This window comes from Aedes albopictus, chromosome 3, assembly GCF_035046485.1.
Source record: "Aedes albopictus strain Foshan chromosome 3, AalbF5, whole genome shotgun sequence".
In the NCBI taxonomy this organism is placed as follows: domain Eukaryota; kingdom Metazoa; phylum Arthropoda; class Insecta; order Diptera; family Culicidae; genus Aedes; species Aedes albopictus.
Genome location: NC_085138.1, coordinates 117,282,836 through 117,571,193, shown reverse-complemented (window position 1 = coordinate 117,571,193; position 288,358 = coordinate 117,282,836). Strand labels below are relative to the sequence as shown.

The 288,358-nt window shown below is 40.2% G+C and overlaps 6 protein-coding genes across 9 annotated transcripts in view; 4 read left to right on the top strand and 2 right to left on the bottom strand.

Moving 5' to 3' along the window:
- Window positions 1-27,598: 27,598 nt before the first annotated feature.
- LOC109433376 (alpha-tocopherol transfer protein-like) lies at window positions 27,599-68,711 on the top strand. Of its 2 annotated transcripts, XM_019709808.3 has the most exons (4): window positions 27,599-27,912; window positions 33,735-33,902; window positions 67,038-67,342; window positions 67,410-68,711. In XM_019709808.3, the coding sequence occupies exons 2-4, from the start codon at window positions 33,846-33,848 to the stop codon at window positions 68,029-68,031; spliced, it is 984 nt and encodes a 327-aa protein (XP_019565353.1). In that variant the 5' UTR covers window positions 27,599-27,912; window positions 33,735-33,845; the 3' UTR covers window positions 68,032-68,711. The 2 variants fall into 2 exon arrangements, with proteins under 2 accessions (XP_019565353.1, XP_062716222.1); XM_062860238.1 differs by lacking the exon at window positions 33,735-33,902.
- Window positions 68,712-79,962: 11,251 nt separating this feature from the next.
- On the bottom strand, window positions 79,963-81,926 carry LOC109433328 (odorant receptor 83a). The gene is made up of 3 exons (XM_062857452.1): window positions 80,437-81,926; window positions 80,108-80,368; window positions 79,963-80,034 (listed from the first exon to the last, which is right to left on the bottom strand). Exons 1-3 carry the CDS (start codon window positions 81,469-81,471, stop codon window positions 79,963-79,965), a joined length of 1,368 nt encoding a protein of 455 aa, XP_062713436.1. The 5' UTR covers window positions 81,472-81,926.
- An 8,846-nt stretch (window positions 81,927-90,772) lies between these two features.
- Window positions 90,773-93,024, top strand: LOC115256357 (uncharacterized). Its single transcript, XM_029854730.2, has 2 exons — window positions 90,773-91,519; window positions 91,586-93,024. Exons 1-2 carry the CDS (start codon window positions 90,945-90,947, stop codon window positions 91,743-91,745), a joined length of 735 nt encoding a protein of 244 aa, XP_029710590.2. The 5' UTR covers window positions 90,773-90,944; the 3' UTR covers window positions 91,746-93,024.
- Window positions 93,025-115,180: 22,156 nt separating this feature from the next.
- LOC109433366 (glucose dehydrogenase [FAD, quinone]) lies at window positions 115,181-280,026 on the top strand. 3 transcript variants are annotated; one of them, XM_062855860.1, is made up of 7 exons: window positions 115,181-115,384; window positions 116,924-117,082; window positions 156,246-156,268; window positions 210,314-210,525; window positions 210,654-210,780; window positions 277,832-279,126; window positions 279,186-280,026. In XM_062855860.1, exons 4-7 carry the CDS (start codon window positions 210,376-210,378, stop codon window positions 279,435-279,437), a joined length of 1,824 nt encoding a protein of 607 aa, XP_062711844.1. In that variant the 5' UTR covers window positions 115,181-115,384; window positions 116,924-117,082; window positions 156,246-156,268; window positions 210,314-210,375; the 3' UTR covers window positions 279,438-280,026. The 3 variants fall into 3 exon arrangements, with proteins under 3 accessions (XP_062711844.1, XP_062711843.1, XP_062711845.1); XM_062855859.1 differs by having other exon boundaries at window positions 115,181-115,512; XM_062855861.1 differs by lacking the exon at window positions 115,181-115,384 and adding an exon at window positions 115,538-116,734.
- On the top strand, window positions 214,572-228,850 carry LOC115268873 (ficolin-1-like). The gene is made up of 2 exons (XM_062855862.1): window positions 214,572-217,600; window positions 217,683-228,850. The coding sequence occupies exons 1-2, from the start codon at window positions 217,221-217,223 to the stop codon at window positions 218,443-218,445; spliced, it is 1,143 nt and encodes a 380-aa protein (XP_062711846.1). The 5' UTR covers window positions 214,572-217,220; the 3' UTR covers window positions 218,446-228,850.
- Window positions 280,027-288,117: 8,091 nt separating the features above from the next.
- LOC109399307 (uncharacterized) overlaps window positions 288,118-288,358 on the bottom strand; it is a 502-nt gene continuing 261 nt past the window's right edge. The window contains exon 2 of the mRNA XM_019671742.3: window positions 288,118-288,358. This exon is cut by the window's right edge and continues 78 nt beyond it. Within this exon, the coding sequence (XP_019527287.1) occupies window positions 288,237-288,358 (122 nt within the window). The 3' untranslated portion in view covers window positions 288,118-288,236.

The following is a 288,358-nucleotide window of genomic DNA, read 5'->3' as shown; positions in this document are numbered from 1 at the left end:
TCAAACATGTTTGCTCACTTTTCATTTGGCCGTTTTGGTGCTTTAAAGTAATCATATCGACGAAATATTCTTTTTATAGTCAATCAAAAATGCGAGTAGGTTGTTGCTGTCGTCCAACCTTCAGCCAATTACACACACAGGCCACAGCAACTTGAATCAAAAATGAAATGGGTTCTTACTGTGACTCTTCGCATGCTCATGCTAAATAGTGTAATACTAGTAAATTTAAGTAATGCACTAATCAAATACACGAAACTATAATATAATTGGCACTTCCTGACGCAAAATGTACAGAAACAACTTTCTAGCTCCAAAAAGGTAAACAAACAATTGTCAAAGGCTGTTACTCTTGAATAAAACGAATAAGTTTCATTTAAGACGAACAAATCTGCCTTAAGATTATCACTAGTAAAAACAATCTTCAATAAATGTTGTAGATTTCATGCAAGGCGACTTGGTTCCATCATTGTTTTGAGGTGGTTTGGATTAAAGGTAATAACAATTGATGGCAGCTGCATGAGTTTTGTTCGCTTGGAACGGCAGCCATGTTTAGAAAGAATTGAAAAAGTGGCGTAGACTTTTGTTTTTAAAGGAAATTTATGCCTTCGTATATTAATGAATGATATTATTTTTGAGGCGCTTTGTTATTTTCGTTTGTTTTGGGTGGCATATCAACGACAAAGTGGGTATGGCACGGAAAATTTTAATTCCATGTCATCAATGATCTGTCAGGCAATTTTAATGCTTTAGCCATTTCAATTTGATGAAAATTAATTCGCAGTTCATTTAACATTTCATCCATGAAACAAAACTAGTTCGCATCTGTATAACGCTAAGGTAATTTATTATGCACTATTATCACTTTTGAGAAAGGCAGCTAAAAGATCAACATGCCTCAAGCTATTCTTGTTAAAGTTTTATGTAGTTCTTATAATCAATCTTCAGTGTAAGTACATAAATACAACTAGTTTCAAAGCAGTCTTCAAAAGCAGCCTTGAAGATCTCCTGAAGAGTGGGCCAGATCAGTCTTATGGATATTTTATGCCTATTTAATCTCTGATTTGCAGAACAAAGAGATTTATTGCTAAGTTTTATTATTCAATCTTAGAAATTACTTCAGGATTGCCACAAAAGTATAATTGTTACTTGGGTACTTTCAATAATACAATCGAAATAATAAAGGGTGCTGACTAATTGCTGTTTGAGTGGCTAAAATCACGTATAGTCCCAATTCATGTTTCGACTATAAAATTGTTGATAGTGCATCGATTTTTATGAAATTTTTCCTATGCAACGAATTTAGATTAAGAGGTTTGTGTTCAAAATTTCAGCCATTTCCTTTGCCAAATTCAAAAGTTTCAGCCACTAGCGTGCGCAGGGTTCTTGCTTAGGGGGGGCACCATAATAATGGTGCAACATATGTATGATCACGGTGCAAAATAGAATTATGGTGTTACACCCAATATGAATTCCCAAGTAGGGGTTTCAACATGTTGTGGGGCTTACATCGCCAAGTACAGGGGATAGACAAAATGATCGGGACAGGCAAAATTTCCACTTTTCAAAAACTGTCCAATTAGCTGTAACTTTTCGATAAGTTCATTAAATATTCTTAAATTTTCACTGTAAGCTGAACAACTAGTTGTGTATTAGTGGACAAAATTTGGAAAAGATCGGGCTATTCTGCACAAAGTTATAAGCATTTTAGAAAAAGGTAGAATTATCCAGTAGCCAACTTTCAGCTATTATATCTCCGGATTCAATAAACCGAATGCAATGAAATTTTGTCCATGTATGACTCATATAATGAGCTCTGAAAAACGTTTGACACAACTTGAAGTTCTAAACGAGAGAAAAAGTTATAGCGATTTCATTCATTTTATGATATTGGTCTATTTTTAATATGCATCCCATTACTTTTTCAATGAATTGCCACCTATGTTGTTACTTTCTTTCAAAACATATCTGTATTCAAGAGAATCAGAGGGAATTTAAATGAACTATTATTACCATCTTGAATTTTTAAACGATGTTGAAATTTAAGAAAATTTTGTGTTTTATTAGAAAAATAATCTAATCGTTATAATTTTCTTCCGTGTTAAGAATGTTTAATTATGTCAAAAGTTTTTTCAAGCTCATTATATATGTCATAAACGGTCAAAACTTCATTGCGTACGGTTCATTAAATTCGGAGATATAACAACTCAAAGTTGGCTATCGGATAATTTTACCTTTTTTCAGAATCTTAATAACTTCGTGCAGAATCGTTCGATCTTTTCCGAATTTTGTTCACTGATACACAAATAGTTGATCAACTTACAGTGAAAATTTGAGAATATTTGGTGCACTTATCGAAAAGTTACAGCTATTTGAATTTTTTTTGAAAAGGGAAAATTTGGCCTGTCCCGATCATTTTGTCTATCCCCTGTACTTCATATTGGGATTCTGGAGAAGGCTTCGGATGGTGATGATTTCAAGGCATTACGAAACTTTAATATGAAGTCATTATCTTGATTTTGATTTTGATCGGAATCCTTGTTTCAATCTACAGAGATTCCTCCAGGATTTCTCCAAAGATTCGTGCATGATTCCTCCAGGAATTCCCCCAAAAAATCTTCCAATAATTTCTTCAGAAATTTCTCCAGGAAGTCTCAAATATTTCTCCAGGAATTCCTTAAATAATTCCTCCAGTAAATACTCTTCCAAAATTACCGCCAGGAATTCCTCCTGAAATTTTTTTCAGGAAAAATCCTCTAGGAATGTCTACCAGAATTCCCCCAATATTTCCTCCAGGGATTCCTCTAGGAATTGCTCCACGGAATTCCTCGAGAAATTCCTCCAGAAGTTCCTTCAGAAAATTATCCAGAAAATTCTCAACGAATTTCTTCAGGAATTCCTGAATCCATGAATTATTTAAAAAAAAAATCCTCAACAAATTCCTCTAGAAATTCCTTCAGAAATTTCTCGAAAATAACGACAGAAATTCCTTTCAAAAAAATCCTCCAAGAATTCCTCATGAAATTCCTCCAGAGATTTCTCCAGAAAATCCTCTAGGAATTTCCGCCAGAATTTCTCCAGAGAATCCTAAAAGAATGTCTCCCGGAACTCTTCCAAAAATTTCGCGAGGAATCTCTACAGGAAATCCTCCACAGATTCCTCCAGTAATTTCTCCCGGTTTTTTTTCCAGGATTTTTTTTTCAGGAATTCTTCCAGATATTCCTTTAGAAAATCCTCGAGGGGTTCCTTCAGACATTTCTTTAGAAATTCCTCCAATATGCCACTAGTGATTTCTTTCAGGAATTCCTCCACGGATTCCTGCAGAAAATCCTAAAGGAATTTCTACCAGAAATCTTCCAGGAATACCACCAGGGAATCCTCCAGGAATTTCTTTAGGATTTTTTTTTCCAGAAATTTCTTCAGGAATTTCTCCAGGGATTCATTACTGAGTTTCCTCAGAAATTCCTCAGAAACTTCTTCCAGAAATTCCTTCAGGAATTCCTTCAGAAATTCCTCGAGGAGTTCTTTCAGACATTTCTCCAGGAAGACTCATATATTTCTCGGGAAAATCCTCAAATAAATCCTCCAGGAATTCCTCCAGTAAATACTCCTAAAATTCCTCCAGGGATCCCTCCTGACATTTTTCTAGGTAAATCCTGAAAGTCTGTCTGTCAGAATTCCCCCAATATTTCCTCCACGGATGCCTCCATAACATGCTAAAGGAATTTCTCACGGAATTCTTCCAGGTATTCCTCAAGAAATTTCTCCAAGAATTCTTCCATAGATTCCTCTAGGAAATTCTCAAACAATTTCATCAGGAATTCCTCTAGGGATCCATCCATGGATTTCTTCAGAAATTCCACAAAAAATCCTCCAGAAATTCCACCAGGAATTCTTTCAAAAAGTTGTCGAGGAAGAACTCCTAAAATTCCTCCAGCAATTCCTCTAGGGATTTCTGCCTGAGTTCCCCAAGAATGTCTCCCGGAACCCTTCCAAGAATTTCTCGAGGAATTCTGCAAGAAATTTGTCCAGGAAATCCTCCACGGATTCCTTCAGGAATTTCTTCAGGATTGTTTCCAGCAATTTATCCAAGAATTCCTGCAGGAATTCATTCATAAATTTCTTCAGAAATTCCTTTAAAAATTCCTCTAGGTATTCCTCCACAATTTGCTCGAGTAGTTCCTTCAGACATTCCTCCAGAAATTCCTCCGAGATGCCTCCAGGGATTTCTGCCCGAAATTCATCCATGAACTCCACCAGAAAATCCTAAAGTAATTTCACCCGAAACTCTTCCAGGAATTCCTCCAGGAGTTCCTCGAATGATTCCGCGAGAAATTCCACCAGGGAATCCTCCACGGAATCCCCTAGGAATTTCTCCAGGATTTTTTCCTGAAATTTCTTCAGGAATTCCTCCAGGGATGTAATAATGAATGTCTTCAGAAATTCCTCCGGATATTCCTTCATAAATTCCTCGAGAAGTTTCTTTAGACATTCCTCCATTAATTTTCCAGGAAGCCTCATATATTTCACCAGAAATTCCTCAAACAATTTCTCTGGTAAATACTACAATAATTGCTCCAGAGATCCCTCCTGAAATTTTCTTTTTGGAATGACTGTCAGAATTCCTACAATATATCTTCTAGGGATTTCTCTAAGAATTGATCCTCGCATTCCTCCAGATAATCCTGGATAAGATTCAACGGAACTCTTCCAGGAATTCCTCAAAAAATTCCCCCAAGAATTCCTTCAGTGATACCTCCAGGAATTTCTCCAGGTTTTTTTTTCAGGAATTCCTTCAGAAATTCCTCCCTCCATGGATTCCACCAGAAATTTCTCAAGGCATTCATCCAGGGATTTTTCCAGGAAATCCATTACGGAATCCTCCACATAATCCTCAATCAGTTTCTCCAGAACTCTTCAAGAAATTCCTCCAGGGATACTTCCATTCCTGGATGAAATACCTCAAGGGATTGCTCCCGGAATTTCTACAGAAAATTCTCTAAGAATTTCTGCCAGAATTCCTCCAATATTGTCTCCAGGGATTCTTCCAGAAATTCCTCGACTAGTTCCTCCAGAAAATCCTAAAAGAATTTTTCCCGGATCTTTTCCGGGAATTTCTCTAGGAATTCATCCAGAGATTTCTCCATGGATTCCTCCGAAATTTCTTCGGGAATTCATCCATGAGTTTCTTCAGAAATCACTCAAAAAAAATCCTTCACAAATTCCTCGAGGAGTTCCTCTAGACATTCCTCCAGGAAGCCTTAAATATTTGTCCAAAAATTCCTTAAAGGATTTATCCAGGAATTTCTCTAGTTATTCCACCAAAAAATTCTTCAGGAATTTATCCAGAAATACCTCCCGGAATGCAAACATGGATTCCTCCAGGAATTTCTCCAAAGATTCCTCAAGAAAATCTTGGAATTTCTCCAGGGATGTTTCGCAAAAAATACCTCGAAGAATTCTTTCGGAAATTGCTCCAGGAATTCCTCCATCATTCCTTCAAAAAGTCCTTCGTTAATTCCATCTTGAATACCTCCGGGAATTTCTACGGAGATTCCTCCCAGAATTTCTGCAACGACTCCTAAAGGAATTCCTTCTCGGATTTCTCCAGAAAATTCTGAAGAATTTTCTCCTGGAACTCTTCCAGGAATTCCTCGAGAAATTTCTACAGATATTTTTTCAGGATTTTTTTTCTCGAATTTTTCAAGGAATCTCTCCAGAAATTTCTCCTGGGACAACTATAAAAAATTCTCTATAAGTTGCTCCAGAAAATCATCTTAAAATTCTTCATGGATTCCTGCAAGAATTCCTCTAGAATTTATCCATGAATTTTTCCAGAAAAAAAAACTTCTCCTGGAACTGTTCCAGGAATTCATCGAAAAATTTCTTCAGGTATTGCTCCATGGGTTTCGCCAGGAATTTCTCCAGGAATTACTTCAGGAACTCCTCAAAAATCCCTCTAGGAATTCTTTTGCTCGAGGAGTTCGTTTAATCATTCCAGGAAGCCGCAAATATTTTTCCAGAATTTTTTCAAAGAATTTATTCAGGAAATCCTCCAGAAATTCTTCCAGGAATTCCTACATTTTTTTTAGGAATTTCTCCAGAAAAACCTCTAGGGATTCTTCCAGAAGTTTCTCTAGTAATTCTCCGGGGATTCATCCTTGAATTCCTTTACGGATTCCTTCAGGAATTCCTCCTAGGATTTCTCCAGGAATTTTCCAAAGCTTTCTCTAAGATTCCCTCTATGAATGTCTCCAGGGATTCAGCAAAGTATTCCTCCTGAAAATCCTCCAGAAATTCTTCCAATAATTCTCAAAAGAATGCCTCCAGAAATTCCGCTAAGAATTTTTTCGCGGATTCTTCCAAAAATTCCTTCAGAAATGCCACCACTGAATTCCTCCAGAAATTGCTCCACAAATTCCTCCAGAGATTTCTCCAGTATTTTCTGCAAGGATTCGTCATTGAATTCCTCGAGTAATTCTTCCACAAATTCATGCAGGAATTTTTCCAAAAAAATCCTTCAGGAATTTCTCCAGCAATTCCTCCTGGAATTCCTCCATGAATTATTTCATGGATTCCTTCATGGATTCCTTCTGTTACCACTCCAGTGTTTCATCCTGTAATTCCTTCACGGATTCCTTCAGGAATTCCTCCAGGGATTACACCAGGGATTTCTCCAGGAATTTCTCATAGCTTCCTCCAGGAATTGTTCTAGAAACTCCTCCAAATGTCCCTCTAGGAATTTCCTCAGGGATTCCTGCAGAAATTCCTCCGGACATTCTTCCAGAAGTTCCTCCAAGAATTCTTACAAGAAAACCTCCAGGCAGTCTCCCAAGGATTCCTTCAGGAATGCCTTCAGAGATTCTTCCAGAAATTCTTCCAGGAATTTCTCTAGGGTTTCTTCCAGGAATGCCTCCAGAGTTTACTCCAGGGGTTCGCTAATGAGCCCCTGCTGGAACTTCTCCAGAAATTTGTCCAGGAGTTTTTCGAAATACTTCTCCACAAATTCCTCCATGAATTCTTTCACGAATTCCTCTAAAGATTCCCCCAGGAAATTCTTCAAGGATTCCTTTAGGAATGCCTCCAGAGAATTCCTTCAATATTTTTTCCAGCAATTCCTTTAGTAGTACCTCCTGCAAGTTCTACAGGAATTTCTCTAGACTCCTCTTCCAGTATTTGAGAGCTTCGTTCAAGAATTCTTTCAAGCACTTCTTTAGTAAAGTAATGCCTTCAGGGATTCCCCCAGAAAGTCCTTCAAGGATTCCTCCTGAAATTTCTCCAGAGATTTCTCCTGGAATGCCTTCACGGATTACTCCAGATATTTCTCGAGCTGGTAAAGTGATCTCAAAATGATTCACGGAATGCTGTTTTGATGCGCGAATATTAAAATGGTACCTATATAAAATGCAATTGTGGATGATACAATGAACACCAAGAAGGTGCATAGAATTTTAAAAACGTGTGTGATGTGAGTATTGTACATTATATACCTTAATGAACAAGGGAACGTCGAGATAGTGCATGCGTGGCAAGTAATTGCAATTTGATTTATAGAATATAGAAGAAGATGAAACATAAGATTTGGAGATGGTGTAAACATAAAAATGTTGGTGCTGCGTAAAAATCAAATTGCTTGCGGCAATTAAGGTGCATGATGTCACCGTGGTGTATAGGATCTTCTGACAACACTGAGTTCATTGGAATGGTGCATTAAATGCAGATATGGAGCAAGTCATTCAAAGATGGCGCTTGATGTCAGTATGATGCATTGACATCGTAAAAGAAATGCAATTTCGATGTACTTCATACAATAATAATGGTGCAATAGATGCCTAGATGATATAGTGAACGCCACGATTACGCATTAAAAGCTTTAGTAATACATGAAATTAAACGATTGTGCATTATTTCGCAATTAGACACATATTTGATTTAAAGATGGTGCCTAGATGATTCTGTGAACATCATGGTGGTGCCTGGAATGAATGATGTATGTATGGTGCATTAGCTTCACCATGATTCTGTTATACTCGTCATGTTTCATATTAAGGTGCACATGCAATTCGTGCAAAGGTGCAGGACACTCAATGTGGCACAGAAATCAACATGTTCCAGGTACGTGGAATACTATTTTGATTGCGAAATGCCAAAATGGTGCGTCAAATTCAAATGTAAACCACATCATAATGGTGCATAAGATACCTAGATGGCAAGCTTTGAAGAAGGCGTATGATGCTAGTGTGCTGCATTAGTTGTCGCCGTTATTTAAAGATTATCAACATGTTGCATGGTTAGATGCACGAATTGCAAAAATGGTGTATATATTACAAAATATAAGTATTTTATGTGATGCTCACAACATAATGGTGCATCAGATGCCTAGATGATATAGTAAACGCTGAAATGGTGCTTGGAAAGCATTAATGGTGCATGAAATTTAATGATACTGCATATCAGTATGATGCATTAGATTTCTAGTTGATTAAAAGATAGTGCATGAGACCAGTATAATGCGTGGATACCTAGTTCATTCTGTGGACGCTTTGAAGAAGGTACATGATGTTAGTGTGCTGTATTCGTTGTCACCGTTATTCAGCGACACTCGCCATTGTGTATGACTAGGTGTACGAATTGCAAAAATGTGGTGCCGAAGTCACCATGGTTCACGTACATGTATTACAGTTTTGGAATACGAAATGCCAAAATGGTGCATGTTATTCGAATATGGTGCTGATATCACTGATTAGTTAAAAGATGGTGCGTGAGATTAGCCTAAAAATGATTCTGAGAACATCATGGGTGTGCATAAGATACTAAGAAATTGTATGTATCAGGGGTGCATTTGTTGCCACCATGATTCAGTGATTTTCAGCATTGGGTGGTTAGATCCAAAATGCAAGAATTGCAAAAATGATGCACAGAATTTAATGTGGTGCGGAAGTTAACATGGATCAGGTACATGGAATACAATTAGGTGTACGATATGGCAAAATGGAGCTTCAAATTCAAATTCAAATGTGAATTGAATGCTTAGATGACGCGTGAGATGGTGCTTAGCTATTTATGTGATCATTATGGTGGTGCATGGAATGCAAAGGAGCTACATGATGTCTGTATGGTGCATTAGTTTTACCATGATTCAGTTATACTCAACAAATTCCATATGTAGGTGCACGAATTGCAAAAATGGTGCAGGGAACTCAATACGGCACAGAAATCAACATAGTCCAGGTACAATGAATGCTATTTTGTATGCGAAATGCCGAAATGGTGCATCAAATTCACTTGTGCACCACATCATAATGGTGCATAAGATGCCTAGATGATATAGTGAATGCCAAAATGGTGGTTGGAAAGCTTTGTAGAAGGTGCATGATACTAGATGATGCATTAGTTGTCACCGTTTTTCGAAGCTTATCAATATGGTTAGGTGCACGAATTGCAAAAATGGTGCATAGCATACAAAAAGAAATGTATTTTATGTGATGCTCACGGCATTACGGTGCTTTAGATGCCTAGATGATATGATAAACGCTGAAATGGTGCTTGAAGAGCTGTGATGGTGCATGAAGTTTCATGATGGTGCATATCAGTATGAGGTATTAGATACTTAATTGATCAAAAGACATTTCATGCGATCATCATAATACGTGAATACCTAGATCATTCTGTGGACATCATGATGGTGCATTGAAAGCTTTGAAGAAGGTGCATGATGTTAGTGTGCTGTATTAGTCGTCACTGTTATTCAGTGATACTCGTTGTTTTGTATGGCTAGGTGCACGAATTGCAAAAATGGTGCTTAGAATTCAATGTGGTGCCGAAGTCATCATGGATCACGTACATGGAATACAGTTTTGGAATACGAAATGCCAAAATGGTGCATATTTTTCAAATGTGGTGCTGACATCACTGATTAGTTAGAAGATGGTGCGTGAGTTTAGCCTAGATGATTCTGAGAACATCATGGTTGTGCATGAGATACTAAGAAATTGTATGTGTCAATGGTGCACCATAGCTGCGTGGTAAGATCCAAGGTGCTTGAATTGCAAAAAAATGGTGCATATATTTTTTTTATAGAAGGGGGGGCAAGTGCCCCCCCTTGCCCCTTGCCTGTGCACGCTAGTGGGAGGAATCCAAAATTTACAAGCAGGTGTGCCTGAAAAACTGTGTTATTTCATTAACTATAGCTCATAATGGACCTATACAGTTTTGGCCTGATTTGACTAGCAGCCACTACAGTGCAGTGGTATTGAGGCAACGGGATGGATGCCATGAAAAAGGACATCAATTTCCCAAATTGCCCTCAGTACCTGCCAATTGAGAAAATTTGGGCAATAGTCAAGCAAAAATTGAAGTAGAGTGAAAAAGAGTGGAAAGGTGGTTCGGGATGCAACGGAGATAAAGATATGGTGGAAGAATATGACCGGGCTGCAAAACGGTGAGTCGATAAGGAGAGTGTCCAACATAGCTCTAGTCTTCACAAGTTCCTACCTCATGCTTCCACGGGTCAAGCGATGACAAAGACCGCCAGCTAAGAGTTGTGTTCTTAGCTGGTAGTGCAGCCTGGGCACTGTTGTCCTTCTGACTTCAGCTAGATTGAGAATATACGACCCGAGCGTCTGTTTACCAAGGAGGTGCGGCTCAAACAGCGTCTGTTTTGGCATCCAACTGTTGAATAAGCAACGCTACACCACGCCCAGCTAAATCCAAGGTGGTAGCCCTATCAGCGTGGTCGTCCCAGTGTTGGTTGGGACGTTAATCAGAACTGGCACGATGGCCCTCTGGCGATACATGAGTGTTGGCGTAGGCCCAATAGGGGCTGTCCATAAACCACGTGGTCATGAGGGGGGAAGGGGTGGGTTTCGGCCAATAACCATTTTGTATGGAAGAAAAACAAAATTTGTATGGACTAATGACCACGCGGGGGGGGGGGGGGGGTGGGTATGGTAAAATATTCCAAATTTGGTCCAAACAGTTTAAACGCTTTATCTTTTTTGTTTTTAAATTTCTCATCAAAGTTGTCTAAGAACCATTTTCTTCGCACATTTTCTTGCGCTGAGAATGTTGCTACGTCATTCCGTTCAAAAGATATTGATGATTTTCTAGAAAAAAATAGGCACTTTTCAAGTATTTTTCACTTTTGTTACAAAAATAACACCCCTTTTTTTATATGTTTTATAACAACATTTCTTCATTTGAATGCGGGCAAAATATATTTTTTATGTTTGCCCCAACCCATCATAAACCCTTTTTAAAAAACTATGAATTTTTAGGAAAGACGCCTGTAACTTTTGAACCAAAAGAGATATCGACCATCTCAGCGCACGAAACGACGCGTGTTAAAATGCTCTAAAAGTGTTTCTTGGGTGACTTTGATGAAAAATCGGAACTGAATAAGTTAAAGCCAGAAAACCGGTTTTTCTTGAATCACCCTAAGCTTATTCAGAAAAATACCTCTTGATCGGTCAATTTTAAAGCTACATAAAACATGTCTTCAGCAAACTTGCTCAAAATTGATAGATCTACAACTATCCCGAAGAATGTATATACAGGGGGTGGCCAAAATGTTTGGGATAGGCAACTTTTTTTCTCCCACAAAAAAAAACATGCTGTAACTTTTCATAGAGTGCATCAAAAAATCTCAAATTTTGACTGTTTGTCAACCTATTATATGTGCATCATTGGTACAAATTTGGGTTCGATTGATTAATTTTTCGCGAAGTTAGAACCGTTCGAGTAAAACACTATTATTTAGACAACTAGTTTTTGAACTGTCATATTTCGGAAACCAGTGAACCGAATTGAATGATTTTTAACGTTTATGAACAATATATTGATACTTAACACGACGTTATAAAATGTAATATTTTCTCACGTCGAATTAAGTTATACCGGATTGAAATTTTTACCCATATAGAGGAAAATAAGTCGAATTTACAAAACCACACAAAAATTACTAAATGTGTTCTTCCTTCAATCTAAATAGGCTCTAATATATCTCATTAGAGATAACTTGAGAACAGAAGTGAAAAATCTTTGAATATCAACACTAAAATTTATTGACATTGATGTAAAAAAATGCATTTTTTCGAGAAAAATCCAAAAAGTGTTAATCCATGATAACTTTTTTCAACGTTTAAAAAGTACCTATGTTTTATTAGTTTGTGAAGCATTTACATATTGTTAGTGCACGTTCAAAATTTCATTCAATTCGGTTCACTGGTTTCCGAGATATGACACCTCAAAAATAAGTTGTCTGAAAAATAGTGTTTTACCCGAACGGTTCTAACTTTGCGAAATATTAATCAATCGAGCCCAAATTTGTACCAATGATGCACATATAATAGGTTGACAAACAGTCAAAATTTGAGATTTTTTGATGCGCTCTATGAAAAGTTATAGCTTGTTGAACTTTTTTATGAGAGAAAAAAAGTTGCCTATCTCAAACATTTTGGCCATCCCCTGTAGTTATTCTTGCAAATAAAAAAGTTTGGTTCCCAATTTCTTTGAAAATATGAACCACCCTTATTTTCATGTATATTTTTAGGAACAACTTTGTAGAAGACCATATCAATCTAGAAAACCATTTGAAGGTGCTGAATGCATCTTTCCTCGTAAATCTGGACCATTGTGCAATGATCCAAACAATATATGCATTCACAACAAGAAACAACACAAAACCAAGCCCAAGCGCATCTATTGTTTTCGTTTTCGCGCGAGACAATGGCGAACGCGATCGATTTTGCTGCAATATTTACTCACCCCATCAGGAGCGATACATGCACAGCAAGGAACAACACAATACTCTGTTCAGACACTTCTTCAAGAAGTCCAAAAAGGGATTTGTTCAGTAATTGTTCAAGGGATTCCATTAAAAATCCCCTCATGTTAAGATTTTTTTTTGCAGAAAACCTGCAGGAATTCCTCAAAAGGGCATTTTTTTATTATCGTACAAATTGGGCCGAAGGGTCTCAGATTTTCATTGAACTTTTTCACAGGCAGGGCTCATGGATAAATGAATTAAAAAAATGAGAAAAATTCAGGGTCGCCTATTTTTCCGGAAAACTGGAAATTTCTTGTTTTCCCCCGACACTACTTACTTTTAAAAATCATAGCTCAAGAACGAAGCATCGTAGAAACAAAGTTTTTTTTAGAAAATGAAAGCAAATTTTCAGAAATCCAAAAAAAAAGAACTGGACAAAGTTTTCCACAGTTGAGAAATTTCGTAAAGAAAAGCCGGAAAAACTATACTCGAACTCGTGGAAAATCTTCAAAAAATATTTTTGAGAATGTTATTTCATAAGCTTTATTCGCTGAAATTTTTGAAATGCACTTTTTTCGTTTTTGAGTCATGGCCAATTTAATTTAAAAATGTCCAAATGTGCCATATAAGCTTTTTTTTAAACCATAACTCAAGAATGAAGAAACCTGCTCAAACATATTTTTTTGAAAAGTTTCCGCGAGTTCGGACATAGTTTTTCCGGCTTTTCTTTATGTATTTTCCCAACGGTGGAAAATTTTGTGGAAATCTTTTTCCACATAATATTTTTTTTTGGATTCCTGAGAAAATTTGCTTTCATTTTTATTAAAAAAAACTTCGTTCTTGAGTTATAATTTTTCGAAAAAAGGCTTATATGACACATTTTGACATCTTTCAACATAATAGGCCGTAACTCAAAAACGAAAAAAAAATATTTCAAAAATTGCAGCGAATGAAGCTTATGAAATAACCTTCTCAAAAATATTTTTTGAAAATTTCCCACGAGTTCGGGCTTAGTTTTTCAGGCTTATCTTTACAAATTTTCTCAACTGTGAAAATTTTTGTTTAGAACTTTATCCAGTTCATATGTTTTTGTTAGATTTCTGAGAAAATTTGCTATCATTTCTTAAAAAAAACTTTATTTCTGCGACGCTTCGTTCTTGAGTTATGATTTTTCAAAGTAAGTATTTAGTATCAGGGGAAAACAAAAAAAAAATCCACCTGAGTTTTCCGGGAAAATGGGCGACCCTGAATTTTTCTCAAATTTTTTTTGTTCATATATCTATGTGCCCTGCCTGTGGAAAAAGTTTCATGAAAATCTGAGACCCTTCGGCCCAAACCTGTACGGTAATAAAAAAAATGCCCAAAAAATTACAGCATGAGATTCGTTTAGGATTTCCTTCATTGATTGATTGATTTGTCTTTATTAAAGAGACTTTCAGCCCTTGGCTGGTTAATCTCTTACTATTTCCTTCATATATTACCCCAAGATTTTAGCCGGTATTTCCGCTAAGCCGCTGTCCATAAACTACGTAGACTCAATTTTGGCAATCTCGCGGAATAAATGGAGCTATATCAGAATGAAGAAAGGAGAGAAATTAAAACAATAGTTTCTGAAATAAATTCTGGAAAAATTACAATTTTCTGAAGCAAAACCCCAAAAGTATTCATAGAAATCTAAAAGAAAAATCCTACAAAAGTTCTGACAAAATTTCTAAAACTTCTTTAGAATTTGTGGCTCCGTGGTCGTGCGGCCAGTATCACCAAGCTTCTTATTCGCATCGTGCTGAGGAGCGCAGGTTCTATTCCCGTCGCAGCTGTCAGAAATTTTTTTTTCGGCTGTTCCACTGGGCGTTGCATGCTTATCCGTTGTCTAGTGTCGTGCTTTCTTCAGAGAGTGAAATGCTCACTGGAGCTCAATGCTTCTTCTTCTTTATGGCTCTACGTCCCCACTGGGACTTGGCCTGCCTCGCTTCAACTTGGTGTTCTTTGAGCACTTCCACAGTTATTAATCGAAGGGCTTTCTTTGCCTGCCATTGCATGAATTTGTATATTGTGAGGCAAGTACAATGATACACTATGCCCAGAGAGTCGAGAAAATTTTCCTGACCGGAACGGGAATTGAACCCGCCGTCTCCGGATTGGCCTTAGCCACTAGGCTAACTGGAGACCCTTTCTGCCCTTGTCTTTGAATATATGAGGGAATACAAGCATGAACTTATGTAGCAATCCTTGAAGGATTTTCTTATAGAACCCCTTGAAAAATCCCAGAAGGAATTTCGGAAGAAATTTTTGAGGAAATCCGTGGATCAGTTTCAAGATGAATCTTTTAATGAATTTCTTATAAAACTCTTAAGGAGGTGGTAAGGAAATCCCCGGGGAAATTCCTAAGAGAATGGGGAATCCCTGGAAAAAAATTCAAAACAATCTATGGACATGAATACATTTCAATGGGATACTCATCAATGGAATTTTAGCAAGAATGTTCCTCGCGCAATCAATACAGAAAAAAATCGTTCAATAACAACCAGTTCTAAACATGTCATTTCGACATACCTACCGTATGCGTGATAATGTTTGCACCATCGTCAAATAAAATTCCAGTTTGACTTGTGAAGACAATGTTTTGGTTTTTTTTGCAGGCATTTAAGCTATTACTCATATCCTAGTAGGCTGTGAATAAAAAGTGTTGATTTTCTTAGTTTTACACTTGCATAATGACTAAGTGGCAACCTAGCTCGTGATTTGTCCACGCGCAATTGTCGAAAAGTATCCGTGGTAGTGTCAAAGTCAAGATTAACAATTTTTGAATTTATTTTTTAATTTTGACATTGCATAATGGTGTAGACATTGGCACACAAACAAAAGTTATAATAACTATTGATTCTGGAATTTGGTACGGATCGATAGTTTTTCGGAAATCGAAAAAAACGGAGGTTGCGTTCGGGCAAATTCAAGACTTTCTTATATGGCGCTACTCGTAGCTCCTGGATGCCATTGGTAATAATGTAAGTTTTTTTTTCTATGGTCGAAGGATCATAAAGGCCACCGTAATTTTCCTTTTCGATATGCCATGCCGTTAAGTCGCTGATTTCGCGTTTCTTTGCCATTTTTCTCATTGAGCGCATATAATTCACCCAAATCTTATTTTTGGTGGCAGCGATAGCTTTCTTAATCCATGTTAACCTTGGACGACCAGTGGACACCTTCGGGAATAGTTGCCCTTGCTTTTTTTCGGTCTAAGACTGTTTTACGGTTCTCCTGAACACTCCTGAAATGTCTTTTTTAACATTTGCGCGTGGACAAGTCCCGACTACCGCTGCTACCCCTACATGGTGCAAATTTTAAACTTAAGAAATCGGATTTTTTTACCCGCAACCTACTGTGATATGGGTTAGAGCTTACGTACATGCAATAAAAACCAAGACATTGTGTGTACAGGTGATATGGGTACCTTATTTGTACGATGGTGCAAACATTATCACGCATACGGTACAACCACCTATAGTTCATTTCAGAAGCTGAACTTGAGAATATGGTGTATGAAAAACTTGTACGACTACATTAGCTCTACAAGAAAACTCACGGAAAAACTGCTCTTTTTGGAATATTTAGGTAAGGTAAATGCCATTTACCACCTTCAAAAAATGCCACTTAATATTGACCATGAATTTTATCTGAAATCGTTAGCCTGGAGAAAATATTGTTTTTTGTTTTGTTTTGTGTCAATGTTGCCCCTTCAAAAATTCAAAAATATTAAAAAAAAGCACACTCATGATTTTATTTTTAAAAGTGGCACTCAAATCACGTTTTCAATAGTTGATTTTTCGAATAGTTTATCACTTTTTCAAAAGTGGGTTTTCAAATTATTTTTCTTTTAGGGTGATTTGAGAATGAACGCATGAAATGTTTGATTTTTTTTTCTAACAAATATCCCTTCTTAATATAATCACAACAAATACTGTTCTTTCGATCAGCGGAGACGACAAGCTATCTGAACTTTTAAAGCACTTTAATCCAGCGATAATTCTAGACGAAAATTTGAAAAGGGCCTATCTGCTAAGCGTAAACAAATATTTTTTTGACTCTGTAGGGCATATCTGCATCCACCCACGCACATCAACACCCTTATCAGAAAAAGCTTCTAGCTACCTGTTAAGGGTGTTGATGTGCGTGGGTGGATGCAGATGGGCCCTACAGAGACAGAAACATGTTTGTTCATAAAAGGCAGATAGGCCCTTTTCAAATGTTCGTCTAGAATTGAAAAAAAATATATTGGAAACGCGCTATAATTTGGTCAATAATTCTAGGAGTAAATGAGGTTATGCCGGAGAATTCGATGATTATTGAAGCATGGAACATTGAGTAACAGAGAGTGGTTTGACATTTTGATTTGTCATCTAACTATTTGTTCGCCATAACTATACAGTATACACTCAGTGAGCTGAAAATTCGAGATCGAAGAGGTATGCATTTTAGTGCAATCGATCCAGATCCTATGCCCATACAAACACTGACCTAGCAGCAAAGCTTCTTAATGAATAGCTCTCTGACTCAGTAGCAAAATTGTTCAATTATCCGCAATCAAGTGCACCAATTTCCGACAATCCGTGAGGAAGCCGAATAAACTTTTCCTTCACATCACCTTCCATTCACACCATTATTTGTTCGTAACTTATCCCGCACTATACTGCAACTCAGTCGATAGATAGAAATAGCCTTTCTTTCTCCAACCTCTCGATGGTTCCATCTGTGGTATATCTTGCGCTTTTCGCGATGCTACCACGCTTCTTCTCCTCCGTCTCGTACGAATCATTTCTATTTTTAATGAAAACAGGTGGAAAATCTGCACCACACCGAGATGATCCAATACGTCTGATAAATCCAGCTTTATCATAGTGTGCCAATAATCATGTCGGTTGTCGATTGGCATTTGCGGTAAGACGATGCTGTTGCTGCTTTCACTTCAGCAGCGACGTGCTTCTTCGACGTTCCAATCGGACTGAGGTTTTTCATTGGAAAAATTTCCCAGCTCACAAAGCCGAGCTTGATCAGCGGGATAATTGTTTATTGGTTCACATAAATTTTCGCCAAAGCCTGAACAAAGAAAATGCATAACTGCCAAGGTAGAGCGTTATGGGTTGTGAGTTGAGGGTAGGCTGGAGCTGGAGGAGAGTGCAACTAGTTGCAAAGTATTGGGTTAGTCGTAGCTGATTGGCGGCCAATTTGCCACTACTGCTGATAGGGAAGTGTGGTGTTTCACGCAATCAGAAGTGTCGGAACATCCATCGTAGGAGAGTGACATGCGACAAGCTTAAGTGTTACTTGGGAGTCACGTAGAATAATTTTTTGGACATAATACATATCTTCCGCGCGCGTCAATTTCTGAATTATGAACGGCCCCTCATGCAAAATATGTTCTCTTCAGTATATTGAATATCATAAACTGAATTTCAGTAAAAAGTAATCGGTAGTTATTGAATAACATGCATTATCAATTATACAGAGTAGAGAATTGAATGGCTTGGTATGGATTTGCGAACATTCTTAACCCTTCAGCGCGCGCGCCGTTGTAAAAAGTACAACACTACCAAAAAACCTCGCTCGTCGTATACAGCGCGAGTGCGGTGCAGTTTCTGCTGCTTGATGGCGCGCGTCCTGGAAGGTTAAATATCTTACAAAATGTTCGTTGTAATCATAATTCCTTTGATAAGCAGTATCTAAGAGTATTTAGTTAATGTAATTACTTCCGTACTCTTCTTCTACGCCAACAAAACCAGACATGGAAGAAAGTAATCATCTCCGAACCCCACGGATAAGTTTCGCATGTTGTCATGATATCATTCCACCAGGTCCATTAGCTTCTGATTAACAACAACAATTGCAACTGGGTTAGCCCGCAACAAACATCAGCTGAGTTTGGCACGCGCAAAATTTTAACATTTTTTTTTTCTATTATAGACATACGAACGTGGTGCGGCTCATAATATCTACCAAACACCAAACTCGTGCGCATGACTTATGCGTTTGCGTGTGTCAGGCCTCAGACAGTCGGCGAGCGCGCACGGCTCAAGATTTCCAGCCGTAACATTTTGCGTCCACGCCGAGCGATGGTCAGGGCGGTTATGTGTGGGTTCGGTTCATACCTAACCCGAGCAGGAATGAATAACTATCATCTATGAGTTATGCATTTTTCACGGAATATATCTACCATAAAACGAAAAAAATATACAGAAGAACGCAGTGCGGGCGGTTATGTTACAGTATGGGACCTATGCTATAATGTCCGAAAAAAAAATGTCCGTAGGATGATAGGAACCAACCAACTCTCTTGTTAAGTTAAGTTAGGAATTCCTTTCAACAGCTTAAAAATAATAAAGCTGTTGGTAAGTATGGTATTATGTCATAATAGATCTAACATCAGGTCATCAATGAATGACAAAATATATTGCATTACAGACTTATTAAGATGGGACAGGAAATATTAAATGTTTATCTGCGCCGGTTGAATGACAGGATCTACGAAACAGAACATATACCGGATGAGTAGATGGAAGAGGTAATCTGCACTATCTACAATGTGATAGCAACAAATTAGACACTGAGAACTTTTAAGCTATAACTAAAGGGTGATACGGTCAAAATTTGGTCACACAATTTGTTTCATAACTTCAGACTGCTTTCACCAAAACAGCTGATTTTTTGACCAGTAATGCTACATTATATGCAGCTTACACCATAAAATTTTCGTCATAATCGATTAAGTATTGGTTGATATATAGATAAAACCATCAACCTACCTTTTTAAAATTTTGTACAAAGGCGCTCCATAGTAAATTTTCGGAAATTTAAGGTCAGTAAAGCACAATTTTGATTATAGAACTACCAATACTGCTCCGATTTTTATCAAAATTTTACAGTATAATACTATTATGAAAATATTTTCTAAGTAAAATTTTGAGCCATTTTGTATGAAAACTTTCAAAGTTGTAGCAGTTTGAATATGAAAAAAACTGACCGGGTGCCACTTAAGCAAATATAACTTTGTAACGGCTGGATCAAATTGAATGAAATTTTTACAGAACATTTTAATATGCATACTTCACATACAGAAAAATTTTCATTGAAATCGGTTAAGTATCTCTGGCTCTATAAATAAAACAGTAAAAATGTGTTCTTATTTGTGAATCCTCTTTACAAAATTGCAGATCTCAGGGTTCAACAATATCTCCGCAAATACTGGACCGATTTTGATGAAAATTTTATGGTACAAGGTACATATAATGTACCATTACTGATCCAAAAATCAGCTGTTTTGGTGTTCGCAGTCTAAAGTTATGAAAAAAAAATATGTGATCAAAATTTGACTTGACTTGACAAAATTTGACAAAATTTGACCACCTAAACAAATATAACTTTGTAACGGCTGGACCAAATTAAATGAAATTTTTACACAACATTTTGATATGTATACTTTACATACAGAAAAATTTTCATTGAAACTGGTTCAGTATTTCTGGCTCTATAAATAAAAGAGTAAAAATGTGTTCTTATTTTTTAATCCTCTTTGTACAAAATTTTAAAATTGCAGTTTTCAGGATTCACAATATCTCCGCAAATACTAAACCGATTTTGATGAAAATTTTATGGTATGAGCTACATATAATGTACCATTACAGGTCCAAAAATCAGCTGCTTTGGTGTACGCAGTCTCAAGTTATGAAACAAATTGTTTGGCCAAATTTTGAACGTATCACCCTTTATTCCAAATGCTATCAACCAAGTTTAAACTCTGATAATTTTCCGTCGTCTTTCACCAATAACCAGCGCTGAAAATGTCATTTCGATACATCTAAATCGAAAAGAGCTCATTTCAGAAGCTGAATCTGAGCATTTGGAATATGAAAAACTTGTGCGGCTACATCGGTTCTGCATGAAAATCACGAAATATCCACTTTATCCCCAATGTTTAAGGTAAACGTCATATACTGCCTTCATGACCCGAATGACTTCCATTCAGTCAAAGATTTTCAAGTAATTTATTATATTTGATTCAGTTAAAAGGTCCTTAAAATAAAAAAAAAAATAAAAAAAAAATATGCTGCCTTTGAAAAATGCCAAATGATGTTCATTCTGAATGTCAATTGGCATTTTGCGAAGGAAGTCTATGACCTTGACCTTCAATTAAAGTGAGAGCAATTTTTACGTGACTTTATTGTAGAACTGGAGAAGCCGCATGAGTTCTTCATATACCAAATCTTCAGGTTCAGCTTCTGAAATGATCTGTAGGTGATTGAAACTAGATATTTCAAAGTTACGTTTTCAGCACTGTGTGATCAGTCGCTTCGCGATGTCCACTCTTTTTCAAAGATTTTCAGTCTGACTCAGTGGAATAAATAAATTTTAGAGGGAAGACAAAGGATTTCATTAGCTAGTTAGTAGGGGAGATTATGTTTAATATTAAGATAAAATAAATAAATAAACACCTAAAATATTACAAAAACATGCAGATAAATAAATAAAACACATGCAAGTACTATATGAGAAAGATAGGAGGACGGCAAACAGTCAAATCGAAATCTAATGCAAACACAGAACACAATTTGTTAAACAACAGACAACCCAAGTAACCATAAGCATTATATCTTAACATTAATTCAATCGTATTATAGTTTAGCTAATGCAAGATAACTTTTCTTCTACATCTGTCAAGTAATGAAGTGTTTAATCTACATTATGAAAGCATTGAAGCATTATGGGATTTTGACAGTTCGGTATAGTTCTATAGGGCCGTTGTTTAATGCTTCATTGCATTACCATGTTAAAAGCTTTATGACAATCAATAATGCAAGCATTTATTACTTTATATATGCCTTTAATAAAGCTTCCATCGTTGTAAACAGAAAAAAAATCCTCAGTTCAAAATAAACTGTAAAACATTTTTAGAAACAGAACCATTCAAAGAGAAGGAAAACAAACCCAAATTTTCTTGGATTGCTGCGTAGCAATTTGATTATCATGCTTAGATGTTGCATGTATGAAAACAAAAAGAACAGGATCAACACAAACGATTTTATATCTTTATATTATCTTCGTTTGTAGAATCAACCGGTTCTGTAATCGCTGGTTTCAGAATAGGATGAATTTGGAAGAGAAAGATAACTGATGGCATTCAAACCCCAGCATAACTTTTTATAGCTGCCGAAAACACAACTCAATAATGCACGAGCTGAGATATGTTACTTTATGTTGCACATTTTTCCAGGTGCAAAATATATAGCAATCATAGCACACGGCGTTAGCGCGTCCGAGTTTCAACGTGGTCCAGTTTCAGCAGTCTAGGGTCAATTCCCGAAATAGAACAAAAAAACATCTCAGAGTGAGAGTATCGGAACAGGTATGAGAAGATAAAAATAGATAGAAAAATGAAAAAAAAACTTTTTTTTCTTTTGTTGACATGATGCCTTACGTATGCATTCCAAACGATTTCATTGCATTAGCTGTATGGTACAAGCATTGTATATACTTTAGCAACTATCACAGTAAAGCTTGCTCTAAATCAACAATAGTAGCGCCACTTTCGACTTTAAACGTACCTTAATGGTACCTATATGACAAAACAACTTAAAATCACATGTCATATAATATACTATAAAGCGAAACTAATGCTCCATATACAGCGTCATGGTTACTTGGGTCATTGTTGCGGTCAATGCACATCTAAATTTTTGGATGTTTTGGAAAGCTTAGACTCTCGGGTTTCTAATGATGAGTTCGGATTGGAAATCGGTGGTTGCGAACACAGCGAAAACCGCAATTTAATGATAAAATTCAAAATGGCGACCAAATCCAAGATGGCTGCCAACAATTTTTCAACTTCAAATGAATCCCTTCATAGAAAAGTGAAGTTTTGTATGTTACAACATTAAATTATGAGATATTATGCGATGAATTAGGTGCAATTTGATGAAAAATCGTCATTTTTGTCACCTTTTCAGCCCCTTTCAAAGCAAGGGGTCCATCAATTTAACCAAACCAAAGTGGTTTTCATCCTTTTTTGTATCGGCCTGGTTTCAGCGAGAATTACTCATGGGTATTTTTGGTATAGAGAAAATGTCTGAATTCCAAAAATGACGACCAGAATATCCAAGATGGCGGTCTAAAACCCAAGATAGCGGCTCCAGATTCAAGATTGCGGCTATTTGACGAGAAAGGCACCATCACCGCTAGGTGAATTAATTAGGGTTTTTTTTTTCAGAGCTATCACATGGAATTCCCTTACGTATTCTCAGAAGAGTAATTCCAAGAGTTACTACAGAGTTTACTTCAGAAATTATTTCAGGAATTCTAGTTCAGGAATTTTTCAAACATTTATTAAGAGACGAATGCCAAGAACGGTAAAGTCTCTCTAAACAAAACAAAAAAAAACATTTATTCTATAAACCTATTTAGCTATCTTCATGAGTCATGGGTATTTTCAGGGATTCCGTCGGAAGATCCTTAAGGGATTATTTCTGGATTTCATTTTTTTTTAACAATATTGGGAAATCTCCAGGAATCTTTTAAGGAATCCCAGGAGATGTTTCTGACGGAATATACAGGGTGTTAGGTTCATGAGTGCAAACTTTTTAAAGGGTGATAGAGGACCATAAATGGAGAAAAAAATTGTTCTACGCATATGGTCAAATCTCAACCGTTACGTAGTTATTAAACTTCCCATGTTTTTGGCTCCATAGCTGGCAATAACTTTAAAATGGTCAAACATATCGAAGTTTTTTTACCCTTATTCGAAAGATTATTGAATTTTCTAACAAATGGCATCTTTGAATCGATTGGTGTAGTTAAATAACTAAGTTTTCTAGAGCAAAATAGCTAAAAATGATGTATTTTTATTGGTATTTGTCAATTATTTTTGAAACATGCGTAATAAATTAAAATTCTTTCTTTGGAAAAGTTGTGGCCCCTGTTACACTCTACAATTCGTTCTTTGACACAAAACTTCTAGCTCTTATCGTTTTCTTGCAATTTTGATTTAAATGTGCGGCACAATGCGCAAAAAAGTGCTTTCCATGACAGTTGCAAATTTATGATCTGAAATGCGATGTTAAAATCGAAATTGCAACAAAACGATAAGAGATAGAAGTTTAGTGTCAAAGAACAAATTGTAGAGTGTAACAGGGGCCACAACTTTTCCAAAGAAAGAATTTTAGTTTATTACGCATGTTTCAAAGATAATTGACAAAAACCAATAAAAATACACCAATTTAAGCTATTTTGCTCTAGAAAACTTAGTTATTTAACTTAACCAATCGATTCAAAGATGCCATTTGCTAGAAAATTCAATAATCTTTCGAATAAGGGTAAAAAAACTGCAATAAGTTTGACCACTTTCAAGTTATTGCCAGTTATGGCAATAAGAGTCATAAACATGGGAAGTTCAATAACTACGTAACGGTTGAGATTTGACCATATGCGTAGAACAATTTTTTTCTCCATTTATGGTCCTCTATCACCCTTTAAAAAGTTTGCACTCAGGAACCTAACACCCTGTATAAAGCAATTAAACAAATGTAGGAATTTCTACAGGTATCCGGTAAAAGGTATTTGTGAAGAATCCCCATGGAAATTTCTGAATTCTCGGAAGATTTTTTTGATGCAACTACTGGAGGCAAACCAGGGGAAACTTCTTGGGAAAATTCTGGAGAATGTATTGAGAAACTTCAGTTCCTGAAGAAACCCTTCAACCAAAATCCTGGAGGAGCCCGAAAAACTTCTTGAGAAATTTTCAATGAAAATGCTATAGAAAAAAAATAGCAAATACTCGTGGAGAAGTTTCTGAATTCATGGAAAAAAATCCAAGAGGTATCCTTGGAGGAAATACTGGATGAATTTCCATGGAAATGGACCTGAAAGAATTTTCGTATAAATTTCTGGTGGAATTTTTAGAGGAATCCTTACAATTTGGAAAAAAATCTTGCTAGATTTTCTTGATGAACCCCTGCAGTAATTTCTCGAGACATTCCTACAAATATTTCATTTGTAATCCCAGGGAAAATTGCCTAAGAAATCTCTGTAGGAGCTCTTGAAGAAATATCTGTATCTGAATATTTTCTAAACAAAATTGGTGACTGAAAGAATTCCTAAAACAAGCTTTGAAATAGCTTTTTAAGGCATACATGAACCAATCTTGTGCTGGAAATCTGTAGTGTACTGTATGGAGAAGGAAGATTTTTTTTAAAGAATTTTCTCAAGAACCTAGAAGAAATTGCTAATGTAATCCCAAGAGAAGTTATAAAATGCATCCATGGAAAACTTCCTTAACGAACTCTTGGAGAAATTTCTGAAGAAATTTTAAGGGCAAAGCTGACAGAAGCCATGGAGAAATTCTTTAAAGATTTAATGGAATTTTTGAAGCAACGCTTGAAAGTTGTAAGTTAATTGCTGGAGTAATTTCTAAAGCTATCCATAATGCAATTTTGAAATGAATCCAGAGGAGATTTTCTAAAGGATTCTCCGGATAAATTTCCAAAGGATTCCCCAAAAGAGTTTCTAAATGAAATTTTGGCAAAATTGTTTTATGAATCCCTGGAAGATTATCTAAAGGAATTTTCTTAGGCTTATCCTTGTGAAATTTCTGAAAGAATTCAGAACTTTTGTTTTTCTAAATGAAATTGCTGGAACAATTTTCTGAAAGAATCTCAGAGGAGATTTCTGCAAAAAAAATCCTTGTAGCTATTTCTGAGGCAACTCATGGAACTATGGTGAGATCCTTCTTCTTCTTTTTATTCTGTTATGTGGCTCTACGTTCCCACTGGAACTTGGCCTGCCTCTCATCATCCATGCCACATGCATGGTTCAGCAAGTTGATGTCGGAACCCGATATTCTACGCCATGTTTAATCCGAGATGATGACCTGCGACTAGTGAAGAAAATTGATAACATAACCTTTTCATTTTAGATATTGCCAGAAAGGGGGTTGCTAGAGGTTCCGAGTGGTATTGAAGGTTGCCGAATACTCACGTTCCTGAGTCCTTACGGAACCATCGAAATCCCCACCAGAGTAACGCATCTGAAACTCACCGAAAATGCTCTAAGACTTTTTGAAATGCTAACAAAAACCCCCTAAAACCCCCTCGAACCCCATGTGAAGTTCCTGAGACCCTTGAAGAGCCGCTAAAAATCCTTGGAAGCTTCGTGAAATGCCCCCAAAATCCCCCTAAAACCCCCTCAGATGCCATATAACACACTTGAGATCCTTCGAAATGCTCCTGAGTACCTCTGAAAATCGCCTAAGATGCCCTTAAACGCATATGGAATCTCCCGGTACCTCCTGAAACCCAAAGCGTTTCAGTGTAAGGCTTCATTTAACAAACATTTATTACAAATTAATTGAAACTACATAATTTCTGGATCGGTTTCAGCTCCGTCTGAGCCCTATGCGACGAAATGTGCACTGTTCGTCTTCTGTAACTACCGATGCGATTGTTCTTCTTCGCGACTGCATTCGTATGCAGTTCTCCTAGGGGTTCGCAGATGCGATTCAACACTCCAACACCCAGGGACCCCTATGAAACGCCTTGATATCTCCTGGTATCTCTAGAAATCCTCTGAAATTCCGCTGGATTACTCTGAAACGCCCTTGAGACCAACTTGGACTCCGCTGGAAGCCGCTGAGATCCTTTGAAGTACCCCGGAGACCCCTTAGAACCCCTTTAGACACTCCTGAGATCTCCTGGTACTCCTGGGACCCCCTGAACCGTCCTTGTAACCTCCCTTCGCTATCCCCTATAAACGCCCCCTTGGCCGTAGCCGTAGTTGCCATCATTATTACATTTTCTTATGTAAAATATTGGTTCTGAATAGCTCTCCCTCTTTTTAGGCAGAGCATAAAAAAGGTGCACACATCAAATAACCTGCATAAAAAGAGGTTTAATTGGTATGATTTCTTTGAAGATGTTCAACATCTAAAATGTTCTCATTGGTGTCTTGCCATCTAGCTCTTAACTCATGAACAGCTTTCTGGAGTTTCTGAAGTTCCATTAAGTAAGTATTTGACAATGTCTCTTGAGCATCAAGGGTATTCTATATTTACGATGTATAATGTTGCGTTGCTCAGAATAGCAGAAAGGTGTTTGCTTCGGCTGTAGGTTTTGTGTTCTTAAGCAGGTAAGTTTGGGCAATCCTGAATATCTTGATAGTTTCTCATAGTCTCTGTTGATGTAATATATGAGCTCCAATAACACAACCCTGCACAACAAAAACAAACTCCTGCCGCTGTAATTGTAATATTCGTAACCTAATAATAGTTTGGATGACCTAAACACAACACAGTTTGTTTGCTAGTTTTATATATTCGAGAATCAGCACTATAGAAACGCATAAAAACAGTATAGTAACGCTTGAAAAAATAAGACCTCAAAAGGTCAACATATGAAAAATGTATCCGAATGCGATACTCTAAAAATATTTCCACCTAGTCGGGATGGTACGACCACACGCTGCTGCTACCAGAGGGTGAAAATGAAGCCTTGCTCATGCGGCGGAAAAGCTGCGTGGACTTTCGGCGGCGCCCCGCGTGAAACCGAAAAAGGCTTAATGAAGAGGTGACGACGGTGGCGGCGGCGACGATGGCGTGGTGGCGGTGGAGGTGGCGCTTATGTATGGTAAGTACTTATGAATGGTGTGTTGCGCTCTCGCGCATCGCGATACTCCTTCGAACCGTCGTTGTAGTTTTCTTCCCCGAAAAACTCACCTGCAGCCGTGTAGCAGCCCCATAACTCTCTCGCTCTCACCTGATCGTGGCAGGGTGCGATCGCGTATATAGTGGTGTGTTCTTTAAATATTACCACCAGTCCGATCATCGGCATCGTTCAGTTCAGTTTAAGTGGTCTACCAGTGCGGTCCCATCTTCAACGATCAAACCCAGCAACTTTTTTCACTACACTACACCACCACCCCCCGACGAAACAAAAGAAAAAACCTCTAGGAGAGTGAACCAGTTTGGATCTGCTCCCCTCGATCTTCGACTGTGATAGCATCGAATCGCAACCCCCGGCAGCTCCAAAGGGACCATCCCGAGAAGAAATACCAAAAACCCCATCTAGTGATACTTTTCCGTGTTCCAGTTTTCTAAGCTACAAAACCAAATCAAGGTACGAAGTTTGAATGGGGTTTCAGTGCTTTTAGGGAGTGCTACGAACAAACATGAACAAGAAAAAAACATTCTCTAAGGAAACTCAGCTTGCAGAACAACCCCCTGAAATGTGAACGTAGATGGACTGGTTTTGTGCTAGAGCCACCACCGCCAACTCGCCAAAATTGCATCATAAGTGAAACGGCAGTCAGCCAGTCAGTCAGTACCAACCAGGAAAACCGATTTTTCCTTCTTCTGTGTTGGCGGTGGCGACAGCCAGGGCTTTTGCCTACAGTGAACAGAAGGGAAGAAAACCGGTTGTGCTCGAACGTTGTTGTTGTTGCCTACACAAGATGTTTGGACGTTGCAAAACTCACTCACGATTCCATGATCTTATGTCGTGTGGTCGCTGTTGATGTTGTTGTCGTTGGCGTTGGCGAGACCGAGAATTTCTGCACGGTTTTCGGGTAGTGATTTGAAACTGGAAGGGGGTCGCAAGCAGCACACGTGCAGTTTCAGTGGGAAGCAAAGCGCGACGAACGGATTGTTTATTTTGGACTGTTCAAGGAACTGGCGACCGTCGTCAAGGGTGTGATAAATGGCATCGGGGAAGGTGTGAAATTGATTGCATCATTGCTGGAGGAACTGGCTCCTGGACTGAATGGGTTGTTCTCTATGCATAGTGTGAACGAACAGGTGGAGAGCCTCCAGGTGTAGAACCGAATGTTTGGAAGAGTGATGATTGTATGCATTGCTGGTGTCGGGACGGAAGTGTGAATTGGATCAAGAGGTTAATGTGTGATACGGCATTGATTGGGAGGGTGTGTGATGAGTGGAAAAATCTACGAATAGATTTTTATTTTAGTCTTCAATGACAAAGCCGAAAAATTCGGGGTAAATTAAAACAAAAAAAAAACCTTTATAAAATGCGCAACAAAAAAGACAGTACTTTAGGAAATAAGGGGTGCACAATTTTTCAACCGCTTTCCAGTGCATAAAAATTCTATGCGATAAATGGATCAAACCATTTTCTAGTTTGAATTATCTATTTGACGTAAATACCATTAGAAAAAAGCGGTTCTCAGTCAAAATTGAAGTACCTGAATTCGATAGCGAACAAGTGATGGGGCAAAAATCATTTTTAGTCAGATGAACTAGACAAGGTTATAAGAACCATAAAACAAAAAAAATAAAAGTTATAAGGTTTTATGATGGTTCTCCAACCTTCTACAAGATTTATTTGCCATCAAAATGTTTCTTGGGAGTTTAAGAGGTCATGCCCAGCTGATTTCTAGCTTCACAATTTTCCAAGTAGCCCAGGATGGTCAAATGTTTCTGATTGTTTTTTCACGTTTTTTTTTTTTAATTTTCACCGATTATTATTTCAAAACCATTTTAGAAATTTTTAAATCAACAATAGATTCCACGAACCTGTACGTCAATGCAAAAACTATACATATTATTTTCTACATATTACATTACTTAAGTTACAGCAAATTAAAAAAATAATTAATATACTAAAAAAATTGGAATTTGTTAAATATTATTCGAGACGTACTGAACATTTTCATATTTGAGTAATAATTGATCCGTTTTCATTCAAAACTGTAAATTGATAAAAAAAATCGAATAATATGTATTTAACAAGGTCGCACAAATTTTTCTTTTTTTTTTTATTTCGCTGTAACTTAAGAATGATTGGATGTAAAAAAATATATAAAACAAAACCTGTACTGATATCTAAAAACTCATTTTTTTCCTTTAGCTTGTTTTAAAAATTCATGAAACATAAAAATTCGTGAAAAAAAACATTTAGAAGCATTTGACCACTAATGACTACTCCGCAAATTTTAAAGCTAGAAGTTTGGATTCTAAAAAAATAAAAACGAAATTATCAAATTTTGAAGAAAAAAAAATATGTTTTTTATGCGCTTTTTTCAAAAATTAGGTGAGGCAAAATGGTTATGTGTTGATGCAAACGTAAATAATACATGGAATTCGGTGCATGAACAACGTCTCGTTCAAATTGAAAAATATCGAGTCAAAATATGGCACTATTATCATATTTTGGCCTGAACATGGTCTATATCGATGCACAAAGTAAATTTCACAATTTTCTCAAAACTTTCAAATCCGAGCCAATCAGTCCTCGGGTAAAACATGTTTTCGAATCGATGATGCCAAAAAATATTGGAAAAAGTATATCCTATTATTGTATTCAGTATAAAAAAAAAAAACAAATAATTACACAGTAACATAAACAGTATTTTTTAAATGTATTTTTAGAAAATTTCCGTTTTCTCGCTACACAAAGTGTGGGACAGTCAAAATGACAAGAATTAAGGCGAAACTGGAAGCATTTTCTCATTTTTTAGGTTTTTGATTTTTAAATTGATTTTAAATAACGAAGCAATATTTTCAAAATCGGTTTTCGTGTACATGTAGAGTATAGATCAAGGTATCTTCTGAATTTTTTTAAAGTGGAAAATGTTTTCCGTTTTCGCAGAAACCATATTTTTGTGAAATTTTGTTCAAAAATGGTTTCTGCAAAAACGAAAAACATTTTCCACTACAACAAAAATTCAGAAGATACCTTGGTCTATACTCTACATGTACACGAAAACCGATTTTGAAAATATTGCTTCGTTATTTATTAAAAAATCAAAAACCAAAAAGTGAGGAAATGCTTCCAGTTTCGCCTTAAGCGGAAATTTTGGGTATCATAACCCAAGTAACATTTTGATGACCAATTAGACTTGTATCGGTTTTGAGAGTCGTCATAAAACCAAATACCTTTTATTTTGCAATGTGATGGTTACGAGAAACGCTTGTAGTCTATTCGACTAAAAAATGTTACTTGGGTAAGCCAAAAATATCCATAGTTAGACAGTAGGCTGCAGTTTTTTTTTTGCAAAGTTGTTGAAACCTGGAATTCATGAGCTCTTCTGGATTCAAATGACATAAAAAGAGAAAATTCTGAGTTTGTGCCGAAAATATTGAGATTTAGAAGTGACGTAATCGCCTCAAAAGCTAGTAATAAGCAGGCGATTTCACTTCAAATGCCATAACTTTTTTTTAAGTTTCAACCAGTTTTCATTCTTTTTTTTTATAAATCTCCACAATTTATATTTCGAATGAACTTGTAAAACATTAAATTTCACGCACAGCATAAGTTTATAAAGATTCTATTTGTTTTTTTTAATTTTTTTTTATTATTTTACAGAAAAAAAACTTTAGGGACTGATAAAATTTTAACCGCTCGACCAATTTCAAACATTTTACCGGGCATTTTTAGATATTTATGTTGCCCATCTTTGCCTGAACGAACTATCCGTCAAATTATTATTTTTTATACTTTTAACCGAAAACTGTCAAATCATAACTTAAAGATTGGTTTTTTCACGTAAAATTGGCGTTCAGGACGAATTTTTGCAGTTTTTTTTTATTACAAACCAGGTACTTAGCATCATATTTAGGGATGCAATACAATGGAAAATTTAAAAAAAAAATATATATAAATTTTTCTCACATTTTAAACATGAAAATATTTTCTAATTTAGAACACTCTAAAAATTAAATTTTTAGGCTTCCATATGAATATTTTGAATACATTTTTCACTTTAAACCCGAAGCTCAGCATGAAAGCAATAAAAAAATTGCAAAAATCCAACTTTTCTTGTTAAATACGTGTTTTTGAAAGTTGTTTTGTTTTTTCATTCATGTTTACCATTTTTTAAAGCTACAGTTATTGTCAGCATTTTAAGAGAACAAAACTATCTACAAAAGCACGCCAAAAGATTTGAAATTGGTTGAGCTGGTAAAAAGCTCTCCAGTCCCAATGATATTTTTATGAAAAAAAGAAAAAAATATATAAAATCTTCAAAAACTCATATTTTGCGTGATTTTGAAAAAAAAAATTCTACAAGTTAATTCGGAAATCAATTTGTGAGAGATTAATAAAAAAGATTGAAAATCGGTTGAAAATTGACAAAAATATGACACTTGGAGAGAAAACACCTTTTTATTATTCGAAAATTCAACTTTGAGGTAATTGTGCCACCTCTAAATCTCAATATTTCTGACTCAAACTCAGAGTTTTCTCTTTTTATGTCATTTGAACCCAAAAGAGATGACGAATTCCAGGTTTCAATAATTTTTCAAAAATAAACCACAGCCTGTACAGAGCTCTCAAGCTTCTTGTTCAAGACGGAAAATTTTGGAAGAATTTTTTGAGAAATTTGCCGAAAAAATACAATACTTTTTTAAAAATCTTAGGAGGAAGTTTTCATGGAATTTCATAGAGTAATCTTAAAATATTTCCTCGAGGAATTTTCAATTTAACCCATGGAGAATACCCGGAGAAACACCAGAAAAAAAATTACAGTGTAAGTCCTGAAAGAATATCCTGGAAATTATATGAAAATTTTCAGAATAAAAGTATGTTTTCTTTATACTTACAGTTATAGTTTAAAACTTGCAATTTGTCAATTAAACACACACTGTGTCTTCAAAATGGTTGAGTTTTTTCGTCTATTTCAGACATACCGGCCGCCGACTGGTATAGCCGGTAAAGTGCAATAAAATTATCTACCTATGCTTTCTAGTTTTGTAATTTTGAATACTAGATCGATTGGCCTAGGCCATGGTTAGTTTTCCACGGCATTCCGTTTGCCAGATATACATTTGGGAAGCTTCAGAACCCGACTCCGGATAATCGAGTGCGACCTGTATTGACTATTTAATCTTCTAGCTCTTAAAAAAATCTTTTTTTAAAATTAATTTTAGGATAATTAATCAGAGCGCAAATAGTGCAGATTCAATCTTTTCATAATTTTCTATTGATGGCAAAAAACTCTCAAATTAAGGAGAACGTGCCTCTAGAGCCGACCTACTGATATATTTAATCTCTGAATCTAACAACTTTGTATAGAAATTGATCAACGGCCATATTGTTTTTATGGTGGCTCCAATGAGGCTGCTGTTATCACTCATTCCCCTAAAGTTGATCTCCAATTGGCTATGCTTGTAAAAATGAAGCTTGTTCAGTGTGACTTCTGATTCAGCATCATTATGTATCTTGCACAGTGAGTTCATATCGAACTCACTCACAATAACAATAGCTAAGTCTCAGTCTATGTTTGTTTGGTTGATCACACTTTGCATTGCTATGTAATTTTTGAGAGCTTAGAATAGGTTTGTATACACAATAATTGATTACTATCGTGGGAAGTTTTTAAGAACAGTTTTTCTTCTGTTTCGATATAAAAATAAAAAAAATCTAAAAACTAAAACACAAAAAACTGAGACTTTGTTCTCCTTGTCCACGTTGAAGCAGTTAATTTTCTGCACACTTACTTTTCAATCGTTTCGCACGTTCTTCGGAGACAATTTCCTACATTAATCTTGCAAGATCACAATTTGATTTATGATTTATCTGGTAAAAGTGTCGGACTAGCCATACAGAACTGTGAGTTTGAAACTCATCATGACGAAGTACATTTTTTATCTTTAATATTTTGTCGTCCTTTCAACCATCTTTTCTACGTTTACGCATACTATAAGCAGAAGAACAAATCATTTTCAACTCCATTTGAAAAATGACACCACGCATGAACAGTAATTCATTTTATATGTTTAAAATCGTAAACCGTTTAATTTTCATCTTTTGACATCAACAAATCTTTTCCTAGAAAACTTTCCAAAACATTTATCATCGTCTTTCTCTCAACTTCCTTTTCCATTCCACATCCCAGCTCCATCCACCTCCAAAACTTTCACACACATGCACCCACACCCACATTTCCAAGACACACTTTCTGACGGTTCTTTCTCTATCACCAGTTTTCCGTTGCACCACAAACTGTTTTCTTCGCTCGTGCTTCGCAACTCATTCCACATCCAACGTTTCCAACACCAAGAACGGTTCGCAACCACCCGAACAACCGCCCCGAGATGGCACCCACAATCCACAAGGAGGACAATTTCTCCACCACCAACCTCAAGTGGAAGGTATGTTTTGCACACAGTACCTAAATTACTTAGTCTGTTTAGTGCGTTTAGTACTAAGTCCAGTGCAATAGCTCCCTAGCCATAGGCCCTAGCTTTCCGATAATCGGTCGGCGTACTCGCCCCGAACTAATCGCTTTAGCCGTTATTGCTATAATCGTGATTAACCAACCACCCACTCCATCCTCCCAATAATCGTTTGGTATCCTTCCATCCCGATTCCCGATTCGTGTTGATCTAATATTAGCTATAGAGACGTATAGATCGAGAATAATTGCTTCAATATTGCCCTGGGAATGCCCATCCGAGGGCTCCCGCTAACAAAAGGGGAAAAGTTTGCTGGACTAACCAGAGGACAGTGGGTAGATTAGGGGCCAGAAATTGTGTTTTCAGGAGTCGATGGTTCAAAACGTTGCGCTTTTATGAATTTCATGGTAAATATTACAGAAAATCGAATGTAGCCATAATAACGTCGTGAAAACTCTTATTCAGGTTTTATTGAGGTTCTATAAACTTCCCCAGATCAAATTTAACGTTATATATCTGCCTAACTGTACATCTCGAAAACGCAAAGATACGTCTGGTACTCTCTCTTGATTTCTCTCTTTTCTCGAAAAAAGTCCAGTGTAGAATTATCTTAGGTTAAAATTCACAAAAATAAAAAAAAAATAAACAGAAAAAAAATCCATGAATAAATAACATTCAGAGCCACAACATTTGTTTTTTTTAACTATTGATAGGATTTTATAAAAAAAAAACAGATTTTTTTTTTCCAAAAATACATACTCTCTTTACTCTAAACATCTAATTGAATGAAATAATATCAAGTATTGATATTGATAGGTCTTCCAACGCTTATTTGATTCAAGTCTGCACAGTTTGACACTAGGAATGTGAAATTAAAAGGATTGTAGTCTAAAAATTAAAAAAAGGAAAAAAAATAAAAAAAAGTTCATTTTTATTTTTTTTTTTTAAAGAACCTCAAAATGTCTTGAATGAATGTAGAATTAATACAAAACAAAGAGTATTCATGATCAACAAAACCAATACGACTATCATTCGATTTCCTGTGATTTCACATACTATTTTTAAAAAGTGACTTCGTTTTCAACCAGTCAACCATAACATTTCCGATTGTGAGCACCTATTCACCCACTGTTCATTCGCACCGAGCAACACGTTGCCACAGTGAACCCACGCTGATCTCTAATTCCTGCGCTAACCTCAATCTGAATGAAATATGTATCAGAGATAGGTATCTAATAATCCTGCGTTCAATGGTTGCTGCTGCTGTTGCTGCCGTCATTATTCGATGACATGAACCGTTCCATCCCATATCGAGAGGAAAATGAGAAAGACAATCAATCCGAACGAACAACAGGGGGACGGAAACTTCCGTTCCGATCCGACGAGAGTGCAATTTCATTTCAATTAGCTGCGGTCGGCGTGTCGGTCGGTCGGTTGGAAAATCGCGAATCGCGTCGATTCGAGAGCTCATTGGAACAATCCTCAGGCTACGATCCTACGTGGTGTGCCTTCGGTTGATTGGGGGCATTCGATATTCGATTGCGAGATTTTTATGGGATGGTGAAAGTATCTTTGCGACCGTTGAAACACAAGTTTGCTGCCCAAGGGTTCCTACGTGAGATCCTACCTAAGACCACATAGAACTCAGTAAATGTTTTTTTTTTAATTTTTTTTAGATCGTTATCTTTGGTCTTATTCTTGCCATAAATGATAAACTAATTTTTCAATAGTTTGTAAATTCAATAAGACTGATTTTTTTTTCGAAAAACAATAGTTAAAAAAACTCAGGGAGCTTTAATTGTGACAAATTGACATGAAATTAGAGTTTACGGAATTTTTGAAAACAATGTGCAAATGCTGAATACAATTATCAAGTAAATGAGAAATGTTTTCTCTCATTTAAACAAATAATTTTTACTTTCAAATTTAAGCTTCGTAAGCATCTAAAGATCAGAAGGTAGGAAATTTATCCTTTTATTTATTACAGATTTCCAAACATAACTAAATTGATATTAAAAAAAATATAAATAAAATTTAAATGCAAATAGCACAATAAACTTTTTTACAAAATTATTTAGCATTTACAAACACCACTTTCTAAAACAAGCAGTCTGCATAATAGTTTGTCTCCAGTGAACATTTTGAAAAAGATTTACCCTCCTTTGGCATAAGGGTCATTTTTTGACTCAAACCGTACACTTCGTCAGCGAGCTGCTGCCAACGTGATGCAAAAGAAGGTTAGAAAACACAATTTCTTTTTTTTTCAGAAAAATTGCAAAATTTCCATTTTTTTTTTAATTGTAAACAGTTTAGCGAGCTTATTTTCACAAAGTTATTCTTCATAACCAAGCACATAACTTTTGAAAATGATTTTGGTTTTGAAAAGTTTGTTTTGACTATACTTTTCGAAAATTTCAATTAAAAAAATGAATATTTTTTTTTAATTTTTATTTTTTTATCAATTCTGAACGTTAGGAATTGATAAAAAAATAAAAATTAAATAAAAAATATTTATTTTTTTTTATTGAAATTGAAACTATAACATGTTATCTAGTCTAGAGCTCTAGTAGCTAACATTCAGTCTCCAAACATCACAACTTTGTATGACAATCGACCAATGACAAAGAACACATTGTTTAATGGTGGCTCCAATGAGGCTGCTGTTATTACTCGTGCCCCTCCACAGTTGATCTCAAATTAAAAGTTGTTTCGTGATTAATTGATCATATTGATTGGAAAGCTCAAACGTGTCGTCATCGAATGAGTTCAAAACTGTCCCCACGTTTGTAGCTTCGATCCAAAATAACGATTGCAATCAAACGATTCGCGTAATTATCGCCGTTCCCGGCGTCATTTCCTCGGTTATGGCAAAGAGCTTCTGCACTTTCCCGACCTCCCCACTATATACTGCTACTTTGTAGGTAAATGGAGGGACCGTGTGAAATCGATTGGGGACCCAGCTAGTCAGCCACTCAGTCAGACGAATGTGGAGTCGCGTGTCGGGCGCGATGACGATGACTGTCGATGGAACGAAACGGGTGAGGATTATTGCAATCTGTGCCCATACGCCCGAGTGCTTGCGTTGCGAGCGTTATGAGTTTGATTGATGTAATAATAATAATTCGATAGTTATTGGATCGATCGATGCAAACCGCAAATTGAATCGTTATTGCTGGTCGCCGGTGCAAGTTGGGGAGAAATCGAAGCTTTCACGGGAAAGTGCTGGATGGTACGATGTGAGGCGATGGCAACAACGGTAGATATTTGTCTTCGTTTGCCACAGGTGAATTCATTGCGATGGAAAGCTAGCTGCTGATTCAGTGGAAAATGATTTTTGGTGGAAACATGCGTTTTAGCTTGTGTTTGTGAAACTATTTCGTTGTCGACCCAATCGTTTCTTGAGAAATTGAAACAAATGTGAAGCAAAATCAGTGAAGTTAATCCAAAAGTGATAAGCTTGCTGTGAGGATTAAACTTTTTGTATAATAAAGATAGGAAATCTTAATGACTATTTGTTATTATTCATTTATTTATTTATTAAATCAGTCTACAAAATGTCTCATCATGTTAACCTGGAAGAAAATCGAGAATGTCCTAGGCTGGAGCTCCACGTTATACCCCAAATTTCATATTTTTAGTAACACAGACTAATAGAGGCTCTTAAATCCGTCATAAAACCAAAATAAAAGGAATTTGGTTTTATGACGGTTCTGAAAACCTCTACAAGACTAATTGGTCATCGAAATGTTACTTGAGACATTCAAACTGGTCGCTTCAACGTTTTCGCCACAAGCTCTTTCCGAAATTTTCTTTTTAAGGATACCTTCCGGTGAACATTTTTATTTTATTTTTCCAAATTTTCACCAGAAATTTCTTTAAAAGTTCTTCTTGGGATTTCTCCAAAAAGTTTGCGCAAAATTTCTCAGCCTTTGAACAGAAGTTTATCGCAAAGTTTTCGCGGAAGTTCTACTAGAGATCCTTCTTTGATTTCTGCAGTTGTTTTTCGAATGATTCTATCAGGATTGTTTTTAAAATTTCAGCCTGGATTTTTCTTAAAACAACTCTACTGAGTTTACTGTGGTAATCCCAGGAGACAGCTCTGATGTTAATCCAGGAAAAAATGAGATCAAGAAATTAAAGCAAAACTTCCTTGGTGACTCCGGGAGGAACACTTAGAGAAATTCCAGCAGAAACTCTAGGAGGAATCCGGGTACACCATTTTTAGAAACTCTCACTCAATAGTATCGATTTGACGTTGAAGTAATGGTATCTGAACTTGGGACGTTTCTTAGTGAGGCCACTTCCTTCTCAGTGGATTCTTCATGAGTCTTCATGGAGTAGCTCCTAGAACTCGTTATATTTCTTGATAGTTTCATTGCTGGAGCTCATAAGGCGAAATTCGATTGTGAAGCCATCAAATAACTGATCATTAAAATTGGAAATCTAGTGAGCAAAGCTTTGAAAGGTGGAGCATGGATTTTTCGAGCACAGTAATTAAAGGTAACATGCCTGGAATATAAATGTAGTGAGAGCTTGAATGTATCACTCAGCAAGCCCTAAATTTTATAATTCTGTGTTTCAAGTATTTCAAGGCTCAAAGTCCACAAGTATTGTTTGCATAGCTGGATATTGCAGCAGAGTTTATAAACAACTTAATACTGGTCATGATACTTATGGTGTTCTTAGATATCCTTCATTAAAATAGACATTATATATGGCCTTTTTTCTTCCTAACTTTTGTCGACCAGTGTAAAAAAGTCATTGCTTCCCTAAAATACAATCTTCAGAAATCTCCGGACAAAGTCTGGAAAAAATATCTGAACGAATCTCTGAAAGGATTCTTGGAGGTATCTCCGGACAAACTCCTGAAAAAAAAAACATGAGCAACCCTAGAAGGAATTGCTGGAGAAATCCCAAAAAAATCTTGGAGGAAATCCGATAAGAATACTGGGATGGATTCCGACAGAAAATTACAAAAAAAAACTCACTTCTAAAGGAAATTACTTGAAAGGAATTCTTGCAGGAATATCAATTACCATTGGCATGAAGCAAGTCGCACAAACTCGTAGGTGGCACAGTTCCAGACCCTTCCCTTCCGTTACCAAGGCACAGACATTGAGGCTTATAAGTGACTTTAATACAAGTGCGACGTAATCCTCCTACGGTCGAAGGCTGCCCTGGCCACGTCCTTGCGACAGCTCAGAGATGGAGAGAGATCTAGAAAGGTTTGTAGAGACATCAACGGCATATCAGGCCTAGGTATCTCGGGAATATCCGTGTAGTTAGTGGAAGGGTCAAGTCCAAAGAATACGTTTGGTCAACGTTCAGGCACCAAAACTATATACACTTTCCAAGGTAAAATTTGCGAAAGGCATAGCACCACCAGTCGTTTCTCAATTTTGCCAGTCATATTCAAAACAACACGGAGGAAAGAAAACATGCTACAGATTGGAAAACGTAGCCGCTCGCGCACACGGCTCGCTACAATTCAATCTTGTGAAGAATCATGTGAAGGAATCATTCAAAAAACACCCAAAATTATAGGAAAAACGCAAATTTCTGCTAATTGTGGACCGTAATCTCAATAGCTATACTCCCAAGTAACCGTTTTAATCAAATAGACAAGAAGAGGTTCTTAAAACCATCATAAATCCAAAATAAAATGTATTTGATTTTATAGTGGTTATCGAAGCCTTAACAAGAGTAATTGGTCTTCAAAATGTTACGTGGGCTATCACTCGGAAATTGCCAAACTTTTTGTAAAATAATGTTAATTTTTTTTTTTCAAAAAAACGCTTTGAAGCATAATATCTAGAGCATGGAAGTCAAAGTCAGACCACGTTCAAGAAAAAAAAAGAAGATAAATCGCAAAATTGTTTTATGGCTTAAATGATAAAGACTGGCCCCCGACCAGCAAAGCATCTTCCGTTCCTCTGAACATCATAATTTCCGCCTTTGTACTTCGCCATTTTCCTCCTACGAATCAGTGGCAGCTCAGCTTCCCATCAGAAACCCCACGGTGATACTACCCGTGTCGCACACGCTGGGTGATTGCTAACTCGAGCGAAATGGGCTCCACAAGATTGATGATTTGTACCAACATCAGCACCTTTCGCCCATCAAGCCACAAACCACCAACCAACAACAGTAGGTAGGTATCGTCTTAATTCCGCCCCTGCTGCTGCTGCTGTTGTGGTTCATCATCAGACCGAATTACTACCGACCTACAACCTGCTTTCTCTCACCTAGAGCTTATTCACCTTGAGGCGAGAGAGTCACACATCCAGTCGGGAAGATTCACCAAGACGCGACGGGAAGCCTTGTACTGGCAAACCACCGCGCCAGGTATGCGTGCGGAAGGTCTGACGCGTCCATTACAGGAACAATAGTTTTTCGCTGCCACGTGGGGAGTCCTGTTATCACGTAGCAACCCGACTAGAAGATTCTAACCAAAATATAACATAATTATAACAAACCATGATATGAATAACTCATTGTCATATAATCATGTTTAACATCATTGGTGTTTAAAAATATTATAACTCAATTGTATCATATTATGTTACAAATATTGTTCAATAACTCATTGTAAAATAATTTAGTTCTGTTTCTTTAACATTCAGAACATAATTTTACATAATTGTATAAAAAAATATGATAGAAACTAGTTTTCTTGAAGCTGAAATTTATATCAGATTGTGTTATAATTTTGTTCTGATTATAACAAAATAGGTTATTATTTTGATTAGACCGGTGTACTTTTTGTTACACTTTTAGTTATTTTAACATCATCCTACATCTAGTTTATAACAAAATAAGTTATAGAAAAATTTCATATCATCATAACACATTATGTTATAAACTTGATATATTGCGTAGAAACGGCTATCTCAGTCTTAATTGTACAAAAAAGCAATGACCCGGATAAATTGACAAAAGCAAATGCAAATTGTAACAAGGACAAGGACGATAGACATTTTTTCCCTTGAAAATGGCCAAAACCCATGGCCGAAACGTCGGGTAGAATAAAATAAATCGTCGTAGATTAAGACTGAGATAGCCGTTTCTACGCAATAACATCCAGTTCCAGTCGAAAAATCCCAAATAAACTTGATATATTTTTCTAGTCGGGAGCCATACCGGATGAATTATTATCTTGGTCGTGTAGAGCTTAATCAGACTACATTCTAAGCTCTCCGCGGCGGAGACGAAAAGCAATAATGTGTGGCATTTCGTTTGGAGCAATCTAGGCTCCCTAATTTGCAATTTTAATCAACGGTATACGGTATGTATCTTCCGACCCGAAGCATCGAATGAGTGCCGGAACTCATCGAATGGTTCCGTTGTCGTCGCTAAATGCACGGCTCACGTCCCAATCGATTCCGCGGAGTACCTATATTCAATTATGAAGTACACACGATAGTGCCAATTTGTCCTATACGGGATGGGAGACTCCCCGGTGAAGCGGAATCACCCTGCGCTGAACCGCCGCGGAAAACGAGCAGACTCTTCTCGATATACCTACCCGACTAGAAAATTATATCAAGTTTGTATCATATCGTGTTATGATGCTATAAGATTTTTCTCTAACTTATTATGTTATAAACTAGCTGCACGATGATGTTAAAATAACTAAAATTGTAACAACAAGTACAAATGCTGTGGAATCGGATTACCATGCCGGTGTCATGTATTCGTCAGTCGTACGACTTATGCGGTTTTAGGCAAGTCACAGTGATTATGATTATTCAAATATGCTAAAGCATCCGGAATGACTTAGCAGTGGCTAACGAGACATATTGCTTTATACCTAGTCCATGGAATGAACTCACTCCCACTTTCACTCGCAAAAAAGTTCCCAGATTTATGTCACTATTGGCTTATTAGTGACATCGAATATGAAGTTCAGCATTGGAGATCCAACTGTGGGGTCACCATGCACGAATTATGAACCGCAGGCATCTATTGGTGAGACCTGCAACCATTGAGTGTCTTCCATTGATACGCACCAGGTTTCACTGGCGTACAGCAGCATAGATTTTACGATTGTGTTCAAATTTAAGATTTTGATACGTCGAGTAATCTGACTGTTCATCAATACATTTCTTAAACTAGTGAAAGCAGTCCTCGCTTTCTACATTCAGCATTCTTGACTACTTGTCCAGCTACCGTAAAGCTGTATTGATCATGTTTACATCTTTCTTTTGAATCTTGATGATGTCGATTATGCGATCATCCGATGAGGAGCAATCGTCAAGATCATAACGTTTATTCTGTATATCAGATCAACGTCATCAGCCAATTGAATGTCATTTAGATGTCATGGCTGACATAGCGACCCACGATTTGTCTCCTGATCAATCGCAACTAAGAGGGTCTCATCGACTGCGACGAATAACGTATACATCTCTCTATCTCATTCCAGTGACGACACGGATGGGATCGTATAAGATATCACATCGTGGCACATAGCTCTGTCCGAAAATGTTTCCTACTGTGCTTCGCAGGTGTTTTCTTGCGGGGAACTGATTATCACTGACGGCCTGCGACTCTGGCTCCTCGTATTTTCGCTCACACGATCGTGGCTTTTGCATTCCTTCCTTTCTCTATTCTCTATCCTTAGACAACTTGCGCTGCTGTCGATAAAGGCATACAATCTTACATTCATTTAACTGACATGGTGAACTGACTGACAAATAATGTGAGAGAGTGATCCATATTTGTGCAATGACTGTACTTGATGCCGGTCTATTGATCTTCTACGCTGTTACCACAGAAAAACAGAGAAAAACAAATTTCATAAAAACATCGTAATAAAAAGGCAATCACCCAATGCTAAACGTACTGTGTTTGGCCGGGCCGCCAACAGATGGCAGTAGTGAGCAAACGTCAAAAAGGAAAAAAAAAGACACCAGTGCCGCGAGTGGTCAATCGACCTACTACTGTAGTACTCTAGTTTTACAACGCTGCACACTGGGGCAGGATTGAAAATACACGGAAAAAACCTCTAGCTCGTCGAAATGTCGAGATACGCACTTGGTGTCTTCAGAGAAAATATTTCTATGAACAAGGTCGATATTCTGAACGGTAGCATATTTTTCTTACGTTATTCGCATAAAAGTCCTATAAGCCATTTTGGCCATCTTTCATTTTAGCGGTATGGTGTCTTCGGCAAAGTTGTTCGGCTATTTATGTCAAAAAAGTTTGCCGAAGACGTCAAATTTCCAAAGCCTACTGTTCTTGAGATATTAGTCGTTTTATAAAATACCTACCTAAAATCGAGTTTTTTAATTAAATTAGTTTTGTAAACAAATTTAATGTCCGTTTTCGAGTTATAATAATGAAAAATACTAAAATAAAACATATGTAAAATAAATTAGTTGGGAAAAACAAAATATGCATTGATTTTTCATAGAAAGTTCCTGAAAATCACGCAAAATGTATATAGGACGTTCTTGCAGTCGGGCAAGTTCGGGCAAGTTTTTTCATCGGCGATCACCTAAAAAATACATAAGCTTTCATGTAAATTTTTTTCACCGACATGATATTTGATGATTTTTTTTAAATAGCGTTCAAAGTTTACTGTTTTGTGTGAATTAGTACAACATTGTTGCACATATTTTACCATGTTGTATGTTGCCAAGTGAACCATGAGAAGTATAAATGCAATCTAGTTACAGGTTTAGTCATATTTAAGCTCCAAACAAATTGTAAAACACAAAAATGTCCGAAACGCCAATAAAAGTGAGTTGTTAGATCATTGAACACACAAAAAATAATTCTATTAAATAAAATTATATAAGATAATGATAAAACCATGTTAAGGACATTTTTGTGTTTTACAATTTGTTTGGAGCTTAAAAATAACTAAACCTGTAACTAGATTGCATTTATACTTCTCATGGTTCACTTGGCAACATACAAGATGGTAAAATATGTGCAAAAATGTTGTACTAATTCACACAAAACAGTAAACTTTGAACGCTATTTAAAAAAAATCATCAAATATCATGTCGGTGAAAAAAATTTACATGAAAGCTTATGTATTTTTTAGGTGATCGCCGATGAAAAAACTTGCCCGAACTTGCCCGACTGCAAGAACGTCCTATATACATTTTGCGTGATTTTCAGGAACTTTCTATGAAAAATCAATGCATACTTTGTTTTTTCCAACTAATTTATTTTACATATGTTTTATTTTAGTATTTTTCATTATTAAAACTCGAAAACGGACATTAAATTTGTTTACAAACGTAATTTAATTAAAAAACTCGATTTTAGGTAGGTATTTTATAAAACGACTAATATCTCAAGAACAGTAGGCTTTGGAAATTTGACGTCTTCGGCAAATTTTTTTAGCATAAATAGTCGAACAACTCTGCCGAAGACACCTTACCGCTAAAATGAAAGATGGCCAAAATGGCTTATAGGACTTTTATGCGAATAACGTAAGAAAAATATGCTACCGTTCAGAATATCGACCTTGTTCATAGAAATATTTTCTCTGAAGACACCAAGTTCGTATCTCGGCATCTCGACGAGCTAGAGGTTTTTTCCGTGTATTTTCAATCCTGCCCCAGTGTGCGCTGAAGATTTTCACACAACTAAAGTGGAAGCAAAAGTCAATAATTAATTTACTTACTCTACATTTGTAAAGCACAATCTCTGTTGTGATATCCAAATGGAATACCAGTAAAATGAGTTCCCATCGTCAGCTCCGTTTCATTTCCCACCGATTCACTCAGTTGCACTCAATTATCTCTGCCTGATGTGCCATAAAAGTTAGTTGCGCAAAGCTGCCATACACTGATTGATCCTCCATCGCATCCTCTGAGAATCATTAACAAGCAAACAAGCGCATGCTGACGACAAAAATCAATCAGTTGTTACGACTTGCAGCAATTAGGTTCTGGCTGTGCGCTGCCGTTGCTACCATTTCCCATTTCAATCCGGCCCGCCGAATGAGGGCCAATTTGTGTCGTTAAAATGGCGCCATAAAGATTGAGTGTATCTCGATCGACGGATAAACAGAAATGCAATCATGATGAGAGCAACTGCTTTCTCATGTAACATTTTGATGATCAATTAGACTTGTGGAGGTTTTATGAACCGCCATAAAACCAAATGCCTTTTATTTTGGTTCATGATGGATTTAAAAACTTTCTTCTACTTACCTTACCGATCAGGCTAAGGCCGGGCTGGCCTCTGCTGTACATAGTAGCCGTTTCCATTCCACTCGGTCCATGGCTGTTTATCTCCAGTTCCGCATTCTGCGTAGGGTCCGCAGATCGTCCTCCACTTGGTTGACCCACCTAGCTCGCTGCGCAACACGTCTTCTCGTACCGGTCGGATGACTCTCGAGAACCATTTTAGTCGGGTTGCCATCCGACATCCTGATGATGTGACCCGTCCACCGTAGCCTGCCGATTTTCGCGGTGTGGACGATGATGGTTGGTTCTCTCAGCAGCTGATGCATCTCGTGGTTCATTCGCCTTCTCCAAGTCCCGTCTTCCATCTGCACTTCGCCGTAGATGGTACGCAACACCTTCCGTTCGAAAACTCCATGGGCATAGGTTCCATGTTTCGTGCCCATAGAGAACTACCGGTCTAATCAGCGTTTCGTAGATAGTTAACTTCGGGTTACGGTGAACTTTATTCGATCGTAGAGTTCTGCGGAGTCCAAAGTAAGCACGATTTCCTGCCACAATGCGCCTCTGAATTTCTCTGCTGGTGCCATTGTCGGCGGTCACCAGTGAGCCCAAGTACACGAATTCTTCAACCGCCTCGATTTCATCACCGGTCGATATAAATTCGGGGTGGCGGGCACGGTGATTCCTCCCTGGAGCCCTTTGCCATCATGTACTTTGTCCTCGACACAGTGGAACAGTGCTTGAAAAATAAAGCTCTTTTCCCCAGACGAAGAACATTCGCTCCTCTTTGACTGGCGGAGCGGTAGTTGTATGCCTTCATTGACTAACATGCTTCAGAAGTAGGTGGGAGCATGAGCAATTACACCTATTACTGAGAGTGAGAAACGACTGGAATAGCTTGTAAGTAGAAGGCACGAAATGTTGCTAATTGACAAATTTTGAGAAACGCCTGTTCAGCAGAGTGGTGGCTCTCTAAATCTTTCCCTTCGCCACCATATATGGCAATGAATACATCTAGTTTTAAACTCGTTATGACAGTGCAAAAGACAAGAACCAAAATTAAATCGATTATAATAGTCACTTACAACATTCGCACACCAACAAAATGGTTGTTCTTACAAGTTTTGAGCAATAGATAAATGCACTGAATCATTTCCGCATCTTCACACTCGCCGCAACGAGTGAGCATGAACGGTCATCAGTCAGCTTGCTTCACAAGCCAACCGACCGATGAGGAACAGCAGTTGGTTTGGATTTTCTTCGCTCTCTTTGCGTGTTCCTTCGTAGTGGTTGCTGGCGCTGATAACCTAGTCGTTTTTTTTTCATATTCACTCAGATTCAAGCACTGGTCCTGAGGGGAACCTTTGGCAAAGTCTCGGCACGAATCTCGATCGTTCTTTAGAGGAGAATCCAGAATAAAATTCGAGGAAGAACTTTCAAATGTGCTCATTTATTCTTGTTAACAATGGTTGAACCTGCCCGGATGTTTCTCCTTGTTGAATTGTTCGAAATCACCTGCCCAAACTTATGGAAATCACTTGACTTAAGAAAGTACGACACTGACATCGATGGTAAGCGCCACGTTGCCCATTCATATTCATATCATACCACCCACCCATAGACTGTCTCATATCCATCCGCATAGAAGTTGATAGGTACCATAACACACTCATTAGCGGCGATTGGAATTTTGCCTTTCGTCGCATTCGCTGCTGAATCCCCGTCCGCACGCGTAAAGTTAATTGAATATCAGCGCTCTCGAGAAGAGCCCGCTCATTTTCCCCGGCGACGGGCGGTGCAGGTGATACCGCTTTACCTCCAGGACCAATTGGTACTATCGTGTGCACTTCGTAATTGAATATACTTTATACGGAATCGATTGGGACGTGAGGCGTGCAATACCGCCACCAACGGAACCGTGCGTGTCGTTGTCATTCTGAAAATCCAGACGAGAGATATAGCAGCCAGCCAGCGTTGATTAAAATTTCAAATTAGTGTTCTTCTACCAGGAATGCGCACGTCGGATTATGACTGTCATCACCCATGGGGCGATTTGTTCTCGCGAGTAATCAATGTTAGTTGCTGTAAATTCATGTATCGAATGTCGTCCCACAATTCTCTTCTGAGAACAAGCAAACCACAATCCCGATTAGATGGTATAGGTACGGGAGGTGGAAGACTGTTCAAATTAGTCGATTTCTTTGGGGAGGCTGCGGTAATCGAATCCCCAAATGCTGCTACGCATGATTACTCATCATTTCCTACTTCCGGTGGCAAGGAGGAAGGGGATGATTAAGTTATTCGCGACCAAGATAATAATTCATCAGATGCGGTGGTTCCTACGTGACAGAGGGACTCCCCACGTGGGGACATTGCATTATGTCGTTGCCTTTTCGTTGCTAGAGAAAACTAGTGCTTCTCCAAGGAACGTCGCACCATCAACCGACTGACGTCAGACCACCCGCACACCTGGTGGATTAGACAATTGCTTGCTCCCGTGTTGGTGGCTCTACGCTCTACGCTGCAAGATATATGACTTCCACCACGTGGAATTAGGGAAAGACATCAAGTTGTAACGTGGTCTGATGATGAACCACAACCGCAGCAGAATTAAGACGACACCTACCTACTGTTGCCTGGTGGTGGTGCTGTGTGGCTGACTGCCTAGCTCGACTGCAATAGGTGGCATACGGTGTTGGAACAAATCATAAATCTTGGGGAGCCATTTTCGCTCCAGTTAGCAATCAGCAACCAGCAGCGCAGCGTGTGCGACATGGTGTTCTCTGTGGGGGGTGGTGACGCTGCTGAGCTACTGCTGTTTCGTCTGGAAAAGTGCCGAAGTACAAAGCCGGAAATTATGATGTTCAGATGAATGGAAACAATTTGGATGATCTGTGTTTTCATCACTGTGATCATAAAACATTTCTTCCTCAACTCAATCAAGTCTTGGATGTTCTAATTGATTGAAGAAAAAGTGAGAAGGTCAAAAGTAAAGGAGTGTAAGTGACAAAAATCTACTTTCGAATAAATGAGGTTTAAAGTTATTCGGCAATTGTTCATCCCATGCATGGAGTTTCAAAATCAACCGAATTTTCTCCGATTTATTGTAATTTTTCTAATAATCTTGCAAATAATTTTAAAAAAGTTCCCAAAAGCTTGAAATCTGAAGATTTTTTCAATATGCTCAGCTCGATATCGAAAAAATGGTCACTTATACCACTTTGCATCTGGGGGTCTCTCAAGTGCATTCAGTGTAGTCCATCCTTTGGCGTTCTACAGTCAAAAGCGATCTTATTTTTTCGCTGATCTTCTTCTATTGTAATAACCAAATAACACTGCCTAGTTAAACTCACTATACCTAAAAAGATGGCTTATGTGAACCTTCACTAAAGAAACACCGACAATCGTTCTCTGCAATATGCATACTTGTGAGAAATATATTGCTGTCTTTTAGATACTGGTTCCACAAATTTATTTTTGAGATATAGCTTTTAAACAAATAATGTGATAACTCCAATACTTGCTATTTTTAAAAATAAATGGCTCACTTGCGTATCATGCATCGAGCATGTTTGCTTGTCAATAACGCAGTCTTTGCTACAGCGAGCGGTCTCTGCCAAACTCCCACAATGCACATTAAGCTTTTTCTCTTTCGTTGTGTATGCTCAAACCGCAATCGTTTGAGCGAGACAACACCCGTAAAAACGAATGTACACATGGCACAAGTAACATCCACGCAGTTTCTCTTGTTTTGGGTGGTAGGTTAACCAAGCACTGACTGGTGTATGCTCTTGCTCGTTTGCTCGTTTGCCTTGGATCGAGTGTGGCTCACTCTTTCGCGCGGATCGCTCTCGCGCGCTCTCCTGTGTTTTCACCCAGCAGTCGCTACATCTGCACCATGGTGGGTGGCATCGGGTCGGAAGCTCTCCAGTGTTTCACGGCAGTGAGTGCACACTCTGGCGCAAAAACTTGACTGGAGCGCGAACTGGAGTGATTTTTTTACCCATTCACCAGAGAGGATTTGACAGTGCTCTCACCACGCTGTGGTGTGGTCCAGTGCTCTGGGAACTATTTCTGTCCAACATAATGGCGTGCATCCGAATCTTAGTGGTAAATTCACATAAAAGAGACGGGATCCTGTTGAGATGAACAGCGTGAGTGGTGTAGTTTCTGTTTCTCTCTGCTACACTGAGGATATGACATCTCTGCACGCAGAACTCGATGTACACAGAGCAACGAGTAACTTTCACGCAGCGAGCAAAAAGACAAAAGAATTTTCACGCAGATTTGTGTAACACCGGATCAGCACATTTTTTGTGTTAATCCAGTCGTACACAAATCTGCGTGAAAAATCCTTTGTCTTTTTGCTCGCTGCGTGAAAGTTACTCGTGCGCTGTGTTGTTTCATTTAAGGGTGTGGCTGTGGGTGAATAAGCTTTAAGGTGAGAGCAAGCAATGAATGAAATGGTGGTGAGAATAAACACAATGAAATGACATGCTCGAGGCATGACACGCAAGTTTGCTATTTCATTTAAGTTAGCCGCTCAAATATCTTCAACTAGAAGTTAAAGCTTGCAAATTTGATGTTAATGTTGATTGATTGGAAAACCATTTCCTTCATTTAAAGACATTTTAAAAAAGTCAAATCTTTTAGCGGTTGATTGGAATCTCTAACAAATCTCATCCCTGCTATCATTCTCATTTCTAACTCATCACAGTTGAACTCAATTATCTCCGCCTACTGTGCTATTAAATTAATTTGCCCAAAACTGCCATGAAAGTGATTAATCTCCATCGTATCCTTTGGGAATCATAAAAACACATACACACGCATTCTGAACAGTAATGGGTAGCACACAGAGTACTTAGTACGACGACAAAAATCAAACATTTGTTATGACTTACAGCAATTTGCTTCCGGCTGCTGCTACATTAACTATTCCAATCCGATCTGAATGAGGGTATCGTTCAGTTGCAGCAGCATAAAAACTGAGTGTTTCTCGATCTATGGGGATAAACAGAGTTTGCTCGTATGGTTTTTTGGCGATTTTCTCATCAACGTCAACCGTGCGTTTTCAATTAGTTTCCAATTAGTCAAGAGAGAATTGAGACTCTCTGTTGCTAATGTATGTATATGTTTCCCATTCCCTGCCTCTCATGATTATTGACATTTTACCTCTTTTTATCTTTGTACGCTCTCACCGATATGGTTTGCGCAAGAGCGAAAGGCAAAAAGGAAACAAGAGAAAAACTAAGATAAACGTCGAGCCACAAAAATCAACACAAAGAGAAATATGTTTGTGCCTCATTTTTAGGCTCCCGGAAAATTGCTCGACAATTACACTGGCACTTTTCGAGGTGTAATCGTGTCGTTCGCATGGAATGACAAAATTTAATATACAAACACTTGAACGTTTGTTAATAATTGACTTATAAGCATAAAGATGTTGTTGTTAGTTTCCAGTGTGCACAAAGTGCTTTGATTTTGAGCAAACGCACTTTTTTGTGAAAACAATTCCGCACGGAATTACAAGCTACAAACAGGAATGTGGAAGAAAATAAGAGAAGACCTTCGTGCTCTGGGTATGAGAGCGTGGAAGAGATCTCTTGCATTAGTTTCAGGGGGATTCGATCTCTTTCTGGTCTCACCAGAGTCTGTGTGCGAAAGTTTTATCTATTAAGGTGAAACATCAAGAAATCCCATTGCAATTTTGCAGACAAACGAAACATCGAACCAAGCCGTACTTGTTCATCCTGGCTTTGCTCACTTGCAAAAAGTGGCAGCTCTTCCAAATCAAGCGCATTTGTTTTCGATTATTTGAGATTGGTGCTCTTGAAATCGTGAATAGGTCGGCTATTGTGGCAGCCATATTGTTGTTCTCTGATGTTTCTCCTTAACTTGACCACGCTGTTTGTTTTATGTACTACAGCTGCCAAAACTTGTAGCAAAGCTGATGAAAAACAGCAAATAATGTGAATGATGATGGTGAATGCCTGAAGTTCATCGGCACAATTGTGTTTAAAAATGGAAATTAAAATGGAATGCCAAAAAACCTCGTAGCGGGATCTGAACCCACATCTCCTCAATTCGATAGACACGGTGCATTAACCAACTTCGCCACAGAACAGGTAACGATAAGGTGGACCCGAAAACCTTAAATTCATTATTCATTCTAACCCATACTCTTCTTCGCAACCTTGCATCCCCAGGTAACAATTTGATACTATACAAACGTTTCTGCAACAATTTTTGATCAACTTCATTTGAACAAAAGCTGAGCACTAGAGGTACAATCCTTTATACAGCTCCTAAACATCTAATATTGGTGATTTTATCCAACCTTCAGCTGATTTGAGGTTCAGTAATCAACTAAATTTATCAATTGTGTACAAATAAAACCACTTCCGTGAGCCTATTTTTACCATAAGCAGCTTGTATTTCCAGAAGAGATGTTTCGAAATGTATGAGTTGATCGGTGGGAAAACTGGGAATTGAACTCAGACCTTCTGATTAATAGTCACTCACCTTAGCACCTACAGTACACACAATTGTATACATGTCCTCGAAAACAAGAGCATTACTTGTTGTGTCTGAATAGTCAAGAACATAAGTTGAACCAAGCCTGTATTAAGGCTGAATAAGCGATGAGGACTTCACGAAAACATGCTTGGGTCCAGCTGCCAAAAAATATTAGACTAAAGGCTGAACAACAGATGATGAATTTTGCATGTTGGTGTATGCTGTATAGCTGGTTACACAGATGCACAAAATTCTATTCAACTTGATATTCAGCCATCTATGTATTGCTGATAAAAGAAGTTGAACAAGCCAGGTTTCAGACCAATATTCAGCAGTCATTGTTTTCAGCCACTGACACTATCAACCAGCCAGTGTTCAGCTAATGCTCTCAGTACCCCAATAGCACACTTGTTCTACATCAGTTTTTGTGACTCTTATATGACCAAATTTGGTCATATAGGCGTTATATTGACTTTTTAAGACATATGTGCTACTAGGGTATTCAGCATTCATTGTTACTTAGGATTCGAGTAAAAAAAAGCGCGGCTCTTGATAGCTAGGTTAATTTATTATTCATCTTTTTCTTTTTTTTAATTACGTTCAAAATGAGTTTGTCAAAGAAACGATAGAAAGCTTGAAACAAAATATTTCATATATAAGTCAACATTTAAACCACGGGCTCAGAGACAAACGTAAAAAAACACGTAGGCAGCAAATTGTTTACAACGTACTTAAATGGTGGCCGTAGGACCACGTAATTGCTAAGTGAACCTTACCACTTACTCTCCCCCACTGACTTCTGGTCGGCATGGTCCATTTGCAACCCTTTCGTTCCTTTTCCCTTAGCTTAGGCAGGGAAAAGGAAAAGAAACCGTTTTTCTTCCAGTCAGGTTGGCTTTGTGGTGGCCCTTAGTCACCGTGGAAAAACGTTCCATGAATATTTGATAAGCTCGTTGGGAGGATATGTATGAATCGAGAGAATGAGTAAGCGAGCGGTGCAGACTAACGTGGAAACGTGGGAAATTGTGACGATTGTGCAGTGAGGTATATTTCTTTCCATGGAGGAAGCGGACCGATGTGCTTGGAAGTAGGGAAGGGAACTCAAATAAAGGTGGGTGTTTTCCAAAGCTTTTTCCGAAAACTTCGTGGAAAAGTGAGTTTGATATCTAGACACATGTTTCCTTAAATCACCGTTTCTCGAATTCTGTAAATATTTGTTGAAACCACGTTGCCTTCAATCTCATGCCATTATTGAAATATCAAAAGTTATAAACTCGTATTAGCTGGGAGAATAAGCTTGATAGGCCGCCTCCGCTGTGTTTTTACTAGGAATCAACGGGTACATGATATTAGTCATATCCTTAATGTGGTAGTATCTATATTCCTATGTTGAACTAAGGCAATACCGATACTGGCTGCATGTCAATGCAAGTTAATTAACTCAATTTAATGGAAACCGTTAAGGCATCGTACACAAATTACGTAACGCTATAGGGGGAGGGGGGGAGTCTTGCTTAGCGTTACAAGCCATACAAAATATTTTTGGTTTTCATACAAAAAGCGTTACATGGGGGAGGGGGGGAGTCTGAAATCGCCGATTTTAGCGTTACGTAATTTGTGTACCATGCCTAAGTTCTTAGCACTCCCACTAGTAAACACTAGGAGTTTGGATGTGGGCTGGAACTATTTTTGGAGTTGTCTTGTTGAGCGAAATAATGAAAGGGATGTTTTCATAAAATACGAAATAAAATTTCAAAACAAAATAACTTGTAAGCTGAAACTTGGTGTGACGGACTTACAATCTTTTATTAGATGTTTATACTTCAATTTTAGAATAACAAAGTAACATGGAATGAGCTCACCAACTCACGAGCATCCATTCATTGCTCCATTGCTCAGCTGTGCTGGTCGCATGAGAACTATTTTCTGTAGTCGCCTACTGAAACGAAGCATGCATGCCGGAACACTGTCGTGTTCGTTTCACCGTTCCGCGAAAAACGATGTACATGCGAGAAATAATTTTCCAATACTGATCGGTACTGAATCGTTAAAACTGTAGCTCTGTATTTTTCTTTCTGCTGAAAAACAGTTTTAAAGCTGTCAAAGAAGCATTTCATCCCACGTCATAAGCCGCCAGTCAAACAACTTTTTTGATTCATTTCAGTCTGGAAGCTCTTTTCAACCCCGTGCGCCAGCTTTTAGCCAGAGGAAGCAAGGCAGCCAGATTATAAATTCCGATTTTTCGCCGAAAGTTTATCCGATTATTGAAATTCTCGGGAAGTATGCACGAGCCACAGATCCGCGCCGGTCGCTGCTGCTGCTATCGTCGTCATAGACGTCAACATTTTTCAGTAACACAAGTAACAAGTTTTTGATTCGTTTTTCTCGCGCGTCTGTCCCTATGTAGTCAAGCACATGCTATAGGTTTCATTACTGCCAGTAGTGAGAAAACCACAAACTCTGTAGCCGTCGTAGCCATAACCTGGTCGTCGACGTCGTCGTCGACTCGACATCAACAACAATAATACACCATCAGGCGAGACACTTGGAGTACCCGAATCTGGGCTCCTAGCATGTTAGCAAAAAAAAACTGAAGCGGCAAAGCACTTTGCGATGCCCAAGTACTTACCACCCTTACCACCAGAGTGATGATGTAACCAGGCAACTCGTTTATGATTGCCGGCGGCGGCGGCTGCCGCCATCAGTGACAAATCCTACACTTGTGCATGAAATACGATTTCGGTTACGATGACTCGTGAAGCTCGTCATCATCATGTAACTAAGTCCTCGTCTGAGCGTGCATCATCATAACTCACCGGCGCGCCACCGAGCCGTCACTAAACTGCCTTATCCCCCCTCCGAGAAGACGCCGAATCAAACATTAAAACAAGCTTTTAATTTCGCGACCTTGAGGGCGAAGTTCGCCTTGTGGGACGAAAACAGAGTGCGAGCGTATCCCCCAGAAAAAAAGGATTTATTTATGATGGTTATCAAAGCACTGCGCTGTGCACTGACTGGCTGTGTTCGTCCTTGCTTTCGTGGTGTGCCGCCACAGCCGCCGCCAGGAAGCGGGAGCAGCTTGCACGGCTTTTGCTGGTTCTGATCCTGGTGGCAAAAGTTTTATATGTGTGTGTGTGAGTGTGTATGTGTGTAGGATGCCAGACAGCTGAACATGGTTTTCTTTTCCCCCGAGGAGCTAACCTTCAGGACTTGGACTTGGACTGCGAGTGAGCTAGCAGCATCCAAGGACCAAGAACACGAAGGAGAGCATTGGCTCGGTAAAAGGACGATGTTTTGCAGCAATAATATATTGCACTTGCATGGTAGTTGGCTTTCACGGAGCGAGAAGTTGAAAATATGAAGAATGTATGGAATGATGTCGTTGTTGAATATGAGTTAAATATGAAGGTTTAAAGAGAACTAAAACCATGACTGACTATATTAGACAATCTTCGCGAAGTTTATATATTAAACAATCTATTGCGAAGTTCTACGTTATTCTGATTATGATTGCATTCTGTTTTCTTCAGTATTTGCAAAATTTTATTCGGTATGAGCATGGGTGTCCATCTACCCTTGCTAAAGGAATCCCATGCCCTCTGCAACTTCAACATAAACGATGTTCTAGTGATCCGTCTCACACCTCGTATGCCGCATCGCTTGAAGCACTCTTCGTCCCCTGTCACCACTAGAGCTATCGGAATCATGCCCGATAGCACGCAAACCGCGTCCTTTGAGACCGTGCGGTATGCGCTACCACCCTAAGCCACATCAGCCTGTAGGAACTCACGAGTCGCTCCACGTTTCGATTGACCACTAGCCCATTCGACCCTGCAGCGGCGCCATACCGTAGTATGGATATCGCTACTGTCGCGAGCAGCTTACGCTTACTCGAGACTATTACCGAGCTATTCGACATTATCTTTGACAATGCTATTATCGTCTTGCTTGCCCTTTTGCAGGCATATACTACGTGGCATCCGAATTTCAGCTTATCATCGATCATGACACCCAATTGCTTCAGTGAGCGCTTACGGTTGATCGTGTATCCGCCAGAGGTGACTACTGCCTGTTGTTCAGATTTGCGGTTGTTTACCACCACAACCTCCGTTTTGTGGTGCACGAGTGCCAACTGTCTCGACTTCATCCAGTCCTCCACTATGCCAATTGCTTGCGTTGCTGTCAGCTACACTTCCTCTATCGACACGCCGTATACCACGAGGGTAATATCATCGGCAAAGCCGACCAGTTTAAGCCTCAATACGCCACGATACACTGCATTGCGTTACATAGTACAGGGTCCAGGATGGAGCCCTGCGGTGATCTTGTAGCTTCTCTTACCTTCCTCGGTGTCCGGGACTAGCACCCTATTCTGGAAGTCGCTCTCTAGTATCTGACATAAGCTAACCGGGAGTCCTAGGTGGTGTATGGCGTACTTGATGAAGGCCCAGCTGATGCTATTGCACGCATTCTTTACGTCTTCTTTACGGTCATCACGTGCAATAGCGCAAAAGACGTTCGCTTCTTTTGGAGCACTTTCTCGGCCGTTTTGATTACAGCCCAAATAGCGTCCACCATTGATCGATACTTCTGGAAGCCAAACTGATTATCCGAGAGCCCATGATCTTCTGGTTTCTCGGTAAAGACCATCAACCTCGACAAAATGAACCGTTCCAACAGTTTTCTGGTGGCGACCAGAAGGCAGATAGGTCTGTATGTCGACGGGTTGCCAGATGGCTTCCCGGGTTTGGGCTGCAGAAGCCATCTCTGCCTTTTCCACCTCTCTTTTTTTTTCCTTCTAAACCATAGGAGGATAATCTGCTCAACAGACACCCTTACAGGAAGGTTAGGGTAGTGTGGGGCTGAGGCCGTCTTCTACAACATAAGTAAAAGCCAGGACTACTCTCTCCTCGTACCCACTAAACCATTCCTATGGTCGCCAAACCCTACGTCTCTCCGGAACCACCAAGAAGGTATTGCTTCAGAGAGGGGCTAGTGCACATCGCACCCACAAGGTTAGCTGCGTAGCCTGCAGCATCGAACATCGATGACTCGCTTTGGGGAGTCCATCACGGTAGCATGCTGGCGCTTAGCCAGTTTCCCGAGTGGTCCTCGCCACTCCCTTTGTCCTCGGAAGACGGGCAGGGTCAACCCCGCCCGCGCCCAACTGCTTTGCAGACATCAAGAACTGATGGCCACGTGCAACCCGATCTGACCTGCTGAAGGCATGGTATCATTACTCTTCAGGCCTATCAGCTGCACCAGAAGGTTGCTGACAGCAGGGTCTCCACCTGCCCCGACCTTTGCCGGGGACCCCTTTCCAACCGCGGGCTCGGATCCAACCCAGTAGACCGACGCCACGACAGCACCGCTACCGGGAATTCCTCTCCGCGGCCACATAATCACTGTAAGGGTCGATCTCGACCGCAGGGCAGCGGGGAGCTTGACCATGCCGATCTGCGTGCATTCCAAGCACTTTCGCAGGCCGATCGATGCACTTGGTGGATCTATCTAGTACTGCTGTTTTAGTGCAACTGCCAGCTCTTCTGCATCGGTGATCTCGTCCAGTTTTTTACCCTGGAGAGTCACCTCCGCCGTTGGGGCTGTTACCTGAGCTTTTTCGCCCAGTACCTCTTGAGCTAGTGCTTTATAGGAGGTGCTTTTGATGGCCGCCCCCTTCTTCAGTAACAGCATCATCTCTCCAGTCCTGGTGCACCGGATGCATTTTACATCCGCGTCCAGTGGTGAGAGATGATTTTCGCCTCGCATAGCCCTCTGTACCTCGGCGTACGTGTCTGCCTCGATTTTGAAGACCGGCGCATCGCTCCGTTCGCGCTTGCGAGCTGACTTCACTTTTCTCAGCCGTAGGGGTTCTCTTTCCCTTGGTTCGGTTCGGCACCCTTCCCTTGGAGTTGGCGCTTATAGCTTGGTTTCCCTGCCCCTCACGTGTTTCGCAAACGACTTGGCAGCCTGGGTAATCGCGCTGGTCGTCCCCTTCTTCCTCTTTGGCTTTTCGCCCGTCTCTGCCGAACGCTTCTTGGGCCGGTTTCACCCATGCATCTCGAGTCGTTTTGACCTCTCCGCTACGGCACTGGGGAGCTGCATGGTTTCGTACTGCATCGTCGCGTTGCCAGCAAAGTTGAAGCTGTCCCTTTGGGTGAACCGCTCCTCCTTGCTCGCATCAGCCGCACTCCGCTCTTCGACCAGGAGATCGTGCCCCTTTTCGGAGCTTCAGCAGGCTCTGTTTCAGTTGCTTGCTGATGGCAGTCCGCCCGCTCGTGTGCTGATCCAGCTGTTCGGCAACTATCAACATCTTAGGTAGCCCGGTCCTGTTGCGGTTCAGCACCCACGTGAGGTCCGCGCCTGTCATCTGCGCTTCTTCGGCCAGTGCTGCGCCGCCTCGTGCTCCTTCTGTCTTCTGCTCGCTGGTACACCAGCTCCTTGCAGTGGCAGCAATCTCACCAGTCCTCCTCGCTCGATCGAGTTCAACGCCGTTCACTCTGCCTCTCCATTCTCGCTTGATCACATTGTAGTTCATGGATTGAGTAGGAGTCGTCATTTATGTTGGGCCCCCTTAGAGCCACTATCCCTCACTGCAAATGAAGTAGTCGCCAATGATCCCGGTGGTTATCTATGCAAGCAGGAAGGCCACTCGAGGGTTTGTCCAGACCCTTATTAGGACTGAACTCAGAGCCGGATTAGCGTTAATCAGGAGTGTTCATCTGAACCAACTTCCACCCACTCAGTCACCTACCCTGGGAACAGGTGAGAAACGTACTTTGAGGTCATGCCACGATTTTATGGGATGGAAGACAGCGCCAATATTAGCCCATTTGCCGTTTTCGAGTCAGTATCACCTGACCTTCCTGACGTTCCTGATGTGCCCGAGGCACTCCTAGGTGGGCTGTGACACTTTGAAAGCGGATATTTTCGAGCCGGATTCGTGTATTCCGTGGCATCCCGAGGTCTTGCGAGACATTTTCCCGCCCGGAATACCGAAGGAGTCCAACACTACCCGCTTGAGGCACTGCGGCGCCTCAGCATTTGGTTCTTCGAACCGGATCAACGGTGGAGGATTTCTGGTACTCCAGGTCTTGCGAGACTCTATCCCGCCAGGAATCCAACAGCTATGAGTTTGAGGCACTGCGGTGCCTCAGCAGTACCATATCGCTTGTACAGAGTTGCTTACGGATGTGTGGAATTTCTGAAGATGCCCAACAGTGGGCACCACGCCAAGGCTTACTCCACTTGAGCGATCCATATGTCCCGGTGCTCGGTCACCTCCTGGTGCCAGAGGTGATAAGTCCATACTGGTGTGAGGATATTGTTTGCTTAGGAAAGAATCCTAGACTCCCACCAGACTCGCAGAAGGGGGGAGGGATTAATCAAGCCCCTGAATTCATGTTCCTGCTGCCCCTTAGTATAATAGTATAGAAGAGGTTCTTAGAACTATCTTAAAACTAAAGTAAAAGGTATTAAATCTTATGACGGATCTCAAAAGTTCTTCAAAACTGCACAGTTTCAAAATGTTGTCTGTTCAATATAACTTTTCCTATAGTTCTCTCAAGTTTTGAAGATATATTTGGTATATATGAATGGATGAATGATTCACAATAATTTCATGTGGAACGGACCTGGTGTGATGGTTAAAGCACGTGACTATCACGCCGAGGACCTGGGATCGAATCCCACTCCCGACAAACTCACAAAATGTGAGTGCTTCCTTCGGAAGGGAAGTAAAGCGTGGGTCCCGAGATGAACTAGCCTAGGGCTAAAAATCTCGTTAATACAGATAAAATAAAAATAATTTCATTGCCCACACCAAGCATAAGTTACATTTGAATTAGCATCACTGAACACTGGCCATCAAATGGTCAAATTAAGCATATATGGCATTACTTGAACCTTGCTTGACTCCTGACTATTGTCTTCTCAGTTTTTGGTTAGCATAGTGGGAGTACCGGCGGTAGTTCAAAGTGACTACGGCGATGTTGTCGTATTGCTCTGATTTCATATACCATTATCCAAAGATGGTTATACCAATTAAACGTTCCTATCATAGTGTATTAGGCGAAATATATTACAATTACATCGTATTGCATTGAATTCGATCATTAAAGAAATGCTTATCCTGAATTTAAAGCTTTTTAAGGGTGGCCAAGTCTTTCCTGAATCGGTTGTTTTGGACTCCCAGAAGCTACGTTCAAAATTTGAGCAAATCGAATAAGGGTGCTCAAAGTTCTTTAAGTTTGTATGGGAAAACGTAGCTAAATGTAGAAATTTTAAGTTTTCGATTTTTGCTGCTACGTGGCGCTGTAAGTCTTTACTGATAAAACCCTTTGGTACCATTGTAGGTGACTATATTCCAAACAACTTTGTCGAAGACCGCAAAGTGATCCGATGCCTGTGAGAAAAGTTATACCCTAGGCAAGTGATCTCACGATGAATACCCCACAGGTGTTTGGATACTTTATTGGAATACTTAGAACAATTCCAATTTTACATGACAAAATATTTGACCAAACAACCCGAAACATATCAACCTTGGATTGATGAACGAAAAGATATTTGTTTTATGAATTTGGCAAACGTGTCTACAAAACCTCATTTGTATATTTAGAAAAACATATAAGGAAGAGAAACACCCAAGGCTTTTTTCTGTTGGTCGACATAGGATCTTTCTCCAAATTAGTCGTTGGCGTAGCTTAACCGGATGACAAACTGTGCAAAGTTCAAGTTCGCCTAAAACCGGTTCGCTTCCCAAACTGCTGAAACGTAGTATGCATAATTTCTGTTTGACTTCCAATCACACACCGCATCGACTAAATATTGAATCGGTATTGACATTGAGCGACGAACTTCAAACATTTGAATCTTCGTTTCACTCGCAGCCTCATCTAAATCTCATTTAGCGTCTCGATGGATTCAAGACTGACATAAAAGATAATGGAGTTGTTACCATCATCAAAGCGTCTTTTTCCACGGTCATCAACGACGCGAGTGAGTGTGTCGCAATCCTTCTGCAACATAATTGCCGCTCATTTTCGGTAATAAACCACATCCACGTCATCCACGTGGTGGTTCTCCACTTTCCACCATAAAGCCCCCCTCCCTCCAAAGCCTCGGTTCGTCAGACGCTACGGCGGTGCGGAGCTTCGCTCGTTACGCCACAAGCCCTCGAATCGACCCCATTAGGGGTCTCGGTGCACCAGCAGAGAAGAAGAAAAAAAATCCGCCTCAAAGCTGACCATTTCCAAGTTGCTCCACAGACCAAGAAACGCCACACATCTATCTCGGTATCTAGCGAAGTGATCTCGGGCGCACCGCGCCGCCCAGGTGGGGTGGGTAATTATGGTTCGTTTCGCACCAGCTCCTATCCTGAGCATCGCACCACCGGCGGTGGTGAGGATCCAAGAGCGTGGTATGACTCATTCCACTTCACTCTCGGCGTGTGTAGTGTAGCAAGATGCTTCTTGCGCAATGATGGTGCTCTGGGTACCTACCTCTACCAGCGATGTTGGACCTTGTACCTGTTGAACCGAGACCAGGCCTAGACCGACCAACAAGCAGCTTTTAATCATGCTCTTTTCTCTGGTGGCAATGATTGTTTTTTTTTTTGCCCGTGCTCGGTGTGTAGATAGTTTGGTCCAAGTGCACCACTAGGAAATAATTATTGCATCATGAGTTTGTTGGAGGAGTGCGGGGAAGGTGTAGTCCCTGAAAAATATCATGGGCTTCAAAAAGCATCAACTCCATGGTTGTTTTTTTTTTATTTTTTTTATTCCAATGATACAATTTTTAAACATTTTAGGTTCAGCTAACACTCTAATAGATGCACGGTTTTTTTTGTACAACACGTTAAAAAAGATCGAATGTTGTACACATTATCCGTATAATTATTAAAACTGATCAAAATACTAAATTTTTATTTTTTTTATATGCAAGAATTAAAAAAAAAACCTGAGATCAAAAACTGCTTAGATGTATGGAATTAAAGTAACAAAAATTGGTGACAAAACAACCTGGAAATGAGAGTAAAAAGTTCATTTATGTCCATTTTGGTAATGTAAAACTAAAAAAAACAAAAAGTAAATAAAATAAAAATAAAATAAAAATACTAGAAAAGGACATATACTACAAAATTATTCTAATTTATGCCTGCAATTCACAAACATTTCACAAACTTTCTTTCAAATATTGTATTTAATTTATGAATATTATAAGACAAAGTGATTGGTAAACCAAAAAAAAAATAGGCCTGTTCAAAAGATTTCCAAAAATTAAAAAAAAACAGTTAGAGAGAGTGGTAGGGCATCTCGTTACCACCTTCCCCAATCATGTGAGATCAAAAACTGTTTAGATGTATGGATTCAATATAACAAGAAATGGTGTCAAAGCTGGATATGAGAGTGAAAAGTTCTTTTGTGTACATTTGGGTAATGTAAAACTCAAAAAATACGAAAAGTAAAAAAATAAAAAATATGAAAAAAGGACATATATTTCAAAAATTAATCTAATTTGTGTCTGCAATTAACAGACATTTTACAAACTTACTTTCAAATATTGAAATTTATTCATGAATATTATAAGGCAGAGTGATTGGTGAAACAAAAAAAAATAGGCCTGTTCATAACATTTCCAAAAATTAAAAAAAAAACAGTTGAAAAGAGTGGTAGGGCATCTCGTTACCATCTTCCCCTATCATGTGAGATCTAAAACTGTTTAGACATATGGAATCAAAGCAACAAAAAATGGTGACAAAACAACCTGGAAATGAGAGTGAAAGTTCTTCTATGTACATTTGGGTAATGCAAAACTAAGAAAATACAAAAAGGTAAAAAAAAAAAATAAAAAAAAATCAGTTGAAGAGAGTGGTAGGGCATCTCGTTACCACCTTCCCCTATCATGTGCACGGACATGCTTTTCTACTGGATAGTATTTAGTTATGATGGTGGAATTCGTAAGCGCGCGTGCTAATTGCGCAAATACAGACTGACCGACCAACCGACAAAACATTATCGGTCTCTCTACGTTTATTTTTTTTATGTGCTCGACTCGAGCTTTCCACCGTTTCTCTTGTTTTAACTTTTATTTCTTCTCCTGGAAGGTGTATCATTTTCCGTACATGAGCGTTCGTTGGTCGTCGGTTGGTTCAGCTTTCGAAATCTTACCGTTGTTGGGTAGCTGTTGGGTTTCGAGCTTCCAAGGTTTCAAGGGGAAACGACAAGGTAGCGGCACAGCGTTGAGGAGGGAATTTGCTTCATTTCGCTTGTTATTAGATTGGACGATTGCGTGGTGTGAGGTTCATTAAAGAGATTTGATACCTTGGGCGGGTAATTTGAGGGCACGCAACAACACTTTGATTGCATTCATTGAGTATGTACTTATAGAACCATTCCAGACGTATGTGAAGTTTTCTTGGAAATGTAATCTTCAGTGTAGCTCATTCAAGAACTTTCTCAGTCGTTCCTCTACGAATGTGGCTTAAAGCTTCTTATAAAAGATGCTGAAATTTCTTTGGAAATCTTTTCATGAGTAGCTCCAGACATCTTTGAAACTGTCCAAAAATAAATTATCAAGAGATTATTTTAAAAAAAAATCTCCGATGAGCAAGAATCGAAAAAACACACAAATTCTTTCGTTGACCATAGACAAGTGCACCCCGATGAGTTTTGAGTTCACTCGTCTGAATTTTTTTGATATCTCACAGCAGAGTAGACTCTCAACGAATTTTACTCAGCAGTGAAAATCCATAATGCGCTGTTTTTTTTTATTTTTATTGTTTTTATTTTTTTAACATTGATGTTCATGTTAACGTAAAGTGGTACATTTGCACTAGACTGGGTGAACAATGATTTTCCGATTCCTTTTTAATTCAAAAAAAAGGATGCGATTGGTTTCGTCCCCGTATTTAGAATGACGATTAAAATTTGTTTGAGATTTAGTATGGGAAAGCGTTTTTTTTTTTGCATTTTGTTCATAAGTTGAAAAAGATTGGCTAAAATCTAAACTATGTGACTAAAACGATAAAGTATAGCCACGGATATGCCGAACAACGTTGTCCTAGAGTGCAAAATAACCCGACGTTTATGAAAAAAGTCATACGCTTGGTAAATTTTAGATGTAGATTATATTCCCTTTTATGTGTTGGTTGAACACCATTTGCACACTAAAACTTTTGTCACAAGCGTCGGATCACTTTATGGTATTTGGCAAAGTTTTCCGGCATAGCTTTGACACAGGGAAAAATGTATAAGAAAAACGTAAAAAGAAAACAGTTTCTTCGAGTAAGTATAGAATTACCCTTAGTTAAAATACACAGATAAAAAAATAAAGATAAAAAAATAAAAATCTTCAAGTGTTTTGAAAAATTGTTCAGAACTCCTGATTATGTCGTTTCAAATATTTTTAGGATATCTTTCCGATTAAAATGGGCTGTTCAAAGAGTTAAGTTTGGAGGTACTGATTTTGAAATTTTGAAAACTGTATAAGAAACGAACCAGCCAAACGCCGAAAGTTTCTTTTTGGCATGCCCAACTGCTTGACAAAAAATCATTTTCTTTTTTATTTTTATTTTATTGAGTGTCCAAACACTCAAGAGCAATTTAGCAAAGCGTTCGATTGGAATTGTTCTTGAGTTTCTACGTAAAGTTTTGTTTTGGATACTACTAGGAGTGAACCGTGAGTCGAAAAGTTATGACTCAGATATCTCAATTCCTTTTTGGCGTAACAACAAATCGCAAACAAATTTATTTCCATTGTGACGTGTTGACGGAGAAAAGTCCTTCGAAACGCCTTCTTAGTTGCCTTTATTCGTTTCAATCAATCTCAAGAAAGCGAATCTAAAAATGGTAACAAACAAGCAAAAGAGCGAATTATCGGTCGAAGGGCTTGTCATCTTCTATAACGGTAGGGCCGTTCTGCTGCCTGAAAAGCGAAAGTGTTTGCACTGTGTCCACACAGTGGCGATGGGGCTCTTAAGGTTGAGCTCTCCACAATAACAACTACTTCTCCCAAGCAACACAGAAAACATCTTTGGAGATCAATATTTCCAACGATGTATTATAAGTGCATTATAAGCGATTCAGAAAACATCTTGTGTTAATATCCAGCTGTAATTATGTTCACAGAAAACAAACAACAACAAAAAGTGTGATTGTTTGGATTACGTATGAAATATTTATTGTAGAACTATTATAGAACAGAAACATCAGTTAGCCAATCAGTGATGAAAGCAAACACGTCATAACAACAGAAGGCAACTAAAGATTAAAAATGAAACAAGATGCAAATAGTGTATGCGTTTATTTCAACCATTCCTGGGAGGCTCTGGTTGATGGGGGACCGTTAGTGGTGCAAGGGAATTGACTTAATATATTTGTAGAATTTACGAAAAAAAAAATCAATCAGCACAGCTCGGGCGGTTGGACTGCCATCGATTTTCCAGTCCCACATATTGTTTGCCGGATACAAATTCCCTATTTGTGGTGCCAAATAGGGTCAGCGTACAATAATCTGGTCAACATCGGAAAGGGCCGAAAGTCCAGGCTACTGATCTAAAAACCGATTTGTCGAATACCATTAGGACCACGCAACTTGTATTCCGGCCTATGGAAAAGAATCAAAATCCAGCAGTCGGTGCTAGTCCAACATAAATTATGGCACTTAAACTCGATATCTAGCAGGCATGAATTTCACCGAAACCACCGAATGCACTACGTCATCAATCTCCCTGCTATCGCGGATTACTCGGAACACTGAATGGTCGGGTAAATCATCGACCACATATAAATAATTCCACGGAAAACACAAACCTCCGACGCACGATCAGCAATGCAATTGTTTACTGTTTGCAATTTTTTTGTCATTTTGACAGGTATTGCCCCACTAAAAGTGCAGTAATAAATAAGTTATTTTGGAGTAGTTATAATGTTTAGGGAACAATATTAGAGCTAGAGTGAGAGTATGTTGAAACGATGTTATTTTGACGTATTATAAATGCTTTTTCTGTTTCTGTTTCAAACCGAAGCACCTGAGTTGTAGAGCTTAGCTGTTTTTATTCAAAAGACGTCATGACGATTACACTGCCGAACAAATATGTTAATACACAAATTTAAAAATTGGTACAAAATTCACGCTTATCTCACTTGTTCGAAATTATTAAGGAACCAGCTTTTCAAGTTTAAAAATATTCGAATTTTACTTGAGTAATAATCAGTAGTTAGCCAAAAGCTTAGATATTGAAAAATGTAAATATAGATTGCAACCTTTTTGAACGGCACTGTAAGCCAAATGGAGAAGCTGCCATATTGTTCTCACCGCAATTTGAAAAAAATGAACATTTAGAAAAAAAAAAAATACGACATCATATGATTGATTCAATCTGCATATTTCAATACAATTTAGTGGCGCATGAATTTTGAATGAGTAAAATCAAATATTATACCATAAATCCGGATTCGCAATCAAAATAACACTACCCTTCCTGAAAATAAATCAATTCATAAATTTTCAATAATTTGTTTTAGAAAATATCATTTATGGTCTTTGCCTATCACCTGAGAAAAGTTTTCCAACTTGTTGGAGTTAATTTTTTTTTTCTGTCAGTCAATGCGTGGCAATATCGTCATTATAAGATTACATTTATAGTAATAGTTTGTTGTAAACAAGGCTCTCGCAAGTTGTATCACAATCTAATTTACTGATTTGAACCTATGCATGTTTTATGTTATATAATAGTATTTTACAAGTCATATTACTTAGATGCAGCTAAGTTTCAACCAATGAATATAGTTGTATTATTTAGGTATTTTTCAAGTATCTTTTGCTTTCAAATAACTTTATTATTGCATGACATCTGAATGGAAATCAATTATTAGTACTATAAGAGTATTCCTATACATCTTATATGACCTGTAAGATGTTCTATAAGCCGCCATTTTTTGCGCTGTTTTGAATATATAAGTATCCCATACGACGTAAATAATGCAAGAATAAAACAATAGAATAAGTTCGAAACTTGTATTTTAAACTCTTATATAACAAGTTGTGTTACTTGGGCTGCTACTATACTTGACTTGCGAGAGAATGGGCTGTTGAAATCTGCTCAGCTGTTTTACGTCTCGCTCCTGTACCACTCCATCGCCGCCAATTGCCCTCACTTTACGACGATTCGATTCAAACCGCAAACTTGAAGCGAGCTTGTGCTGGCTAGCAGAGTTGCTTCATCACATCAACATGCTGGCGCTTGGAACGATTACGAAATGTTTCATTGAATTACACGATGTAGGCCCAGCCATCAGCAGTGTAGTGCACAACGCTAATCCAATTATGCTTTCCCCTCTGCATGTTTCATGTTGTTCACTAACGCTCGACATAAAGATTGACCTTGATTATCGTTATAATGCTAACCAAATTTCTTAACTTTTTCCCGATCCAACAGATGACTCTCGTCCAGCCATCTGGTGAACTGAGCGCCAAGATCAAGGAGGAGCTGCGCGAGCCAGCAAACCCAGCCGACATCGAGCGCGACATCGGCATCATCCGCGAATGGCTCGGCAAGCAGCCCCATCTGCCCAAGGACATGGACGATGCCCGCCTGCGTACCTTCCTGCGCGGTTGCAAGTTCAGCCTGGAGCGCGTCAAGCAGAAGCTGGACATGTACTACACCATGCGTAACGCCGTGCCGGAGCTGTTCACCGATCGGGACGTCTCCCGTCCGGAAATGGCCGAGATTCTGAATGTCATGTGAGTACCCCATAGACACCAAACTTCTTCTCCATCTAATTCATCCAATTCTTCCCGTACCCATCAGCCACATGCCCCCACTGCCAGGACTGACCCCAGCCGGTTGCCGTGTGGTAATGCTCCGCGGTACCGACAAGGACATCACCACCCCGAACGTCATCGAGTCGATGAAGCTGACGCTGATGATCGGTGACGTCCGGTTGGCCGAGGAATCCGTCGGCGTCGCCGGAGATGTCTACATCATGGACGCCAGCGTGGCCAGCCCAGCCCACTTTGCCAAATTCACTCCCACACTGGTCAAGAAGTTCCTCATCTGCGTCCAGGAGGCCTACCCAGTTAAACTGAAGGAAGTCCACGTCATCAACGTTTCGCCGATCGTCGACACCATCGTCAACTTCGTCAAGCCCTTCCTGAAGGAGAAGATCCGCGAACGTATCCACATCCACAGCAGCATGGAGGACCTGTACAAGTACGTCCCCAAGGCCATGCTGCCCTCCGAGTACGGTGGCGATGCTGGATCCATCAAGGACCTGAACGAGCAATGGCGCGCCAAGTTGGGCGAATACACCGCCTGGTTCAAGGAGCAGGAAGCCAGCAAGGCCAATGAATCCCTCAGACCAGGTGCCCCCAAGACCGCCGATGAGCTGTTCGGTATGGACGGTACCTTCAGACAGCTGACCATCGATTAAGCTACCCCAACATCCCCACCGTCCATTAGTTCATCCACCGAACTAAGCTCATCCCGTCCAAGAAACCTCATCCCGGACCCAAAAAAAAATAACATCCAATTAACCAAAACATTAGCAAAACATTAAAAAAAATCCAATTAACAAATCTCATCTCACCCTTTCACCCCTTCCGCATAGTTTTCATCCAAACCTAGTTAGCCAAATTACTCAAAATATACAATACGAAAACGCTCTAAAAGAACGTAGAACTTAGACAAGAATCCAAATTCTCAGTACACGCAAAGCTTCCATCGGACCGCGCAATTTGGATGTAGCAAGTGATTTTTTTTTTCGATTTTTTGAAAACAATTAGAGATTTCAGCCGGGATCCTAGATTCCGCCCACCCCAGTCCACCGCGCAAAACTCGCCCCCGCAGATCCTGATGAGTGCTAGTCCAGAAACCTTCCCGATTGGTGCGCACACCGCAATCCAGTAAGGGGGGACGTCTCGGGCGAGATCGCGATGAACATATGTAGAAGAACCATAACACGTTCGATGCGAGATTTAAGATCCAAAGAAAACTCGAAACGGTACAGAATGATGGAAACCATTTAGAGCGGTCAGTTTTTTTGTTGTATCAGTTTTGTTATAAATATTTTTGTACGTATTTGCTATTAAAGACTTTCTTGTTTAAAAGGAACTTGTTGGATGCTTATGATTTTTTATTTAGCGTTGAAAGAAACTTCTTTAACTTGGCATCGTTAGACTAACATGAAGAAATCAATCCATAGTTTGATGTAGATTCCTCGATTTAGTGGACATTAAAATTTTTGAAATGTCTATAAAATCGAAGATTTTTTTTATTTTCTTCTTCATCTTTTTTATGGTTCGACGTTCGGACTGGATCTAGGCCTGCATCATTTCAACTTAGTGTTATTGAAGCACTTCAACAGCTATAAATTGAAAGTCTCTATTTGCCTGCCATTCTTCATTACACCAACTAATCTAGCTAGTTTGACACTTCTCAGGTCATTTTGACAGACCACATACGTGCACGAAAAAGACGGATAATATATTCCACTTTATCGATCATGTTACTGTCCTTTTCATGCTCATGTTACATCTGTCAAAATGACGTGAGAAATGTAAGTCATTTTGTGGTTAGGTTCATTGGTGTAATAAAGAATTGCATGAAGTTCTACATTGTGTGGCAAGTACTATGCCCAGAGAGTCGGAAAAATGTTCTCGACTGGAACGGGAATCGAACCCGCCGTCTACGGATTGGCGATCTTTAAGCTTAGTTTCTTGTTGCCAAGTAGAGCGCTCAAGTAAAATTCCACCTTTTTCCGCAAGTAATTTTGACAACTGCTTCAGTATGGGGAGAAACGTTAATTTTCCTTACGGAATAATAGCGCGGACTATTTTTCCGCAAGGAAAAGTGACAGCTCCATTTGATTCGCACGGGAGGCGTTACGAGTGTTACACATTTTTCCTTACTTGCCATCTGCGAACTGCACAAGTAATTTTGAAGCGGAATCATTACTTGAACATTACTTGTTCTATCTTTTTGCACAGTACGTACGAAGTGAAAACTGTTGGTTTTATGATCACTGAGGCCAACACTGTCCACGAAGCTACCCAGGGGACCGACAACAAACTACCGATGGAATGTTTCGGATCGCGTAACGGCGGAGAACACGGGAGCACAAAGCAAGATACGTTTGCTCGTCGCGGCGGTCGGTTTATTTTTTACAACAATGTATATACAAACAATAACAAGCATACATACATTAGGCAGGGTCGGCGCAGGGCAATGATGATAAACATCGCAACATATATTAGGCTGGCCCAAAATATTCCAACACTCCTCCTCGAAGTTGGTCATCACAATCACAAAGTCCGTTCACAAAAGTCACATTTTCACAAAGTCTTCACAAAGTTCACATTGGACAACACAGCCTACACAAAGTTCCTCCTCCTGCACCGAACACTTCTGCTTCGTCAAGTATTACACAGTCACATAGTCACAAAGTTTGTTCACAAAGTATCTAACACTTAGTATCGGAGTTCCTCGTCATAACAGTCATAAAATTCTTCTGGAATCTCCTCCTCAACGGGACGCCCAGCTGTATTCTTCCGGCGGTTGCCGATCTCCGCTCCTCCAGCTATCTTCAGGGCATACAGCTCTCCACTAAGATCCGCGACGGCTTCAATCTTCCCGCTAGCATTCACAATCTGGCACTTCGACTCCACAAAGTTCACACTAAGTCCTTTCTGTGCCAGCTTCCGAACCGAGAGCAGTCCGCAGTCCAATTCTGGGATATACAGCACATTCTTCACTTTCACGGGGTTCATTCTTCCGTCTCCATCGACGCACTCCAGGAAGCCTTCCCCAACACCGGCGGACCTTATCACGGAGCCGTCCGCCAACCTCACTTCCTGTTCCACGCTGTTGTCGATCTTCACGAAGAACTCTCGGTCATTGGTCATGTGGCTCGAGCAGCCACTATCCACATACCAGCTGTTCCGTTTCCGATCACCTCCGACTCCGAAACAAATTCCAGTGTTCTTCTCTGCCACCTTCTTCACTTCCGGATCCTTTCTTCCACTTTCACCAAGCATTGGGCACTCTCTCCGGAAGTGGCCCGGTTTCCGGCAGTTGTAGCAGACTCGCTGTCTAGGTTTTCTGCTTCCGTTGCTCCTGCTTCGCACATTCAGCGCCCGGTCATGGCGCTCTTCGGACACACTTTGCCGCTTCTCCATCCGTCGGTGGTACTCGTCCATCAGCCGCTGTTTCACGAACTCTAGCGACTGGTCGGCATCCGGACGGCTCTCCAAGGCCGTCACCAGTCCGTTGTAGGATTCCGGCAGACTCCGGTACACCATTGCCACTTGCAGCGAACTCTCGAGTTTCTGTCCCGCGCACGACAGCCGATCGAATAACTCTTCGATCTGGAACAGATGTTTCTCCATATCTGTTCCATCTTCGTAGTTGAAACTACACAGTCTTTTCAACAGGGACACTCGCGACGTTACCGTAGCCTTTTCGTGGTACTTCTTCAGCTTTTCCCACACTTCGATCGCCGATTTTGCGTCCTTCACTAAGGCTAACTGATTGTCCTCGATATTCAGCACTATCAAGGCCTTTGCCTTTTGGTCTTCCTTCGACCATGCCGTTGTCACCGGCTCTGGTTTCACCTCCGAAATCGTATGCCACAGATCATAACTAATCAGCAGCATTTCGATTTTCACCTTCCACGTTTGATAATTACGATTATCCAAACGGGAAATAAAAACTTTATCAGCCATCTCGAAATTGTCACTTTTCTGTTGGCGCACACTGTATGCACGAAGGTACAGCCAACAACACACGCGAACGTACCCGACGGCGGTACTCACAGACTCCGTCACACAATCGAACACCACGGCTACGGCAACAGTTCGTTCGATTCGCGGGTCAAAATGGCACTCACGGCGTGTGCATGGGAAAAGTTTATAACAAAAAAATGGGCATCGTCAAATTTTTCGCTATTCAAAAATAGAGGCTTTCAGCTTTCATTTGCAGGGTCCCTCAAAAAAATCCACCGAGGGATCCCGAACAACTTTTTCAGAATACTGTTTTTCCCCATACAAAATTAACGGTTCCAAATTAATCCCTATTTCTACTTAACAAACATACCCAATTTTTGTATGAAAAAGTTCCCCCGATGAAATATTTCGATGTTGGGCTTGAATGAAAGCTGGTAGCGTCAACTTTCACGTAGCGTAAAAATTGGCGATGCTCATTTTTTTGTAATAAATTTCTTCTGCCAGACACACCGTGCACTATCTTCTTTCTTCTCGGCTGCGGGACATAAAATGGTGCACCACAAAGTCTCACCGGCACTTTCCAAGTCGTTCTGGGCGCCGCCCTTGCAAAACGGGAAATTATTCTGCCGACCACTTTTTCACTGAGTCTGTCCCGGTCACAACTGTTCTTCCACACACAGCAGCTGATTGAACTCAAGCCGAATCGAGCCTAATTAATTGGCTCTCCCACCGACCGGCACCACACAGAAGGAATCATCCGCGGGATGATTTTGCACTTCGCGACTATCCGAGCACTTTTTCACTGGCTCTTCCGCCACACTGGGCCCATGACCTGTTGGTAATCACTGTCCACGGAGGTCCACAAAGCGGCCCAGTGGAACCGACTATCGACCGGGAGGAACTTTCGGTTCGCGTACGGCGGAGAAACACGGGAGCAACACAAAGATGCGTGTGCACGTCGCGGCGGTCGGTTTATTTATACTAACAATGTATATACAAACAATAACAAGCATACATACATTAGGCAGGGTCGGCGCAGGGCAATGATGATAAACATCGCAACATATATTAGGCTGGCCCAAAATATTCCAACAAAAACTAGCCATTAGCCTTAACCACTAGGCTAACTGGAGACCCCTTTTTTATTTTGTTTTTATTTAAAGTGTATACCACGGTTGTATACTCGGACGCCTTTTGACGCAATTTGACATACATTTATTTGTTCAACATCACATTTAAGACAAGACATATTCAACAATAGTACGCCACAATACTCGGTTTGTGGCTGCCGCTCTCCATACTCGGATGCGCCAAACGCTCGCCGGGTCATGCTCCACCTGGTCCGCCCATCGTGCTCTCTGCGCTCCACGCCTTCTTGTGCCAACCGGATCAGTTGCAAACACCAGCTTTGCACGGTTGTTGTCCGGCATTCTTGCAACGTGCCCTGCCCACCGTATCCTTCCGGCTTTGGCCACCTTCTGGATGCTGGGTCGTAAAGTGCAGCGAGCTCGTGGTTCATCCTTCTGCGCCACACACCGTTCTCCTGCACACCGCCGAAGATCGTCTTTAGCACGCGTCGCTCGAAAACCCCGAGTGCTTGCAGGTCCTCCTCGAGCATGGTCGTGTCCGTAGAGGACCACCGGTCTTATAAGCCTTTAGTACATGGTGCATTTGGTGCGTGGGTGAATCTTTTTCGAACGCAGTTTCTTCTGGAGCCCGTAGTAGGAACGACTTCCGCTGATGATGCGCCTCCGAATTTCACGGCTCACGTTGTTGTCAGCTGTCAGTAAGGATCCGAGGTAGACGATTTCCTCATCTACCTCGAAAGTATCCCCGTCTATCGTAACATTACTACCCAGACGGATCCGTTCGTGTTCGGTTCCGCCTACCAGCATATACTTTGTTTTAGAGGCATTCACCAACAGTCCGATCTTTACTGCTTCGCGTTTCAAGCGGGTGTACAGCTCTGCCACCGTTCCAAATGTGCTGGCAACAATGTCCATGTCGTCCGCAAAGCACACAAATTGATCGGATTTTTTGAAAATCGTTTCCCGGCTATTGAGCCCGGATCGTCGCATCACACCTTCCAGAACGATGTTGAAGAGTCCATCACCTTGTTGCAGTCCTCGGCGAGATTCGAATGAACTGGATAGTTCACTCGAAACCCTTACGCAGTTTTGCACACCGTCCATCCTTGTTTTAATCAGTCTAGTCAGCTTCCCAGCAAAGCCGTTTTCATCTAAAATTCTCCATAGCTCTGCGTAGTCAATACTGTCGTATGCCGCCTTGAAGTCGATGAACAGGTGATGCGTTGGGACCTGGTATTCACGGCGTTTCTGGAGGATTTGCCGTACGGTGAAGATCTGATCCGTTGTCGACCGGCCGTCGATGAAGCCGGCTTGATAACTTCACACGAACTCATTCGTTTTCGGTAACAGAAGATGGAAGATGATCTGGGATAGCACTTCAAAATAGTGATCGCCCTGAAGTTCTCACATTCCAAATGGTCGCCTTTCTTGTGAATGGGACAGATTACCCCTTTCTTCCACTCCTCCTATAGCTGTTCGGTTTCCCAGGTCCTGACTATCAACCGATGCAGACAGGTGTCCAACTTTTCTGGGCCCATCTTGATGAGTTCAGCTGCGATAGCATCCTAACCAGCTGCTTTGTTGGTTTCGAGCTGGTGAATGGCATCCTTAACTTCCCTCAGCGTGGGAGTTGGTTCATTTCCGTCCTCCGCTGCACTGGCGTCGTCGTTTTCTCCGTTGTCATGGTCTCCCGTGCCTACGTTCTCTACGCCATTCAGATGCTGATCGAAGTGCTGCTTCCACCTTTCGATCACCTCACGTCCGTTCGTCAAAAGGCCTCCGTCTTTATCCCTGCATATTTCGGCTCGCGGCACGAAGCCGTTGCGGGATGCGTTGAGCTTCTGATAGAACTTCGGTGTTTCTTGGGAACGACACAGCAGTTCCATTTCTTCACACTCCGCTTCTTCCAAGCGGCGCTTTTTCTCCCGAAATAGGCGGGTCTGCTGTTTCCGCTTCTGTTTGTAACGTTCCACGTTCTGTCGAGTCCCTTGCTGTAGCATTACCGCCCTTGCTGCGTTCTTCTTTTCCAAAACCGTTCTGCACTCTTCGTCGAACCATTTGTTCCGTCGATTCCGTTCCACGTACCGGATGGTGCTCTCGGCTGCGTCGTTGATGGCTGCTTTCACTGTACTCCAGCAGTCCTCTAGAGGGGCCTCATCGAGCTCGCCCTCATCTGGCAACGCGACCTCGAGATTCTGCGCGTATGCTGAGGCGACATCCGATTGCTTCAGTCGCTCTAGGTTGTACCGTGGTGGTCGCCGGTACCGTACATTGTTGATGACGGAGAATTTTGGGCGCAATTTGACCATCACCAGATAGTGGTCGGAGCCGATGTTGGCGCCACGATAGGTCTTGACGTCTATAATGTCGGGGAAGTGCCGTCCATCATTCAGAACGTGGTCGATTTGAGATTCCGTCTGCTGTGGTGATCTCCAGGTGTTACGATAAGGGAGCCTGTGTTGGAAAAAGGTGCTACGTATAGGACACATTCTACGGGCCTCGTATCATCAATACCAATTTTTCAAAGTTGAGTTATGGCATATTTGACATTTTTATCACATTCTAAATCACTTTTGCCATCCAAAAATGTATTAGACATGATATTAGTATGACAATAAATATAAATTGAACGATTAAGAATAACATTAAAATCGTGATTTTAAGTCATTTAGGCACACTTTTCATCTAAACTGTCGTATTTTAAACACCAACACACTGATTTTTCAAAAGTATTCCATCATTTGTAGATAAATGTATGTAGATTTTTTAGCAAAAAAAGATTTTTAATCGGAAGACTTTACAGCTTTGAAATATGGCTGATCATAGTATGGGTTTTTATTGCGTTGTAACGTCACGAAAAATCAACATTTTTTAATTTTATTCAAATACGGAAAACGTTACAAATATGAAATTTTGTATGCTCTTTGTCCTCGAAAAGATCTTTCAAATGAGACTAAAAGAAAGAAAATCGGTTCACGGAAGCCTGAGTTTCACCTGGTTGAAGTTTGCGTTGTAACGTCACGAAAAAAAAAGTTCTGTGGAAAAGACCAAATCTATCTGGCTTGGACGGCTTCTGAATTGGACAAACGGAGTTCTATATTCAAAACAGTTTCGTATTCGTTGTGTATGAGCTCTTTTTCGAGATATCGTTTATAAATTGCGTACCATTGCCCGTTCATAAACTATGTAGACTTTTGAAGGACGGGAGAGATGGTGTTTGGTCAAAATGTACGATGTAATTGTACTGTGATATTATAAAATTTTTTAATCGTAATCAAATACCACTCAAACCGAAAATTTCTGTGATGCGAGATATTGCCACTAGAAGACGTTAGTTTCCATTTTGCAAAAGCAGTAATGGGGTTAGAATTTCTTGAAAAGTATTCTACAAGCTGCAACTTTCTTCACTTTGGACACATTGTATTCAAATAGTAATCAAAGATCAATATATAATACTTAAAGATCAAAATTTAATTTTATTTGATTCATTTACTCCTAAGATATAATAGTTAATAGAACAACAATCAAAAATATGATTCTGCTTAAAGCGCTTCATATTTGTGTAGAGCTAACCAATCAAGTCCAAATTTGTAGAAATTACAGATAACAAGATGAGGAACTATCAGTCAAAATTTGAGAATTTTTGATATATTTTATAAAAAGTTACGGCTTGTTGGATGTGTTTTGGGTAATTAATAAAATTAGCATGCTTTTAAAAATTTGCAACTACCACCACTGTGTGGCAGAAATTAATACCATACGGCTATTAAACTGAAAGTCCTTGATCTACCAAACAACTTTAATGAAGCAACCATCTTTCCAATTATTCACGATCCTGAGATAAGTAAAACTAAAAATGTGTATGCCCTCTAGCGCCTCCTAGTTGAAGGATTTGAAATCATACGGCCCATCAATTGAAAGTTCTTGACCAGCCAAACAATTTTGTCAAAGACACCAACTGTCTAAATAGTTAGGATCTTGAAATATATGGAATGGATACTATGTCAGTGTTACATCTATTTTTGATATAACAAGAATCACCGACAAACAGACGTAACACCAAGGAAATTGAAACCCATATATCTCAGGACTCTAATTACTTAGACTTTGGACTTTTAGAATGTTGATGTCTTTGGAAAAATTGTTGATCTTGTCAAGAATTTTCAGTTTAAAAGCCGTTTGGTTCAAGTTTCTAACTGTCTAACTGGGGTAGTCTAAATTTTGGAAAATCATGCACTTTATATTTATTCAAAATATATTCAACATGTTATAACTTTCTATACAGTGCCCAAAAAATTTGCCAAAAAATAGTTTCTCAATTAATCAAAATTTGTTGAAAACTTTTTGAGAAATTTAGAAATTTAATTAGCGTCACCCAGTGTGTCAGAATCCCACATCCAAACGTAAATCAGCTGTAAGTTTTTGACTTATCAAACAACTTTGCCAAAGACACTAACTCTCTAAGTAATTATGACTCTGACATATATAGGATGGTTTTTTTTTGTCAGAATTAGGTCTATTTGTTTCTGGAATCACAGAAATTGATACCCCTTAGTGGTATGCAGATCCTCAGGTATGGCTTTGGTTCGATAACTGCTCGCACATCTTAAAGCGTTTTTAATTGAATCAATGACATTGCATAAATTATTGAAAAAATGTTTAATTCGACGGCATGCTGCAAAATCTAAATATCTGGCGGTGCGAAGTAATGAATATCAACGGTTTAGTCTTTGGGACAAAATTAGTACCACCCATATTGTACTAGGCCAAAGATGGGTACCATTAACCTTCATGAAGGAGTTTTCATACTGCTGATAGCAATAACTTGGCGCTCCGAGCCATTTATCACAAAATGAATTTTCAATAGAAAAAGTTGCTCTTGGAGCAGTGAAAATAATGCAATAATATATTCACAAATTCGGGCAATTTTGGCTGATTATTCTGATTCTAAAATTATGCGCATTTTCTTGACGTTACAACGCGAGCAGAACCCTGTTTGAAACTGAGCGGACGTTGTAACGTCACGAAATGTAAAACTCCAAAAACGAATCCGAAATGTATATGTTTTATTTCACTGCATTGAAGAACAAACCAATAAACTTCAATGGTGGGAGAAATTTTCAGTTTAAAATAAAAATCCGAGCAAATTTTTCAAGATGTTGGTTGCGCGGTAGAGGGGGTCGAATTCTAGCGCGTTGTAACGTCACGTTACAAATACGCATTTTAAACAAGTTTTTCTAATGAAAACTTTATGTTAAACAGGTCAAACATATCGGAAATTTTACAAGGAATCTGAATATGACAAAATATGTTGAGGTTTACAGTCGTTTTTATGAATTATAGTGAAAAATCTAACTACGAATGCGTAGAAACGTTTTAACGTCACGGTAGAATGTTTCTTATCTCGACGGCATGATGAGTTATATGCTGAACATTTTAAATATCTGGCGGTGTAAAGTAATGGATCTCAGCACGCTAGTCTTTGGAACAAAACTAGAAGAATATGGGTGATACCAAAGTGAAGATGAGTGCCGGTGTCATTAACCTTTATGAAGGAGTATTCATACTACTGATAGCAATAATTTGGCCCTCCGAGCCATTTATCACAAAACGGATTTTCATTAGAATAAAGTCTCCCTTGAAGCAGTGAAGATAATGAAATGAAATATTCACAAATTCGGGTAAGTTTGGCTGATTATTCTGATTCTAACATGATGTGCATTTTCGTAACGTTACAACGCGAGCAGAACCCTGTTTGAAACTGAACGGGCGTTGTAACGTCACGAAATGTAAAAGTCAATTATCCAAAAACAAATCCGAAATTTAAATGTTTTATTCCATTGAATAGAAGAACAAACCAATAAATTTCAATGGTGGAAAAAAAATCAGAATATCATAAAAATCCGAGCAGATTTTTTAAGATGTTGGTAGCGCGTTAGAGAGGGTCGGATTCTAGCGCGTTGTAACGTCACGCTACAAATACGCATTTTGAACACGTTTTTCTAATGAAAACTAAATGTTCAATAGGTCAAATATATCAGAAATTTTACAAGGAATCCGAATATGAAAAAATATTTTAAGGTTTACGCTCGTTTTCATGAGTTATAGTGGAAAATCTGACTACGAATGCGTCAAAACGTTGTAACGTCACGGTAGAATGTGTCATAGCCATATTTTTGGAGGCGGCGAAATCAATGAGTCGTAGTCCGTTTTCGTTCGTCTGCTGGTGGGCGCTGAACATTCCAATCGTCAGTCTGAATTCCTCCTCCTGGCTTACCTGAACATTTAAATCTCCTACGTCCTACGATGATCTTGACGTCGTGGCTTGGGCAGCGATCGTACTCGCGTTCGAGCTGCGCGTAAAATGCGTCCTTGTCATCATCAGTGCTTCCGGAGTGTGGGCTGTGCACATTTATTATGCTGAAGTTGGAGAATCGGCCCTTGATCGTCAACCTGCACATTCTTTCGTCGATCGGCCACCAACCGATCACGCGCCTTTGCATATCACCCATCACGATGAAAGCTGTTCCCGGCTCGCGTGTGTTGCCGCAGCTCTGGTAGATGGTATGACTACCTCTAAACGTTCGCACCATGGATCCTGTTCAACACACCTCCTGCAGCGCTACGATGCCGAACCCGCGGACCTTCAGTAGATGGGCGAGTTTGTGGGTGCTCCCAATGAAGTTGAGAGATCGGCAGTTCCACGTACCGAGTTCCCATTCGCAAGTCCTTTTTGTTCGCTGGAGTCGTTGCCGTTGGTCTTGGTTCGTATTATTATGTTGCTGATTTTCCGTTACAATAGTTTTTTACAGCTGGCTCGTAGGGCCTGACACCAACCACCTACTTTCCGGAGGACCATAGTGACCATAGTCTTAGAGTCCTTACCTGGCACTCGGACGTTGATCAGCCGCCTCTAACATGGGGATCAGACGCTTTTGTGAGCCGCTCCTCCTGGAGAACAGACGCTCAGGTTTGCCGAATCAAATCCCCTCCTTCTCCGTCAGCCTACGACCAAAGTTCCCACCGGGGTTGGTTACCCGATCTTCCCTAAGGTTGCTCATAGTTTCCGGCCGGTACCGAGTGGAGGTAGGGGTAGGAGTTGCTGGGCAGAGGCTAGTGGATCACAATGAGATGTGAGTTGCGCAGCATACCCAGCCTTTACCGTGCCGGAATGGAACTCATGATTTTCAATTTGCTTGCCAGGCGCTGTCATCTTCCAAATTATATAGTCACTTCAAATTCTTTGTCGTCTGTGGCAGAACTGAATCAGGTTTTTATTAGGGTCTGGGACCATTTGGGCAGGCGGACTTATTTTGGGCACTTGCTGCTATAACTCAGACAATATTTAACCAATTGTCCTGATTTTTGGGACACGGTGAGATACGCACAGCATCTGGCCATGTACAAAAATTGAAGTCGATTGGTTAAAAATTGACTAAGTTATAGCATCAAGTGCCCAAAATAGGTCCTCCTGCCCAAATGGTCCCAGACCCTATATCAGTATCAGTAATCCAAAAGGTCGTAACTGTTTTTCGATGCAACACCTTTTATAAATCAATTCGCGTGTCGACTTCCACCTTGTAGTTTTTTGAGGATTGTGTAGTAGGAGAAGGCTGCTGTCAAAACCTGAAAGAGATACAAATCCGATTAATAAAATTCCAACAACCAACACTAAAAACTGCAATCAGAATATCCCTACCGATCGGTATGTTTCGAAATCCAAGTGGTACAGCTTGAGAGCAGATAGCTTCAGTGGCTTCTGTGACGCCTTCAGGATCAGCATAACCCGTTGACGAAACTGTGCTCCACATTTATACCAGGTGGACGACAGCAGTGCATTGCTTATTTTGACACTCTGGTTCCTCAAGGTTTCACCCAAATAGCAGAATGAGAACAGTTCTGCCATCGTGAGCACAAAGTATTCTCCAATATTCGTCAGCTTCATAACACTGAGACTATTCTGTAGGTGAAAGAAAAGAAAGAAACTAGGTAATGATTGCATTTGGTTTGATGAAGGATACATACAACTGTGGCCATGTAAGAGAGCAAGCAAAGTAAACTCAACATCTGTCCCAGCTTCAGCAGAATAAACGGATGAAAGCATTCTTCCAGCAGACGGCAAAAGTTTATCAACATGCAGTGATGATCAACACACTCATCAAGTGCCGTTGCCAATTCTTCCTGGAGGTAGTCCAAATATTGATGCTTTTCCGATACGGGAGCCAACTTCTTGGCAGTCGTTCTTGGTGCCTTGGATAGTTCTTCCATAAACACTTCCTTGACGAAATGTTCACTCGGATCTCGCAAAGTATTTTCTAGTAATGCCTGGATCGCACACAACTTGAATCGATTTCCTCCACTGTTGATCATGGCTGTGTAGTAAACGTTGCTCAAACTGCAACAAAGTATATCGAACTGTCCGCAAACGATAAAAATGTACATCATCAGCAGAGCTCCGGTCATCCCATAGACGAGCCCGACCTGCAGTTGACCCAGCACTTGTCCCAGGAATGCCAACTCGTACAGTGGAGATCGATGGACATCGATGGGATACCAACACTGCAGCGGAAGAACTTTTTCACGTTGAAGAATCGGGAAAATTGCCCAATGCAGTGTTCCGAGAACACACGTAGAGATCCAAATTTTGAACAATCGGCTGAAATAGCGCCTCGAAGATTCAAATTTCACGTACGTTAAACCGGCAGCTGACCGTTGTTTGAATTGATGCTTGAGGATCTCAATCAACACGAGATTTTTCCGATAGTAAAGTCGAAAGTTGGCATTTATCAGCAGCATCAAACAGTAGATAATAGTGCTAACCATCACCAGGAACAGGTCGTTGAAGTTATCCAAGCTGTTCAGCACAGTTATGATGTGGAATATGGCAATGTGTAAACAGATGAATTGCCAAAACAGATAGTAGAGCACATTTAACACCAGAGAAAGTCGGGCATGTTGAAGCCACACAGGAAGATGTCTATCGAAGTTGTACGGCCATAATGCGACGAATCGCATTAGAAAGAAAATAATCGACAAATCTTTTTTTAGGTTTGCTCTATCCATACTATGAACTTTTACAACTAGTTGATCGAACAGAAATGAGATCCTATACAGGTAAGTAAGCTTCCAAGAACGATCCAGAATTTAACTCCTGCTGTTTTAAGTAGTGCGTAATCAAAATTGAAGGAGAGTCATTTGATTCTGTTAGAAAAAAGATAATGGGGAATTAATTCGGAAATCTGTTTAAACGAATTAAATATTTAAGATCTGAATAAATCCTTTTCTGCCTCGGCTGGAAATCGTCAACCTACTTATCATTTATTAACAACCCCAGCTATAAAGCACTATAAGCTTTCCCCGCGAAAAGACACGCCAGCTTGGAACGACTTACATCTAAATCAATAATAATTAGGAATGATTACTGAAAATGCTTTTCTTCGCTTCATAATGTCAAAGGCTTATTATCTGACAAAAATTAGAGGTATCACTACAACAGCAAATTTTATTTAGATACCTCCTCTACGTCGTAAATTTTCATTTATCCTTAAAAGTATACATCCATTTTTATCATCATTAAACTTTGCTTTCTGCTACCAATCTGCGATATGCCATGGCAAAATTGAAATATTTCATCAAAAAATAATTAACTTTCATGATGCGATTAAGCTAGTACAACATGACAGCATACTAGCAGTAAAAAAAACTTCACCGTTGGAAACTCTACCCATGTTCTCGCGTAGCGCCACGATGCTGTCGGTGACGTCGATGATGCCGATAAAGCTTCACTCCTACCGTCAAATTAGTTACACGGTGTTGAAGTTAATCTGAACTGTTACCCCTTAATATTGTATGAACCCTTTCGGGTACAGCCGATTCAATTACGATGTACCACCATCATGCCAAAGCACTCGCTAGAGATTATCTTGTAATGCAATTTCGTCATCCGTTCCGGAACTATTTAATTATTCCGACTAAATTGAATCACACTATGAAATTGAAACGGCTGGTATGGATCTGTTCGCGAAATCCAATTGGTGTAAATTGGACGATTGGTACGGCCCTGTTCACTCGGGATTAGGTTTGCTAGGTATAAAACAAGAATCATGGCGTATTTCTTGTTGTTGCCAATTAATTTGAGTGAGGATGGTTAATTTGATTTGAGCTTTTATATGCCAAAAATAGTATGTAGGTATTAAAAATGAAGATAAGTTAAGAAACCGGTTCCTTGAAGCTGAAAGAGCATCTCGAAATTAATTACAATTTCAGTTACGCCTAAATGTATCTGTCTCACGATCATTTTCTTGCACTTTTCTTGCATGCAACATTCCATTCAAGAAACGATCGACTGTTCGTTTTTATTTTGCTATGAATATCTCACTCTCACCATGTCAGCATGGAAGGGTTAGGGTTGTATGCCCATAATGGACTTCTCTGTAACGATCAATGCGAAGATCGCATAATAATTATGATGATAATAATAATCATACATATAACTATTATAATAATTATAGTAATAATTACAGTAATAATCAAAAAATAATTCTCTTGAACCTTCTTCAACAATCGTTACAAAGGCCAAGTGAACCAGCTATCGCCATAGTGATTCCATATTTAGCCAACAGAAATATCGTAATAGTTCAAAGCTTAAAAACTCTCAAATTATCCAAAATGGCCAAACAGGGATTCACAATTGTCATAACTAGTATACTTTTCTTCTTCTTCTACTTTATGGCTCTACGTCCCCACTGGGACTTGGACTGCCTCGCTTCAACTTAATGTTCTTTAGAGAACTTCTACAGTTATTAATTGAAGGGCTTTCTTTGCCTGCCATTGCATGAATTTGTATATTGTGAGGCAAGTACAAAGATACACTATGCCCAGGGAATCGAGAAAATTTTCCCGACCGGAACGGGAATCGAACCCGCCGTCTCCGGATTGGCGATTTAAAGCCTTAACCACTGGAGACCCTGGGGGCTGCGAATTGAATCAAAACGCTTGTCCAGATATCTCCATTCACCGCTGTCAAAATATCTCCATCAAGCTGTCACAGCTCCAACAGCTACTGTTCTTATTCGATTCCACCTATCAGAAAAGTATTGCAACAATATTTTTTCTAAACAAGTCAAACAAGACATGACAAAGTGCTTTGGGTCACGTGGAAAGCAAAGCAAATTATAAATAATTGTTAGTTGATTTTGAAAGGACGACATTTGGACTTTTAACAACCGCTGCTGTAAATATAGTGCGCATTGTGGCGGGGGCATCAGGAACCTTATCGTACCGGAGCAGTTTGGATTCCGAAGGAGGCACTCCACCATCCACAAGCTATTGCGTGTGGAGACCATAATCCACCGGAACAGGGCCGTCTCTAAGAACACGGCCATGGTAGTGGCACGATGACCTCATCCACAAGCTGGCCCAGGTGGAGTCAACAACAACCTGACGAGGATAATAAGAGCATACCTAACGAACCGATCCTTCCAAGTATCCCTAGTAGGTACATCGTCCGGGGTCCAAACTGTTCCAGCAGGCGTTCCCCAAAACAGCCTCCTCGGTCCGATCCTGTACAATCTGTACACCTCGGACATCCCGCAGCTCCCGGGTGACTGCTTCCTTTTACTGTATGCGGACGACAGTGCAATAGTGGCCAATGGCCGCACCCCACAGACCTACCGCTCCCGGCTGCCACGGGGGGTCATCGCCTACGTAGACTACCTGTACAGCTGGAAGATCAAGGTGAACGAGGCCAAGACCCAAGCGATTGTGTTTTGGCATCGACCTTTCCCGAAGCTTCTTGCCCCGCCGAACTGCTTTATCCGCACCAACGGCCGGCAAATCGACTGGCTGGACGAGGTAGACTACTTGGGCGTTACGACTGTTTCTGATTGTAGATCCAATACTCAAGGTAGTTCTTAGAGATTCTTGAACAAACATTGAACTTACCACTTGTCAGCACAAAGTTGTGTGAGACTGTGTAAGCATAAGTTTTATTCAATCATTTAAGCAAACAAGTTATACATGTAGATTCGATGACTTATGCTCAAGAAAGGCCTTAGGAAACCTCAAACAGTCCCAAACCAACCCCATCCCTCCTGAAAGCGACCTTAACTTCACTTGATTGAAACTTAATTCCCTTAAACCAACCTTATCCCTAATCTAAAACACTCAAACTGCTCTGAACACAATCAGATTCCATTTAGGTAACGTAACCTAAATGGAGGGACCTAAATAGATTTCATCTAAATAGATTCCACCTAAATGGAGGTTGGAGTGTGACATAGATTTTCAAATTTAGGTAAGGTTAGGTTGAGTAGGTTAAACAATTTAAAGCAAAAACGATATTTCAAATATCAAAAATTTAACACCTCACAATGAAAACACACTAAACACATATTCATCACATAATCAAACCAAACTAAAAGAAAGAAAGATAAAATCTTTAGCACTTAAACATAAAAACAAAACAAAATCTGAATAAACATAAATTTAATGGTAAAAGGCGGTGGCATCAGTTTTACGCGAGCCGCCGAAGAGTGAACATCAAAGTTAAAGTTAAGTGATCGAAGAGCAAAATGGACAATGCAGTAGTGCAGTTAAGTCAAATTCTCCAGTGTTCGTTATCCCATCCGAAACATCCCCAATTCCACCCAGGGTTGTTCAGAATCAATTTTACCGAGAGCTATTTGGAGCAACAAGTTGTTCGGAAATTGTTTCCTCCACACCCAGCAGTTTTTTTCAGGCTCAAAGAGTTGACAGGTTGCTGCTAGAGTGCTATCATTCTAGTCCAGCTCAACCACCGAGGCGAAGCCAGGCCAACGTTCGGCCACCATCCTGAGAAGGAACGTGAGAATTCCTGCTGCCATCCGGCTCGGTTTCTGAGTGGAACGCGAGCAAACCAATGTAGCCAGTGCAGTACAGTCCACTGCCATTCCTTGTTACGCAAAATATTCTAAGCATAACATGTGAAAAGGGCCTAAGTGCTTTTTGTAAATAAACATGTTTCGGTCGGTGTAGGGCCCATCTCGATCCACGCACGCACACCAACACTCTTATCAGAAAGAGCGATCTACAGGCTATCTGTTAAAGTGTTGATTTTCGTTAGTGGATGCATTGGGGCCCTACATCGACCAAAACATGTTTGTTTATAAAAAGCACTTAGGCCCTTTTCATATGTTATACTTTAATTTTCTGATTAATATTCAATATTTCTTTCGAGACCATTAAAACATAAAAAATAAAATTTGCATACGTTTCCTCATTAACAAACCTGCGCTTTTTCTTTTCCGAAAACAACAAATCATTAGCTTCCAATCGATAGAAACGGTACCCCACAGATCCTTATTATAAAATAAAAATGTCCATCAATACTAAGTTCAGGGCTCGAATCCTGTGTCCAATCTGCACCTCTAAACATTTTTTTAAATTAATCCCTAGGAGGAATCTCGCGAAATCTTGATTAATGTTTTCACTTTGATGTTTCGAAGCCGTTTCATGGCATTTCAGGGTGTTCCAATGCGTTTAAGGCGGTTTCAGATGAATTCTAGGACGTTCTTCTCACCTTCATATGAGCTTCATTGGGGTGTTAGGGTGGGTTTTGCAGGCGTTTCAGTGAGTTTCATTAAGGTTTAGGAGAAGGTTTTGAAGCGTTTCAAGGTATTTTAAGACATTCCAGGGCGTTTCAGGACGTTTCAGATGTTCCAGAGTGGTTTATGGGGGGGGGGGGAGGTGTTCGAATAAGAGCTGCCGGGTGAGTTCCATGAGGGTTTTAGGGTGACTTTTGGATGAGTTTCAAGGCATTTCAATAAGTATCAAAAGGTTTCAGAAGGATTTTAGAGGGCTGCACAGGCTGTTGGGTCATTCCATGGTGAATTTCAAGGGACTTTAAAAGCATTTCAAGGCATTGAGAGGCGTTTTAAGCGTTTCAGAGAGTTTTTAAAAATGTCAGAAGGGTTTTAAATAGGGGGATACACGGGTTCTCAGATCAGTTCCATGGGGTTTTTCAAAAGTGTTTCAAGGCGTTTCCAAGAGCTGCAATGTGTTTCAGGTGGTCAAGGGCGTTTCAGAAGGTTTCAGAGGCATTTTATTATTTTCAGAAGCGCTTTGAGGCGTTTCAAAGCGTTTTAGGGTGTTTCATAAGGTTTTAGAGGAGTTATATAGGGCTGCATAGGCTCTGAGGTAAGTTTTATGGGGCTTTCAGGAGAATTTCAGAACCGTTTCAAGATCTTTCCAGACGTTTCAGGGAGTTTCAGAAGGTTTCAAAAGGATTTCAAAACGTTCCGGACTGATTACGATTGTAAATCAGATGGTCATTACTCAAGGGAGTGCTCGGAGATTCTCAAACAGACATTAAACTCATCTCTTGACAGCATATAATTGCATAAAGCTGTGCTAGTATGAGATTCATTCAGCAATTAAGTAGTGTACGAAGATCCAATGAGTTATGCTCGAACAAGTTGTTAAGAAACCTTATATAGTCCCAACCTTCTCTCATCTCTGATCCCCGAGCACACCCTAAACTCTCTTTAATTCCACTTGCTGCATGTTTCCTGTAAACCAACATTATCCCTAATCAATATTCAGTACTGTATCGAACACTATCAAAATTCCATTTAGGGAACGTTACCTTTAACCCTTCGGCGCGCGCGCTGTTGTAAAAAGTACAACACTACCAAAAAACCTCGCTTTTCGTATACAGCGCGAGCGCGGTGCAGTTTCGGTTGCTTGATGGCGCGCGTCCTGGAAGGTTAAGTAAATAATGGAAGTACATTAATATACTTTACCTTAAAGGATTCTATTTAAATAAAAGTTGCAGCATTCCAGAAAGCAGAGAAGTCGAAAAGTTCAACTGAAGTAGGTGAAAAAATCTCTTCAAGTTAGCATTAGTATTTGCATTAAGCGAGTCTCACAAATTCGTAGGTGGTACAGTCCTAGACCGCTGTTATGAGGGTTACCTCCTTCCCGTCCGAACCAATGCACAAAGATTTGGGACTAATCTCTGACTCTTAGACAAGACTGACGCAATCCTCCAATGGTCGAGCACTGTCCTGGCCACGTCCTTGCGACTGCTGAGGGATGGAAAACGAAAATTAGTTTTGGACACCTACATATGAAAAATGTAGACAGCTCTACGATTTATCAGGCCTAGGTGTCACGGAAATTTAAGTGTTGTTAGTGGAAGGGTAAACTACAAAGGATACGCTTGGTTAACGTTCAGGCACACCATTTTTGGACTTTTTCGAATCAGTTGTCTGTTGTTCATCCTGGTTTCCTCGTCATCTTGATGCCATTTGTTTGAATTATTAGATTCTTCGATTAATAATCTAAAATATAAAATAATATTAGCATCGTACGTCAAATAAACTACAGTGATACGATCGCCATAGTTACATTTGTTTAATGTTATTAATGACATACGATAAATTTACCTGAATCCTGCTGAAATAAAATGTTAATTAGCAGTACATTGAAACAAAACTAAGTACAAAACACAAAAAAGTACATCAAATATTGATCTTGGAATATTTATAAATACGGTAAATATAAAGATCAAAATTTGATTTGGTAGATCTTACACCGCAACGCACCATTCTAAGGTGATCTCCCAAGTAGCAAAATTAATTTTATAATGCTTTTGAAGAATTCTTCAACACCTGTTCCTTAAAAGCAAACTTCGGAATGTTGGCTTTGCAGTCTTTTGGGGAATCGAAAACACTAGTTTATGATTTTTCCCGACGTTTCGGTCCGTATGGGACCTTTTTCAAGGGTTCTAAAATATAATTATTAAACTATCATTACAAAATTTTAAAAATTTAATTAGTTTTACAATTTACCAGTCGGTCAAGGTTTCCTAGTCAAAATGGCTTTGCTAAACTCAAAAATGTCATGCGGAAGTTTTGGTCTAAATGGAAGATTCAAAGGTCAATTTTCATTTTATACATATTTGTTGTCCTGCACTGTACTCACATAGATTGAGTCCGTTCGGTTTTCAACCGTCGTGATGCGGTCAATCTCCTACCTATCGGGCGGTCTAGAATTCGGTCCCTGTTTTTGGAATTTTCCACCATTGCTTTTCGCGTGATATTCTTTTTGTTTGTGTGAGTCACTTTCTCTCTGGCGACGTTGCAAGTAACGAAGGTGGCGTGGTAACAGATCTTGGAGTATGTGCACAGGACGAAAGACTTCCGGCCCCTGACCTCAAAGAGATTGAGGAGGAGGTTGGCCGATTGAAAAACAACAAAGCCGCTGGAGCAGATCAACTACCAAGCGAGCTTCCAAAATACGGTGGAGAAACACTAGTGAAAGCACTACACTGGGTCATTACAAAGATTTGAGAGGAGGAAGTATTACCGGAGGAATGGATGGAATGTATCGTGTGTCCCATCTACAAAAAGGGCGACAAGTTGGATTGCGGGAACTACCGCGCGATCACACTACTGAGCGCTGCCCACTAGATACTCTTTCAAATTTTATGCCGCCGTCTATCACCGATTGCAAGAGAGTTCGTGGGGCAATATCAGGCTGGATTCATGGGTGAACGCGCTACAACGAACCAGATGTTCGCCATCCGCCAGGTGTTGCAGAAATGCCGCGAATACAACGTGCCCACACATCACTTGTTCATCGATTTCAAATCGGCGTATGATACAATCGATCGAGAACAGCTATGGCAGATTATGCACGAGAACGGATTCCCGAATAAACTGATACGATTGATCAAGGCGACGATGGATCGAGTGATGTGCGTAGTTTGGGTATCAGGGACACTCTCGAGTCCCTTCGAATCTCGCAGAGGGTTACGGCAAGGTGATGGTCTTTCGTGCTTGCTGTTCAACATTGCGTTAGAGGGTGTAATAAGGAGAGCGGGGATAAACACGAGTGGAACGATTTTCACGAAGTCCGTTCAGCTGCTTGGTTTCGCCGATGATATTGATATTATGCTCGTAAATTTGAGACGATGGCGGAAACGTACATCCGACTAAAGAGTGAAGCCAGGCAAATCGGATTAGTCATTAATGTGTCGAAGACAAAGTACATGATGGCAAAGGGCTCCAGGGAGGAATCACCGCGCCCGCCACCCCGTATTCATATCGACGGTGATGAAATCGAGGCGGTTGAAGAATTTGTGTACTTGTGCTCACTGGTGACCGCCAACAACGACACCAGCAGAGAAATTCAGAGGCGCATTATGGCAGGATATCGTTCTTACTTTGGACTCCGCAGAACTCTACGATCGAATAAAGTTCGCCGTAACACGAAGTTAACCATCTTCAAAACGCTGATTAGACCGGTCGTCCTCTATGGGCACGAAACATGGACACTACGTGCAGAGGACCAACGTGCCCTTGGAGTTTTCGAACGGAAGGTGTTGCGTACCATCTACGGCGGAGTGCAGATGGAAGACGGGACTTGGAGAAGGCGAATGAACCACGATCTGCATCAGCTGCTGAGAGAACCAATCATCGTCCATACCGCAAAATCAAAAAAGCTGTAAAAAGCAGTTGAAAGGTAATAGAAAATGGGTTATATTACCGCTCTCATCTTTAAATTTGGTCGACTCAATTTCCAGCAACACTGCCGTAAGTTTTTATTCAATTTTTAGAAAATTCGGCAAGTTTGGGTTAAGTTTACATACAATTTTTTTTTTTTGAAAAAGTTACTTTTTAATCATGTTCAAAGTTTCTTTGACTTATTATCTTTTGAATAAGATCTAGGGTTTTGAAATCGGACGCAAATCGGCGAAGATATGGGCCTAAAAAATGAAATGTTTTTGAGGGGGTGACCCCAAACTTTTGATCGGGAGTGTACTTTACCTTAAAAGATTGTACTTAAATAAAAGTGGCAGTGTACCAGAAAGCAGAGAAAGTAGCCAAGTTCAACTGCATTTCGTTAGAAGCAGGTGATTAAAGCATAACATTATTGAATTGGTGTTGGGTGTTGAACTATGTAACACCAAATCTCTTCAAGTTGGTGGAAATTTTTGTTTATATTCCTTGTAAGCTCTGCAGGTTAAATAAAAAAAGTATTTCAGTCATATGTTGAATTAAGACCTGTTTTTTTCTGTGTGTCAAGATTATCGAACAAAGCACTCTTGAACATTTAAAATAGTGTAGCTGAAGAAGAAAGTTTCAAACAGTAAGATGTTGCAAATTTTGATGCGGTATGAAAGAAAGATGAAGCTTGCGCTTTAACCACTAAAACTGTAGTAAAAAAATTCTCACTCTCACTGAATAAATATAAATAAGTAAATAAATTAACAGTTTTTATTGTGGTCCGTGCACTTCCAGAGCAAAAATCAAAACAATCCTTTGAAACAGTTTCTACCCAAAGTTACATGAAGTTTCAGTTAAAAAAATAAATTAAAACCAACAACAAGTCCCAACTGTACCAACAGCCCACAAAACATCAGGCCAAATGAACTGGAAAAATAAATTCATAGTAGAAAGCACAAACAAGTGAAGTGGAGTGATTTACAGTGCATACACTGTTGTTGAATCAAATAATTCACATGTCTCATCCTTGAACTGGAACTGCAGAGTATGAAATCCAAATATCCACGGTCTAAATATGTCACCTTTGGTCCCCATATCACTTACCAACTGACCGCCAACAGCTCAATTACCTACAGAATGTGCTCCTCATCGCAATTACTTTCACTCGCGTTTTTACTCAGTCTGCTCTCATCGACCTGCAGTGGATCATGTAACGAAGCTCAATCATCATCTTCCGCAACATGTGACGCCCACTCGCGGGAAAAACGTTTTCTGACCTATGTCGTCAACGGAGGTGTGGCAAAAATCGTTCTGGGAGGAGTTTTCCCAGTGTACTTCCACCACAAGCTGAAAAGAAGTCTGAACGCGGCCGTGAACCTGCAGGCAAACTATCGCATCCCGGCGGACATAATCTGGCCCGTTCCGGAGGACGTTTTCCGGCAGCGGATGAACAACGATTTCACGGACAATAGCCGACCGCAGCTGTATCGGACGCTGGAACGGATGATCGACACCTGGGGCAGAAATGGGCGCACTTGTCTGCTGAGGACGATCTGTGAAGCGGCAGAGACTCCGCTGTCTCATAACGGGATGTTTGGAGAAATATTGGATGTGATATTTACGTGAGTATCGGTGTAAGTGTGAGGTGAAATAAAGTGAGAAATACTTACGATTATATTTAATTTTAGACCAAGTGAAACCGATGCAATCGACGAGGAATACCTGATGGCACGAAAGTACGGATCACATGGAGTGAGCTGCTCCGGAGTTTTCAAGGATTGCCCATATGGGCATGGTCTTCTTGATACGATTAGCACAGTTCTTACCTCAAAATTTATGTTCAATTGATCAAGCAGATATTACTATATAGTTATGACTATCACTTAAGCATGTATTTATTTCCTCAGCAACGTCTTCTGGATAATTCGTGCGTGATTCTTCGCCCATGATTCTTTAATGCCACACACTGTTCTATATTGTTGCAATATTTTTGTGAGTCTATACTTATGACAAGTTGTGTGTGTACATTCATTCGGAAATTTTGCTTCGGATTCATTAAAATAATCCAGGGATTTAGAATGTGTATTCTGAGATTCTTTTAGAACTCGTTTAGGTAGATCTCCATCTATTCCTTTTGAAATACCTCCTGGGATTGCTTCGGGAATTTTTCTAGCGTGTCCCTTCTGATGGAATAAGAAGTTTTTTCAGGGATTTCTTTGAAAATGTCTTCAGGAATGCAGAAGTATCACTGCATTATTGAGATTTTCAGCTTTAGGCTGGTTTATTTCCGACATAAGAAGCTCTTTAATCGATTGTTTCAGAAATTCTTTCAGCCTGCATTTTTTTTCAGAAAAAATAATGATTTCCTCTGGAATTCGTACAGGAATTCACAAACTCCTCCGGAGATTTTTTTTTTACAGTATTTTCCCCAAGGATTTCATACGAAATATCCCCAGGAATGTCTTCAGGAATTACTTAAGGGATTCCTCCAGGTATTCCTGTATTGTTAAAAATTCTCCAATTATACTTCTAGGAGAAATTTTTCCAAATTTATTTGTCCGGTTTTTCTGCTGCAATTGTGCAGTGAATTTCTCGAGTGATTAATTTGTGTTTTCGCCATGACAGCACCAAAAGAATCCCCTGAAGAATCCTTGAGTAAATACCTGATGAAATTATTAAAAGAATCTTAGGAGGAATCCCAAAAGAGTACTGGAATAAACCCGAGAATAATCATTGAAAGAATCACGATAAAATAATCTAAAACAACCCATTAAAGGATCCAATAGGAACCCCTGAATACATTTTAGAGAGTTGAGAAAAAATCCCGACAGAAATGAATGAATTAATCTAAGTATCAATTCTAGAGCAAATCTCTAAGGGAGTCGCAGAAAGCATCCTTGAAAAAAATCTATGAATGAATCTAGGGAAAAATCTCTAAAGGAAACCTGGAAGAGAATACAGAAATTCCGGGAGGAATAAATAAAGGAATCCAGGCAGAAAACCCAGGAAGAATCGGTAATAATCCGTGAAAGAATCGCGGAAGGAATTCCGGGATGAAGTAATAAAGGAATCTTTAATGGAATATCGGGAAATATCCAGTATTGTCATGGTAAAATTAGAACTTCCTAAATCAGCACTCCCTATACATACTTATAATTCTCCATAGGAATGACTTCAAATAAGGTTGACACAAATTTTGATTTTCTCTTATCTCAACCACCCCGCTTGGAAAATTGTGGTCGGCATTCAATATTTTGAGAGGGAAAATTAATAAATTATTCAAATTTTTTTAAAATTTTCACGTGAATTTTGAGTTGCCCAGAAAATCTCTCAACAAATCTGATAAGTTTTGTGATTTTGCCCAATTGTTTGGGTATTTTTTCATCAAATGCGTATATTATTTATCATCCCCTCCACCTTGACGAATCAACGAGCACTGACAAAAGAAGAATATGAGGTTTGTTCCGGCCTAACTGAAATTGTCATGACTTTTTTTTTCTGCAATTAATGCGGGAACCCAGTCAACACACGATCGCATATGATGTTGAATAGGATGCAAAAGTGGAGGCGATATACGCACACTTTACACGTGGTTAAATGGAAGCATGTCTGCATATGGCCTCCACTTTAGCATCCTATTCAACATCATTTTTTTAAAGATTCCTCAAAAAATATTTTAGAATTTATTCTTCCCCTGTATTGCTCAAGATTTCTCTTCATGATTACCACCAAGTATGCCGCCAGAAATTCCTTTAGAGATTCTGTCAAAATTTATAAAATTGTTTCCGGAATTTTTATATAAAGAATATTCTCACACGATTCCTAAAATGATTCAAGCAAGATTCGTTCACAAATTCTTCCTGGAATTCCTTTTGCAATTATTCAGGAAATTTCTTCAGAGATTTCTACGGAAGTTTGTGCATATGTTTCTTCAAACATTTCTGTAAGTATTTTCCATCAAAATTCTTCTGGAAAGTTCTCAAGAATTCTAAAAATTTCTTCAAGGTTTCTCAAGGAGTTTCTATAAATATTTTTCAAACGATTCAAGGAAAAAAATGACAAAGAATCGGAGATAATTTCAGAGAGTCATACAAAAGTTCCTCTAAAGGTTTTCTTTAAAAACGCAGATTTCATTTTGGAACACTTTCAGGAATTATTGTTGAAATTTCTCCAGAGTTTCTTTAGGCCTAATTCCATATATTCAGAATTCCCTCAGAAATTTATTTAAAATTACCACTAGAGAGTTCTCAAGAGATTCTGAAAGTTCCACCAGAGATTTCTCCAGAAGTTCCTACAGGTATTCCCCCAGGGATTGCTTAAGGTTTATTCAGACCTCACTTCACATATTATTTTTATTTTTTTTCCGGTGATACTTTAGGAATTTCTCTTCAGAAATAACTATTCCTTGGGGTATATCTAAGAAATTATCATCCTTCTATGAGCACTTGCAGAGGGTTCTCCTGTTGTTCCAGGTATACTTTCGAAGATTCTTGAAAAAAAATATAGAAATTCTTTCAGAAGTTCTCTAAAGCTTTTTTCCAGGATTTTTATTGTTTTTGCAGGATTGCCTTCAGGAAGTTCCTTCTGAGATTTTTATGTAAATATCCCTACAGAAATTGCATAATAAACAAATTTCGCGCTAACTCGACCAACGGTTGGCAGCAACTTTGCATATTTTGTTTTTCGAAATTTTTCAAGAGTAACATTTGAAGAGGGCCTAATTTTTTTTCATAGATTTTTTTCAAATCGATGTAACTCAAAAATGACAAGACCTACAAAAAAGTGTTGTATGACGGACTATCGTGAAATTCCATGAAGTTTTTAGAAAAATATCAAAAAAATACAAAATTAATTCCTACACTGAAAAATAAAGGTTTTAAAAATTTAAATCGATTTTACAAAAAACCCTATGTTTTTAAATCGATGATTTTTTTTCTGGAGAAAGGTATTTCAATTACCTACATTTTCTCCAAACAATGATGCTGTGACATATTTAAGGGAAAAAAGTTTTTCTTACAAAAAAAAAGTTTTTGTTAGAAAAACTTTTTTCTCTTAAATATGTCACAGCAACATTGTTTGGAGAAAATGTAGGTAATTGAAATACCTTTCTCCAGAAAAAAAAATCATCGATTTAAAAACATAGGGTTTTTTGTAGTATCGATTTAAATTTTTAAAACCTTTATTTTTCAGTGTAGGAATTAATTTTGTATTTTTTAGATATTTTTCTAAAAAACTTCATGGAGTTTCACGATAGTCCGCCATACAACACTTTTCTGCAGGTCTTGTCATTTTTGAGTTACATTGATATAAAAAAAAAATCTATGAAAAAAAATTAGGCCCTGTTCAAATGTTACTCTTGAAAAATTTCGAAAAACAAAATATGCAAAGTTGCTTAGAAAGACCAATTGTTTATGCCCACAAAGTTTCGTTCGATTCTGAGAGGGTGCTGCCAGCCCCATAGAAGGGTTGGCGCGAAATTCGTCAATAATTGCTTCACTGAATTCCTCCAGGAGCTTTTCTACGAACTCCGTTGAAAATTCCTCGACGGATCCCTCAGAAATTTATTGCTGGATTTATACAAGAATCTCCCCAGTACCTTTATCTGCAATTTCTGCAGGAATGTTGGCATGCTCTTCTCAAACATATCTTAGGCAATTTTTTCATGTAATAATAATTTCAGAGTTCCTCAAGAAACTTCTCATGATTTTTTCTTGAAATTCGGGCAGTATCTTTAAGAGTTTCTTCAGGTACTTTCCCAGGAATTATTGTCGAATCACTCCATAAGTTTATCAATAAAGAGAGTTTTTCCGGCTACGCAGTCTTTAATAAGCTAACGACGTTTGTTGTTATCCCAACGTTTCGACGCTTGGTGGGCGTCTTCCACCAAGCGTCGAAACGTTGGGATAACAACAAACGTCGTTAGCTTATTAAAGACTGCGTAGCCGGAAAAACTCTCTAAATTAACCCTACAGTCGTTCAATTACCAGTTTTATCAATAAATTCTTCAAGGAATCACCAAAGCTAAAACAATGAGTTTTTCAAGAAGGGATTCCTTTGGATAACAATCTAGGGATTTCCCAAGAATTTCCTTCAGAGAATTTCCATTCACGAATTCTTCCAGGCATTTTTGTCTAATTACTGGAAGAACTTCTAAAAAAATCTCTTGTGGAAAAACTGAAACAATTCCTAGTAGTTATCCTTTAAGAAAATGACAGAGGAGTTAATGGGAAAATACATGGAGAAATATTTAGAAGAAAACCTTAATGAATCTCGGTGTTTCTTCTGCAAAAATTCTTGCAGGAATCTGTGAAAGAAATTCTTAAGTTATCTCTGTAAAAATTTGTAAAGGAATCCCTGCAAGATTTTCTGAAATATTTGGAAATTGTTACAAAAGTATTCTTAGATAAGTTTCTGGAGAAATTTTCAAGAGAATTTCTGAAGAAAACCTTTCATAGATCCATTTTGAAAGCATTCCATAGTTGATTTCTTAAATAATTTATGCTGGTATCTCATAGAAAATTTCTGGAAAGTTTCCAGGGAATTTTCTTAAGGCACCCCTGGAAGAGTTTCTGAAGAAAACTTTAGCAAAAATCCTAAAGGAGTCTGTGAAAGATCTGGGCTGCAAAACAGTGAGTCGATAAGGAGAGCGTCCATCATAGCTCTGGTCCTCACAAGCTCCTACATCATACTTCCACGGGTCAAGCGATGACAAAGACCGCCAGCTAAGAGTTGTATGCTTAGTTGGTAGTGCAGCCTGGGCACTGTTGTCCTTCTGACTTCAGCTAGATTGAGGAGGTACGACCCGAGCGACTGTTCGCTAAGAGGTGCGGCTTAAACAGCGTCTGTTCTGGCATCCAGCGGCTGAGTAAGAAACGCTGCACCACGCCCAGCTAGATCCAAGGTTGTAGCCCCATCAGCGTGGTCGTCCCAGTGTTGGTTGGGACGTTAAACAGAACTGGCACGATAGCCCTCCGGTGAGACAGGAGTGTTGACGTAGGCTCAATAAGTCACCCGTAAAAATCCCAATTGCGAATAACATAGGAGAAAATACAACTCGATACAATCGGCAAAGACCCACTCGGCGAAATAAGGACTACGATTGGAAACTTGGAATATGGAATTGCAAGTCACTAGGATTCACAGGATGTGACAGGATAATCTACGACGAACTAAATCCCCGCAACTTCGACATTGTGGCGTTGCAAGAACTTTGTTGGACAGGGCAGAAAGTGTGGAAAAGCGGGCATCGAGCGGCTACCTTCTACCAAAGCTGTGGCACCACCAATGAACTGGGAACAGGATTTATAGTGTTGGGAAAGATGAAAGGACTGATGGCAGCCGATCAACGCAAGGATGTGCATGTTGAGAGTTAAGGGCCGTTTCTTCAACTACAGCATCATCAACGTCCACTGCCCACACGAAAGGAGACCCGTGAAAATCGTTGTCGGTGACATCGTGCAGGTAGAAAGGGAGAAAATGTATAGACTGGTAATCGGGCGATACAGCCTGCACACCGTATCGAATGATAACGGCCAGCGATGCGTAAACTTTGCAGCCTCCCGTAGTATGGTAGTCAGAAGCACCTTCTTTCCCCGCAAAGATATCCACAAAGCCACCTGGAGATCACCCGACCATCAAACAGAAAACCAAATCGACCACGTTATTATCGACGGTAAATTTTTCTCGGATATAATTATTGTCCGCACATACCGCAGTGCGAATATAGATTCGGATCACTACTTAGTCGCTGTATGCATGCGCTCAAAACTTTCAACAGTTATCACCACGCGTCGGAGTCGAACGCCACGGCTCAACATCGAGCAGCTGCGTAACGTAGAAGTGACTCAAAACTACCCAGACAACCAGTAATCGTATAAAATGTTGCATAAGATGATAAAGTGGAGGCCATATGCGTACATGCCTCCATTTAGGCGCATGTAAAATGTACGCATATCGCCTCCACTTTAGGATCTTATACAACATCTTATACGATCACTGGTTGACTGGGTACTTGCAGCAGTTAGCAGTGGCCCTACCAACGGAAGAGCAGCTTGGCGCAGCTACACTTGAAGATGGCTGGAGGGACATCCGATCCGCCATAGGTAGTACCTCGGCTACAGCACTAGGCTTCGGGACTCCGAATCACAGAAATGACTAGTCCGACGGCGAATGTGAACAGTTGAAAAACGAGAAGAATGCAGCATGGGTACCGTACGAGAGTGAATGAGGCACGTTACAGACAGGCGTGGAACAGGCAGAACTCAGTCTTCCGGATGAAGAAACGCCAGCAGGAAGAACGAGATCGCGAAGCGATGGAAGAGCTGTACCGCGCTAAGGACACACGAAAGTTCTACGAGAAGCTGAACCGCTCGCGCAGAGGCTTTGTGCCACAAGCCGACATTAGAGTCAGTCTAGTTAGAGTCTGGCGGACTGTCACTTTCGATCGGAGCCAATCGAGCATGACGTCACGGTGTAGCATTTATCGGTGAGGACACTATGACGTCATGCTCGATTGGCTCCGGTCGAAAGTGACAGTCCGCCAGACTCTAATTATAGGGACTCTAGCCGACATGTGCTGAGATAATCACTGGAATATTCTCACTATTTGGTCGAGAGGTGGCGGCAGCATTACGATGAGCAGCTCAATGGCGACGTTGCAAGTACCGAAGGTGGCGTGGTAACAGATCTAAGAGTATGTGCACAGGAAGAAAGACTTCCGGCCCCTGACCTCCAAGAGATTGAGGAGGAGGTTGGCCGGTTGAAAAACAACAAAGCCGCTGGAGAAGATCAACTACCAAGCGATCTTCTAAAATACGGTGGAGAAGCACTGGTGAGAGCACTACACTGGGTCATTGCCAAGATTTGGGAGGAGGAAGTATTACCGGAGGAATGGATGGAAGGTATCGTGTGTCCCATCTACAAAAAGGGCGACAAGTAATATTGCGGGAACTACCGCGCAATCACACTACTGAGCGCTGCCTACAAGATACTCTCTCAAATTTTATGCCGCCGTCTATCACCGATTGCAAGAGAGTTCGTGTGGCAATATCAGGCTGGATTTATGGGTGAACGCGCTTAAACGGGCCAGATGTTCGCCATCCGCCAGGTGTTGCAGAAATGCCGCGAATACAACGTGCCCACACATCACTTGTTCATCGATTTCAAATCGGCGTATGATACAATCGATCGAGAACAGCTATGCAGATCATCAGGATGTCGGATAGCAACCCGGCTAAAATGGTTCTCGAGAGTCATCCGACCGGTACAAGAAGACGTGGTGCGCTGCGCGCTAGGTAGGTCGACCAAGTGGAGGACGAATTGCGGACCCTACGCAGAATGCGGAACTGGAGATAAGGGGCTGTTCATAAACCACGTAGACCAAATTTGGCCATCTCAGAATCACTAATTCCGGATTTCCAGAAATTCATGGATGCATTTCTTAAGCAATCCTTTTTCCAAGATATCCTTTGGGAAAAAAAATTCAGAGAAATGGCTAATGAAATATTCGAATTAATCCCTGTGATAAACTCTAGAAATCCCTGAGAAAAATGTAGGTATAAATCTTTTATAGATTTTCTTTAAAAGCCTGTAAAGTTATTTCCTGGGAATTTTGTTTAGTAATAAATGGGTGCTCCAGCTCATGCTGATAAGAAAATGTTTTTTTTTGTCTGAAGATACTCAATGGATAACTCGATGTCACCACTGCAAATATCCCTGAAAGAATTCCGGAAAAAAACCCCTGAAGAAATCCTGGTAGTAATTCCCTAGGTAACCTGAGTTGAATCAATAAATAAAAGCGTTCGGGTGACTCGGCACCCTACATGATCTATCTTTGAAATCTTGAAAAGGATAATCTGCTATGAAAAAAAATCTAACTGCCCTATTTACGTATAGAATATACAAACCTAGTAGAATTGGTTGAAACAATTAGGCGAATGACGAACATCGCTACACGCAATGGAACACAACCAGCGAAATAACTATAAAAAAACATAATTGCAATAAAGGTACCACAAGTTAGCACATTCCGCTACGAATGCGTGCTTCCACTTCATCACACCGGACAGGAATTTAACTAACGCCACAACCGAACCGGCGAACCTGACGCTCTGCTAGAGCGTGTGCTGCACGGATGCTGCGCAAGAAATGGCCTGGCCAGGCCAGGGTTTTGCCAACCAAATCTTGTTTAGCTCGTTATCACCAGCCAGCAAGTGCTGGGCTGTGTTTACGTTATTGTTTAGTATTTTTTGTGTGGCTCGAAAAAAAATCTTCGTGTAACGGAACAACCGCAATCATCTCCATTCGCATCTGTGGCTAGCGTTGTTCACATCAGTTTGCATGACTTGTGAAGTTGCTTGCGCGTGGTTGTCGGCCGTCGCGTCGTCGTCGGTTGGCTTGGTAGGTTATTGGTATAAGTAGGTAGGGCGCTGCCGCGCTACGCCACCTCGGAGCTGCTCAGAGATGGAAGTAGATTGCGATGCAGCAGCGGCAAGACAAGCGCACATACAGCCATCGCGAAAGATTAGAAACCAGCCAGCGCTTTCGTCATGATAATTGCGCTTGGGAAGAAGAGGTACTAGAATGGGTTTCGACGCTTTTAGTGGGGAGTTAGGTATCGTATTGTAAAATTGTAGAAAATCCCATCGCGACCAGTTTCGTACGGAGAACAAGAGACGATCTTCATGAAGGTCACGACGTTTCTCGTGACTGATGAGATTAGCATCGTGTGCATTTCTGGTAAAATCAGCGAGAGGTTAATCAGATCGACTGCTTACGTAAATTGTAGGGAAGAAAAAGAAGAAGAAGGTTGTTGATAATTATTGAGTCGTTAGTTTGCGGTTTACAATCGTGATGATTGATGGTTATGTTTATTTGCATTTGGAGTTTCCTGAGAATCAGCAAAATTGATTCAAGCCAGCCTCGAGAAAGTGAAAGTTTTCATTGGATGTTAGTGTTAGCATTGCCTTGCTTTGATGGCCAACACACTAAGAATAAATCACAGAATTCGGTGAAATTTCACCAAAATCTCAACAGCAGAATTTTTGGTAAACTGTTCGGTGAAATTTTTTAAATAATAGAAACGCTAATTTTTTTAAATTCACCGAACATTTCGGTGATTTGTTTTACAGATTTTCTGTGCATTTGTACTTTATTTTTGTAAATTTCACAGCACTTTCGGTGCACCAACTTCCACGCTGAGGGAAGTTAAGGATGCCATCCACCAGCTCAAAAACAACAAAGCGGCTGGTAATGACGGTATTGCAGCAGAACTCATCAAGATGGGCCCGGAAAAGTTGGCCACCTGTCTGCACCAGTTACTAGTCAAGATTTGGGAATCCGAACAGCTACCGAAGGAGTGGAAGGAAGAGATAATCTGGCCCATCCACAAGAAAGACGACAAGCTAATGTATGAGAACTTTCGAGCGATCACCATTTTGAATGCCGCCTACAAAGTGCTATCCCAGATCATCTTCCATCGTCTTTCATCTAAAGTAAATGAGTTCGTGGGAAGTTACCAAGCCGGTTTCATTGACGGCCAGTCGACAACGGACCAGATCTTCACCGTACGGCAAATCCTCCAGAAATGCCGTGAATACCTGGTCCTGGACTTCAAGGCGGCATACGACAGTATCGACCACACAGAGCTATGGAAAATCATGGACGAGAACAGATTTCCCGAGAAGCTTACCAGACTGATAAGAGCAACGATGGACGGTGTGCACAACAGCGTAAGGATTTCGGGTGAACTATCCAGTTCATTCGAATCTCGACGGGGACTACGACAACATCTGCCTACTATTCAACATCGCCTTGGAAGGTGTTATGCGACGAGCCGGACTCAACAGCCAGGGTACGATCTTCACGAAATCCGGCCATTTTGTCTGTTTTGCTGATGATATGGATATAATTGCTAGAACATTTGGAACGGTGGCAGAACTGTACACCCGCCTGAAACGTGAAGCAGCAAAGGTCGGACTGGTGGTGAATGCGGCTAAGACAAAGTTCATGCTGGAGATGGGACTGAGTGAGACAGGACAAGCCTTGGCAGCAATGTTACGATACACGGGGATCCTTTCGTGGTGGTAGAAGAATTCGTCTGCCTAGATTCCTTGCTAACGGCTGACAATAACGTGAGCCGTCAAATACGAAGGCGCATCATCAGTGGAAGTCGTGCATACTATGGGTTCCAGAAGAAACTGCGTTCAAAAAGATTCACCCCCGCACCATATGTACCATGTACAAAATGCTAATAAGACCGGTGGATCTCTACGGACACGAGACATGGACGATGCTCGAGGAGGACCTTCAAGCACTTGGAGTTTTCGAGCGACGCGTGCTAAGGACGGTCTTTGGCGGCGTGCAGGAGAACGGTGTGTGGCGGAGAAGAATGAACCACGAACTCGCTGCACTCCACGGTGAACCCAACATCCTGAAAGTGGCTAAAGCTGGACGGATACGGTGAGCACGGCATGTTGCAAGAATGCCGGACAACGACCCTGCAAAGTTGGTGTTTGCTTACCATCCGGTTGGTACAAGAAGGCGTGGAGCGCAGAGAGCACAATGGGCGGACCAGGTGGAGCGTGATCTGGCGAGCGTTGGGCGTGACCGACGTTGGAAAGCTGCAGCTGCAAATCGAGTATTATGGTGGCAAATTGTTGATTCAGTATTAGGGGCTGTCCATTAATCACGTGGTCAATAGGGGGGGGGGGGGATCGGGCAATGACCATTTTGTATGGACAAATAAAAATTTTTGTATGGACTAATGATCACGCGGGGGGGGGGCTTGAAAAGTCCCAAAAAATTGACCACGTAGTTTATGGACAGCCCCTTATCATGAATTTGATGTTAACAAAATAAATGAAATGAAGCACTTTCGGTGATTGTTTTACAAGTTTTTGGTGATTTTCCAATTGGAACAAAGACTGGACTCGAAAAAAGTGAGACACAAAGAATAATGTATAACTTTTGATTGCGTGCACAAAAATCGCTATTTTTTACCAGGAAAAGTACATTATGTGTAACTAAGGCCATAAAAATTTCATCAAAATCGGTTAAGTGTTGGCGGAGATATCGTCGAAAAAAGAGACTTAACATTTGAGAATCTTGGGCGAACAAACACTTTAAAAAATATCATTTTTTTACCTAAAACTGTAGAGCCTAAAATACTGAACCAATTTCAATGAAAATTTTTCTGTGCAAAAAGTATGTATGAAGAAGTATTGTGTCAAAATTTCATTCAATTTGATCTAACCATTTTTATTTGCAGCAGTTTTTTGGAGGAACCTCAGGAGGAATGCTGGACAGATTTCTGTCGGACAAAATCCTGGCGGAATTTTAAGAGGAATGCCTGGAGAAATCTCCAGAGGAATTCTTGGAGCAATTCCATGGAACTATCCTCGGGAGAATTCCCAGAGAGGAATTTTGGAAAGAATCTCTGGAGAAATTTCTGAAGAAATGCCTAAAGGATTTTCCAGATTAATATCTGGAGGAATTCCAGGAGGAATAGCTAGAGACATTTCTGAAGGAATTCTAGGAGGAGTTCTTGGAAGAATTTCTGGAGAAAATACTAGAGGAATCATCGGAGGGATTCCTGGAGGAATCTCTGGAAGAATCCTTAGAGGAATCCGTGAAGGAATTCTTGGAGGAGAAATTCCTGGAAAAAAATACGACAACGTGCGAGCGACAACACTGTGGCAAATCAAACATTCTATAACTGTGTTATCGCTTGCACGTTGTCGGGAAATGTTCGTCCTGACTTTTCAACGGAATACCCGTTTGATATGCAATCAGATAGATGATGACTTACCTTTTTCAATCTCTGTCGTCGTTATTGACGGTTCTCGAGCGGAAATAAGCCACACCGTTTAACAATCAAAGCGGAATATTAGACACAGGTGGATAGGTTCATTTCTCCGATATTTTGAAAGATTATATTCTTTGACAATTTTCATAACTTCTTTTAAAACGGATTTATTGTTCCTTATTCTCTACAGAGGAGTTCACGGAAAAATGCTTGGATGAAATCCTAAAGGAATGCCAGGAGGAATACTTGGAAAAATTCCTGGATAAATTCAGGGAGGAATTTCTGGGGAAATTTTTAAAGTAATCCCTGGAGGATTCCTGAAGAAATTCCCGATGAAATTTGTAGAGGAAATCCAGGAGGAATTTATGCTGGAATCCCAGGAGGAATTTTCAGAATAATTCCTCGACTAGCTCTGTGAGGAATTCTTAGGAGGGGAGTTTCTTAAGGAATCCCTGGAGGATTTCCTGGAATACCTGGAGGAATCCCTGGAGGAACTCATGGGAGAATGCCTGGAGACATGCCCGTAGGAATATCTGGAGGAATCTCTGGAGAAATTCCTTGAGAAATTTCTAGAGGGGTTCCTAGAGAAATTTCTGGAGAAATCCCTTGAGCAGTTCCCGGAGGAGTCCCGAGTCCAGAAGAAATACAAAGTTCAATTTCTGAGGATATTCCAGGAGGAGTTTCTGGGGAAATCTCAGTACTGAAAATTGCTGAAATTCCTGAGGAAATCCTGAAATCCTGAATGAGTTTCTGAAGGAATCCCAAGAAGAGCTCTTGTTGGCATTTTTTAAAATAATCCCGGAAGTTGTTCCTGAAAGAATTATAGAAGGAATTCGCGGGTGATTCCCTGCACAAATTTCTGAAGAAACCCCATGAGGAATTCCTTATGGAATCTCAGGAAAGATTTCTTAGCGAATTTATTGGAAGCATTTTTGTAGGAATCCCTGGAAAAAAAAAACCTCAAGAAATCCGTGTCTGTAGTAATTTCTGGACGAATTGTTGAAGGAATACTTGTATGGATTTGTAAAGGATTTTTTGTATATAGTATAATTTTCTGATAGAAACAATCCAATACATTCATGCAAAAATACTTCGAATTATTCCAGATGGAATTATTGCAGCAATCTCAGCGGAATTCTATAAGGCAGATATAAATTTTATTTTCACTTTTTGTCTCCCCTCCTTCAAAAAATTTTGGCCGGATTTTGCATTTTGAGGGGGCAGATAAAAAAATATTTATCAAAATATATGGTCTTGTTAAAAATTCTATAACAAATCCGATGAGTTTTTAATATTTATCAGATAAAATGCTTTGTTTCATTTGTATCCCCCCCTCCCCTCGGTCAGCCTAAGAATAGTGGGACAAAAAGTGAAATAAATATTTGTAACGGCCTAATTTATTATGCAGAAATCCCTGTAGATATCTCTGAAGGAATACCTGCAGAAATATCTTGAAGGATCTCTGGAGAAATTCCTGAAGGAAACCTCAAAGAGGAGGAACCACTAAAGATAACCCACGACAAATCATCGAAGATATGTCCTGGTGAATTCTTGAAGGAATCTCTTGAGGAATCCATGATGGAATCGCAGCAACAAGTTATGGAAAAAAAATTCTGTACTTAGGGGCTGTCCATAAACCACGTGGTCATGAGAAGGGGTTCGGCCAATGACCATTTTGTATGGACGAAAAAAAAAAAATTGTGTGGACTAATGACCACGCGGGGGGGGGGGGGGGGTTGAGAAGTCCCAAAAAAATGACCACGTGGTTTATGGACAGCCCCTTATACTCATATTAGTTTACAAAACTAGGAACAAATCTAAAACAGTCATTTTGATTCCTCAAAACTGAAATGCCGATTTGTATATTGACATATCGGGCGCCCATCCCGCTTAAAAGTAATTACAAGTCAGGCACTCCCTCCTCCCCCTTTGGTAGCCCTCCAAGAAAAAATTCTAGCTACGCCAATGATTACCAGGTCCGCTCCACCCACCTATTCATTGTTTTTCGAAGTATCTTTTGCATGCACCCCTTCTTCTTCTTCTTCTTCTTCTTCTTCTTGGCGTAACGTTCTCACTAGGACAAAGCCTGCTTCTCAGCTTAGTGTTCTATGAGCACTTCCAAAGTTATTAACTGAGAGCTTCCTCTGCCAATGACCATTTTGCATGTGTATATCGTGTGGCTGGCATGAAGATACTCTCTATGCCCAAGGAAGTCAAGGAAATTTCCTTTTACGAAAAGATCCTGGACCGACCGGGAATCGAACCCGTCACCCTCAGCATTGTCATGCTGAATACCCATGCGTTTACCGCCTCGGCTATATGGGCTCGGCATGCACCCCTAGTTTATTCGTAAACTTGCAACCAGAACCACTGTGCACCGTTCTAAGGAGTGTATCGTAAAGTAGTTGAAAATGTTTAAACTAGCCTCAAAAATAGTTTAATACAACTTTTGAGTAATTTTATTTTTGGAGATACTGTATAAATCCTTGAAAAAAGAAATGGCTTTTATGATTTTTTAAAAATGTTCTTTGAACTGGGTTTTTAACCTAGATTACTGAACGCATGTTTTTAAATTTTTGCACACCTTCTAAAAAATTGAAATTGCGAAAAAAGTTCGATAATGTTCGAAAATTGTTAACTTTTTTGTGCAAATAGAATAAGCTCCAGAATCCTCATGATATAGGCAAATTATTTTTTTCAAGAAAAATCTCCACTGCATTTAAGCGCAATTCTTAAAAATGAAAAAAAGGCCATTTTTGAGGAACCCCTTTTTTCTATGCTCCTCCAAATCAAATTTACGCAAATAAAAAATACATAAAATGAAAAATTCGCATTTTTTTTAAAAAGGGTATGTTTTTTAATTTATGGACGAGTAAGTTAGAGCAAAAAAAAAAGAATTTTATAACCTTTTAAGATATTAAAAGCAGAACTTTAACGTTTGATTAAAAAATAGACGTTTTTTGGAGTGGACCATTTTGTAGATATAGGAGATTTTTCTATCGAAAATATGAATTTTGAAAGTCGGTGTTGAATGATATGTTATGTGTACATAACTGTTAACAAACACCAATATTTTTCAGATTTTTTATCGTACAAATTGTACTCGCTACAGATTTTTGAAATGTTGAAAAAGCTTAACAAAATTGCATTTTGTGCAGATTTTTATTTTGTGAGTTGTATTCATTTAACCATATTTTCAAAAATACAAAACATTTTCCAAATGTTTCCAAAGTATTCTAAACTTAACTATATTGTGAAGATTTCATAGAAGAACCGAAATGAAAAGACCAACACAGCTTCGAGATAGAGCATTCTGAACATTTTCAACTACTTTCCGATACACTCCTTAGAAGAACGTGGTCATCTGATGCAACGGCTTCCGCGATGCAATTCGCTCTCGCTGCGTGTGGCTGTGAATTGGTACCGTTCTTCTGTGGCAATTAGGCTGGTATACACCGTGACTGGCAACCCACTGCTGCAGTGCAGCTCGTCTCGCCACTCATTTCCACTGCCCACCACCACTTCTGCGGGCTGCTGCTAATGCTGACAATTGGCTGAAAATTGTGTGAAATTAACCCACCCCCTGGGTCAAATCGTTTGCCGGCGGGTGAGCGGATCAATTGTCGGTTCTTCCAACGTCCTTCGGTCTATCAATTTCCACACACAAAAGTATCAAATCTATCAGGGCTGGTCGTCGGTGGCGGCGGCTACGGAGCGGCGGTTACGATGGATGCTGCTACTTTTCTCTTCTTTTATGCAGAGTACCTTCGGTGAGGGTCAATTTACCACCAGCAGCACACTTTGGGCCATTAATTGACGCCTTCTATACCGCACGCGCTCTACGCAGCTACCGGCAGCATATATGGTAATATTGAGTGTTTGGCGGTGGCGGCTTAGGAACTGGAGATTATTCATTCGTAAGAACATGGTGCATGTATGTATCAACTTATTGATTCTATTACGGTTGAAAAGGCCTCGTAAGAGGTCGACAACTTATTAGGAGAACGTGCATCTACGGGAAGGGATCAAGTTCGTAACTCTGAACTTTACTGTTTTCAGCCCTCTGCCATGTGGCTTCTACTTCTTATTCTTCTTCTTTGTGGCTCTACGTTTCTACTGGAACATGGCCTGGGTTTCTTCAACATTGTGTTCTTAGACTACTTCAACAGTTATCATTTGAACCCCTTGGGGTGATGTCTACAGAGTAGTCATGGCCAAAACGAACAGCGTTTGCTGAGTTCAGCTCCTCGATTTGAGTTCGATAAGCCATAACTATCTTCGACCTGGAGTTGGCCGAAGCAAGTGCTTTAATAGTAGCCTGGCTATCTGAACAGAAGTATATTACTTTGCCCATTAGGGGCTGTCCATAAACCACGTGGTCATTTTTTTGGGACTCTTCAACCCCCCCCCCCCGCGTGGTCATTTGTCCATACAAAATTTTTTATTTGTCCATACAAAATGGTCATTGACCGAACCCCCCCTCATGACCACGTGGTTTATGGACAGCCCCTTACGTGCTGCTGAAGTGCTGATTGCACTCCGCACATAAGAGCAAAGATTTCGGCCTAAAAAACGGTACAGTGTCTACCAAGTGAATAAGACTGATACAGCCTTAGCTCACGAGAATAAACACCAGCACCTGCTCGACCTTCGAGAAGGGAGCCATCAGTGTAACATACGATGCCGTCTGAAATACTTCTTTCCAGATATCCAGATGTCTACTCTTCCCGGGAAGGGAATTTCGTGGAAAATGTCCTATATGGAAAATTACAAGCAATTGTAAGACCACTTGGAGCAAGGAAAATTATGTCCCAATTCACGAAAAGTGGAAACAACGAGGTGTGTGTTGATGTGCGGTTCACAGGAGTTTCCTCTAGTAGACCGAGTACCCGTAGACGGTAAGTGCAAGAAAGTGCTTCTTGTTTGAGATGAATGTGTAGTGGGGCAACGTCAAAGAGAACTTCTAGCGTTGCCGTGGGAGTTGAAGAGAACGCTCCAGACATCGCCATTAAGCACATCCTTTGGATATGGCCTAACTTTGATTGGACCGTTCTCATTTCGCCCTCTTGCCACCACACAAGACATCCATAAGCCAATATTGGCCGAACAACAGTTGTGTAGATCCATTTGATATACTTGGGTTTTAGACCCCAAGTTGTACCAAAGGTTCGCCGGCATTGCCCGAAGGCCATACAAGCTTTCTTGATTCTGAACTCAATGTGAGGTGTCCAGGAAAGCTTGGAATCAAGAATGACTCCAACGTACGTTACCTGTTCAGTCACATCGATTTCAGAAACAAAGAGACGCAAAGGTCGAACGCCATTACGGTTTCGCCTTTCCGTGTAAAGAACAATAGATGTTTTACTCGGATTAACCGAAAGGCCATATTGGCGACACCAACCCTCAACTACCTGAAGGGCGCTTTGCATCAGGTCGAAAAGGGTGCTGATGCACATACCAACTAACAATGTTAGGTAGTCGTCGGCAAAACCATAAGTAGGAAAACCGCTATTATTGAGTAGCCTCAATAGCGTATCTGCTACGAGATTCCACAAAAGCGGTGACAAGACTCCCCTTTGGGGGCATCCACAAACACTCAACTTCCTAATCCCTGCTAGACGCAATGTCGAGAAGAGATATCGATTTTTGAGCATTTGATGAATCCAATTGGAAATCATTGGAGATATACCATGACTCCGTGGGGCTTCCAATATGGCATCGAAAGGCACGTTGTCAAAGGCACCCTCGATATCTAAGAAAACACCTAAACAAGATTGCTTTTGAGCGAATGCTTTCTCGATATCGTAAACAACCTTGTGTAAAAGAGTCACAGTGGACTTACCAGATTGGTAGGCATGTTGGTTCACATGAAGAGGCACGTTGGCCAGATGAACATCACGAATGTGATGATCCACAATGCGTTCTAAAGATTTCAGAAGAAAAGAGGTCAAACTGATAGGTCTGATCCTCTTTGCTTCTTCATACGACGCACGACCCACCTTCGGAATAAACTTCACAGTAATATCCCGCCAGGATTTGAGAATATACCCTAGTCTAGTCTAGTCTAGTCTACACATACACAGCCATTCATTGAAAGAATCCTGGAAAATGGTAGAATCGACTAATTCTACCATTTTTCTTGTCATTATTAATGTTTGCAGTACACTGGAAATGCATTACAAGCATTAAAGCGGCCAGGCCTACTGTGCAGCGTTATTGTTTTTACAATAAAGCCATTAAGTGGGGACATCTCGTACCAACCACTCAGCTTTTAAGAAAGCAAAATAAGTGAAAGTCGATGGGGGTGACGATGCTAAGAAGGTTAATGTCACCCCTTGGTCCTTCGCTTCCTGGGATGGAACACAGGTATTTGGTCCGTGTCCTGGCCCTTATGCCTAGGCTTAAGCGCCTTTACTCGCTCTCTGAAATGAAACAAACTGGGTACGAGGGAAACGTTGCGTAATTAAAAATTAGTTTTCGAAGATTATGAATGCCCCCTTAAAGGAAAAAAGAAGATGTAGTTTTAAACGTTCACACCGATTTATCTGGAAACTGCTGTTGCTCGGTATTAAGGGGGACATCATTACAGCGTAGTCAGGTTTTCTCCTCGTTTCACCACCGTCGCGCACGCAGTTAGTCATCACTATAACAATACGCCGCTTCATCACTCACTCGTGAATCGTCGCCGTGTTCTTGACCTCTAACGAACTCTACAGTCAGAAGAGGAAGGGAGAGGCAATTCACGAGAGGCGCGCCTCACAACATGTGAAAACATTCGACGGAAAACTGAGCCCTACGAATAATCGATGAAACTGCTACCACCCACCGATCACTCCCGCACACCCGCACAGCCGATGATTGCGCAAGTGAAAAATGCGCTTCCCGGCGCGGATTAAACTTTTTCCTTGTAAATATCACTTGGTTTCGCTACGGTGACACTTATTTTTTTATACTTTTCGGTCGGTTTACATACTCAGTTTTTGATATTTCACTTTTTACGTTTGCTATCCGTGAAAAACACGTAACCTGGGTGGCGTAGCGCAAGCAAAATCACCATCGAATCCGCGAAAACGAGGAACACGAAACCGCAAATTAGAATTGTAATGTTAGTGACGATAAATTGCGGAGGTTACATCCAGCGAACTCCGTGAATCACTCGCGTTCTGCTTCCGGATGGCGTAGCACCAGTCAAACTTTTCTTCCAAATCACATAAAACGGCAACGCATAAAAAAACGTGAAAAGTAAAGCAAGACGCGTGCGGTCGCGGCGAAGCCTACTTCGATTCGTCTCCGCCAGGATTTGGGAATATACCCTGTAGCAAAACTGCCAACATGTTTTTTTTTTTCAAAACATGTTTGAAATGATCAAATCCCTTCTGAAGCAAAATAGGATAAATCCCATATGCCCCAGGAGACTTGAAAGGAGCAAAGCTATTAAATGCCCACTCAATTGGTTCTATAGTTACAATACTCCGAGCCGAAGCCAGAGAATCGTAACTACAAGAAAATACATCAGGTTCATCCGAAGATGTAATATCCACACATCCAGGGAAGTGTGTGCTGAATAAGCATGCCAGAACTTCCTCATCAGAGGAAGTCAGATCGCCATTTGGCAAACGAAGTTCGTTCACTCGGAAATTCTTAGATTTCGCAAGGATTTTGTTTAACCGACTGACTTCACTCAAACTGGAAACATTTGTACAAAGGTTTTTCCAGCCGGATCGTTCAGCAGACCGGAGAGCTTTCCTGTAGGCCTTGCGAGCCGACCTGAAAGCCTCCGAACCAGCCGAACGTCGTCTGTTCCAACCCTTTCTACATTGTTTCCTGAGTTTCGTCAGATCAGTGTTCCACCAAGGGGTTCCTCTTGTGATCTTCACAGACTGTAGAGGGCATGCTTCTGCAAAAGCTTCCATGATGAAGGTCGTTGTAGTATCAACGGCAGCATCTAAATCACTTGGAGTGTCAATGGATGGTGAGTATCCATAAAATTTGGCTGCAACCAAATCGGTAAAGAGATCCCAGTTGGTTGACCGGGGGTTCCTGAAACGCAATGTTTGCGAAGTAACATTTAAATGTTCAAAAAAGATGTAGCGATGGTCAGATAAAGATTCTTCATCTGACACATGTCAATTGGTCAGCTCGTGACTAATTCTACTAGAGCAAAGCGTTATGTCTAACACTTCCTCTCTAGCAGATACCATGTAGGTTGGGCGGTTGCCTATGTTTAGTAATGCTAGATCTGTCCTACTTAAGTACTCCATCAAACTGGAGCCTCTCAAGTTAATGTCTGAGCTGCCCCAGATGAGATGGTGATCATTAGGATCACTGCCAACAATTAGCGGAAGGCTTTCTGAAGTACAGTATGCGATGACTTGTTTGAAAGCATCCGTAGGGGATGGTTCATCATGCGGTAAATAAACCGAACAATAGACGTATTTCCTGTTGAGGGTTCTAATAGATACATCAATTGTGATAGCACATACATCACTGGTTGTTAGTTCAGAGATGAGTGTAGCAACTATTGCGTTGTTGACAAGCACACAGGCTCGAGGCATGACACGCGAGTTTGCCATTTCATGTTTACTTAAAGAAGCAGAAACCGGGTTCACAAGGTTTCCTAGATAGAAATTTCCCTTACGGAAGTAAGGTTCTTGGACCAAGGCCACTTGGGCTGAACCATTTTGCATAAGTCTGCAAAAATTGATTGTTGCTGTTCTTTTATGCTGAAGATTGATCTGAGCTATCCTAACCGTAGCCACTACCCAAACTAGGCAAGAATCAACTCTTCACAACAACAGCACAACAAAGAACAGCAGCAACAAAACCAGATCGGTAACGATTGGAAAACGCCAAGGGTGAGGATACACAGAATACACTGTGTAAATCGCATAATGTGAAACCATATAGGTGAAAATTTAAACTAATTAACAACATCTTCATAATCCCGCCCTTATTTAGCCTCAAGTGAGATTGAAGAAGGGCAGCCGATTGTTTCGGAGAAACACAAGGTCCACTGCACCATTGCTCCGGTTAGCGCAGTAAGGGCTACATACTGTGGAGGCCGCCCTGGTACTCTACAGGTTCCGTTAGCGGTTAGGTTTTTATTAGACCCCCCTAGCCATTCATTCCTAGGCACGGTAAGCATGAAGCCGCGTCACTCCATGAATTAGGGGTCACCTGTTGGTGGACTCTTACCACCGGAACAGGCGGTCCGTAGTGTTATTCTTAGTCAATTGAGACAATCGCTACCGACACTACACAGCTATCTAGGCTGATCGAGAAAAGAAGTTAATATTGATGATCAACTTCATACGGGCCCGAACAGCCTTCAAGGTGATTGAAGAATAAATAAAAAATATCTAACAAAATTAATTATTAATCATTTATTATATGCCGCAACATATCAGCTTATGTTCTAAATGTCTATCATCAACAGGCAATCGCATTAACCCGTAGGCTACGGGGCTTACAACAAAATTTCAAACCGCTGCCAAAGACGCAAACATCAATATTTTTTAATGAAATTTTGAGGTTCACTTCACTATTAGTTGTAGTTTCAATATGCTGAGAGTCACAAAAATTGGAGCCACGAGGACAGTTTTATTCCGGTGGACGTTTGGGTCAGGAGGGGTAAAAATTGCATAACCTTCCTTTTAGCAAGACCCCATTAGTTGGAATTCAAATGAATTCATCTGAAAAGTTGTTAGTTCTATGTATTATTGTATATTACGTCAGGCCCAGGGTATGAAAAACGGATCACGCCGAAAAACAAACGCTTTGTCCTAAGCGGTGCATGTTGGTAACAAAGGCGCTCCGCAACAAACGCATGTCAGGTGATGAGAGCAATAAAACAAACATCGCTTGCCGTGCGTGTGCCAATATTCCGGCTTTTCTGCTGAAATTTTCGACCCACATCATCGAATTCATAAGCATTTGGACGAATTAAGACTCTTGCAAACCTCACAGTCGAGTTTCAGTTGCAAAACAATGCGAAAATCACGATGTGAATAGAACGAGACAAATATTCCTACCATTTTTGTTGTGAACAAACTCAGGAGAGATTTTGTCATTATCTGCTAACGAAAAAACAAAGCGTTGTTGCCGTGCCTTCTTTGTTGCCTATTTTTCGCTTGCGGTGGCATATTCTGCGTACACTGGTCAGGCCTGGGGGTTAAGAAGTCTATAGGTGGTGTAGAACTTTTTCCAGGCCGCCAAAATCTTTTCAATTTTGAGTCTGATTTCTATGCGCTCGTAAAAGATTTTAAGGCTCGCAAGGAGTAGATTTTTCTGTCCCAAGCTGGGTCTTAAGCATATTGAATTAAACTATAAGTAGAACTTGATGGTAACATACTGTTTTCGTTAGAAAAATCATGTTTTCCACGAAAGTAACACGATTCTACAAGAAATTGCCTACTTTTAGGCGATAAATGCGGTACGTCCACCAGAGTAAAACTGCCCTCGTGGCTCCAATTTTTGTGACTCCCAGCATATTGAAACTACAACTAATAGTGAAGTGAACCTCAAAATTTCATTAAAAAATATTGATGTTTGCGTCTTTGGCAGCGGTTTGAAATTTTGTTGTAAGCCCCGTAGCCTACGGGTTAAGCATGCGCCAAAAGCGTCTCAGCACAGTTGAGTGCAATCACGCACCAACTTCAGGTAAAATCAAATGGGTCAATTTTACCGCTTCCTTCAAGTCCAATCTCGAACCCCCAGAACCTGGCCAGACAAACTCCATCGACTGGGTCATCGTCGTCGCCGCCGTCGACGTCGCCGTCACCGTCACCGCGCGAAGCCCAAAACGCACCAAACAGCACCCTTTCTGCGAACGAGCGCGAGAGATGCCGCACAATGCAAATACAGTGCGCCTCCTAATGTAGGGTAAAAGGGTATAATACGCCCCATCGGGGCAAAACGCCCCCCTTTATTTTGTAGCGATTCAAGCGCTTTTTGCATGCGAGATCGATTGGGAATCTTAAATATTGATGACTAATTGCCATCAAGCTGATCCGTTAGTTGATTGGTATAGAAAAGCAATAAAAATATCAAAAAGTCTGAAATCGAGGTTTTTGGCGTAATATTTTACCTCTTGCAAGCTGGCTTTATTGTAAACGAAGCCAGTTCTGTTCGCTTATGTTATTTTGCAACTTTTATGCAGTTAAACACTTGTTAAAAGGCCCTTCTAGGATAAGCATGTGGTGGAATTATCCCGTGGTACAGTTTTATCACGGGGCTGGACGTTTTTCTTTTGATGGGGCGTATTGCCCCGTTTGTTTTGATAAGGTAAATTTTGGAACGTTTTCGGAAAACGTTTCAAAGCTTCCATAGCCGCCCCTCCAGAGGTAAAGTTCTCATGCAACACTTTACTGACTTCAGAAACAACGATTTGCAGTGGACAATAGATGGAATAAGGCGCCAATTTTAGATATATTGCCATTTCTGCTTAGGGGGGGCATATTATACCTGTTTACCCTAGGTACCTCTCTACAGTATATGCGCTGCGTCGTCGTCGTTGTCGACGCGCCGCGCCGCCGAGAAGGCCCGAAAACTGTTAAGAAACATAAAAGTATCGCGCCGTAATGAGCCACCTCTCAGTTTCTTTCCAAAGCTCATCTAAGCCACAGCACATCCGCGTACTGCTGCTTGCTGCTCGCTCGCCTGACTCGGGACGAACCGTGTCGTCGTGAGTCGTCTTGCAAATCAAAACCGCGACTGCCCGCGCCCGCCACCACGCTGCACGTTTCTTCGCTGCAAGCCTCCCCCCTACAGATCGCCGTGTGCAGTTTTGTTTTATTGTTACTCGAAGCATAGGTACAATTCGATTTTTTTTTCTGAATATATGTTAAGTGTACTTTAGAGTGGACCAAAGTTGTGCGAAAAAAGTGCCAAATTTGGTATTTCAAGCATTACTCGGTGAAATGACAGTTGTTGTGATTAATATTATTCTCTGAAAATATGAACTCATTGCAAAAGAAGTGCGATCATCAGAAACATAAAGATTATTTCTATCGTTTGTTAGTTGATAAATCCATACGTGAACTGTGGTGGCTTGAAGCTAACCCTTATGAAAATGGTTCAGTTATCAAGTGTTGGTTGCCAAGTGAAATCTTTTGGGGTGATTGAATTTAAAGCTGAACAAAGTGCAGGTGTAATCAGAACCTTACAACTGCGTTGAAGGATCGACTAAATACATTTTTAATTTAAAAATCCTGCCCGTTTAAGTGATCTAAACTCAAAAATACAACTTCAGCATCTAAATCAATAGTATAAGAAATTAAAAAAAACTCACCATAATACTATATGTATTTGTAAGGTTTATACTACACCCTTACGATGTTTGAATTGAAGATTCGATCACCCCTAAAGGAAAACAACCTCTATTTCTGATGTAAATCATTTCTTACGGGCTAACCAACGGTCTTGACAGATTTCTACTAAATTACGTATACATTCGTTAATTGATCAATGAATCATAGCTTATTCTAGAGTTAATATGAATTATTTGATACGTTATAGATTGAAATTCCCGAGTTCACCAACTTTGACCCACTCTAGTGTACTTGCTCGCTTTTCCTTGGGATTTCCTTTCAATTCAGTGGAGTTGAGTGGAGTGGAGTTGCGCTGCGCTACCATGCTGCGTTCTTCTGCGAACTTGTGGAGTTGATCTGGTTCTCGCGGGTCGCCGCGTGTGCGGTGCGGGGCGATCGATCTTTGGGGAGCTGCACGCCAGACTTAGCAAGTGATCTGTTCTGTTGGCATGGACGGACCCCAGTCGAGAATCGAGATTCATTCTTTCGCTGGACTTGCCGTGGAACGGTTTGGTTTTCGCAACCAGCTGAGCGCTACGCTGCAATCGTTCTGGCCTCGGTCGTGAAGAAGAAGAAGAAGAAGAAAAGGGACGGACGGACGGACCTCCCCCGTTCTAGCAGTAGTGTGAACTCAGCAGAACTTGGATCTAGTACCGTGCGGGCGACGACGGTGGAAGATCGCTGAGGGAAGGCAGAACCCTTTGTGCTGTAGTGTGCTGGACACGGTGAACGGAGATTGTTCCATTGGTCACGCGTCACTGGACCTGCGAGTCTTGTTCTGTCGGAGCAGTGGAGTGTGTGCACCGGAGTGGAAAGCAATCTGCAACTTAGCGCAGATTTTGGATTTGCAAGTGGTTCGGGAGATAACTAACGGAGTGGATTGTAGTGAATCGGTGTTTTAATTTTTCTACTAGGATTGACGTTGAAGGAGTTTGATTTCAACAGGTGAAAACTCATACGCAAATTTTGAAGATTTGAAGTGCAAAAAGTAACAGTTTACGAAGGAGTATTTTATTAGTGAAGCAAGGTAAATTGATCAGTAGCAGAGTGGTTCTAAGTTTCTCCGAAGAAAGGTAAGGAATTTGTTTTAAATTTTATCTATAGATATTTTTATTCAAGGGAGCAGACCTGGTGTGATGGTTAGAACACTTGACTATCACGCCGAGGACCTGGGATCGAATCTCACTCCCGACAAGCTCACAAAATGTGGGTTCTTCCTTCGGAAGGGAAGTAAAGCGTGGGTCCCGAGATGAACTAGCCTAGGGCTAAAAATCTCGTTGATACAGATAAAAAAAAATAAAAAAAAAATAAAAAAATATTTTTATTCTGATACATTAGATTTTAAAGGATGAAGCATTGTTTCAAGATGAAATTGGCAAACGATGTATATTACTTGCCCAACGTTTCGACACGGGGTTAGTGTCTTCTCCAGGGGGAAACTAATTTGGTCGTTTTGGTTTTGTGTTTCGTCTAACTGTAACTGTCATGTCATTAGTTTGTTGGTATATTACTTATTTGGCTTGATATAACTTTCAACGAACATTTGGCAATGATTAATGACAGTTGAAACGATACAGTCAAGCCTCCACTAGAATTTTATTTATATTTATGAAATTTTAAACCCTTGGCTTATTTGTCGGAAGTACAATTCGATCGCAAGTCCTTGGTGTGAAAGAAATGTGCTTCTTCAACCATTTTTCCGAAATTTCTGTGGATTCAGAAATTATTTTAATTGTTCCTTTTCTAATTTCAGTGGTGACTCCTATGGTAATTATTTGGGAAAGTTTTTCAGTGATATCTTTGTAAATTTCTGCTGTGCATCTTTTTGCAGTTCCTACGGGTAATTTGTAGTAAAATCCTTTAGCAATTCCTTTGCAGAATTTCCCTTTGAAATTTTCAGGCCATTTTTCGCCAACTTCTGTGGAAACTCTTTCGACAATTGAAGCCCAACTTTACCAAACACCGTATGTAACATATGTAAACAAAAAAGAGATTTTCTCATGAGGCGCTGAATTTTGATAAAGACTACTTGTATCACTCACCTTTGGGAGTAATTTGTGAAAAAATATCCGGATTTTTCACGTTTCGGAAATGCTAAATGTATGAGTTAATTTGGGGAACAGCGAACTTCCCCTTCGATTTTCTCCGCTGGTAGATTTTGTTAGATACGGTGTAAAGTTAGGCTTGAATTATGTTTGAAATGCCTTCAATGAATTTTTATTTTTTCTTCTGTATTTTTTCCGAAATTGCTTTGGCAGTTCCTGTTGAAATGCCTTATAATGTTTTATCCATAATTCTTGCTGAATTGCTAAAACAGCTTTCCATGGAAATTTCTAAGAGATTCCCAAATAAATAAGCGCTATCGAAGTGGACGCACAGACACGGAGGGTGGTCAAATAAATACCAATAAAATACAAGTAAATAACCAGAAAAAAAACTCAAATTAATCAACAAACGCTTGCAAAAGAAAAAAAAAATCTAAGAAATTTTCGCACAAATTGTGAATGAGTTTGACAAAAACAAAACGTTCAAAGAATTAAAAAAAAATGATTGAATTCACAAAATAATTGCGAGAAGAAATTAGCAAAGACATTTTGAAATCATCCTACGAACGAATTATCGAAGATATTGTTGAAGTTATCTCAAACACAGGCCACTCCAACACGAGAAACACAATCAGATAAATCCCTTTTATAATTCTCATCCTAAACTGATTCAACGGTATATATGAAAATTTGCAAGTTGGGCAGGGGCTGTTCATAAACTACGTAGACCAAATTTTGGCCATCTCAGACCCCCCCCCCTCCCCCCACCCTTCATTGTTAACATATAGAGCAATGAAATATTCTACAAAGTTTAGAAACACTTCAATCTGAACAACTTTGCCGATGAAACCGTATTGCTATCACTCATGATTTCAGAGATATTATTTTTCTGAAAACATGCAACTTTTCATAGAAAATAGGGCGCCATTTCAATGTTTGACCATTGAAAGCTGAGAATACGATCTGGTTAGAGTAGAAGTGCCTCTGGAGCAAGGTTGTTAACCGATAAATTATCGCCAGTTAACTCAACGCAAACTCGATAACGGTAAAGGTTGCTCGATAATCTTTCGGTAACGTTAACCAAACGATAAATCAACGCGAAGATCAACGTACCTTCGATAACTTTGCGATAAATTTAGTAACCCTAGTCACGGCATCATAAGGGCCCCTATAGCCGAGGCGGTAAACGCACGGGTATTCAGCATGACCATGCTGAGGGTGACGGGTTCGATTCCCGGTCGGTCCAGGATCTTTTCGTAAAGGAAATTTCCTTGACATCCTTGGGCATAGAGTATCTTCGTGCCTGCCACACGATATACACATGCAAAATGATCATTGGCAGAGGAAGCTCTCTGTTAATAACTGTAGAAGTGCTCATAGAACACTCAGCTGAGAAGCAGGCTTTGTCCCAGTGAGGACGTTACGCCAAGAAGAGGAAGAGGAGGACGAAGGAAGTTCGTGACATTTACCTCAAATATTCGAAAAGAGCGGGTGTTCCGTGACTTCCTTGTAGAACTGGTCTAGCCGCACAAGTTTTTCATAGAGCATGTTGTTAGGTTCAGCTTCTAAAGTGAACTGCAGGTAGTTGAATTTAGATATGTTTAAATGATATTTTCAGCACTGCTCAGAGGACTTAAATAGGATTTTTTTTGTCGACAGCAAAGTTAATTACGATATCAAGAGATATCTGATGGTGGGGTGATTGAAACATTAAATTCAACTACAATATACTTCCTGCTTTGATTAAGATTGAGATTCCTTTCCGGGAGTTAAGTGTTCGGCACGAAAAGTAAACAGTGAGCGCGTAGATTCTTAAGATATCTCACATTGTTCGTTGCTGAGAAAAAAATAGAGGCGTGTACGCAACTAGTTTAAAAGTGCATTTTTCGGCTCGGGAAGTAAAATTTGGGTGAAAAAATGTGTCGAGCAGTAAGAAGCAAATCACAGCAAAACCTAATTTTACTCTGCAAACAAAATATAACTCAAAAACAGTTTATTGGATTTAAATGTCTTTGAATATGTTTGATAATATTCGAAAGACTTTTAAAAACACTGATAGTAATATTCATTGCGTATCTATATTAAAGGTGGATATAATTTCAATTTTACAAAAACCTTAACTTCAACTTTATTTTCAATACTTTTCTGTCTTCTAGCCTCAAAATTTGCCAAGTAGCCCAGGATGGTCAAACATTTATTCCCGAATCTTCGTTTTGCATGTATTTTTAAAACAAGTTAAACGAAAGATTTTTTAGACTTTTTAATCTAAGAAATAGATTCTACGAACAAGTTGCATTGAAAAAACTGTATTTTCTTTTTAACTCTACCTAAGTAACAACGAATTCAAAAGAATAAAATAATAGGAAAAAATTTAAAGACCATGTGAAATGTAACTTAGGCCTTTTTACTATCCGACAGTTTTTATAATAAAAGGAGAAATTGATTCTGAGATGGAGGTCTCCAGTTAGCCTAGTGGTTAAGGCTATGGATCGCCAATCCGGAGATGGTGGGTTCGATACCCATTCCGGTTGGGAAAATTTTCTCGACTCCCTGGGCATAGTGTATCATTGTACTTGCCTCGCAATATACAAATTCATGCAATGGCAGGCAAAGGAAGCCCTTTAATTAATAACTGTGGAAGTGCTCTAAGAACACTAAGTTGAAGCGAGGCAGGCCAAGTCCCAGTGGGGATGTAGAGCCATAAAGAAGAAGAAGAAGATACTGAGATATTTGAAATTTAGACCGCCTCAAATAACATTGATCAAGGTTTTTTTTTTTCTTTTTTCTTAATTCGGTGTAACTTAAGTTAGGTTTGATGTAGGAAAAAAGTTATGTGTTGTTTTTTTTTTACGTAGAATCTATTGTTGATATCAAAAATCTTATTTTTATCCGGTTGTTTTGAAAATCGACATCTTTGAAGACATCACTTCATACAACAAACCGTTTTAAAAGTTTTTGAAGCAGAAAACTTGTTTTTTTTTTCATAAGGTCTTTTTTATGTTAGGTGAAGAATATTACAAAACACATAAAACAAAAACATGTTCAGATTGAAGCTCTTCCCTACTAACAAAAGTAGCTGCATAAAAGCTTATGAAGCAAACGATCTTGAAAGGAAGCTCTAATAAACTCTTATACAGCAAAAATGTTAGTTGGGTACATACATACAGTAAAATTTTATTTAAATTGAAAAAGGTCGCGTATAAGCGATTCGTGCGTTCAATTGGAAATGCTGTTTATGTAAGAAGGGTGAAAACCCTATGAGATACAATTAACAATCACTTACACACGAAGATTTTTAGCGGCTCTTTTCTTTAAAAGCGTCAACGGCTATTGACTTGATGCGCGCACTTTTTTTGGATACAAGTCGATTACACAGTCAATTATGTTCGAAAGAGTCAAAGCAATAATGCTATCATCCAATCAGACAATAGCAGTTAAAAACATTCGAATGCTTTGATATGTTGTGAACGATATAGGTATGTGATGGATGGATGATAGAAACAATTGCCCTAGTTTTGTTTGTCTACCATCTGGTGATTGTTGAATGAAATAATCAATAACCACTAAATGGATATATGTTTACCACAATGAATAATGATAAAATAAAGTAAAATGTAATCATTTTGTTAAAACCAACGTTTGACCTTTTTTAGAATATTAGGGAAATTGGAGTCTACCTTATCACACATGTGCAAAACTTTTCGCAATCCTCAACGATAATTTCAAACGAAACAGAAACAATTTCGATTTAAAATTTAATTCATTCCATCTTTTCACTTTCTGCGGGCCTTTAAATTTATAACAAGATTCCCACCCCGCAGAAACGTTCATCTCTGATGAAAGAGAGAGTGATCAGCCCAGAAACGGAAGATAGAAATGCAAGAAACTCCAAAATTATGCAAAACTGATTTATAATGCCTGTTTATGGACGGTTCGTTTGGAAGCCCACATCAGCCGAGAGAGCTCCCATGCTGCTGGACCGGACCACGATTGTGAGGGTGTGCCGCCTATGACGACGATCAGCCGTCGTTTCACTCTGTGTAGAAACAAACCACCAAAGAGCAACGGCGGAAGATAGGAAGATGCCGGCCAACCTCCGCCCGCCGCGCCGTCATAATTTGCATCTTTTGCGCTGTTGTGGGTTCCTGTGACTGTGCTCCGACTGCGGGTGGCTATCAATTTTTCACAGCAAAATTTTCATCGAACTGTTGAACGTGGGCTCCAGCTGATGGCATTCTGTGTGTCATAATTTGAACTTTTCCCCGGATTTGATTGAGTTGGTTGAGCTAGGTCGGGGCGGTGTGGGGTTGATAGCCGCCCCTACCGGCGACAAAATAGCCACACCACTACACCGTGGGAGAGTGTGGGCTACAGATGATGACTTAACCATGGCCGACGAGCTATGGAACAAAATTATTTTATGACCCATTCAAGCTAATTAGCAGTAAATTAGTCTGGGTGGTGAAACGGTGTTTGTGTTGGCGCTGGTGATAATCAATTGAATACATTTGATGGGACTATCGAAACAATTAGCTATACTAAAGCAATTTATTATAAAAGTTGCTTTAGGACTTCGACACATTCATAATTTTGTTGTAATAAATTATGGAACAAATACGAACCCGATGCTATTTTTACCAGTACACCCTATTGTTTTCTCAACTAGTACGGGTATACGTAACGCCGGGGCTTACCCAACGCAAAGTTGCTGCTAATGGATTTTACTTTCTCGAACTTCCCTCGCAGTTACAACTTCCCAAACAGACTCGTTTTTTGTTTTTCGCATCTTACCGAGCAATATACCTAACAGCAGCTCTATTTTTGTTTGCGTTTCTGTTTTAGTCAAACTATTTTTACTTTTACAAGCTGACATAGTTGTGAAATATAGCTTTCGGGGCATAATGTTATATGCCTTCTAGTGTTTATGTCATCCTGAAATAGACATAGTTGTAAATTAATCGTACCAATTTCTATAGAAACACCAATCGGAAACCAAATGTAACCTTTCATTTCGGTGTGATGCCGTTAGATGGAACCGATAGGCGCCGGATGCTGCTACGAAAATAGACTCTTTTGGCATTTTGATTGAACAAGATCGTATTAAATCAAATGTCAAACGACACACAATCGTAAGCCCAAGTAACAGCTTATTCAGTCATCATTTTCAAAAAATGGCTTATATATCTGTTACACTATTATACTTATATTATTGTAACTCTCCTGTCCGACAAAGACAGGATCACTGTGTTTTCTATTATGCTATCTTGTATAGTTACAATCGTGAAGATTATACTTGAAAAGAAATTTCCAAGAATTTAGCAAGCTCTTGTGTTTTTTTGTACATTATTTGTGGAGCCTCGTAGCCGTGCGGTTAGGGTCACCAAGCTTCTAATCGCACCAGGCTATGGGGTGAGGGTTCGATTCCCGCTCCGGCCGGTGAAGCTTTTCGAGAGAACAGTTTCTTCTCCGCATCCACTCGTGCATGCTCCGTGTGTCCTTTGTCTAGTGTTAAGTTTCATTCAGTCTGTACAGGCTCTGGCTGAAGACGGTGTCAGCGTCTTTTATACAGCAATTAAGTTTGTAACAAGTTGTCACTTTTGATAATCTCTATCTAGGATAAGCTAAAATGTCAACAAAGCTTATACAATAGAATAATGGTTGATTCTTAGGGGCTGTCCATAGTGTCCATAAACCACGTGGTCATTTTTTTTGGGCGTTTCAACCCCCCCCCCCCCCCCACCGTGTTCATTTGTCCATACAATTTTTTTATTTGTCCATACAAAATGGTCATTGGCCTAAAACCAACCCCACCCCCCCTCATGACCACGTGGTTTATGGACAGCCCCTTAGCTGATTCTGCAGGTTTGACAAGCATAATTAAAATTAAATCCGTTTTTCGGCCGCCTAAAATTCCGCCAAATATTTTTTCCATAGAAATCTCTGAAATTGTATTGTCAAGTACAGGACTGCAATGTGATGTTGTTCCATTTTTTTAATACCGGTTATTGAAAATGGGTTATGTACCAAAATAACAACAATCTAGCACATTTACTGAAACAAATTTCAACTATCGCACAACATTAATGACAATGTAACAACCTGCATTTGTTGCGACAATCATCCCAAAGCGAAATAGATTTGCTCCAACTTGATCAGACAAGGATAAAGATTGCGACAATGAGTGCACTTAAGCGTGAAAACCTTGCATTGCGATTTCCGAGGGATAACTTCGAATCGGTAAACACTGCAGCGCTGTTGAAGGTCTACCATCATATACAGGGGGTGGCCAAAAAGTTTGGGATAGGATTTTTTTTTTATCTCGCAAAAAAGTTCAACATGTTGAAACTTTCCATAGAGTGCATCAAAAAATCTCAAATTTTGATCCAGAAATTCGGTCGTTTTATCTACCAAGGTTACTCACAGAAACTTCTATAGCTTTTTTTTCTGAAATTCTTCCAGGGATTCTTTAAGAAATTTCTCCAAGGCTTCGTTTAGATATTTCATTGACAAGAATTCTTCTAGGTAGATTTCAATGGGTATTCTTAAAAAAATATTCAGACATTCAGAAGTTTGTTCTGGTATTTCTTCAATATTATCACTAGTGATTAACTCAGAAATTGTTCTAGAGGTTCCATTGAAAACTCTCACATGAATGTATTCAGTAATTTCTTCATGGATTTATAAAAAAAAAAATCCAGCAGAAATTAATCCAGAGATTCTTGCATTATTAATTTCAGTGATTCAGTTACGAATTTATCTAGAGATTCCTACAGGAGTTTATACAGAGATACCTTCAGGATGTTCCTCGATGTATTACCCCAGAGATTCATCCGGTATTTCGAATAAGGAGAACTCCAATAATATTTCTCCGCGGATTATTCAAGAAAAATCCTACAAATTTCTAAGGAAATTTATTAAACAATATCTTAAAAGTTTTTCTAGGGATCTTTGCAGACGATTATCTATGCGTTTCTCCAGGTATTCAGGATTTTTTTTTTTCAGAAATTCATCCACAGATTTTACCAAGTATACTTTCAGAAAATCTTCGAAGATTTTTATTAAAGGGCTTCTCCAGGAATCTATATGAAAAAAAAATGCAGTACGCAAGACAAAGTTTGCCGGGTGCAGCTAGTAGTCTATACTTTCCTAAATTTTTTTTCTGGGAATTCCACCACGGATTTATCGAGAAATTTCTCGAGAAAGATCTTGAGTAAACCTTGCTGGGATTCTCCAAAGAAAGTTCCTGGAATTTCTTAGGATATGTCTACAGAGATACATTCAAAAATACTGATTGTGGGAACGATCTTTTCGGTTCAGAAGCGGGGGGATACTATTTCATCCGACGTTTTGACCCTTGGTTTGGGTCTTCTTCAGGGAAGCCAACCATAGACGGATTCGAAACTACTTCCTAAAATGTCTACACTCTACAGGGTTATCACTGATTTCTATACTACCGACCATCCTTGAAAATTTGCAAAAGTATACGTTAATAGAATTAGAGGTTCAAGCTGGCATTTCAGGGGAAGAGTCCGCCTTCCTGATCACTGAACTCCTCAGGGTTTCTTTCAGAAATTCCTTCTAGGATTTCTTTTGAAATTCCTTTGACTTCTTCAGAATTTTAAGAATTTCTTCAGGAATTTCAGCAAGAGATTTCTTTAAAAGTTCTTTCGAGGAGATTTCAGGAATTCCTCCTTTAGTAATTTCTACAGAAATTGCTATGTACATGGATTTTTTCGAAATTGCACTAGCGGTTTCATCAGAAATATTTCCACTTAGAGATCTCTGCAGAATATTTCAGATATTCCTAAATTTTCTTCAGAAGTTTTGCCAAAATTACTGAAAATTTGTAGGCATGCAGACCCGGTAGGAATGAAATTTCTTAAAAACTCCTGGAGGTTCCTTTGAAAACTCCTAGAAAAAATATTATTCAATACTTTTGAGGAATTTCTCGACAAAAAAAACTTGAAACAATTTCTGAAGTTATCTTATAAGTAATTCTTGATTGAACGTCTAGGATAATAGCTTACCATTAGAATTTAATGGAGGAGCTCCGCAAGTACTTCCAAGAAGAAAAAGCTACTTCTAAAATTGTAGAGAATATCTGAATAACTCCCCAATCACTACATGATCTCATATGATGTTGCATAGGATGCAAAAGTGGAGGCAATATACGCACACTTTACACGCGGTTAAATGGATGCGTGTACGCATATGGATTTCACTTTAGCATCCTATTCAGCATCATATAAGACTTTGTGTTCTGGGCTGAAGATACCTCTGAAGAAATGCTCAGAAAAAAATATAAACAATTTCGGAAGGAATTGGTACACAAAAATCGCTAAACAACTGAAGAAATGTCTGAAGGAAAACCTGTAGAAACAATGACATTTTTTAGGGAACTACTGCAGACATTGAAGAAATGAATTTCTGTAGGAATCTTAAAAATAATTCAAGAAAGAGCTGAAGAATCTACCCACAGAGGGCCAATAGAAAAAAAAAACTTGGAAAATTGCTTCAAAAATTCTAAGGAATAGATTCTGGAGTAGTTTCTGTAGAAACTGTAGAGAGAATCTTTGGAAAAATATCAGAAAGAACCCCTGAAGCAATATCTGATGTGAATAAATTCAAAGCAATGCCTGGAGCAATACCTGAAGAAACCATTAGAGAAACCATTGGAAGAACTTCCAGAAGAATCTCTTGAGAATTTTCTAGTGGAATCATCAAATAAATTCCAGAGAGAATCCCTGATTATATGAAGTAATACTTGAAGGCAGTCTTGTGCATTATCACCATCATAACACAAAAAAGCCACAACATCAACATTACCCTCTTGCCTCCATCAACGCTACAGCCGACCGTCTCTATATTGCTAACGAACACATTCGAGACGAATGCATTGACATGGTGGCTGCCGCCGCCACGCTCTTTCTTTGAAAATCTCCTGAGCAGCCGAACGCTTGTATAACAGTCGTTTCGACGCAGAGCTATGTCACTCACTGCTGGGTGACTCTTATCTGAAAAGGCCAGGATGAAGGTCAATTTGTTAAGTAGTATTGCATGGCGCAACTAACACAAGCATACATAGCACGCCCTATGAAAATGAATGCAAAGCGTAGAACAATAACTCGCTTCGGTGTTTCATCGTGTGGTTCGAAAACAAGAGACGATGCTGCTGTTGGATGTGGTTGACTCTGCATTGAACGAGGGTTGGCTGCAGTGGCTTTTGCGTGAATCGATTATGTTTCGATGGACTGCGTTTGTCGTATGAAGTGATGGTTAAAGCGAGTGTCGTTCGACATTAACCATCCTGAAGTTGCACAACTCTGCTTAAAGGTAATCAAGCAATTAGGTCTCGAAAAGCTTCCAGAAAACAAAATCTGAATTGAGAAGTTTTTGAAGAAATACATTAAACAATATAAGCATGTATGTATGTATATAGCAATCGTTGATTGATTTTTTTAAAGTATCCCCTAAAAAAATGTCAGGAGGACATTCCGAAGAAACCCGTGACCCGGTTGAAGGTTAATATTTTGAGAAATTACGAAATCCAGAAGAAGTGCCAAGGACAATTCCTGTGGGAATTCCTAAAAGAATATCTGGAAGATTTTTTGGAGAAATTTTCAAAGATATCCAAGGATAGGGATTATTCTTTAGAGAAATTCTCGCTACAAATCATTCTGAGGAATCTTGGGATAGTCTTATTTCTGTAAACACTTATGATTTTTTTTAAGAAGAATCCTCAAAAGAATTTTTGGCGGTGTCCTTGAATGTTATCCAAGGGATTTTTCTAGAAATTTTTGAAAAGAATTCATGCTAAAATTATTAAAGGAATTACAGCAAGAATTTTCCTTACACTGCGATGATTTCGGAAAAAATATTCGTGAAATAATGCATGAAAGAGTTTTCACGGAATAATACCTAATTAAGCGCAACAGTTACATCATTTCCTTAGACCAAGCCCACCCGTGGGCTTAATACTACACACGCAACAGCACGTCGTTAACGATTTTTAATTTCGTTATCAACCCATTTTCGCACCGGTCGTTCATTTCCATGTGAGTAAAATAATGATCGGTCGCCTTTGCGCACCGGTGGTCTCTATTCTCTCCGTACCAGCGGTTTTTTGCACTTCTGTAAATCATCGCAATATTTTGTGTACTTCTATGGGGTTATTGCAAATCTAATTCAGTATAATGATTTGTGCTCATATTATGAAAGATGGGGTTTTGGATAAGACTGAAAACTGTTAGTAAAAATTGAATTCAAATAAATGATTCCCTTGGAGATTTGTACCAGTTTTGGTGCGTTTAAAGATATAATTTTCTCAATAATTTATGATTGTATTTAATCCCGGAATTCAAGCAATCTTTTTTTAAATTATATGTTTGTTGCTTACTGTATGACTTGTAGGTTGAATTTTTATCTAAAATAATATCCATCTCTTCAATATTCATGTTGCCTTTCTTGCAAGAAATTTATCTGAATTTGAGATTATGAGCATCTTTTTTAATAATTAGGTTTATTGAATAATTACATCCCTTGCATTTCCAACACATTTATAACGTAGTTGTCTCCTTTACAACTTCGCGTAGGTCAAGATTCTTGAATCCTGGTTATAGTAGAAGCTGTCTTCTAACAGTCTGCGATAAGTTTGCGCAACCTTTTTTCATTAACGTGTATTTTAACATCAGCTAATTCTATACTCAGTCACAACCTTTTAGTTACAAAGCATCACTCGCAAATCTTAATATATATTGTGATCTTTAGGATGCTGGTATACGAATATTTTGTTGGAAGCAGATTCTATGCGCTTGAAGTAGACTGCGTATTTGTCAAAGTGCATAATGAGCCCACTCTCCTTTTTGGCACTGCATACAACAATTGTTTTATTTTAACATCCAACGCCTTGCTTTTTCTATAACGAGGAACCTACAATATGGCAGTCCTGCACACCGTGAAACTTGGCAGCTCGACTACATTTTTTAAGATTTTTATCGGTATGATTTAGTTTTTACAAAAAGAAATAACTGTAGTGTTTCTATGATATTTGAGTTGAGTTAGGTACAGTCAATGCATCTTTGAAAAATCGTAACTACTCTTATCTAATCTCAAACATACGCGGAATCACCCTGGAAAGCAATCGTGTTACTTTTCTTGTCAATACTGATGCTTGCAGCATATCAGAGATATGACACATGCATCAAAGCGGCCTGGTCTACTGCGTTGTATTTACACGCAAAGATGATTCTTCGAAATACTTGGAGTACAGAATATTGTATTTCGGCAAGGTACTTCTCGAATTTACAGGGGAGGAAGGATGCATGGACGGTGAAGTTACCCATTTCGCACACTTTCTTCCTAATGTCTCGTTTATTTAATTTATATTTTTAAATTTATATTTAATAAACCACCCACTGACGACCACCATTTTCAAGAACAGCAATCAAATCAAAACTCTTTTGCCTTTTTGAAATATACACGACAAAACGAAACGCGAGGCACAGCTCTTTTAAAGCGGGGGATCTCAGCCCGGAAAGTGAAGAAAGAAAAACCTTGTGGTCACTTATTACCGTCAAATAGTTTCTTTTCGGGTTAGAAAATACGCACATCTTCTGACCGGAATCTGCATCGGATGGCGATAATTTTGAAACTTGTCGGAACATATTTCGCGAGTTATTTATTTGGACATTTTTCTAAGGGTGTGAACCATTTCGCTTGTTCGTTTAACTTTTAGTTAAAATTTGACACTTGAATAGTTATTTGCCATCGAAAAGTTAAAAAATAACCACGACGGTGGCCCATTTGAAATTTGACAGAGGAGTAGTTATTTGGAACAAAATACAGTACGCAGCCAAATCATTGCGAACAAAAAATAACTATCGAACTGTCAAGACTAACCCTGCTCGCGAGGAGGGTTATTTTCAAAATAACTATCGAAGTGTCAAATTTTAACTAAAAGTTAAACGAACAAGCGAAACGGTTCACAGCCTAAATGTGCGAAACTAAGCTTTACTTGCTGCGTAGAAAACCCGGCTCAAACATGTACGTGTTAAAACAGCAAAACTCACTGAATCACTATACATTTCTTCAAATATTAGTTTCGAAACGATCGGCCGAATCAAGAACTAAAGGTGCGATTATGAGCAATCGTAACTATTTTTGAGAGAAAATCAATACATTTTCGATATGCATGATCCTAAAATTGGCGAAGAAGCGAAAACTTTATTCATAACATACTTAAGCAAAGCTTGTCAATTTAAACCTAATATTTTTCTGCGTTTGTATTGTCACTCTATCACAATTGTATGTCAGACAATTTGTTGTGTTATTCGTGTAACGATCTATGATATTGATTGGTTGAAAATTTCAAATATTTGATGCAAACTAAAATAAATTCCTACCTATACAAAACAAGAAAATCATTCCCTAGAAACTATATAGGTACCTGGCAACAAATCCATACTCATGTTCTTTCGTCTCCTCTTTACGCTACCCAGAGAGCTAAACGCGAGAGAGCGCACGAGCCTACGGATAGAGACCGTACTTTGCGTGTCTCTATATTCTAAGCCCTGCTACGAACCGTACGTAAACTTTTCGCTTTCGAGCCCTATTTAGCAGCGACCGGTGCGGTTCGCTTCTTTGTTCGGGGCTCTACTTAACGTTAAAACGCTTGATTGAGCCCATGAGTGGGCTTGGTCTTAATGGCATTGTGCGTTGGGGGCGCTAAAATTTAAAAACATTGAGTAATCAGTTCTGAGTTTACCATGACAGCACTGCAGTTTCCGGTTGACTGAAAATCTTTTGTAAAAATGTTTCTAGTTTGAGTAAAGTCAGTCGGTTATACTAAATCTTTGTGAAATCTAAGGATTTCTGAGTGAACGAATTTTGTTTGCAAAATGACGATTTCACTTTCTCTGATAAGGAATGCCATTCTGGAATGCCTATTCAGCACACACTTTCCCGGATGTGTGGATATTATATCTTCAAATGAACCTGATGTCTTTTCTTGAAGTTATGATTCTTTAAGTTCAGCTCGGTGTATCATAACTATAGAATCAATTAAGAGGACACTAAATAGCTTAGCTCCTTTAAATCGCATGCGACAGATGGGATTTATCCTATTCTTTCTTAGAAAGAATTTGATGATCAAACAAGTTTAAAAAAATACTTGTTTGCTCTTTTGATACAGGAAATATTCCCAAATCTTGGCGGGATTTTACTGTGAAGTTTATTCCGAAAGTGAGTCGCACGTCCTATGAAGAAGCAAAGAGTTTCAGACCTATCAGTTAGATCTCTTTTCTTCGGAAATGCTTAGAACGCATTGTGCATTTGACAACGTGCCTTTCGATGCCATATTGGAATCCGCACTGAGTCATGGTATATCTCCAATGATTTCCAATCGGATTCATCAAATGCTCAAAAACCGACATCTCTTCGCGACATTGCGTCAAACGGATTCGGAAATTGATTGTTTGTGGATGCCCCCAAGGGGAAGTCTTGTCACCACTTTTGTGGAATCTCGTAGCAGATATGCTATTGATGCAACTCAATAATAGCGGTTTTCCTTCTTATGATTTTGCTGACGACTACCTAACATTGTTAGTCGGTATGTGCATCAGCACCCTTTTCGACCTGATGCTAAACGCTCTTCAGGTAGTTGAGGTTGGTGTCGCCAATATGGCCTTTCGATAAATCCGAGTAAAACATCTATTGTTCTTTCCTCGGAAAGACAAAATAATAATAGCATTCGACCTTTGCGTCTTTTCGATTCTGTAATCGATGTGACTGAACAGGTAAAGTACGTTGGAGTTATTCTTGATTCCAAGCTTTTCTGGATACCTCACATTGAGTCACAAAAATCAAGAAAGCTTATATGGCCTTCGGACAATGCCGTCATACCTTAGGGACAAGTTGAGTCTAAAACTACAGTACTAATTACAGGCAGTTTTATTTCATTCACGAACCATGTACAACATTGTTTTTTATTCTTTTTATCACTTAACCTAATTTACAGCTCTTTTGTCCACTAGGGCACTGCGCGAGCGATTCCAATTGGCGGCTGTACTTGCACTTTGTACAGCGCCTAAATATATTCTATTTTTATTCGAACTGGTGGCCTTTGCACTGCTGTCACTTTTTCTACCCTGTCCCAGAGAAAATAGGTAGAGAAGCGAAGAGTGAACAGCCGTCTGAACGGCAACACTTTTTCTGTTTTGATTTCGTAACTCGGATGTTGGCAACTACCGAAAAACAGATTAATCCACCTATCGAGGGTAGTGTCTTTCTCGTGTACTGCATTAGAAAATGATTTATGCTGTTGATTTATTAACAAGAAATCATCTAAAATGTATACCAAAAAGGATCAATTTTCGTCAATTTAAGGAATCAATGTTATTTACAGTAATATCCTTGATATTTAAAAATATTGGTAAAAAAAATGTTTCGAATGATCGCAATACTTATCATGAATTATGCGGCAATCGTCAAGGTTTGTTGATTTTGTTCGATAGGATACCAGTTTGACGGTTCGATAAGGTTTTTTTGGCTTCACACTCTTCGCTTCTCTACCTATTTTCTCTGCCCTGTCCATGGTAGAATGATGAGCACGATGTTGCTGTGTGGCTTTTGTTCCTTTTCCAGTCCGATTGGGGGTCCATTATGAGTTGCCGTTAGCCATTATAAGTTTCCGGGTCCGTTAGAGCATATGCTCAGAAGAGGGTCAGGTGTCAGCTGCTCTCGGGGGGAAGAGCAACTGACGAAAAATTGCAAGTGCTGGGGCTGGGATCGAACCCATGACCATACACTTATGAAGTGAACGTGTACGTGTAGCCCCTACGGTACGGGCCCCGGCTGTGTACAACATTTAAATCGTATATTTTTTTTTCCCAGCATCTACTTGAAAGGTATAGTACGGTGGGTCTCCAGCTAGCCTAATGGTTAAGGCTATAGATCGCCAATCCGGAGACGGCGGGTTCGATTCCCGTTCCGGTCGGGAAAATTTTCTCGGCTCCCTGGGCATAGTGTATCATTTTACTTGCCTCACAATATGCAAATTCGTGCAATGGCAGGCAAAGAAAGCCCTTCAATTAATAACTGTGGAAGTGCTCAAAAAGAACACTAAGTTGAAGCGAGGCAGGCCAAGTCCCAGTGTGGACGTAGAGCCATAAAGAAGAAAAACAAGAAGTACAGTAAAACATTAAAAAGTAACCACTCCGCTTACCCTTGGCATTTGCAATGAAATGTTATTCCAGTAAATATCACACTCGGTTGGTTAAACGTTCTCACTATCTTCTTGTAAATGTTTTTGGCAAAATCAGAAAAGCAAACTGCAACGAATGGGCGGCCATATGAAATGTAGTGCATGAGAACGAGCACTTCTCATCCAGCGAATGGTAGGGTGGGCATCTTCTAGTATCATGACTAGCTTTATGATCCCAGCTGCTTCATAAACTGTGACGGGTGCATCCTTTTGAACTGGAACGAGAGGCTAGCTTTCTGCTGGTTCGATTAGCTCAGTCAAATGAGCCATCTTGCAAGGCATGGTTGGAAAAGTTAATATTTGACATCAGTGGGATATTGCGATACGCATTACTTTGGCTCCCTGCATCCCATTCTACGGGGAAGAGGATTATCTCCATGTACTTCAATAAATTGACCATACTGTCTCGGTAAGCATACGTTCGAGTGGTTCTCTTCAGTTACAATGCAAACTATAGCTGGTGTCTAGGCAAAGTAATAACGGGAACACTACATTACCATCAGCTCTCTTTCTCTCTGTCTATTTACGACGGAAACTTTGCTGATGCGATAAAACTTTTCCAATGTTAACTAGTGCTCCGGACTTCCCGATCTGCGGTTTCCAGATGGGCTATAAAGGAAGAAAGGATATAATACCTCTCACTAAAGCGAATGACTAGAACGGGTGTGAACTGGCACACAATAAGAATAACGTTTAGCTGCTGGAGAAACTGGATCATGTGGTGTGAAGATGACGATATCAAGATAGGGTAATGATGAGACTCTGTGCTCTCTGATGGTGCAAAACATCCCAGAATTTGAGCAAGCACTCGGTGCATATACGAGACGTCATACTCGGACGTACGGTGCTGTTAATCCTCAGAATAGGATCAAGAGCACCGAATGAATTTAGGTGCGAACACAAAAGTTGTCCTTGATGTAAGTACCACCGTACCATGAGATAGTGTCGTCCGTGGTCTCGTACTACTAGATGTCGTGTCAGTCACTCAAGGTAGCAACGAATGATACGTTTGAGGTGCTCTAACGAGCTGCCAGAGTAGCAAGCAGCAGCAGTAGCAGTCTAACGATGTGGAAGTCGTTAAATTAAATGCTTTCGGAGAATCTAGCAAATGGTACAAAGTGTCAAAACGATTGCATGTTTTATTTTTTGCTCCGGGCTTGAGTAATATTTTGAAGGTGACATAAAGAGATTATTCACCTCATCATCGTTAGATATAATTTGATTTGCGAGAAAGGTTTTGTGCGAAAATGAACTACTCTAATTGCTTCAAGCGGAAGGGACAATTCTATAGAAACTGTCATAACTGTCTCATGTAAAATTTCACTAATGTCATTGGCATTCCTGGAGAATGTCAAGGATTTTTGGAAGATTTTTGGCATTCTTCGCATAATGGTATCTTAAGAACTTTTGAAGTATCGTTAGGATTTCTGGAGAACATTTTGGAAATAAGGGAGGAAGGGGTTCATGGAAACCCATACAATATGGGTATTTTTACTACATTTACTCGCAAGTCGATGTCCGACACAAATTTAAAATCCAAGGTGGCGGCTTACGACTTCAGAAAAATACATACCAAAATATACAAAAAAAATACATTGCCGTAAAATACGTACATCCCAGTTCCCTCTCATCACTCATCACACTTTTGCTCTTCACTTTTCATTGTTTATCCCTTACAGTTCATTCTCATTCTTCATTACTTACTCATTACTTCTCATTGTCCAACAAACATTATTTACAGGGGATGGCCAAAATGTTTGGGATAGGCAACTTTTTTTGCTCTCACAAAAAAGTTCAACATGCTATAACTTTTCATAGCGTGCATCAAAAAATCTTAAATTTTGACTGTTTGTCAACCTATTATATGTGCATCATTGGTACAAATTTGGGCTCGATTGATTAATCTTTCGCAAAGTTAGAACCGTTCGGGTAAAACACTATTTTTTAGACAACTCATTTTTAAGCTGTCATATTTTGAAAACCAGTGAACCGAATTGAATGAAATTTTGAACGTACACTAACAATATACAAATGCTTCACAAACTATTAAAACATAGATACTTTTTGAACGATGAAAAAAGTTATCATGGATAGACATTTTTTGATTTTCTCGAAAAAAATGTAATTTTTTACGTCAATGTCAAAAAATTTTAGTGTCGATGTCCAAAGATTTTTCACTTCTGTTCTCAAGTTATCTTTAATCAGATATATTAGAGCCAATTTAGCTTAGAGGAAGAACACATTTAGTAATTTTTGTGTGGTATCGTAAATTTGACTTATTTTCCTCTATATGCGTAAAAATTTCAACCCGGTATAACTTAATTCGCGGTGAAAAAATATTACATTTTATAACGTTGTATTAAGTATCAATATATTGTTGATAAACGTTAAAAAAATCATTCAATTCGGTTTACTGGTTTCCGAGATATGACAGCTCAAAAATTAGTTGTCTAAAAATAGTGTTTTACCCAAACGGTTCCAACTTCGTGAAAAACTATTCAATCGAGCCCAAATTTGTACCAATGATGCACATATAACAGGTTGATAAACAATCAAAATTTGAGATTTTTTGATGCACTTTATGAAAAGTTACAGCATGTTGAATTTTTTTTGTGGGAGAAAAAAAATTGCCTATCCCAAACATTTTGGCCATCCCCTGTATCCACTCTGAGCACGAATTAGCTGTTATACAGCTATCATTGTTACTTGGGTGGTTCACACTCCTTTCTGCTCATTCCGAACTACTCGCTGTCGCTGTTCTCAGCTCATCCTTCACTATTCATTTCTCACTTCTTACTTTTCACTACTCATTCCTCATTTCTCACTTCTCACTTCTCATCCAACATTTCTCTCTCTTCACTGACCACTCCTAGATACTTACTGTTAAATCAGCAATACTCACTGCTCACTCCTCGCCTATTCAAACTACTTAATCTTTACTCTTAAATGCCCGCGCTAAACTTCTTACTTCTCAATAACTCTTCACTGTTCACTAGTCTATTTATATCATCATCTTCTTCTTCTTTATGGCTCTACGTCCCCACTGGGACTTGGCCTGCCTCGCTTCAACTTAGTGTTCTTTGAGCACTTCCACAGTTATTAATTGAAGGGCTTTCTTTGCCTGCCATTGCATGAATTTGTATATTGTGAGGCAAGTACAATGATACATTATGCCCAGGGAGTCGAGAAAATTTTCCCGACCGGAACGGGAATCGAACCCGCCGTCTCCGGATTGGCGATCCATAGCCTTAACCACTAGGCTAACTGGAGACCCCTATTTATATCACTCACTCTTTAATTCTCACGTTCGATTCCTCACTTTTTTGATGATCAATAGGAAGCAATCGGCGAAGTACTATGTTGAAAGTACTTCTTGTAGTTTCTACAAAAAAGGGTGTTTGAAATGTTGCAAACAACGTGGGTATTATGATGTTTTACTTAATTTGATGCTGTTTGAGCAACACTTTGAGTGACTGTGATGCTGAAGAGACAAGAAACGGAGAATACAACAGTACAGTGACCGAAAATGTTGCTGAAATAGCATCAAATTAGACAAAAAATCATAATATCCACGCTGTTTGCACCATTTCATTGTAGAAACGAAGTATTTATCATCTCATCATACCAAAATCCAGCTTCCTTATTTCAATCGGGTACTTCACCGATTAATGCATATTAGTCTTGTAGAAGATTTGGCATCCATTTTAAAACCGAATACCTTTGATTTGGGTTATATGCTGGTTTTAAGAACCTCTTCTAGTCTATTTGACTAAAAAATAATACTTAGGTTATCACTGTTTCACACCCCTTACTGCTCACTTTTTACTACACACGCACTCTACATTGCTTACTTGTCACTTTTCCTTACTTATTTTACAGTTCTCACTTTTCAGACCTCATTGCTCACTGCTCCCTGCTCCCTGCTCAATCCGGAGTTATGGCCATTTCAGTGATCCGGACTAGTACCGGTAGAACTGGCCGTACATAAAACTGAACCAAGCCCCTTCATGCGACACATCAAACTGCAGCGATGTTTGTAACCTTTAAGATAGTTGACGAATCACTGAAGACCAGATGTCGGCTCAAAATTCAAGATGGCAGCCTAATATTCAAGATGGCGGCTCCAAATTCAATATGGCGGCTGTTAAATAGAGTTTTAGGCAAAACCATTCTATATGGGGTATATTTGGAATGGGGAAGATGTTCGGAGGCCAAAAATGGTGACCAGAATATCCAAGATGGCAGTCTAAAATCCAATATGGTGGCTTCAAATACTATATGGCGGCTGTTTAATGGTATTTTAGGTTCTCAAACCATGCAATATGGGTATATTTTGCATAGGGAATATGTCTGGATATTTTGCATAGGGAATATGTCTGGGAATATGTCTTTCTCCAAGATGGCAGCTCTAAATTCAATATGGCGGTTATTTGATTTTGTTTTAGGCTCTAAAACAATGTAATATAGGTATATTTGGTATAGGGAAGATGCTTGGGAAGATGTCTGTCAAAAAATGTCAACCAAAATAGCCAAAATGGTGCTCTAAAATCAAGGTTGCAACCATTCATTTGCAAAGATTTGCATTCATTTGCTATTATCTCAGTTCAGAAGCATGCTATCGAAAAACAATGTATGAATGAATTTAACCTTGTAGTTTTATCTGAAAGTTTGCCGAATAACATTGGGGTCGCACACGCATTCCAAAGTCGTGAGCGAGCTGTGAAGGCAACTTTCCACAGCGTGAATGAAATTTACATTCACTGCGTGGAGAGTTGCTTTCACAGCTCGCTCACGACTTTGGTTTACGTTTGCGACCCCAATGTTATTCGGCAAACTTTCAGATAAAACTACAAGGTTAAATTCATCCATACATTGTTTTTCGATAGCATGCTTTTGAACTGAGATAATAGCAAATGAATGTAAATCTTTGCAAATGAATGATCGCAACCTTGTCTAAAATCACAGATTGTGGCTCCAAATTCAAGATGGCAGCTGTTTAATGGTGTTTTAGGCTCTAAAACCATGCAATATGAGTATATTTGATATAGCGATGATGTCTAGACTTTAAAAATGGCGACCAGAATATCCAGGATGGTGGTCTAAAATCCAAATTCAAGACAGCTACTGTTTAATGGAGCTTTAGCACAGAGAACAGACATCCAAGTCCAGTTCCGAAACTGTGTAAGAAATTTAACGGCCATTTGAAATCGGCAACACAAGTGGCAATAGCGTGGCGCTGCAATCGGTTAATTTCCCATACTAATTTAATTCACCACTTGAAATGTTTCAATTCACCACTGACTGTGGCAATATGGTGTTTGGTGGCGTTAGTGTTGTCATCGTGCATTGGTTTGCAACCTTACTCAAGTAAAGATTCAAATCCTTACACAACTTTCCGAATGAAATTTATTCTAGCCTGGATGTCTGTTCTCTGTGGTTTTACGCCCAAAACCATGCAATATGGGTACAGGTATGTTCTGTTTTTGTTACTTTTCGTATTAATAACTATCCGTTTTTGTCACTAATCGATTTCGTCAACATTTCATTCCGTTTTTGTCAACACTAAAGTTTTTGTCAAATTTGTTCCCTCGAACACGAGTTATTTATAGTTTAACATTAATCTTGAGGCAATGCATCCATTTCATTTTTCATTAATTTAGTAAACACCAAATTCATGATAATACTGAATAAACAATTTGCCGCCATAATACTCGATTTGCAGCTGCAGCTCTGCATCCTCGGTCACGCCCAACACTCGCCAGATCACCTGGTCCGCCCATCGTGCTCTCTGCGCTCCACGCCTTCTTGTACCAACCGGATGACTAGCAAACACCAACTTTGCAGGGTTGTTGTCCGGCATTCTTGCAACATGCCCTGCCCACCGTGTCCTTCCGGCTTTGGCCACATTCTGGATGCTGGGTTCACCGTAAAGTGCAGCGAGCTCGTGGTTCATCCTTCTCCGCCACACACCGTTCTCCTGCACGCCGCCGAAGGTCGTCCTTAGCACCCGTCGCTCGAAAACTCCGAGTGCTTGCAGGTCCTCCTCGAGCATCGTCCATGTCTCGTGTCCGTAGAGAACCACCGGTCTTATTAACGTCCAGTACATGGTACATTTGGTGCGGGGGTGAATCTTTTTTGACCGCAGTTTCTTCTGGAGCCCATAGTAGGCCCGACTTCCACTGATGATGCGCCTTCGTATTTCACGGCTCACGTTATTGTCAGCCGTTAGCAAGGAACCGAGGTAGACGAATTCTTCTACCACCTCGAAAGTATCCCCGTCTATCGTAACATTGCTGCCAAGGTTTGTCCTGTCTCGCTCAGTCCCACCTACCAGCATGTACTTTGTCTTAGCCGCATTCACCACCCGTCCGACCTTTGCTGCTTCGCATTTCAGGCGGGTGTACAGTTCTGCCACCGCACCGTTCCAAATGTTCTAGCAATAATATCCATGTCATCCGCAAAACAGACAAATTGGCCGAATTTCGTGAAGATCGTACCCCGGCTGTTGAGCCCGGCTCGTCGCATAACAACTTCCAGGGCGATGTTGAATAGTAGGCAGGAAAGTCCATCATCTTGTCGTAGTCCCCGTCGAGATGCGAATGAACTGGATAGTTCACCCGAAATCCTTACGCTGTTCTGCACACCGTCCATCGTTGCTCTTTTTAGTCTGGTAAGCTTCCCGGGAAAGCTGTTCTCGTCCATAATTTTCCATAGCTCTGTACGGTCGATACTGTCGTATGCCGTTTTTAAGTCGATGAACAGGTGGTGCGTTGGGACCTGGTATTCACGGCATTTCTGGAGGATTGGCCGTACGGTAAAGACCTGGTTCGTTGTCGACCGGCCGTCGGTGAAACCGGCTGAATAACTTCTCGCGAACTCATTTACTTTAGGTGAAAGACAACAGAAGATGATCTGGGATAGCACTTTGTAGGCGGCATTCAAAATGGTGATCGCTCGAAAGTTCTCACACATTAACTTGTCGCCTTTCTTGTGGATGTGACAGATTATCCCTTCCTTCCACTCTTCCGGTAGCTGTTCAGTTTCCCAGATCTGGACTACTTACTGGTGCAGACAGGTGGCCAACTTTTCCAGGCCCATCTTGATGAGTTCCGCTGCGATACCGTCCTTACCAGCCGCTTTGTTGTTTTTGTGCTGGTGGATGGCATCCTTAACTTCCCTCGGCGTGGGAGTTGGTTCGTTCCTGTCCTCTGCTGCACCAACATAGTCATTTCCTCCACTGCCTTGGTCTTCCGTGCCTACATATTCTTCGCCATTCAGGTGCTCGTCGAAGTGCTGCTTCCACCTTTCGATCCCCTCACGTTTGTTCGTCAGGAGGCTCCCGTCCTTATCCCTGCAAATTTCGGCTTGCGGCACGTAGGCTTTGCGGGATGCGTTGAGCTTCTGGTAGAACTTACATGTTTCTTGTGAACGGCACAGCAGTTCCATTTTTTCACACTCCGCTTCTTCCAGGCGGCGCTTTTTCTCCCGAAAGAGGCGGGTCTGCTGTTTCCGCTTCTGTTTATAACGTTCCACGTTCTGTCGAGTCCCTTGCTGCAGCATAACCGCCCTCGCTGCATTCTTCTCCTCCAAAACCGTTCTGCACTCTTCGTCGAACCATTCGTTCCGTCGATTCCGTTCCACGTACCCTATGGTGCTCTCGGCTGCGTCGTTGATGGCTGCTTTCACTGTACTACAGCAGTCCTCTAGAGGGGCCTCATCGAGCTCGCCCTCGTATGGCAACGCGGCCTCGAGGTTCTGCGCTATGCTGAGGCGACATCCGGTTGCTTCAGTCGCTCTAGGTTGTACCTTTTTTTTTTGTTTTTATTTTTGTGTATTTTAACTTATGCTAATTCTACACTTACTAGGTTGTACCGTGGCGGTCGCCGGTATCGTACATTGTTGATGACGGAGAGTTTTGGGCGCAGTTTGGCCATCACCAGATAGTGGTCGGAGTCGATGTTGGCGCCACGATAGGTCCTGACGTCAATAATGTCGGAGAAGTGCCGTCTGTCAATCAGATCGTGGTCGATTTGAGATTCCGTCTGCTGTGGTGATCTCCAGGTGTAACGATAAGGGAGGCTGTGTTGGAAAAAGGTGCTACGTATAGCCATATTTTTGGAGGCGGCGAAATCAATGAGTCGTAGGCCGTTTTCGTTCGTCTGCTGGTGGGCGCTGAACTTACCAATCGTCGGTCTGAATTCCTCCTCCTGGCCTACCTGAGCGTTCAAATCACCTATGATGATCTTGACGTCGTGGCTTGGGCAGCGATTATACTCGCGTTCGAGCTGCGCGTAAAATGCGTCCTTGTCATCATCAGTACTTCCGGAGTGTGGGCTGTGCACGTTTATTATGCTGAAGTTGAAGAATCGGCCTTTGATCCTCAAACTGCACATTCTTTCGTCGATCGGCCACCAACCGATCACGTGCCTCTGCATGTCGCCCATCACTATAAAAGCTGTTCCCAGCTCACGTGTGTTGCCGCAACTCTGGTAGATGGTATGATTACCTCTAAACGTTCGCACCATAGATCCTGTCCAACACACCTCCTGCAGCGCGACGATTTCGGACCCACGGTCCTTCAGTATATCGGATTTCTTGATGGTTCACGTTAATCCCACTTGACCAGTGTTTCCAGTTATCGAAAACGTTCGTCTCTATTGTTAATAATCGATAACATTAGAGGCCAAAATTGAAACTCAGTCAAACACCTGGTGAACATGGGTTATTGTTTTGGTACCATACGAACGAACAGTACACTGAAGCGTTTTTTTACGTCCTATGCTTTTAAAAAATGTACATATGAAAAGAAGACTAGAAGGTGACTGTTGAATGAGACTCTAAAAACAGAAGACCATTATTGACAGGCAAAAATAAAAAAAAAATAGAAAACAGCCAAAACACCAATCTGCAAAAAAAACATTGTTTTAAAAACCTTTTAATTTTAAAGCTTTAAATGTCAAAACGAGAAAACAAACTATCAAAAGACAAACAGCTAAAAGAGAAAACCCAAACTCACTATGCATCCTCTCACCGCAGAAATAAATCACCTTCTTTGTGATCGGCATTGGCGGTAATTTATATGCAAAAGTCGCGCACTGATGGGCCACTTTTACTACTTTTTTTCGCACAACCTCAATTTTGAATAGCATTCACATACACGCACACACACAGCCATGCAAACTGTACCGCTGCTGGTCCCGCCGTCGAAGGAGTTGAAGAAAATACCGTAAATGAATAATTACGGCAAAAAATGGCACCTTGTCTCATGGCCAATGGCCAACCACAATCGACCACCACACTGCAGTGGAGAGGACTTTTTTCATTGACACCCGCGCACCTTTCTGTTCAAATCATAAGCGTTGAGCATTTCGTAATTACGGTATTTATTGTGGTCCATTCTATTACTTTTGCGTTGTGAGGTCTTTTTCAAGTTTAACGATTAAATGCCAATTTCTGCTCAATCTTGCCAATTTATGTTATAATATGATATTAAATGAGATGGGAAATTTTTCAACCTATGTTACAAGTTTTGCAAACTTTTATTCTCGATAGTTTCCAATATCAAACAAGAGCTGGCAAGGGACGTGGTCAACAATTAATCAAGCAGAAAAACTTCTCAATTATACCATATTTGCACCGCAATTTTCCACTGATCTCCGCCGCCTCTAGTGCTCTAAATCCACGTTGCATAAAGCTCACCTGGCACTATTTTGGGAAGCATTTACCATAACTACTTTGTTGAAACGATCGCTTTGAAAACTCTTCACTACAGCCAGCAGCCAGAGTCGTCAATTGCACACAGCCAGTGCAAATCCGTTGAAGATCAACTAGGGTACCCCCCGGTGTGGTGACTGGTTTTCACACAAGCACAGCTGGTAACCGCCACTGCCGAGCGCCGTGTAGTGCCGACATTGCCAAAAAAGAATAGATTTTCCTTGCCATTTCGGTTTGCTCTTGTTTGATTGCAGCAGCCAAAAGCCAGCAGCTGAGCTACGGCGGCTTTCCATTCAAACCCATATAATTAAGTGGGTACTCATTTTTTGGGACAATTTGCGTTACTCAACCGAATTGGTTTCGCTACTAAGTTTAGCGCAACCAGCACTTCAAAACGCCGCGTTGCGCCGGTACAGGTATGGGCAGCTCTTTTGCGTTCCCATAGATAGAGAAGACGCCACTCAATTTCCTCAATTGATTCGTCAAATGGTGCTATAGATAATTAGTTCAAGACGTGACCAAATTGGAAAGTTGAACGAACTAAGACTTGATGGTTGGAAAGGCGTCACTTGGAGTTGTTGACGTTTGCGAGGTGAATTGCTAGTGAGATAGTGCAAACACTAGTGCAGTGATGATGAGGAGAAAGCTTTCAATGAAATTATCAATCACTTTAATTTAATATGATTGATTGGGTCTTATTAAGATTTCCAACGTCTGATGCACATCGAGATAAATTAAATGCTCTTCTGAACCCTTTCAGGGTCATATCACATTGAGGTCCACATTTACAGTGCTCTTTCGGAACAACGTATTCATGTCATTTATTCAGTGTAACATTACAATAATCATAAAACTGGAATAGGGTCTGGGACCATTTGGGCAGGAGTACCTATTTTGGGCACTTGCTGCTATAACTCAGTCAATTTTGAGCCGATTGGCTTGATTTTTGAGACATTATCAAATACGCACAGTATCTAGCCATGTTCAAAAATTCAAATCAATCGGTTTAAAATTGACTGAGTAGCAGCAAGTGCCCGAAAGAGGTGCTCCTGCCCAAATGGTCCCAGACCCTATTATACAATTATAATAAAGGACAATTCTTCACCAAAACGCTCGGTTTGAGGCTGTAGTTTTCCATCCTCGGCCACGTCCCACATTTTCCAGATCGTTCTGCACCTGGTCCACCCACCTTGCACGCCGCTTTCCAAGTCTTCTTGTACCATCCGGATGTCTTGTAACCACCATCTTTGCAGGGTTGTTGCACGGCATCCTCACAATATTCCCTGCCTTGCCAGAAATCCTCCACAACCTCGAAAATGTCTCCGTCTATCGTAACACTGCTGCCTATGTCATCTGACATCTGGTGCGTATTGCATCTGACCTTCGACGATTCACTGGAGGTTTGTTTCAGGTGTCTGGAATCAGGACACAAGTCGTGGGACTGCAAATATCCTGACAGGAGCAAACTATGTAGGAGATGTGGTGCCGATGGCCATAAGGCACAACACTGCCCAAATCCACCCATTTGTCTGATTTGTACCTGGAAATCAGTGAACAATAGGCACCCAACGGGTGTTTCAAGGTACCCAGCCTTCAAGAAATTCGCAGCTGAACCAGAACCACCTTAATCTGCTCCGGATCGGAGTGGAGTCGATTATTGACGTTGTTTTTTGTAGTCCTGGCCAAACTAGACCAAAGCCAAGCCATGCGCAGACCAAGCGAAGGTAAAAGACTTCATACTTCGACAAGTGGTATTTAGGGAAGCGCTCCACCGTGAGCAAAATCTACTTGGTTTAGACGGCGACGAGCTGGTAGCGGTGCGACCGTGCCTAGACGAGTCCACCCTAGAAATACTAGACCACTGGCTTACTGGTGGACTCAAGCGATGGCGGACCTACGCCGCGCCTGCCTACGGGCTAGGCGGCGGATGCAGCGAGCACGATCTTAGGAAGAGCAAATCAAACGGCGGGTTGTGTTCGCCGCTGCAAAAGCCGCGCTGAAGACCGTGATAAGGACAAGCGAGGATCTCTCTCTCAGAGTGCCAATGCGAATCCATGGGTGTGATGCCTACAAGATGGTGATGGCCCAACGGGTGGTGTAATGGCTCCTACAGAGCAATCTCCAGAGATGTTAGAGGGGATCATCGAGGGTCTTTTTCCGTGTCATGAATTTAATCCTTGGCCCCCTTTCGTAGGACAACCGGAGACTGGGGCTACCGTTGTGAAACATGCTGAGATAGCCAAGTCCCTTAGCGTAGGTAAGGCCCCAGGACCGGACGGAGTTCCGAACCTGGCCTTAAAAGTAACTATTGTAGAGACTCTCGAGATGTCCAGGTCTGCTATGCAGAAATGACTGTACGAGGAAGTTTTCCCAGAAATATGGAAAGGGCAGAGCCTGGTTCTATTGCCAAAGGCGGAGAAGCCACCCGGAGACCCGTCGGGATTAGACCTATATGCTTGATCGACACGGCGGGGAAGGTGCTCGAAAAGATCATCCTCAATATGCTTCGAAATGCTTCGAAATGCGTGGCACAAGAGGCATACGCAGGACTGCCAGGATGGCCTCTCTATGGTCAAATGGCAGCGCGCGTGGGACAGTTCCACCAAAGGAACCGAGGGTAGATAGTTGGATTAATAGGCGCCATGGGGAAGTGACATTCCACCTGACACAGGTCCTTTCAGGCCATGGTTGCTTCCGACAGTATCTACACCGTTCTGGGCATGCGAATTTTCCCGAATGCCCAGTGTGCAATGGTTTGGAGGAAACGGCGGAACACGTTTTGTTCGTGTGCCCGCGTTTTCGCACAATGCGTGACCGTATGCTTGCCATATGCGGAGAGGACACAACTCTGGACAGTCTTGTCCAGAGGATGTGTAGGGATGAGTTTGGCTGGAACGCCATTTCAACGGCTATCACCCATATCGTCTGGGAGCTACAGAGGAGATGGCGCGTGGACTCAAAGAATGGCTAGTTCAGATCCGGTACAAGAGTTGGTCCAGGGGTTTGGAGTCGGCTTCGTACGCCATACCGGTGCCATGCGGTCGAGATCGACCCTTACAGCGATTGAGTGGCCGCGGAGAGGAAGTCCCGGTAGCTGTCGTGGCCTCGATCTACTGGGTTGGATCCGAGCCCGCGGTTGGAAAGGGGCCCTCGGTAAGGGCCGTGGCAGGTGGAAACCCTGCTGTCTGCAACCTTCTCGTGCTTCTTCCAGAATTGCTGTGGGGATTGCTCCTGAGATCTCTTCAGGGATTTCCGCAGGGATTTCTGCAGAGATTGCATAAGAAAATCCAGAAGATTGAACTCCTTCAAAGATTATTTCCGGAATACCTGCTGATTTTCCATTACGAATTTCTCCCAAAAGGCCAAAAATGAATATGAAACAATATAGATTTCTGACGAAATTTCTTCAGGCAACCTTAGATTTTTTAGGTATTCGTTCCGGAATTTGTAATGGGATTCCTTCAAATTTTTCCCGAGTTTTTTCAAGGATTTCTTTCATTACTCCTTCCGGAATTTCTTCTATGGTTGTTTCAAGGATTCTTGCTGAGCCTCCAATATCCAAGATTGCTGTCATGATTCTTCTAATGATTCCATCAGCTATTCTCTACGAGATTCCTCCAGGTATCCCTGATTAAGAAAATTGGAAGGATTCTTTAAGAAAATCTAGTCAGCATTCCTTCGGGGATTCCTGCTGATATTACTTCACAAATAACGGGATGAATGACTCATGAAAGGATAAAATCCCTGGTAATAAACAAACAACAACAACAACTTCACAAATTCCTCCTCGTATTCTTTGAAAGATTGTATTATATTCAGAGAATCCTAGTGTAATTCTTTCAGATATACGTGCCGGGATTCCTGCTAGTATTCCTTGAAAGATTCTTCTCAGATATTTTTCAGGGATTTCTTTTGGGATTTCTTCAGTAATTCCCTGTGAATTTAAATTTAGTAAATTTCTTCTGTGATTCTTAGCTTCCAGCTGGGATTCTACCACACATGACTTCCAGAATTGCTTTAAGAAATCCTCCCGGGTTTCTTTTAGGGATTTCTGCCGGGGTTGCTTTAAAAAAATCTTGATTTGACAAATATTCTAGTCGGCATTTCTTCAGGGATTGCTGGTGAAATTACTTCAATAATCCTTCTCGGGATTTTGTAAAGGATTTCTTTGAGGGTTCCTGCTAGGATTGCTCCAGGGATTCATCATTGCATTCTTTCAGGTATTCATATCAGAATGCTTGCAGTAATCCCTTCAAAGATTCTTCTCGTTTTTTTTATTTCTTTGAGGATCTTATGAAAGATTCTGAACGGGATTTCTCGCGGGATTTCTTTTGTGACTTTCAGGGATTTCCCCCCAGATTTCTACAGTAGAACTCCCTCCGGCATGAGTTACAGCCAATGAGAGTGGAAAAACAAGAAAAAAAATAGAGAAACGGAGGGAAATATGCTTTTTGATGCACGTAGATATATTTAGTATATAATGACGCAATCTAACAGTCATTATCTTGAGTAGTTATCCTCTCTTTCACAAAATATAGATTCATTTTATCCCAGGTAACCACTAAGCATTTGATTAAGCCCTAACTGCAGATCGTTTCCAGCATTTGAAATGCTTGCTGCCCTACATAAGCAGTTGGAATGCTTAGCTGCCTTGAAGTAGCATAAACTATTTTGCTCCAAAGCTTTCGGTTTTTAATTAGCATTTCATCTGGCCGAGGCACCTTCACTTGGAAGCAATGAAAATACTTTTTGAATGCTCTACAAATGCTATGAGCAAAGAGTATGGGAGCAACCCTAGTACAAAAGGTAGGCGCTATGAAAATCAACATGGGACTGCCATACGAAGAAGGGCAGCACAGTGCACAGTTGAGCTTAGAGCTCTACCCTTGTATCAGATTTGAAGAAGCAAACACCCCCCCCCCCACCATTTCACGCAACGACCAAAGCTCCCACCGGGGTTGGTTACCCGATCTTCCCTAAGTATGCTCGCGCAGCCCACCCGGTGCTACGCAGATTTGGGGATTGAAGTTGCTGAGAAAAAAGCCTTTACCATGCTTTATTGCTTACGTAGGGCCATAGTGGACAACAGAGCTGTAAATTAGGATAAATAAATAAAGAATATAAAATGTGTGTGCCCGACCACAAATTGTACAGAACGGTTAGAAAACAAAACAGCTGCTACGCTAGATTACCCTGTTCAAGCAAATTTAAATGTATACTCTAAGTAGCGATAGTACAGTAGGTATGTTTGCCAATGGCTCAATTGACGTCAAATACCTAGTCAACTTGGCAGAGCAAAGCAAAAACGTCTGAAACATGTTGACCTAGTTCGACGTCCAAGCATACGTAGTCATCAAAATAATATAATCGTACTTTCTACTTTCGATTACTTTTTTTCCTAAAACACTTAATGTCAACTTCATCGATATCACTTACCTACCAAGAAAAACAATTAATCTTCATCACCAAACCTCTCACCACCGGCTCCTATAAAACAACAGTTATGACCGATTTCTCCAAACCGATTGGATCTTTGCACTAAATCTCCTTGACTTTGCCAAGCCAAACAACCTGAAGAAGTATACCTTTCTGGGACCAAGCCACCCCAAACCACATCACACATTTCTAATTCTTCAAACCACACAGCAAGCGCAATCATCCTCTCCGAATCAGCTGTGGGTCTCGGTCGGTCCTCAGCCTCGGCAAGTGGTGGACGACGCTCGATTACAGAAAACCTACCACCGGAGGTGTCTGCACTAAACGCTTGTCCATGGCCAAAGGTACCTAACCTATAGAAATCATTAGTCATGAAATGTGTGTTCAACAACCAATGGCTTCCAGACAGAAGAGGCTGATGACCTTTCACAGCACAGTATCCGATCGGTGGTGCTGCGGTGTGGTTGGTTCGATGAATGGGGATGAGCCAAGCCCCTCGCTGAGACCATGCAAACATCGACACAGTTAGACTGATGTCGTTGAAGTATGTACGTGTACACATTGAACAACCTTTCGTCGTCTCACACTGGGAGTTCTGATTTCGGAATGGAAATGACTGACTGATTGAGCGAGGAGTGCTGAGAATTTGAAGCAAACTAAAATGGGTAAACCGTTTGAGACAACATGGCAAGTAGGTTGGAACATGGAAAAGGTGATAATTGAAAAATCGAATGGACATGTGTGTGATTGAACATAGTTTAGAGTGTTAGATGTATACGACAGTCACTGACTGAGTGCTTTCTCAATCTAATCAGGAATTATTCTGAGGACTAGTAAGAGAATTTCTACCTAGTTTGAAAATTGTGCAACTTGGTGGAATTCTAGCAAAACATTCTTTATTCAATTAGGCATACAAAACAGTATCAGTACGTTGCTAGAGAAGACAAAACTGTGACAGGTCAACCTTATCGATGGGCATCGTGTAAACTCATGAATCGCTACATCATTCTCGTGGCATGGCGAATCAGGCGCGCTCGAACTTTTATAATGACTGCTATCAACACTACATACTGAGTAGGTACTGGGTAAAGGTTTTCGTGATTCAAACGGCACGCACCATCACCTCATCGTCAGCTGATGGCGATGATGACCCACAACCATCATCGGCATCGTCGCATCAGCTGCCCCAATCACGACTCTTCGTGGTGCCGAAGTTTGATTTGAATATCAAATTTTTCGTATATAGGTACACGTGGGGGCTGATAGGGCTAAAATGCGTCATACAAGGGAAATTTTGTTTTTGAATCGGGAATGTTTCAAAATGCAACCCCGAGGGGGTTAAAATATGTCTTAGAGGTAACTGGTTTAAATGAGAAAAACTTGAAAATTATAAGACACAGAATGATGATTGATTGGCAAATTTAAAGATGAAATTGTGGAAAACAATCGCGTTCAGGCGGGATTCGAACAAGAACGGATTACGGTGCTGCGTAATAGAAAGCCAAACTGACCCGGAGCCCTCCCCATGAACACTCATATTTTCACAATTCAATTTATCTTTCGGTTTAGATGGCATCCTTTTAATATGCTCGCGATTGTGCCTTCTAATTACACAAGCGTTTTTGTAGTATCGGGACTTACTCTCGCACTCTGTTTTTATAGTACCGGAACTAAGTCTCCGTATACCGAGTCACCCCAGTGTAACCGGTGTCTATTTAGTGTGCGTCGAGAGCTCGGTTCTATGGCTTAGTTGACTAAAGCGCCGTTCTAACAAATACGGGTTTGTGAGTTCAAATCCCACCAGAGTGCGATTTTTTTTTCACAATTTCTATTCTCAATTTGCTAAATAATCAACACTCTGTGTCTTCTAATTTTCAAGTTTTTCCTAGTACATAACGTCATATGTTCCATCAGATTGGTACATGCCTGTAAAGGGCATCAAACACATGTGAACTGGCAACACCTCTCGAAGTGATTTATCCCTTGTCGCGTTAATGCCGGGCTCTGACGCGGTCAACCTTCTTTCCTTCCCTAACAATCTAATAACAATAAAAAATCTTATACACTTAGTAGCGGTAGTGGTGTGGATAATTGCTTCGCGAAGAATAGGTTAGCTAGGTCCTCTCTAAAAAGAGCAAAGTCTGGAAAAGGTAGCTGTGCCCAAAGTGCCCTATTTCCTCCTCAACTAGTATGCTGGGAGCATGGTCATGGATGCAAGCATGGTGGCTCCCAGGATCATGGATGAAGGCCATAAACAAGAATAGAGGTAGCCTTTCTGCCATAGAGATGGCTACACAGCATCCTGGTTCCATAATTGATTTTGCGTCCTCGCAGCCAAACATCAGCAATGACCTCAAACAGAGCTTGCTCAGACTTGCGCAGTCTTTGAAGCTGAAACTACCGTATTTTACCCAGACTAAGGCCTTCGAATTCGGGTAGTTCAACGCGTACGCCAGACACGATCGCTTACGGCAAGCAATCGCAAAAGCGTACGATGCAGTCGTCAAGGAGGTTGTGACCACCGGTAGGTCCTCAGCCGACGATAGATGGTGTACGTAAAAAACTGCTTGAAGATTTTGGGTGATCTGTCTAGTTCGTTCGAATCTCATCGGGGACTGCGACAAGGTGATGGACTCTCATGCCTGCTGTTCAACTTCGCCCTAGACGGTGTTATACGAAGAGCCGGGCTCAACAACCCGGGCGCGACTTGCTACTGGGTATTTGAGATGGAGCCAAGGGGGTTTACCGGAAGGCCCCATTGAACCGAAAAAAGGGGGCTTCAGGGGCGTTTCAGAGGGTGGTTTCAGGGGATTTTAGGAGACTTTTAAGGGCGCTCCGTGCGTGGTGTTTTAATGGGATTGCGGTGATATCCGGGGCGTTTAATTAGTATTAAGGGTGTTTCAAGGACGTTTCAAGGAAATTAAGGGGGAAACAGGGGCGTCTCAGGAATCCCTAAAGGTCGTTCAAGAGGTTGCAAGGGCAATTCTAGGCACTTTAGGGGCATTTCAGAGAGGGCTTAAGGAACGCTTTCAGGATGTTCAGAGACGCTTCAGGAGCATTTGATAGCATTTCAAAAGGATTTCGAGTGAATTTCAGCGGGGTTCTGGAGTCTTTTAAAGGCGTTCCAAAGGGTTTCAGTATAATTCAAATTGATTATGATGATTTCAATGGCGTTTTAATAATGGGGATTTCAGGGCGTTTAGAGGTATTTCTGGTCAGGGTCGTATCATGAGGGTTTCAAATCCAAAGGATTTTAGGGGTACATATTTCAAATGGTTTTCTTGGACTTTGAGGACATTGGTGTTAAGAAATTTCAGGTGCGTTTCAATGCATTTCATGGGTTTTAAAGAGGTTTCAAGGTTTTTGTGATATTGTCTCTGAGAACCCTCTGAAACTTCTCAAAATGCCTCCAACATCCCCCTAAAATTTCCACGGAAGTCATGTAACGTACCTTACATCCTCCGAAAACGCATCCAAAACCAGCCAAAATTGATCTGAAACATCCTGAAATGCCTCCGAAATCTCCCGTAAACCTCCTCGGATCGCATATTACTCACCTAAGACCCTCCAAACCCTCGAAAACGCCTACGTAATGCCTCTGAAAACAGCCGGAGATGCTGCGATGCCTAAAATGCCCCCGAAATCCCCGTAAAATTTCTTTGGACCCCATGTAACGCATCTGAGACCCGCCGAAACCCCCAAAAATGCACCTGTAACGTATCCAAAACCCAACGAAAATCTTTTGCTCACTGTCTGAAACCTCCTGAATGCCCCAGAAACGCCACTGAGATCCCCTGCGGCGTCCCTGAAACCTCCTGAAATGCTCCTTATACCTCCAAGTAGGTACTCTTCTGAAACCCCTTTGGATCCCCTAAAACGCCCCTGAGATCCACTGCAATGCCTTCGAATACTTCCTCAATTTTCAGAACTACTGGAACTTCAGAGTCCTTTGTGTAGTAATCATGGCACCATATGTTATATTAAACAACATTTATGCATCGTTTGAAGCATGAATTTTAAGTGTCACGGTAGTATGCAACACTAGCTATGATGGTAAAATCATTACGACGATTGTGGTAATAAAATACTGTACGTCTGAAACCGCCAAGGAGCCTCTGAAATGTCCCTGAATTTCCTGAAGCGCCCCTGATACCTACACATACCCCCTGAAACGCCCCTGATACCTACACATACCCCCTGAAACGCCCCTGAGACCTCCTGCAACGCCTCTGAGGTCCCTTGAAGCGCGCCTGAGACGCCGTTGAGACCTCCTGGCAACCCATACAATGTCCCTGGAACCCCCTGAGACCCGCTGAAACTCTCCTGCAACTCTTCTGGAACCTTCTGAAAACCCTTGAAACACTCTTGAAATCTCCTGGTACCCCACTTAAACCCCAAAGCCCTGAAACGCCCCTGCAACCTTCTTTTGCTCTCTCCTATTAACGAGCCCTGGCACCCGTTGCCATAGTCGGTCATTATTACATTTTCTTATACACAATATTGATATTAAAATTGCATAAAAATGACCTGCGTAAAAAGAGGTTTTAGTGTACTCGGACGACTTGAAGGTGATTAGAAGCAATGCCCAGCTCGTGGATCTTGGTTCCGATGTTCGCAGTTTTAGACGTATTCGTACAGGCGAAATCATACTCGATCACAATCACGATAAAACCTGCAAGGGCGCCGTCTACAAGTGTTTGCTGAAGAGATCCTTGATGAGGGTGCCGTGGTTCCGTTAAAGTAGTGAAGCTCTCCACTGGGCATACATGAGCCACCGGAGCTTTGCTTCAAGTATCTTTAACCGGGACACAAGTCGCGGTGCTATAAAGGCTCTGACAGGAGCAAGCTTTATTATAGAAGATGTGAAGGTGAAGGCAATAAGGCTGCTCAAACACTCCCAAGTGCTTTATTGGCTCGCCGGAAATCAGATATCAGTTAACACTCGACAGGAGACCCAATGTGCCTGGGCTTCAAGAGAGTCACAGCCTAGGCCACAGCTGACATATCGCAGAGCTAATAACGTAGCTAAATCTGAACCACTGCGTCACAGTCCAGTGTATATCGGGCAATCGATGAGTAGGGGCGGATATCACCATCAAATCGGGCCAATACCGGGCATCCACTGGTAACGGCAACTGGAACGCAGATGCGCCCAAAAAGGTGGCAATAGGGACAATTCCGTAACAAATTGTGAAAACGACGTATAATCAATGGTGTAGCATTGATTATACGTCGTTTTCAAAGTTTGTTACTGAATTAGTAAATACGTCTTCCAGGAATTCGTGTATAAATCGGGGTCCCATCTGTCGCTACTATGCACCTCTGCGGTGATCGATCCTGCAACTCTGGACTGTCAGACGTCAGAACTAACAGGCCGAAGGCCGGTGGTAATAGCGGGTGACTTCAATGCCTGTGTCGTGTAATTGGAAAGCTGTGTTACGATCTAGCGGGGTCAGATCCTGCTAGAGGCACTGACCAATATGCTAGATATCGATCTGGCAAATGTTGGTAATCATAGTGTCTTTATCCTAAACGGAGCGGTGTCAATCACCGACGTTACTTTTTGTGGTCCTGGCCTAATAAGTAGCTCGAACTGGAGAGTGATTGATACCTACCTGCACTCGTAGTGCCCCCCACCTGGCTACTCGCTACAGTATCGACCTGAGAGTCTCAGGTATCGACTACAAGAACAGCAGGCAGCGTTGGAGGAAGGGGCGATTAGACCAAGCCTTATCAGATGGAAAATGTCATACTTCAACGACGAGGTATTTAGGACGACACTCCTTGGTGAGCGTTACTTAATTGGTCTTGGTAGTGACCATTTGGTATCTGTGCTCTCGGGTGCATGCGATACCTAGGACTAGGCCTAGACAAGTCCACCGTAGGAATAGGAGACCACCAGCGTATGGTGGACCTGTGTCACATCTGCCTACGGGCAAGGAGGCTGAGTCTCCAGAGATGTTGGAGGGGATCATATCGAGGATTCCTTGCGCGTCATGATTCTGGTCCTTGGCCTCCTTTTGTAGGACAAATGGAGACTGAGTCTGGCTATCAGAAAAGGATCACCGATGAGTAAGTTGCAGAAATGGCAAAGTCCTATAGCGTGGGTAAAGCCCCAGGTCTAGACGGAGTTCTGAACCTAACCTTGAATGTAGCCATTGCAGAGATGCCTGGGATGTTCAGATTTGCTATGCAAAAATGCCTGGAGGAGGAAGTCTTTCCAGAAGTTTAGTAGCGTCATAATCTGGTACTATTCTCAGAGGTCATCTTGCAAGTATATAGTTTGCTCGACAAGCCGAAAATGGTGCTGGAGCGGATCATTCTCAATATACTATTGGGGTACAATGGCATGTAAATTATCCCTCGAGCAACCAATTCGAATTCCGGAAGAGGTAATCGAACGTGTGTCTTCGGTTGCAAAAAACCTCCGAGATAGCTCTTCAGCTTAAAATAGGAGAATCCTTTACTATGCAGTGACCCTCGACGTAAGAAATGCGTAATCTCCAAGTTTCAGATGTTGCAATTATAGATAGAATGATTTTAGATGCATGAACCTTGATAATGATATAGCTAAACGACGAATCTATATTTGTCTAAAATGAAGATGGACTGGTGAATATTGGACAAGTACATTTCACCCAAACGATTCATTTCACACCAATTCCCCCGAAAACCTCCCGAGTGCGCTGCGCCCATTCCGGAGAAACGAAACCGTCACGAAATCGGGGTTAACGGCTGTTCGAACCGCAACCACACCACACGATTCATCGAGTGAGAGGCGAGAGCTGTGAGGATGCGTGCTGATCAACATCTCCCTAATTGCGGTGTAGTGTTAAATCCGTAAACGATCCCACCCGGGCGGCGTCGTGTATGGGATAACAATTCGATAAAACTTGGGAAAGGTTCAACAATTTGTTTGACCCACCACATCATGCAACTGCCTGATGCCCTCTGTCGATTGCAGTGAAAACTGATATCGCCACGGTGCGGTGGAACCGAACGAAGCAATAATTAGCAAAACGCCTTGAACTTGAAACCGATCCCGCCGCGTGTTGTCCAACGACCCGGTCAATAAAGCCGGCTCCCAGTGGCCGTTTTGCTGCGATGTGACGCCACGGCGCGGCGGGACGACAACCAAGCGAGAGAAACCGGTTTGAGCGATGTCTGCGTGGGGTTCGATGGCAGTCAGTGAATGCGATAGTGCAGTCGGTGATGATGATGCAGCTCATGTTGCAGATATGTGAGTTGCATATGAACAGGTACCGGTTGGTAATTTTATTTTCTTGGTTTATGAGCACTATGGGCGGGTAGTTCGCGAATGTCAGGCGATGCACGTTGTGATTGTTAGCATTGTTATCATGATGTTCTTTTTCCAAGAATATTGGATATGTTTGTATGTTAGACAGTAAACAGTGTCGAAACAACATTGTTAAGTGCAGTAGCAATCGGAGGAAGAGGTTATATCTCGTTCAGGGTGTAAAGCTCCGAAAATCAACAAAAATGTAAAAAAAATCACTAGAATAACAATCTGCCAAACATGTGCATGCTTCAAAGATGAAACTTTATACCAATAAGGGCGTCAACCTTGTCCCTATTTATCGTTAAAACACCAGAAAAAATAGAAAAAATGTTAGTTTCACAGTTATTGCTAAAAAGCTGTGAATCCCCTGAATTTACACAAGTTTCAAAAGAAAGTGATAATGTTTGATAGATATCATTCACTTTTTTGTAATTAAATTAGTTTAGATCATTTCTCATCAATTTTTTTCTCTCTTATTACAGATAACGAACAACAACATATAGAAGGTAAGAAATTGCAGTCAATCCCGCTGAATTATAAACGTACAGACCACAAACATCATCGTTTCCTCTATACCGGAACAATACCTACCTTGATACAGTGGGGACCCGATTTTGTCAGCCCCCGATTTTGTCTACCCCCGATTTTGTCTACCCCCGATTTTGTCAGCTTTTTGACCCGATTTTGTCAGCCTTTTTGGAAGTAGAAAAATAAATGTGTTTTTCAATCAGAATTTCAATTTTTCTATTAATATGAATGCAGTTGATGTCTTTAGGCGTCATAGAAAAATTACGCGATGAACAAAACTCGTGCAACTTTTGAAAACGGCCAAACTTATTTTGCAAACAAACACATTTATGACATTTTAGCACACAACCCTAACCAATGTTTTAAACCAATATTGTTTTAAATTGCTAAAAGATCCCAGCTCTCTCTCTCTTGGCGTAACGTTCCAACTGGGACACGGCCTGCTCCTCAGCTTAGTATTTTATGAGAACTTTTACAATTTTTAACTGAGATCCCCCACAGCCAATTTTTATTTTGCATATGCTTATCATGTGGTAGTCATAAAGATATTTTATGCACAAGGTAGTTAAGGAACTGTCGATTATGAAACGGATTCTACGATAACCGGGAATCAAACTCGTCACCCTCGACATGGTTTTGCTGATTGCACGTGGGCGTGATGTGGCTATATGAGCTTAACTCTTTGGAGCCGGAGTGTATTGCTAGTATGGCCGCAACCTCACTGATTTCGAACACGATTTTTATGATCGGTTTCATCGCCGGGGTCATATACATGATGTCCCCCGGCTCCGAAGAGTTAAAGACTATTCTTCTTAATTTCTTCTGGAACGGAACAAACAATAAACGCTACCTGTTGTTGTGTTTACAAGTCAATCAATTAACTTCTTCTTTTTAGCATCTCTGGGATTACTCCAGGTTTACTTGTTAAGATTGCTCCACATACTTCACAGTTAAAAATTGTTACATCGAGTTCGCTGTAACAAATTGACCTCCATCGCATTCAACACAATTCTCCATCGGATTTTAAAATTACAGGTGGTCTGCAGTATGGAGCTTGCTTACAACTTTGCGTGCAAGAAATTATTTTATGTAAAATCGAATGAAATTAAATGGAAAATTAAACGTTCAAATATCTACGTCACGTGTAATTTTCAGAATTTCTTTCTGTGTTATTATGAGATTTGTGTTGTAGAATTCCTGCTTGAATTGCTTCAAAAATTGCTGCCGGAATAATTCCAGCGATTTATCCATTAAAAACCCTTGAAGAATTCGAGGTGGGATTCCCCCAGAAATTCTTGCTACAATTCCTTCAAAAATTTTTGCTTGATTTCTTGTAAGTGTTTTGCTGGTGTTTCTCTAAGAATTCCGCCGGAAGTTTGTAAAGGAATTCTTTCGGGGATTTTAGAACGATTCATTCAGACGTGTCTCGTTAAGATTTTTCCAGGCATTCCTCCTGTGATTTCTCCAAAAGCTTTTCTTAAGATTCGTTCAAGAACTCCTGCTAGGATTCCTCCAAACTTTTTGCTGATATTCCTGCAGGACAATTTCCAATTTCCACATGAACTCCTACAACGATGTATTCAGGGGTTTCTTCAAGGATTTCTCCAATAATTCCTCCTACAATTGCTACGTGGATATTTCCACGGATTTTCCTAATGATTCATTCAAGACGTCTCACTGGGATTTGTCCATACATATCTGCTTTGATAGGCCAAGAAATTCTGCTGGGTTTCTTCTTCAATCCTTAACCTCGAAACAGCCGCGAGTACTTCGGCTTCCCAAACTAACATAGTTTTAAGGCAGTAATAAATTGTAAAATTTAAAATCATTGTAAAAACAAAAGATTTCGGCTCAGTTATGCCCATGTGGCGCCCGAGCCTTCCAAATAAACGAATAAGTAAAAAAAAAAAGAAATTCTGCTGGAGTTCCTCCAAAATTTTTTCTGGAAATTCCTCTTAGAACTCTTTCAGATGTTTCCCTAAGAGCTGTTCATGCATTCTTCCTATGATATCTCCAGGGAATCCTTCAGGAAATCCTGCTCCTCCAGAATCCTCCAGAAATTCGTGCTGGTATTCATGTAGGACTTTATCCAGTAATTTCTACAGGAACTCCTCTAGTGATGTATTCAGAGAATTCTGTAGATATTTCTACAATAATTCCTATATGAATTACTCCGTGCATTAGTCCATGAATAAATCTACGGAAGGCACGAATTTCCCAAATGGAAAAAGACATTGCTGTTTACGAAATGTGATGGTCAAATAATAAAAAAGGTATCATTGATCGTCAAAAAACCCCTACGCATATAGGATTTATTTAAGAGATTTCACTATGATTATTCTGTTAGATTTCTCTATTGGGCATCATCTATGGATTTTCCGGTGGTCCCTCTTGAGATTTTTCCAGCGTTACCTCGTTTTAGCAGTAATTTCTCCTTAAACTGCTCCAGATATTTCCACAGTACTTTTTTCAGGAATTCCTCCATGGATTTCTCAAGGAGATTTCTTCAAAGACTGCAGTAGGGATTCTTTCAATGATTTTTTCAGAAAATGCTCCTAGAATGCCTCTAGGGATTTCCACGGAGATTACAGTAAGGATTCATTCGGAAGGAATCAAACTCAACCTTCCAGAACGCGCGCCATCAGGCAACCGAAACTGCGCTCGCGCTGTACACGAAAAGCGAGGTTTTTTGGTAGTGTTGTGCTTTTTACAACAGCACGCGCTGAAGGGTTAAGGGATTTATCCGGAGCTCTTGTAAAGGTTTTCCAGAAATTCTCCCAAAATTTATTCAAAAATTACTCCAGAGATTGTTTAGAGATTAGGCCCTGGTAATTAAAGTGGAAAGGCAGCGGAAACGTAGCCAATTCGGGCAATATGAGTGTCTATACTAGTCAATCAGATGTTGGTTCATTTTCATTCGTTGACAGCTAAAGTTAGATGTTATGATTTAAGCGGCGCTAACCAGTGACAACTGTTTTCAGTAGACCACAATTGCTATAAGATAGGAGAAGACTGTGTTCCATAAGGGCTGTTATGACAAGAAGAAAAATAAATAAAAGATTTAATAGTTCTGCTGTAAAAAAGCACTGAATGTTAACTTTACCAAATACCATTTTTTTCTGAGTCCTTAACACCCATTTGATTTTTTTACCACAAAAGGCTCGTTCAAATATTACGTAACGCAAAATTTAGCAAATTTAGACTCTATCCAGTATCTCTCCCCGGGCGTAACTATTTATCAAAGAGATATTTTGAAATTTTGTTTGAAGCGTAACACAGCGCTAGACCCGCCCCCTCTTTGGCGTTACGTAATATTTGAACGAATCCAAAGCAGACTCTTAACACCTATCTCCGTCTCTGACGTGCTCACAACAATTTTTCATGAATAAAAAAATGATTTTAAAAAATGTCCCGATTTTGTCAGGTACCCGATTTTGTCAGCCCAAAATGTTACCAGGGGCTGACAAAATCGGGTCCTTACTGTACCTTGTTGGCTACAAAGTAACTTTACTCCAATGCCGAGCGTATAGTAGAGCACCAACTGGAGTTCCTCCAGTTTCCCCGAACGTGTAGGGATCGTAGATCTTCTTCAACCGCGTGCAGCCAGCGAGTTCGCGGCCGCCCACGAAGTCGCCTACCTCTACCGGGTTCTCTGCTGAATATTGTTTTCGCTATTCTTTCTTCCGACATTCGCACTACGTGTCCAGCCCACTGAAGTCTGCCGTATTTTATACGTTTCACAATATTCGCATCTTCGTACACTTGGTACAACTCGTGATTCATGCGTCTGCGCCACATTCCATTTTCTTGTTTCCCACCGAGAATTGTCCGCAGCACTTTGCGCTCAAAAACTCCAAAAGCTTTTCGGTCTACCTCCTTTAACGTCCACGCTTCGTGACCGTAGAGGGCAACCGGAAGAATCAGCGTCTTATACAGAGCGAATTTTGTTTGCGTTTGCAAGTTACGGGCCCTAAGCTGGCTACGCAATCCGTAAAAGGCCCTATTCGCAGCTGCAATACGCCTTTTCACTTCACGGGAAACGTCATTGTCACATGTCACAAGTGTTCCAAGATAAACAAATTCTTCAACAACTTCAAACACTTCCCCATCAATCACTACCTCAGCACTAACACCACTAGACCTGCTTCTGTCTCTACCCGCTATCATGTACTTCGTCTTGGTAGAGTTAATCGTCAAGCCTATCCTCGCTGTCTCTCTCTTCAGAGGAGCATAAGCTTCCTCCACTGCCCTACGATCGATGCCGATGAGATCAATATCGTCCGCAAAACCGAGGAGCATGTGCGACCGTGTGATGATAGAGCCATTCCTCTGCACGCCTGACCTCCTAATCGCTCCTTCGAGTGCAATGTTGAACAATAAATTTGAAAGAGCATCCCCCTGCTTCAATCCATCCAAGGTCACAAACGACGTAGACACTTCGTCCGCGATCCGAATACTTGATTTTGATCCATCCAGCGTTGCGCGTATTAGCCTAATTAGTTTCGCCGGAAAACCATGTTCTGACATTATCTGCCAAAGCTCATTTCTTTTCACTGAATCGTACGCTGCTTTAAAATCAATGAACAGATGGTGAGTCTGCAAGTTATATTCCCGAAATTTATCTAGGATCATCCGCAGGGTAAACATTTGATCCGTCGTTGATCGGCCCTCACGAAAACCAGCCTGGTATTCGCCGACGAAGGACTCCTCAAGAGGTCGCAGTCTGTTGAACAGGATACGCGACAGTATCTTATCTCTAGTCTGAGCCCTTTCTTTTTGATTGGGCATATGAGGCCATCCAGCCAACTGGTGGGCAATTCTTCATCCTCCCAAATCTTTAATATAATCTGATGGATTGATTGATGTAGCTGCTCGCTTCCGTGCTTAAGAAGTTCGACCGGGATCTCGTCCTTCCCAGCAGCCTTGCTGTTTTTCAGCTCCTTAAGGGCCTTTTTAACCTCATCCAGTGTTGGTGGTTCCACTGCTTGACTGTCATCCATTATGTTAATCCTGTTCCTGGGTGCTCCTTCGCTGCTACCATTCAACAAATCTTCGAAGTGCTCCTTCCACCTGGCTGCCACCATTGTTTTGTCTGTCAGCAAATTTCCTTCCCGGTCATTGCACATGGCGGGCACTGGCGGAACAATAACCCCCTCAATAACACAGCGTAACAAAAATTAACCTTTTGTCTGTCTCAAGAGCAAACTTATGTGTCTCCGAAGGATTTTGGCCCGCTGAATCCGAATCCATGCTCAGATTTGCTCTAACACGTCACAATTTTGAGCTATACCTCAAATTATAGGGCAAAATATGCGATTTTGGGCTTTTTTGACTGCAAGTCATTAAGCAACGAAATATTTTTTTAAGCAATCAAAAGGTTAATTGGCCAATTAACATCTAAATCAACGTTTCATGCAAAATATTTCATTTTACCAAATCGAATTTAATAGTTTTAAGCGATTTATGTAAGGTACGATATTTCCCATACAAGTCACCCTCCAAAAGTTGCATGCAAGTTTTCATAGTGACATAAAATGCTTAAATCTATCAAATTTGATTAGGTAAAACGAAATATTTTGCATGAGTCGTTAATTTAGATGTTAATTGACCAATTCACCTTTTGATTGCTTAAAAAAAATATTTCCAAGCTTAATGGCTTGCAGTCAAAAAAGCCCAAAATCGCAAATTTTACCCTATAAATTGAGGTATAGCTCAAAATTGTGACGTGTTAGAGCAAATCTGAGCCCGGATTCGGATTCAGCGGCCCAAAATCCTTCGGAGACACATAAGTTTGCTCTTGAGACAAAAAAATGTTGCGCTGTGTAATCAAACGCTAGTGCGAAAGCAATTGTCATAAAAGATCCATTACCCGACCAGTAGTGCAGCGCAATAATACACCTTCGGTAGCAATAATGTGGTTAACCACTACCGGTTGACAGTCCATTCTTTCATAGAGCTAATGTCCCATCCAAGATCCCATCGGGCGGTGCGCCCCTGAAGGGCGAAGGCATTGCCTCCGGCATAATGATGATGCCGATGACAAATAATGACCACTGCTGCTACACGCTACACGCTATACTAATGCTACTTGCCTTATGAACCCCTTTCTGCTAGCGCAGACAGGTGTGCGACTATACGACTATGATGGTGAATAATATGATGATGGCGACTGGTGTCAGACAAGACGTTATCGGATCTCGACAAGCTAGTACGGTGACAATCGGCACCATCGCACTGAGTGTGATGATTACTAGGATGTTTCCTGAAACGAGTCATCAGTGTGGTATGAAATACTACTTTTTTTGCAGATTCCTTCCATTGGTCTTTACGGTATAACACCACAAGTTTTTTCAAGGAGGTTTCCAGGAAATTCACCATCCGGGATTCCTCCAGAAGTAATTTCCTGAGTTGCATAACTTCGAGATTCCCGCAAGATCTCCTTCCAAAATTCCTGCAGGGATCCCTGCAGGACTACTCTAGGAACTTCATGCGAGATTCGTCCAGGAGTTTCTTTTGAGATTTCTTCAGGAATTTCTCTAGAAATTCTGAGAATCACTTGTGGAATCCTTCCAGTAATCCTCCAAAAACTTCTTCCGGTATTCCTCCAATAACTTCTTCCAGGATTCCTCCAGGAACTTCTTCTTGCAATAACTATTTCCGGAATTCCTCCTGGAATTCTTTCTGGGATTCGTGTAGCACTGCTTCCGGGATTCCTTTTATAACGATTTTTTTCGGTATTCCTCCACATTTTTTTCCGGGATTCTTTCAGGGACTTCTTTCAGGACTCTTCCAGGTTTTCCCCCCAAGATAGGGTCTGGGACCATTTGAGCACTTATTTTGGGCACTTGCTTCTATAATTCAGTCAATTTTGAACCGATTGACTTGATTTTTGAAACACGATCTATCTGGCCATGTACAAAAATTCAAGTCAATCTGTTTGAAATTCACTGGGTTATAGCAGCAAGTGCCCAAAATAGGTACTGCTGGTCAAATGGTCCCAGACCTTATTTCCGTGAAATTATTTCAGGGTTCTTCCAGGATCTGCTTTCTAGATTCGTTCATATTCATGAACTCGTTTTTGGATTCTACCTGGGACTCCTACCAAAATTCGTCTTGGAACTTCTTCCGAGAATTCTTTAAAAACTTATGGTATTTTTTCAAGAATTTCTTCCAGGATTCCTCCAGTATTTTTTTACTGGAATCTATCACAAATTACATCCGGAATTGTTTCAAGAACTCCTTGTAGGATTCCTCCAGGAATTCCCACTACGGGTCTTCTGGATTCTTAAAAGAATCTCTTCCGGGATACCTCCAGGAACTTTTATTGCGATTCTTTCGGGAACTCCTTCCGGAATTCCTCCAAGAACTTTTTCAGGGATCCCCCCAGGAACTTCTTCTGGCATACCTCTGGAAACTCCTTCCGGGATACTGTTCGAAGCTGCTTTTGGATTTTTTTAAGCAACTCCTTCCAGGATTCCACTACACACTTAGAATAAATTACAGTCTTCGGTGAAAAAAAATCACCGAAACTGGTCTGTAAACAAGCAAACTACAGTATCACGGCGAAATCGATGAAATTACAGGAGAAAATCGGTGAATTCTAAGAAATCACCGAAGAACAGATGAAATCAGACAAATTTACAGGAGATCTGTGAATATTTTACCGAACAGACCGGTGATGGCAGTATTTTACCGTACTACTGTAAAATGCGTTTGACAGCCACGCCGGCAGCTTTGAGCATCAGTTCTATAAGAATTTGCGCACCATCTTCAAGCAAGACTCTCTTGTACAGTGGTAGCAAATGTGGTTCCTGATCAGAAGGCCGTGTATTCAATCCAATGATCGACATTTTTATGAAATAGAGGTTTTTTGTGCTCTCATAAAATCGCCGTGAATTTGTGAAAAACTACCGTACGGTCGGTACCCAAATAACGCACTTGTCACAGAAGAGTCATGGCGGCGCAGGTTTTAGTTGCGCAGAAGTCACTGTGACATACTTCTAGCAAGTAAGTATTTATTTGTTAGAAGTAAGTCACAGTGACTTCTGTGCAACAAAAACCTGCGCTGCCGCGACTCTTTTGTGACAAGTGTGTTACTTGGGTAATATTTACGGATCATTTGTAAAATTTGCCGTACGTTCAGTGATATTCGTAAACAAACATACCGAACGTTCTGCGATTTTTACGGTAAATTTGTAAAAAGTACCGGACGTTCCGGTAATTTTGACAGATGCATTTTCCTGAGATTCACAGTACGTTCGGTGATTTGAAAAACTACCGAACTTTTTACCGTACGTTCAGCTGTTGAGATTACGGTAAAATTTTACCGTAATCCGTCATTTTTTCTAAGTGTGTAGGAACTCTTTTCTGGATCTCTTTTTGCATTCCTTCTGGAATTCCTCTGGAAATCTATTATGGATTTTTTTTTCCAGATGTTCCTTTGGAGTTACTCAAGGAGTTACTTACGAAATTGCTACCGGAGCTCCTTGAGGAGTGCCTACACACTTAGAAATTCTGAAAATTCCACGAAACGGAATCACCAAAACACGTAAACGTTTTCAAGACTGAATCACAAATTGGACTCAATTTCACGCGCATCATGTAAGTGCTGGTTGGTTGCGGTAGATGTCAACAAATTCGTTTCACCAGAAACGTAGAATCAGTATCACGTTCATCAGCCACCTTCTAACTCGGTGAAATAGCCGAGAGGGAAGCGACGTGGCTCACGATCAGCAGATCCGGTGTTCGAATCCCATGCATGACAATATTTTTCTTTTCTATGTTTTATCTGTCAAATCGGTTCTAGCGATTGCTAGACGATAAGAAAAAATAAGTTTTATTTTGGGGTGTCTTGAAAGACGTAAATTTACATGTTATAACCTCTAAATTTGTGTTTTTGAAGATGCTCGTATATATCAGGTTCAGGACACTTAAAATTACATGATATTTTCTAGGTGTGTACAACAATTTGTTAAGGAATTCCTCCATCATCTTTGTAACCAATCTCCGCTGGAGTTTTTTCTTGGTTTCCTCCAAAACTTCCTTTCGGAAATTGCTTCTGGGAATTCTAGAAAAAAAAATCTTAGAGGAATCTAAAAACCACGGAAGGAACTACTGGATGGATACCACCTACAAATCATATATTAGCTGTAACAGCAATTAATTGACTAGTCCACTGCGTCCATCTACGGTACAGATTTAGATCTGTTTAGCCACCGTGGCTCAACCCATCGGTTCTCGATCGTTGGGATAAGCGATAACGCGCGAACTGTCAAAAAAAAAAAATGGTTTCTCGTCTTCGTCTTAAAGATTTTGCTGTTCTGCTTGTCGTGTGGTCATGGTTTTGCTTAATTGTACAAAGTTTTTCGTTTACACTTTTATTTATTTGTCACAGGGTTTTGTCTAGTGGCAAAAGACTACTAGACACTAGACAAAACCCTGTGACAAATAAGTAAAAGTGTAAACGAAAAAAATTGTACAATTAAGCAAAACCATGACCACACGACAAGCAGAACAGCAAAATCTTTAAGACGAAGACGAGAAACCATTTTTCCTTTGAAAAAGGCCACACCCAATGGCCGACACGTCGGGTAAAATAAACATATAACGTCTAATTAAGTGTATGACTGAGATAGCCGAAATTTGACAGGATATTTTTATTATTGAATGATATTTTGTCCATACGCTGGATGTCGTGAATCATTAAGTTCTACATCGACAAAATTTTCCTCACCTAACTTCTGAGAAGGGTGCCTTTTTTCGAAAATTATTGCAAATCGGTTCGTTGAATTATATGCTGTTTACAAATATGTTTCAGGGTGTTTTGAGGACTTATCGAAGCCCTTCGGCTCTTGTTAGTACATCTTAAGCTGGGGCAACCGGTGCACACACCCTTCAAGAAGCAGCGATAACATCGGTTCGTAGTCGCTTCGTTGACCCAAACAAACAATTCACAACGATCACTCGCTACTCAGGAAGTCCTCGGCGATGGATCGATCCTACTCCGACGAAGACTTTTCCGGCGACGGAAGCTCTCCCGAACCTATCTCTCCAGGTCTGGTCGGTTTTGTGATTCTAGTTAGAGATTGGCTTCCGATTCACTGGCGCCTAGACGACCAAAAACGCAGCAATTCGTCACGATCTACACGGTCTTGTCCCTGACGGTGGATCAAGCCTATTCCGGTCGCGGTTCAACGTCCTCTGGTCTTCATGTCGTCTTTTTTTTGCAGCGAAGGCATAATCTGCGTAACTCCTCTGGTCTGACTCACTGCATTACAGGTTTCGACCTTCTGGTACATTTCCACTACGATGTTGACGGTGCTCAAATTTTCAGCACTGTCCGCTAGCACTGCGTGCTGTACTGCACCGTGGACAGACAAAAAACACGGGCGGGTTGGGCATGGCCAAATCTATGGAGGTACTTCTTGAAACATCCATAAACTGACAGAAACTGTGTCAGGTGAAAGTTGACTTCTCCATGACGGGTTTGGTGGACTAGTGGCTACCGCTTCTTATTCGTTTGCAGAATGTTCTGGGTTCAATCTCTGGCCCGTCGTTTTTCTCCTACTTTGTTTTTTCTATATATTTTCTCCCTCCTCTCTTCATATAAACTTATGTATATATATACATGTCCATATCCATCGCTAGAACAGAAACGCGTTGAAAAGGCCGGTTCCCTTCCTTTCAACTTTCACTGTATTAATCTATCAGATAACGTCAACAAGTTATGCCATCAAACGAACTGTGCCGCATTACCTTCACAATAATAAACATACTAATTTTTCACATTACGCCTGGCATCCACGCACCATGTGGGAACCCTTTGCCAACAATATCCCGTCAACACTCCGAAATTCCCATGAATTTGTGCAGACTCAGAGGTATATTCGCTCTGCTGTGGATATAAATGATTGCAAACATGACTTCCTTCCCATTCCCCACATTTGCCGTGCAACCTGACGTGGCGGGCGTCATTGTCGCCTACAAACAGAAGATCACCAACATTCAAACACTGAAGATGCCTGCTAATCCCCGGCAGATGTCATGGTTCCTAGTGTGAGTGTAGGTGGACTGGCGATACTGACGATAGCAGCATCCACGGGCGATCAATCAAGCTCAAGCTCAGGTGAAAGTTGACTTTTCCATGTTTTCTATGTATCTCTTAGTGTATCTCCAATGATACGTTTGGAATAAGTCGGTGGGTCAACCTGCGATTCGCGGTACTGTCCCAATCCAGCTACCACTTTCCAGCTGCTTACCAACTCTCACGCGTCTTTTTATTATTTTTTTATATATAAAGTGGAAATCTACTTTTTTGCAACTCGCCACTATAATATTGTACTTTATACTTGCCATTTCGGTGAGGTAACGGTCTACTTTTCCGCACGATACCAAACAATTGCATTATAGTTCATAATGCAACTCATTTCGGTTGCATTATGAATCATAATGCAATTGTTTGATTGACAACCGTAGTCTGACCTCAGTTTCCACGGCAAGAGCTTGAAAAACTGTGACGGGTATAACACGGCATGCTTGATCAAAATTGTTGTGTCTTGCACGATAAAGCACTTGGCCGGTCCCATTCAACCACCGTGAAGCACGATGATATTGATTGAAACTATCCTTTTCTAATGAAAATTTTTCTTTCATTGCAAAAAATGTTGTGTGCAACTCGTTGCAATACTCGATTTTTATAGCACTCGTCGTATTTATCCAACTCGGCAAGCCTCGTTGGATAAATGTACAACTCGTGCTGTAAAAATCATCATTTCGCACCTCGTTACATAAATAACTATTACAGATACCCAAGAGGTGGTTCCTTGGGTTGTGTGGGGTCGACACTAAAACCTCTTTCTCTATCTTCCTTACCTTCGCGGTACGCCTGTTAGGAATGACTTCGAGAAGGGGGGTGACTCCGTACATGAGTAAGCGCTCCACGTGCTACCGCCTTAAGCTGTTCACTCTTCCCCGGAGGCTCGGGTCCTGGCTAGTACTTAGACTACCCGTTGGACTCAAGCTCCTGGAAGGCAAAGGTGAACCATCTCAACTAGCTGTTGTTCGACTCACAATTTTCTCTGTAGTTCAAGTACGATTCGAGAAACCGTGGAAGTAACGGAATCCCACTTGTCCTCCCCCGTACACGCACAGATAAAAATAATGAGATTTACACGTCATGTAAACTTCATTTTAGTCATGTAAACTTAATGTTATGATGGTTTACATGATATATCATGTAAATTTGTGTTATACCGTCTACCCCCGTTGGTTTGAAAGACACCTCATGAAAACCAACGGGGTTCATTTCTTAATTTGAACTTCTAGTAACCCTGTGGGCATCGAAAAACACACTGATGGTAACCCGTTTTGCTGTTTTGTTTTGATTCTGCGTTCCGTTTCACGCCGTTCCATGAGCAGAATAACGTTTGAACCATTTTTAGTTTGAACGATGTGCAGATTAGAGGGGGTAAAATTAAAAAGTGTTCAGATTAGATGAGGTCAAACCAACGGGGGTAGACGGTATGTCATGTAAACACCCAGAGTCATGCTGAATTACATGACATGATATTTTATGACTTTTACGTGATATGTCATGTAAACTTGTGGGATATACTACGCTCCAATCATGTGCATTAGGGTCAAGTGGGGTAAGATGCCATTTTTCAAACTTTCATCGTTTTCAATGAAAATTAGCCTCATTTGTTAGACTTTCAAAGTGGTAACAGCAACTAGACAATATTTGCTCGATACTTCAGCAAAACTATTAACTAAACTATTACATTTTCTTTGATTTTTAGCGAATTTAAAAACTGATTCGTAAAACGGAAGTGGTGCAAAACCACCATCTGCCATTCAAAAATTACGTCCATCAGTTTTCGGGCATTTTCGACTCCTTTTCCCCCTCTGTCCCGCTTTTTTCGTTAACTCAATAAATGGAGTGTTACCCCACTCCCCGCAAAACGATGATCGTAATATTTGAATGACCCCTAACATGAAAAGCGTAGAGATCAACAACCATGCGTCTCCATGTGTGCCTCAATCTCGTTGGAAACACTTGGCAGGTAATAAAATCACCAAAAAACCTTAATTGCAAGCACGAAAAACCGGAAGTTGCCAATTTTCATTTGGAAATCAAAAGATTTTTCGTGGGTTTAGTGGCCTAGCTTCTAGAATAATGTTCGATGCAAACATATTTTGACACCATTCACCTATAGAAATGATCAAGTCCCATTCAGGAATGATTTTATGAGTTGGGCCATTTTACCCCATCTTGGCATTTTTTCGGACACAGTCCTTCTATTATAGTCCTCAGTTTTTATGGGTACCTTTCGGATGGTGCGACCGAGCCTTCAATCCTTGCCATAGCCACTCTATAGGCATCCCCCATGGATATGCATCCGCGTTAATACAGAGTTTTTGCATACAAGCTGCCTTGCTGCATGATTAGAACTACGTTTAACCTGGATAGTGCTTTCAGCCGGCTCCAACCTATGGGGTTTGGGAGACGGCATCCCCACTCAACCGTCCAGGCATTCAAATCACCGACAACGATGACTGACCTTCAAGTTTCTTTATGATTTGATCGAGCACCTGATTGAAACGGTCTAGCATCCAGCAGCCATATATGTATGTAGGAACCGTTGACCTTGACTATCACAAAACCCTCTAGTGCGTGATACACTACTTCATGTACGGGATATCATCCAATTATCCAAATTGCCGCGGTACCAGCTTCATTCGCTATCCACTTACCTTTTCCGGATGGGATAGGGTGTGGTGTGGATCTGAGATGGTTTCTACTTCTCATTTCGTTCCCTTCGTGGATTGCCACAGCTAGTTGCTGCGCAGTATCACAGTAGTTGGGATTAATTTGTATTTCCTATTTTGACATAGCCTGTTTGAACGCAAAGCACTTTGAGCCCACCTGTAAAGTAGTAGCTACGCCCCACATTTCCAAAGATGATGCACTTTGGTGGCTTCTTACGCTCTTGTGCTTTGTGGCCGACCTCTCCGCATCTCTTACACACTTTTGATCTATCTGGTCCCCTACAGTTTCGTGCCAGATGGCCAAATTCCTGGCATCTGAAGCATACCTGCAGTTGTTGAGATAAACTCAATGAGCACGCTGACCAACCGACTTTCAGTTTGACGATTCGCAATGCCTTGTCAGCAGCATTAACCGATAGCTTGATCACCGTGATCTGTCATCCCGGAAGGTCCACTTCTTAATAGCGCAGACATTGCCACGTTTCCAATCTCCATTTGCTCCTACATTGTTGCTTTGACTTCTTCCTCAGTGGTGGTCTCATCTAGGTCGGCGCACTGAAGCAAAGCAATCATATGTTGCTTCAGCATACGCGCAGAATCTCGGGACTGCATTGCCAGGCGAGGATAAGCTCGATGTGGCCCCTCTAGAGGACAGCGGGAGTACAGTTGAAGCAGCCATCAACGACGCAGCCGACAGCACCGTCGAATACGTGGAATCGGGTCGATGGAACGAATGGCTCGACATGCGGTACATGCGGTAATGCTGCAGCATGGAACCCGGCAGAACATGTAACGATACAAACCGAAGCGGAAACAGCAGCCGGAGGTGTCTTTCGGGAGAAAAAGCGTCGTCTGCAAGATACGAAGTGCGAAGAAATGGAACTGCTGCCCTTGTCCCAAGAAACACGGAAGCTCTACCATGGGTTCAACGAAATGCGTCAATACAACAGAGAGCATCAATGACCCAACTCTCATGTTCAGGGAAGTTAAGGATGGAAAGGATGGTATCGGAGCTGAGCTCATCAAGGTGGGAAAAGTCCCAAAAAAAATAACCACGTGGTTTATGGACAGCCCCTATGTGGTGAGATCTGTCTAGTTCATTCGAATCACGCCAGGAGCTACGGCAAGATAATGAACTCTCATATAAAAGCTTTTCAATATCTTCCTGGAAGACATTATGTGACGAGCCGGCCTCAACAGCCGGGGCACGATTTTCACGAAATCCAGTTAATTTGTCTGTTTTGCGGATGACCTGGATGTTATAGCTAGAACATTTGGAACGGTGGCAGAACTATACAACGGTTGAAACGAAAATCAGCAATGGTCGGACTGTAAGATTAAGCCTAGCTGTCGCCCTATATGTATCACTGTGTTATGACATTTATTACGTCTGCTTAAATAATGCTAATTGAGGTCATAATTTAGGTATTGTTCCAGTAATAAATTTATGTCGTAACTATCACAACAATTGAATCAAGATCGATATTATACTTGTACTAAAACCACTGCACGCTGGCGCTGCTTACCCTTATTACTGACTAGTCGGATCTCACGCTTGGGCGGAAAAACCGGCGGTACCATAGTTGTGCAACATGGCGCTTTCCATCGCCGCGTGCCACCGCCCTCCGCAGACGTGTAATCATGACGTTTTCGTCGCGTCACCTCTTTAGTAGGCATTAGGTACCTCAATGGCCCTCAGTGCACTTACTGCAGTCGTGGTCGTCGCCGTCGTCATCGGCAACGATGTGATGAGTTCGCCCATTTGGAACCGATATGAGCCGAGGAGCAGAAGGACGTTCGTCGGCGACGACGTGAAGTTCTCTAGGAAATTATGCTTTCAATAACTCTTGTCGTTGAGCCGGGGTATAACCACAAGCAACTCTCGACTCCGAGCGTTGGTCGTGCACTTCCATGCCTCTCAAACAGCATTAACGAGCGTGCGGAATTTACGTGCAGCTAAATGGTGGCGAATTATCTAATTTATTGCTTTTGAGTGACTCCAGCCGAGGTTCGTTTGGAAACATGATGACGATTGGAACCGGAGAAACCGGGGAGGCGTGCTCAGTGGGCCAGTATTTTAACTAGCTCAAGTTCAGTTGGGTACACTGTTGGCGGAGTAAATCTCCGAGCCGATCCACTGCATTCGAGGTGACATTTCAAATACAACTGTGCGGAAGTGTTCGAGCGGCGCACAATGACATAACAAAAGCAAAACGTGTCGAATAGAATCCATAGTGTTACCTGCGCGGCATTTGTCAATCAGCTTATGAAACTAAGCTAAACTAGTACAGTGTTGAACCAAAAAAAAATCGTACAAAGTTGCATTAAAAACAAAACAAAAATATTTTGTTTTCATTTGAGAATAACGGGTTGAATCTGTATAACGTAAGTTTAGCTTGAATGCGAGTAAGACCACTGCTCAGGCCATGATGTCAAAATTATCATAAGGTATGCACACAGCAAAATCTAGCCACCGCATTTTGGATAGAAATTTCTCTATTTTCAACGAATCGTGGCAATCTCTGGTGCAAATGAAAGCTTATTGTGTAAGGAATCAAAAAATATTTACTTCGGGATATATTTTGACATTGTGTTTAAAATAGAGTCAAGGGAACAAGAAGTCCTCGAAAAGTTTTTGCACAAACGTGCTGAAAATCTGACAATGTACATTAAAGCGACCGTCCCCGCAGACCTAAGTTAGCTTTCAAGTATTCGGTTCTATACATCATTACAACCTGGAAAGGTTGCAGATCAACTTAAGAGCAAGAAAAAATCGAAGTTTGGCAAGAAATAGTTTGGTCAACAATATGAATTTGTGGTTTGAAAACCCGAACTTTTAGAAATACATGTACAGCAAATCATCTTTTTCACTACGGGAAATGTCGGGAAAAATGGCTGGTACCCCTTATTCAAAAGCTTAGATATTGTGTATTGATTTGAATTGATTTTTGTCCCCTGTTTTTGGCGGAGAATGCTTGCGTTTGTATGCAGAAAACTATGTAGAAATTGTACTGCATTTTTCCAAAAAATGTAAAATCTCATACACTTTAAAACTCAACCCAATTGAAAAATATTGAGTAACCGTGAATTGGAACCTTAAAAAAACGTCAAGAACGGCAGCTTTCATCGAAAAATCAGATTGATTTTGACACAAAGGTGGTAAAAATTTCTTGGCATGCGGTCGAAGGTACTGTGCAAAACTTCACGGAAGGACTCAAGCTCAAAACTCGAGATGACGGATATAACAAGTTAAATCAGCAATGTCTTGATGTTGATTTAAAGTAAATTGATGCTTTTTTACGATGAATTGCTTTTGGTTTGGGAATAAGTTTTAATGAATTATTACTGCTTGATTTTCTTTGGCCAGATTTTGCTGTGCGCATACCTTAGGAAAGCTTAACGCACAGGTAGGCTACGTGGAGGAATGCAAATCTACAGGATTGGAAAGTTCAGCGCCCACCAGCTGACGAACGACAACTGCCTACAACTCATCGATTTCGCCGGTTCCAAGAACATGGCCATACGTAGCATATTTTTCCAAAACAGCCTCCCTTATCGTTGCACCTGGAGATCACCACAGTAGCGGAGAATCGCAAAGTAACCACTTCCTGATGATGATCAAACTGTGCCCAAACATTTCGATCATCAATGCTGCAGCATGGAATCGGGAAGAAAGCCTCCCACAACGGCTTCGTAACCCGAACTAAAATATGCAGGGATAAGTACGGGAACCTCATGTCAGACAGACACGATGATGGAAAGGTGGAAGCAGCACTTCGATGAACAACTTAACGGCACAGAGAACGCATGCGACCTTCGTTCTTCGATGTTGTACTTCGACCTAAGTATGTAATAGCAGATTTCAGAGTTTTGTGAAGAAGGCATCTACTGATCGCTTCAATAGGATTTGACATACATTGATGGTGAATGCAGTTTAATCCTAAGGCATAGCTTGCGATAATATGTTAAATTCCACCAATCTTCTTACTCAAAACCATTTCAACGACCAAAAATGCTATTCCCACTTTCACTATCACAAATTATCACCTCGTACCGAGCCAGGCTACATACCTACCTGTATGTTATCAAAATCATTGCCTAGCAGCAGGACGGTACGAACGTTGGTTGGTTGAAGCTCATAATTTCCCATTTTCACACCGTTAGCCCAACGAACCAGACAAGCAAGCATAAAGTTCGTATACCAGACAGCTAGAGCTACACAGAGCTCAACGCGGCAGCTGTGTCTAGAAAAAGTGCTACAAATTATCACATGCGAGTAATTAAGTGGTACCGCATGCTAGACAGGCAGCTAGCATAAATTTATATCTTTTTTCTCTCACCTTTTTTTCTGCTGAATCTGTTGGTTCGTCGGCGCGCAGCGACCGGAATTTTTCCGTGTTCGGACGAATTTGTACGCATCATGCCAGAGCACGGCGGCACCGCGGATGCAGTGCAGTGCAGTTTGCAAATGTGCAAATTGCAACCCCAAAAATAAATATGGATGGGAAAATATTACGCCCCCGTTCGCTTTGGGCTGGTCGGGCCGTATGTGTATCTCTCAGTTAGGAACTGCATCTCGCGAGGTAGTAGATAGGAATGAATTTCATGCCCTTCTCTCGACTATGTTTGCTTCCCTTGGCTGGTATGCTGTTTGTTTCATGATCGGTTTTTCGCTTACCGCTTGCTGCATGTTTGCTCGTTCTAATAGGACAGATCGGTGAAGTACTAGATTTGTAGTAATGAGCTGAATTTTAGTATGGTGAGAAGGTCAATTCTCCGTTTCTGCAATGAAATGGTCCGAAAAGCGTTGGTATTATGATTCCTTGCCTAATTTAATGCTGTATGAGCAAAACTTTGGGCAACAGTGTTGTTGTTTTCTCCATTCCTTGCAACATAAACTACATAGTTATCCAAAGTTTTGCTCAAACAGCATCAAATTAGGCAAGGAATCATAATACCCACGCTTTTTGGGCCATTTCATTGCAGAAACGGAGAATTGACCTTCTCACCATACTAAAATTCAGCTCATTACTACACATCTAGTACTACACCGAACGTGCCCCATTGCATTAATGTCTGTGTCTCACTATGAGTGGCTGATAAGGCAGTACATGTATGGTGGATGCTTGCAAGAGATATCCGCTTAGAAAGACTGTATATGATACAAAGTTGCAGATCTCTATTAATGTGGAATTGTTTCCGAATGTAAAACAGGTTTTTTCTTAGCAGACAAAACTTAAGACTCGAAAGTACAGTCTGTGTTCAACAGACAACTTGAGGAATGCTTCATTTATTGGTAAACGGGCTTGGCACACTACAGGCTTTTACTTCTTATTTGAATATCATCAGAAATTCAATAAGTCTTATATATAAGATTCTGGGTTCAACCCTTGCCCTCGTCTCCTTCCTTCTGCTTAGTATTTTTCCATTTACTTTTTTCCAAAAAATCGCGACCGCATTTTTTGTGGGTTTACATGCATACTACTATTAGTACTTTCAGTCCTGGGCACCCATGGTGGTGCAGAGGACCGAATTGAAAGATTTCGCTCCCGAATTTCTGTCGCTATCGGTTTTGATGACATCGACGATGGAGCTCCACGTTGGACATCCAATTGCGAGGCCATCATGCACGAATTATATACCGCAGATATTGTTGAAGACCTGTAGCCAATGCGTGCTCTCCGCTGATACACACCAGGTTTCACTGGCGTTTAGCAGCACAGATTTCACGTTCGTGTTAAAAATTCGGATTTTGGTGCGTCGGCTGATCTGGTTGTTTTTCCATTCATTTCATAAACTCGCAAAAGCAGCCCTCGCCTTCTTGATCCGTGCACCTATGTCGATCTTGGTGCCGCCATTTGGCTACCAAGATATTGCAAGCTTTCAACATTCTCCACTGATTGCCCAGCTACCGTAAAGCTGGAAGGGTTGACCGTGTTTACATCCAACGATTTGGTCTTGTTGACGTTGATGGTAAGACCTGCCGCTGAGGAGCGATTGGCAAGATCATCGAGCTTGGGCTTGCTCTGCATATAAGAACACCTATTTGGGTATTTTTGTGGCATTTCAGTCTTTTCGGGGATCAAAAACAACTATATGTTTTCTATTTCTAACGTTTCGATCCTTATTGGATCTTCTTCAGGGAATCGAATAAGTTGTTGTTTCTTCGTCTAGTAGTTGTTTTTTGAAACATTTTAACTGTCATTCCTTGTTTTTGAAATTTGTCCGTTTTTTGGAACCGGAAAAACCTTAAAATTTCGAAAAACTGATTTGGTAGTCGGAACCCTATACGCAAAAGTAGTGGATTGCGGTCCGGGTTCCGACTACCAAATCAGTTTTTCGAAATTTGAAGGTTTTTCCGGTTCCAAAAAAACGGACAAATTTCAAAAACAAGGAATGACAGTTAAAATGTTTCAAAAAACAACTACTAGACGAAGAAACAACAACTTATTCGATTCCCTGAAGAAGATCCAATAAGGATCGAAACGTTGGAAATAGAAAACATATAGTTGTTTTTGATCCCCGAAAAGACTGAAACAAAAATACCCAAAAAGTCTACCAAACAATCGTCGCCAAAGCTGTCTATAAGAACACCGTTGAGCTAGGATAGCAACGTCATCAGTCAGTTCGAATTCATTTAGGTGCTCCATGGTAATGGGTTGCCACAGCAATCCACGATTTGGTTCACGGTCAATCGCACCTACCAGGATCTCGTCGATTACGATGAGAAAGCGGTGATAGTACACATCCTAGCCTCACTCCAGCAACGACCCGGATGAAATCGGACAAAACACCGTTGTACAGTACTCTGCACGAAAATGCCATGTACTATGCTTGAATGAGGCCGATGAATTTCTCAGGGAGACCCTTGCGGCTGGGGGCTTCCCACATGTTTCCGTGATTGAGACGGTCGAAAGCTTTTTCGTAATCAATGAACAGAGCTAGAGAGATTCATTGACACATTCTACGGACCCCGTATCATCAATACCAATTTTTCAAAGTTGAGTTATGGCATATTTGACATTATTATCACATTCTACATTACTTTTGTCATCCAAATATGTATTCGACATGATATTAGTGTGACAATAAATATAAATTGAACGACGATTAAGATTAAGATTAAAATCGTGATTTTAAGTCTTTTAGGCACACTTTTCATCCAAACTGTCGTATTTTAAACACCAACACACTGATTATTCAAAAGTGATCGCTCCACGTGGATTTAAGTGAACGCGGCAATGAAATCAATCCTATTTGGGTCGTTGCTGCACCGCTGGAGAAATAAGAATACAACTACATCACGGCAGACTATGAAGAACTTGGTGAGATCTTTCTAATTAAAAAACGTCACTATATTCATACATGTGATATTTACCTTACCAAATACGCGCCAGAAACAAAAATGCAAATTTTTGATTCAGGAAGTGTTAATGCATTTCAGATATCCAATTTATATTCGGATGCATCAATGCGGGGCTTACTGTTTTAGAAAACGACCTCAAGATGTACGTGGTAGCCCTGTCATACTTGAAATGGGTCGTTGGACGTGCAGTAGAGCTATCACCTTCCATCTCCAGGACTAAAAGTGTTTGCGTCTATGGATAAAAGTTAAAAATAGGCGCAGACATGTTTCTTCCATAAAAGCACTGCCGGTCAGTGGGAGATGGATTGTACATACATACATACATACAACACACTGATTATTCAAAAGTCTTCCATCATTTGTAGATAAATGAATGAAGATATTTTTGCATAAAAAGATTTTTAATCAGAAGACTTTACAACTCTGAAATATGGCTGATCATAGTATGGGTTTTTATTGCGTTGTAACGTCACGAAAAATCAACATTTTTAAATTTTATTCAAATACGGAAAACGATACAAATATGAAATTTTGTATGCTCTTTGTACTCGAAAAGATCTTTCAAATGAGACTAAAAGAAAGAAAATCGGTTCACGGAAGCCTGAGTTTCACCTGGTTGAAGTTTGCGTTGTAACGTCATGAAATAAAGTTCTGTGGAAAAGTCCGGGCTTGGACGGCTTCTGAATTGGACAAACGTAGTTCTATATTCAAAACAGTTTTGTTCTCGTTGTGTATGAGCTCTTTTTCAAGATATCGTTTATAAATTACGTACCATTGCCCGTTCATAAACTACGTAGACTTTTGAAGGACGGGGGAGATGGTGTTTGGCCAAAATCTACGATGTAATTGTACTACGATATTGTATCTTTTTTAATCGTAATCAAATACCACTCAAACCGAAAATTTCTGTTATATCAGTGGCCAACAGACGAAACACTGACGAAATTACAAAGTTTTTAAGTTGGTCAAAGACTTACAGTTGATGAATAGTTTGATTTAAAGTTCCACCAACAGGCGGCGCTAGAGAACTTACAAATTTTAAATTTCGTACATCTCAGGATCCCTATTACATAGAAATACGATTTCTTCGGCAAAGTTGTTTGGTAAGTAAAGGACTTGCAGTTGATTTTCCAATAGATGCGAAATTTTGCCACTAGAAGACGTTAGTTTCCATTTTGCAAAAGCAGGCAAGGGATTAGAATTTCTTGAAAACTATTCTACAAGCTAGAACTTTTTTCACTTTGGGCGTATTGTATTAAAATCAAATTGTCATCAAAGATCAATATATAATTCTTAACTTTCAAAATTTAATTTGATTTGACTCACTTATTCCTTAGATATAAGAGTTAATAGAACAACAGTCAAAAATATGATTCTGCTTAAAGCGCTCCATCTTTGTGTAGAACTAACCAATCAAGTCCAAAATTGAAGAAATTACAGATTACAAGATGAGGAACTATCAGTCAAAATTTGAGAATTTTTGATATATTTTATAAAAAGTTACGGCTTGTTGAATGTGTTTTGGGTAATTAATATATTGGCATGCTTTTGAAAATTTGCAACTACCACCACTGTGTGGCAGAAATTAATACCATACGGCTATTAAACTGAAAGTCCTTGATCTACCAAACAACTTTAATGAAGCAATCATCTTCCAAATTAATCACGATCCTGAGATAAGTAAAACTAAAAATGTGTATGCCCTCTAGCGCATCCTAGTGGAAGGATTTGAAATCATACGGCCCATCAATTGAAAGTTCTTGACCAGCCAAACAATTTTGTCGAGGACACCAACTGTCTAAATAGTTAGGATCTTGAAATATATGGGATGGATATTACGTCAGTGTTACATCTATTTTTAATATAACAAGAATCACCGACAAACAGACGTAACCTACGAAATTGAAACTCATATATCTCAGGACTCTAATTATTTATACTTTAGACTTTAAGAATGTTGATGTCTCTGGAAAAGTTGTTTATCTTGTCAAGAATTTTCAGTTTAAAGCCGTTTGGTTCAAGTTTCTAACTGACTAGTGGTAGTTGAAATTTTGAAAAATCATGCACTTTATATTTATTCAAAAAATATTCAACATGTTGTAACTTATTATAAAGTGCCCAAAGATTTTGCCAAAAAATAGATTCTCAACTAGTAAAAATTTGTTGAAAACTTGAGAAATTATAAACTATTGTAAACTTTTAATTAGCGTCGCCCAGCGTGTCTGAATCTCACATCCAATAGTAAATCAGCTATAAGTTTTTGACTTATCAAACAACTTTGCTAAAGACACTTACTCTCTAAGTAATTATGACTCTGACATATATAGGATGGATTTTCTTGTCAGAATTAGGTCTATTTGTCTCTGGAATCACAGAAATTGATGCCCCTGAGTGGTATGCAGATCCTCTGGTATGTCTTTGGTTCAATAACTGCTCGCACATCTTAAAGCGTTTTTAATTGAATCAATGACATTGCATCTGCAAAATCTAAATATCTGGCGGTGCGAAGTAATGAATATCAACGGTTTAGTCTTTGGGACAATATTAGATGAATATGAGTAATACTAGGCCGAAGATGGGTACCATTAACCTTCATGAAGGAGTTTTCATACTGCTGATAGCAATAACTTGGCCCTCCCAGCCATTTATCATAAAATGGATTTTCAATAGAATAAAGTTGCTCTTGGAGCAGTGAATATAATGCAATGATATCTTCACAAATTCGGGCAATTTTGGCTGATTGTTCTGATTCTAAAATGATGTGCGTTTTCGTGACGTTACAACGCGAGCAGAACCCTGTTTAAAACTGAACGGGCGTTGTAACGTCACGAAATGTAAAAGTCGATTATCCTAAAACAAACTCGAAATTTATATGCTTTATTCCATTGAATTGAAGAACAAACCAATAAATTTCAATGGTGGGAGAAATTTTTAGTTTAAAATAAAAATCCGAGCAAATTTTTCAAGATGTTGGTTGCGCGATAGAGGGGGTCGAATTCTAGCGCGTTGTAACGTCACGCTACAAATAGGGAATCGCGCCACTTGGGCGGTGGCTTCTATATTCGTCTGTTTCCCACTATAACTCAGTCATATTTGAACCAATTGGCACAACTTTTGGAATATGGTGAGATAGGTATAGTATCTACCCGTGTACAGCATTTCAAGTCAATTGGTTCAAAATTGACTGAGTTATAGTGGAAAACAGACGAATATAGAAGCCACCGCTCAAGTGGCGCGATATCCTACGCATTTTGAACAAGTTTTTCTAATGAAAACTAAATGTTAAACAGGTCAAACATATCGGAAATTTTACAAGGGATCTGAATATGACAAAATATTTTGAGGTTTACAGTCGTTTTTATGAATTATAGTGAAAGATCTGACTACGAATGCGTAAAAACGTTGTAACGTTACGGTAAAATGTGTCTTATCTTGACGGCGTGATGAGTTATATGCTGAAAAATTTAAATACTTGGCGGTGCAAAATAATGGATCTCAGCGCGCTAGTCTTTGGAACAAAACTAGAAGAATGTGGGTGATACTAAACCGGAGATGGGTGCCTGTGTCATTACCCTTCATGAAGGAGTATTCATACTATTGATAGCAATAACTTGGACCCCCGAGCCATTTATCACAAAACGGATTTTCAATAGAATGAAGTTCCCCTTGAAGTAGTGAAGATACTGCAATAATATATTCACAAATTCAAGTAAATTTGGCTGATAATTCTTATTCTAACATGATGTGCATTTTCGTGACGTTACAACGCGAGCAGAACCCTGTTTCAAACTGAACGGGCGTTGTAACGTCACGAAATGAAAAAGTCAATTATTCAAAAACAAATCCGAAATTTAAATGTTTTATTCCATTGAATTGAAGAACAAACCAATAAATTTCAATGGTGGAAAAAAAAATCAGAATATCATAAAAATCCGAGCAGATTTTTGAAAATGTTGGTAATGCATTGATTTGCTCCAGGATAATACGGCGCGTGACAATATGGTCCACAGTTGCGTCAATCTTCTACTGTATTCGGTGAAGCATCACTTTGCAGAGGACTTTGAGAACGATACACAGTAAGGCGACTAAGGCGACGTGAGTCGGCGGACTAGGGAGTCCGCCCACGCTCTTTTGTCCCGTCTACATGAGCGTTTCACTTCCTTCTCGAGAGCCGAATAGCGCTGACGAGCTACGGCTTTGGCTCCCCGTGTTTTCGCTCGCTCTATCGCAGCTTTGGCGTTCCTTCGTTCCTCTATCTTCCTCCAGGTATCATCTGTGATCCACTGCTTTCTCCGGGTGCGTAGCTCACCCAAATCATTCTCGCCGGTGGCGATGAATGCGTTCTTGATGGTGCTCCATTGATTTTCTACACTTCCACCTTCTGGAATATTCGCAGCAGGTTCTCTATAGCTCCTCGACGAAGGATCTTTTCACCGCAGCGTCTTCCAGTCAGCGTGTGTTGAACCGGCACTGGATTTTCACCTCCTGTCGCTGGAACCTGGCAATGCTCAGTCGGATCTCGCCGATTAGGAGATGATGATCGGACGCAATGTCGGCTCTACGTTTGTTCCGCACATCAAGAAGGCTCCGTCTCCATTTTCGGCTGATGCAGATGTGGTCGATTTGATTTTCAGTGACGCCATCACGGGAAACCCATGTCACTTTGTGCACTGGTCGATGAGGAATGAGCGATCCACCAATCACCATGTCATTGTTGCCACAAAACTCTGCAAACAGCTCTCCGTTTTCGCTCATTTCTCCGAGACCATGGCGTTTCATGACGTGCTCATAATCCAAGTTGTCGGAGCCAACCTTCGCGTTGAAGTCGCCCATGAGGATCTTGATATCACCTTTTGGAATCTTGTCCACGACAGCATTCAGTTGACTGTAAAAGTTCTCTTTATCTTGCAATTCGGCAGCATCTGTTGGCGCGTAACATTGGAGCATGGTAAGGTTTCAAACCCGTGGCTGCAATTATCCTCTCATTAATAGGTTTCCGCTTCATGAGCGTAGAGTGCGTGTGAGCGCTGAGCGGGAAACCAACTCCACGGTGGCAAGGAGCGTGTTCAACTCGTAGGCCAGAGTATAGCAGAATTTGACCCGACGCTATTCTGTATTCTCCAAAGTTCGACCAAAACGGACTTCGCTCAGTTCGAGGATCTCAAGCTTCATACGGCATGCCTCATTGGCTAGTTAAGTCAGTTTACCCTGCTAGGGTTAATACATTCCAAGTTCCAATTATTGTCTGTTGTTTCGCGCTAAAAGTTGTTGCCGTTGAATCTGTTCGTAATCTTTCGTTTTCGGTTTCAGTAACGTTTTTTGGGTTTCGGAGACAATAGGTCGTTGGCCTAAGGTACCTTACCCACCGTGGTGGGGCTGCCACCTTAAGTATAGCTTAAGGTGGAGAAGCATTTCATACTCGGCTGCTTGATGTCAGAACAGCCGCACCTCCTTGGTAAGCAGACGCTCAGGATGTACCTCCTCAATTATGCTGAAGTCAGAAGGACAACAGTGCCCAGACTGCACTACCAGCTAAACACACAACTCTTAGCTGGCGGTCTTTGTCATCGCTTGACCGGTGGATGCATGAGGTAGGAACTTGTGAGAATCAGAGCTATGTTGGGCGCTCTCCTTTTCGACTCACCGCATTTCAGCCCTCCAGTCATTGTTCCGAGAGTTTCTCCATGGATTTCTTTAGGGATTCATCCAGGCATTCCTAAAAGGATTTTATTCAGGGACTTCTCCAGAAATACCTTCAAGAATTTCACTAGGAATTACCTCAGGAATTTCTTCGGAAATTTCTTCAGGAATTTCTTCAAAATTGATCCAGGATTTAGAAATTACTACGACAATTTCTCCATGAAGTCCTCCAGCGATTCCTTCATTTTTTCCCCCTTGGAATTTCTCCCTGAATTTATTCAATAATTATTCCAGACATTCTTCCAGACATTCCTCCAGGAGTACTTCGTGAAGTTCCCCTGGAAGTACCTCCAGGCATTTCTCCAGGGACTCATCCAGGAATTCCACCAAGCATACATCCAGAAATTACTCCAGGAAGTTCTCCAAAAAATCTTCCAGAGATTGCTTCAGATTTTATTTCAAAATTAAAAAAAAACACTACATCGTCTTCAGCCAGAGGCTGCACAGACTGAACATTACACATACACGAGACAACGGACAACACACATAACACCCAGTGGCCCAATGGAGAATTTTCCGTTTGACGAAAAGTTTTCCCCGGCTGGTGCGGGAATCGAACCCGCACTCCGAGGCTTACGAAACGCCTAAACGACTGATGCCGCTAACCGCACGGCCACGAAGCCCAAAAATTCTTCCGGGAATTCTTCCTGGGTTTTCTCCAGGAATTCCTTCGGGGATTCCTCCAGAGATTCCTCTATATATTTCACTAAGAATTCATACAGGGATTCCTCTAAGGATTCTATTAGAGATTCCCCCAGTAATTCTTCAAGTTACTCCTCCAGTAATTCCTCCAGAAACTCCAGAAACAATCCCTCCTAGAAACTTGTTGTATGATTTTTTTCAGAAATTTCTCCAGGGAATCTTCCCAGGATTCCTCAAGGGATTCCTCCAGAAGTTCATTCAGGGATTTTGCCAGAAATTCGTCCAAAAGTTCCTTCCGTCCAAAAGCTCTAATTTCGAGTAGTGTCGAATTTGTCAATACTCTGAAAGAGTTCCTGGAGTAATCTTGGGAGGCATTCCTATTCCCCATGGAATTTCTTAAGAATTTCTTTTAGAATCTTTATAAGAAATCCAAGAAAAATCTCAGGCAAAATTCTTGAAAAAAAAACATCTGTGGACATCTGTAGAAATTATTACAAGAAACTTTAGAGGAGTTTCCAGGGAAATTATTTGACGGAATCTGTGCAAGAATCTTTGGAAGAATCTCTGAGAAAATCCTTAGAATAATGACGAAAGACTTGATTAAAGGATGGTGTAGAAAATTCCATGAGAAATTTCTGGAAAATCTTTTGGTGCAATACCTGCTGGAAGAATTAACGATGAATCTTTGGAAAAGTTCTTGAAGGACACTCTGGAGCAACTATAGCAAGCACTCTTAGAAATCTTCCTGGGGCATGTTCACAAAAGTCATAAAGTTCTCCCCCATACAAACAGTGATACGTAAGAGATGGATGTAGCCTGGGACACGATTATATGGACAAATATTAAAAATAGAAAACCTCTCGTACCAGGGTAGAGGTCATAAGGCCAAGTATGTGATTATAGAATTTGTTAATGAATCCAGAAGGAAGCATTCTTAAAATTTCTGGGGAAGTCACTGGTTGTGGTTTAAAGATAATTTAGGCTCTTAAGGATGGCAGAGGAGATCCCTTTTTACCCTTCTTACACCCATAAGAAGGGTAAAAATACCGCTTGGAAAACCGACTTTCGATCCGAGGCCCGCAGGGCCGAGTCACATATACCAATCAACTCAGCTCGACGAATTGAGCAAATTTCTGTATGTGTGTGTGTGTGTGTGTGTGTGTGTGTGTGTGTGTGTGTGTGTGTGTGTGTGTGTGTGTGTGTGTGTGTGTGTGTGTGTGTGTGTGTGTGTGTGTGTGTGTGTGTGTGTGTGTGTGTGTGTGTGTGTGTGTGTGTGTGTGTGTGTGTGTGTGTGTGTGTGTGTGTGTGTGTGTGTGTGTGTGTGTGTGTGTGTGTGTGTGTGTGTGTGTGTGTGTGTGTGTGTGTGTGTGTGTGTGTGTGTGTGTGTGTGTGTGTGTGTGTTACAAAAAAATGTCACTCACGGTTCTCAGCCGTCTGTTGACCGATTTGAGTTCTCTTGAAAGCAAATGAAAGCTACTACATCCTAGTAGAACGCTTTTAAATTTTATTTTGATTGGACGTTCGGTTACCGAGATATCTTTCAAAGTGTGCTAGGGAGTAGTACAACTTAATTATTTTAGAGATTTTTGACAAAGTGTATCACCATAAATTTCTCAGCCGTCTATCAACCGATTTGGGTTCTTAAGGCCCCAAACGAAAGTTACTACATCCTAGTAAAACGCTTTTGAATTTTATTTTGATTGGACGTTCGGTTACCAAGATATCTTTCAAAGAGTGCTAGGGAGTAGTACAACTTAATTATTTTAGATATTTTTGACAAAGTGTATTACCATGAATTTCTCAGCCGTCTATCAACCGATTTGGGTTCTTAAGGCCCCAAACGAAATCTACTGCATCCTAGAAGAACGCTTTTGAATATCATTCCGATTGGACATTTTGTAACCGAGATGTCTTTCGAGGAGTACTTTGGAGTAATTCATCTTAACTTTTAAGAGGTCTTAAAAAAATGCTTCATAATAAATTGACCAGCCGTGTGTCAATCGATTTGAGTTCTCTCATCAGCAAATGAAAGGTGCAGCATCCTAGTAGTATGCTATTGAATTTCATTCCGTTTGGACATTTTGTTTCCGAGATATCTTTCGAGGAGTACTTAGGAGTAATAAAATTTTCGCCATTGAGAGATTTTTGATAAAATTTATCATAATAAATTTCTCAGCCGTCTGTTTCTCTGTGCCATAACCATGAGTCCCAAGTACTTTGGATCTAATTTATTCAACTGATAAAGAATATTTGACAAATTGTTTCTCGATGATTTTCTTACCCATGTATTAATAGATTGGCAGTTAACAAGAGATACAATATTCCAGAATATGTAAGCTATTGTTTGAACATTTCATACAAGATTCTAGGGGATTCTGGCTGGCATTTCTGGTAGTTGAGCCCATGGTCGATGAATATATTATGGAAAGCAATCAACTTGATGCCAAATCTGCAATATTTTCTAGAATGACCAAAAATCACAATCATACATTCGAATAATACAACAATAATTTTAATAAGTGTAAGAAGGGTTCTGTTCACCATAGGTTTTTAGCCATGAAAAACACAAACTGCCCTGGTACTGATTAAACATTGATTTCCACACCGCCTTAGGAGGGTCTCTTGCATGAGACAAATAAGATGAATGTTGGTATTTCCTTCTTGGAAGTCTGTTATTTTAGAGCTTGGTGTATATTAATATATGTAAAAAGCAACTGGTGATAGCATTTAAAGAATTTAAAAATATAAGAAAAAACTAAAGACATTCTTTCTCAATACAGTTTGACCCCAATTTCATTTATCTCTTTCTACCTGTTTGAATAGCTATTCAAATAATAGCCACGAACGAACAGGAATAAAGGAGTAAAGAAATCTCTTCTCTAATACGCGCTGAATAAAATTGGAACCGAACAAAAACATTAAACCAAGATCATGTGCTAAAATAAGATATTATTTCAATCATCGTGCATTCAGTGCAAATTTTATTCAAAAGGGAAAAAAAACTAGCAACACAAACGAGTATTATTTAATATAGTGGGAATAACGCAAAAAATCTTATTTAAAGATGCACCATTATCAGAAGTTACGCCAGAGTCGTTTTATTTTTCAGGAAGCTGACACTCCAGAACGATATCTCTTGCTGTAAAACCACTTCCTTCCGCTCTGTCGTCTTTCATCCCCTCACCACCCCCTTGGGGCGAGTTGGTGTCTGGTCCACAGCACAACTGGCCGGGGTTCTGCTAAACCGAACTAAGCGCCAAAAAGTTTATTCCGAGATAATTAAGCTTAAAGTTCAACCACTCAGAAATAAACAACAGCTAAGATTATTTGAAACTTTTTCGCACACATGTAACTTACAAGCCTTTATTAACCATCAGAAATGAAGAATAAATAAAAATTATTCAAAATCATTGATATAATAACATTTAATTTCTCAGTACTTTGCACTCAGTTCACTCTGGCTGAATAAAAACATTGGAATATGGTTTATAGTTCAGTGTGGCTGACTATGTTTCTTTGTTTCAGAGAAAACCTGTCGGAATGTGGTAAACAATCTCGATTTTTCAGTGTCTATGAAGTTGAAATCGATATCACTCACAATCCTTCACATGAATCAGAGAGGACGCGTAGTATGATAGCACAGAGGTTTCAAAATAGTGTGAAATGTGAACGGCGGAAGCCCTCCCAGCTCAGCCCTTCCCACCCATGTTTTTATTTTATAGGCGGTGCATGTGTATTGTGCAGGCACAGAGCAAGAGTGATTATGTCAAACGATGCCCTTGCATGCCCTGAGGTCCTGAGATGTGAATGTGGAGCAATTTGTGTACTTCAAATTTATGCTGGTCGAAGAAAACCATGAAAATGTTCTGCCAAAGTGAACTAAGTACAAAAAGTTTTCTAAAATATGAAAGAGATCCGAACTAGGATCATTTAAGTGATTACCAAGCGCGTTACCTCTAGGTCATTTTAACTAGCTGAAGGTCAGTCGTTACGTCTGAATAAAGTTTCAAACATTCTTCTCAAGGATGGTTTTCGTGAAAACGCCAATTTTCGATCAGCCAAAGTGAACTAAGTGTTTGGGTTTTTTCAAGCTTTATTATTCTTATTAGCCTTGTTGTTCAATGACGGCTCCTGGGTTAAATAACCAGTAGGAGGTGTATCGACATAACGAATGTATTCAAAACCAGTTCATTTTTGTATTGTTGAGAATAAATTGATTTTTAAATGCAGTGGATTTGGTTCGGTCTGGCTGAATGTGATTTGGAAAAATGGCGATCAACGCCATCGAAACATAATTGGATCCTCCAACACCCGTATTTTTCTTTACGTGTTAAATTCTCTCACAGATTGTTACTATGAGTCGGTTAGAAGTTAGAAATCTGACGGCGATGAGGAAAACTTGAAATGTTCATCATTTGGACCAAAACTAAAATATTTCGCTGATTCTATGGAATGGTTTACAGTTCACTCTGGCTGGATGCAATTTTATTTTTTGTATGTTCTGCCAAACAGAAATTTTGAATTTACTCCACGAAGAGCTGTCAGAATTACTGGATTTTTACACGGAAAGAAGATCATCATATTCTTCATCTATTGGTTAAGAAAACTCAATTTTTCAAAAAATAGTCTTTGGTTCGGTTTAGCAGAACCCCGACCAACTGTTATGCTGAAGCTGCTAGCTACACTTTCACAGTCCATGGAGAACTCAATGGAGCGAAAGGTGTTCTATTTTCTCTCAACATCAACCCCTCCGTCGCCGCCGCAATCAGAACCACTCTAGTGGAAGTCCCAGAAACAAGACCCGGGAACTTGGAGCGTCAGAGTTGAACTATTTATGTGCCCGTCATCCGTGACGTGTTGCTTCTGTTGGGTACCATTGCCATTGCGAGCTCGAGCGGGAGATTCCTGTCTGGCTGACATCGCACCACCGACTCGACGGTCGGGTGATTGACAGTCAGCAAGTGTAAAATTGAATTACACTTTGTAGGAGGGTACATGCCTCTCCGGTATGTCTACCAGCAGCGGAAGGAAGTGGCTTAAATTGGGGAAAAATTCAATCCGGATCAGTTTAACAATTTTCGAGCGGCTAAGAGGTGTGAAATTGGTCACGTTGTTTTCAGGCGAACGAGCGGTGGTACAATAAATCGCGATGTTTTTTTTTCGCAATTGTCTGGCATTATCTGCTTCCCAGAACCGGGTGGTGTCGATTGACCTCTGAGGTGAAGTGCAATCAATAAATATTACTCCATTCAATGTAAATAAATAATATGAGCGCAACCGGTGATGGTGAGATCAGTTGCTGGGATTTACCACTTGGTTTATGACAACGTAGTGATTACAATCGAATGCTGAATGGACAAACAAGTATGATTTCGTCCTGTTGTGTTTGGATGAAGTGAGATCTCTTATTGAGATGGTCAAGAATAAAGCAATCTCCGATTAATGACGGAAATTTGCTGCTTTCTCAACAAAATTTTATACAAAATCAAACACATTAAATGACATGTTTTCTCTCTCTTTTTTATCGTTACAGTAAGTCCCCAACGCTACTTTTGTCAACATAAGGAACCCAACTAAAGGTAAATGTTCGTAACAAAAATTAACCCTGTACAGAGGAAAATGGCCGTACTCTATACAATTAGTTACATGAACAAGCCAAAAGTTTGTTTTTGACCATTCAACAACTGTAAACATTCCAAAAACAAGCTTACATCAACAACGTTTATCATGACACAACTGGTACAAGCCTCAAGGGGCTATTCGTGACGATAATCACGTGTAGAAGCGCTTTCCATGCCTCCGTCGGTCGTCGCATCGCCCCAACCGACCAAACCGACAAAACCGATCAAATCAGCGTTTAACAAATCGATAAAATCTCTTGTTAGCAACTTGTTCCCAACCCACAAACTGCACGCCACCACGGTAACAGCTGCTGGAACCACGGGAGGGTAGCTGGCTAGCATTATTCCACCTGATGAACTCTTCGATTTATATTTTCCGGCCCTTTCATTTTATCATGGAACGGGCGCCGTATTATTCTGCTCGTCTTCTGTCAGATAGAAACCCTCAATCGACAGCCGACTTGCGCCGGCTATGATGGTGATCGATTTCTCGGAGGGAAAAAATGAGTACCGATCGTTCACCGACAGACAGATTCCATTGTATTCAATTATCTAAGCTTTTCGTGAGCCTATTTGCGGGATGCTATCGAAATGGAAAATCTTCTGTGGGTCTAGGTATGCCTTCGCCATCTCCCCAGCACCAGCAGCCGCAGAGATGAGCAAAGGTATAGATAGCGTGTTGCAAGTGAACCGGAAAATGGGTTCTCTCCATTAGTGAGGGCAAAGGGTTCATAGGATGATAGAAACAGAAATATGAACACTGATAAATGGTAACATTTTCTATTTAGCTCCGTTTAACATTACAACTTTATCTATGCAAATTATTTTTTTGATTACCGTACGGGTTTGGGCTGAAGGGTATCAAAATTTCATGAAAGTTTTTCCACAGGCAGGGCTCATGGATAGCCCAGTCAACCAGTCATCGTATAAGATGTTGAATAAGATGTTAAAGTGGAGGCGATATGCGTATATTTTACATGCGCCTAAATGGAGGCATGTACGCATATGGCCTCCCCTTTATCATCTTATGCAACATCTTATACGATTACTGGTTATCTGGGAGGGTATATGTGCCATCAGTATTCTCACGCTCCCATATTCATCCTATTCGAAAACAAGCGATTACGGCACCAATTGATTCCGTTCGTTTTGTTTTCATGGGTGCTCACTTCTAACAAAAAATACAAAAATAAGAAACAAAACAAACAGTGCTTCAATCCTTTGTTTTTCGTAGAATGAAAATGGAAGCCACATGCTTAAGAAGGGAACCAATACCCTATATGAAAAAAAAAAAAACAAAAAAAAATCGGGGTCGCCTATTTTCCCGGAAAACTCAGGTGGAAATTTTTCTTTCTTACTTTGAAAAATCATAACTCAAGAACGAAGCAACGTAGAAACAAAGTTTTTTAAGAAAATGAAAGCAAGTTTTCTCAGAAATCCAAAAATATATGAACTAGAAACAGTTTTCCACAAAATTTTCCACAATTAAGAAAATTTGTAAAGAAAAGTCGGAAAAACTATGCCCGAATAATTGGAAAATTTAAAAAAAAATAGAGAAGAGTTATTCATAAGCTTCAATCGCTGCAATTTTTGAAATGCATTTTATTTTGTTTTTTAGCTATGGCCAATTTTGTTGAAAAATGTCCAAATGTGGCATATAAGGCTTTCTTTAAAAATCATAACTCAAGAACGAAGCATCGTAGAAACAATTTTTTTTTAAGAAAATAAAAGCATATTTTCTCAGAAATCAAAAAAAAATATAAAGGGAAAAAGTTTTCAACAAAATTTTCCACCGTTGAGAAAATTCATAAAGAAAAGCCGGAAAAACTATGCCTGAACTCGCGGAAAATTTTTAAAAACTATTTTTAAGAAAGTGATTTTATAAGCTTTGATCGCTGAAATTTTCGGAATGCTCTTTTTTCGTTCCTGAGTTATGGCCAAATGTGAAAAATGATCATACAATATAGGCCTCCACGGTCGTTTTTCAGAATACTCCATAACTCAGGAAAAAAGAAAAAAAAAGTGCATTCCAAGAATTTGAGCGATCAAAGCTTATGAAATCACCGTCCCAATTTTTATTTTTTGAAAATTTTCCAAGCATTTGGGCATAGTTTTTTGTGCTTGCGGTGGAAAACTTGTCGAAAAACTTTTTCCACTTCATTTTTTTTTTATTTCTGAGAAAATTTACTTTTATTTTCTTTTAAAAAAACTTTGTTTCTACGATGCTTCGTTCTTGATTTATGATTTTTCAAAGAAAAAGCTTTATGGCACATTTGGACATTTTTCAACGAAATTGACCTTAACATAAAAACAAAAAAAGTGCATTCTAAAAATTTTAGCGATTAAAGCTTATATATTAAACTTTTTTTTTTTTAGTTTTTCCGGTTTTATTTTCTAAAAAAAACTGTGTTTCTACGATGCTTCGTTCTTGAGTTATGATTTTTCAAAGTAAGCAGTATCAGCAGTAAGCAGTTTTCCGGAAAAATAGGCGACCCTGAGATTTTCATTTTTTTGTTCATATAGGGTGCCTGTACCAATTATGGCACTACCTAAGGAAAACTTTTGGTATAAAAATAATGAGAAGACCAACGAATGTCATGAATATGTTAAAAGATAACATAGTTTCCATACTTTACAGGAAAAATAAAGAAACAAAGCCAAAACTACTTTTAGTATTTATTACAGCGTGTGCCAATGATAGGAACCCTGTACCAGTTATGGTTAATTTCGGTTCCTTTTCGCACTATTTGCATGCATTCCTTATGGGATTAGCCATAGTTGATACACTATGGCGAAAAAGGGCACAAGGAAACCGAAATTTTAAGGGAAATGTTTTTTTTTTCTACCATAATTTTAGCAACACGTGGAATTTATATGAGTGCAACGTGGCGAATAATTGGTACTATAACCATAATTGGAACACTTACCCTATCCTGCCTGTGGAAAAAGTTTCAATATTTCAGTGATTCTTCCAGAAATTCTGTCAAGAATTTTTCTGAAGTTTATTCAAAGATTACCCCACAAATTTCCTTCATAAGTTCTTTTACGGGATCAGTGAAAAAACCATCAAAGATTAATTCAGAAAATTTCTCCAGAGATTTCTTCAGTTTACTTCCTATTTTTAAGAAGTTTCTCAAAACAATATTTGAGATGGTTTTCTAATGCATGAATTGCTTCAGAAATTCTTCTATGAATTTCTTCGACAGTTCTTGAGTGATTCCTTCAGAAACTGCTCCATGGGTTCCTCTAAAAAGTCCTTCAAGAGTTTCTTCAAAAATTCCTCCAGCAAATCCTTAAAAAAGTTCTTTAGGGAACTTTGGCAATCACTCTGAAAAATACTTGATAATTACAACATGGATTCCTTTAGCAAATTCATAGTTTCTTAAAGAATTTGCTCCATAGCTTCCTAGAGATAACCCAAGAAATGAACGCAATTATTCCTTTATAAAACCTTGCTTGGGTTCCAAAATTGTCTCATGGATATTTTTTCTGTCTTGGAATGCTTCGAAATTTTTTGTTTTTTTTTCAGAATTTCCTGAAAAGCAGGAATTTCTCCGAAAATTCCTCAAGAAATTATTTCAAAAATTCTAACACAAACCGTGCAAATTAGTAAATCATCCACGGATTCCATCAGAAATTCCTTAAAAAAATGTATAGTTCATATTTTCCAAGAATTTTTTGGAACAACTTTCACAGACTCCTTTTATTTTTTTTCCATAGTTTCCTTCAAAAATCTTCAAAAAATTCCTTAAGAAATTTCCCTGGAAATTCCTTTAAGAAATGTGTATGGGATTCTTCATAAATGTGTCCATGGATGACTTTTCCAATTCAATCTTCTATTGATTCCTCCCAAAACTTTGCCATGGTTACCTTCAAAAATTACTGCAGGAAATTGGTCTTCAAATCTTCCAAGGTATTAGAAACTCCATCAAAGGTTTCTTCAGAAATTCTCCCAGTGATTCTTTAGGAAATTTCCACAAAGCTTTCAGATATTTCGTCAAGATTTTCTCCGGAAATTTCTCCAAGATTTCTTCTACGGATAAATCTAGGAAATTCTCTACAGATTCTTTAAGAAATTTAGAAACATTTCCAAATAGTTTTTACTGTTATTTTTTAAGGAATACCCCAATATATATGTTTTTCTTTTAAGGGATCTTTTCAAAAGCTGCGCACGGCGTTTCTCTAGGTATTTCCATAGGAACGCTTTTAAAAATATGTCAACAGATTGCTCCAGGAATACTCTCAGAAAATCCCTCGATAATTTTATTATAGGATCCCAAAAATTCCTCAATAAACTTTCTAGGAATTCTACCAAGAGTTTCCCGTAGAGTTTCTACAGGTATTTTTTCCAATTTATTCCTCTTGAATTCCTCCTGGAACTTCTCTAAGAATTTTCCCAAGATTTATTTAGATTCTAGAGATTCATTCAGCAGACTTTCGGAAGTTTCAACAGGGATTTCGTAGATATCCAGTATAGGGTGAATGTACCAATAGTGGTGCTATTAGTATCTCATTGTAGTAGATTAATGAAATAAAATCGATAATACCACAAAATAAAAAGTCTGAAAACTTTAATCGGTTGATTTTCATTTAAAGTTGCTAGGAAAAATGTAAAAACTACCGTTTACGTCACATTTTTCTAATAAATCGCTTGCACCAACTATAGGTACACGGTTCCTATTATGGTGGTAAAATTTAATATTGGTTCCTATAGTGGCGCATTCCATTGAATTCTTATGGGACCCACTATAGGAACACTACAACCACTAAAGGTACAAAAGAGCAAAAAAATTGAGGAAAATAATTGTTTTGAATAGGTTTTTCGACAAATCCTGAACACAAAACTTAAATTAAGTCATAAACTAAGCATAATGCATCTATGAAAAATATCATTTGCAAGCTTTTTCTATGAAATAGTGCTAAATTGCCACTACCACCACTATTGGTACTACCTCCACTAAGGGAGCGTTTACCCTAATTGAGATTTTTTCAAAAATTATTTCGAAGACACTCCAGAGACACCTTCAGAGTTTCAGAGTTTCGCGTGTTTCGAGTGTGTTTCGCCAATTGTTGAACACTACCCAAATGTTGAACAGTTTCTGAAAATGTTATTATAAATTTAATTTCAGTAATTTTCCATCAACGTAAACGTAGGATGTAGATGCGTATACATGTGTGTCATGGTATTACTTCAATAAAGTTACAAAAGTATACATATTTTACGTCAAAAATATCGATTGAAAATTTTGTACCGCTGATGACACGAAATCTGCACAATTCTTAAGATTAATTTTAAGAAATTGCTGTTACGAAATAAGCTTTGCTGGCAAATCGAAAACAAATCTCAAAGTAACACCATAGTTACAAGAACTAGATGGATGTGCTTAACAGTTTATCATTGTTTAAAATCACATTTTCATTGTAATTTTATTTGAAAAAAAAAATATTCTAATCACATTATCATTATGCATCTAGGATCCAATTGTTGAACACTGGCATAACCTACAATGTTAGCATGACTGCCAGATTTCTTCTTTTACTTTTCCTAGCCGTGCATTTCATGGGGATTCAAAGGTGTTCCAGGAATATTCCTTGAGTGCTCCAGAAGGGGGGGGGGTTCAAAAGCGATCCACGGTTTTTCAAAGGATTTCGTTCCTAAGGATTTCGTTCAAAGGTTCGTTCCAGGGGTAGAGTAAAGTGGGGCAAAAGTTCGAGTGGGGCAAAAGTTTCTTTTGAAGTTTTTGAGCTAAATTCAAATTATTTCTTTCGGGTGTCAAGGTTGTTCGAAGCCTTCTAGAAAAAGAATCTTTCACTCCAAAAATTACGGAGATTGATCAATGTTTCGAAAAGTTATGACAAAATGTTGGTTTTTGATCAAAAAATTGTAACATGCCATGGTCCTTCCAACGCATGACATGGAATTGTAATGAAATCGAATTCGGTATTTTATTTTGGGGCGTTACTAGGTATATTTTGAAGATGCTTTAGCATGTATAACTTTTTGCAAAAAAGATTTGGAAATCATATTTTACACATAGTGGGGCAAAAGTTCGAATTGTGGGGCAAAAGTTCGAGTCATGTGGCAACTTTGGGAAAAAACCTAAAACTGTGCAAAATGTACATATTATCTCTAAGAATTATGGAATCAGTGAGAAATTTCGATCAAAGTTGAAAAAAAATGTTGTTTTATCTGGATTTGGCGGAAAACAACTAATTTTTGGTGTATTAAATTTAACCCTGCTTTGGGTAAAATCCAGATCGAACTTTAAAGTGTATTCCAGTTCCAACATCAAATATTAAGTGGTTTCAGATATTCATATTACCAAAGTGTCAAAATAGTGTGCTACGGTTAGCAAAATTCCACAAACACTAGATTCGAACTTTTGCCCCAGTGGTGGGGCAAGAGTTCGAATAAGACACACACATACAAAAAGTGTTGTAACTCAAAATTGATAAGACATTTGGCGTAACTTTGTTCAGCAAAATTTTAGCTCATGGATAGTAGAATCACCACACGGTATTCATTTATTTTATTCTGCTTCGATTTTTTGAAAAAAGTTGAATTTTCAACTAGGGTCGAACTTTTGCCCCACCTTACTCTATTCTAAGGGGTTGAGTGGGTCCCATGGGTTTCTAGGAGTTCTTTAAGGGCTTTCAAAGGCGTTCTTTTCTTCAGCCGTTTTCGCTTCTAGTCAAATCTTTTCAATCATTTTTTTGCATTTAGTTATGTTTGAAAATTTTATAGAAGGTGAAATTTTCACACTTGTTCGCTACCTAGCGAATTCTATCATATCTATCATTTCATTATCCACTTTGATCTCTACTCCCTTATACTAATGAGTAGAAAGAGACCGATATAGCCACAAAATCATCAAGTTAATTACACTAGTTTACAGCATTTTTGAACTCGGTAAGCTGATGATCATTTTTGGTGTAGAATCATGCCCTGAGTTCGAAAACGCGAAGGAAAAAAATTACAGTAGAGCGGAAAATTTTTCGACTTTCCATACAAGGTTGATGATTTGAAATCAATTTTTGTTCTATTTTTAAGCAAAGTCGCTCACTCCAAACATCTTATTCTCCGTAATCAATGCTCCGATTGAGCTGAAATTTTTACTGTAACTCGCCTACATATGATATGTCAAATAAACGTCGAGAAAGAATTTTTAGGTTGTTTTTTTCTTATTGAAAAAAATACATTTCTTCAAAAAAATTTGGGAATTTTGCTAAAATTTAAGAAGATCGTCCCTAAAACTCGCCAATATCTTGAATTTCATCAATCTGACGCAAAACCTGTATTCAGATGATCGAATGGTATTGTATTCAGCTTTCAATTTATGGAAAAAGATTAAAAATTGGTTGAACAAAACGTAATATATTTGAATTTTAGTAAATTACATATTTTGAAAAGTTACAAAACTCGATATTGAGCTAAAACTCAAAAACTGTTCTACTTTAAATTTTTTGAAGGTCGGTTTCGAAATCAGCACTAAATTGTACTTCAAAAATTTTGGTCGTTGACAGAAGTTCACGACTTTCGTTTTATTTTGTAAACTTGTGTTATAGAATACGGTCGATAAATCAGTACATAAAGTTATACATGCTAAAGCATCTTCAAAATGTACCTTGTTACGCCCCAAAATAAAAGACCGAATTCGATTTCATTACAATTCCAATCCATGCGTTGGATATGCTATTGCACATTACATTTTTTGATCAAAAAACTAACATTTTGTCATAACTTTTCGAAATATTGATCCTTTTTCATGATTTTTGGAGTGAAAAACTCTTTTTTAAAAGGCTTCGAACAACCTTGACACCCGAAAGAAATAATTTGAATTAAACTTGAAAACTTCAAAAGAAACTCTTGCCCCACTCGAACTTTTGCCCCACTTTACTCTACAGAAAAATTGCCTTTCTTTTTTTTTTAATTATTGCCTAAAAGAATAGCTGAATGTATGCAGTCATACCTGAAAGAATCTCTTGAGAAATATCAACAAGTAGGAATCTCAGAATCTCCGTGTAGAACATTCATCTGGAACTGCATAATTTAAAGAAATCTGTAAAGAACTACCCAAAATAAAAAACCTGACGAAATTCTAGAATAATTTCTTGAGAAAATCCTAGAAGGATTTCCTGTAAAAATCCCAGAGGAAAAGCTCCTGGAGGAAATTATGATTATATTCCTGCAGGAACTCCTTCAGAAATGTTTAAAGAAATCATTGAAGGAATTTCCGAAAGAATTCCTGAAGGAATTCCAGAAAAAGTTTCTGTAGAAATTTTTAATGAAACTCGTGGACTGGTTTCCAGATGAATATTTTGAGGGATTTTTTGAGAAACTCCTGGAGATGACCCAAGAATAACTCATGGAGGAATTCCTGACAGAATTTCTGAAGGAATCTACAGAAAAACATGAACAGGAATGTATTTAACGAAGAATTCTTGCTGAAATCATTCTACGAAATCCTGCAAAAAAATCTATTTTTTTTTCTAAATTCCTGAAAAAATGGGTAAATCTCGAAAGAATCGCTAAAAGAATTTCTGACGGTGTCCCTGGAGGTAATCGTGGAGAAAATTCTTAATAATGGAAAGAAATACATTCTGAAAGTATGTTTGAATGCTTTTACAAAGCTCTTCAGAACGAAAGCGTTAAGCACTACTAATTCACTGAAGAAGGTGTAATTGAAATCGAAACGTCGGAAGAAGCAAAATATCTGATTATTTGATTGCAATTGCGACTGCCAAGCCAAAAATCGTCCCAGGTTTCCAGATTCGTCAACCGATAGCTGCCTTTGTGTATTTTATGTATTACATCGAAAATTGCCTATTATTCTATTTTGTTCTATACAAGTGCATCTCGTGTCTTCTAGGGGTACATTAAACTTCCCACCTCCAGTGTGCCTCATGATACTAGTGGGTGCCTCCTCGGTTGCACGCTTTTGCGGGAAAGTCAGACCAAGCCCAAAATTTACATATAATTCAATTGATGAAAACCAAATTAGAAACAACCAAAGTTGCTGCGGGGGAGGAACGGAACGATGATGGCAGTTTATGTGGAGATTTGTGCTGCGGCTTTCCCCCGTCGCGTCGTCGTTGACTTTTGAAGGATGATAGCAGGCTTTCACTGGCACTGCTGCGCTGCGAGGAGAACCGCGAAGATGCCGTAACCAACCAGTTTGGAAAGTTACGGACAATTCCGTTTTGCAAAGGCGGAAGATGAAGATGAGTCGGGAAACGACAAATGTCTACTGCAGCAGCTAGCTATTGTATGACGGCCAGCCATATCGTTAGCTGAATGCGCCAGCCAAAACGGAGCTGACCATTATGGCTAGAGGTGAAAAGAACAACTTTTTGTGAGTCCCCCATCGCATCGCATTGTGGGTTAAACGGAGAAACTTTCCATTTCACTGGTTTCCCCGTTGGTAGTCGGCATGGAGCTTAAGCCCTGGAGCAAAGGAACGAATGGTTGAATGGCTGCATGAATAAGTCAAAGGCAAATGCATATTCCCAGAGGTGAGGTTTGAATGCGTAATCACCGTTGGTTGAAAGTTTGGCGAACGGTCAACGGTGATTATAAATGAAAAGTTGTTTACTGTCAACAGTCGGACGTGTTGTATTTAACTCGTTTCGTTTAGAATTTCGTCGTTTTTTCAAGCAAGGGTCTCATTCGACCTCTTGCTCTTAGTAACTTTTGATTCGAGATATATGTTCAACTATCAACTTCTTTATCATCCCCAATTTCATGAATCCCCTTCAGATGTTAAACGTTTTGTTAATTTTTTTTCTACCATATTTCTTTTGAAAAATGGCAAAAGTCATCAATCAACTTTGTACATCCTAATCCTACCCGCACCGGTTAGAGAGAGTACTTTGGGCCTCAAGTCATTCGCTTCAAAATCACGTCAAATCAGCTTGGATACTTTCCTGAACCCGTATATCTTACCTACGCCTGAGTCTGTCTGATTGTTCACCAATCCCTCTATCCTGCAAAAGCTGCACTGTACACTGAACTTGAGCTGGGAGCTCTTTCGTTACTTTTCTGATCTTCAAAAACGCATTAATAACCCGACTAGAAGTTTCTAATAAAAATGTGATATAATTATAAGAAATCATAAAAATCATTGTGTTATGAATCTGTTTAAAATTGTTGGTGTTTAGAAAATATTATACCATAATTATATCAACTTATGATATCATGACTTATATGTTACAACTCATTGTAATATAATTAAGTATTACTCCCCTGGCACTCATATAGCATTGTTACAAAGTTGCATCAAACCATGATAGAAACTTGCTTCTCAGAGTAATATAACGTTTGTTATAATTTTGATCTGATTATAACACAATAAGTTATTTTCTTGTTTTGACCAATGCACTTTTTGTAATGATTTTGATTACCGTCGATGGGGGTGACAATGGGTCTGGGGGGTGAGATTGGGTCAAAACGGAGAAATATAAAATTTGAAATAGCTTATCAACTATCGCTAATTTATATTGAAAACTTTATATTATTTCAAAGAGGACATGTTTTTACACGTCATGATGCAGATTAAAATGTTTGGCAATAATCGTTTTTTGTTAAATTTGTGGCTAAACTTATATGATGAAGCTACTAGTAAATCACTCTGAAAAAATTTCTCCTTCGGAATGTTTAACACAAGTACCTTACCATAAATTTTCTTATAAGTGGTTAGCTGTAGGTATTACCTGGTTGATGCAATGAAAAAAACGGGCTGTCGTTGCTCTTTTTATTTTAAAAGTCAATACTTTCGACCCTATGTCTAAATATTAAGAATGGGGGTGAGATTGGGTCAAGCAAATTATCGAGTGCACATAAACTTATCTAAAAATTTAACTAGTTTTCCAGTCCCCATTTGACGTTAGAGTGGTGCCATGTTACCGTATCTTCATAAAAGCACGTTTTTTTTTCGAAAATAGTGTCATATAAGGATCATTCATAAAATACATAGAAAATACTGAAGAAAGAAAAATAAATCTATCGTTTTGCTAGGGCTCAAAAAAAAATATTCAAAAATCTTTTTAAATGTTATTGCGGGAGAGGTTCTAATAATGTGAAATGTTGTGTAACATAATATTTGATCGACCCTCTATCTTGAGATGGAGTGATTTGCTTTGGCTATATAGAGGCCAAAGATCATGTACGAAAGAGTTTATAACGGAGGGTTTGGTTAAACATGTCTTATGCAGTATATTAAAAATATATTTTTTAATCAATCTTTCAATGCGCCCCTCCCTCATTGCAATCCTCCCTCCTCTCATGGAGGTTGAAACTTTAAATGAGGATGATTATGGTGGCTAAAAATGGCGATACAACATGCAAACGTTATTTTATCAAATTTCAACCATTTACTCGAATGTATTAGCCCTTTTAGGCGGATTTACCATCTTTTAAAATTACCTAAGTCTTAATTCGTAATGATTACATCGTATTTCAAGTAGCTTTACTAGATATGATCAATAAAATTAACTTATATTTTTGAATAGGCAATTTTGAATACTTTGACCCATTCTCACCCCCTCTAAGGGGTGAGATTGGGTCAATTTTCAATCATTTGTAGTTTAATAAGCAATTCATTTAATATGATACTCTCTTGCTAAACTATCATAACCACATAGAAGAGTATACATACCAAATAAAAAGTTATTCTAACTTCAATTGCATTTGTTATTTAACAAACAATCTTTGAGTATCCTTTTTTGACCCATTCTCACCCCCAACGACGGTATTTTAACATTGTCCTGCATCTACTTAGTTTAAAGCACAATGAGTTTTGGAAAATTATTATTACATCATAACACAATATGGTACAAACTTGACATAATTTTCTTGTCGGGAAGGGCTTTTGAAATGGAAGCAGCAGATATAAAATCGAAACAAAGCACAAGTGGAGGAGGGTGAAATACATCACACCCACATACCTACAAAACATTCAATTTAATAAAGTAGCGTTCCTGAAAGGATTTTGCTAGATTTATTGGTTGTCTGGACGTAGAAAAATGTTCTACTCTCTTACTTTCTGGATGGTGGTGAACTTTTCTTCTCCATGGGATTGTTGTTGGATCCAAGGTTCCTTATAAATGTTGGGAATGCCTAGGTATAGCAAAATCTAGCCACCGCATTTGGGAAAGTGATCTTACAACTTTTAATGCATCGGAGCACCCTATGGTGCATATCTTGAGAGCAAAGCTTATTTTGTACGGAATCAGATAATATATGGTTCGGTGGCACTTTTACTTTGTTATCTATATAAAATTGTATAATTACATAATAATAAGTAAACATTCTAATTGCTATTTTAGGGTGTTTCTAATAAACTAGAGGCGCTATCTAATATGTAGATAAATTGATGTGCATGAACAATGATTTTCTTCAGAGATTTCTTCCAGGATATTCCCATGAGTTCCTTTGAGGATATTCCCAGGAGATCCTTCGGATTTCTTCCAAAAAGGGGAAATCATTCTGAAATTTCTTCAGAAATTCCTCCACTGTTTATTCACTGTCCTCCCAATATTATCTTAATGATTATTCCACGGATTCCTTCAAGGATGGAATGAATCATATATGAGGGAAATTTTAACGAATTTATCAAGTAACCAACCATTTATCCAAAGTATGGCTAAGGATTCCTCAATTTTTAGGATTTTTAAGGCATTCCTACATACAAACACCCTCCAAGCTATTCCTTCAAAAAATTATCATTCCCTTAAGGCGTTATTAAATAATCTTCCAAGAAATCTTTGAAAACTTTGAGGGATTATTGAATCTTTTTGGGGATTTGATTTCAAAAATCCTTCGGAATTCTCTCAAGCAAAAATGAAGAGTACTTTTCCAATTATTTCTGCAAGATTCTTAACGAAACTCCCTCAAAAAAATTTTAGACAAACTGTTCCAGCCAAGGCTCGTAGCTTAGTGGCTACACGTTCACTTCATAAGTGGACGGTTATGGTTTCGATCCCAGCCCCGGCACATGCAATTTTTCGTCCGTTGCTCTTGCCGCGACAGCGGCTGACACCTGACCCTCTTCTGAGCATATGCTCTAACGGATCGGGAAACATGGATATCGGCCAACGACAACTCATAAAGGACCCCCAATGGGACTGGTAAAGGAACTCGTGCTCATCATTCTACCATGAACAGGGTAGAAAAGTGATAGCAGCGTGAAGGCAACCTTGTAGATATAGTAGAATTAGAATGGAATACATTTAGGTGCTGTACAAAGTGAAAGTGCAGTCGCCAATTGGAATCGCAGTGCCCTTGTGGCCAAAAGAGCTGTAAATTAGGTTAAATTATTAAGGAATAAAAAACAAACTTTTTAAAGTATTTTTGCAAGTAATTCTTTAGAAACTCTTACAAGATTTCCAAAAATTCTGTTATAACTATTTCAAGCTTTTAATAAAATTCACCAAGAATTTCTTCAATTCATCCTTTCTCCAAGGATAGCTCCAGGCATTTCTCCAACGATTCATCAAGCGTATTCTTCCAACTAATATCTTCAGAATCTGTTCTAAGAAACCCTGGAGTGGAGCTTCGTATACACAGCTATAGCTGTGCGGTTAGGGTCACCAAGCTTCTAATCGCACCATGCTATGGGGTGAGGGTTCGATTCCCGCTCCGGGCGATGAAACTTTTTCGTGAAGATAGTTTTTTCTCCGTATCTACTGGTGCATGCTCCTTGTGTCCGTTGTCTAGTGTTAAGTTTCATTCAGTCTGTACAGCCTCTGGCTGAAGACGGTGTGCGTGTCTTTTTTTAATTCCTCCAAGGATTCGTTTAGTAATTTTTTTAAGGATTCCTTAAGGAATTTCTCGAGGAATTGCTTTTTGGAATTTCTCTAAAATGCCTTCAGAAATTTTTCCAATAAAAATATACCAAAAATATTCCCATCTCTCGTGTTTCTACAGAAATTCCTCCAAGTATTATATTGATTTTTTTTTTCAAATAAATTATTCGGAAAATTTTCAAAGGATGTCTTAAAAAACTTGCATTAAGGTTGAAGGATTCGTCATTGACATAACCGTCATCATTGAGAGCAGTTTTCTCGTTCAAAGCTAAAATTTGCGCAGTGAAAATGTATTCACTGTATTGCAGATGCAGAATGTAGTGCAGTGAATATTTTTTCAATGTAAACATTCATGTTTTGAGCGAGAAAACTGCTTTCGAAATTTCAATGATGACGATTATGTCAATGACCTTAAAGATTCCTGTAGTTCCTCCAATTCCCAAGAAAATCCTTGAAAATTTATCGCGAAGATTTTTTTTCCAAATGCCAGGAATTCCTTCAAGAACTCTTACAAGAATGCTTTACAGGATTTGTATAGAAATTCCTTTATGGAATTCTATATGAATTTATCCAAAGATTACATCGAGATTTAAACGAAATCCACTAAAAAAAATAATCATTTAAAAATTGCTCGAATTATTCATTTAGTATTTATTTAGTTTATTTAGAATTTTATTTATTTATTTAGTTTATTTAGTATTTTTTCAGAAATCCTATTGGTATTTCTCCATGTATTAACCTAGGAGTTCCTGTAAGGTTATCTTCAGGCATTTTTACAAGTTTTCTTCAGAAGTTTATCCAAAGATTCCTTTAGGGTTTTGTTCAAGAATTCCGTCACAAATTCCTTTGGCGATTTTTTCAAGAAATCGTTTAGAATTGAGCTTGAGCTTGAGCTTGATTGACCGCTCGTGGATGCTACTCCAGTATCGCCAGACCAGCTACACTCACACAAGGACCAATGAGATAACTGCCGGGGACTAGCAGGCATCTTCAGTGTGTGAGCGTTGGTGATCTTCTATTTTTAGGCGACAATGGCGCCTGCCACGTCAGGTTGCAGGTCAATGTGGGGAAGGGGTAAGGAAGTGATGATTGCAATCGTTTGTATCCACATCTGGCCGAATATACCTCTGCGCCAGCACAAACTCATGCGGATGTTGGAGTGTTGGTGGGAATTGGTTGGCAGATGGTTCACACAGTTCGCTTGATTGCATAACTTGTAGGCGATTTCTAATAGGATTGTGACACTGTGCTGTGAAAGTTTCGGGAAGGAAGGGAAACGGCTTTTTCAACCCGTTTATATACATGAGTTGTATATGTAGAGAGCAGAGAGAAAGTATATAGAAAGATACAAAGTAGGAGGAAAGGGACGGGCCAGGGATTGAACCCAGGACCTTCTGCATATAAATCAGAAGCGGTAGCCACTAGACCACCAAGCCCGTCTTTTTCAAGAAATCGTTTAGAATTCTCAATTTATTGATTCAGACATTTATTCATGGATTCTGCTCCTCCAGGGATTTCTTAAATTATTTACCTAAAATTACTTTCAAAAATTTTTCAAGCAATTCGTCCAAGAGTTTCTTTCAAAACTTCCACAATGTCTCAGGCAAGGTTGGTTTCCAAATATTTCAGATTTATGTAATTAATTATGTTGGAGATCTTTCAAAAATAACTTAACAGGTTTTTCTTAAGAAATCCTCCAAAAATTTTCTCAAAAAATTATGAACTCTACAAAGTTTTTCTTTAGGGATTTTCTCAAATGTTTATCTTAGAGCTCCATGAAGGATAAATTAGAAAACTCTTCAAGAATTCCACCAGAACTTCCTAAAAGATTTCCTTAGTAATTTCTTCGAATGTTTCGAATTCCTTCAAGAATATTTCAAAAATTCCTCCATAGATGTCTCAAGGGTTATCTTCCAGCAGTTTTTTTGGATTCATCTAGAAGTTCCTTGAGCGAATAATAAGTCCCTCCAAAATTTTCTTCTAAAATCATCTCCAAGAATTCCTTCAGAAATTCCTCTAAGATTCCTTTGTTCATAATAGATATCTTTAGAAGTTCCGCCAAAGATTTGGAATTTCCTACACGACCAAAGATTTTTTTCTAGGATTCCATTGGAAATCTCTTTAGGATTTCTCGTAGAGTTACTTCGAGGATTTCTTCTGAAAGATTGTTTAATCAGGTCTTCAGAATATTCCTCAAAAGATTCTTTCAGAATTTCTTCAGCAGCTCTCTTGGGAATTCCTCATGAATTCCATCAAACATTTCTCCAAGTATTCATAAATAAAAGTCTTCAATGGTATCTTCAGGAAAAATCATCAAGTATTTTCGGGACATTTGTTGAGGAATTTCTCAAAGCACTCTTACAGAAGTTGCTCCGAACATCCTACCATGAATATCTCTGATAAATTTCATCTGAGATTCATTTGTATGAAGATATGTTTTGTGTCCATGAAATTATGAATCATGGATTGGAACCATTTGTTTGTTTATGCGCTCAATATGGTGACAAGAAAATATTCGATTGCTGGTAATAAGCCGTTAATTTATAAACATATTCCTTGTTCCCAACCATGCAATGATTTTTTGCTAATAATATGAAAACTATTTCGCTCACCAATACAGAAGAATAACCCTAGGTAACCACTTCTCAAAAAAGGAACTAAACTGAAAATAACACAAGCGTTTTCTTAAGGGGTTCTTGCAGGATTGCATAGGATTGGCTACAGAAATTTCTAAAAAAAAAATTATCATGGACGAATTTTTGAAAATGTCATTGCAGAAGTTCACGAAAAAAATTTAGGGGTCTCTGGAAATATTTCTGTCGGAATTTTTGAGTAGATTTCTGATGCAACCTCTGAAGGCATTTGCGAAGAAATATCTGGCCCAGTTCCTAAAAAATATCTCTGATGGAATTCTTGAAAAATCCATGGAGGAATATCCGGAGTAATCCATATGCGAAACTCCCAAAAAAATCAAACGAAGATTTTTAAAAGATATTCATAAAGGAATATCTAAAAAAATAATTGGAAAACCGCCATTGGAATTCCTAACGGAATCTCTTGAGAAATTTTTAGAAGAAATCATGCAGAAATCCTTGGAGAAATATGAGAAAAACAAAAACGAATATCAGGAGGAATTCATGATGAAATCTCTGTATCAATTTCTACAGAAATTCCTGTAGCAAAAACTAAAAAAAATATGCGAAAATCACTTGGAGTAATTCCCAAAGGAGTTCCTGAAGTAGGTCTTGATGGATTACTTGTATGAACTACTAAAAAAATCCTTGAAAGAAATTCTGAAGAATTGGGAAATTCCTAAGAGAAGTTTTGAAAAATCTCTGATTTTTTTAGAACTTTCAGGAGATTTTCTGAAAAAAAAAACACAGAAGAAATTTCTAAAGGAAAATCCATGAAACAATGCGGGAAGAAATTCATGAAAAACTTTTCTAATGTTTTTTTTTTTAATAATTTTAGAAGCAATCCTATGAGTTTTCCTAAGGAAATCCCTTTAAAAATCTAAAGGAATCGCTGGGGGCATTTCTGAAGGAATCCGTGAAATATTTTGCGAGAGATTCACCAGAGGGTTTTCTGCATTTACCCATGGGGGTAATTCTGAGTCTATGAAATGTTTTGGAGAGGAAAATTAAAAAAAAAATCTTGAAAGAAGGAATTTCAAAAGCGAACTCTGGTGAAATTTATAAAGAGACTTTCAAGGCATACCTACTTGGAAAAAACTCTGAAAAAAAAATGTCTGGGTCCATAAAATATTTTTGAGAGGAACACTTGATAAAAAAAATGTGGAGAAAGCTCTGAAGAAATTTCAGATGGGAACTCTGGAGAGAAAAATTAATGAAACATTCACGCAAACATGATGATACCAATGCTGTTTAATCTAGCAATTCTGGAAGCAATCTATAAAAGGTGTTTTGAAGGAGTTCTTGGATAAATTTCTAGAAGAATTCCTAGAGGGAATTCTATGGCAATCCATAGAAGATTCAGTGGATGACTCTAAAGATTTTACTTATGAAATCTCTGGAAAATTTCAAAAGAAACCAAGAAATTTTTCTAAAAGAGTCACTTGAAAAATTCCTTTAAAACTTTTTGGAAGATTTTTTAGGGATTTATTGAATACATTTCAGAAGACATCCGTGAAAACTACAATAAAAAGATCAGTGGAGGAACCCCAGTAAAATTTTCTGATGGAATTTTTGGAGGCATTACTGAAAAAATTTTTGGAAAGCTTTCTGAAGGAATCCTTGGAGGAAGTTTTAAAGAACTTCTTATACAAATTTCTGAAGCAATCCATGACAGTTTTTTAAAGAAATAAAAGAACTCCTGAAAAAAGCTCTGAAGAAAACCCTGGAGGAATTTCAGAAAGAAGTACAAGAAAAAATTTAGGAATGATTTCCTATATTTTTTAAATAATTTTCGGATGAATTTCTTAAGGGATCTCAAGAAGAATTCCTGTATGAATCGCTGGAGAAAATTCTTAAGAAACCCCTGGAAGATATCGTAATGCAAAACTTTGAAGAATTTTTCGGCGGAATCTTTAATCTGAAAAAATCAATGAAAAACTTCCTAAAATCAACTACGGAAGAATTGCTGAATTTTTTTATTCAGTTCTGTAAAAATTTCCAATGAAGAAATTTTTGAAGGCAAGCGCTAAAGGTTTTCTGAAAGATTTTTTTTTTTGAAAAATTTTAGGATGAATCCCTAGTTGAATTTCTGAGGGAATCTCTGAAAAAAAAAATCTAAAGCAGTTTAGCTGTGGGCTGGAAGGACCTTTCATACTTCTTAGAACATGTTCAAAGCACTTTTCTTACACGCTGGTCAAATGTCCCCGTCAAGTATCTTTCCTTCAAATCGAATATCACAGTACCGCAGTCTTAGTCTTTGTCCGCGAACAAAAACTAAAACTTTATTTGGCGGAAGGCGAACTATAATTTAATGATCGCACGCGACGATACCGTATAAAAAAATGTATTGCCTGGCTACTGATAGGGACATTCTTAGGGCATAAGTTATATTTAAATGTGTATGTAAATTATCGTGATCTCTCTCTGTGTTGTTTATTGATTGATAAAGAACTCCTCAATGTCTTAAGAAATCTCTGAAGAAATTTTTGAAGGGATCCATGACCAAGCTGCTGTATAAAATCCCTGTACCTATTGTTTTTTACCCCTCGAGCAGTCGCGTCTTTCACTACCTGTAGCGACGCCGCGCTCACGCTGTTTTCCACAAGCGTACATTTTTCATGGTGCGTGTACTCAGTACACGACGCGACCGCTCCCGGGTTAAACATATTCTTGGAGAAATCTATTCACGTAAGGAGAAATCTTTGGAGAATTTTTCATAAAACCCCGAAAAAATTTCTAAAGCAATCCCTATGAAAAATTCCTCAAATTTTCGAAAGATATTTTAAAAGACTTCGTAAAGAAACTTCTGTGGGAATTTTTGTTGAAGTTGTCGAAGAGATCGCAGAATAATTTCCGAAGAAATTCCTAAACTAATACTTGGAGAAATCTCCGAAAAAAAAACCAGGACAACAAGCGCTGTTGTGAGCCGCTTCTGGCCAGAAGAACAGACGTTCAGATTTGCAGAAGCAAACTTTCCCTATCCTGGTAATATATAACCAAACCACCCATCGGAATTGGTTACCCGATGCGGTACTATGAGATCTGTATTACGCAAGCCTTTACCATACTGACGCCTTCAATAATTCATTAAAAATATTTTAAAATTTATCCACATATTTTAATTTGAGATTGAAATTTAAACTTAGATTTAAAAAGAATACCTATTGAAAAATGAAATTATTTTCGGAATCAAAAAGAGGGGACATCTGCAAACAGTTTGAGACAGAGGAGAATCTCACATTTTTCTTTGAAAAGGCATGATATTTTTTAATGCTTTTTAAGTTTTCCAAGTAATAGACCCCAAGGGAATAAAAACGATTTTGGCAAGCTTTTAATTAAAAAGGTGTTGATATGCATTGGCTTAAGGTATTTTGAAATGAACCAACCAAGCGTTGTAAGCATCATTGATAAAGGCACATCAAAAATTTCCAATCAGTACAATTAGTGTCGACTCTGTATCATCGACAAATTTGTAAGAAAATCTGTCAACGCCTGTCACCTTGCTAATAGCAAAACAGAGCAAAACCAACTTCTCTTGCCGCAGATACATATTTCACAGCATTCCGTCACCACCTGCAATGCGTCAGCGCCTACACAAATTGAGGCAATTTATTCTATCCATACGCCACCGAATTCCCAGAACAATTATCGAGGCGGGCGTTTTGGGAATTGGTTTAGTCATGCCTCCTGCTGTGGCGGCAGCAGTGACACCAGCTCAATCCACAGAACCAGTTTTTTGCAATGAAATCTCTTAAATCGGGCACTTCTTTTGACATTCTGGCTTTCGAAGGCCCTGTTAGCCTTGATCTTTAAGGAGAGAATCCTGTTCCTTTTAATGTCCTCTTCGCGCACGTCAGACACAGATAAAGACTTGACGGGAAAGCCTCAAGTGTTTTGGTCTTGTCTGTGGCTGGGAATGTTGTAAAAAAAATCCAGCCTCCACCATCGGTGGTTGCCAAGGGCAATCGAATTTGGAGGAAGGTTGGGGACATCAGCTTCTCTTTTTATTTGTTTGCCGTGCGGCGGTTATCTGATATCCTTCAAGCTGCGTTGTTTATACTTTCACGGTTACTGTTTTTTTTTTTCTACTGAAATGTTGAAATATTTCTATTTTCTTTGTGGTACTCACCATCACGGATAGGCTCTGCAGATGGCAACAAATGCGTGACTAGACTGATGAATCAATATCAAGTTTCGATGGTATCAAATTGAGATTGATTGAAGCTGGGGGAAAACAAATCATTTGTGGTTTTTCGTTGTGGGTTCCAGGTTTATTTTTTTACTGGTAGAACCACTGGCGAAGAAGATGAACAAAAAACCTTGTGGGGTATACAACTCGTACTGTGAAAATCAACATTTTGCATTTCTTTACAAAAACTAAATGATGTTGGTCATCGAGATTTATCGAAGTTAATAGTAAGACATTGTTTGATGTATAGCTATTGGGTCCACTTTCTGATCTTTTTGTTTGTTTCAATTCTTGTTTACAGCTGCAGACCACCAGGAAGTGTGAACCCCACCTAACGTCAGCACCGTCCGTAACTGCCGCAGGATGTCGTCCTGCGCGTGTCCGATGTCCCCGCCGGTGGGGGCCACTCTGGCGGCCCTCTGCGGTGGATCGCAGTATATGCTTTTCATGGGACTGCTAGAGGTGTTCATCCGATCCCAGTGCGACCTCGAGGACCCCTGCGGCAGGATGAAGGTAATGAATAAGAAAGCATATTAGAATTTGAGTTTGATTTAGGAGATGGGATATACCTTCTCAGTGAAGAACTCATATCTGATTATGAAAAATCATTGGACATATTCCTCGTTTCTTCTCTTCAACAGACAAAAACTTCGAGAAGCACGGATTATGAGTATGATTTCATCGTAGTGGGTGGAGGTTCAGGAGGCTCGGTAGTTGCATCTCGATTGTCTGAAATTAAGAACTGGAAAGTTTTACTGATAGAAGCAGGTAAGTTTGGTTCACATGTTCACACTAAAAGGGACATCCAGTCATAAAGTCACCATAGAGTTGTTCAACTGAACTCTTAATTTTGGATATCTTTTTCAAAAGCAGAATAATTCACCGATCAAGTCTTACAGCATGATAACAGGAAATTGGTTGATGACGTAAGTGATTACAATTGTTCTGAGTCCGACACCCATGCATACTAAAAACATGCTAATGTGGGCTCATTCCATGCTATTACTATCGATATTGGATCACTTTTAATTTGAAATTTCAAGTAAACATGTATAGCGTTAATTTTTCAGTTTACAAATTTTATCAAGCATTTCTTCAAGCACGCATCTTCAGATTTCTCTATCCCTAACGCATCAGGCCCTGAATGGCATCGGACTAATACAATAAACTTTTATAGAATATTTTTCAGTATTATCAAACTTTAAAGACTTTATTATTAATTTATTTATGAGAATTGGACATAGAGATAATGTTCAACTTTTGATTGCGTTCACAAAAACTTCTAATTTTTTTGACCATAAATAGAATATTATGTGGTGCTAATACTATTAAAATCATATTTTTGAAAAATATCATTGAACCGATATGAATAAAAATTGTTCTGTACAAAAATACACACCGTTTTAGATGTTTACGGGTTGTTTTTTTTTTTTGGTAACCTTCATCCAGCCAACGTACATTTTCCACCTTCGCAAAAGCACAAAAATGATCATAACTTTTTTTGTTTTTCTACATCCTAAAAACTCTTTTAGTTTAGAATTCCAGGGACATAGGTGTCTGGTCCACATGGTTCCGGAATAAACCCGGATTGTCTTGGGGTACCAAAATTGGCCACATACTTTGCACGCACAACGTAGACTTTAAGATCCCGATGAGGTAGAAGAATAGAGTCGTCGGCAAATTTGTTCAGCAGGTTAAGAACTAACTGCTAACGATAACTTTGGTTCGAGATTCGGTCGCTAGGCGGCGCCAGGGTAAACAATGTTCAAACCATCATATCTAAGAATCTTGATAAAATAGAATGATGTTGTCTTCGGCAATGTTCTTCAGCAAGCTTAGAAGTATCTGACTTACTTCAGAAATTTCTTCAAGAAATCCTCCAAGAATTCCTCTGAGATAACCTCCAGGGGATTCCTCCAGGGATTCTTCCAGGAATTTGTCCGGCCATTTCTCCAGGATTTCCTCCGGGGATTTCTCTAGGAATTCATTCGGGAATGTCTCTGGGAATTCCTCCGTGAATTTCGCGAATATCGTGCAGTATATCCTCCCGGAATTCTTCCAGGAATTCCTCCGGGGGTTCCTCCCGAAATTCCTCAGGGAATTTCTTCAGGAAATCTTCCGGGATATCCTCTGGGAATTTTTCTGAGAATTTCTCTAGGACATCCTTCAGAAATTCCTTCGGAAATTTTGCCAGAAATTCTTCCGGGATTTTTTTTTTTCAAACATTCCTCCAGGTGTATCTCTAGGAATTCCTAATGGAATATCTCCAAGAATTTCTCCGGAAATCATTCCAAAATTTCCTCCGAGATTATCTTTGAGAATTTCCCCAGGAATTGTTCCTGAAATTTCTTCAGGAATTCCTCCATTAATACTTCCGGGAACTTTTCCTGGAAATCCTTCAGGTATTGCTTTGGGAATTCCTTTAGGAAATCGTCCAGGATAGCCTCCTGAAATTCTTCTTGGAATTCCTCCGGAGGTTCCTCCGGGAATTTCTTCAGGAAATCTTTCGGAATATTTTCAGGAAATTCTCTGGGAATTTTTCCAAAAAAATCTCTGAAAATTCCTTTCGGACATCCTCCAGAAATTTCTCAGGGAATTTCTTTAGGAATTTCTCCGAGAATTTCTCAAGAAATTCCTCTGGAAATTATTTCAGGAAATCCTCCTTCCTGGAGGGATACCAGAAGGGAATTCCCAAAGGAATTCCCAGAGAAAAGCATTCTTCTGAGATAGTTGTCGAAGGCTTTGACTTTTAATTATGTTCGTCCGGGAATTTCTTCGGGAAATTCTTTCAGAACCGTTCCATGATCTAAGGAATTTTAGCCAATAGTGGACTCTTAACCTATAGTGGACCTCTAGAAATTATTCTTTAATTGCCAGCTCAAATCTGCCTCTTCTGGTAAACTTCAACCGGGAGACAATGACTCATGTTCCTAGATAGCAGTTCCATGTGGTGAATCTAGGCTGAAAAGCGATAATTTGAATATTTTAGCAAATTTGTGAATGTGAAGAAGTCGGGGGGGGGGGACCCCAACAACCCCATAGTGGACCCCGTGGGTTCCACTATAGAATAATTGGATCGAGATTTCAAATTATTATTTTAAGAGAAATAAAGGCGTTTTCGTTCGTATGGGGTCCACTATTAGTTAAAATGCCCTACTTTGGGAATTCCTCAAGAAAATCACCTGGAGAACTTTCGGAAAGAACTTTTGGAAGATTTCTTGAAGGAACTCCTGACAAAAATACTGAATAAATTCTAGGGGAAGAAACTCCCATACGATTTCTTCAAGAAACTCCTGCATAAAAGCCCGAAAGAGCTCCTGAATCTAGTCCTGGATGAATTCCCAAAGAAATATATAGAGTTATTATTCAAGGTATATCCGCAAGAATACCTGATAGAAATCCTTTAGAAACTCTCGCAGAAACTTTTGAAGGAATTGCCAAAGAAATTCCTTTTGCAATTCTCGTAGAAACTCCCGCTGAAACTCCAGGAAGAATTTTCGAATGAACTTTTATGGGAATTTTCGAGAAATTCACAAACGAATTCCTCTTGTTATTCCTGAATTCCTGGATCTCCTGGTGGGATTCCGGAAGGAACTTTTTTGAGAAACACGATGGAACTGAGGTATTCCCATAAAAAAATACCTGGAAGAATTCCCGATGAAACTCATGGAGGAATTTTCAAAGAAAATCCATGGGGGAATTCTAGAAAAAACTCCTGTTGGAATTCACGAAGGAACATTTTTTAAGGAAAACCATTCCAGTAGGAATTCCCAAAGGATCATTTTTAGGGAAAGTACTATGGAATTTCTCAAAAAAATTGCAGAAGAACATTTGGAGGCATTGCCACTGGAACTCCCAAGGGACCCCTTCAAGTAATTATTATTATTATTATTATTTCTTTATTAAAGAGATTTTCAGCTCTGGGCTGGCTTCAAGTAATTTCCTGAAGATTTTCTGGACCTTCTAAAGAAATTAAAAGAGGAACACTGAAACAAAAATCACAAAAAAACGTAGTAACTATCGCAGGAACTTCTGGAGGAATGCCCGGAGGAATTAAAGGAGAAATTCCCGAAAGAATACCTAGAGGAATTAACGGAGGAAGTGCTACCGAAATTCTCAAAGGTACTTCTGAAGGAATTCTCAATGAAACTTCTGGATTGACTTCCGAAGAAATTTCTAGAGGCATTCCAGTTAGGTATACCTGGAGGAGTTCACAAACGAACTCTCTAGAGACCTCCTAGAGGAATTTCCGGAAGATATCTTAGAGAATATCTGGATGCAACTCCCAAAGGAATTTCCGATGGAACATAGAGGAATTCCCGAGCACCTGGCGGAATTCCCTATGGCTTGCCAGTCTTGACAAAAATAAAAATACTGCTATTTTATCTTGTCCGACGTTTCGGTCTGTTTGGGACCCTCTTCTGAGACTCGAATTTTACAGATTTTTCGTCCAGTGTGGTTCTGTGGAACGTGTAAATGTCGGTTCAGAGTTTTCCCTCGCCATTTTGGCGCCCTCGTCCGTTTTGGCGAGGGAAAACTCTGAACCGACATTTACACGTTCCACAGAACCACACTGGACGAAAAATCTGTAAAATTCGAGTCCCAGAAGAAGGTCCCAAACGGACCGAAACGTCGGACAAGATAAAATAGCAGTTTTTTTTTTATTTTTGTCAAGACTGGCAAGCCATCCTCCGAGAGTAAAAATTCGACAGTCGAAAATAGTCAACGAATTCCCTATGGTATACTTGGAGGAATTATCGATGGAAGTGCTAAATAAATTCTCAATGGGACTCCTGGAGAAGTTTTCAATGGAACTTCTGTAGGGACCCCCAAAAGGATTCCTTAAAGCATTCCATTTGAATACCTGAGGGAATTTCCAAAGAAACTCCCGAGAGACCTCCTAGCTAGAGGAATTCCCGGAGGATATCTTTGAGGAAATCTGCATGTAGCTGCTAAAGGAACTCCCGACGGAACTTCTAGAGGAATTCCCGAGCACTTGGAGGAATTCCAGAATATCTGATGGAACTCTAGAAGCAACTTCTTTAGTTAACCCCAACGGAACTCCTCAAGGAAATGCCTGATTGTTTCCAAACCTCTGATTCATCAATGGAATGTGACCTAAACCATTGTTGTTTGGCAGGAAAATATTATGTTATAAGCTTGTCTGTCATAAGCGGCAAAATAATAAATATCATAACAAAAAAATGTTCCTAGAAGAATAATTCAATAACATGTTTTGTTAGATCAATTACAACTTAATAACAGGAAATTTTTGAACTTGTTACTGTTGTGTTATTCTTCATCACATATACCAGAATAATAACTAAACATGTTCTACAGCAAAATATATTATTAAAATGTTATCTTGTGGATATATCCCAAAAATTCGAATATAACAAAATAAGATTGCCCAACAAAACATGTTATTAAAAAGATATATTTTGATAAGTTAACAATAACAAATAATGACATAAAAACAGGCTATGCGATTCTGTTGTTTTCAATTTGCTATTCTCCTCTGCTCGGGTTCCTTGACCGTGGTACTTGTCTCAAGTACATGTACTGGTCAGCCTACCATAAGAGTCATTCTCGTTCTTGATTTTCCATAGCTCTGAGCGGTCTATATTGTCGTATGCCACATTGAAATCGATGATCAGATGAAAGGGCTCGGAAGTTCTCCCAGTTCAAAGGTTCACCTTTCTTGTGAATGTGAGAAACTACCCCCTATTTCTATATTTCTGTAAGCTGTTCGGTTTCCCAGATCCTGACTGTTAATCGGCGCAGACCGGTGGATAACATATCTGGGCCCATCTTGATGACTTCAGCCGCAACGCCATACATATCAGCAGTTTTGTTGGTTTTGAGCTGGTGTATGGCATCCTTGCTTCCCCCGGCGCAGGAGTTGGATAACTTCCGTGCTCTGCTGCACTTACGTCATGGTTTCCTCCTCCTTGGTCCCCCATGTCTTGGTCCCTTTTGCATACGCTCTTCACGCCATTCAGGTGCTTATCGAAGTGCTGCTTTCATCTATCAATGACTTCACGTTCATCTGTCTAGAGGCTCTCGTCTAGCCCTTATCTCTGCACATCTTGGATTGTGGCAAGAAGCCGTTATGGAATGCGTTCTGATAGAACTTCCTGGTTTCTTGGGAATCAGTTCCATGTTCTCGCGAGGCGTTTCTTCCCTGCTGTGTTTATTTTTTCGCCTGACAAAGGCGTTTCAACTTCTTTGCATCGTTTAAAGTTCTGTCGGGTTCCATACTGCAGCATTACCGTCTACTCTGCGTTCTTCTCCTTCAAAATTTGCTCTGTTCGACGAGAAAAACCGTTGAGATCTAACTATAAATGAGGCTGTGTTGAAGGAAGGCCATCTAGGAGGTAAAATCGATGAGTCGTTGGCCATTTTCGTTCGTATGTTTGTGTGCACTGAACTGCTGAAGTTGAAGAATCTTCCCTTGATCCTCGACCTGACCATTCTATCGTCGGTCGCTCACCATCCGATAACGCGTCACTGGATATCGCCCATCAGAATGAATTTGTTCCCAACTCGTCTGTGTTGTCGCAAGTTTGATAGTTGATGATTGCCTCCAAATGTTCACACAAAGGATCTTGTCCGACACACCTCCTGCAGCGATCTTTCAGTGGATCGGCGAGTATGCGGGAGCTCCCGATGAGGGTAAGAGATCTGCAGCTCCACGTACCGATCGTGCAATCGCAAGTCAATTTTCTTCGCTGGGGTCGGGACTGGGAACGCCACCAAACATTCATGAAGGCCGTGGTGCACAGTTGAGCTTAGAGTCCTTAAAGTCAGACGTTGATGAGCCGCCTCTGGCATGAAGAACTAACGCTACTGTGAGTCACTCTGCTGGAGAACAAACAGTCAGTCTTACAGGAGCTTCGCTGAAGCAACACCCCTACGCAACTTAAGAGCAGTGAAATTAATCGTGAATAGTAACATCACTTTTAATTCAAGCCTTGATGTAGAGTCTCACTACATATTTATACGGTATAAGATGTATTCCGATGACTACCAGTATATGAAGCACTGATTATGTGAAGTGATAGGTCCAGTACCAGCAAGCTCTTAGCTCACTGTCCAATTGCGGGGAATCACATTTCAATGTAAATGCATACATACTCGCTGCCTTCCATTTCTCACACATCCAAACAAGAACAATCTCCATTCTGCAATTCCCAAGCCTTGAAAGAATGCTACCTACAAACGGGTCCACTAATCATCCACCTCGATCGTCGTCATCGCATCTCTGGAACCTTGACCATTGCGATCCGCGCAGTATGTTTCTAAAGTTCATTAAAACTTGCCGCTACCATCCCATCGTCGTCGTCGTCATCGTTTTCGCCAGTCAGCCAGCCAGTTTGTCGAAAGGAACTGCGATGAAATTGCTGCTGCTACTGATAATGCCGGTTCGTGCCGCTCGGATTACGACTGGCATCGCATTATGGTGGATTTTAACGAGCCATTGCAGCTGGCAATTGGAACTGGATGAATCGGCGGCGGCATCAGCGGCGTCAGCATCCGGTTTCGGATACGAGCTGTTGATTGCCCAAATGGAGCTTCTGGAGCAAAAGTGGGTCACCATCCGACGGCGTCGGCGGAAGGACGGACGTGAACTTCGGATTTTGACTAAAAGGTTAATTTGACATTTTCAGGATAGTCGCTTTGGAGCTGGCCGTGAGTGAACTGAAAGCGGAGCGAAGGACATGTCCTAGCGTGGGGACGAGTGAGGTGCGGACGGAAGAAACGGAGGATCAGAGTCCGGGGTATAAATCCTGCAGTGATGCTCCAGTGCAGATACCGGGGTTGGTGCAGCTGAAGCCGCCCGGCGGGCCTGTCTTTGAAGCGCTCTGCGATTTCATCAATTTCGGTGGAAACTGGACTATCATTCAGCATCGATTTTTCGGAGGCGTTGATTTTTATCGCACTTGGGACGAGTACAAAACGGGTTTCGGAGATTTGCGAGGCGAGTTTTGGTTGGGGTTGGACAAAATCCATCGGATAACGAACTCTGGGAGTTTCGAAATAATGTTCGTTCTTGTTGATTGGGATGCAAAAATGCTACTTGCCTCATATGATTCGTTCAAAATTGGTGGGGAGGAACAAGGATTCGCTTTAGAAGAATTGGGAGCTTTCAAGGGATCAGCTGGTGATTCGTTCAGCTATCATAAGGGGATGAAATTTACCACACATGATAGAAAAAATGATAATATTTCGGGAAGTAACAACAATTGTGCTGTTACGTTTCATGGTGCTTGGTGGTACAACAACTGCCAAACCAGTAACCTGAACGGACGTTATAGCGGGGCAGGGGAGTCAACCTGCTGGAACACTCACAATCCACCGAAGTATGCTTGGTGCAATGGGTTCAGTAGCACAAAGATTATGATCAGAAAGAAAACAGAGAAACAAATCTGATTAATTAGGAATATTAGACTATGCGGTTAGTTACGAGAAAAGTGTGAATACGTTACCAATTCAGGTGAAGGCTTTCGAAATAAATACAAGATGAAGAAATTCTATACTGCCTAGTATACTGCTTTTTTTCTTACCTCATGAAGAATTTCATCTAATTCTATCTGAAGGAGATTTGACGGAGATGATCAAGTCGCCTCGTAGCAAAGAAGCGCCAGTCTAGTGGATTGGGAGTCGTGGGTTCGAGTCCCACCGGAGCACGTGGATTTCTTTTCACAATTCTAATATCAATTTGTTCATCAAACACGTGCTTCCGTTGTCGTGCATGAATGTCAGAGCAATCAAACGTTGTATTTTCCACTTGGCTTGGTTCGCCTAAGCAAGAATCAAGAAATCACTATTTTTTCAATATTCTAAGTTTTTATTGAATACAGGGAATAGACAAAAGTATCGGGTCAAGCTAAATTGTCTCTTTTGAAAAAAGGTCAACTAGTTGTACTTTTTTTTCTTAAGTGCATCAAAAACGCATTCCGGAATTTCGTCTGTCAGTTCATCAACTAGTTGTATAACAATGGTTTAAATTTCGGAAAGGTAGGACTATTACACCAGAGGTGGAAAACATTCTAGTAAACAACAATATTATCGCATTGCCAACTTTAAGCTGTTATATCTGCGAATTCAATAAACTGATTCACCACCATGTTAAGCTTTCAAAAAACTTTGACAAAGGGAAACTGGAAGCATTTCCTCATTTTTAGGTTTTTAATTTTCTATCAAACAACGGCGCAATATTTTCAAAATCGGTTTCGATACATACTTAAAAGAAGGATCGAGGTATCTCATGATTTTTTTCCTGGTGGAAAAAGTTTTTCGCTTTTCCAAAAACCATATTTCTAGACATTTTGTTTGAAATTGGTTTTTGCAAAAGTGAAAAACATTTTCCACCAGAAAATAAATTCTGGAAATACATTGAAAATGTGTTTTACTGAAAAAATACAGTAATTCGATTATTTTTGTTATGCTCCTGAGATTGCTTTAGAAAATTCATAGTTTCCTTTAGTATTTTCTCCAAAGTTGTTAGAGCTCCTTTATATAACCTTCCTTGATTAATTTCCGAAAAACCGCTCCATGGATTTCTTTAGAAAATCTTCCTCGAATTTCTTTAAAAATTTCTTTAAGAACATTTCCCATTAATTGCTTAAGAAGTTCCTTAAGGTTTTCTTAAAAAAGGGTCCCCTTTGTTTTTGTTTTCAAGAATTTCTCTGGAAAGGCTTCTATGGTTTTTTTTCAGAAATTCTTCCACGGATTCTTCAAACAATCCGTAAGAGACTTCCTACAAGAAATGCTCTCGGCGATACCTGTTATGCTTTGGCCATGCAGTCTTAAGGGGAATGGAAAACGCTATTTTTTTTTTTATTCCGAACGTTTCGGTCCGTTTGGGAGCCTTTTCAAGGGTTCAATCTTAAGGTTTTTGGTCAAAAAACAGTTCTGCTGATCTTAAAAAGTCATACGTTCGTCAAGGTTTAGTTTTGGTCCAATCTAGAATGACCCATCGCGATACGGACAAACTTTCTTCCAACAGCGGTCTGAAATTCTGGCTCAATCTTCACGATCTTCCACCATTACTGGAAGCTCTTCAGAAATTCACAGAAATTCCTTCAGGAGTATTTCCTGAGAATTCTACAGGGATTCTTCTGGAAGTTTTCTGGCCAAAAATTCCATCTGGGATTCTTTCAGAAATTTCCGCTTTTATTGCTAAAAAAATCCTTCAGGGATTTCGCTAGAAATCTTTTTAGAAATTTCACCAAGCGAATTGAAAAAAAAATTCCATGGAGTTTTTCCAGAAAGTCCTCTTAACATTTCTTAAAGATAAAGATTCTACAGAGATATTTCCGGAATTTCTTGAAAATTGCTCCGTCAAAAATATATCCTGGGGTTCCTGCAAAGATTCCAAATGGAATATCTTTGATATTCCTTCACAGAGTCTCCCAGCAATTTCACGAAAAATACAGGACTTCTTCTTCTTTATGGCTCTACGTCCCCACTGGGACTTGGCCTGACTCGCTTCAACTTAGTGTTCTTTAAGCACTTCCACAGTTATCAACTAAAGGGCGTAATTTGCCTGCCATTGCATGAATTTGTATATTGTGAGGCAAGTACAATAATACACTATGCCCAGGAAGTCGTCAAAATTTTCCCGACTGGAACGGGAATCGAACCCGCCGTTTCCGGAACCACTAGACTAACTGGAGACCCCAAGGGATTTTTTTTAGACAATCCTCCAATGTTTTCTTAAGATATTCGTGTATGAAATACAGGAGGAATTCTTGAAAAAAAAACCTTGAAAGAATTTCTAAATAAATCATTAGAGGATTGTCTGAAAAAATTCCTCAAAAACTCCTGGTGATACAGGTCGGAGTCGGTCATCCGGAGTCGGGTTCTGAAAGTAATGTTGGATGAAGCTGAAATTTTGAGTTTTTGTCAATCTAACTTTGATATGTAATCAGTCAAAATGTCTGCATTGTACAGCATTCCGTTCGCCAGATATATGTTTGTGAATCTTCTAAACCTGACTCCGGATAGTCCGACCTGTACCTAGATTCAAAGAAGAAATTCTTGAAAATTGTCTGGAAAGATTCCTGGACAAGAATTCATCAAGCAATTTCTAGATAATCAGCTAGAAAAATGTCTGGAAGAATACATGAAAAATGCCTCCTTTATTCCTAGAAGAAAAAATCATGGAAATTTTCTGGAAGAAAAACTATTTCAGAAATTTTGGAAATAATTCCTGGAGATATTCGCAAAGAAAAAGTGCATTTATGAGGTATGAATTGAAGGTTGGTTCAATAAGTAAATCTGGCGAAGTAAAAACTGAACGACGATTAAGAACAATTCGACTAGCTGCTGGTTTGATGCGGTTGCCTTCGTCGTACGCAAAATGAGAAAAATTGGCAACTCGTAAGTGGAGTTATATTGAAACGTGAAATTTGGCGAAATTATTCGATTTCCAGTACTAAACGGGCTGGTTATTAATAGTCTACATATTTTTGCTTTCATATGATGATCGATTGGCAAAGGTAAGTTTGAATATCTTCTATTATTGGCTATATGACAGGAATTAGTGCATATGACGAAGTAGATTTTATTCCGTACAACAATGTATTGACAGGAAAGGTTTTGAGTTCCTGCTTTTGATAGATCTTTGAAAGCATTTGAATGATTTTCTCACACTAGACTGCGGCAAAAATTGTCCCATTAGTTCAGCTTAAAGCGCAATTAAACTATTTTGAACAAATTCTACCTGAGTTAACGTTCGCAGCGAGTGGAAAGGGATGGAAAATTATTTGGTTCGATCAATATTTTAGCAGGTGTTCCTCAAGGGTCAGTATTGGATACTCATTGCTTATTAATGATTTGCCGTCACTTTTAAAGTAGGCATCACCTAATCCATACATTTACAAACTGTATATTTATTCAGCTGATAAAAATGTAAAAGACACAACTTTAAATTCAAATCCAGATGGTATTTCGCAGTGGTCGCGAAGTAATCTACTTCCCGTTTACTAATCAATTTACTAATGGTTCTCAAATAAGCGAATAAATAAAGAAATAATTAAATTCATGCAATCAATAACTGTAGAAGTTCTCAAAGAATATTGAGATCAAGTGAGGAAAATGGAAGAGGTTACTTTTGCTATTATGAGAAATTGAAGTTTGCTAATAAACTATGAAAGAATTATCTGCTGCTTTAGCATTGGAGGCGATTTAAGTATGCTTCAGAGATAACACCAAACCATCTGTATTTCCGAATTCCACTTTCCAAATTCGCTTCGCATGAAGCTCTATAAATACATCCCAATGGTGCACCACATCAGAAATCATCGTCGGTGAACTTTCCGATTTCACCTTCTAACCTTTTCACTGCTTCATCTCGCTCACCACCATACTAGGTCAAGATTCTACCCAATGAAAACATTTTTAGCCCCGGTGCCTTGAACAAACAAGCTTTTTAGCATGCGAATTTGGTCGTTCACACGATCTGCCGAGTCAGTCGCGGCGGCGGTAGGTACCCTCATCACCGGCTGCCATCCTCCTCGAAGGGAAATCAAAAACCGATCTCGTAATTGACGGGGCGACATGAACGATACACCGCTACTCCATTGCGATTGCCGACCGTCTGCGTTTAATTAAAGTCAGCCGACAGGAGTCGTCCTCTTTTGCACAGGTTCGGATTTCACCCCGTCCGTCCGCCAGAGGCTTCTTCCTCTAGAGCCTCTAGACTCTAGAGGTGCTTGTTTTGTTTGTCAGTCAAATTTGCACGAATTTTTAAGCATCCATTTCCTGTAGCGCTTCGACACCGGCAATAATTGGAGTTAACCGACATAATAACGTGGCGCACGTGTGCCGGCATAAAATTATGCCCACCTTCGCTAAACACTTGAACGCGGCGATGCCGCACACGCTCTTTCACCTCTTATAGTAATGGTCATGACCTCGGTGCTGCTCGACATTCATGTGGTGGTCGAGCCGTACTGGTGGAAAAAGTGAATCCATTTTGGAGGCTTGTCCGGACCGGTGCGGTGCGGTGGTTGTACGTATGCATATCTAGATCTAGAGCTGCCTTCTGACCGCTCTGCTTGTGGTGACTTGAAAGTGGCATTTACGATGTGAAGCTTTTCAGTGACCGCCAAAGGCGTAATTGAGGACGAGAAGAGAAGCGACGCGACGCTGCACTGCTCTGCACTGACTGGTTGATCTTTCGTGATGCACTCATTCAGGCTTTAAGCCTGAAGTGGTGGGTCGTCGTAAACTGTCGCGTCGTCACACGTCAGACGGGTGACATTTACGAAATTGAGAAGCTTTTAGCATAAACTAGTGTGGGATTGCCGTATCAGGGACAAATTCTAGATCAGACATGCTGTATGCTGAATCCCTTTCTCATACTTCTCATACTCATACTCACTCGAAAAAAAAATTAGATGGAAGTCCCGGAGGGTCATGTCTCATACCAATTAACTCGGTTTGACGAATTGAGATGATGTCTCAAGTGTCTGCTCAATAGACACCTGAGGTAAAATATAAAAGCTGGTATGTAATGGGAACATATTTCCAGGAGGAGAGACTACTTTCCTGACCAAGCTTTTTATATTCTCTTAGCAATAATGGGGAGATAATCTACTCATCAGATACCCGAGCGGGAAGATCATGTAATATGGGGTTGGAGACCGCGTCCAACAGTCAACATGGAAGGCAGAACCTCATCCCCAACCACTTCCATTGCCGCCGGAGAGACGTAGGGCTTGTCTCTCCTGGACCACCTAGAAGGAATTACTTCGTAGAGGGACTAGTGAACACCACATCTTCAAGGTGAGCTACGTAGCCTTGCAGCAACAAACAACGATGGCACGCTGTTTTAGAAGGACACCAAGATAATGCATCGGCCAGTTTTCCGGGTGGCCTCACCAATGCCTTGGTCGTATGAAGGCGATCAGGGTCGACACCAGGGTGCATCCAAGAATAAAAAAAACTGATATCGCGTGACCGCGGTTTAATTTCCTAAAGCCCAATGCCCTATCACTGCTAGACAGAAGGACCGGGGATCCCTTTCCATTCACGGCCTCGGACCGAACTCTGTAGACCGATGCCTCAACATCAAAGCTACCTAATTGTTCTCTTCACGGCCACTTATGCGATTGAAGGATAATGTTTGACCGCAGGACACCGGTACGACTCAGCCAACTTACGTATGTATATGCCTTTGGCTAAAAGACCAGGATCTGCCACTTTCAATCCTCTGCTGGGTGACTCCCTCGTCCAAGCATTTCTGCATAGCAGATTCGAACATCCCGGAAGCCTCTGGAATAGCTACTTTAAGGACCAGGACCAGTTCTGAACATTGGACCAGATTCGGAAGAGTTTCACGATCTTCCTCTCTAGTATCTCAGTGGGAGTCATAACACCTCGTAGCTTAGCCATCACGACCCTGAAGGCATCAACTCATGGGTTTTTGGCACTCTGACACAGGCCTCTTAGCAGGCCTTATTTCTCGTCGTTATCTCGATCTTGTACACGACCTTGGAATCCATTAACGCCACCCATCGCTCATCCTGCTCCTCATGTGCTCGTTTCATCCGTCGCCCATCCCGTAGGCAGGCGCAGCGCAGGTTCGCAATAGCTTGAGTCCAACAGAAAACCAATGATCTCCCATTTCTAGGGTGTGCTTTGCTAGACATCGTGCATCGCATGACGCGAAAGCGCCGTTACCAATTGGTCAGCGCTTAGACTGAATAAGTTTCGCTAACGGTGAAGCGCCAACCGTAACACCTCGTCGTTGAAGTATGATGCCTTCCTTCTGGGAAGGCATGGCCTGATCTCGCCATCCTGGATCTGACCCCGCTGGTTCGTGAAACGGCTTTTCAATTACTCTACGCAAGCTTCGAAGTCACCCGCTATAAGGGGCTGTCCATAAACCACGTAGACGAAATTTTGACCATTTCAGATTCAACCAGCACCCCCACTCCCCACCCTCCCACCAGACTTTTGTCCATACAAAAATTTTAAAATTGGTATGTAGCGTAGACTTCCTTGACTGGGTATTTACCCGCATGGTCCATATCGCTACCATTTTGGAGCCATAGAAAACCGGTAAACCGTTATTGTGACCCAGTTGCCGTTACCGGTGGACACTCGGTTTGGTGCAACAATGATGGTGATATCCGTCCCCCGGTTGCCAGCAGCTGCTAGGCTGCGTCGCAGTGTCAGTGGTTCAGGTTCAGCTGCGCGACTTGTCAGCTGAGGCTATCTTGAAGGCTGGTCACCTTGGGCCTTCCGTCTGGCTGCTTTTGCATTTCCCGGAACACACACGTTGGAAGTTTAGCTCAGTCTAGTCTTGCGCGTCATGGCTTTCGCCTCCACTCCAGATGTCGCTGGTAAATGCTCATAAAGCACATCGATCAACCAACCTTGAACATTAGACCTGTTCACTTTGAAGCTTTTTTTCTCCGATTCTCCGTGACACATCAAATTATCAACCCACATGCAAAAACAAGTCTTCAGTCCAAAATTGAGTCAAATTGATAAAGATTTAAAGGTGTATCAAATCGATTTTGTGTTTTTTTAGCCGTTTTCACAGAAATTTACTCATAAATCCAGAAAATTGCTCCGAAATGGTGCCGAAAATACAGTTAGGATATAGTTCGTACAATACTCTACAACTTTGCCGAAGATACTACGGTGTTTAAACTGCTTATTTCGAAGCTATTCAATAATTTTAGTTGAAAAATCACGAAAAAACACGATATTTTTTCGATTTTACATATAAAAGTCATGTAATTTTACATTATTTTACGTGACTAAATTAATTAGCTAACTAACTAACATTTCGTCCATACATCGTTTTTGTGTAGGAATTCGTTTTCAATGACTAATTATCAAAAGTATGTCACGTTGATACTAAAAATCGCGTAGAGTTGCCAGCACGAATTAAAACAAAGTTACCCATGCCAAAGTTACGTCATGCCATCGTACTCTAATGTCTTTTGATTCAAGTATCAGAAATGGCGCAGATGATAAGACTCGAGCCTGCGGATCACAAGGTCCCAGGTTCAAGCTCAAATACATAATAAACTTTTTTTTCTTTCTTTGTAGCAGTTAGGATGATGAATCTGCCATGAGCCATGGCCCATGACTTAGACGCAATCTCCCAAATAATGATGATCGGGACCTGCCAATTAAGCCCATTCCAGGACTAGCTAGATATTTAGTTTACTTATTGACATGAAATCGTGTCGACGGGATCAGCTGGACGAAATATTGGACATCTGTTTGAAACCGATTAATTTAGCTAAAAGAATTCAATTCGTTGATGGAACTGCTTTTGGATGCAAAATTTATCATACAACGGTGGAGATTACTTGCATCTTTCTAGCCACAAGCTACACAACTACACGATAAAGGGAAATTTCATTCTTACTATGCACTCTACGGTTTCGAAACAAGGCTATGATGCCAAATTGCAATGAGATGCAGAGTGTAGTCTCATTAACTTGTAGCTGGATCGAGACGCAAAAAATCTTATTCCAGGGCTCGAACCTTGAATCTTCGAATCGGCAGTCTCATGCTCAACCATCTACACCAAATTGAAACTGATACAGATGCGACAAATAAATGTAATGACGTTTTAATCATGGGTAACTTTGTTTAATTTTGTGCTGGCAACTCTATGCGATTTTTAGTATCAACGTGACATACTTTTGATAATTAGTCAATGAAAACGAATTCCTACACTAAAATGATGTATGGACGAAATGTTCATAACACATAGGAGCAATAGATAAATAAATTAGTCACCTAAAACAATGTGAATTTACATTACTTTTACATGAAAAACCGTAAAAATATTGTATTTTTTCGCGATTTTTTAACGAAAATTGTTGAATAACTTTGAAATAAGCAATTTAAACACCGTAGTGTCTTCGGCAAAGTTGTAGAGTATTGTTCCAACTATATTTTAACGGTGTTTTCTGTACCTTTTCGGTGCAATTTTCTGGATATTGGAGTACATTTTCGTGAAAATGCTCGAAAAAACACAAAATCGATTTGATACACCTCTAAACCTTTATCAATCTGGCTCAATTTTGGACTGAAGACTTGGTTTTGCCAACCCCATGAAACGGCTGTCATCCACATACAACTGGATTGAAGCCAAAAATATGGTGCTCGACGTGGTGCTGATTTGAATCGGCGGTTGCATAAGGTTGAAAACACAGTGATTTTTTTCTGTTGAAGCAGGTGCGACATTGAAATTTAATTGAATTTAGTGTCGTTTTAAATGGGCTAAATGTATTTTCATACTTGTACGTCTTGTAAATTTAACAAAGAACACTAAACCCATTGAACAATATGTGGAAATGATCGTTTTTCGATCACGAATTTATCTTCGCGCGACAAAGTTCGCTTCCGCACGTAGCAGAATTGCCAGCAGACTGAAATTTCGTAAACAAACCTGTGGCGCCCCACCAAAGGCGGCGGCTTCAAGAACTAACGCTTTCTTCAGGGGGTTGGGTTTTGCATGTGGATTGATAATTCGATGTGACACGGGTAGGTCAAAAAAAGTGAACAGGTCTATTGAACATTCTTATTTTTACGAATGCGTTAGCATGCGCCATAAGCAGCCGAGCCAAGACCACCTATGTCCCTGTTAGGCCTTTCCGCACCCCAGTATTGACCCCAGTACTCCGCAACGTTGCCACAGTGCCGTTTGGGGGCTGCTCTGCAATCGTGATCTCATCCCAAGTTTTTGCACTGGAGAGTCGATTGAGTAGTAATAGCAATCCTTCGCCTAGGACTTCCTATCTTTGCGCTCGATGTCCCGATCCGTGTGCTTAACATCTCTTTTCATCACTTTCAGGACCTTTTAGTACTTAGACTTGTCGGTCTTTTGGGGTAACCATCCATCTGGTCTTGAGAGTGCCACAGACTAGTTCCTGTCCTGACGGCTACATCGCACTATTTTGCAACTGCTTCAAGTCGCGTCTGGTGTCTTTGTCGGGCTACCCGCGAATGCGAAGGCCTCAGTCTGGGTTAACTTCGGTACCTTCAGATTCACCTGTTCTGCCGTTGTTGCCGTGAGTTCAGCAAAGTCTTGCTCATGTCTGCTTCCGGAGTTTCAGCAAACCCTACTTGAGGTTCTTGCTAATATTACTCTTTGATGATGCAAAGTCGATTATCACGTCCAGCTGTTGCACAGCTATTATAAGAGCAATAAGCTCTACTCTAGTTTTATTGACAGCCTTCGCCAACCACGGTCGAAGCATTACTTCTCCAAGCGTGCCAGTCGGGTATACCTAGCCAATCTTCTCACGAATGAGTTCCCCTAACTAATAGAAGTACAAGTATAGAACGCTAGAGGTGCGGTTTCCTCATACTGTTGTTGTGACTGGGATGTTTCAACCATAGTAGCCTTGGTTTTCAAAAGATGTAGTTCAGTGCAGAGAAAATAGGTAGAGAAGCGAAGCATGAAATACCTTATCGAACCGTCAAACTGGTATCCTATCGAGCAAAATCAACAAACCATGACGATTTCCGCATAAGTAAAGATGAGTATTGCAATCATTCGAAACACCAAAGTTTCTAAATATCATGGATAACAGTATAAATAATATTGATTCCTAGAATTAATGAATTTTTTTTTGGAATATCAGTTTGATAATTCTTAGTTAATAAAAAAAATCAACATAATTAATTTTCCGATGGAGTACACGAGATAGGCACTACCTTCGATAGGTGGATTTATCTGCTTTGCGGCAGTTGCCAACATCCGAGCGATGATATCATAACAGAAAAAGTGTTGCCGTCCAGGCGGCTGTTCACTTTTCGCTTCTCTGGTTCAGTGGTACTTGAAGTATCAAATCGTTGTAAACTTTGCATATTTTGAGGTAAACAGTCAACGGGAACGATCCGGCTAGATACTCTACCTGGCATACAAGTATTACTAGATTACTTACACCAATAATAATGCGGACTCTTGTAGTGCATGCATCCTTGCACAACATTTGTGAGAAATTAATCTGAAAGACAGCATTTGCACAATCAATTCGCGTTAACCTGGCCAAATTCTATTGAATTTTTGAACTTCCTCATTCAAAACTGCATAATGAAAAGCAAATAACCAAGACCAGTTCTCCGCACTGCTTCATGAGAATTTGATTGGAGTGCTGTTTTTTTTATCTAGTTCGTTTATTTATGGCTCAATCGTACTGAAGTGCTGTTAAAAGTATCTGCACGGTTAGAAAATTCACTCATTTTGGAGCTAAAGTGGGACAACTCAAAAATGAGTAATTTTTTTTTCAGCGATAGCGCTGGCCCAAGTGCGAAAATCTCATCAGTTTAAGTTGTATAAAATTCTTGGTGATGTGAAGAATATTATACGGCTTAAATTGGTTTGATTTTTGAACTTGGGCCAGCGCTATCGCTGGAAATGCAATTTACTCATTTATTGAGCTGTTCCAGTTTAGCTCAATTTTGTGTGAATCTTACTCATTTTAGAGTAACATTTTCTTAGCGTGTGAGTGCACAAAACCGTACATGATCTTTGAATATTCCTGTTTCCCTCAGTCTAGGGAATTCAGGCAGACCCTCCGAGGCTGAGAAAGCCAAACTCGTCAAGGAATACTCCTTCCAGTTGAAAATTTCTCAAGAGTTATGGCATTTAATTTGTAGGCATTTGAGCCTGTTTGGTTTTTAGGTGCCAAAGCAACTAACATTCTTTCCAGCACATGAGTACTTGCGAGAGTCACGGATAGCGTCGTCAGACCAATGCTGCAAGCGGAAAATTAGCATACCATTAACTCATTCTAAAACGTTTCTAACAAAAAGCAACAAGTTCTAACAATCGTTCTCCTCAGTTCCTTTATCAATTAAGGGTGAACGGAACGGTCTTGAAAACATCCGCCATTCTTTATTACACCAACGAACCTAACCTCAAAATAACTGACAATTCTCAGGTCATTTTGATAGATGTAATATGAGCATGAAAAGGACGGCAACACGAGATTAAGTAAAATATATGATCCGTCTTTTTCGTGCATGTGGTTTGTTTCGTCGTGTGGTCTGTAAAAATTACCTGAGAAATTTCAAACATTTTCATGGCTAGTTTAGTTGGTGTAATGAAGAATTGCTCTGATTTGGCAATTGCCAGCAATACCTGAATAATATGCTGGACGAATCGCCTTAGAAATTCCCAAAGGTGGCTATTCGTTCTCCAGAGGAGTTGCCAGAGGAGGGCCCATATAGCCGAGGCGGTAAACGCACGGGTATTCAGCATGACCATGCTGAGGGTGACGGGTTTGATTCCCGGTCGGTCCAGGATCTTTTCGTAAAGGAGATTTCCTTGACTTCCTTGGGCATAGAGTATCTTCGTGCCTGCCACACGATATACACATGCAAAATGGTCATTGGCAGAGAAAGCTCTCAGTTAATAAGGGGCTGTCCATAAACCACGTGGTCATGAGGGGGGAGGGGGTTCGACCAATGACCATTTTGTATGGACAAATAAAAAAAATTGTATGGACTAATGACCACGCGGGGGGGGGGGGGGGGGGTTTAGGAAGTCCATTGAGGTTTCTTTAGGAATTTCTTTAGGAATTTCTTTGAAAAAAAAATATTGTGATTTTTCTTCGAAGATGAATTCTAAGGGAATTTGCTTGAGCTGTTTGGAAACAGGGGTGGTAGATCCTACCCTCTACGCCCACCCAAACATGCCCACCTGCGCGCCATCTGCTGTTGGTTCTAATTTGTAAACATCTTTTGTTCAGTTGTTTATAAACATCAACAATAGTAAAAACATTAGCATTTTTCTCTTCCTATCGGTGCTGATGCTCAGTCTTTTAGGTAATTATCGAAATTTCTTGAGTTGTACTGTTAAATTATCCTCATATTAAAGCACCAGAACCGCTCTAGAAGTTTTCAATTTTCAACCGATTTCCGCACTCCAAACAAAACGAAAACAAAAACAACCGAGAGTAGAGGCAAATATTTCATAATGGCGAAAACAAAACACTGATTTTTTTCGGAATAAAATTTTTCAATATAATCTAAATAAAATGTGTGGGATTATGCTTGAATCACATGCTGACTTGCTTTTAGCATGATAAAACGGTGTTAAAATCAATTTTGCGAACGAAAATTGATATTTTCTTGGTTGGCCGTTACGTCCTTCTAATGGTACTAAAATTGAGAGGGTAGGCGTAATTTGTTCCCAGTTGACAACCAGCTTACTCCTCTGTTTGGGAATCGCCGTTCAATTCAAGGGGCGTTTCCATGCGTTCTTGTAAAGTTATAGACTTCTAAGTTAATGTTCTTATTACATTAAACGAACTCTACACTGATTCTCTGTGAAATAATATATGAAACACGCATTGAAAAGATTAATGCTGAACTTTTACACCAGAATTTTTCAAAAATTTTATAACGAAAACTTTTAATCTTCGACTATGCTCCTCCATCAGCTGGCAGCACCGGCAGCATAAGCAGCGTAAAAGAAATGTTAGATTGGATCAAAACAAACCACACCAACCGAGAGAGAAAATCTCACGCACGTGTTGCTCCTACGTTAAATACATATGTCAAAGCGATGTGTCAGTTTGGCTGCTGTCTCGCTCTGCAATCGAAAGACGATTCGACCGGCGATTCCAAAAACGACGGTTCTGATTCGTCGTGTTCAGTTAGCAAATCCACGTACAATATCAGCAATTGCCTTAGAAATGACTGAAGCAACTGTTTCTTGAATACCTTCCACTATTTTTTCGGCACATTCAGGAAAAATTTCTTGCTTCGAAAATTTCTCAGTAACCTGCTGTAATTTCTTTGAAAATTTCTTCAACAACTTATTTGGAAGTTGACTAAAGTACGAGACGACCTTACAGTTGAGATCGAATTATGTATCTGTAAAAGGATGCAAATTCTTACTGGAGTTGAAAGAAACAAGGTCATCATCATAATTTAGAATCGTTTTCGGCGGTTCCCTAGGAAATAAATTCGGCAAGCCTCCATTTATTCTGTAGTTCCTTCGACATATTTTTAGTTTGTAATTCTTCCGGTATTTCCTTTGAAATTTTCAATATCCTTTGGAAAGTTTTTGGTTATACATATTGATTTGGTTATTGATTCCACCAATTCTTCTGGAAATGGTTTTTCAACTTCTTTAAGAATTCATTGAGAAATTTGTGAGGAAATATCTTCGGCAACTCCCGAGCAGAGGAGAATATCAAATTGATAACTACGAATTATCAAGGCAGAGCTTTACCATAACAAATTTTGTTGGACAATCTCAATTTGTTATAACCAAGCTATTGATATACATCCATCATGCCTGCTCGTCCATTTAGATTTAGACACTTCATCAAATACATTCCAATAACATATTTTGTTGAAGTACAAGTTTTGTTATTGTTGTACTTTTGATCAACTTATCAACAATAGCACAACAGTAACAAGTTTTGAAATCAAAGCAACATAGTTCGAGATTAACTTAGTTTACGTTGTTTTCCATAATGAGGGAGTATGTGCGTGCATATGCTCTGTACATCTTGTATTTTTTAGATTATTTTCTCGGCTTGTACTTTTCGTTGATTTTCTATAATAACTAGCACTGATATGCTCTAAACGCTTGTTTTGTTATTCATATAGGGCCTTGTACCATTTTGGTAGGTGAACCTGTTTTGGGCACTTGATGCTATAACTAAGTCAATTTCAAACGAATTGGTTTGAATTTTTGTATAGGGTTAGATACTGTACGTAACTCATCGTGTGCCAATTAGGTATACAATTGATTTAGTTAGAGCGGCAAGTGTCAAAAACAGGTTGCCCGAATGGTACAACACCCTAGCATTATTACTCACTCTGTTATTAGTTTGATAGCATAACTAATTTTATTTTCGGATTGTTATCAAGGTACACCGGGGCAAGTTGAAACGGGTGGGGCAAGATGAAACACGAAGTTTTGAAATAGATTTCAATATTTGGATTTTTTTTCCTTCGCTAAAAGATTGTTTGAATCAAAAACTATGTGTTATGGCAGTCAAACTGTTTATCATCATTATAAAACATCATGTTAACCCGCTGTTTCATCTTGCCCCACCCGTTTCAACTTGCCCCGGTGTACCTTAATAACTTCAAAATAACAACATTTGTTATTGACATGTTTCCAAAATTCATTGTTATTATGTTGTTGTCGAACTAACATAATATGTTATCAAATTGGCCTTCCAGGAACATTTTTTTTTGTTATGATTTTTGTTATTTTGCCGCTTATGACAGCCAAGTTTATAACATAATTTGTTATGTCAATAACAGGAAAATAACTTATTTCATTACTCAGTTATTTGGCCAAAATAACACATTTTCTTATGCTGTTGTTATTCCCTTCTGCTCGGGCAAGTTTGGAAATTTCACAGGAAATTTCTTCAAGTACGTTTTCAATTTCTCGAGCAGATTTTGGAAATTACTTCGGAAATCCCTTTGAGAATTCCTTCTGCAATTTTTGAAATACTAATGCTCTTGAAATTTTTTCGACAATTTATTTTTAAATGGGCGATTTTTTCACGAATTCCGAAGCAAATAACTTCGGTTATTTGAATTGGAAATACACGAATTTCCAAAGAAATCGCAGGTGCAATTTTCAAAAGAAAACTAACTAACTGAATTAAACTAAACTAACTAAAAACTAACAAAAAGTTTACGAAAGCAATTGTAGAAAGATTTCCTGATCGAGTTGCCTGAAATATTTCCAAAACAATGAATTTCCAAAGAAATTGCCAAAAAAGTTTTCTAAGAAATTTTTGAATACAATTTATAAGAAATAAACAAAGCATTATGCCTAGAGAGTTCTCAAATAAACTGCCGAAAGAATCTCCAAAAGAGTTGCCGGAGATGGTCAAGTGGCATCGTAGGAGAAGAAGTGCTCATCCAGTGTATTTATAACATTAAAGTATATACAGGAAAAAAATCAACCTCTTTGACTGATGAAATCCTTTATCATACCTTCTGAATTTGATTATTTCGGTAACTATTATAAAACGCCAAAAACTGTGGAAAATGATTGATTTCACCCAAAATTGCGGAACCGATTGAATGTTCGATGTTGCTAGAAGTCAAAGCAAGCTCAGCGGAATTACAGAAGAAATTCAAAAACAAACTATGAGAATTTCCAGTCCAGTCCAGAAATCGTGCAAGGAAAATCCAAGATGATGGCGTCTATTTTATGTAGTATTATGCTCGAAACCCATGCAATATGGAGAGATTTAGTAAAGAGCAGAAGTTCGGAGTCTGCAAATGGTGACTAATTCCAAGATCACGAACTGAAATTTCAAACGGCACCAGAAACTCTAAATCATGGTAATTGAATGTTATTTCAGCCATCCCATGTGGGTATATTTTTAGTATAGGGAAAATGCTTGATTTAAACCATTTTGACCAGAAATGTCAAGATGGCCGCCCATTAGTCAAAATGTTATGTGATCTTTTTCTCATGCGCCCACTTCAAATGTTAGGTGAAAAGTATTGCCAATTCTCAAGGTAGTTCCTCTAACCTGCTGTATTTTTCTCAATATCATCTTCCAATCAACACCTTGAATGCATTCCGTTTCACCTTGTGCTGTTACTTTTAATCCATCACATGAGCCGATCTGTACCAAGTGAGCGTATTCATGACCATCTCACGGTAACCCTGCTAATATTGATCTCGAAAAGGTAGTCTCATTTCAATCTACCCACACAAAAAAGACTCGAAACAATTCGTGGCCAAATCCAAGTTCTCAGTCACGTTTTTTCCCGCACCAATCCACACCAGTTGCACTACTTGGTCTGCCACTTTTTTTCCTGGTCAGGTATTGAATCATTGCACACAGCCAGCATCAGGGTCCATTCACAATTCCAACCCCGTAGGGCTCGAAGGGAAAACGAGCGAGATGTTTTCAAAACACTCCACCAGATGAGGGGTTGCTTAACCTCGATCCCAATTAAATCGATAGCCCTTTTTCGAAACACATCACGTTACCATGGGGCGGCTTACCACATTCTGTGCTTTCGGACAGGGGTTTCCAACTGTGTCATAAACGTACAAAACACAGATCTAGGGTGTGAGACAGAGGCTCCGTTTTGGACACTTTCTGCTAATATCTCAGAATATCATCAAAAATGGTCCACTGCACAAGATTTTTGAGGAATTTCTGAGAAAAATTTTTATCAAAATTCTCCATCCCTTTTGTATAATATACAAATATATTATATTTATCATGAGACCTTTAGTAGGAACTTCTTACAAAATCATATATTGAATGTTCCCGACGAAACTTTTTGGTCAACCTCCTGAAATAACTTCTTGTATAATTACAAAGAAGTTGTTGGAAATTTTTTTTAGTAAGTACTTTGATTGTAAAATTCTTGCAGGCGCTTATTGCGAAATGATAAGTCGATGAAACGTTCATAATCTTTGTGAAGCTTGAGAATGGCTCATAAAGTTTATACGCTCTGTTTTTATCTTAGAAATATGCAAGTTGCATGCATATACATGCATCAAGAAATCTCTTGTACATCCCTTCACCTTTGAAATATCGCCACAGTTTGGGTGCAACTAAGGGTGCAACCTAACCGGGTCGGATGTTGCTTCAAGAATCCGCAAAAAGGAACAAATTTCCCTCCGGCGGTAGAGCCATCTCTATTATACCAGAAGAATGTGCTATGCTCGCTCACTCATAGAAGCCACTCTGCCGAAGTGGAATCGATTTTCGTATGGCAGCACAATGTTTGCGCAAACCGGCATTTTCCGAAAATAGTAGCAGCTTCTTTCCTTTTGCCAGTAGCGCGCAGAAAAGCGTGAAAGATCCGCCCACGCCGCTGGAAGTGCAGCCACTTTTGGATTCACCAAGATTGCTGGTTTGAATGCTGATGCAGATGCTATTTGACTTGTAGGGGGAAGAGTGTTAAAATTTTACGTTTCCCTACGCGTGAATACGGACGAAATTCCTAAGGATTACCTATAGATATAGGGCCCATATAGCCGAGGCGGTAAACGCACGGGTATTCAGCATCTCATCCAGGATCTTTTCGTAAAGGAAATTTGCTTGACTTCCTTGGGCATAGAGTATCTTCGTGCCTGCCACACGATATATACATGCAAAATGGTCATTGGCAGAGGGAGCTCTCAGTTAAAAACTGTGGAAGTGCTCATTGAACACTAAGCTGAGAAGCAGGCTTTGTCCCAGTGAGGACGTTACGCCAAGAAGAGGAGGACCTATAGATATAACTTTTCAATTCGTAATCTACAGACTTGGCAAAGTCTAAATATTGTTACTCAATCAATCTAGTTTTGAAATTTGACCGCTAAGTCAGAGTATTCTTCAAGATATTACAGGCTGAGGATGACCAGATTCAATTCGCAGTACGGTGAATACGTACAGTGAACTCCCTAAACTCCTCTCGACGGAAACTTTATACCTTGTTGTTGCTAAACGGTGTACACATGAGAACTAGTCAGAAATAGCTGATAACTGCAAAAATGGCCGTGAAACACATATGAAATGCTCTATCTGTCCCAGTGTCATTTTACCCCAATTTCCCGTAGCTTCCAGCCGTGTTGTAACATCCCATCCGTGGTAGTCCGCGTCACCACCGCTGCTGCTCAAGCTGCAGGAGCACAGGAGAGCTAATGCGGGTGGTTATGTGTGGGAAAACGTGATTTTGGAATTCCCTTTGCGGTGCTACTGGGTTATACTGTGGCGGCGGCGGCGGCGAAGTTGTTTGTGGCTGGAGACGGCAAACTACGAGCTGGGAATTCCCATTATGCTGTAGGGAATGTTTGTTGCATCTCTTGTTTGCAACAACCCGCACTTACGATCGATTTGGAATTCATGGAGCATCCAACCGCTGCCGCTATTGCCGACAGCGACAGCGACGAGAAAGGAAGTTCAGCTCGCAGTAAGAGTTGGCAAGGTTAGTGACCTTCATGGCGATGGCAGTTTTACTACTGGTGTAAGATGTTTTGCACTTGGGAAGTCAGAAGCTTACGACGTAAACTTAGGGCAACCAACTTTGCACGACATCTCCATGCAGCTTTTCACATTGTTCGCCGATGCTGTTACATATCATTACATGCACTCTAGTAATCTATATGAAAGAGCTGTTCTTTTTTTTTTTTTTCCTTCTAAACCATAGGGGGATAATCTGCTCAACAGACACCCTAACAGAAGGTTAGGGTAGTGTAGGTCTGACAGGCCGTCTTCTACAACAAAAGTAAAATCCAGGACTACTCTCTCCTCGTACCCACTAAACCATTCCTATGGTCGCCAAACCCTACGTCTCTCCGGAACCACCAAGAAGGTATTGCTTCAGAGAGGGGCTAGTGCACATCGCACCCACAAGGTTAGCTGCGTAGCCTGCAGCAACGAACATCGATGACTCGCTTTGGAGAGTCCATCACGGTAGCATGCTGGCGCTTAGCCAGTTTCCCGAGTGGTCCTCGCCACTCCCTTTGTCCTCGGAAGGCGGGCAGGGTCAACCCCGCCCGCGCCCTACTGCTGAGCGGACATCAAGAACTGATGCCCACGTGCAACCCGATCTGACCTGCCCGTAAGGAAGGGTATCACTACCCTTCAGGCCCTATCAGATGCACCCGTAGGTTGCAGACAGCAGGATCTCACCTACCCCGACCCTTGCCGGGGACCCCTTTCCAACCGCGGGCTCGGATCCAACCCAGTAGACCGACGCCACGACAGCACCGCTACCGGGACTTCCTCTCCGCGGCCACTTAATCGTTGTAAGGGTCGATCTCGACCGCAGGGCACCGGTATGACCTACGAAGCCGACTCCGAACCCCTGGACCACCTCTTGTACTGCATCTGGACTAGCCATACTCCGAGTCCACGCGCCACCTCCTCTGTAGCTCCCAGACGATGTGGGTAATAGCCGTTGAAACGGCGTTCCAGCCAAACTCATCCCTACACATCCTCTGGACCAAGTTGTCCGGAGTTGTGTCCTCCCCGCATGTGGCAAGCATGCGGTCACGCATTGTGCGAAAACGCGGGCACACGAACAAAACGTGTTCCGCCGTTTCCTCTGAACCATTGCATACTGGGCATTCGGGAGAATCCGCATGCCCGAAACGGTGTAGATACTGTCGGAAGCAACCATGACCTGTAAGGACCTGTGTCAGGTGGAATGAAACTTCCCCATGGCGCCTATTAATCCAACTATCTACCCTCGGTATCAACCTATAGGTCCACCTTTCTTTGGTGGAACTGTCCCACGCGCGCTGCCATTTGACCATAGAGGCCATCCTGACAGTCCTGCGTATGCCTCTTGTGCCGCGCATTTCGAAGCACTCCATGTCCTCACTGATAAGAATGCTGATAGGCACCATACCAGTAATGACGCAGAGAGCGTCGTGTGACACGGTACGGTACGCGCTCGCAACCCTCAGGCACATAAGCCTGTAAGTACTTTCCAGCTTCCGTCGGTAGCATTTAGTACTTAGCGCGGTGCCCCACGCCGGGCCGCCATACCTAAGTATGGATGTAGCAACACTAGCCAGAAGCTTGCGCTTACTGGCGTACACCGCAGAGCTATTGGACATCATCCGGGACAGTGCCGCAATAGCTGTGGAGGCTCTTTTACAGGCATAATCGACGTGGCTACCGAAGGTAAGCTTATCGTCGATCATCACGCCCAAGTGTTTGACGGAGCGCTTTGACAGGATAGTACAGTCTCCTACACTGATCTCCGTCTGCTGCTCCGACTTCAGGTTGTTAACAACCGTCACCTCTGTCTTGTGGTGAGCCAGCTCCAGTTTCCTGGACCGCATCCACGCCTCCACAACCTTAATCGAGTGGTTGGTAGTCAACTTTACCTCCTCGATCGTTTCACCGTAGACTTCGAGCGTAATGTCGTCGGCAAATCCGACAATCACCACTCCCACTGGATACTCTAACATCAACACCTCGTCGTACATGACATTCCATAACACCGGACCCAGGATGGAACCTTGCGGGACTCCTGAGCTTATGTGAAAGCACTTCCGACCCACCTCCGTGTCGTAGACTAGTACACGATTCTGAAAGTAACTTCCGAGAATCTTGTACAGGTACTCCGGTATACCCAGACGCAGGAGCGCATCGGCAATAGCAGACCAGCTGGCGCTATTAAACGCATTCCTTACATCCAGAGTCACTACCGCGCAAAAGCGAATTCCCCTCCTCTTAGGCTCGAGTGCTTTCTCGGCGGTTTTTGTAACCGACAAGATAGCGTCTACGGTGGACCTCCCCTTCCGGAAGCCGTACTGGTTACTCGAAAGACCATTTTCGCCCTCGGTGAACCGCAACATTCTATTGAGGATGATCTTTTCGAGCACCTTCCCCGCCGTGTCAATCAAGCATATTGGTCTATATGCCGACGGGTCTCCGGGTGGTTTCCCCGCCTTTGGCAATAGTACCAGGCTCTGCCTCTTCCAAGCTTCTGGGAAAACTCCCTCGTCCAGGCATTTCTGCATAGCAGACCTGAACATCTCGGGAGCCTCTGCAGTAGCTACTTTTAAGGCCAGGTTCGGAACTCCGTCCGGACCTGGGGCCTTACCTACGCTAAGGGACTTAACTATCCCCGCAAGTTCCACATCGGTGACCCTCTTCTCATCGCCAGCCCCAGTCCCCGGCTGTCCTACGAAAGGAGGCCAAGGACTAGGATCATGACGCGGAAAAAGTCCTCCAATGATCCCCTCCAACATCTCTGGAGATTGCTCTGTAGGAGCCATCACACCTCTCGTCTTGGCCATAACGATCCTGTAGGCGTCACCCCACGGGTTCGTATTGGCACTCTGACAGAGACCCTCAAAGCAGGCCTTTTTGCTTGCTCTTATCTCGGTCTTAAGCGCGGCTTTTGCAGCGGCGAACACCACCCGCCGTTCGCTTCGCTCTTCCGGGGTATAGTTTTGCGTAAACGGCAGAACATACAGTCCCGCGCGACTTTCCCAACACACGCTGGGAAACAACACTGGTGGTCGCTGAGCTTTCGAATCGTCGGCGGTGGTCTGGAATTCGTCAACTGATCACGCAGACATATTGTGGAGCTTTATGACCCTGCGGTTAGAGTTACCAGGCTTCTAAGACAATTTTCAGTGACAATCCATTTTATTGTCTGAATTCCAAGTTCTACTGGGAAATCCTCTAGGACTTTCACCAGGAATTCGCCTAGAAAATCTACTAGTCGTGATTCCCAGTAGGAATACTCTAGCAGTTGCTTTGGAAATTCCCTAGAAGTTTCACCGGATAATCATCTAATAGTGGCACAGGAAATTCATCTAGGAGTTCCACCGGAAGTTTCTTTAGAAATTCCCCCAGAATTTTTTCTAGGATTTCCACTGCAAATTCCTTCAGAAGCTCCACGGGGATTTCTCTTGGAGCCTCACTGGGGATTCCTCTAGAAAGCAGTTTCACTGAGAATTCCATTGGGGATTTCTTCTATCAGTTCTACTGGGAATTCGTCTATGAGTTCTACGGGAAATTCCTCTAGGTTTTCCACCAGGAATTCATCTAGGATTTCCAATGGAAAATCATCAGTAAGTTCCATTGGGAATTTCTCCAGAAGTTCAAAAGGCAATAGAACTCCTACTGAGAATTCCTCTAGGAGTTCCGCTGGAAAATCATCAAGGAGTTTCATTGGGAATTCCTCCAGGATTTCAATCGGGATTCCCTTTAGGGATTGCAAGGGGAACTGCTCTAGCAATTTCTCTGGGAGTTCCTCTGGGAGTTGAAAGAAAGAAAGACAATTCACACCGTCTTCAGCCAGAGGCTGCACATACTGAACACATTACTTACACTAGACAACGGACAATACACACAACACCCAGTGGCCCAGTGATGAATTTTCGTTTGACGAAAAGTTTTCACCGACTGGAGTGGGAATCGAACCCACACCTCGAGGCTTACGATACGCCTAGACGACTGACGCCGCTAACCGCACGGCCACGAAGCCCGGATAATCATCTAGGAGTTTCACTGGGAATATCTCTAGAAGTTCATCTGGGATTTCCTCTAGGAACTATCTGGGAATATCCCCAGGAGTACCACTAAGAATTCCTCTAGGAATTCCACCATTAATTCGTCTAGGACTTCCATGTATTCCTTTAGGAGTTTCACTTGTTTTTTTTTTAAGTAGTTCAACTGGAAACTCCTCTACTAGTTACACTGGGAGTTCTTCCAGGAGTTCCACTGGAAATCCCTCTTGAAGTTCCATTGGAAATGACCCTAAGAGTTCTATTGGCAATTCGAATAGAAGTTCATCTGGAAATGTCTCTTGGAGTTCCACTGCGAATTCCACTAGAAGTTCTTTTGGGAACTCCTTCTCATCGGGTGCTTTCCTCTAGAAGTTCCACTGGGAATTCCATCGGAGATTCGTCTAGAAGTTCCACTGGGGTTCATCTAGAAATTCCTCAGGAAGTTCCACCGGGCATTCGTCTAAGAGCTCCACTGGGAATTCCCGTGGGGATTACTCTGGGAATTCCTCAAGGAGTTCCACTTGGAATTTCTACAGCAGCTCCATTGAGAATTCCTGTGGGAATTTGATTGGGAAATCCAGTTTCAGTTCCACCGAGAGTTCGGGTAAGAGTTCTACTGGTGTGTGAAGAATTAGCCTAAGTTAAAATTCACAAATAAAAAGAAATTAAAAAAAAAGTTCTACTGGTAATTCATCTAGGGCTTCCATCGAGATTTTCTAAAGGACTTCCTCCCAGAATTGATCCAGTATTTATAACGTCAATTTCTCTATGAGTTCCACCGGTTAATCATCTAGGAGTTCCTCTGCGAATTTCTCTAGGATTTCACCTGGGAATTCCTCTACAAGCGTCACTGTGAATTTGCCTAGCAGTTCTCTAGGAATTCCTCTAGAGTTCTACCGGGAGTACATCTAGGAGTTCCTCTGGGAATATGTACGGGATTTCCTTTAGGAATTCTTCTAGGAGTTTCGCCAGGAATTCGTCTAGGAGTTCCATTGGTCACGAAGGTCATATTACTTATCAAAGTGAATCCAGACCCAACGATACCTTTCCTACTAACAAACACTCCTTCCTGCAGCCTTTGGTGGATTCGCAGCGGTAAACGCGGGCCTTCACTTAACAAAGGTTGTTACTAATATTCCTTCCTTCTTCCAACCTGACTGCAAGGACGTGGCTGGCGCCGTTATTGTACCGTTCAAGAGAGTCTCTGGAGCGTGCACAGTGAGAATATTGAACACTCCCCCCACTCAATTATTCAGTTCATTCATTGTGCAATTGTCATTGGTTCGGGTCAATCACGGAATAGCAACCATAGATGTGTGCAGTCAGTCTAAGCTAAGCTAAGAATTCGTCTAGGAGTTCCATTGGGTATTCCTCTAAAAGTTCCACTAGTGATTCCTCTAGGAATTCTTTATAAGCTCCACCGGTAATTCGTCTAGGAATTCTACTGGGGATTTCTCTAGGAGTTTTACTGTGAATTTGTCTAGGACTTCTATTGAGAATTTGATTAGGAGTTCCATTAGGTGTTGCTTCCATTGGAATTGTCTGTAGGATTTTCACCAGGAATTGTTCTAGAACTACTAGAACTACTGAGAATTTCTGTAGGAGTTCCATCAGGATATTTTTTACTAGTTTCACCGGGAATTGCTCTTGCAATTCTACTGGGAATTTCTCTAAGGGTTTCACTAGGTAACTAGGAGTTCCACTAGGAATTTCTCATAGAGTTCCACTGGGGCTTGCTCTAGGAGTACCAATGTAATTCCATTTGAAGTTAAACTTGAGACCTCTTGAGGAGTCCTTCGTCGGCGAATACCAGGCTGATTTTCGTGAGGGCTGATTAACGACGGATCAAATGCTTAACCTGCGGATGGTCCTAGATAAATTTCGGGAACATAACTTGCAGTGCACCACCATCTGTTCATTGATTTCAAAGCAGCGAACGATTTAGTGAAAAGAAATGGTCTTTTACAGATAAGGTAAAACATGGTTTTCCGGTGAAACTAATTAGACTGAAACGCGCAACGTTGGATGGATCAAAATCAAGTATTCCGATCGCAGACGAAATGCCTACCTCGTTTGTGACCTTGGATGGATTAAAGCAGGGTGATGCTCTTCCAAATTTACTGTTCAACATTGCACTCGAGGAAGCGATTAGAAGGTCTGGCGTACGCAGAGGAATGGCGCTATCATAACACAGTCGCACATGTTCCTCGGCTTTGCGAACGATATTGATCTCATCGGCATCGATCGTAGGGCAGTGGAGGAAGTTTATGCTCCTCTGAAGAGAAAGACAGCGAGGATAGACCTGACGGTTAACTCTAGCATGACGAAGTACATAATAGTGGGGAGAGACAGAGGCAGGCCTAGTTGTGTTAGTGCTGAAGTAGTGGTTGATGGCGTAGTGTTTGAAGTTATTGAAGAATTTGTTTATTTAGGAACACTTGTGGCATATGACAAAGATGAAAATGGTACTCTGCTATACGCTCGGCGTTGGAGTAAAGTAACTTTGTAGCTTGCAAGGTACAGTAAGGCAGGAGTTAAACTGGCAATTCTTCGTAATATATTTCAAAGATTCGTTTAGAAATTCTTTTGAAAGTTCCACAATGAATTCCTACTTGAAATCCTCAAGACGTTCTCTTAGTTGATCCGGTAATTTTACATAAATTCCCTCAAGTATCTTTACAGAAGTTCTTCCTGGAATTCTTCCGGAACTGTTACCGGTGATTGTTTAGGAAGTTGCTTTGAGAATTGAGCCTGAATTTTATCCGGGAATTCTTTCAGAAGTTTCTCCTGAAAATATTTCTGAAGTTAGGTATTCTCACGAAATTTCCTTCATTTGAAATTTCCTAAATAAGTTCTTGCGGAAGCTGCTCCAGAACATCGACATAAGTTTTGTTTGGAGATTCTTTCAAAAGTTTCTTCAGAAATTCAACTGAATATTCAAAAATTCTTCCGGAAATTTACCGGATAACTCATCCAATAATTATTTTGATTTTTCTAGAAATTTTCCTCGCAAGATTCTCTAGGCCTTTTGAAGTTCCCAGGATAACTGAAAGTTCGTGCGAGAATTCTGCAGAAAGTCCTTCCAGGAAATCTACTAGGAAGTTTTTCCTGATGTTTTTTTTAAGTTCCGTTTTCTTCAAAAGTATCACAGGTAATTCTCCTAGGGCATCCTTTCGTTTTAATTGGATTGAGTACTATTTCACGAATTATTGAATTCGCATGATCTCAGGAATTATCTTATTGTGAATCAATTTTCATAATTCTAAAAAGTTAGTCCTTTCTATCATAACAATAAACAAATTATATTTTTTTCTTATTAATTATATTATAGTAAAAGAGTTTGGAGGAGTTGAATACACACCTAAATTTATTGAATTTATTGAAAATTTATTTCAAAAACAATCATAAAATCTCAAAACGTTTTCATCTTTAAAAATCCTTATCTCAAATAGGCTTCCAGATAAAATATTAAAATTGTTATGACCGGTACCTGCGGTAGAGACCGGCCAGACATGCACGCTATACGGGTTAACACAATAGACGGGTGTGTGATATGACCGAGTAAAGAAACGGTACGCGCGCGTTCGCAGTCAGTTATAAACTGATTTTATTATCTAATTTCGATATGGCTGAGCCTGCAGCCAACATAGTACGATAGGGTGGGTCACCACAGTTCTCCCCCTTTTAGAGTGAGAATACACTAAACAGAAAACATAACAAGAACTTTCAGGAACAACGTAGATTCTCGTACACAGCAAAACAGTACTGTTGTAGACAACACAATCTCGGTAAACTAGACACCGAAGATAAACATCAAATAAACAAACTCACTGATTCGAAATCAGTAGTAATAAAACTCATTGTCTCTTCTGAAACGCTTGACGCGCCTTGAACGGCGTAAACTTCCTTTATGACGATCCGAGCTCGATGATATTCTCGATGACGGTCCTTCCATCGGGTCAACCTCGTCAGCTTGTTGAAATCCCCTGTCAGGAACTCCACGCACCAACTCTTCATCCAACATCGCTCTTGGTGCAGCTTCTACTGGACTCCGATCTAATACACCTCCGGAATCATCTCGACTGTCATTAAACTGGTATTCGCGATTATCCCTAAACACAAAAGAATCTGCTGGGAAACCGTAAAAGTCTTCAGCATCGTCAGAATCACTCTCTACGTCGTCCTCTCTAGTACGTTTTCTGGTGTGACCATTCTCCTTACCCCTCGAAAAAGTTACATACCGTCGGCTCTTGTCTTTTCCAGCCTGCTTCAACTGATTACGGTGTGCCAGATACACACGACCTCCTACTGAAACTTGGTAGGTATGTAGGGAAACACGCTTCAGGAATTTGGCTTCAAGCCATCGTCTGATGTCAGTTGTTCTAAAATTTTTGTAATAAACGATGTCTCCTGGGCACAACTTATCTGTCCAGTCAGGCTTACGGTATTCTTTGGTAACTAGCTTAGGATTTTCCACACTTACAGGTTTCGTCACATGGTTCTTAAAACTATTCCTAGGATGGATCAAGTCCAACAGCGTCTTAGGTTTAAAACTAAACAACCTTTCAGAAGGAAACTTGCTGTCCTCTTCCAAACACGAATTCCGGTAACCAAACAGAAAGTACGAAACTAAGTCCTCGGTACTAGCACTGCTCAACTCTGGATCCAACAAAAACTTCTTCAAACTCTCCTTGACAACTCGCACCATGCGCTCCGCTTGACCGTTGCTTGACGGATTATACGGTGGACTCTTCATGACTTTCATTCCATGTCTTTCCATAAAATCCGTAAACTCCTTCGAATTGAACGGTGGTCCGCCGTCAGTAACGACTACATCCGGTAACCCAAACCTAGCGAAAACACTCATGAACGTCGAGTTGACTTTCCTGGCATCTGTTCCATACTTCATGTATTCTACTTCCAGCCATTTGGAAAAACTGTCTACAATGACCAGGAAAACCTTCTTGTCGAAGTAGAAGAAATCGGCGTGAATGCACGAAAACGGTTTTGTAGTAGGGATCCAAGGTGAATGAGGAACTTGCTTTGTTACTGCATTCGTTTGACAACAAACACTGCATGACTTAACGAAACTCTCAATGTCGCTGTTCATGCCGTACCAATACACTGTCCTTCTGGCTAACTGTTTGATCTTGGTAATGCCTGAATGGTTCTTATGCAATAGTTTCAGGATCGGCTTTTGTAAAATTGCTGGTAAACACACGATCTTGGTACAATAAACATCCATCGACTAACTCCAAATCCTGATGATGAGCATAAACATCCAACAAACTTCGCTCCAACTTCCTTGGCCAACCATTTTTCAGGTAATAAACAATCTGCTGTATAAACTCGTCCTGCTTGGTTTCTTCTGCAACTAAAACATAATCCAATGGTAGCTCTTTTGAAACATTCAAACTTTTGATGAACTCTTGCTGTAGTGAAACTGGTACTTCTTCTGGTAAAGGAAATCTTGAGCAAAAATCTGCGTTACCCATTTTTGATGACGGCCTGTAAACAATGTCAAAATCGTAGATATTCAGTTCCATTACATATCTCTGCAGACGCGTCACGAATAAACTATTCTTTCCTTCCTTACCAAAAATTCCAATCAACGGCTTATGGTCTGTATACACAGTAAACTTTTTGCCAAACAGAAACTTATGAAACTTTTTAATGGTACTCACAACGGCCAACGCTTCCAAGTGCAGTATCGGGTAGGATTTCTGTGCTTTTGTTAAACTGAAGGAGGTAAAACTAATGGGCCTCTCTTCTCCATCTATGTCATGTGCTATGACTCCACCTAACCCGTAGCTACTAGCATCCGTCACGACAATGACAGGCTTGCATGGATCGAAAAACTCCAACAGGTTTGACTTCAACAACGAGAGCTTACAGTCTTGAAACACACTAGTGCACTCATCAGTCCAGACAAACTTAACATCTTTCCTGAGTAAACGATACAGACAACTAAGGCGAGACGACAAATTGGGAATAAACTTACCGTAGTAATTGATTAAACCCAAAAATGCCTTCAACTCGGAAACATTATTCGGAACACTGGCTCTGCGAATCGTTTCCACCTTCTCTGGGCACGGCAACAAACCTTTGTCCGTCAAAACATGACCCAGAAATGGCAAACTAGTAACAAACCATTTGCATTTTTGCAGATTAACTTTTATATTGGCATTAGAAAGTCGCTCTAAAACCAAATAAAGTTTCTGTAAACAGTCTTTCTCGTCTTTCCCTGCTATCAAAACATCGTCGAGGTAGCAGTAAACTCCGTCAATACCTTTTAAAACCTGATCCATGACACGTTGAAAAATCGCTGCACTTGAAGAAGCACCTTGCGGTAAACGATTATACGTAAACAAACCTTTAACCGTATTAATCACCATTAGTTTTCTCGACTTTTTAGACAATTTAAGCTGTGTATACGCTCCTGCCAGATCTAGAGAACAAAACACTTTAGCTCCAGCTAAAGATGCAAACATGTCTTGCGCCAAAGGTAAAGGATACGTGTTAGGGATTATGACTTTGTTGATCGAGACTTTACAGTCAATAACCATCCTAATGTCACCGCTCTTCTTCACAACGACGATCACCGGCGATGCCCACTCACTCGCATCGACTGGGGTTATGATGCCATCCTTCTCCAAACTGTCCAGATGCTCCAAGACCTTGTCCTTCAGCCTTAACGGAACGTCGTAGGCGCGTCTAAAAATCGGTGAATGATCTTTCAAAACTAGATCCGCCTCAAAACCTTTGATTGGGGTCGATAGGGACTTATCGAAAACATTGGGAAATTTGCGCTTAATATTCTCTAGAAACTGGTCATGAGAAACTGCCAATTGATTGATACTACGAGTTGCAAAAACACTACGCCAACTAGGTATAAACAAATCCAACCAATCGCGTCCAAGCAAAGGTATAAACTTGCTCTCACTTTGCAAAACTATCAGATTAACAACTTCTGATTTTCCGTTCAACTCAACTAAAACTTGTATTTGTCCAAAAACTTTCAAACGACTTCCATTAATCACGGCTAATTTCTTGTCACACGGTTCTATCGGTATGTGATCGAATTCTTCCTCGTACATTGATGAATCAATGACGGAAACTGCAGCACCACAATCAACTTCCATTTTTAAACGAATACCGTCAACGTAAACTGTTCGAAAACACGGCTCATTGATCCTGTTGACAGAAAATGTGAAACAATCTGTTTCCTCATACGACAACTTTGACTCGTACGTTAAACTATTGGAAACATTTGATTTTTGTGGGTGGGCTACTGAAGAATCGACAAACTTTACCTTAGCTCTCTTTCGATCGAAACAAAAATGTCGAATATGTCCATCTCTGTGACAAAAACTACAAAACAACTTGCGTGATTGTGAAGTAAAGCTGTTGTTGTTAATGTGCGAAAGTGATTGCTTCCTATTGCTGGATAAACTACGATTAAACTGTTTTTCTGAAGCTCCTTGGATTAAACTGTCCTTCGTCTCCGATTGTGTTCCATCAAACCGCTTCCGTAATGTATCCGTAATTTCTCCAAACGAAACGTCCTTCAAGCTCCTTCCTTCGAAAATCTGCTTCAACTCGCTGAAAACTTGAGTACCACACGAAGCCAGGAACGAAACTTTTTGTTTTTCCAAACTGTAAACTCCACGATGCAAAAACTCACGATTTAAATCTTCCAAAAACTTCTCAAACGGGATTGATCCGGGAACAAACGGCTTGACTTGACTTGTAGTTGTAGTTGACATAGTTCTTTTAAACAAAACAAACTCCAAAAACAAAACAAACTTCAACTTATTGATTTTTTTCAGTGTAAATCATAAACTCTAAACAAACGTTTGATTTTTTGTCAGTGTAAATCATAAACTATAAACAAACGTTTGATTTTTTTATAGTGTAAATCATAAACTATTGAAACTAAACAAACGACTGATTTTTTACAGTGTAAATCATAAACTGTCGAAACCAAACAAACAAACAAACAAACTTTAGCAAACAGACTGAAACAAACTTTTTGTGTGCATGGAGCATAAAACTGATTCCTTTAATTTGCGGGACAACTCTATTCCTCGCAACATCCAACATACAACAAATTCAGGCGATGCAACATTCACCGCGCGACAACGATCTTGTATCGTCAAATTGTATGTCGCAAACTAATGTTGTAGCAACAAAAAACTATTAATCAACACAAACACAAACTCGTTTGATGTTGATAAAACCGATAAAACTGTTTCGTGGATGTGAAACGGAATAAAGATAAACAAAATGAAACTTTATCTATCGCTTGCTAGGCGAAAGAAAATGGATTGCAAAACTGTTTCAATGTTCCACAGTAAGCATGGAGATTTGGAACTTTTCTCTGATTTATTTCTAACTTTACATGCAGTACTTACTTGAACCTCTCAACCAAACCTGAGATTTAATATGAAACGGCGATACAAACAACATCAGCTGCTCCTCCGACGGCTAACAACTCCGTGGAAACACACACAAAAAACTAACAATCTGTGGCAAGAAACAGCCAACCGGTATTGAAGCACTCCGGGATCAATGAGAGTATATTACAGGTGAGGAAGAAGAAGAGATGGCTATGTATTAGTAACGAAAGAAAAATGTAAACACAAATAGTGACGTCACTATTTGACACGCGTTCTTATGGGAGCTCGCTTTGTTTGTAGTAGTGACATGTTTTGCACCAGACACGGATCTCACGCACACGAAGTATCGTCTTCCCCACCTCTATTAGACTCTCATTGCTCCGGGATACTGGAACCACTCCAGGGCACACACAAACCACTCCGGGAATTGTTTTTCGGTTGCTTTCCGACCGACCGAACGACAACGCGAAACGCAATTAATTTCAATCGCGAGAAAAAACACCACTTCGTTCGCCACTGTTATGACCGGTACCTGCGGTAGAGACCGGCCAGACATGCACGCTATACGGGTTAACACAATAGACGGGTGTGTGATATGACCGAGTAAAGAAACGGTACGCGCGCGTTCGCAGTCAGTTATAAACTGATTTTATTACCTAATTTCGATATGGCTGAGCCTGCAGCCAACATAGTACGATAGGGTGGGTCACCACAAAAGTGTATAGATGTTCAAAAATAAAAATAAGTGAATTCAAAATACAAAATTCACAAAAGGGCGAATTTAGAAAAAAAAAAATCACCCTCCAAACCATGTTTAACTCGATTTTATATGACGAAGAATGACATTCAGACCAAAATAAAAAAAATTGGTGTTAAAGTGTTAAATGATGGAAAAATCAGTGGTTGATGAGATTTTTTAATAATACAGTGCTTAAAAATGTATGTCATCATATCTAAATTCAACCACCTACAACTCATTTTATTCACGGTGAATATCATTTGGCACTCCGTGACATTTACCTTGAATATTCGAAAAGTAGCGGTTTTTCCGTGACTTTCTAACGCAATTGGTCTAGCCATATTCTCATATTCTCAGGTTCAGCTTCTAAAATGAGCTGTAGATGACTGAATGACGAAATGAAATTTTCAGCATTCAGCACCACAACATGCGCCATTTCGAAAACCTATTTCGATAAACATAATATCTTTAATTGAAAGAAAATCATGTTTCAATTATAGCTAGGTGCATTATGATTGAACAAGATTGTTTTTAACGTCTCCACTGGGACAAATCCTGCTTCTCGGCTTAAGTGATCTATGAGCACTTAAACAGTTATTAGCTGACAGCTAACTCTGGCAAATGGCAATTTTACATGTGTTAATCGTGTGGCAGGCACGACGATATTTTAAAGTGAAACTAAACATCCTATTTTAATCTTATGAGAAGTTCAATAATGCTTTTTCGTAAGTTATGCACTTTTATACATATGTTTGGTTTTATAACGCTTCTGTTGCGTATTAGCAGTATTCAAGCCAAACTTTACCACGCGCAATGCGATGAAGTAGGTCATTACAGTTTCCGTTTGATGAAACGATTGTTATGTTATATGCCAGATCTATGTAACGTTATCGGAATTCTTGACCTTGGGCAAACTTGGGAAAAACAACTTGGAAATCTTTTGCCCACATAGCTCATGCAATCGCAGCCACAAAATTCAATCGTCTTGTTTCCTCATGCCCATCCCTTTCAAAGACGATGCAATCAAAGCAGATTGAGCAAGCTCCAATTCATCTCAACCTTGCCATCGACTGATCCGCCATTCGCAATCAATGGCCACCATCTTTCGAATGCTCTTGGTTGGTATCTGGCAATCGTAGTATGTACTATCTGCTTCAATCATCCTAGTAAAAGGCATCGGATTCGATACCCCAAAACGTAAGACACGCCGCAGCCAGTTCTGAACAAAAGCTGCTAATGCTTCGATTAGCCTCGGTGAAGTCGTTTTTCCGAAGCATGGCATCGTAGCTACATCACCACCACCCACCCAAGGCAATTGCAAAAGCCTCTTCACTGATCATTGATCAGCGTTGGCCACGACCCGAACGGCCACTGACGGACTTACCTAGTAGGTACAACTCCAACAATGATCAGATCTTCTGGACAAAAGAGAATGGTTTGGCAGCTGTGATTAAGATAAGGGGGAAGCGGTCAACTATAAGACGGTTTTCAAAGTCGGAGTGAGATGCTTTCTAATATTTTAGGTGACTATGACACAAACTGCTTGGAAACCAACAGTACTGAGAACATAACTAAAAGATTATTTTAAATCATTAAACTATGTATCAAGGGTCCCATTATTGACCCCTGTACCATAGATGCCATCGATTAGAATCGGAACCACGTCAGAACCTCCAACGATGCCAAAGACGTTCGCTTCAAGTACACCCGCGCAGACAGCAGACATCTGGTGGCAAACGATTGTGTTGTGAATCTCAACTTGAATCGCGCTGCTCTGCCACTACTCCATGGCCGGATTTATGCATCAAGTGATCTGCCAAAGCGAGCGCCCGACGCGACCCTAGCCAAGCTTCTATTCGCGAAATCGACTACCCGCGAAGGTAGCTGCCCCCCTTCGAAAGGTAGCAGGCACACAGATTTGCATAATGTTATAATTGCTTTCGAATTTTGCAAAAGCCATTGAATCGGTTTGTTTTGCGACGACGACGACGACGACACAAACGTTTTTAGGTTCAAATGTATACAAACAGAGAGATCTACCGACCACCATAAAGCAAAGCAAATGTAAAACAATTAAGCTTTAAAGTAGAACAAACCCTCCGCCGCGGTAGCCCACCGGCCGACCAACAAATGGCTCGCTGTTTGTGTCGGCGTTGTCGGATCCGTTTGAGCTTTTGGTAGATCTGTGGCGATGAATGTTAGATAGAGAAGGGTACACTTAATCGCACCGTGATGTAGAAAATATGCCAAAAGTTAAAAATCTACATATGGGTAATTCTCGCTGAAACTGGCTGGGATATGACATTTTTCTTACTAATTCGCTAGGATATGATAAAAAAAACAACTACTTTGGTTGGGTATAATTGGTGGACCCGTCACTTTTCAAGAGGCTGAAAAGGAAACAAAAATGAAGATTTTTTCATTAAATCGCACCTAATTTATCACGTAGGGGATTCTGGGGTAATACGCACCACTTAAGGAAGATGCGTCCAAATGCATATAAAAAGGCAATAATTTATTGGTTTAATGCATGCATTCATTGCATATACTTTCATTCTAAGAGAAACCAAACAAAATTTCAGCCTTAATACAGTTCAGCTCTTGAAAATAACGTTTTTTTTTGTAAAGACTAACATTACGGCTTCGTGTGTTTATGCGGGGCAGTATGCACCCTTGCTCGGGGTAAAATGCACTACAACAATGGGGCAGGATGCACTCAAACAAAGGGGCAAGACGCACCACAACATCGAGGCAAGATGCACCGTCGAGTTTAGAAATCTTTTTACTTCTTAGACAAAATGCATGTTTTATAAGGTTTTAAGACAAACAATAGCTCAATTTAGTTTGCGATTATTTACAGAGCCTCTTCCTCTTCTCTTCTTGGCGTAACGTCCTCACTGGGACAAAGCCTGCTTCTCAGCTTAGTGTTCTATGAGCACTTCCACAGTTATTAACTGAGAGCTTCCTCTGCCAATGACCATTTTGCATGTGTATATCGTGTGGCAGGCACGAAGATACTCTATGCCCAAGGAAGTCAAGGAAATTTCCTTTACGAAAAGATCCTGGACCGACCGGGAATCGAACCCGTCACCCTCAGCATGGTCATGCTGAATACCCGTGCGTTTACCGCCTCGGCTATATGGGCCCTTACAGAGCACTCATACATATTATTACAGCTTGTTTTCTATAGGTGTGTTTTGCCCCAACCAATGGAGTGCATATTGCCCCAATCAATAGCAAAAAATAAAATAGTTTAAAACATATAGTTTACGTAGATTACTGTTTAAGTTATTTTTCCTCTGCTTAGCATTGCCCTCAATGAACTGAATAAACACAACAGCATTAGATATTTGGTCGGTTTTCACCATCAAATCATTCGACAAACGATCGGGAAAATTACATCAGAATCGTGCTTTTCAATTTTATTCATTTTTCTCACTTATTACGTAACGCAGATGTGTAAAATTTTCCAGATGCTCATTTATTAAGACGTTATATTAGACTGATTATTATTATTATCTTTATTATCGAGATTTTCAGCCAGGGGCTGGTTCATCTCCGTTAGACTGATAAGGTTTCAAAGCTCTAAAACCGATAATTCCTGAAAAACAAAGAGGGGAGGCGTTTTGCCTCGACAGTGCGTATTACCCCAGATGCCCCTAATATCTCAACAATGTTTCAATATGTACTAAGGGTCAAATCGCGATTTTCGCAACCGCCCAAGTAACATTTTGATGGACCGTTAATCTTGTAGAGGTTGTCAGTACCTTCATAAACCAAATACCTTTTATTTTGGTTTTAAGATGGTTCTATGAACCTCTTTTAGTATGTAAGACTGGAAAACGTTACTTGGGCATCGATTTCAAATCGAAATTATAAATTAAAACGCTGAAATTCCAAATCATTAAAACAGTAGATGGAAATTAACTGTAACGATACAATATTGATGATAACGTGAGGCAACCTATGACCGGTCAGACTGAGGCCTGAGTGTCCTCTGTTGTACATAGGAGTCGTCTCAATTGTACTCGGTTCATGGCTGTGTGTTTCCAGTTCCGAACTCTTCGAAGGGTCCGCCAATCGTCCTCCACTTGATTGACCCACCTAGCATGCTGCAACACGTCTTCTTGTACCAGTTGGATGACTGCCGAGAACCATTTTAGTCGGGTTTCTATCCGTCATCCTGATGGCGTGGCCCGCCCACCGTAGCCTCCCGATTTTCGCGGTGTGGACGATGGTTGGTTCTCTCAGCAGCTGATGCAGCTCGTGGTTCATATGCTTTCTCTAAGTTCCGTCTTCCATCTGCACTCCGGCCGTAGATGGTACGCAACACCTTCCGTTAGAAAACTCTAAGAGCGTGTTGGTCCTCTGCACGTAGAGTCCATGCTTCGTGCCCATAGAGGACTACCGGTCCAATCAGCGTTTTGTAGATAGACGCTTCGTGTGACGGCGAACTTTGTTCGATCGTAGAGTTCTGTGGAGTCCAAAGTAAGCTCCATTCCTTGCCACAATGCGTCTCTGAATTTCTCTGCTGGTGTCGTAGTCGGCGGTCACCAGTGAGCCCAAGTACACGAATTCTTCAACCGCCTCGATTTCATTGCCATCGATAGAAATTCGAGGTAGCGGGCGCGGTGAATCCTATCTGGAACCCTTTGCCACCATGTACTTTGTCTGCGACACGTTGTATTCACGGCACTTCTGTGACATCTGGCCGGTGGCGAACATCTAATCCGTTGTAGCACGTTCACCTATGAATCCCATAATATTGTCCCACGAACCCTCTTGCAATCGGTGATAGACGGCGGTATAAAATTTGAGAGAGTATCTTGTAGGCAGCGCTCAATCGCCCATTTTGCACATGAGACACACGATACCTACCATCCATTCCTTCGGCAATACTTCCTCCTCCCAAATCTTGGTAATGACCCAATGTAGTGCTCTTACTAGTGCTTTTTCACCGTATTTTAGAAGCTCGCTTGGTAGTTGATATGCTCCAGCGGTTTTGTTGTTTTTGAACCGACCAACCTCCTCCTCAATCTCTTGGAGGTTAGGGGTCGGAAGTCTTTCGTCCTGTGCACGTACTCCTACATCTGTTACCATGCCACCTTCGGTGCTTGCAACATGGCCAGTGAGGGGCTCATCGTACTGCTGCTGCCACCTCTTGACTACCTCACGCTCGCTCTTGAGAAGATTCCCGTGACACATAGCCTCTGCACAAGCGGTTTAGCTTCGCATAGAACTTCCGTGTGTCTTTAGCGCGGTACAACTCTTCCATCTCTTCGCAATCTCGTTCTTCCTGCTTCCGTTTCATCCTCCGAAAGACTGAGTTCTGCCTGTTCCCCGACTGTATATAACGTGCCCCATTCCGTCCTCTTACGGTGTTGCAACATTCTCGTCCATGCTGCATTCTTTTCATTTTTCACATTCTCGTACATGCTGCATTCTTTTATTTTTTTAACACATCCACATTCGAAGTCGCGAAGCCTAGTGCTGCAGCCGAGGTACTACCTTTGACGAATCGGATGTCCCTTCAGCCATCTTCAAGTGTAGCTGCGCCAGGTCATAAGCTATATTATAGGTGCAAAGTGGATGTCTGGGATCTTACCCCAACTTTTATCGGTGTCGACACTTGGAGCTGGAATTACTTTTGATGTAATTTGTTGAACTCAGAATCCCCATGAAACTCCATGAGACGCCCTTGAACACCCCTTGAGGAACCCTGAGACCCTTTGTAACATCCCTGAAATTCCTTGAGAACCCAATGATACCCTTTGAAGCACGCCTGTAATTCCTCTGAAAATTCCTAGAATCCCCCCGAGCCCCGTTGACATGCCCCAGGAAACCCTCCAAAACGCCTATGAAATTCCCTGAGACCACCTACCTGGAGCTCCCCTAAAACTCTCTTAAATTTACCTGAAATGTCATGAGGTTCACTGAAACTCCTGGAAAACCCCTGCTACGCGCTTCAAATCATTGGGTTCCCTTTAAAACCATTTCAACTCTAGTTGTAAAACCCGAATCGAGATGCCCGATTAGGACAAGTTTTCCTAGACAAAATCAAGCTATGAAAGCAGCAACAAATGCTGTGAACTAAAAGGCGAACTGCTAAAAAAACACAATTCCAGGATGACTGATGGACCCAAACCAATACATGAAACCTCGTCATCCTGTGATCGGAAGATGTTATTCATCAGGATAACAGCGCACATTTATGTTATATGTTGTGCTGTGTCCATTTGTGATGTTTCTAATTTGTGCATTTGTAAGGTTCCAGTGTCGTGATAAGTTAATCATTTTTAATAATTAATTTCTTTGCTTTTTGTAACAACATTGAGCTATCGGACGCATCAACTGGATCTGAGAAAATGGTTTTAAAATCCTGTGTAAAGAGTAATAGGGGTTTTTGCCCCATTCCCGGAACAACATGTAAACAAAATTGTGTATCACCTAATTTCACAACGAAACGACCGTTTTCGTCCACTTCTTCCATCTGAATCAGATACCTTATTGCGTGAACTTGTTGTTAACAGTGATTGTTGTGAAGATTTTCAGTCGGAAAGTTGATTTTGAACGAGTTTACTGCACCTAGTCCAGCACCAATTTTCGGCACCAGTGCCGAACTTCCAGCAAAATCAAATGGGAAATCACTTCGGCACCCATGTCTGTGCTGCCGAAGTGCATTCGCCTGCGTGTGATAATTGTTTTGAGAACTTGTGCGGCTTCAGAGTGAAAGTGTAGCTGATTGACTGTGGATCCCGTTGCGGAAATGTTGCGGGAGATGATTACCCACGGAAGTGCGTTTGGAAAATATGCTGCAAGTGTTATTTTGATATGTTTTGCTGTGGGATGCCGGGAATTGACGCGGGTGCCCAAGTAGTTCGAAACTCTATATTGTGTATGCAGACAAAAATCAATTATACTCAAATGCGTCCCACAAGCCTTTGATGTTTCGTGGCCTCGTTGTTTACGATTCGAGCTATTTTCCAGAATTTCATCAGTTTTCCTTGGGTAGTGTTATAGAATTCTAAATATGTGGTTCACCTGTGTAGAAGGAAACGCTAAGTATGACGTTCCGCTGAGATTCTGGGGGGGCTTCCAGTGGGATTGTAATGAGAACTATGGTAGAATCCTCCCAAGTAACCAAAAGTTCAGATAAAAGGGTACTTTATAAGCTAAGCAGCTTGTTCGAAGTTGCTCATTAGCCTTCTAAGCAGCTTTATTTTTAAGTAATTTTGGAACTTGAAAGTTCACATAAGCACGCTGGATAGCCTTCTAAGCAGCTTCTGACAGAACTTTGACAAAATTCATACTGAAACAAAAATGTGTTTTTCAGAATCACAACTCTGTTGGTGGGGTTATGTTTCACGTCTGTAAATTACTTCTGATAATTATATTTTCACACATGTCGCTGCTATGTAGATTTGAACTGGATCCTCCTGAATGATAGCCTGCCGACTTACCGCTGCGCTGCTGAAGACACTTGACAAAGTCAAGCTAACTTCACTACTGTACAAATGTGCAAAACTAGCTGCCGACAGAAAATCGATTCAAGTCAGACTTTACCTACTGTCCACTCAATCGCAGCTGTAGTACTGTGGTAGAGCATAGGGTTCTCACGCAGCGAGTATCGGTTCGAATCCGATGGGCGGCAATTTTTTTTTTGCTCAATCCTAGTATTCATTGATTTGATAATTTCATATTCGTCTTTTAGTCGTGTATGCTTAAACAGTTGTTTTCTGTAAAAGAAATAAATTTAATCTTCATTGAAACACAATGCTACTGAACTGAACTTCTATGAACTTGAAAGTTCCGACAAAGTTCCGAGTAGCATCTTAAGCAGCTTTAAAGTTCCGCGAAGTTCAGATAAAGTTCCGAATGGAACTTTCTGGCTGCTTAAGAGGCTATCAATGAGCCTTGCCGGAACTTGTGACCGAAGTTCCAGCAAGGCTCATCGTGAGCCTCTTAAGCAGCCAGAAAGTTCCATTTGGAACTTTATCTGAACTTCGCGGAACTTGAAAGTGCATTTTGTCATGGGAAGCGGAACTTTTGGTTACTTGGGCTGGCTGTAAAGCGTCATAAGAGGAAGGTTCAGCCAACTGTATATAATAAGAACTTTGATTGGATTCTTATGGTATGACTTGAGAAAACTCGGCGGGAATGTAATTTCAATTGACGTGAGAAAAAGAATTACATTGGAATACTAGGAGAGATTTGATGCAAACAAGATCAATACTTGTCGAGATTTTTAGTTTGTTCCGGCGAGTTTCCGACTGGGATAATGAGTAGAGGTTTTTGTGAAACATATAGCTCAAGAGGGAAAGATAGAAAACTCTGAAAGGGTTTATGGTGGTAGTCCTATGCGGTTGGAGACTGACATCTAGTTAAACTGGAGTTAAATTGAGGTTTGTAAATTTTCCAAGAGTTTTGTTCCTCAAGGATTTTCTTATAGAATTCGTCATGGCATTATTCCAGGAGTTCCTTATATAATTTCTACAGGGCTTCCTTGAAGACATACTCCAACAAGTTCTTAAATTGCTGAAGGAATCATTGTTTAAGGAATTTCTCATGGTGTTCCACCAGGATTTCCTAAATCAGTTTCTAACTGAAGGATAACATTTCTACAGGAACACCTTCTGAGCTTGAGCTTGAGCTTGAGCTTGATTGACCGCCCGTGGATGCTACTCCAGTATCGCCAGACCAGCCGCACTCACACAAGGACCAATGAGATAACTGCCGGGGACTAGCAGGCATCTTCAGTGTGTGAGCGTTGGTGATCTTCTATTTTTAGGCGACAATGGCGCCTGCCACGTCAGGTTGCAGGTCAATGTGGGGAAGGGGTAAGGAAGTGATGATTGCAATCGTTTGTATCCACATCTGGCCGAATATACCTCTGCAGCAGCACAAATTCATGTGGATGTTGGAGTGTTGATGGGAATTGGTTGGCAGAAGGTTCACACATTGGTGTGTGGATACCAGGGGAAGGTGATAGAATTGTGTGTTTTTATTATTTTGAAGATGTGCGGCACAGTTCGCTTGATTGCATAACTTGTAGGCATTTTCTAATAGGATTGTGACACTGTGCTGTGAAAGTTTGGAAGGAAGGGAAACGGCTTTTTCAACCCGTTTCTGTTCTAGCGACGGCTATGAACATGTTTATATACATGAGTTGTATATGTAGAGAGTAGAGAGAAAGTATATAGAAAGATACAAAGTAGGAGGAAAGGGACGGGCCAGGGATTGAACACAGGACCTTCTGCATATAAATCAGAAGCGGTAGCCGCTAGACCACCAAGCCCGTCGTCTACAGGAACACCTTCTGAGAATCCCAGAAAAAAAAAAGTTTCTGAAAACATACCTGAAGGAGCTGAAATAATCTCAGAAAGAAATCCCTGAAGGAACTTCCAGAAGAATTTAAGAAGAAGCTTCTGGAGGAATCTTGGAAGATTTCATAGAGAAATCCCGTGAGGAGTTCCTGGAGTAATTCTAGACGGAACTGTTCGAGAAATCTAGGATAAACTCCTGGAAGAATCTCAGAAGAGCAATTTGTAGAGTCTATATTGGTCTAGTCTATATCTGTAGAGGAATTCCTTGTTTAATTTCTGAAAAAAAAACACGGGAGAATGTTTTTGAGGAAATCTCAGAAAGAATATTCTGGAGGAATTCCAGAAGGAACTACGGGAGGGTAGGGATTGCTCACTGAATTCTTAGACATCCTAGAGGAATCCTAGTGGGAGTGAATGGAGGGATGTCGGAAAAAGTTCCTAGAGGAGTCTTGGGAAAGAAATCCTGGATAAACCCCAGAAGGAACTCCTCGAGGAATCACAAAAGAAACTTCTAGAAAAACCCAGGAAGGAATCCTGTACGAATCCAAAAATGAACTCCTGGAGGAATCCCAGAAGCTACTCCTGGAGCGGTTTTGAAAGAATGCCGGGAGAAATTCTTGCAGAAATCTCGGAACGATTATCTGAGCGGAATCCGGAAAGAATTCCTGTAGGTTACGCAGAAGGAACTCCTGGACGAATCCAGGACGAAACTTCTTAAGGAAACACAGAAAAAAAATCTGATGGAGTCTCAAAAGAAATTCTGGTTGAAATGCCACGAGAGATGTCCGAAGAAACTCCTGGGGAAAAAGAGGAGAAAAAAAATCTTGAAAGAACTTCTGAAGCTATGGATTATCCGATAGAAAAACCTTAGAAAAACCTTGTACCGACTACCCTCTAAGGGCCTGTCCATAAACTACGTTGACTCTGAGGGGGGGGGGGGGGGGGGGGGGGTTCTGCTCAAAGACTACGGTCCTTACAAATTTCAAAAATATTGTAAGAACAAAAGTCTACGAGGGGGGAGGGGGCTGTCTGAGATTGCCAAAATTGAGTCTACGTAGTTTATGGACAGCGCCTAAGCAGAATACCCTCTTCGAATGAGTGTAATCAGTTTCGCACCTTTTAATTCCGCCCTATGTAAAAACGTACGACTCTTAGAAAAACCTTAGAAAAACTTCCTGGAAAAATCTCAGAAGAAACTTTTGGAAAAACTAAGAAGGAACTCTCCAGAAGAACATTTTTGAGGGATCTCTGAAGGAACCCCTGAAGGAACACAAGACGGAGGAGTTCTAAAATGAAATCCTAGAGGGAATTCTTCTAGAATTCCCAGAAGGAATTCAAAAATGGGAGGAATTCTCAAAATAGAAATCCCAAATGAATTCCTTGAGGAATCCAAGAATGATCTGCTGGAAGAATTTTTGAAGAAATTCCTGCAGGGTCTTCCAAATGTCATGGTGAATGAAACCAATGAAACCAATATAATATTCTCAATAGATTTATTGGTGAACAAACTAATATCTGAAAGCAAACGGTGGAAAGAAACGGCGTACCTAGGAAAGTGAAACCATCTCGGCAGGGCTTCTACTATGGGCATTTTTTCGCAATAACTGAGTCAATTTTGATCCAATTGACTTTTTTATTTTTCGACGCGGTGAGATACGCATAATATCTAAAGCCGTGTATAAAAATTCAAGTCGATTGCTTTTAAATTAACTGAGTTGTAGCAGAAAGGCTCCATATCATGAAACGCATATAAATCGTATAGAGTCTGTTCAAAAACAGTTTTTGCTTTTTGTGCTTCGTAAGCTTGGCTGGACGACACTACCTTTGCCCTCTTATGAATCGCGATGTTTGCTAATAAATTTGGTTGGTCTCAAAAAAAGAAGAGAATTTGCCATGATAGCCTTCATCAACGATGTTATATCACAGAAAGTCGACAGCGCAGTTATGCTAGAAAATCTAAATTTTTACGCTCCCACTCGTCAACTAAGAAATAGGAATCTATTTTATATTAAATACCAAAGAACTGACTATGGCATTAATGGGCCTATTAATAGAATGATGTCGTGCTATAATAGTTATTGTGAAGCAATTGATATAACAATGAATAGATCGAAACTTAAACATGTTTTCTTTTCAAGATACACAAGGCAATAAGACAGGTGAAAACAGAAATTAAGAATTTCATTGTTACAGACGTTATTTATTATAAATTTTACTGTAAAATTTGGTCTACGTATTGATTGACGACAAATAAATAAATAAAAAAATAATAAATAGAAAAGTGTCCAAAATACCAGCCACTGTCCAAGAGGCTCGGTACCCTATCTTTGTACCGACTTTTCGAACCTCTTCGAATCAGTGTAATCAGTTTCGTACCTTTTAATTCCGCCCTATTTTGATTATCCTTCGACAGATATACGTATTTCGACTACAGTGTCAGTTATCCACTATGGTATCGGGACCCTACGTTTCCTTGCTAATGTTGGTTTTTCATAACATTCGTTAAATATATTAGTAGAAATTTAAATCAAAACTAAATTTCGAGTTTTTTTTTTGCTTTTTGACATGAAAATTTGGTTGAAGGAAGGGGGGGTATGATCATCAATCTACGTTATTTAGGGGAGGGGATACTAAATTTGTGACAAAATGCTACGAGGGGGAAAGGGTTGTTAAAAATCGTTTTGAAAAGCTACGTCATTTATGGACGCTTCCTATAACTGTGAAAATGCTTAAAGAACATCAACCTTCCAGGACGCGCGCCATCGAGCAACCGAAACTTCACCGTGCGCACGTTGTATACAACGAGCGAGCTTTTTTGTTGGTGTTGCACTTTTTACAACAGCGCGCGCGCTGAAGGGTTAAGTTGAAGCAAAGCAGGCCAAGTCCCAGTACGAACGTAGAGCCATAAAGAAAAATAAGAAGAATCCAACCAAACCAACCCCTCCCTCCTCGTCTGGAACTGTCCTTGAAAGTACTCGAAAGCTCTGGATCCCCTTGCAACCTTCCTGGAACTCTCTGATATCTCTGAAGCCCCCCTGTAAGCCGCATAGAAACTCGGAGCCCCTTGGAATACACCTAGTAAACTTCTTCAAACGCCCCTGTGATCCCCATGAAATCTCCCGAAGCCGAAACCCTTTCGAAATCCTCGAAAATCTCCCGGGGTCTCTCTCCCTTAGATCTTCCTGAGACCTTAGCCAATGCTCACCAAATCGTCTGGGGTAGCTCATACTTTAACTGGACAACCTCCTGTTTAATAGAAGGATTCAGAATTTGTCCGATAACCTCACAAAGGTATCCTCTAGGGAAGAAGTGTTAGATATAACGGTCTGCTCCAGTAGAATTAGTCATGAGTTAAACAATTAGGATGAAGAGTCTTTATATGATCATCGCTTCATTTTTTTGGAAAACTTAAATGTCACTTCGCAAACTTTGCGGTTTGGGTTTCGAAATCTCCGGTCAAACAACTGGGATCTCTACTCCTTTGGTTGCGGTTAATGGACAAAATTAATGGATGCTGATCATCTATTGACACTCCGGTTATGGCATTGGCACCAGAACCTCCTTTATCAAGAGAGCTTTTGAAGAAGATTTCCCTCTGTGGTTTACGGGGAAGTCCTGTCTCACCTCCAGAATAAACCATTCCAGAAAAAAATCACGAGATTCATACGATAAGTAGAGTAAGGTGGGGCAAAAGTTCGACCCAAGTTGAAAATTCAGCTTTTCTCAAAAAATCGAAACTGATAAAAATAAATAAATACCGTGATTCGGCCATCCATGAGCTAAACTTTTGCTGAACAAAGTAACGCCAAATGTCTTTTCAATTTTGTGTTGCAACACTTTATGTATGTGTGCGTCTTATTCGAACTCTTGCCCCACGACTGGGGAAAAAGTTCGAATCTAGTGTTTGTGGAATTTTACTAACCGTAGCACACTATTTTGACACTTTGGTAATAGGAATACCTGAAGCCAATTAAAATTTGATGTTGGAACTGGAAAACACTTTAAAACTCGATCTGGATTTTACTCAAATCAGGGTTAAATTTACTACAACAAAAATTAGTAGTTTTCCGCCAAATTCAGATAAAAAAACTTTTTTTTTTCAACTTCGATCGAATTTTCTCACTAATGCCATCATTTTTAGAGATAATATGTACATTTTGCAGAATTTTTGGTTTTTACCTAAAGTTGCCACATGACTCGAACTCTTGCCCCACAATTCGAACTTTTGCCCCACTATGTGTAATAGGGTAAAAGGGTATAAAACGCCCCACCGGGGCAAAACGCCTCCCTTCATTTTCTAGCGATTTAAGCGCTTTTTGCATGCGGGATCGATTGGAAATCTTAAATATTGATGATTAATTGCCATCAAGCTGGTCCGTTAGTTGATTGGTATAGAAAAGCAATAAAAATATCAAAAAGTCTGAAATCGAGGCTTTTGGCGTAATATTTTACCTCTTGCAAGCTGGCTTCATTGTAAACGAAGCTAGTTCTATTCGCTTATGTTATTTTGCAACTTTTATGCAGTTAAACACTTGTTAAAAGGCTCTCCTAGGATAAGCATGTGGTAGAATTATCCCCTGATACAGTTTTATCACGGGGATGGACGTTTTTCTTTTGATGGGGCGTATTGCCCCGTTTGTTTTGATAAGGTAAATTTTGGAACGTTTTCGGAAAACGTTTCATAGCTTCCATAGCCACCCCTCCAGAGGTAAAGTTCTCATGCAACACTTCACTGACTTTAGAAACAACGATTTGCAGTGGACAATAGATGGAATAAGGCGCCAATTTTAGATATATTTCCATTTCTGCTTAGGGGGGGCATATTATACCTGTTTACCCTATATGGTTTCCAAATCGTTTTTGCAAAAAGTTATACATGCTAAAGCATCTTCAAAATATACCTTGTTACGCCCCAAAATAAAGGACCTATATCACCCAACATGCCCATGGCCACTCACCTTGCCAGACCTATGACCAAGTTAGGCTTATAACCAAAAGGAGAACCCTTGGAGAAACTCTGTTAAACAATGTTAAATTAGTTAAAACAGACGGTGTCAGGCTATCAGCTCAGATCGACTTACAAGGCCTACAAGAAAGCTCTCCGGTCTCTGGTTGAACGATTCGGCTGGAAAAATAAAACTTGTAAATGTGTTTCCAGTTTTAGTGAAGTCAGTCGGTTGAACACAATCTTTACAAAATCTCAGAATTTTCGAATGAACGAGCTTTGTTTGGCAAATTGAGATTTTACTTCCTCTCATGAACTGGTTCCCTAAGTTCCTTCCTTCTCCAGCCTATTCTCTGCAATTGGCTCATTTTCAAGGTGTTGATTCAAACATCCCAAGTAAAAAATAACGTGTCTATGGAGCCGGGCTTCTGATACCGATACTTCTTAAAAACCAAAAATTTCAATGTTTACATACAAATGTTTCAAATGGCACTACATATAACTAAAGGCTCGATTCACAGCAAGCACGAAAAAAACATTAGTCCTAAGGAAGTAGTACAATAAAAAGTAGGTACTGGACTTCAACAAAACTATATTTCAAGTCAAACGGGTGTTTATCATTTTTTGACTTCCACTTACTTCGCAACCACAAGATAACCTAAAGCAAATGAAAACAACAGTACTATTTATCATTTTTCAGAGAGATAAAAACAAAACAACCGATAGGTACGCAACTCTTGGTTACATACCAAACGAGCTCCAGCGGCATCCACCGCACCGTATTGATGCATAACTCGACTAGACTTCCTTCCCGACCAACCTCAACATAGCCATATCTACCAAGCATCCAACTTTCCCACACCCACAGTTTGCCCCTCTCCAGCGTGCTTCTGTTGCCTACAATCCATCTTCCACGCTCACGGCGCCATAGACTTTCAAGATCGCAATCACTGCAATACTCGTCCCCCGCAAAGCCGCACCGTCACTGACTGTCCGTCCACTCTCTTCACAAGCTCAGAGCGATAAAACATACTTGATGGCTGGATAATCCGTCGTCATCATGGGGCGTCGATTCCAACTGATCTCACAGAGACCCCACCGATTTTTCATCTAGTCATAAAAAAAACTGGAATTAATTCAACTTGGTTGCAATTAGATCATTCTTACTACTAAGCAACACTTTTCGAAATTAGCACGCATTTACCGGCATCAAATGTCAATACCTTTCCGAACAGGTAAACATAAGGCTTCATTTTCCCACAGCTTTGCTGAAAATCACACGCATTTTCCGCTTTATGCGATTCACCGGTAGCGAGACGACCACGCAACCTCCGCCCGCGCTTCAGTCATTTGAAAGAGATTTGCACCACCCCCACAAGATAAACTGATTGAGCAAAATATTGTGTTCTTCTTGCAATATCGGAAGGTACCTGAGGTGCCTTTGAAAACACGAGTTTACGTAAGAGATGCTATTTCGGCAACTCCTACCAACCGGGCGGTTGTTTTCGGTACACGCCAACCGGCGAAACCAACGAAGTTTATCTAGCTGCTGGTGTTACCTTGAGTTGTGGGCGGAGAATCTCTCTAACAGCGTATAATAAATTGAACGACGGCGACAGTATGATGCAGTTTCCAAACTAATTAATTTCTTGTTCTAGCAGCTCAGTGCCAAATGAATTTACTTCCATAATTATGCTTATTATAATCCGTACCTTGCTGCTCGTTTTCCCGGGGAACTTTGTCGCGTTTGTAGAAGCTCTTCCAGCGAGGGAAATTGAAAAGATTAATTATCCAGAGATTATGTAGAAACAGTTTCGTTAACGATGAACTGCACTGACTAGAAGAAGCACTACCGTGGAGCCGCCGCCATTGGTTTTATGTTGTTTTTCTATATTGGATATTGTATACGTTACCCTTACATACACGTATTTTTTCACTCTCGTCCGAAGCGTTATGAGCAGATTTATTCCCGTAAACTCTTGATAATGTCTGATGATAATGCAATGATGCACAACAAGCCTGAACATATTTCACCTTGTCGTCCTCAAGCAGTGCTATCATGGTAAAATACGAGCTGGTTACTCAAAGTTTCAAAATCTCAGCACCCCCTATATGCTGGTATGGTACGCCCCAAGGAAATTACTTCACTATTGCGCCTATTTATTATTCCTGGAAAATATCTGCATGCATTATTATTTAACTGAATTTTTCTATAATTACACTAGTTTACAGCATTTTAGAACTCGGTAAGCTGATGATCATTTTTGGTGTAGAATCATGCCCTGAGTTCGAAAACGCGAAGGAAAAAAAAATACAGTAGAGCGGAATTTTTTTCGACTTTCCATACAAGGTTGATGATTTGAAACTGATTTTTGTTCTATTTTTAGGCAAAGTCACTCACTTCACACATCTTATTCTCCGTAATCAATGCTCCGATTGAGCTGATTTTTTTACTGTAACTCACCTACATATGATATGTCAAATAAACGTTTAGAAAGAATTTTTAAATTGTGTTTGTCTTATTGAAAAAATACATTTGTTCATATATTTTTGGAAATTTTGCTAAAATTTAAAAAGATCGTCCCTAAAACTTGCCAATATTTTGAATTTCATCAATCTGACGCAAATCCTGCATTTAGAAGATCGAATGGTATTGTTTCAGCTTTTAATTTATGGAAAAAGATTTAGAATTGGTTGAACAAAACGCAAGATATTTGAATTTTAGTCAATTCCATATTTTCAGAAGTTATAAAACTCGATATTGAGCTAAAACACAAAAACTGTTCTAGTTAAAATTTTTTGAAGCACGGTTTCGAAATCAGTGCTAAATTGTACTTCAAAAATTTTGGTCTTTGACAGAAGTTCACGACTTTCGTTTTATTTTGTTAACTAGTGTTATTGCGAAAAGGACATTTTAACTGAAAATCCTTGTAAGAGTTTTGTGACAATTTTCGTAGATAACTTAAAAATTCTCCTAAATTACCACCAACAACACTGCCGGAACTCCTTTTGAGAATATATCAAAAAAAAATCTGGTATATTTATAAAAGAAAATCTTCGCAGGATTTCTATGAATGATTTTTAGTAAGGATTCCTCTGAAGATTCTTCTTAGTACCTATTCAAAATACATTCCTATAAATAGATTTCTTTGAAAAAATCTCCAGGGATTATTTCAGAAATTCCTCCATGAATTTTCCTGGGCACTTCTTCAGGAGTTTCTCAAGAAATTTTTTTAACGATTCATCTTGAAACTGGTACACGGGTTTCCTCGGACGTTTCTTCCAGAATTCCTTCTGGGATTTCTTGAGGGATTCTGAAGGACACTGCTTCAGGGATTGCTACATAAGTTCATGGTTGTATTACTTTATTTATTTCTTCCAACATTTCTAGAGGAAATGTTCCAGAAACATTGTCGGAATTTTTGCAGGCGTTTTTCTTTGAGAGTTCTCAGAAATTTCTTCAAGATTATTTTCTTTGAATTCTTATACGCATTTCTCCAAGAGTTTGTTTTTTCCAAGAATGTCTCCAAACTTTCTTTCTTTTATTTTTGAGGTTGTGCGCTTGTGAAAATAACGTGAAATTTTGGAACAATCAAACTTAATCTCGGTGGACTTTGGTCTTCAGCCATTTTTGGGAAACTATCGGGAAATCGAGTGGCAGAAGCATTTCAATTTGCGTCATACGGAAAAATACCAGTTGAGAGTATTGGTCGATCGATGTCATTTGCAAAATATGGTTCCGTTTGCTAGGTTCGGTTCCTACGGCAACAAGTAGCTATCGTGGCGCAGTTTAGTGTGTGTGCGGCGGAAGTAGAAAAATAGTTTCATTTGCTCGATACGTTCCGTCTGGATGCTGCTCAGTCGAGTCGATATTTCCACGGCGGTGGTCTCGTGCGTACTTGCGCAGTTGCGAACTTTAAATAATAGATTCGGATGAGTGAATTGGATTCAACTGACATGCAACAAATTTTGTGTAAATAACGGTGTTTATAGTTGGAAATCTTTAATTTCCTAAGGCGTAATATTGTCTTGACCTTCGGACACACGGAATATTTGCCTATGCATGTATTTACTTACTGATTTATTTATTATTACATTTTTGAGTTTTCGTATACATATACCGGGTAAGATAGTTAATGTAAAACTAATTTATATTTTTGAGTTGAGTTTGAAGTGTCATGGGACCATAACGTTTTAGTTTATTTTCAGAGAGCGAGTAAAGGCGCTTTAGCCTAGTCGATAGGGCCAGGACACGGAGTAAATACCTGTGTTCCATCCCAGGAAGGACCAAGGACTAAGGACCAAGGGGTGACATTAACCTTGTTAGCATAGTCAACCCACCGATTTTCACCATATTTTGCTTTTCATAAACTGAGCGCTTGGTACGAGATGTCCCCACTCATTGTTTCTATTGTTGTATTAAAACGCTGCACAGTAGGCCTGGTCGCTTTATTGCTTGTAATGCATCTCTGATGTACTGCAATCATCAATAATGACAAGAAAAATGATGGAAGTAGTCAATTCTATCATTTACCAGGATTTTTTCAATGAATGGCTGTGTATGTGTAGACTAGACTAGACTAGAATGTCTCCAAACTTTTTTTTTTTTCAAACACGTCACTACTTTTTGCGCTGTTCTTCAACGATGTCGTGTTACTGTTGGGATCGGAATATGTTCTGGTATATGCTGACAACCTCAAACTATTTCTGGTCATAAAATCTGGTGAAGACTGCTTGCAACTTCAAGAACGTATAAAAATCTTAGTAGAGTGGTGTAAACTGAACAAACTGATAATTAGCGTTGAAAAATGCACGGTAATTACCTTTCACCAATGTAAGTGCTCCATCATCTTTTACTACAATATTGATGGGAAAGCTCTCGAGTGTGTCGACCGAGTCAACGATTTGGTTGTTGTCCTGGTCAATCAACTAACTTACAACCAGCATATAACCAGCATAATTTCGAAAGAAACTCGGCAACTGGGATTCATCACAAAAGTTTCCCGCGATTTTACGGATTCTCACTGCCTTGGAACATCAGTATAGAACGTATCCAGTGCAGATTCATAAGGGTTGCACTGCACAGCAATTAACGTTCGTTGTGTAGTTGCTTAATGGCGAAATTGATGCACCCTCTCTTCTGTCACGAATCAACTTCCGAGCTATGGAGAGACAACTAAGGTCTCCGGCTTTGTTGTTAACTGAATTTCACAGAACAGCGTATGGCTTCTACGAACCATTGACTGCGTGCGTTCGAATCTTTTCGTTACTCGATGAGATATTGGGTTTTGGTGAAAATTCAAGATGTTTTAAGAGAAAAGTGTTGAACTCCAGTTTGCTATAGTTTTTAATGTTTTAATATTCATGTAGACTTAAGTCAAATGAATTAATTAAATAAATATATAAATAAATAAATGAAATTTGTTCACAAAGATTCGGAGATTATTTCAAGAAATACCGCCAGGGTTTTCCTTTAGAAATTCAGAAATTTTTCCTGTAACCTTTTCAGACATTATTGCTCTTATTTCTCCAGGGGTTCCTTAGGATATTACTTCATTCATTCAACCCGACAGAATGTGGAGCGATACAGACAGAAGCGGAAGCATCAGATCCATCTCTTCCGGGAGAAAAAGCGCCGCCTGGAAGAAGCGGAGTGCGAGGAAATGGAACTGATGTGCCGTTCACAAGAAACACGTAAGTTCTATCAGAAGCTCAACGCATCCCGCAAAGGCTACGTGCCGCAAGCCAAAATCTGCAGGGATAAGGACGGGAGCTTCCTGATGCACAAACGTGAGGTGATCAAAAGGTGGAAGCAGCACCTCGACGAGCACCTGAATGGCGAAGAGAGAATGTAGGCACGGAGGACCAAGGCAGCGGAGGAAATTACTATGTTGGTGCAGCAGAGGACGGGAACGAACCAACTCCCACGTTGAGGGAAGTTAAGGATGCCATCCACCAGCTTAAAAACAACAAAGCGGCTGGTAAGGACGGTATCGCAGCAGAACTCATCAAGATGGGCCCGGAAAAGTTGGCCACCTGTCTGCACCGGTTAGTAATCAAGATCTAGGAAACCGAACAGCTACCGGAGGAGTGGAAGGAAGGGATAATCTGTCCCATCCACAAGAAAGGCGACACGTTAATGTGTGAGAACTTTCGAGCGATCACCATTTTGAATGCCGCCTACAAATTGCTATCCCAGATCATCTTCCGTCGTCTTTCACCTAAAGTAAATGAGTTCGTGGGAAGTTACCAAGCCGGTTTCATTGACGGCCGGTCGACAACGGACCAGATCTTCACCGTACGGCAAATCCTCCGTGAAAGGCCGTGAATACCAGGTGCCAACGCACCACTTGTTCATCGACTTCAAGGCGGCATACGACAGTATCGACCGCACAGAGCTATGGAAAATAATGGACGAGAACAGCTTTCCCGGGAAGCTAACCAGACTTATAAGAATTACGATGGACGCTGTGCAGAACAGCGTAAGGATTTCGAGTGAACTATCCAGTTCATCCAAATCTCGACGCGGACTACGACAAGGTGATGGACTTTCCTGCCTACTATTCAACATCGCCCTGGAAGTTGTTATGCGACGAACCGGTCTCAACAGCCGGAGTACGATCTTCACGAAATCCGGCCAATTTGTCTGTTTTGCGGATGATATGGATATTATTGCTAGAACATTTGTTTACGAGACAAACTTCTCCAAAAACATAAAGGAAAAAAACGCCGGCAGAACATCACGACCCTACAACCTGAAACAGAATAAGTTAAAAGAATCAGCCTCCCATTCTACCCGAAACTCGCAAATCCAATTAAAAATACACTCCGACGACAAGTACTTCATATCAGGTACCTTGCAACGACTGCCCAACGGTTTACATCGGTCAAACACGCCGCAAGGTCAAGGTACGTTTGAAAGAACATAAAAACGCAGTGGAAACCAACAAACCCAACGAATCCGGAGTTGCAGCACATACGGTAGCTTCTACGCATAGCATAGACTGGAAGAATGCGAAGCTGATCAAGGCAGTTAGAAAGGCTTCGCATCTCAATGCCTGGGAGTCTATGTTCATATCAAACGAAACGCGGCCATTGATGAACGAAGATAACCCACCTATCACATCAGGTCTTTTTGGTCTGGTAAAAACGACGACGATCAACTGATTTCTCTTCATCTCGGACGAGTACGAACAACGTACAATCATTCGACGAAGCCAGTCGGACATTGTCCCGAGGATGGGTAATATTGCACTCGAAACCGGTCGACAACAAAGGTAATTTTAACCCTTTGACGATTGTAAGAACGATAAGTGTTATGTCTTGTCTCCCGTGTCGCGTCTTGATAATATAAAGTACATGCTGGTAGGTGAGACTGAGCGAGACAGGACAAACCTTGGCAGCTATGTTACGATAGACGAGGATATTTTCGAGGTGGTAGAAGAATTCGTCTACCTCGGTTCCTTGCTAACGGCTGACAATAACGTGAGCCGTGAAATACGAAGGCGCATCATCAGTGGAAATCGTGCCTACTATAGGCTCCAGAAGAAACTGCGGTCAAAAAAGATTCACCCCCGCACCAAATGTACCATGTACAAGACGTTAATAAGACCGGTGGTTCTCTACGGACACGAGACATGGACGATGCTCGAGGAGGACCTGCAAGTACTCGGAGTTTTCGAGCGACGGGTGCTAAGGACAATCTTCGGCGGCGTGCAGGAGAACGTTGTGTGGCGGAGAAGGATGAACCACGAGCTCACTGCACTCCGATGAACCCAACATCATGAAAGTGGTTAAAGCTGGACGGATACGGTGGGCAGAGCATGCCGCAAGAATGCCGGACAACAACCCTGCAAAGTTGGTGTTTGCTAACCATCCGGTTGGTACAAGAAGGCGTGGGGCTTAGAGAGCACGATGGGTTGACCAGGTGGAGCGTGATCTGGCGAGCGTCGGGCGTGACCGACGATGGAGAGCAGCTGCAGATGCAAAGTATTATGACGGCAAATTGTTGATTTAGTGTTATCATGAATTTGATGTTGAACTCAATAAATTAAATGATATTCATGATGACGACACAAAATCCAAGATGTTGGCGGCTCAAAATTCAAGAAGGCGGTTGTAATAAAAAAGGGCAGCCTATTTATTGCACCCGTAAACAAATAGAAACACTCCATAGAAAATCAAAAAGCGCTCCATAAAGAATGAATATATGTTCCATGAAAATGTGCAATGTTGCCCAAAAATAATTGAAAACGTTCCATACTTTATAAAAAATTTACCGGTAAAACATAAAATTTTCTCATTAAAAGTGAAATTTTGCACCAATAAATAATACTGAATTGGTCAATTATAAATTACAAATGCTCCATAGAAAAATGCAAATGTTCCATAAAAAATTAAAATTGTACCCATAGAAAATTGAATATTGCTCCATAGAAAAATTAAATTGCACCATAAAAAATTGAAATTGCAACATAGGAAATAGATGAATTCTCCTTAAGTACTATTAAACTGCACAATAGAAAATATGAATTGCCCCATGAAAAATTGAAAATCCTCCATAGATAGCATTTTCTCATAATTTAATTCAACAGGGCTGAATTGCATTACATTGCACTGCTTTAGTGATGCAAATGTTTAAAGTTATGGAGAATTTTCATTTTTTTATGGAGCAAATTGTATTTTATGTGGTGCAATTTGATATTACTTATGGAGCATTTGTCTATTTTCTATGGTGCAATTTCAATTTTTTATGGTGCAATTTGAATTTTTTATGGAGCAATATTCAATTTTCTATGGGTACAATTTAATTTTTTTATGGAACATTTGCATTTTTCTATGGAGCATTTGTATTATATTATGGGGCATTTCAGTTTTATTTATTGGTGCAAAATTTCACTTTTAATGAGAAAATTTCATGTTTTACCGGTTCATTTTTTGAAAATTATGGAATGTTTTCAAATATTTATGGGTAATATTGCACATTTCCATGTAACATATGTTCATTCTTTATGGAGCGCTTTTTGATTTTCTATGGAGCATTTGCAATTTGTTGTGGTCGCAAAAACCTTTTGCCATAAAAAAGTTAGCCTCTAAAACCATGGGATTTGGGTATATTTGGTAAGAAAAAGATGTCCGGAGATCAAAAATGGTGATCAGAAGATGGCGGCTCAAAATACAAGATGGCGAGCAATATTTCGAGATGGAAGCTGGCTTAAGCAATTATAGGTTATTAAACCATGCAGTATGTATATTTATCAACAGACCAACATATTCAATAACAATAACAAGAAGGCAGCCGGAAATTCAAGATGTCAGTAGTTGAGTTTTGGGCTCTGAAACTATGCAATATAGAAATAATTTGGTTTGATTTGTTAAAAAAGACGGCCATAATATCCAAGATGGTTGCCCAAAATTCAAGATGGTGACTGATTTAAGGAGTTTAGGCTCTAAAATCATGCAGTTAAGAGATAATTTGGTATGGCGAAAACATGAGTCCAAACATAGCGACCAGCGTATCCAAGATGGTGGCCAAAATATTCAAAATGATAGCTCTTCTGAGGAAGTTTAGGCTCTAATACCATGTTATAGGTGTACACAGTAATGTTTCGATATTATCATTGTTTTTGCGCGACAGACCCTAATTTTTAAATTATTTTCTTACATTTGAATATAACTCTCCCTACTCTTCTTTGGGAAGAATATTCAAAGCGCGTTTTGCAGCACTAAAACTGTTGAAAACAATCGGAGATGTTGTACAATGTTTAACCGTTATGTGGCCGGCAAACTTTTTGCTTTTTTCTACACCGTGTATTTTAAATGGGTGCTGGGTACCCGGGTACCCTGCCGGCCACATAAGGGTTAAAAGCATTTTTAAAAGTTCAAAAATAACACAACGCAACATTTTTTTGTCTCAAGAGCAAACTTATGTGTCTCTGACAGATTTTGGCCCGCTAAATCCGAATCCGGGCTCAGATTTGCTCCAGCACTTCAGAATTTTGAGCTATACCTCAATTTATAGGGCAAAATATGCGATTTTGGGCTTTTTTGACTGCCAGCCATTAAGCATGGAAATATTTTTTTTAACAACCAAAAGGTAAAGTTGTCAATATTTCGTCAAAATATTTCGTTTTACCAGATCAAATTTGGTAGTTTTAAGCGATTAATGTAAGGTACGATACACCAAAACCTCTATTTAGGTAATGGGTCGGGACTGCCTAAATGGAATTTTTACCTCAATGGATTCATTACCTAAACAGATTCAGTTTATTACCTAAATGGAGTACAAGGTTACAAAGAAGTTTAAGAAGGGAGATTAACCAGGAGAATTAAAGGAGGTCATCCGGAGTTTCAGATGGCTTTCAAGGAGTTTCAGGAGGGGAGTGGCTTCAGGGGCGTTTTCGGGGGTTTTGGAGAGTCTTAGATCAGAATTGTCATTCAAATGACTAACTGGGCACGAAACACGAAAAACCTTGCAAAATTCCGCCAGACTGAAAAATAATTGAATGTCGGGTGAAAGTCGGGTCAATTTTTATCGCATGTTGGACCATTATTGGACCAACATTGTTGGGTCTATTTTGGGGTTCGTGGCCAAAATAAAAACAGGTGAATGATAGGTTGATGTCGGGATTGACGTCATCAATGCTGGAGATGATACATGCCAATTGAATGACGGAAGGATGGTTGCCTATCTCAATTTTAGCTGGAAATTACGCTGGATACTGACACTTTTCAACACTGCATAGAAGGGGTGGGGGTGTTTAGGGGACGTATCTCAACATTGCATTCCTCCTCCCCACTCCCCATATCCCCTTAACAACACTCACTACTTCTTTTCCGTAAACCAACCTTATACCTAATCTCAAGTACTCCAACTAATCTGAACACAATCAGATTCCATTTAGGTAATGTTACCTAAATGGAGGGACCTAAATAGATTTTACCTAAATGGATCCTACCTAAATGGAGGTTCGAGTGTATTTCCCATACAAGTCACTCTCCAAAAGTTGCATGCAAGTTCACTTACTAACATAAAATTCTTAAATCTATCGAATTCGATTTGGTAAAACAAAATATTTTGCATGAGTCGTTAATTTAGAAGGTAATTCATCAATTTACCTTTTGATTGCTCAAAAAAAAAACGGACTGTGGAGCGGACCTGGTGTGGTGGTTAGAACACTTGACTATCACGCCGAGGGGTGGGTTCTTCCTTCGGAAGGGAAGTAAAGCGTGGGTCCCGAGATTGAACTAGCCTAGGGTTAAAAATCTCGTTAATACAGACAAAAAAAAAATACGGATGATAAAAACGTTTGCGCCACTTAATCAGCAGCACTTGACTTATCCGATTTGAACACCGTTTGCCAATCAGTCAGACAGTAATATTTCAAAAGTCGGTAACCTGTGTTTACCAATTCCACAATTGAATAATTTCAGTTTTCTATTAATTCTGTTAAATTGTTTGGAAGGGAATCTTGAGCTCCAGAAAAAAATACACTTCCATAAAACAATTACGTTTTTTTTTTCAAATGTTGATGTCAAATCAATACTATAAACACAAATCTTGATGGAAATTTCTAGTGATGTAGAAAAAATATATTCACAGTTGTGTCTGCAGTATGTTTGCCAGGTTTTTGGAGAAAAGTCCACTAAATATCTTGTTAGAAGCGGAATAAGCAAAAATTAAGCACATCCTTTGTGAGGCTTGTAGAATTCTTTGGGGATTTTTTTTGGTGAAGTTCCCTGAAAGTAGGCAACTCTTCTTGTAGTTTTTGAATAAACTCCTAGAGATATATATATGCAGCAGTGTTTACTGTAATCCTTGAAGATGTAAGGATATGTTTTCAGCCGTTACAACAAAATAAGGCACACAACAAAACAAGTGCACAAAGTTGTAATCACACTTTCGAGTATATGAGGTTTAAAGTTTTTCGCCAATTTTTCATCTCATACAAAATGTATTTGAAACTCTATATCGACCCAAACTTCTCCGATTAATTGTAATTTTTCTAATCATCGTAATAATAATCTTAAAAAAGTTCCTGAAAGCTTGAAATCCTGAAAGTAGGCAACTCTTCTTGTAGTTTTTGAATAAACTCCTAGAGATATATATATGCAGCAGTGTTTACTGTAATCCTTGAAGATGTAAGGATATGTTTTCAGCCGTTACAACAAAATAAGGCACACAACAAAACAAGTGCACAAAGTTGTAATCACACTTTCGAGTATACGAGGTTTAAAGTTTTTCACCAATTTTTCATCTCATACAAATTGTATTTGAAACTCTATATCGACCCAAACTTCTCCGATTAATTGTAATTTTTCTAATCATCGTAATAATAATCTTAAAAAAGTTCCTGAAAGCTTGAAATCTGAATTATTTTTTGATAAGCTCAGCTCAAAATAGAAAAAATGGTCACTTACACCCTTTTGCATCTGGGACCCTCAACTACTAAAATTTGAATTATCATAAATCAAGTTACAGAATACGAACACTCTGCAATGTTTACACTTTAAAGAGTAAGCATGTTTATACGTCCAGCATCGTCTCATCCACCACAACCCCTAACCCAGGCGTCTTCATTGGAAAACTGAGATCACGGAAGCTCATCGTCATAACCGACGCAAATGAGACAGAACATTTATCTATTCCACTGACGCCCCCCGAGGCATCCCATTTCATCACTCGGTAGTGCTGACATGACGAAGCCTTCATTTACCTACCACAACTTCTGCCGTGATGGGCAGTGGTGGAAAGCATCATGCGCTTGACGTGTTTTTTGGTTCGCATCAAACACAATCTTTGCTCACGCGCTCGCGAACCCAAAAAGAGAGAACGGTTCACGATTTCCCGGATCGACGAACCAACACAAAACAAATGTCGAACGAGCAGAATCGCAGTCGGTTCGCCAGAAGGATCACAATGTAGAACACTTGGTTTGTTGCCATTTTTTGTACACTTAAAGGTAATTAGTGGGGTGTTTTTTTATTATACTGGTCAGGTACCATTCCAATAAATGATATCGACGAAAAATATTACCAAAATTTGATTTCATTACAGAAATATCGGCCGCGAACCTCTAAAATAAAAAAGCATCGCGCTTGCAAAAGATGCGATGCACTCGTTGGCGTTCGTGTCGTACGATCGTGTGCCACAGACGTACGAACACCATCGCACAGCAAAGGTTTGCGATGCGATGGCATTTTTTTGTAGCGCGTAAGCACACGTTCGCGATCAATTTCCACCACTGGTGATGGGTTGAGATAAAACAGCCAGCCACACCCCAACACCACCACCACCACCCGTGGAGCCTTGACTCCGGTTTCATCGAAGAGTGACTTTATGCAGGACGTCCCGCAACGAGAGATTAATTACTCACAAAATTAACTTCTCTGTCGTTTGATCGTTAATCATTCCGTTTCTCGTTCTTCTCGTGTTTCATTCAGGTCCGGACGAGCCGACGGGAGCGCAAATTCCATCCATGTTCCTCAACTACATCGGCAGCGATATCGATTGGAAGTTTAACACCGAACCGGAGCAGCATGCCTGCCTGGGATCGCCGGAACAACGCTGCTACTGGCCCCGCGGCAAAGTGCTCGGAGGAACATCGGTCATGAACGGTATGATGTACATTCGCGGAAACCAGGTCGATTACGATGATTGGGAAGCCATGGGCAACCCCGGATGGAAGTGGAAGGATGTTCTGCCTTATTTCATGAAGTCGGAGGACAATCAGCAGATGAACGATGTCGATAATAAGTTCCACACTACCGGAGGCATGCTGCCAGTATCCAGATTCCCGTACAACCCGCCGTTCTCATACGCAGTTCTAAAGGGAGGCGAAGAGCTGGGATATGCCGTGCAGGACTTGAATGGTGCCAACTCTACTGGTTTCATGATCGCTCAAACCACCAGCAAAAATGGCATCCGATTCAGTGCTTCCCGCGCTTTTCTGCGACCAGCTGTAAACCGACCAAACTTGCACATTTTGCTCAATACTACTGTAACTAAAGTGCTGGTACATCCTACGTCCAAAACCGCTCATGGCGTAGAAATCATCGATGAGGATGGTCACATGCGCAAGATTCTTGTAAAGAAGGAAGTCATTGTCAGCGGAGGTGCCGTAAACTCACCTCAAATCCTCTTGCTCAGTGGTATCGGACCTAAGGCGCATCTCGAACAGGTTGGAGTTCGTCCGATTCATGACTTACCCGGTGTTGGCCATAACCTGCACAACCACGTGGCTTACTTCATCAACTTCTATATCAATGATTCCAACACGGCTCCTCTAAACTGGGCCACCGCCATGGAGTACCTGCTGTTCCGTGATGGTCTCATGTCCGGAACTGGAGTGAGCGCCGTTACGGCAAAGATTAGCACCAAGTACGCCGAACGCCCAGATGATCCGGATCTGCAGTTCTACTTTGGCGGATTCCTTGCCGATTGTGCCAAGACCGGTCAAGTAGGTGAATTGCTGAGCAATGACTCCCGGGCGATTCAAATCTTCCCAGCTGTACTGCACCCGAAGAGCCGCGGCTACATCGAACTCAAGTCGAACAACCCGCTGGACCATCCCAAGATTGTGGTCAACTACCTGCAGGAAGAACAGGACGTTAAGGTTCTGGTGGAGGGAATCAAGTTTGCAATTCGACTTGCCGACACCGAAGCATTGCAAGCCTACGGAATGCAGCTGGATAGGACACAGATTAAGGCGTGTCAGGACTTTGACTTCGGATCCCAGGTAAGCTATTACTAATCGAAAGCGTTGATTGTCCGAAACCTCAACATCCTTCTTTTTAGGAATACTGGGAGTGTGCCGTTCGGCAGAACACCGGTGCTGAGAACCATCAAGCTGGCTCGTGCAAGATGGGACCGCTTCGGGATCCAATGGCCGTCGTCGACCACGAACTGCGAGTGCATGGAGTGCGGAATCTACGGGTGATCGACGCTTCGGTGATGCCAAAGGTTACGTCCGGCAATACCAACGCTCCGATCATTATGATTGCCGAAAAGGGAGCCCATCTGATCCGCCGGGCGTGGGGAGCTCGTTAATGTTGCCGGATTAGCGATCGGTAGTTGAGTGCGGTTTTAGCATTTAAGACTCGGAAATCGCCAGTGTATCGTAACGTGACAGCAGTTCGGAATAGCTACGTATCAAACCAATCCCAGTTGCAGAGACATTTTCCACGAACTACACGTTTCCCTACCTCTTGTTGTTCCGCAAAGAAATAGATCGCGTCAACCAGATGTAGACCATTGTGACTGCTACGTGCGCATTGAAGGAGGGAAGTTGAATAGCGATGCCTTAAATTATAAATCATCATTCGTAAGATATATAGCTGTAGGAGATTGGTTCGATTTCTCCTTGGTTGAGAAGAAGAATTCAGTTGCTTTACAAACACATAGGTTCAAAATCTCCCCTAAAATTTGCTACATTTAGAAGTCATGCCAACAAAAATTCAGACTATGTACAGTGAGGTATTATTGTCAATATCCTTGCGCAAAAAATCGATCGACGTTCAAAGTTAAGTACAGGATTAAATCATCATCAACATCGAATATCAGTGTATCGTTTCATCTAAGCATAAATTTTCATGTAAATTATAATAATTTTATTATAATAAATATAAATTGAAAACTTGTGGACCCTTTTATCTGATATGTATCACAATATGTAGTTCAGTTGGGCTCGATTTTCGCGAATTTCACACATTGCCACATCCGTCAGTAAGGATCGGAGGTAGACTGCTACCTAGAAAGTGTCTCTGTCTATCGTGACAATACTTTCTGGACGATGTCTTTCATGTTCGCCTACAGGTATGTACTTTGTTTTTGACGAAATTACCACCAGCCCGACCTTCGCTGCTTCACGTTTCAAGTGGGTGTACAGCTCTGCCACTGTTTCAAATAATCTGACGATAGTATCCGTCCATATTGTCCAAAAAGTACACAAATTTATTGGATTTCATGAAAACCGTATCCCGTCGTTGAACCTTGCTCGTCGCATTACACCCTTCCAGACGGTGTTGAAGAGTAGACTCTTGAGTAGACATGAGAGTTCGTTACCTGGTCGCAGTCTCCGTCGAGATTAAAATAAACTGAATAGCTCTCCTGTAATCCTTACGTAATTTTGCTTTGATCTGTGTTATCATCTTCCCAGGAAAACCGTTCTCGTCCATAATTGTCCATAGATCTGAGCGGTCGATACTGCGGTATGTCACCTTAAAGTTGATGAACAGGCTATGCGTTGGGGGCAGGTATTCCGGCATTTCCGTACGGCATATTTGGTCCGTTGTTGACCGGCCGTCGATGCAGCCGGCTTGATAATTTCGCACTTATTCATTCGTTTTAGGCGACAGACTTTTTTTTTGTCTGTATTAACGAGATTTTTAACCCTGGGCTAGTTCATCTCAGGACCCACGTTTTACTTCCCTTCCGAAGGACGACAGACGACGGAAGATTATCTGGGATGGCACTTTGAAGGCGATATTCAAAATGGTGATCGCTCTGAAATTCTCACATTCCATATTGTCGCCTGTATTATATCCTTCCGGTAGCTGTTCTGTTTCCCAGATGATGAGTTTAGCTATGATACCATTCTCACCAGCTTCTTTGTTGGTTTTGAGCTGACGCTTAGCATCATTAACTTCCGTAAGCGAGGGAGTCGGATCTTTTTCGTCCTCTACTGTACTGACGGTGTCGTTTCCTCCGTTACCCTGATCTCTCGTACATATGTTCTCCTCACCATTCAAGTGCGCATAGAAGTGCTGCTTCCACCTTCCAAGCACCTCACTTCCGTCCGACAAGAGACTCTGCTGCTTCTGCCTCTTTTTGTAATGTTTCACGTTTCTAAAGAGTTCTTTTGCTGCAGCATTACCGTCCGCACTGCATTCTCTCCTCCAAAATCGCTCGGAGTGTATGCAGGTGCTCCCAATGAAGTTGAGGAATTAGCATTTCTACTGAGCTTCCAATCGTTAGTCTTTTTCGTTCGCTGGAGTTAATGCCGTTTGTCTCGATTCGTAGCATAACGCCCTCTGGGGGCAAAATGCCTTCACCCGATTTCATCATATTGTTGAGGTTTTCGTTAAATACAAGCAAACTAGAACTAAAACTGAGCAGGTTAAGCCCAAGAACGGCTATTGTCAAAAGAAAAGCGTAAAAAACGACAATTTTCCACATTTGGATAGATTCCCTAATTTGCAGCGCACAGAAATTAAGACATTGCGCGCTGATGATATGTAATCAACCCATTAAACTACCACGCGCCTCCTACTCCTTCATTTGCTGCTAAGAACAATTCGATGGAGCCCCTTGGTATTTTACATCAAGTCAAAGCGGGAGATGCCAGCGGGCGTTTTGCCTTACCCAGTGAAGAGAATTGTCAGACAAAAGAGGCACAAAACAAGCAACAAAGACGGCGCGACGATTACTCTTTATCCCTACTGGTAACAGATAATGACATGATCTCGAAAATTTTTGTTGCAGACAAAACGGAAGCTAAATTTGTTGCGTACTTTTCAACTCGTGAATAATCAATTATTACTAACCCAAAGTCAAAACTGTTTGATGATTGATCTTCAGCAGAGTTGCAGTGTTTACCGACTCGAAGTTACCGTTCGAAAATCGCAATGCCAAGCTTAAAAATCCCTAAACTCGTGGTGTACGATGTTTATCCTATTATTTTCCAGTTGGGACAAACTTATGTCGCATTGGGTGGATTGTCGCAACATATACAGGTTGCGACATTGTCATTATTGTTGCGCGATGGCTGAATTTTGATTCACTGGCCTTACCTAAAAAGGCGTTTTGCCTCCTGCAATTTCCTGGCACCTAAAAAGTAACACTTTTTTTAATTGTTTATTTGAATGGGAAATTTTGTGAGCACGCGGGTCAAATGTTGAAGTCTCTTAGGTAAGGGAGTAAACTGCTCTCCAAGGCAGAATACGACCTTAAAATAAGCATCATTTCGGCACCAACATTTCAAAAAGGCGTAATTGCTTTTGCAACCAATGCCTTCTCATAAAGCTGTGGACCGTATCTCATCCCTCCCGAGCAATCCACTAGCACAAATAGAAAGATAAAATCCTCCTCTTTCGTTTAATGGATGTGAATTGCGTAAGATGAATGATATACGATGCACAGCTCTGTGAGAAGTAATTGGTTGTAAAAGCAGTTACGCCCTTTTGAAATGTCAATGCCGATTTGAGGTTTATGAGCATATATGCTAAGCCGGGGCGTTATGCCCCTCTTACCCCTAATATGTATGCTGTTACTGATTTCCCGTTGAAATTAGTTCTACGGCTCGTCCTGTGACTATCTACCAACCTTCCTTATATTTCTTTTCGGAGGACCACAAAGCACAGATGGGGTTAAAGTTCTTTACTGGCACGTGGACGTCGGTCAGTCGCCCCTAACATGGGAAATAAACACTGTTGTTAAACGCTCCTAACTTGAATAACAGACGTTCAAGAACACCTCCTTTCCTCTCCCTGTCAGCCTACGACCAAAGTTTCTACCGGGGTTCGGTACTCGATCTCCCCTAAGATTCTCACTAGATTTCTTAAGATTTCTCTTTGTACCCCTTCAAAATGCATGCCTGTCCATAGATTTTTTTTAAATTTCTTCAAGAATTCCTCCAGGAATTCTTTCAAGAATTACCACCGGAATTTTCCTTGGCAGTTCTTCAGAAGTTTTCAAGAAATTTCTCAAAAAAATATTCTAGAAACTGATCCACGGGTTTCCACAGAATTTTTTTTCTGAAATTCTCCCTGGGGCTACTTAAGGGATTCTATATGGGAAATTCATTCAAGTGAAGCTTCAAAAGTACATGCTTGTCATGTATTTCTTCAAACATTTGTTTTTTCTTTTGGAGTTCTTCAAAAATTCTCAAGAAATCCTTTTAGGATTTTCTCCAGAAGATTCTACAGGAATACCTCCAAACGTTTCTTCAAAGGATGCAAATCCAGGAAAAGTATTTACACACAGATTATTTGAGATTCTTACAGAAATTTCTCTATGGGTTTTCTATTAAAATTAGGATTTTTTCCCAAGAATCCTTTTCAGAATTTTTTTTCTTTAGTTTCTCTAGAGGTTCCTTCAGGTATTATCCAATTTATCCAGGAATTATCTCGGTTATTTATTTGTAAATTTCTCTGGAAAATTATCAATTTTTCGGGAAGTTTCTCTCAAGGTTTCTTCAATTTGTATTTATTCAGACCTTTCTTCATGGATTCTCTCATACTTATTATCCAAAGATTCTCCCAAAAACTCCTGCAGAAATTACTCCAGAATCTCGTCCTTAGCGTTTTCTATTAAAATTTTCAAGATGTTTTTTTATAAACATCTACAGGGGGTTCTCCACTTCTTCCAGGTATTATTTCGAAGATTCCTTTAAAAAAAGTTTTAGTCGAGTCAAGTACAAGACACTGAAGATGACCTTACAGTTGAGGTCGGAATACGTATCTGTCGAAGGATGCAAATTCTTAGTGAAATTCAAAGGAACAGTACTTAACACGGTTTTCTTTTTACTTAAAGTTTAAAGTTTTGAATGGGTATCCGGCCATTTGGCCGAAAGGGTCATTTGGCCGAATGCCGTTTGGCCGAATCATTATCAAAGAATTCAGAGGAAGTTTTTGAGATTTTCACTGTCAATATGATCAACAGAAGTATTTCTTTTTTTTTTAATCATAGGCTATTCTTTCTAGTTTTGATTTTTTGGGATTAGTTGGCGTTGAAACTGCCAATATTTTATCAAAGATTTTTCCTTCTTTGAATCATGGGCTGTTCTTTAGAATGAGACGGGGAACAGTGGTATGGTCACTTCAGTTCATCATTCATTTTTCGGCCAAACGGCATTCGGCCAAACGGCATTCGGCCAAACGAACCTTTCGGCCAAATGGCGTTCAGCCAAATGGCGTTTAGCCAAACGGCATTTGGCCAAATGGCGTTTTGCCAAATGACCCGGAACCTTTGAATGGTTCTCTATAGAATTCATCCAAGACTTTTATTATTTTTTTGTTTCTGCAGGATTTCCTTCAGATTTTTTTTTAGGTAGTAGATAAAGCATTCTTGTGTACAAATCCCTTCAGAAATTGCATAAGAGACTCCTCGAAAATTATCCCCAGAAGTTCTTCCAAGCATCCCTTCAGAAAATCCTGCAGGAATACCACAGAGATGAAATGAAGGATTTCTTCAAGAATACCAGTACTATTGTCTGTAGTTTCTGCAGATATATTTTTTTAGATGCTTCCGAATTTCCTCTACGGATTTTTTTTTCAGAAATGGCTCACTAGATAATAAAAACACTTTTGGATTTTTTCACCAGAAGTTCCTCAAAAAAAAAAAAATAAGACAATAGATCGGCATTCCAAACTAAAAATATAACAGATGGCTCTTTTTTGTGTGGTAGTAAAATCAATTTTTCTCGGTGAAGAAGGTATTCCGGAACATGAAGTTGACACAAAAAGTTGCCTAACCAAACCTTTCTTAACTTCTATTCACTTAGTTTTCCGAAAACTTTCCCGTTTTCCAACAATTAACGTTTTTCGCAATTTTTCCATACGATTTGACAGTTTTCGACTATCATGCTTCCGTGAGCTTGAAGTGAAAATTAAAGAAAGTTGACAACCGAGAGTAGCACGCACAGACGATGCATTGAATACAAGTGATGGTGTCGCTGCCGAGCTGTCAGCTTTGGAAACTAGATGCTATAAAGGTTCTTGTCTACACTTTTCGCTGCTGGTGCCAATTGGGAACAATCTATAGAAATGTATACAGCAATTATTCTATTCTCCAGGGGTTTCCTAGAAATTCCTTCAGGAATTCCTTAAGTACACGGTGAATCCAAATATGACTGCCACAATGGTCACCATGCTATTCATTCCGGTTTTGAAGAGAAATTTGATTATCTAATATCAGACTAACGTGACAGAAAATGCTACTTGTTGCTTGGAATAACTTTTGGAGGAATTGCCTTGCTGGAATTACTGGAGATATAGGTACCTAACATTCTGAAAAAGTCCCCAAGGAAGTCTCTGAAGATAAACATACCTTCTCAAACGAATTTCAAAAAGGATTGCAGCAAGAATTTCTGAAAAAAAACCCTGAAGAGTTCCGTGGTCAGGAAGGCGGACTCTCCAATGAAGTGTCATGAAAATTCCTGTAGAAATTTCCGGGATATTCTTGAAGAAATCCCTGGCGGAATTTCTTGAGAAATTCTGGGGATAAAACCTGATCACCTGGAGAAACGCATGGATAAGCGTATGCAGAGAAACCTAGAAATAAACTCTTGGGATAAATTAATTTTCGTAGAAATTGCTAGGAAATGTTCTTCAATAAAATTATTGAGCTCATTAATACAGACAAAAACAATACTTGAAAAAATTGCTGAGAAATTATTGGAGATATCCTTAGGTTACATTTCTGGGTTATAAAATCGAGAAATATCTGGAGGGAATGCTGAAGCAATTTCAGTATGACCTCCGGCAAGAATCTCTGGAAGAATTCTTGCCGGAATAATTGAGAGTAATACTGCAAGAATCACTGGAGAAATTGCTGCAGGATATTTTGGATGAATCCCTGGAAAAAATTCTGTACACATACATGCAGAAGCTTTCAATGGAATCTTCAGCAAAATTACTAAAAAAAATCTCTGTTGGAATTCCCGAAGCAATACCTGAAGGGATTTCTACAGGCATATCTGGAAAAAAATCCTAAAGAAGAATTTATTTAAGAATCTGTGAAAGAATTTCCAAATATATCCCTAAAAAAAATATGGAGGAATCGCTGTAAAAATTTCCGATGAATTGTTCAAACGAATCCTCGAAAGAATTACTAAAGTAATTCCTGAAAGAGTTTCAGAAGGAATTCGTAGATATCTACCTAAATGTGAATTCTTGGAAAAGGAATATTTGGAAGAAGTCCTGGAGAAGTTTATTAAAAAGTTCCTGGGACAATTTCTGAAAAAATAGCCAAAAGAGCTTCTGTAAGAAACCTTGGTAGATTTAAGACTGTCTTAAGGACAAGGTATTTGGAGCACATTGCTCAAAATTTCTAGAGCACCGCTTTTTAGAACCGTTGAACGGATTTGGATTAAAATGCATCACGCTGTTGACAACCACTGAACAATTAGCGTGATGCATTTTGATTCAAATCCGTTCAACGGTTCTAAAAAACGGTGCTCTAGAAATTTTGAGCTATGTACTCCAAATACCTTGTCCTTAACGGAGTAATTTCTGAAGGAATCTATAAATAAATTATGGGAGAAATCTTTGGACTGGGAATCCAAGGGACCAATTTATGAACAAATCTCATAAAGAATGTTTGAAGGAATTTTCAGGGAAATAGCTAATCGAATCCCTGGAAGAAGTTCTGAAGTAGTCTGTGGAAGGTTTTTTCGAAGAAATCCTTGGAGAAGTTTCTGGAGGAACCCTTGGTTTTCTTAAAGAATCGATAAAAGCATTTTTCTAAGAATCCGTGGATGATTTCCCAAAATCATTGTCGTATGGATATTTTTTTAAAGAAAATCCATGGAAACTTTTCTAAAGGTATGTTTTAAATCCAGAATTATTTTCGATGGAAATGTTTGAGGATAATTCTGAAGCGATGCATAGAAGATGTCCTAAAAAACTTTCAAAAGAACGTCTTTCCGAAAAATATTCCTGGGAGATTTTCCAAAGAAACCCAAGGAAAAACACCATCAAATGGAATGCATAGAAGGTTATAGAAAAAAATCCATATTAATTTCTGGGGCAATCTCTAGGAAACTTTGAAGTAAACTCTAATGGAACCAAAGAATATTGCAAAGGAATCAATGGAAGAATTCTTGAAGAAAGAAATCTCCGAAGGCATTCATAAGGTATGTATCCGCAATAATCCGGACATAGAAACACGGCTGTAACTCTGCAATGGATCGATAAAATTGGACAAAACTTTCAATGGAAACTCTTTGGTGTATGTTTATTATTTGAGCAAAATTTGATGAAGATCGGTGCGATACTTTTTGTTGTGGTAATGTTACAGTAAAACATGCGCAAATGAATGTTGTACAGCACCTGGTTTAGCATGTCAGCGCTGTAACTTTTGAAATTGGCAAAGGAAGTGGCTGAAACTTTGAGCACAAACCTTTCAATATACATCTACTGCATCGGCAAAATTTCAAAAATTTTCATAAAAATTAGCAGAGGTATTCGATAGTTATGAATAGGCATATGTAGCATGTGAAAAAAACGGAAAATATACCCACCCACATCAGCAGTGATAGCTTTCCAACCAGTTCATTAAAATTGATGAAATTTTGCAAAAAAGAGTGTGAATGTATATCATAACTGCTCACGAAATTTCATCATTATACTAACTGTACTTTGGACTGCAGTGGAAAAGAACCATCAGTCATGCAGATGAAAATTGGTCATGACTGTACAAAATGCTTGAATGTTAGGGTTAAAAACCCCCCCCATGGGCAAAATTTCTGGAACAAATTTCCAGTATAAAAAATTTTTCGGCTGCGCCGCTATTTTAAACCTACGGCTCATATTCAGTGTATACACATATATATATATATATATATATATATATACGAAATGTCAGTGTCAAATAAAAAAATTATTATTGAACATCGAAAACCCCTCCCAGAGCAAATTTCTGGCTATGCCACTGTACAGAACCATGATGTACCTGTTCAACAAATACTTCGTACAGATAAATCTCCTACAAAACAAAACAAACGCTCCAATGCATTCAAAATCGATTGTTTATTTCATGATAGGTATTAAACCACCCTTTCGACTAGGACTGAGAACCGTTCACTGGAGCACCCCGCCTTGGAGCGTATTCTTCCTTCTTCCCCGGGCTCTAGTTGCTGTTGACACGGTTCGACACTCGGTTGGAGATGCGGTTCGGCAGGTTGGCGTTCTCTGTTCCGGGGGCACCGGCGGGCATTTCCGGAGTGGCTGGCATTTCCGGTGCTCCAGGCA

Bases quoted from the DNA above. Each gene is read 5' to 3' on its own strand.
- LOC109433376 (XM_019709808.3), top strand. From the start codon at position 33,846: ATGGCACCCACAATCCACAAGGAGGACAATTTCTCCACCACCAACCTC. The intron at 33,903-67,037 runs GTATGTTTTGCA...CCGATCCAACAG, and splicing joins CCACCAACCTCAAGTGGAAG to ATGACTCTCGTCCAGCCATC. The intron at 67,343-67,409 runs GTGAGTACCCCA...CGTACCCATCAG, and splicing joins GCCGAGATTCTGAATGTCAT to CCACATGCCCCCACTGCCAG.
- LOC109433328 (XM_062857452.1), bottom strand. From the start codon at position 81,471: ATGGATAGAGCAAACCTAAAAAAAGATTTGTCGATTATTTTCTTTCTA. The intron at 80,369-80,436 runs GTTGTATGTATC...TTTCACCTACAG, and splicing joins TGCTCTCTTACATGGCCACA to AATAGTCTCAGTGTTATGAA. The intron at 80,035-80,107 runs GTAGGGATATTC...TATCTCTTTCAG, and splicing joins ATTTCGAAACATACCGATCG to GTTTTGACAGCAGCCTTCTC.
- LOC115256357 (XM_029854730.2), top strand. From the start codon at position 90,945: ATGAAATCCAAATATCCACGGTCTAAATATGTCACCTTTGGTCCCCAT. The intron at 91,520-91,585 runs GTGAGTATCGGT...ATTTAATTTTAG, and splicing joins ATATTGGATGTGATATTTAC to ACCAAGTGAAACCGATGCAA.
- LOC109433366 (XM_062855860.1), top strand. From the start codon at position 210,376: ATGTCGTCCTGCGCGTGTCCGATGTCCCCGCCGGTGGGGGCCACTCTG. The intron at 210,526-210,653 runs GTAATGAATAAG...TCTCTTCAACAG, and splicing joins ACCCCTGCGGCAGGATGAAG to ACAAAAACTTCGAGAAGCAC. The intron at 279,127-279,185 runs GTAAGCTATTAC...CCTTCTTTTTAG, and splicing joins ACTTTGACTTCGGATCCCAG to GAATACTGGGAGTGTGCCGT.
- LOC115268873 (XM_062855862.1), top strand. From the start codon at position 217,221: ATGCTACCTACAAACGGGTCCACTAATCATCCACCTCGATCGTCGTCA. The intron at 217,601-217,682 runs GTGGGTCACCAT...TGACATTTTCAG, and splicing joins ATGGAGCTTCTGGAGCAAAA to GATAGTCGCTTTGGAGCTGG.